The 223,048-nt window shown below is 35.3% G+C and overlaps 1 protein-coding gene, 1 non-coding gene and 1 pseudogene across 4 annotated transcripts; 1 reads left to right on the forward strand and 2 right to left on the reverse strand.

Moving 5' to 3' along the window:
• Positions 1–8,764: 8,764 nt before the first annotated feature.
• Positions 8,765–8,850, reverse strand: LOC124099770 (U2 spliceosomal RNA; annotated as a pseudogene).
• A 42,984-nt stretch (positions 8,851–51,834) lies between these two features.
• Positions 51,835–218,709, forward strand: Uggt2 (UDP-glucose glycoprotein glucosyltransferase 2). Of its 3 annotated transcripts, XM_046454787.2 has the most exons (39): positions 51,836–52,064; positions 55,393–55,475; positions 60,768–60,898; positions 61,619–61,731; positions 68,431–68,605; positions 73,948–74,044; positions 74,486–74,555; positions 78,796–78,896; positions 88,395–88,494; positions 91,094–91,154; positions 103,375–103,466; positions 109,308–109,458; positions 117,294–117,413; positions 118,221–118,306; positions 118,843–118,978; positions 121,811–121,942; positions 125,996–126,160; positions 126,476–126,599; positions 126,690–126,788; positions 128,756–128,850; positions 141,485–141,691; positions 145,108–145,239; positions 151,765–151,889; positions 152,278–152,373; positions 157,166–157,268; positions 159,899–159,978; positions 163,012–163,198; positions 167,813–167,971; positions 176,946–177,031; positions 180,513–180,597; positions 184,127–184,209; positions 186,581–186,676; positions 188,418–188,502; positions 192,742–192,924; positions 194,251–194,411; positions 195,036–195,150; positions 203,330–203,446; positions 207,117–207,243; positions 218,240–218,709. In XM_046454787.2, exons 1-39 carry the CDS (start codon positions 51,907–51,909, stop codon positions 218,260–218,262), a joined length of 4,539 nt encoding a protein of 1,512 aa, XP_046310743.1. In that variant the 5' UTR covers positions 51,836–51,906; the 3' UTR covers positions 218,263–218,709. The 3 variants fall into 3 exon arrangements, with proteins under 3 accessions (XP_058438764.1, XP_046310743.1, XP_046310744.1); XM_046454788.2 differs by lacking the exon at positions 151,765–151,889 and having other exon boundaries at positions 152,333–152,373; XM_058582781.1 differs by lacking the exons at positions 188,418–188,502; positions 194,251–194,411; positions 195,036–195,150; ... (1 more) ...; positions 207,117–207,243; positions 218,240–218,709 and having other exon boundaries at positions 51,835–52,064; positions 192,742–192,880.
• LOC124099771 (small nucleolar RNA SNORA38) lies at positions 105,461–105,551 on the reverse strand. The gene has a single exon (XR_006854091.1). It is a non-coding gene; the product is annotated as a small nucleolar RNA SNORA38 (small nucleolar RNA).
• Positions 218,710–223,048: the final 4,339 nt, after the last annotated feature.

Below are 223,048 nucleotides of genomic sequence, written 5' to 3' on the forward strand. Positions count from 1 at the left end.
TGAACTCCTAGGAATTCCCCTTACTGAAAAGGAGAAATAAGAGAAAGACAAATTGAGAGGTCTTGGAGATGATGTGGTGTGGGCAGAGAGGGTAAGTCTGAGTTCTGCTTTGGATTTGTTGGATTTAAAGTACTAATGAGATAGCCAAATGGAGATATCAAACAAATAGCTGGCAATAGGACCAGGAGAGCAGTTATGAGTTCTGGACAGGAGATTAAAAATATGGTTTTTACAACAGAGATAACACATAGCAGTGAGTGCTCTATAAATATTTGTTGACAGAATCTGTGAAACACTAAGTAAGCAGTTGCTATGGTCCAAGAGAGAAACAAGATTTCAAACAAAAGAAATAGTAGCAATAGAGCCAAAGAATAGAAATTTGAGAAATATCCCAGAGGTAGGACCAATAGGATTTAGTGACTCATTATGAAGGAGTAAGAGAGGAGGAGACTAAGGATATCGCTCCTAGCTTGGAATGCCTCACATATAATAATGTCATTAATATGGGCAGCAAAAGACACAGGATTAGGTGCAAAAACCAATGTAGACAATTATTAGTTCTTTTAGAAAATTAAAATGTTTGCATTTTTCAAATGGATTTGAGCTTCAAAACATTTACATTTCATTTTAGGAAAACAAGCTTAAAAATACACTTTAATTTTTCTGCAGCAAGACAGATAACCTTGGTTTAATTATTAGCTCTGGAGAGAAGAGTCTAGGTAGAAGTACATTTTATAAAGACTATTTTCTCTTTCCTAACATTTCATATGATAAATCAGGATAGAATGCTCCTTGTTTCTATATTGGCAATGAATTTCACTTATTCTCTTTCCTTCCCTTTCTCTCTCCCTCACCCTCCTTCTCTTCATATATGCAGACATACATTTTTAATCATAAGAAGTCAGATATCTACAGCAGACTCTAAGAGGTGTTTTAGGCGAGTGTTCTTTGCTGTATTAGGATGACATTTTTCCATAGCACCAAAAGACAGTCTGAAACCTTCCGAAGGGTAGACTTTAAGTAGGACTCTTATTTTGTCAAAGCACTTAGCACACAGTTCCCTGTACTTGGTAGGTATTCTGGCTTGGATCTAGAATGTCCCCCCAAAAGCTTATGTGTTGAAAGCATGGTTCCCAAGGCAGCAAGGTTCAGAGATAGGGCTTTTAGGCAATGATTGGATCATGAGGGCTATGACCTCATCAGTGGAATGAGACATTTAATGGATTAATCTATTGATAATTAAATGGACTACTGGGAGGTTGGGCCTAGTTGGAGGAAGTAGGCCACTGAGGGCATGCCCTGGAACAATTTATCTTTTCCCTAACCCCATTCTCTCTGCTCCCCAACTACTGGGAGCTGAAAAGTTTTCTTCTGCCATGTACTTCCACCATGATGTTTCTGTAATGGAGTAGGCTGACCATGGACTGAGTCCTCTGACACTGAGCCAAAATAAATCTTTCTTTCTCTAAGTTGTTCCTTTCAGATGTTTCAGTCATAGCAACAAAAAGCTGACTAACACAGTAGGCATCTGAATAAATGTTCCTCTGAATATATTAAGAAATAAATATGCTCTTCTTTTAAATTGCCAAATGATTTTCCACAGATTCCCTTCCTAATGGGTGCCTAGCTTCAAAACTCTGACAGTTCTCGCTTACGTTTTATCTAAGGTGAAGTGAGCTCAACTTCCTTGGCAAATCATTCAGTGTGTTCCTACTGCTGATAACAGCCTTTTTAGTGTGACCTTTTGCTACCATTTAATCCGATGTTCCTAGCGAAATGTCTGATGAATTATACCACACAAAAGCAAAATTCTATTACATATATATGAATATCTGTATTCATTTATCAAAAAGACGGGTCACCTTGTCATAGAAGCATATTAGCTATCTGACAAAATTATTCTTTGCTACCTTATAATGGTTATTATACAGAATATTCTTATTTTTAAAACTTTTATAATTATTTCTCTTTTTCCCCCTAAGGAATCGGGTAGTAAAAACTTATTTTACCCAGAGCCTTCCTAATGCCTTGAGATCTGCTCACTATTTTTCTAGCAGTCTATTTTATTTAAAATATATATTCTAAATGTAAAAAAAAATCAGTAGTTTAACGTAGCATAAACCTACCCATCCAAACCCAAATCAATGTCCTACATATAAGTTCTGCAAGCATAACCATTGTTATTCAATTAATTAAGGTAACTGTTTTTTAAGTCATGCTGTGAGGCTCATGGTTTTTTTATCCAATTAATTCTTAATTATACTCCAGACACCCAAATTCAATATGCTTTTTTTCACAAAAAAAGGCATTTCAAAACAGTTGCTCTTTCATTTTTCCTCTATCTATGTGTGTAGATGCCTATAGATCATTCTTTCCTGTGAATTGCTTTTAAGCATTTAATGTTAGTTCTTACCAACTATTGTTAGTTAAATGTTATTCTTGTGATTTTATAAGGCAATGGTATATCATTTAAGTGTCTCACTCTAAGGTGCTATCCTGATGTAGCAAATGCAAAAGCATCTCATTCTTCTGAAAAAAGGAAATTGAAACATCTGTCTTTGTGGGTTTTTGTTGTGAAAGGTTCTATTTGCTACAAGCACAAAACAGCAGAGCCAGATGAGATGATCACATACTTCAGGAGATGGTTACTTATCCAAATCAAGTAAACCACCTACTGAGGAGTATTTGCTTGTGAAGAGAAAAAACACTATCACTTGTTCTATTGCTCTTCCTTCCTTTGGTCTGTTTTACCAGCTCCTGTTCCATCACTTATTTCTGTATGTTACCTTACTAAACAGCATCAGCTCCATCTTCTCACTCTACTGCACTTTTATGTCAAAGAGCCTTCTTCCACCATACGTGCACGTGCATGCACACACACACACACGCACACACTCACACACACACACACACACACATTCTATGCTGGCAGGCTTTCATCATAAAAGAGTTCTTCTCCGTATTCTCCACCTGATGACTCAAAGTGCCCTTCCACACTCCACTAAAATATTTCCTCTTCTAATAAAGAGTTTTGGACACTCATCATCCCTCTATTCCACTCCAGTAAAGTTCATTATTCCCTCCACTGTTGCATCTTACTACAATTATGTAGCTCTATTGCCATACTACATGCTAAATTATTTCTGTAAACTGACTCCTTCAAGAGATTGTGAGCTCTCTCTGTGGGGAGGCACTCCTGATTATTGGTATCTCTATTGATTCAGCCGAGATAGGCATAATTCCAAGATAACTCCCCTAAAACCTTACCCTTGTATAATTTCATCCCATGGAGTGCAGGCAGAAGTTCTGACAATGGTATGGCATAGTATGGTATGGTATGGTGCGGCAGGGCATGGTATGGTATAAGTCAAAGGAAAATTATCCTGGTTAGACATGACTTAAATCAGATGAGTCCCTTAAAAGTAGAAAGGTTTCTCCAGCTGATTTCAGAAGAATAAATTTGAAAGACATACTCCTGCTGTCCTGGAAGGGGAACTGCCTATAGGGGCCATCTAACAAGCAAATGCAGGCAGGTTCCAGGACCTGAGAGAAGTCCCTGACATCCAGCAAGAAGTCCCTGACATCCAGCAATTAAACTGGGACCTCAACCTCACTGCTTCAAGGAACTAAATTCTGCCTGCCCCTGAATAAGCTTGGAAGTAGATTCTTTCTTAACAGCTTCACACAGGAAATCAGTTCAGCTAATTCCTTGATTTTTCCATTGTGAGACTCTGAGTAGAGCCCAGTCCTGGCATGCCCAGAATTATGCCCTACAGAACTGTGAACTAATAAACAATTGTCATTTTAAACCATTGTTTCTGGTAATTTGTTATGTTACAGTGGAAAACTATATACTAGCCTAGTGCCTGGCACATAACAAAATATTGGCTGGTTAGTTGAGGGTTGGTTTGAATTAATAAATAGAAGGAGGGAAGGAGAACGAAAGAAAAGAAGGTGAAAGAAATATACTATTTAGAAAAACGGTTTATATCGTGACCCATTCGAGTACAAATGAATCTTCGGAGAACGAGCAGATGCCTTCTTGGAATGATTGATGGGCCTTTCTGTGTTGAAGAAGTGTGGCAGACATATTATGCCTGCTTAAATTAGTTTTTTTCTCTTCATGTTTCCTAACTTCCATCCCATCCCTCATCCCTAATCTTTCCTTGACCCTTTTGTCATCTCCACCCTTACTCCAACTTGTCTGATGAAAAAGAAAAACACAGCTCTGACAACTGGTAGCTGGACTAGTTGCAGCCAGCTAGGCCATAGTGTTTTCCTGTTGAATATAAACAACCTCACATTATTTCAACATCAGGTGAGCACTGGCCACGATTATGAATAAGATAAAAACAAGGCCACTCCATAAATATGTCTGTACAGAGATCAAAACAAAGACACTGTACCACCACAAAATGACCAAATATCTCCTCCAAAAAAAAATAGGAATGACAACCACTTTTTTCCAATAACATCTCTAGTTTTGCTTCATTCCTCCTGTTTCCTAAATAAAAAGCATTAAGATATTCTTCACCTAATTGTTCTGCATACTCTTATCCCTGCTTCTCTAAATTCTCCCCCAAATCTTTTAATACAAGCTCTTAAAATAAGCTACTTCCTCTTTTCAAGGCAATCCATAGCTCCCCATGGTGGGAGGTCTCCTTAATAGCAGCAAGAAATAAACTCATCTTTATCTTATTACAGGTGTGTTCCTGTAGTCTCTGGCTTGATCCTTTACAAGAGTGAGAATGTTTCTTAGATACAATGCTGTAAATATTTAATTATTCATTGTTGGGGCATATCAAAGTCAAAATAGTTGAATCTAAAAGTTTGCATCAATTAATCAAATACCCTCTTCTCCAAAACTGAAAGCATTAGAAAATTATCTTGAGATACAAGCTTTCAGGATCTGGTTTCCCCTACCCAATCACAGAGATGACTCAGGATCAAGTCAAGTCTGCTATTAATCAGATCATGAGTCACTACCCAAATTCTGATTCCCTTCCCCATTTCTAAGCCCCCCCAAACTCTCTGCCCCCAAAAGTTTTATAACATAAACCTTGCTTCGGCTCTGCTCAGCTCCCTATACCTATGTGGTAAGAGAGACAGAAATTCCTTGAGTAAACTACAGAGTTCATAAAGTATATAGGTTTGGTTCTAGGCCAACGGCAGGAATGTAATTGCTGTTATTTTTATTTAAAATGAAACATTGTAATTATAGGCTTTACTAAAAATTAAAATTTATGATAGAATCAGACAAACAAAATATGATAAATAAGATAAAGTAAGGGAGTCAAGCTCAGATTTGATTGGAAATCAAAGATATGTTCCAGGTAAATACACAGCGAAAACACTGGTAGGAATAAGTAAGGGTGAGTCCTGGGTGTTGATTGCTCTAGACCAGAGGTTCTCACTCTTGGATGAACAATAGTGCAACTTGGGAAGTCTAAAAAGAAATTCTAATATCCAGACAGCATTCCTGACCAATTAAATCAGAAACTGAGGTCCAGGCACTATAATATTTTTTAACTCTTCCTATAATTTCAATATTAAGCCAAAGTTGAAGGCCATTGCTCTAAACAAAAGACAGTAATGTTTTCTCCATTTGGACTTGTACCTGGATGGTTCTTTCTGCACTAAAAGGCCCAATCTTCTCCATATAGAGAGCCATAGGATGGCCTTGTTCAAAATGGATAGCAGCACTCTGTTTGGGGAATCTAAGGATCAATTAGGAAGGAGTGGTTGTCTGAGTGTGGGAAATGGATTTCTCCATGGCCCCCCATTTTTTTTTATCAAATCGAAGAGCTACAGCCTGAAATCTTGATACACCCATTGGATTGTGAGCTACTCATTGGCAGGGTCTATACTGTCCTCTTCTTTGGATGGGTATTAGTGTCGGGTTTCATGACTGACTCAGTAGGGGTTATTTTACATATATAATTGAAGGAATGAATGGTTTCTGCTGAATATTTCTCATTTTCCTATGCCCCACTCTTCACTAGGACTAGAAAGCTAGGTTACATGTACAATTGCCATAGGTGACTTGAGCTCTATGACCAGTCCCTTTCATTGATTTGAGTTCCCAAATGCTCAGTCCTAGGCACTCCTCTCTTTTTACTCTAAGCCTCCTCTACCCAAAGTCTCACCTATGCCTCAGCACTAGTTAATCTACCACTTATATACAGCAATTCCCAGATCTCCCTGTCCCTAGTCACACTTATCCCCTCAACTACACCTGCAGGTAACCTACCCCTTTCTCATCTCTATTTGGTTGTTTTATTAATCTGTCCAACCCCAAAAGTCCATTACCAAATGTGTGATCTTCCCCTGATTTGCACTCCAAGTTAATGGCAATAACTTCTTTAGCCAGAAACCTGCAAGTCATTTCTGACCATTCTTCCTCTTCACTCCTCATTTATAATCCATTTACAAGTCCTATAGATTTCACTTTCTAAATACTTCTCAGAACTTAGCATGATAAACTGAGGTACCATTACCTACTGCTTTGGCTCACAATTCACCTACCAGGTCCCTCTGCCTCTGCATCTTTCAGTCTATTCTACACGTTGAAATCATAGTATCCTTTGTGTGTAGCTTATCATGCCAGTCCCCTGTTTACAATGCTTTAGTACTTTCTCATTGCTTTTAAGACAATAACCTAAGTCCTCAATATGGCTTTCAAGGCCCTTTCTCATGCCAACCTTGCCTCCCTCATTCTCGGCACTATATTCACACTAGTTCTGTCTTATTTTCTAAAATGGAAAATGCATATTCAATTCTGTCTGTGGACATTGACCTTCAGACCCTCACTTTCTCTCCTGAAACACAACTATCACCTTCTTCAACAAATAATTTGTCCCCATTCTAGAAGTTTTGTCTCAAATGTCGCTTGTTCAGAGAAGTTTTCCTTAATAAATTCTATTGTTAAGTCAAATCCCTTCTCTTATATAGCACCTTCTCTTAGTACCATGAACCATAGCATTTTAGTTATCTTCAGTTATACACCCCTTTGTATGTTACTTGATTAATATGCATCTTCTTTACTAGACATGTGTTCCAAAGGGTGGTGACAATGCTTTTACTTATCACCATAACCCCAGGCTAATTTGGTACCTGGCTTATAGTGGGCACTCAGTGAATGTTTGCTGAATGAGTGAACCTAGACTTTCTGAACATCCTTACCCTTTCATCTTGCAAGACAACTTTTACTCTGTCTTGATGTGCATGTATTACTGTCATTCCTTTTTTTGGACAAGAGACAACTTAAGTTGTGAAAAAGGAAAGTTTTAAAAGCCTTCCTGAATTTTAAAGATGCCTGTTTGTTGTACCCTAAAGTTCCCCTTTCCCTCTTCAATGGCCTCTTGTATTGGGTATATTATCTGTTCCTACAAACTCTAGAGTCCCTCACTCACTCTCAAAATGGCTTAGTATAGAATGAGAGAACATTTTATTACTGTGTTCCCAATAACCTCTAGGGGGCACCAAGAACAATAACTACTTCAGCAAAGACTCTAAAGGAATTTGCTCAAGATTTTATTAAAAAAAAAAAAAAAAAAAACCAGCCAAAAGGAAACATATTTATATGCTACCATATACTACAAGGTTATTTTTATAAATACCCCTTTGCTGTGTTCTGAGACCAAGCAGGATTTCACTCTCCACAGTAGCTCTGCCTAAACCTCTTTCCTCCACTCCTTGGAGTTTCCCAAACTCTTTCCCTGAACCACACATTACTGTAAAAGACAGTGAATGAGCACCCTCAAGTGGGGTCAAGCTTAAAATTGCTCACTGCAAATAGCAACTTTCTTGGTAAGATTTGTATTTTATCTTAAAACTTCATGTTGATCCTCTGTTTTGTTTCCGTATAATATTACAATATGCTTTAATTTTTAGATGTTTTGCTCACAATGCAGATTTAAAATGCTACCCCAGAGAGGTGTGTTTATCTTGTAACTTTGTGTTACCTTTGACCCAACTCCCTGCCACACAACTATCTAAATGACAGTTTTATACGGAGGCTGTAAAGTCACAGTACATCCTCATTGTTCAATATTAATTATATCATATATGCAAAAGTGTATATAACACATAAGTATAATGTTAAAAATCCAACACCCAGTTAAAGAAATAAAATATTATCTGTGCCTTTGGAGTTCTTTATGTACCCTCTTAGTTCCTTCTTAACTTTCCTTTCCTTCTGTCCCTTCCTTTATATCCCTAAGAGTTGCAGAGTTCACCTCTTGAACTTGGTGTTAACATTCTATTTTCTTTATAGTTTTAATACTATAACATATCTTTCACCAATGTATTGTTTTCCTTTATCTACTTTTTAACTTTACACAAGTTGAAGGCAATTTATTCTGTGTATGTTCTTCTACAACTTGCCTTTTCACTAATCCATGTGTTTTTGAGATTAATCTATGAGGGTATATGTAGCAATTGTTCATTCATTTTCGTTGAGATCTAATTATTTCTTCCAAGCAATGTCTCAAATCTAAATGTCTCTTTTTTTTTCTTTTTGCCAGAGGACACAGGGACAATATGAAAGCTGAGAGATATGTATGACCATAAATATCCATTCTCTCTGAAAAGGAGGTATGTAAACTACCTCTAATTACCACCTTGGGTTTCATTTATTTCCTACTTCTTGAATAGTTTGCACTTGACATTTTTTTTATTTAAGAAATAGATAACAGCATGGCCACCTTTTCATTCATATAAAAATCTTTAGAATATCATTTTTTTCTGTTTTTCACTCTTACACACAGCTTTATTTTATAAATACATTTCACAAATGGATGAGATCCTATTGTACTACACTTGATCTTAGCCAAAAGGCCGAGAAGCGATTGATGAGATCCTATTGTAATATAGCTATTGAACTTTAAAAAAAAAGTATTCCCAAAAAGAGTTCTGAATTACTTTCCTATCTTGGTTGTTTTAGAACTATCTTAACTGTTGAAATGTGTCATTATCAAGTTTACCCTTCAAGATTGTACTATGGGAAGAAAATTTTACCTACAAAGGAGCTTTAAAATAAAACCACACATGAATTAGAAGATGCACGTAAAAAACTACCTTTGATTTTGCATAGATATTTACTGACCATCTGCTATGTGTGAGGCACTGATCAGCATCTGAGTGGGACATAGGATGAATAGAATAGGATCCCTGCCTAAGGGCTCATATACTCACTATGGAGAGAAACCACCCATGTGCCAGTAATACAAGGCAGTGGGTGAGGAGGGACTTGAAAGAGTGACAAAGTATAGGAATAGGAATTAAAAAGAAAGAAGTTTCCAACCAGGAGTCAGAGATGACCTTAAGGGAAAGGTGGTGTTTAAGCTTTGGAAGATAAATAAGATTTTGAGAGTCAGGTAGAATGGAAGTGATATAAGATGTTAAAACAGAGAGAATGCCAAGGTATAAAGTTAAGAAAGGGCAAAAAAGAAGTTCATTGTACCCTAGTGAATAATTTAGAGGGCAATAAAGAAAGTGATATCATTTTTAAATATTTTTTTTCCAATCTGTCTCTCTCCTTTGGTTGTCTCTAGATCAGCTCGGCCTTTAAATAATGGCCAACCACATGTGCTTGGGCATTATTTAAAAGCAGACACAAACAGAAACAATCTGTGTTATTCAATAGTTTGATTGAAATTATAGATAATAAAATAGAGGATAATGAAGGCATCGATAAATTCCTTAAGGCCTATGAGCTACCCAGATTGAGTCAGGATGATATAAACAACCTACACAGACCAATATCAAGTGAGGAAATAGAAGAAGCCATCAAAAGATTACCAACCAAGAAAAGCCCAGGACCGGACAGATATACAGCAGAGTTTTATAAGAACTTTAAAGAAGAACTAATACCAATTCTCTACAATCTATTTCAGGAGATAGAAAAAGAGGGAGTACTTCCAAATTCATTCTATGAGGCCAACATCACTCTGATTCCTAAACCAGATAAAGACACTTCAAAGAAAGAAAACTTTAGACCAATATCCCTAATGAATTTAAATGCAAAAATCCTCAATAAAATTCTGGCAAATCGGATACAAAAACATAACAAAAAGATCGTGCACAATGACCAAGTGGGATTCATCCCTGGGATGCAAGGCTGGTTCAATATAAGGAAATCAATAAATGTAATTCACCACATCAATAGACTTAAAGATAAGAACCATATGATCATCTCGATAGATGCTGAAAAAGCATTCGAAAAATACAACATCCCTTTATGTTCAAAACTCTAGAAAAATTAGGGATAACAGGAAATTACCTCAAAATGGTAAAAGCTATATACGCTAAGCCTCAGGCAAGCATCATTCTAAATGGAGAAAAATTGAAGGCATTCCCCTTAAAATCTGGAACAAGACAGGGATGCCCTCTCTCACCACTTCTATTCAACATAGTTCTTGAAACACTAGCCAGAGCAATTAGACAGACGAAAGAAATTAAAGGCATAAATATAGGAAAAGAAGAACTTAAATTAGCACTATTTGCTGATGACATGATCCTATACCTAGCAGACCCAAAAAATTCAACCAAGAAACTTCTAGAACTAGAAAATGAATTCAGCAAAGTGGCAGGATATAAAATTAATACTAATAAATCAAAGGCATTCCTGTATATCAGTAACAAATTCTCTGAAATGGAAATGAGGACAACTACTCCATTCACAATATCCTCAAAAAAAAAAAAAAAAACCTGAGAATCAACTTAACAAAAGAGGTAAAAGAGCTATACAATGAAAACTACAGAACCCTGAAGAAAGAAATAGAAGAAGACCTTAGAAGATGGAAGGATTTACCTTGCTCATGGATTGGTAGAATTAATATTATTAAGATGGCCATATTACCAAAAGCACTTTACAGATTCAATGCAATTCCCATCAAAATCCCAATGACATTCCTTGCAGAAATAGAAAAAGCAATCATGAAATTCATCTGGAAAAACAAGAGACCCAGAATAGCTAAAGTAATTCTAAGCAGGAAGAGTGAAATTGATGGTATCGCGATACCAGATTTTAAACAATACTATAGAGCAATAGTAACAAAACCAGCATGGTACTGGCACCAAAACAGGCTGGTAGACCAATGGTACAGAATAGAGGACACAGAGACAAATCCACAAAATTACAACTACCCACAAAGGTGCTAAAACCATGTAATGGAGAAAGGATACCATCTTCAACAAATGGTGCTGGGAGAACTGGAAATCCATATGCAACAAAATGAAATTGAATCCCTTTCTCTCACCATGCACAAAACTCAACTCAAAATGGATCAAGGAGCTAGGAATCAGATCAGAGACTCTGCATCTAATAGAAGATAAAGTTGGCCCTAATCTTCATCACGTGGGGGCAGGCCCCAAATTTCTTAATAAGACACCTATAGCACAAGAGTTAAAACCAAGAATCAACAAATGGGATGAATTCAAACTAAAAAGTTTTTTCTCAGCAAGAGAAATAATATGTGAGGTGAATAGGGAGCCTACATCCTGGGAACAAATTTTTACCACTCAAACATCAGATAGAGCTCTAATCTCTAGAGTATGCAAAGAACTCAAAAAGTTAAACAACAAAAAAGTAAATAACCCAATCAACAAATGGGCCAAGGACTTGAATAGAAACTTCTCAGAAAAGGATATACAATCAATCAACAAATACATGAAAAAATGCTCACCATCTCTAGCAGTCAGAGAAATGCAAATTAAAACCACTCTAAGATACCATCTCACTCCAATAAGAATGGCAGCCATAATGAAGTCAAACAACAATAAGTGCTGGCGAGGATGGGGGGGGAAGGTACACTCATACATTGCTGGTGGGACTGCAAATTGGTGCAGCCAATTTGGAAAGCAGTATGGAGATTTCTTGGAAAACTGGGAATGGAACCACCATTTGACCTAGCTATTCCCCTTCTCGGACCCAAAAGACCTAAAAAGAGCATACTACAGGGACACAGCCACATCAATGTTTATAGCAGCACAATTCACAATAGCTAGAATATGGAACGATGCCCTTCAATAGATGAATGGATTAAAAATGTGGCATTTATACACAATGTAATATTACTCAGCACTAAAAAATAACAAGATCATGGCATTTGCAGGCAAATGGATGGCATTAGAGCAGATTATGCTAAGTGAAGTTGGCCAATCCCTAAAAAACAAATGCCGAATGTCTTCTCTGATATAAGGGGGGTGACTCAAAATGGGATAGGGAGGAAGAGCATGAGAAGAAGACTACCACTAAATAGGGAAGAGAGGTGGGAGGGAATGGGAGGGAGAAGGGGAGTTGCACGGAAGATGGAAGGAGAACCTCATTGTTATACAGAATACTTATATGATGTTGTAATGAGGAAAAGAAAAAAAAAGTCTGTCACATTAAATTGGATAGAGAGAAAGGATGGGAGAGGAGGGGAGGAGTAGGGGGGATAGGAAGGGCAGCAGAATAGAATAGACAATATGATTGATGTATGTACATTCCATGTATGTATTATATGTCAAAATACATTCTGCTGTCATGTATGACTAAAAAAAATAAAAATTAAAAATCCGATTTTGGAAAGATAAAAAAAAAAAGCAGACACAAACAGAAACAATCTGTGTTATAGTTTGATTGAAATTATAGATAAGGGATTGACATCATGCATCTCTTTTATAGTTTGAATTTAGAATGTCCCCGCAAAGAGCTCATGTGTTGAAGGCTTGGTCCCCAGTGCAACAATGTTCAGAAGGGTGGCTTTTGGGAAGTGATTGGATCGTGAGGACTCTGACCTTATCAATGGATTAATCCATTGATAGCTCAATAGACTTCTGGAAGGTGGTAGAAACTGTAGGCAGGTGGGGCATGGTTGGAGGAAGTCAATCACTGGAAGCATGCCATTGGAGACAATATCTTGTCCCTGGAACTCTCTCTCCCTCCTTCCCAGCTGCCATGACCTGAGCAGCTTGTTCCACCATGTCCTTCCACCATGGTGTTCTGCCTCAGCTCAGATCTGAAGCAATGGAAGTAGCTGACTATGGACTGAAACTATGAGCCAAAATAAATCTTCCCTCTTCCAAGTCATCTGTGTCAGGTATTTTGCTGATGGCAATGAAAAGCTGAGTAACACAATCTCACACAACATTTCCTCAAAATCCTTACACATCTCTTTTCTTCCAGAAGTCCTAAGTACCATTTCTCTCCATTGCTTTGCAGAACCTCCCCACAACCTGAACTTACCATTCACTTCCCTGACCCATCCCCTACTGGTACTGCCTCTCTAACCACCTAACTCTCTACCAACCTTTTCCTTCTGAATTTCTCCTTCCTTTTTCTACCATGAAGAACCAGCTGGCTTTCAGTTTCTTTACTTTTCTCCCCCAAAGCCCTAGTAGCTTCAGGAAAAGAGAAGGAAGATAAGGAGGAAGTGGAGAAGGAAAAGAAAAGAAAGGAAAGGGGAGGGGAAAAGGAAACTCCTTCCCTAGAAACATTCTAGAGGAAAGATACAAAAATATATACTTTCATTTTTCTCTGAACCAGTCACAAAACTTACTTTAACCTCGGCCACACCAGCTAGCACATCGAGACAATATAGGGGAATTAGAGGTCATTAGGATCCTGAAAGTATCAAACCACATTCATTTATATCCTGACTTCAACACTTGTATCAGGTCTTTACTTTTTAAAATCCTCCACTAATTATCTCTACCATCATTTTGTGTTTTTTATCGCTGTATCGCTACCACTCCATTTCCAATAGCCTTTGCTCTCCATTACTTTCTACCATCGCTTCTTGTTGATTTTTCCCATGGGCAGCATAGTGAGGCAGACTATGTTTTGAATATTCATGACTCAACCTGTGCAGTGAAAACATAGAACAAGTAAAACAGCTGTCAACAACTCTACAAAATTCTGTTTCTTGGATTAAGACCATAGGATGCACCTGCAGATAAATGTTATTACATCTTTTTTTCCTTTGCACACACCTATTAAGCAAAGAGATATTGTAGTCATTGATTCCTACAAACTCTGTTAATAACCAAGAGCATCAGGTGCATGCAAGTAGAAGGTAGTTAAGCACAACCTGCTACTGCCAAGAACAGTCCCAGGAGCCTCTCCTACTTAATCGTTTACTTTTACAAATACGCAAGAAAGAAAGTCAGTGCAGAACTAATGTAAAACCCAGGGGGCTGAAAGTAATAGGAAACTCAACTACTTAAGCTGCCTGGATCTCTGGAGAAAATCACTTCTAAACAATTACAGTACATTTTGTTAGCATCATCTCCTCCAAGCCAAGAAACATAATAGCTTTTGATTAATAAGCAAAAGAGAAATGAGAAATAGTAAAATTAAAATAGCAAAGTTTGCATTATATAGTGGTCTATTCCTTTTTTCCTAAGATCAGCTTTCTAAAGAATCTTCACTTTCATTTGGAAATGTGGATTTTCCAAATTCAAAGAAAGTGCTTTACATCACATCAAATTATGGACAGCTTCAATGGAAACCTTATCATTATTGGTTATCAGCATTGCTTAAAAATATTCCTCATCCTATTGCTGTTTCTGAAAAAAAAAGGCATTCATTGGCAGAAGCTCACTTATTAAGAATATCAAATGTACCTAGGAAACCTGGGAATCACCAATTAGCAGACTGCTATCACTTTTATGATTCATATGGAGAAAAGAGTTCTTAGTGTTGCAAGATCTGAAGACAACAGGATCTTTATGGAAATCGTTGGGCAAAAAAATCACTTATCCTATGAATAAATGTTCTTTTAGAGTGAAATACTGGATCATGTACTAGAAAAAGCACCTTGTTTCGAATTAGAAACAGTCCCTAGGCTGGGCACAATGATGCTCACCTGCAATCCAGTAACTCAGGAGGCTGAAGCAGTAGGATTGCAACTTTGTGACCAGCCTCAGCAAATTGGTGAGGCCTAATCAACTTATCTATGGAGATCCTATCTCAAAACAAAAAGGCTTAGAGTTGTGGCTTAGTATTTAACCCCCCCTGGGTTCAATCTTCAGTACCTAAAAACAAACAAGCAAACAAAGAACCAGTTCCTGCCACTAGCAGAGTGAATAAACATTTTTTGCTCCTTTAGAATGGATAGTCTCCTCCCTATGTAACAGTGAGGTTGAAAGGAATAAAACTGACCTATGAAAAATATGCCCACTCTTCCCCTGTCTTATATATCCTTGGTCAGTGAACATGTTCCAAATATTTGCATTTTCTTGGTACAGAGTGAAAAACATGGGATTAATCTCTATAGAATGTGGGATGATGGTCAAAGAAACAGGAGATTTTTATGTGTTTGCTTTTGCTTACTTATTCGTTTGTTTGGTGTGGGGGCAAAAGAGGGTATTACTTTTACTCTGCCAAAAGAAAGCTAGAAGACCCTTCATCTTCCCATTTCCTCATTCAACAACAAACTTAGTTCAAATATTCAATTGTACTTAATCATTCAGTGAAAAGGGCAAAGAATGTGACAATACTGGAGGTTTCTTTTGTACTGAGTCCTCCATCAAAAGAATAGGACTGGAGCGAAGAATACAGAGGCTAGAAAAGTTAGATTTTGCTAGAGCTTGACCCCATATTTGACATAAATACTGTAGAGTTGAATTCTGTGCATTCTTTTGGGCAAAGTTGTGAAAAGCCAAAAAGTACTGATCATTTTCCTCTTACATCTTTTATGATTTAATTTCCCTCATTGATATCATGCATATTTCCAAAGTATTGGATTCAGTAAGACATGACTCTGTATTTGAGCCATTCTATAAGGATCATAAAGATTAGATTATCCTAAATTTTTGTCCCATTCCCTAGTGGACCATTTCAGCAAAACATTCATATTGAAATAAGAAAACCTCTGTAGGGACAAGTTCTTCACTGGTCCAACATATTATGTCCCGTGTAAAATACGAGGCCTTTAGCAGAGATCTTTTTTTCAGATTCAACCTTAAATACTCACACATAAATCCCATGATATAACCTTTTGTATTTCAAATAATTAACTTTTTTGCCAACTCATAATAAGCTGAGTGTTTTTATTAATTTTTAATTATTTTTAATTTTGGCAAAATGTACATAATATAAAATTGGTGTGACCTTTTCTACTTCTAAGATCTCGTTATTAAAATTCCAAACTCTGATGAGTACACCCTAAATTTTTACATAGAGATAAGGGCTAATCAGGAATTCAGCTGATTCTTCACTTCTATAGGCCATATAGAACTAGTCTTTAGAGTTACAAAAATCCTCAGACTCGCTTTAGGTGGACATACTAAGTCTGTAGAGACAACAGGCTGCGGCTTAGTTAATTTTCCCATCACTACAAAATGCAGGCTATCAGCATTTCTCCCAGATATGGAGGGAACTCCCATGCCTCTTCCACCACCTCTTCACTGTGACCAGTTCCCCATGTCCTTCATTTTCTGTGAGATTCTTGTTTGTACAGCCCTACTCTGGCTTCCAACTTATACTAATATTTGGGTTGCAGGGAACATAGAGTTAGTTCATTCCATGTTACCCGGAAATAAGGAGAATTTGAAGGCCAGCCATGTGGGAATCCAGGAAAAATCAGACAACCAATCCTCACAAGAGAATACTGGGGCAGAGCTGACTCACAGAAATGCTATTTGTTTCTGAGTGTACTTAACTAAGTAGCACAAACTGTTTTTTTAAAATGATTGAAATTTGTCTCATGGTTCTGAAGGCAGGACATCAGAAATCAAGATGTCAACAGAGCCATGCTCCCTCCTGAAACCTGTAAAGAATAACTCTGCCTCATCCTTATAACTGGCCATTTGCTGGAAATTTTTAGTGTTCCTCAGCTTGCAGCTAGGGCATTACCATCTCTGTCTCCAGCACCATATGTTTTTCTCTGGTGGGTCTGTGTCTTCCCCCTTCATTTAAAGATACTAATCTTGTTAGATAAAGGCCTATCCTAATGATGTCACTTTAATTTGATAACTTCTGCAAAGACCTTATTTCCAAATAAGGTCACCATCATAGGTACCACAGGTTAAGGTTTCAATTCATCTTTGGGGGGAATATAAGTTCACCCATAACAGGGACTGACCAAAACAGTGTTTGACACCAGCCCTGGTAACTTGTTTTCCTAGCTACTACCTCAGAAAACAAGATTTTTATGGATCCCTCTTGCAATGACCCCCTATTAACATGCTGCAGCATCTTTATTTTCATCTTTTAAAAAATTCTGTTCCATGTACCAAATTCTCAGCTTTCTCTGAATCTCACATTCATAATCCCTGCATATGATTATTTTGAGTTACCAAGTCTTCCCTTGTACAAAGCTCTCAACGCTAATCACCATATAGGCCCTTGACAAATCTGTACACTGGGGAAATTTGGGCAGGGTGCCCACCTACCCCTTATCTTGCTATGACCAAGAAAAGAATATCATGAGATACTGTAGCCACTTACACTCATGCAATCATTTAGGACTACTTTGCTTATATGGGGACCCTATGCAGGGAAAGATCAGCCTGCCCACTATACAAAGTCCTTGAATACAGAATAAAATTATTAAACATATAAATCTATGCCTAATAACTAAGAATATATGTTGTGAAATTTGAACAATTCAGACACATACCATAAGTTCATGTTGCCAGAGATATATTGTAATGTAAATTTAACATATAACGCAGTGATTCATAATTGTGTATTAATGTTGCTTAGGGAATCATAACTTTAATTGCCTGAATTTTACACATTTAAATCTGCATATATATTATTCCATTAGTTCAGCTTTAAAAACTATATATGTAATATATATATATGAAATGTGATAATATGTATGTGTGTAATTATAATTGAACTCAAGGGATCCCCATAATGATTTAATAAAAGGAAGGAAAAAAATCAAAGCCAAAAGTAATGAATCTATTTTAATTATGTGAGATAGTTTGTGGCTGCATTTTTTCATACATACCCATTCATGTGTGCCTTTTATGTTTTACATTGATTTTAAAGCTGTTTCTTCAATGTTTTATAATTATGACCCCACCTAAGCTGAAAATGTTATATATTCCGATTATTGGAAAAGATATGATGTTCATTTGCATTACTGAAAAGTAATTTTCACCAGTTATGCTAAATATAAGTGATTACATGGGCTCAATGAGTAAATGCCTATGTATTAAATGCTCTGTTTAAAGTCATGAAAATAATATGCTGTCATACAGACTCAAGGTTTTTAAGAAGAAAGTATTTAGTTTATAATATTCTTTAGTTTACCAGTTTGAAAGCAATAATCAGAGTGTGATTTATTGTATTTCTCAAAGCATATTTGATTTCCCAATCAAATATTTTGATTGTCTGATAATGTTTGATTTTTAATGTATTAGTGAGTTTGGGGGTTTTATGTTACTGCATTTGAAATACATGAGGATTTAATTTTAATAGGGGTAGGAGCCTCAATCCTAATTTGGTTAAATCTGAATATAATACTAAAACTTAGGCAATGTGTCTTCCCTAGACTCTGGAAATTCTGCTTCCAGAAATTGCAGTGGTGCATTAAGCAGCAGCAAACAGAGTGATGTTACCATTGTTTTTGCTTGAGTCTCGTGTAAGCTCCATTTATACACGGCATGAGAGAGCCATCTACAGAAAGTTAAGAAAAGAACTGTCTCCTACAATAAGGACAGAAAGTCTGAGAGCGTCTGTTAAGAGAGATGGTGATAGGTTAAACATTCTACAGTAGCACATTGGACACAGGTTTGAGTCCAAACAATATAAGGCAACTCTTGGTGGGTCTTAAGACCACCTCGTCATAGTAATATACACCAACATTGGCCCAGGTCTAGGGATCCAGAAAGATCTGATGTCAGGGTCAGCAAGCAGGCATCAAGAGTATGTATTCATAATCAGGAAGCAAGCCTCAGTTGGACACAGGAAGCCCTGGGGCAGCATGGGAAGAAGGGCTGTTTAAGACTAGAGGCAGTGCCTTCCAAAATCACTGTGAAGGTTAACTAACTTTATATGTCAGCTTGACTGAGTGAAAGAATGCCCAAATAGCTAGTTAAACATTTCTAGATGTTCCTATGAGTGTGTTTCTGGAAGAAAATGGCATCTGAATCAGCAGATTGAGCATATAAGATCTACCTTCACCCGTGGGTAAATATCATCCAGTCTATTGAGGGCCTACCTGGCTAGAACAAAAAGGCAGAGGAAGGCTAAAAATTTGATCTCTTCTTGAGCTGGTATATCCACCTTCTTCTGCCCTTGACCATTGGAGTTCCTCTGCTACTTGGCCATTTGGAAAGACTTGCACCAGCGGACAGTTAGGTTCTCAAGCCTTTGGCTTTGCTTCAAGGCATACCCCCAGCTTTCTTGTCTCTCTAGCTAGCACATGTGCAGATCACAGGACTTCTCGTCCTTGATAACTATGTGAGTCTGTGAGTCAATTCCTATATAATAATTCTCTTCTTTTTTATGTGTATAAATCCTACCGGTTCTATTTCTCTGTAAAGCCCTTACTAAGACAATCACAAAGCCCAGGGTTTGAAAAAGGTGCTTCTTGTTTTACTGGACATGTGAATGCATGTCCTCGACAATCTGGTAGCTTCCCTCTAGGCCTGCATCAGCAGTTCTCTTGGCTTCCTAACATTTGTTAGGAGGGTCCTTGCACAGTGGCTCTGCAAGCACATTTGTATCATCAGTTATGTGACTTTCTTTCTTTCTTTCTTTCTTTTTTTTTTTTTGGTACAGGGAATTGAACTCAAGGGCACTCAACTCAACCACTGAGCCACATCCCCAGCCCTATTCTGTATTTTATTTAGAGACAGGGTCTTAATGAGTTGCTAAGCATGTCACCATTGCTGAGACTGGCTTTGAAATCATGATCCTCCTGCTTCAGCCTCCCAAATCACTGGGATTACAGGCATGTGCCACCGTGCTCGGCTCAGTTACATACTTTCATCATGGCTTTTATCTTTCACTCCAACTGGTCTGTGCCCCTTCAAGTTGGGGATTTTTGCTTTTGTTATTTATTTGGTTTGGGTAGGTTGGTTGCTTGGTTGATTTATCATTGAATCCCAAGGAGCTTGCTTAGGACTTGCAGCAGGAGTTCAGTAAGTGTTACGTGAGTTAAGTCCTTGCAGCACATAGTGGAGGTGACTCCCTATTATTTCTTAATCTAGAGTAATCCATAACGTGGAAAATTTGACAGGGTAGTATGATAGCATTGCTAAATATTGTCCAACTAATAGCTAAATACAAACAGCACCTACTATGTACACGCATCATCAGTTTCCTAGTTCTTCTTCCAACCAGATCATTATCCCTCTGTGCATCCTATATAGAAAGTTTAGAGCCACCATTGGGGCAGAAAAAATGAGAATGATGCTATTTAACATAAATGATGTGAGATTTGCAGAGGGCTATGTGCTTGAGGTAAGGGCTATTATTTTTCCTATTCAACAGACTCATTCAAACCAAAGAATATTATTTGCACACTCTCTATGGACAAGGTGGTGTTCTAGGCTCCATGGATGCAGTAGTGAACAGAACAAAGTTCCTGCTTATAGAATTTAAAAACTAAGACAAGAGAACTTACTCTAAAACCCTCATATTCAGTCATTATGTTATGGTGTGCTTATAATATATAAAGAAAATTAAGTATGCCTAAGCAGGAAAATTACATTGTGCAAGTATAATTTTGCTATGGTAGGAGTTTTGTTTCCTTTGTAAACATTATGAGACAGAAGTGGTACCAAAATGCTTTTTAAGATTAAATACAATTTTAAGCTCTCTTCTAGCTTTTTAACATTTTATTTTGAAAATTTTCTGTTATTTAAAAACCCTTGGAAGAATAATACAATAAATTCCCTTAAAATATCCACTTAATTCCAGCAACTTAAACATTTCCAAATTATATACATTTTGTATAACATTTTTGTTGAGTCATTTGAAAGTGTATCATAGACTGTTTGGAACTTCATATATCTTCTAAACATAGTGTCTTCTACATAACCATAGTACTCTTTGTTACAGCAAAATAAATGAATAATTCTACAACTAAATATCTAGTTTATATTCAAATTTCCTCCAAAATGTCCTTACTAGGTATTTTGTTTTTCAAATAAAGATTCTCAAAGTTCACATATTGCATTTTGTGATTATATCTCTCAAATCTCTTTTAACCTAGAACAGCCCTACCATTATTTCCCCCTAAGCCATTAATCTACAGAAGGTCAAGGCTATTTTATTGTAGAATGCACCCCATAATCTACAATAAAAATTAAAAATTGTGTTTGAATGGTTTTCATGTTATATAACTTCTTCCTCTCTTCCCTATATTTCCTTAAACTGGAAGTCGAATTTTCAGTTTTGAAGAGATTCAGGTTTAACATTCTGGCCAAAAATACTTCATAAGCAATGTGTGTACATCTGATTATGTTTCGTCAGAAGGCACATGACAGCATCACATTGCCTCACTTTGTGTGGTGCTAAATTTGATCACTTAGACAAGGGAATGTCTACCAGATCACTCTACTGTAAAAACACAATTATCAGGGCTGGGATTGCGGCTCAGTGGTAGAGCGCTCGCCTAGCATGGGTTCGATCCTCAGCACCACATAAAAATAAAGGCATTGTGTTGTGTTCATCTACACCCAAAAAAACAAATATTAAAAAATAAAATATAAAATAAAAACACAATTATCCTTTTATAATTAAGAAGCCTATGGGGTGATCCTTTGGTACTGTTCAAATATCACATTCCTCCAAAAACATTTTATCTAATGGATTTAGCATCTATTCATGACTGAATCAAGTATTACCATCAGGGTTTCGAACTAAGATTCTGGTATCATTTCCCCCACATCTATTATCTTTCCTTCTCTTACCACCCCCACTTCCATTCTTTCCTGCCTGATAATTTACAACTTATCCTTCAATTCTTCGTTATAAGGACTCTGAAATAAGATATATATGTATCCTTGGTATCCCAATACCCAGCACAATTCCTGGTGAATATGTATTCTGACTGGTTGATTGAATCAGTGATCTCTCTTGTCCAGTTTATCATTTGTCTTCAAGTTTGTTTCCCTTCCCTCCTACCTTGCCCTGAATTCCATACCTCAATACCTACCAATTACTTATCAAACTAAAAGTGCTTTTTTGTACCATGATTGATAGTAACCAATTTTAAAGAATAAATTAACATTCCTTTCTTACAGAAATGAATTGCCTCACAGTTAAAACTTAGGTGACTAATTTCTGATGAATACGGGCTAAAACGATTCCTGAGACTGGCATGCTGCCATTGTCATCAGCGACAAAATGCTGATGTCTTCTTTTACCTCCACAAAACCACAAATGCTGTTTCTCTTCCAGCAATTAATCACGGACTCATTGGATATCACTATCACGGCCTTTTTAAACTGTGCCAACAAAAAGAATAGCTGATAATCTGTGGAACACTTTATACATTTCCAAGTGCTTTTAAATATCTTATTTTATCCTCTCAACAAAATACATGTTTTGATCTCAGACTCATCTATCTAGCTATCCATAATCTTCTCTATGTGGATTCTTCACAAGTGCCTCAAACTCAGTATATCCAAAATTCATCAGTTTCCTTAGCTCAGTGAATGGCTACAATAGTCACCAACGTTCCCAAGCCAGAGTCCTGAGGACCTTCACTCATACCTTTATTCCCCTCCCCCAGCTAGACAGTCAACAAAGATTTTGTACTCTGACTTCCTAATATCTCGCATTTTACCCTTCTCCTTGCCACGTTGCATCTTAAAGTGAATGTATCCAACACTGAACTCATCTCTTTCCCCCTAAAATATGTGCTATCCACTTGATGATGAAAACATATCCATCCAGTTGGCAAAATAAGAGATCTGTAAGGCAATCCAAGTCCCTCATCCTCCACACAAACAAGTTTGTTCCCTCTTTCCCAGACCTACTGCCACTCTCTCTCACCTACACTATTTTTATCATCTCTTACCTGTTCATTGGGTATCAAGTTTGTTCTTTGTATTGCTGCATAATGATCTTCCTTATCACATGTGTATGGTAATACATTCCTACTTTCAGCCATTCTCAAAAATAGCACAGAATTATGGCTTAAAAAAAAAATAAAGAAGAGCTGGAGTTGTAGTTTAGTGGCAGAGTGCTTGCCTAGCATGTGTGAGGCACTGGGTTTGATCCTTAGCACCACATAAAAATAAACAGATGAAATAAAGGCATTCTGAACATCTACAACTACAAATTTTTTAAAAAATTAAATTTTAAAAAAGATAAAGTTAATTTATTTGGTAAGAACTCAGTTAGTGGTTAGCTTTGCCAAGAGAGGTATGGTAATGACTGTTAGTAGGCAAAAGAGGTTCTGCCAATATGCACTATTTGTTGATCTGTGTAGAGGCTACATGCATGAAAGTTGTGAAAAATTTATTGCTCTGTACAAATACAATGTGGGCACTTTTCTGTATATGTTTTTTATTGAACTAAAAGTTAATTAAATTTTAAAAATTGATTAGCCAGTTATTCTTCATATGAGGATTGAGCAGCAAATTTTTCTAAGCATCTTCATCATGGTGAGTTTTGTTTTTAATTATGTTTAGAACCAAAACCTGTTCTGTTCTCAACAGTTAATCATCAACCAGCAGCAGAAAGTCACATACTCATTCTTATTTATTATTGATAGTTGGGGTCTATTGACTTGTTTCATGTCACTGTGATAATACACAAACTCACTGTGAAACATTTTTCTCTTCCAGTGGGCAACTGTTCATCCACTCTGGGCTGATTACTGTCAGCTCTCTTTTGTCACTATACTTGTTTAATGCCTATGTGAGGCAGTTTAGTAAGACAGGGAAACATTTTGGTGTCACTAACATCAATATGCTGATGCAGGAACATCAGTATGCTGATACAGATTCAACTCTATGCCAGCTGGTATTACTATTCAACTCTACCAGCCTGGCTGAATTAGAGATAAAAATGAAAGCCAAATACTTAAATATAAATCCAGACAAAACAGCAGAGAAAGTGGTAGGCAAAGAGATACCTTCTGAATCAACAGCAGAAGTTATTCTGACATTTTGAATTATAGGAATTTAGAACATAAATTTTAGGTGAAGAAATGACTTATCATTCTCAGCAGGATTTAATACAAAATCCACACCAGTGTTCCCATCAGTTTGGGAAATTTATGAACAGAGAACTCTGCTACATGGACATTAAAGATCTAATAATATGAAACAAAGATAATCTTATGAATCTCCTATTAATTAATTAACTTATAAAAACATCGATTATTAGTAGTTGTCATAAAAATAGAAATTATGATGTCATATGATAGATACAGAATGTGATAATATAGTAAATTATATATTTGCAATTTTTAGTGCCTACATGCACTAGGCATGCATAAAGCATTTTATAAAATTAATTTGTTTAATGCAATTTTGTCTCTACTACTTGTGATACATTACAGTAAACTTAAAAATGAAATTCATCTAAATTGGTATGATTGTTCTAGGAATTTATTTTCTCTGGTTTTGTTTTAGTTCTCTAATTAATTCTTATGTATCCATGAAGTACCTGCATTGACCATTTTAATTTCATTACAGTCATATATGTTAAAATGTTAAAGTAATGCACTAAAATAGTCCTGAATCCAGTCCCCCAGTAGCCAACTCTCAGGACATTTTGTTCTCTGTTTAGTCAAAATGCAGACTCTGATTCCTCTTTGCCCACTGCCTCTCCACCTCTGGGATATTGTGAGAAGACATCTTCCCTTAGAAGTCTCAGATGTTATGGATGCCAAGTGATTCAAAATGAAAAGTTTCTGGGGGATGAGACAAAAAGGCAAGTTTAGAGGGTGATGGGGGCTTGGAGGAAGAAGCAGGACAGCTGAGCTAAAGGTGCTGATATGTGCAGAGAAGCCTGACTGGCAGGGATCAGAGTATCGAAGACAAGCATGTATAAAACAGAATTGTGTTGTGTCTGTTGAGAGGCAGAATAACCTGTGCTCTCTTAGGTCATGCTCCAGGACCACTTTTCTCCAGGTGTAGCTGCAATGTGGAGGAAAAGTGATCTTTGAATAGATAACACAACTCTTCCAAATAGCACTCTAGTTTCTGAAATGCATTCACACTATATCAAAATTGGATGATATCAGAATAACAGCAGAAGATGAAATGAGGAGAGAGAACAAAGATATATATCCCCAAAGGAGGATGGAAACAAAAATGAAAAGATTTACCAAGTCTGCTAACATTATAAAACCTCTCACCTCTTCTCCATTTCTTTGCCCCACCCAATACACACAATATACAAAAAATTCCTCATTTGAAGTAGTACTTAAACTACCTCTCAGCTTCTTTATTTTCCAGAATCCCATCCTACTCTCTTTATTCTATTTATTTACTCAGCAGCACATGAGAAGGCAAATGGGAAGAATGAATATCTTTCGTCTTTCTTTAGCTAGCCAAGAATAATCAAACTTTGGCCTTTGAAGTGAAAAAATTGTTATTTGATTATATTAAGATCAGTTGATAGGTGAGGAGAATTTTTGAATCGAAATTACATGACTGACATACATTTTCTTGGCTCATGATACTTGATACAACTAATTTTCAACAAAGTGATTTTTTAACACTTCCATCTGCAAATATAAAAATTCAAGATAACAATTTAACAATAATTTTTGACATTTTATTGCTTTTTAATTACAGCATTATTTTTTAAAAAGGCACTATTTAATTCACTGCAATTTGATTTTAAAGTGATTAGCATTTACTTTCTTCAACCAATTAAACCCACATTATGGTACTTATTTTAGAATAGAAGATATTTATTTATGGCCGACAATTCTTTCTTGATGCTGTCCTACAAATAGTCCTCTGGCTTCTGGAATCTTACCCCATCTTCACTTTCCAAGCCACCTCATTACCTCAAAATGAGACACTTCAGAATGGAAAGAATACATAGGTTTAGCCAACACAGTCATGGATACTACTGTACATTTAACTCCCTGATTCCTTAGTAACAGAATCCCAATTTTGTTGGAGGACACTAGCTCTTAAATTATACTTCCCAACCTCTCATGCAAGGAGTAGTCACAGGGTAGAGAATGGTTTATAAAAAGTCATTTGATGGTACTTCAGGGGAAGTTTATTAAATGTAGCTAACTCTGTTGGCAGCCAGGTTTTGTCTTTTGTCCTTGTTCTTTCCTCCTCCTGTTGCCAGGAATATATTAATATATTAATGATGCCTGGAGACCAAGAGTCATCTGTGATAATGCATTTCAGACAAAAAGACACGAAAGATTGAGCACTTGTAAGCTGCCACAGCAACCCTAGATTGCTTATTTTCAGCTCAAAGGTTTTTTTTAAATCATCTTTTAATAGTTTAAGCTACTCTTTAGAAGGTGTCAATACTGTCTACTCAAGTCAACTTTTTACATGAGATAGTTAAACTGAGTGAAGAGGGACAAAGGAGGTTGTCTTCTTCCTATATAGTTATGGAATTATTGTCTTGAGTAGCTAATAAATTAGCTCTAAAAATAGTTCTAAAACCTATATTTCAAAACTACTTTGACCAATTAGGGAGATGCAAGTCAAAACCACAGTGTGGTATGATTTCACTCCCATTAGGATGGTTACTATTAAAAATAAATAAAAAGTAAGTATTGATGAGTGTTGTGATTCAAATCTGAAATGTCCCCAAAATGCTCAAGCATTGAAGGCTTGGTCCCTGATGCAGCAATGGGGTTCAGAAGTGGGGTTTTTCATGTACCAACAAATCTCACCATTATGTATAACTATAATGTGTCAATAAAAATATGGGGAATAAAAGAAATGAGACGCTTCAGAAGTGATTGGATCACAAGGACTCTGACTTCACCATAGGATTAGTTCCTTGATGGATTTGTAGCTGATGGCATTATTAGGAGGTGATGGAAATGGTAGGAGGTGGGACTTAGTTGAATGGAGTGGGTCTTTGGAGCATGCTATTAGGGACAATCTCTTGTACTATCCCTTTTCTTTCCCTCCCTACTCCCCCGCTTCACCTTGCCCCTTTCCTGGCTGTCACAAGGTAAGCATCTTTCCTTCACCATGACCTTCCACTATGATATTTCTGCTTCAACACAGGCCTGACAGCAATAGCTGGTCATGGTCTGAGATCTCTTACACCATGAGCCAAAATAAATCTTTACTTCTTTAAATTGATTTTATCAGGCATTTTGTCACAGCCATAGAAAGCTAACTAACACAGTGAAGATATGGAGAAATTCAAACCCTCGTGTACTCATTATTGGTATAAATGTAAAATGGTGGAGCTACTATGGAAAACAGTATGGAAGTTCCTCAAAAAACTAAAAACAGAATTACCATATGATCCAGAAATTACACTGAGGGAAGATACCCCAAAGAGTAGCTCTTGTTCACTTGTGCTTATAGCAATGTTACTCATAATGGCTATAATGTGGAAGAAATTTAAATGTCCATGGACAGAAGAATAAACAAAATGTGGTATATACATATAATAGAATATTATTCAGCCTTTAAAAGGAAAGCAATTCTGACATATGCTACAACATGGATGAACCTTTAGAACATTACACTAAAATGAAACAGTCACAAAAAAGACAAATACGGTATGATTCTATTTGTAGGAGTACCCAGATTAGTTGAATTCACAGAAACAGAAAGTAGAATGAGGGGCTGTGCAGAGGAGAGGATAACGGGCATCATTTAATGTGTAAAGAGTTTCAGATTTGCAAGATGAAAAGTTCTAGAGATTGAAAAACAATGTGAGTGTACTTAACATTTTAAAATGAACTATACATTTAAAAATAGTTAAAATGGTAAGTTTTATGTTATTTGTATTCTACTATCATTAAAAAATACTTTCACCATATAACCATGCATGTAAATATAGAAAACAGTTGCTAGGGGCTGGGGTTGTGGCTTAGCGTAGAGTGTTTCCCTAGCACATGTGAGGTGCTGGGTTCAATCCTCAGCATAACATAAAAATAAATAAGTAAATTAATAAAATAAAGGTATTGTGTCCAACTACAACTAAAAAATATTTAGAAAAAAACAGTTGCTAAATAATTTCACATTCTTATATTGTCCAAAATGTTTAGTTTAAAAATTATTATATATGTCACATCCTTCATTTGATATTTAAATTCACTATGTTACAATGCACTACAAAATCTTTGAAGTTAGGCATTTGTTAGGAATTTGTAAACTATTTAAAATATGAGAATTTATAAAAATCAAACTTGCTAACCCTTAAATTTAAAAAAAAATTAATGATTTGATTATGATTTCATATAATCTTGCCTAGCAAGCAGAAGTTTAACAAACTACCTAAGTTTACAAATTTGTGGAATGAAGAATAGGACATTGTTGTATATTTAATATCTTCAAATAAAAAATGAAAACTGGATTTTTTTCCTTCCAAGGATTGAGCCTGGGGTAGAAAATTTTGCAGGGTCTCGCTAGGTTGCTTACAGCCTAAGTTGCTGAGGCTGGCTTCGAAACTGCAATCCTCCTGTCTAAGCGTCCCAAGCCTCTGGAATTATAGGCATGGGCCACCATGCCCTGAGAGTTATTCTTGGTTTGTTTCTTTCCCTTTTTAATTGTTTTAGTTATACATGATAGTAGAATCCATTTTGACATAATTATAAAAACATGAAAAATATCTTGTACTAATTCAGTCCCTACTACCTCTCCTTCCCCTCCTTTCCCCCTGCTCCTGATTCCATCCCTCTACTCTACTGATCTTTTTGCCATTTATCCTCTGGTTTTTAAAATTAATTTCTTATGTATGCCATGATGGTAAGATTCATTGCATATTCATATATGTACATAGGAAAGTTAAAGTCAGATTCGTTCCACTGCCTTTGCTTTTCCTATTCCCCTTCTTTCATTTCATTCCCTTTTGTCTACTCCACTGAACTTCTATTCTTTTTTATCCCCTCCGTTGTGTATTATGTGTTAGCTTCCACATATCAAACGTTCAACCTTCAACCTTTGGTTTTTCGGGATTTGCTTATTTAATGTAGCATGATAATCTCCAGATCGATCCATTTACAAGCAAATGAAATAAAGTCGTTGTTCTTTACACCTCAGTAATACCCCATTGTGTGTACATATACCACATTTTCTTTATCCATTCATCTGTTGAAAGGCACCTAGTTTGGCTCCATAGCTTCGCTATATGAATGGTGCTGCTATAAACATTGATGTGGCTCTGTCACTGTAATATGATGATTTTAAATCCTTTGGATATATATCAAGAAGTGAAATAGTTGGGTCATATGGTAGTTCCATTCCTAGTTTTTTAAAGAATATCCATACTACTTTCCAGAGTGTTTGCAATAATTTTCAGTGCTACCAACAATGTATGAGTATACCCTTTTCCCTGCCTGCTCACCAGCATATACTGTCATTTGTATTCTTTTTTAAAAAATTTATTCTAATTTGTTATATAAGTCAGCAGAATACATTTCAATTCATATTACACATATCCAGCACAATTTTTCATATCTCTGGTTGTATGCAACAGAGTCACACCATTCGTGTCTTCATATATGTACTTAATAATAATTTTGCACTGAAAATTATTGCAAACACTCTGGAAAGTAGTATGGATATTCTTTTAAAAACTAGGAATGGAACTACCATATGACCAACTATTTCACTTCTTGATATATATCCAAAGGATTTAAAATCATCATATTACAGTGACAGAGCCACATCAATGTTTATAGCATCTTTCTTACCCCCATGCCCCCTCCCTTACCCTCCCTTACCTTTGCCCTATCTAGAGTTCATCTATCCCTCCCAATTCCCCCCAGATCCCCATTATGAACCAGCATCCTTACATCCTTACAGAGAAAACATTTGGCATTTGGTTTTTTGGGACTGGCTTACTTAGCACTATATTCTCCAACTCCATCCATTTACCTGTAAATGCCATGGTTTTATTCTCTATTAATGCTGACTAATATTCAATTCGTATTTATACCACATTTTCTTTATTCATTCATCTACTGAAGGGCATCTATATTGGTTCCACAGTTTAGCTATTGTGAATTGCTCTGTTATAAACATTTGATGTAGCTGTGTCCCTGTAGTATGCTGATTTTTAAGTCCTTTAGGTATAAACTGAGGAGTGGGATAGCTGGGACAAATGGTGGTTTCATTCCTAGTTTTCCAAGGAATCTCCACACTGCTTGCCATATTGGTTGTACCAATTTCAGTCCCACCAGCAATGTTATGAGTTTGCTCTTTTCCCCACATCCTATTGAGATGATCATATAATTCTTATCTTTAAGTATCATTCATATTCTGAATAATTGCCATTCTAACTAGAGTGATATGAAATCTCAGTGTAGTTTTAATTTGCATTTCTCTAATTTCTAGAGATGCTGAACTTTTTTTTATAGATTTGTTGTCCATTCACATTTTTTCTTTTGAGAAGTGTCTGTTTAGTTCCTTTGTCAATTAATTGGGTTATTTTTGAATTCTTTGTATAAATTGGATATTAATGCCCTATTTGAGGAGAAGGTGGAAAAAAATTTCTCCCATTCTTTTGTTTTTTTCTCTTCAGGCTTTTATTTATTTCTTTTGCAGTAAAGAAGCTTTTTAATTTGATGCCATTCCATTTATTGATTTTTTATTATATTTCTTGCACTTTAGGAGTCATGTTAAAAGAGTCAGTTCCTGGGGATGGGGTGGTGGCTCAGTGGTAGAGAGCTTGCCTAGCAAGTGTGAAGCACTGGGCTCAGTTATCAGCACCACATATAAACAAATAAATAAATAAAGGTCAATCAATAACTAATAAAAACTTTTTAAAAAGAGAGAGTCAGTTCCTGAGCCAATATGCTGGATTGTTGAGTCTACATTTTCTTTTAGCAGGTGCAATGTCTCTGGTCCAGTCCCTAGGTCTTTGATCCACTTTGAGTTTTGTGCAAGGTGAGAGATCAAGGATAGATTTCATTCTACTACATACGGATTTCAAGTTTTCCCAGTACCATTTGTCTCCAATGTATGCTTTTGGCACCTTTGTCAAGTGTGATAAAACTATATTTTTGTGGGTTTGCTTCTTTGTCTTCTATTCTATTTCATTAGTCTTCAGGCCTACTTTAGTGCCAGTACCATGTTGTTTTTGTTATAGCTGTGTAGTATAATTTAATGTCTGGAATTATAATACCTCCTGTTTTACTTTTCTCACTAAGGGTTTCTTTGGCTATCCTAGGTCACTTATTTTTCCAAATAACTTTTATAACTGCTTTTTCCATTTCTATTAAGAACATCATTGGAATTTTGATGGGAATTACATTGAATCTGTATAGCACTTTTGGAAGTATGACCATTTTGACAATATTAACTTTGCCTATCTAAAAACATGGAGGCCTTTCCATCTTCTAAGGTCTTTCTTATTCAAAAATTTAACTCTTTAGTGTTCTGTAGTTTTCATTGCAGAGGTTCTTTACCACTTTTGTTAGATTGATTCCCATGGTTTTTTGTTTTATTTTGTTTTTGAGGCTATTGTGAATGGGATAGTTTTCCTAATTTCTTTTTCAGCAGATTCATCATTGGAGTTTAGGAACATAATGGATTTATGAGTATAGATCTTGTATCCTGCTACTTTGCTCAATTCATTTATAAGCTCTTCAAGTCTTCTGGTGGAGTCTTTGGGGTCTTCTAAATATAGGATCATGTTGCTGGCAAACATAATTTGAGCTGTTATTTTCCTATTTGTATCCACTTAATTCCTGTCTCTGGCATAACTGCTATGGTTAGAATTTCAAGGAGTATGTTGAATAGGAGTGGTGAAAATAGGTATCCTTGTTTTGTTCTTTTGCTTTTGGTTTTTCTACATTCAGAATAATGTTGGCTTAGGTTTATCATCTATAGCCTTTAAAATGTTGAGGTATGTTCCTTTTATTCCTTATTTTTCTAGTGTTTTAAACATGAATGGATGCTATAGTTGGTCAAATGCTTTTTTTGCATCTATTGAAATAATTGGGTGGTTCTTGTCTTTAAGTCTATTTATGTGGTGAATTACATTATTGATTTCTGTATGGTGAATCATCCTTGCATCCCTCAGATGATACCCACTTGATCATGGTGCACTATCTTTCCAATGTGTTTTGGATTTTACTAGAGTTTTTGTATGTGTGTTCCTCAAGAATATCGGTCTAAAATTTTCTTTCCTTGATATGTCTTTGAATGGCTTTGGCATCAGAGTAATACTGGCTTCATAGGGGTTTGGCAGTGTTCCCTGCTTTTCTATCCCATGGATAATTTGAGGAGGATTGGTATTAGTTTTCCTTAAAGGACTGGTATAACTTGGGTAAGAACCCATCCAGTCCTGGGATTTTCTTTCTTGATAGGTTTTTGATGGCTGCTTCGATTTCATTACTTGAAACTGAGCTGTTTAAGTTTTCTACATCCTCCTCATTTAATTTGGGTAGGTCATATATCTCTAGAAATTTGTTGATATCTTCAAGATCGTCTAGCTTCTTGGAGTATAAATTTTCAAAATATTGTTTATAATCCTATAGGTATCATTAGTGTCTATGTTGATATTTGCTTTTTCATCTTATATTTAAATAACTTGAATTTTTCCTCTTTCTTTGGGTGAATCTGGCTAAGAGTTTATCAATTTTGTTTATTCTTTGGAAAAAAAAACTTTTTGCTTCATTGATCCTTTTATTTTTTTACCTCAATTTCATTGATTTTTGGCTCTGCTTTTAATAATTTCCTGTTATCTATTGATTTTGGTGTTGTTTGCTCTTCTTTCTCTAGGGTCTTCAGATGTAATGTTAGATTATTTGGTATCTTTCTATTCTTTTAATGTATGAATTCAATGCTATGAACTTTCCTCTTACAACTGCCTTTACAGTGTCCTAGAGATTTTGATATGTTGTATCACTATTCTTACTTACTTCTAAATTTTTTTTATTTCTCTCATGATTTCTTCTAGTATCCATTCATCATTCAAAAGTGTATTATTTAATATCTAGGTGTTAGAATAGTTTCTGTTTTTATCTTATTGTGGATTTCTAATTTCATTCCATTATGATCTGATAGAATGCAATATTATCTCTCTCTTTCTCTCTCTCTCTCTTTTTTTTTTTTTGTATTTTGTAAGAGTTGCTTTCGTGGCCTAAAACATTGTCTGTTTTAGAAAATGTTCTACTTGTTGCTCTGAAGAAAATTAATTCAGTCATTGATGGATGAAATATTCCATAGATGTTTGATAAGTTCAAATTATGAATTGTATTTTTTTAGTTCTGTAGTATCTTTATTTAGTTTTTGTTTGGATGATTTATCCAGCGAGAGAGGCATGTTTGTCACCCAGTATCATTGTGGTGTTGTCCAATTCTTAACATTGAGAAGGGTTTGTCGGATGAATGTAGATGTTCCGTAATGTTTGGGGCATAATATTTACGATCATTATTGTTGTTGTAAGATTCCCTTAAGAAGTATGAAATGTGCTTCATTATCTCTTCTGATTAATTTGGCTTGAAGTCCACTTTATGTGATAAGAGAACAGGAACCCCTGCTTGTATACAAGACATATGTGAATGGTATGTGTTTTCCTATACTTCTACTTTGAGCCTGTGTATGTCTTTGCCCATGAGGTGAGTCTCTTTCCTCATATTGTTGGGTGTTGGGTATAGTTTTTTAATCCAGTCTCCCCAACTGTCCTTTGATTGGTTTAGACCATTTATGTTCAATATTATTGAGTGATAATTTTTAATTCCTGACATCTTATTTCCAGTGTTAAATTGAATTAAATCCTTCTTTGTCTATTCTTCTAGTGTAATTCCTCTTCTGTTGATTTTCATTTTTACATCTCATTTCTTCTTTATGAAATATTTTATTAAGTATGTTTTTTAGTGCAGGCTTTATAGTTATGAATTCCTTTATATTTTGTTTATGATGGAAGATTTTTATTTCATCTTCAATTGTGAGGCTTAATTTTGCTGGGTATAATATTCTTGATTGGCATTCATTTTCTTTCAGTGCTTCGTATATATTATTCCAAGATCTCCTAGTTTTTAGGGTCTAGGTTGAGGAAACAGTTAAAATCTGGATTGTTTTACCTCTTAATGTAACCAGTCATTTTTCTCTTGCAGCTTTTAAAATTCTATCCTTATTCTGTATGTTAGGCATTTTCATACTGTATCTTAAAATGTATCTGTTGTTATTTCCTATATTTGGAGTCCTATATGCTGTCTGTATTTGAATTTCCACTTCATTCTAATGAAATATTATTCCACTGAAAATACTGTGCATTCCTTTACTTTGTATTTCAGAGCCTTCGTTTATCCCAATGAAACTTAAATTGGTCTTTTAATGTTATCCCAGATTTCGTGAATATTCTGTTCTTGTCTCTTAACATCTTTTCTTTTTTTCAATATTTATTTTTTAGTTGTAGTTGAATACAATACTTTTATGTAACTTATTTGTATGTGGTGCTGAGACTTGAACCCAGGGCCTCACATGTGCCAGGCAAGCACTCTACCGCTGAGCCACAACCCAAGCTCTCTTAACATCTTTTCTTTATGGTTGCCTTTATTTGCAAGATTAAATACTTTGTCATTGAGGCCTGAAAATCTGTCTTCGAAGTGTTCTAGTCTATTGGTGATGCTTTCCATTGAACTTTCATTTGGTTTATTGATTCCTTCATTTTGAGAATTTCTTTTTTTTATTTTTTTTTATTATTAGTTGTTCAAAACATTACAAAGCTCTTGACATATCATATTTCATACATTTGATTCAAGCGGATTATGAACTCCCATTTTTACCCCGTATACATATTGCAGATTCACATCGGTTACACATCCACTTTTTTACATACTGCCATATTAGTGTATGTTGTATTCTGCTGCCTTTCCTATCCTCTACTATCCCCCCTCCCCTCCCCTTCCCTCCTCTCCCATCTTCTCTCTCTACCCTATCTACTGTAATTCATTTCTCTCTTGTTTTTTCCCCTTTCCCCTTACTTCCTCTTATATGTAATTTTGTATAACAATGAGGGTCTCCTTCCTTTACCATGCAATTTCCCTTCTCTCTCCTTTTCCCTCCCTGCTCTCGTCCCTGTTTAATGGTGATCTTCTTCTCATGCTCTTCCTCCCTGCTCTGTTCTTAGTTGCTCTCCTTATATCAAAGATGACATTTGGCATTTGTTTTTTAGGGATTGGCTAGCTTCACTTAACATAATCTGCTCTAGTGCCATCCATTTCCCTGCAAATGCCATGATTTTGTCATTTTTTAGTGCTGAGTAGTACTCGATTGTGTATAAATGCCATATTTTTTTCATCCATTCATCTATTGAAGGGCATCTAAGTTAGTTCCACAGTCTAGCTATTGTGAATTGTGCTGCTATGAACATCGTTGTAGCAGTATCCCTATGGTACGCTCTTTTAAGGTCTTTAGGGAATAGTCCAAGAAGGGAAATAGCTGGGTCAAATGGTGGTTCCATTCCCAGCTTTCCAAGAAATCTCCATACTGCTTTCCAAATTGGCCGCAACTGAAACCATTGTTGCTGGGGTTTTTGTTTGTTTGTTTGTTTGTTTTTTAGTTTTTTACTATTCCCTCTCCGCAAAGAGGGGAGAAGAAAGAGAAAAAAAAAAAAAAGGAACAGAAAAAGGGATCACTTGAATTGAATTCCATGAAAATGAAGGACCTTTTCCTGTGAAGACGAAAAGTTTTACGCGTAACTTCCTGCTCAGAAATGTACGCAAATCAGAAGCTCAGAGCCCAGCACACAAGATAGAAACTGTTTTTATGACTCTACCTCAGTAATATCATAGCATCACTTCTCCAAAGAGCTATACTGAAGAAACAAGGGAAACAAGACTTAAAGATACCACAAAGTTACTTTTAAGATGATGTAGGATTGCTTCAAAGGCAAAGATAATAGAAGAAGAGAGATAGTTCTCAATCACTTCAAAATCAGCTTAGTGGGGAGACGAAGATGGCGGCGAGGGGAGTGCATTGCCCCCGTGTGCTGCTTCACTGTGTGGGAGTATGACAAGTCAGGACGGCTAAAGGATATCTTGTTAGGAATTTCCAGCAATAGTGGGGTGCTCCGGAACCTGGAGGAAGGATTTCCATCGCACCAGGATCGGCTACGGGGACTCAAACGCGAGAGGTTTGTCGCACGGAGGGTAACACTGCTTATTCAGCAAATCGCCCCGCGGCTAGAGTCTGCAGCGCGCGCTGGGATAGAGACGCAGGGTTACAGCGCTGCAGTTTCTGCCAGCCGCGCAAGCACGGTACTCAGGGCTGAATTCTGGGTTCGAGACAGGGGAAGGAAGCGGTCCATCTCGGTTCTCCACACCGGTCAGACCACAGAGGAGGCCAGCAGCCACCATGTTGGTAAACTGACGTCACCTTCCCTGTTTTCGACTAACCGCAGCTCATTCAGCCATAGAACAGGTAATTTCAGGCTGCAATTCGCCTGCGGCTTGCAGACAGATTGCTAGGGTTCAGCGCCTGGGTGCTTCTTAGAATCTGATCTTATCGGAGCGAACACCGAGCGCGGGGCGGCCGAGTTCCGGCTCCCGGAACCGTCCCGGAACCGCCCTGGCCCAGGGCTGCGGAGCCTGCGGAGGCTGCTTCTTGGACCCTGCTACTATCAGAGCATACACCAAGCACTAAGCAGCCGAATTCCGGCTCCCGGAACTGAGCCCGCGGGGACTGCTTCTTGGAGCTTACACTTATAGGAGCTTACACCGAGCACGGAGCGGCCGAGTTCCGGCTCCCGGAACTTCCCTGGACCGGGGCTAGGAGCCCGCAGAAACTGCGTCGCGGTCCCAGTCCTGTTGAGGGCCGGTCAGGACTCACCCGTTGTTTTGGTTGCCCGGCAAGGGGAACGAAATGCTGCCATTCGCATAGGATACCAACATGGCAGAGATCTGATGTCAGCAGAAAGCGGCGGAGGAGAGAACTTCATCAATACCAGCGGTGACATAAGCAGTTGGTCTCCTGGTAGGGGGGGTGAGGCACAGTCACCCGAATCTCCTCAATTTGTCCTCGAGCCAGAGGGGAGGAGCCGGGCCACCGCCAGCGCCCGGAGCAGGCCCAGCGGCTCGCCAGTGTGGTGACCGCGTGACCCCAATTGGAGAGGGGGCGGAGCGGAGCCGCCACCCACACCCGCAAGGTGGGCAGACCCGTGACCCAGTGGTACATGGGCGTGGTAGGAGGGGCAGGGCAGAGCCGCCCTTCGCGCTTGCAAGGTAAACAGACCTGTGACAGCCTGGCGGGTCAGGCCCAGTGGCCTGCCAGTGTGGTACACACGTCACCCCAACTGGAGTAGGGGCAGAGCAAATCCTTCTCCCACGCCCGGATCAGGCCCTGCAGGTGTGGTGGTCACGTGACCCCAATTGGAGTGGGGGCGGAGCGGAACCGCCACCCGTGCCCGCAGGGTGAGCAGACCAGTGATCAACCTGCAGATCAGGCCCAGGGGTCCGCAGGCGTGGTAGGACGGGCAGGGCAGATCCGCCGCCCGCGCCTTCAAGGTAGGCAGACCTACAACAGACCGGCGGATCAGGCCCAGGAGCCTGCCGGTGTGGTACAAACACCACCCTAATTGGAGTAGTGACAGAGCAGAGTCGCCGCCCGTGCCAGGAACAGGCCCAGCATCCTGCAGGCGGGGTAGTCACGACACCCCAATTGGAGTAGGGGCAGAGCAGAGCCTCCACCCGTGCCCGAAAGGTGGGCAGATCTGTGACCGACCAGCGGGACAGGCCCAGTGGCCTGCTGGTACGACAGACACGTCACCCCATTTGGAGTAGGGGCAGAGTAGAGCCGCCGCCCACGCCTGCAGGGTAGGCAAACCTGCAACCGACCGGCGGATCAGGCCCGGTGGCCTGCCGGCGTGGTAGCCACGACACCCCAATTGGAATAAGGAGAGAGCAGAGCCGCCGCCCGCACCTGCAGGAAAGATACGCAAGCAGTATGAAAAGACAAGGAAAGAAAGGACCACAAGCAATGCAGGTCAACGCAACTTTAGAAGAGGTAACAGCTGCAGCAGATGGAATGTCAGATAAAGAATTCAGGATATACATGCTTCAGATGATCTGGAGTATCAAGGAAGACATTAAACAGCAAAATCAGACAATGAAAGATCACTTCGACAACGAATTACGCAAACAAATCCAGGAAGCAAAGGATCAACTATACAGGGAGATAGAGGTTATAAAAAACAAGCAATCAGAAATCCTAGAAATGCAGGAAGCAATAAACCAACTTAAAAACTCAATGGAGAATACTACCAGCAGAGTAGAACACTTAGAAGATAGAACATCAGACAACGAAGACAAAGTATTTCAACTGGAAAAGAACATAGACAGCTCAGCAAGACTGTTAAGAAACCATGAGCAGAACATCCAAGAAATATGGGATAACATTAAGAGACCAAACTTAAGAGTCATTGGAATACAGGAAGGTACAGAGCTCCAAACCAAAGGAATGAGCAGTCTATTCAATGAAATAATACAAGAAAACTTCCCAGACTTGAAGAATGAGACAGAATCCCAAATCCTAGAAGCCTACAGGACGCCGAATGTGCAAAATCATAAGAGATCCACACCTAGACACATTATAATGAAGATGCCCAACATACAGAATAAGGAGAGAATTTTAAAAGCTACAAGAGAAAGGAAGCAGATTACATTTAGGGGTAAGCCAATCAGGATAACAGCTGATCTTTCAACACAGACTCTGAAAGCTAGAAGATCCTGGAATAACATATTTCAAACACTGAAAGAAAATGGGTTCCAACCAAGAATTGTGTATCCAGCGAAATTAAGCTTCAGGATGGAGGATGAAATTAAAACCTTCCACGATAAACAAAAGTTTAAAGAATTCGCAGCTAGAAAACCATCTCTTCAAAACATCCTCGCCAAAGCATTACAGGAAGAGGAAATGGAAAATAACAATGAAAACCAACAGTGGGAGGTAGGACAGTAAAGGGGGGGGAAATAATCAAAGAGGAAAACAAACCATGTTTAGTAACAGAAATAGACAAATATGGCTGGAAGAACAACCCATATCTCAATAATAACCCTAAATGTTAATGGCTTAAACTCACCAATTAAGAGACACAGGCTAGTAGAATGGATCACAAAACAAGACCCAACAATATGCTGCCTACAGGAGACGCATTTGATAGGAAAAGACATACATAGGCTGAAGGTGAAAGGTTGGGAAAAATCATATCACTCATATGGACTTCGGAAACAAGCAGGCGTGTCCATACTCATATCAAATAAAATAGATTTCAAGCCAAAGTTAATCAAAAGAGATAAAGAGGGACACTACATACTGCTTAAGGGAACCATACACCAACAAGACATAACAATCATAAATATTTATGCCCCAAACAATGGTGCAGCTATGTTCGTCAAACAAACTCTTCTCAAGTTCAAGAGTCTAATAGACCACCACACCATAATCATGGGAGACTTCAACACACCTCTCTCGCCACTGGACAGATCTTCCAAACAAAAGTTGAATAAGGAAACTATAGAACTCAATAACACTATTAATAACCTAGACATAATTGACATATATAGAGTATACCACCCAACATCAAGCAGTTACACTTTTTTCTCAGCAGCACATGGATCCTTCTCAAAAATAGATCATATATTATGTCACAGGGCAACTCTTAGACAATATAAAGGAGTAGAGATAATACCATGCATCTTATCTGATCATAATGGAATGAAACTGAAAATCAACTATAAAACAAGGAAGGAAAAAGCATACATCACTTGGAGAATGAACAATAGGTTACTGAATGATCAATGGGTTATAGAAGACATCAAGAAGGAAATTAAAAAATTCTTAGAGATAAATGAAAACACAGACACAACATATCGGAATCTATGGGACACATTGAAAGCAGTTCTAAGAGGAAAATTCATTGCTTGGAGTTCATTCCTTAAAAAAAGAAAAAACCAACAAATAAATGATCTCATACTTCATCTCAAAATCCTTGAAAAAGAAGAGCAAAACAACAGCAAAAGAAGTAGAAGGCAAGAAATAATTAAAATCAGAGCTGAAATTAATGAAATCGAAACAAAAGAAACAATTGAAAAAATTGACAAAACTAAAAGTTGGTTCTTTGAAAAAATAAACAAAATCGACAGACCCTTAGCGATGCTAGCGAAGAGAAGAAGAGAGAGAACTCAAATTACTAGCATACGGGATGAAAAAGGCAATATCACAACAGACACTTCAGAAATACAGAAGATAATCAAAAACTATTTTGAATCCTTATACTCCAATAAATTAGAAGATAGTGAAGGCATAGATAAATTTCTTAAGTCATATGATCTGCCCAGATTGAGTCAGGAGGATATAGAAAACCTAAACAGACCAATATCAATTGAGGAAATAGAAGAAACCATCAAAAGACTACCAACTAAGAAAAGCCCAGGACCGGATGGGTATACAGCAGAATTTTACAAAACCTTTAAAGAAGAACTAATACCAATACTTTTCAAGCTACTTCAGGAAATAGAAAAGGAGGGAGAACTTCCAAATTCATTCTATGAGGCCAACATCACCCTGATACCTAAACCAGACAAAGACACTTCAAAGAAAGAAAACTACAGACCAATATCTCTAATGAACCTAGATGCAAAAATCCTCAATAAAATTCTGGCGAATCGGATACAAAAACATATCAAAAAAATTGTACACCATGATCAAGTAGGATTCATCCCTGGGATGCAAGGCTGGTTCAATATACAGAAATCAATAAATGTTATTCACCACATCAATAGACTTAAAAATAAGAACCATATGATCATCTCGATAGATGCGGAAAAAGCATTCGACAAAGCACAGCATCCCTTTATGTTCAAAACTCTAGAAAAACTAGGGATAACAGGAACATACCTCAATATTGTAAAAGCAATCTATGCTAAGCCTCAGGCTAGCATCATTCTGAATGGAGAAAAACTGAAGGCATTCCCTCTAAAATCTGGAACAAGACAGGGATGCCCTCTTTCTCCACTTCTGTTCAACATAGTTCTCGAAACACTGGCCAGAGCAATTAGACAGACGAAAGAAAGGGGATTCAGTTTCATTTTGTTGCATATGGATTTCCAGTTTTCCCAGCACCATTTGTTGAAGATGCTATCCTTCCTCCATTGCATGCTTTTAGCCCCTTTATCAAATATAAGATAGTTGTAACTTTGTGGATTAGTCTCTGTGTCCTCTATTCTGTACCATTGGTCCACCTGCCTGTTTTGGTACCAGTACCATGCTGTTTTTGTTACTATTGCTCTGTAGTATAGTTTGAAATCTGGTATCGCTATACCGCCTGATTCACACTTCCTGCTTACAGTTGCTTTTGCTATTCTGGGTCTTTTATTTTTCCATATAAATTTCATGATTGCTTTCTCTATTTCTACAAGAAATGCCGTTGGGATTTTGATTGGCATTGCATTAAACCTATAGAGAACTTTTGGTAATATCGCCATTTTGATGATGTTAGTTCTGCCTATCCATGAACAGGGTATATTTTTCCATCTTCTAAGATCTTCTTCTATTTCTCTCTTTAGGGTTGTGTAGTTTTCATTGTATAAATCTTTCACCTCTTTTGTTAGGCTGCTTCCCAAGTATTTTATTTTTTTTTTTTTTGAGGATATTGTGAATGGTGTGTTTTTCCTCATTTCCATTTCAGAAGATTTGTAGCTGATATACAGGAATGCCTTTGATTTATGCGTGTTGATTTTATATCGTGCCACATTGCTGAATTCATTTATTAGCTCTAGTAGTTTCTTTGTAGACCCTTTTGGGTCTTCTAGGTATAGGATCATGTCAACTGCAAATAGTGATAATTTAAGTTCTTCTTTTCCTATTTTTATGCCTTTAATTTCTTTCAACTGTCTAATGCTCTGGCCAGTATTTCGAGAACTATATTGAATAGAAGTGGTGATAGAGGGCATCCCTGTCTTGTTCCAGATTTTAGAGGGAATGCCTTCAATTTTTCTCCAATCAGAATGATGCTAGCCTGAGGCTTATCATAGATAGCTTTTACAATGTTGACGTAAGTTCCTGTTATCCCTGGTTTTTCTAGTGTTTTGAACATAAAGGGATGCTGTACTTTGTCAAATGCTTTTTCTGCATCTATCGAGATGATCATATGGTTCTTAATCTTTAAGTCTATTGATGTGGTGAATAACATTTATTGATTTCCATATGTTGAACCATCCTTGCATCCCAGGGATGAATCCTACTTGATCATGGTGCACAATTTTTTTGATGTGTTTTTGTATCCGATTCGCCAGAATTTTATTGAGGATTTTTGCATCTAGGTTCATTAGAGATATTGGTCTGTAGTTTTCTTTCTTTGAGGTGTCTTTGTCTGGTTTCAGAATCAGGGTGCTGTTGGCCTCATAGAATGAATTTGGAAGAGCTCCCTCTTTTTCTATTTCCTGAAATAACTTGTAAAATATTGGTATTAATTCTTATTTAAAGGTTTTGTAAAACTCCGCTGTATACCCATCTCGTCCTGGGCTTTTCTTGGTTGGTAGTCTTTTGATGGCTTCTTCTAATTCATCCATTGATATTAGTCTGTTCAAATTGTGTGTATCCTCCTGACTCAGTCTGGGCAAATCATATGACTTAAGAAATTTATTGATGTCTTCACTATCTTCTATTCTATTGTAATATAGGGTTTCAAAATAATTTATAATTGTCTTCTATATTTCTGTAGCATCTGTTGTGATATTGCCTTTTTCATCCCGTATGTTAGTAATTTGAGTTCTCTCTCTTCTTCTTTTCATTAGCATGGCTAAGGGTCTGTCGATCTTATTTATTTTTTCGAAGAACCAACTTTTAGTTTTGTCAATTTTTTCAATAATTTCTTTTGTTTCAATTTCATTGATTTCCACTCTGATTTTAATTATTTCTTGCCTTCTGCTACATTTGCTGTTGTTTTGCTCTTCCTTTTCTAGGGTTTTGAGATGAAGTGTGAGCTCATTTATTTGTTGGTTTTTTCTTTTTTTGAGGAATGACCTCCAGGCAATGAATTTCCCTCTTAAAACTGCTTTCATTGTGTCCCATAGATTCCGCTATGTTGTGTCTGTATTTTCATTTATCTCTAAGAATTTTTTGATTTCCTCTTTTATGTCTTCTGTAACCCATTGATCATTCAGTAACATTGTTCATTTTCCATGTGATGTGGGATTTTTCCTTCCTCCTTTTATCATTGATTTACAGTTTCATTCCATTATGATCAGATAAAATGCATGGTATTATTCCACCCCTTTATATTTACTGAGGGTTGCCCTATGGCATAATATATAGTCTATTTTTGAGAAAGATCCATGTGCTACTGAGAAAAAAGTATATCCACTTGATGATGGTTGTTATATTCTATATATGTCAGTTAAGTCTAGGTTATTGATTGTGATATTGAGTTCTAGTTTCTTTATTCAACTTTTGTTTGGAGGATTTGTCCAATAGTGAGAGAGGTGTGTTGAAGTCACCCATAATTATTGTGTTGTGGTCTATTTGATTCTTGAACTTGAGGAGAGTTTTTTTAATGAACGTCGCAGCACCATTATTTGGTGGATAAATATTGATAATTGTTATGTCTTGTTGGTGCATGGTTCCTTTTAACAGTATATAATGTCCTTCCTTATCCCTTTTGATTAACTTAGTCTTGAAGTCTATTTTATTCGATATGAGGATGGCCACCCTGCTTGCTTACAAGGACCGTGTGCGTGGTATGTTTTTTCCCAACCTTTCACCTTCAGCCTGTGTATGTCTTTTCCAATCAGATGTGTCTCCTGGAGGCAGCAAGTTGTTGGATTTGGTTTTTTAATCCATGTTACCAGCCTATGTCGCTTTATTGGAGAGTTTAAGCCATTAACGTTTAGAGTTATTATTGATATATGGTTTGTACTTCAAGCCATGTTTGATTATTTATCTTTTTTTTTTAATTTGGTTTGTTTCTCCATGATTAGCTTTCCCCCCGCCCTCTCGCTTTACTGAGATACTTCCCACTGTTGGTTTTGGTTATTCTTTTTCATTTCTTCCTCGTGTAGTGTTTTGCTCAAGATGCTTTTCAATGCTGGTTTTCTGGCTGCAAATTCTTTTAACTTTTTTTATCATGAAAGATTTTTATTTCGTTGTCGTACCTGAAGCTTAATTTTGCTGGATACAAAATTCTTGGTTGTCATCCATTGTTTTTCAGTGTTTGAAATACGTTGTTCAAGGATCTTCTCGCTTTCGGCGTCTGTGATGAAAAATCCGTTGTTAACCTTATTGGTTTACCCCTGAATGTAATCTGCCTCCTTTCTCTTGTAGCTTTTAATATTTTCTCTTTGTTCTGTATATTGGATATCTTCATAACAATGTGTCTTGGGGTGGGCCTACTGTGATTTTGTATGCTCGGTGTCCTGTATGCATCTACAATTCCTTTTTTTATATCTGGAAAATTTTCTATAATTGTTTCATTCAACAGATTGCTCATTCCCTTGGTTTGAACCTCTATACCTTCCTCTATCCCAATGACTCTTAAATTTGGTTTTTTTTATGTTATCCCATATCTCTTGGATGTTTTTCTCGTGATTTTTTACCAGCCTTTCTGAGTTAGCTAGACTCTTTTCAAGATGATACATTTTGTCTTCATTATCTGACGTTCTGGCTTCTACTTGCTCCACTCTGTTAGTGATACTCTCATTTGAGTTTTTAATTTGGTTTATAGTTTCCTTCATTTCTAGAATTATTGTTTGATTTCTTTTATAATCTCTATCTCCTGATAAAGATGCTTAACTTCTTCTTTTATCTGTTTATGTAATTCATTTTCAATGTGTTCTTTCATTGTTTGAATTTGCTGTCTCATGTCCTCTTTAAGATTCCATTCCATCTGTCTAAGGTATTCCTTGAGTTCTTAATTTGACCATTTTTCTGATGCCTCTAGGTCCTCCTGTATATTTAGGCTGTCCTGCATTGTTTGTACTCATTTTCTTCCTTGCTTTTTCATGCTGCTCATGTTACTTCTTGTTCTGTTTGACTGCTGAGTTACTGTTTACTCCTATAAATTTTTTTGGTTTTGTGTGTCTCTGGGGTCTCTCTTTTGTGATGGGAGACTATGACCAGAGATGATGAGTTTTGTTGCACTTTAATGCAGATTCATTCATTTCCTAAACTGTGTATGGATTCTGATGGCATATAGCGGTCTGCGGTTTGGTCTTGGGATTTATATTTAGGTTGAATGATGTGATGGTATTGAGGTTGGTATCTCTTGGCAACCTTAGAAGGTTGCTCTACTGATGAGGGATATTAACAGGAGAATGGTCTGGAGTATTTGGGGGTAGCTAGGGACTTGGTAGCACTATATAACGCCTTGGAACATTTACCTATACATATTTAGTAAATTACACATAAACAGCGTCGTGATGCTTGGGAGGAAAGGTATTAGAAGGGGAAGGAAGAAGTCACTAAAGAGAATGAGAGTAAACAGGTAGATTCAAGGAAAGGGGAATAAGGAAATTGAAAAGAAATGAAAAGACATAAGAAAAAAATAGAAAATAAAAAAAAATTTAAAAAATAATTTTAAAAAATAAAATAAAATAAAAATAAACAAATAATAATAATAAAAATTTAAAAAATGCAGTCTTAGAGTTCGATTAACTTCTCTTCCAGTAGGTGGAGCTGTGCCCACTGGGCCAAGCTTCTCCTCTCAATACGTGGGAACCAATCACTGTGAAGCAGCTCCTCCTCCCCGACTGGGCGGGTCTCCAATCCTGAGTGCCTAGGGCCTTTTCTTATGTCTAGTCACTTCCCCACTTTTCCTCCAGCCAGGCCCCGCTCACCGGTGACGCTCACCACAATACTGGCTACACGCCAGGTCTGTTGCTCCCGGGAGCCCTGTTTTCTTGAACGACTGGGCACACTCTCCCTTCTTGCCATTCCCTCAGACCCTAAGGTTGTGGAGCGTGGGGCTGAGAACCTCCGGTAGCCATGCCCCCGGGAGCTGGTGCAAGAGACCTCAGTTGTCAGCGCTGATGGGCATGGTAGCCGGGGTCCTGCACCGCTCCTGATTCCCTGGGTCTGACTATCGCGCTCACGGGAGAGCTGGGAGGGGCCCTTGAGGTTTCCTCGCTGTGTGGAGAGGAAGGGCTAGGGGGTTACACACCTGCCGCCACCGGTTTCAATGAAGTTATCTCCTCCGCCACATTCTGGTAAGTCAGTTCTCTGCCATGGTGATATCCCATGCGAATGGTGACAGTTTGTTCCCTTTGCCCGGTGTCTGATGCAACGGGTGGGTTCTGACCGGCTCTCCAAGCCCCGTCTCAATCCTGTGGCCACTGCCTATGAAGGCTCGGTTGGTATTAACCTCTGCAGATTCTGGAGTAACCGACAAGTTGATTCAGCGTTTAGCGTTGAGTCACAGCAGTTTGTCTGGGAGACACAAGTGATCGGCCATTTTGAGAATTTCTGATTGGTGCTTTTCAGAGCCTCTATCTTCTTATTAAAGTGATTTTGCACTTCTTGTATTTTCTCTATGATTTCATCCTTACATCTTCTTTTAGTTCATAGAACACTTCAACTATGAACTTTCTAAAATCCTTCTCTGACATTTTATCCATTCTAATTTCAGTGAAGTCTGTTTTTGAGGCATTTGAGGTTGTCTGAATGGTTTGTTCCCTTTTTAAAAATACAGTTTCTATGTCTACCCATCAATCAGTACAGTTCTGACTTCTTTTAAGTGAAGGACTACTTTGTGAGCTGCTTTTTTATTAAGAGCTATGTGTTGGGTGAATGTCCAGATAATGATATTTTAATTAACTGTGTGATCTCTGCTGATCCCAATATCAGCTGCATTTTAAGGGATGCCACTGAGACCTATTTACTATAGTCACTTCAGAGCCAGGTCTTGTTCTAGTCAATCTTATAAGAACAAAAATTTGTTGCAGTTGATATCTGCCATTCTTCAAATTCAGTTATATACCTATAATGAAGTTTTGAAACAGGTAAGAAAAATAGTAGTTAAATTTAGTAAATTTACTAGGCCCTTAAGTGAGGATATAAAGGTGGAAGGAATAAGATTGGGCAAATAGGAGAGGCAGAGAGAAAGAAAGAAAGAGAGGGAAGAAGGGAGAGAGGGAGGGACGGAGAGAGAGAAAGAGAGAGGAAGAAGCTATAAAAGGGTAATTTATATCAAGGTAGAAAAGAGACAGAGATGAATAGGTGGTATTTAAGGTTGTAGCAGATGGTGCCAGGCCATAAGCAGGAGATAAGAGAAGTAGGTATAAACTAGAGGTGGGAAAGAAAAGATAGGAAGACTGATTCCAATTAAACTGTAAACCATTAAATACATTAGATGTATTAGATGAAATACATTCAAATGAGTTAAAATACAAAGTTGCTAAAGTGGGTTAACAATTATCATTCAAATTAAGGAGTTATTTATATGATCAAAGTTGATGTTAGAATTGTTTATAGTATACCATGTCCAGGTTAAAAAAAAGTCTTGTTGAATCTTGATTTGTATTACATTGGGGTTTGGACATTTAGCAGATGTCCATCAGTTTTAGGCCATGGGTCTCTCCTGAGTTCCTGGTGGATAGGGGCCAATATCCTAGTTGCTAGGATTGCCCTACCAGCAACTTATTTATCAGCTCAAGGGCCTGTAGCTGACTACTTTGTTGGTGCAGTGTTTCTATTGTGTCTAGTAGTTCAGGATGTAAGCTCTGGAGTATTCTTATGATAGCCATGTTACTGTGTATTTGATCCCTGCTATTGGTTCTTTCTTGCAGTAGTAAAGGTCCTGGTGGCTGGCTGTGGGCACAGGAACTCTAGTGATATGTGGTGCAGAAATATTCCCCTGGCCAACACAGTTCTGAGGTACAGGTAGTAAAGGGACTGTAGTGGTTCATCTGGATTCTACTTTCCATTGTCCCAGGTTGTGAATGGCATGCATTGATTCCTGATATAAGGACCACACAAATATCCCAAACAATGCCCTGTCAAATGTCAGTTATGATGTGCTGGTATCAGTCGTATCTTCTGCTTAGCCTCAGGCAATTTCTCACTGGGTCTCCATGCCTCTGGATATTCAAGGCAACTTCCCTCAGGTAGGCTTTGTGATCCCAGCCCTGCAATCTGGATCCTGGGAGTATGTCCCTAGTTTTCCTGCAGTGATCCCCAGAGTAAGTAGTTAGGGGCCTCATGAAACTGCCTTCATTTGTTCAGTGCCAAAGCTGCTGCTTTGTTACCTCTGTCTGAGTAAGTAAGAGGACTCTGCACCGAGCTTTCACCCCTGCCTGGGTCACAGATGCTGAGCAGGGCTTGCTACACTTCCCTAGCACCAGTCCCCTCCAGCCTGCTCTGTTCCGCTGGTTCACTGTGAATGGGGAGGGTGAGGGTAGTTTCAGCAATTTAGAGCTAGTAGTAGTCCTTCTTTCTGGCCAGATTTTTAAGAGTCCCACTGTAGGGGACATCCCCTCTGCTTAGTTTGCAGCTATCTGGGTGTAGAAAACATGGTGCTGATTTAGGAAGGTGACTGGTCAGCTGATGGCTGTGGACCCCCCTGCTCAGCTTTTCTTTCACAATTTTGTTTTGTTTGTACTATTTTAAGGGGCTTTCTATTAGTGTTGCTCTCATGAATAGTGCTATTAATAATTACTCAGAGGCGGATTGTCTTTAATGCAAGCATATATTTGATCACACCAATCATCAAATATAAACAATTAATGCAAAAAGTGTTGGATGTGCTGGAGCACCCCAACTAGCACTCAGTGCACATTAATTAAACACTATAAGCAAATCACACAATCCTCGGGCAACCATAGGCCCAAAATACCTCCTATCCCACGAGACTTCCCTTGGTCAAAAAGCAGACATTGTCTTTAGTGGTTCTCTCCAGCCAATGGGAAGAGTAAGTCAGTCCAGGGACAGACAGCAAGGCGGCTAGTCTCACTGATGTCAATGTGCCAAGACAGGCAACTTAAATACAACTCCAATTTGGTGGTGTATGTTAGTGATTGGTTACACCCAGTGAAATTCAATGCCCATTGGCTTTGTTCCGTGAGATGATGTAATTGCAACTAGGCATGTTCTTTGCCCATGTCCATGGAGCTGTACTCCCTATCAATTGAAACCAGTCATAGTTAAGCATTGCTACGCTAGTGCCTCTTACAACTCCTTATCAACTGCAAGCAGACACCACTAAGCAGTTCAATGGTTGCTGTTCCTTATGGCCAACAATTTAGTGAGTCCCAGCATGTCCCAGCACGTCTATGGCAGATGCTCCTACAGTTATGCTTTAAGTTTTATCTGCCTTTCCAACCATTTTTAAGTGGGTAGATTGAGAGAATTTCAGCTTCCCCTCTCCCTGATATCCCTTCCCCTTCATTCACCACTTTTTGAGTTGAAGGTAGGGCACCTTGCATTCGTTTTCTACTCTGGTACTCTATCCTCCAGTCTCTCCAGGTCTCAGACTATGTAATGTGGAGTCTTAGTGCATTTATTTCATCACCTATCTGTTACTTTTTCATTTCTTTTGCTGTCCTCCTTTCTGGGTTGTGAGGAGATCTGGTGTTGCTACCTAGTTCGCTTCCACTATCTTCCTGAGAATCAGTTCTTACTTATAATAAAGGAAGTCAGAATAATATTTTTAAAAGTCATTTCAATGATGGGACTTTAGGGTCAGAAAATTAAGATTTTATTATTTAACAAGATATTTTTGCAGTAACTTTAGCCACACAGTCAACCATTATATCTTTAAGTCATGTAGCCACATAAAAAATACTATTAAACATATGTCCCTTGTTGCACCTTAAAAGAATTTCAAGATTATTATTATAAAGCACTCAGCAATCACTTTGCCACACACAACAAAAAATGCTATCATCATTGTTTTCATTCATATTGACCTGAAGTGAATAACTTTGAATTGTATTTTGCAAAAAATTATTAAACTACAATTATATCTCCAAAGTACATACAGTTCATGGCCAATAAGTTTGTGGCCAATGGATTATTGATAATAGATTTCAGAATACACCTCTGCTCCAATGACTTGAGTGGCCTTTGCTGAGTTATTTTTTTTCTACCTACACAAATGAATTATATATAGAAGGAAGTGTAAACATCATCTGGTCTTATCATTTTGCTCTGCAGGTAAGGAAGCAAGCCTGGAGATGAGCAGTGTGAGAAATGTTTCAAGCTAACTTAAATTTCTATGAAACTATTATATAAGATAAAAATGTATGACAATTATGTAAATGAATGGCTTGTTAATTACATTCTTTTAAAAAGAGAAATGTATAAGTCTCACTCTCCTAAACTCCAACATACTGGACTGAATATTATTTTATTAGTGTTCTTTAATAGTATATTTACATGGCTTATATATGACAAAGTCATTTCTTAAGAATTTGCAACCCCTGAGATATGGTGACATTGAAGACATTCTCTGTCAATATTTTATTTCCTCTAGCCCACAGTTTCAATAAAAATTCAGCCCAAGAGTAAGTGGAAATGAAGAATTAATTAGAATAAATACTTGAAAAGATTCATGGTATATTCTATCAGGACCTTAGATAGAAATGAGGCTTATTTGCCTTAGCTTTCTGCCTACCTATCTATAAAAAGACTCTTCAATATTTACTGATTCTCCAATAACATAAAAGGATGCCAAAATTGAATAAGGCATAAGTCCTCGGGGAACATACCATATCTAGTAGGATAAATACCTACTTCATTCAAATTTTAAAATGAGAATGTAAGTGCTACATGACAATTAAAGAGCTTATGGAAATTTAAAGGAGGGATAGATTTTACTGAGTAGGAGAAATCAAGAAGTCTAAATTTTGGAAGTGAAACATGCAGGAGCAGAATTTCCAGAGTAGGGTCTTCTAAGGAAGGGTATAGACTAAATAAAGGAGGGGAAAATAAAAATAAGGGACGACCGTTTTTTGACAACTTTAAAAGAACCAGTTTCTCTGTAAGGCAAAGGAGTAAGGGTAATCAATGGATTAGTGCATCCACTAAACTATTTTTCCTGTTTCTTTTTTACCACGTATTTTACCCTGGCAAAACACCTACCACTTACATGCACTTTTCTATGACTTTCACTTGTAACCCTCTCAAACTTTCATGGTCATAGAAATCACGTGAGGTTCCCGCTAAACTAGAGATTCTGATTGAGTAGTTTTGTGTGCACCAGAGAAGCCGCATCTCTGGAGCTCCTAAGGCGATGCCTACGCTGGACCACATTTTAGCATCCAGACAGCTGTGTAAGCATCCCTTGGGAACTTGAAATGAGAATTCTCGGGGCCACTGCATCAGAAACACTGGAGCGAGGCAGGGCACTCAGCTACAGCTGGCCAGCGAACAGCTCAAGATGGAGATCCTCTGCTAAATCACGGGTTTCCCACCGTGACCGCACACGAGTCACCTGCGGTTCTTAAAACACCAATAAGGCCGAATCTCGCTCCCCCACCCCCCACCCAGATCACGTGGAGTGGGCTGGGCAGTGACCTTTAAAAGCTGTCCCAGCAGCTTCTCATCCGCAGTAAGACTGAGATCTTCGTGAGGTAAGTGCTTCGATCCCACGGGCCTCGCTTTCCTACCATATAAAAGGTGGCCACGTCCGGGCGGCCCCCGGGGCGGCCCCCGACTTCGCTTCCGCCGGCGGCCTAGCCCGGTCTGGGGAGCGTCCCAGAGCGTCCGGCGGCGAGGGCTTGCGGGGGCTCCCTGACGGCGCCCCCAGGCACGCATGCGCGGGACCCGCCGACTAACCGATTCGCACTCCTCCCGCCGGAAGTAGGCGGGCACGCGCCGGGAGGAGCCGGCTGTGGCGTGGCTGCTGTGGGCGCGGGTCCGAGGGGTTCGGGCTTGCCTCTGCGCGCCATGACGCTGGCGAAGACTGCGACCGCGGTGCGGCTGCTCCTGGGCTCCTGGGTGCTGTGGCTCTGGCTGCTGGGCGCGGGCACGGCCTCTGCGTCCAAGGCGGTGACGGCTCACTTGGCGGCCAAGTGGCCCGAGACGCCGCTGCTGCTCGAGGCGAGGTGGGTGCGGGCTGGGGGGCCTCGGCCGAGCCCTGAGCGGGGGCGGGCGGGGGGCGCGCCGGGGCGTCACGGCCCCGCTGACCTGGCGCCTTGGAGCAGGCGGCCGCGTTTCCCCCTCTGCGCCTCTCTTCCCCCGGCGCCCTGATGCCTGGCGTCCGGAGCATCCCCGCCTCTCCCGGGCCACCTCAGTACTCTCCTGCAACTCCTTTCTCGCTCGGGGCGTAGTCAATTTGTAGTTCTTAAAAATTTGGTTTAATTCATATGGCTTTTATTAGCATCTACGAAAGAGGAAAAGATGGAGCGGTGGAATGTGGCATTTACTGCAGCACTTGGACAGAGGCGACAGTTATGTTTAGATCCTACTGAAAAGCACCTAGTTCATAATTGATCCTTTTGTCCGCTCCTAGCTCCTAGGTTCGCTGTTGGGAAGACAACGGCTACAGAGTTTTCCCATCTCTCCCACTGGAATCAGTTCGTAGTTATCAGTTGCTGTGCAAGAACAAAACGACTGAATTTTTGTCCCTTAATACTCCAGTAAAACTCTTTTCCTTTTGTCTGTTCACCAAAGCAGCAGTGTGTGGCCCCCAAAGAGACTTCGTCATCCCAGATTACGTTGCACTTAGACTCATTTACCCAATAAATGAGTCTATCTTAAAATATGCCCCTTCTCTCCTTTCCCCAGTTTCTCCCAGAACTTGGGCCTGGATTTGATCCCGCACTTGGTTACAAATCATTCTGACTTCTTCCAACCGTAGATTGCTAATTGCAATGCCTACTTGTCTCAAGAGTCTGATTTGGAATTCCTGTAGCCTATAGGATATCCTGAACATCCTTTACTATCTAGATCTAGTCAGATTTACTACCCTCTTTGCTTGTAGTGGGTTGAAGGATGGTTCTCAAAAAGGATATGTTAATGTCCTCACAAATGCGAGTCACCTGGTTTGGATAAGAGGTTTTTGCAGTTGTAATTAGGGGTCAGAATGGGTTATCTGATGGGCCTCAAATCCAACGTCATTATAAACAGATGAATTTGGGGAAAGGCCATGTGAAGATGGAGTCAGATTGGAGTTCTGTACCCTCAAGCCACAGAGCACCTGAAACCACTAACCTTGAAGCAAGGAAAGTATCTCCCCTAGAGTCTTCAGAGGGAATGAAGCCCTGCCAACACCTTGATTTTGGACATCTGATCCCCTGAATCTTGAGAATACATTGTTTTAGGCAACTGAGTTTTTGGTAACTTGTTACAGCAGCTCAAAGAAACTAATATAGATTTTGGTACCCAAAAGTGGGTTGTTGCTGTAACAAATTACCTAAAAAATGTAGAAGGAATTGGGCAGTGGACATATTACACATACATGGAGTGTAACTTCCCATTCTTGTGGTTGTACATCATGTGGAGTTATACTGTGTATCCATATATGAACACAAAAATTATGAAAGATTGTTTTAATAAACATGATATGAAAGTAATTATCTATTTTATTTAAATACTTATTTACATGGATTTTTTAAAAAAGGAAACCTGGTATATTGCACTAGGTCTTTAGCCTTAAAGCCCAAACATGATTCACTTTTTATGGAGTATAAGAAATTTTGAGCAACATGCTAGACAAGTTTAAACAGCCTGTTTGCCAAAATATGAACAGTAAGGGTGATTCTGGTGAAATCTTAGAAAATGAGTAAGGAGCATGGTAAGGAGCATGGTAGAACTAAGTGCTCTCATCTCAGTCTATGATCTGAACAGGAGGTTAGTAGAAATATGAACATTGAAGGCAGTCCTGGCAAGGGCTCAGAAGAGGTGGTACATGTTAAAACTAGAATAAAGGAGAGAGGTGACACTTGTTACATAGTGACAGTACTGGCTAACTTAAGTTCTGTAGTTTGCAGGATAACAGCGTGAAAGCAATGAACTTGATTATGATGATTTTCAAGCAGGGTGTTGAAGGTGCAACATGGTTTCTGTCTTGCTGCTGTGAAAGATATGAGATTATAAGAAAAAAAATAAGGCAAAAGGAGCCAACACTTGATCTGGAAGTTTCTCAGCCCTTTCATATTGTAAAGGATGTTCAAATTAGAAAATTCAGTGTGTTCTGGAGAGGCCAAGAGCATGACTTGACAACCTTGTGCTGTGATCACTCAACCATTTCAGCTTAAACCTGGCATAGAGAAAGAAATTCCAGAAGTGCTTAAGAGTGGTGGTTTGTTGAGAGAACAAGTATGAGTACTTAAGTGAACACTTTGAATAATCATACTTTTATCTGTTGTTGAACAGTACAAGTCGAGTATCCCAAATCTGAAATCCAAGGTGCCTAACAATCCAGAAGTTTTTGAATGCTGACATGACTTCACAAGTGGAAAGTTAACATATCTGACCTAGGGACAGGTTGCAATAAAAATACAGGTGGACTAAAAAGGATGTAAAATTGCCCTCAGGTTATGTGTATATAAAATGTGTGCTTAGTCTTGGGTCCCATCCACAAGATATAATATTCTGTATATGCAAATATTCCAAAATCTGGAAAAATTCAAAATACTTATGGTCCCAGCATTTCACATAAAGGATAAACAACCTATATATGAGTATATTTAAGGTGTTTGATCAAGTCAGTTGAATATTAAGTGTTGCTCCCTATTTAAGATTTTGTGCCTTTTCAGGTCTGGTCTTAGTGTTTTTCTTCTTTTGGGTTTTTTTTTTAAGCCATTGAATTGAACATCATTAATAGCAATAATGGTTTTGCAGTTCCTTATTACTTTAAATTGCTGTCCTTGTCATATTTATGTTGATAAATTATTAGGTCTTTGTCACCTCCTTTTCCCATTCCTTACTCACAAGAAAGTCTTGGATGTCCTCAGTATCCCCCACAAGAATGGGAAGTTACACTCCATATATGTATAATATGTCTAAATACATTCTACTATCATGTGTAACTAAAAAGAAAAAAAAGCACTCCAAAAAAAATTGTTGATGAAAAACTGGTGATCTCTGTGTGTATGTATTAGTATTTTCCTTTATATAATTCTCTCTTCATTGCCATTGTTAGTGGTATTTCTTATGGAATGATAAATTATCCATATTTTTAGTTGCCTACTAAGGAAAAGCCAAAAGTAATCTTTTATACTATCATTTTCTCCTATGATTTTATGTGTCTAATTGAGGATGATTCCTCAGGTAAGAATCATCAGTTCATTTTGTTACAATAAATGGAAATTAGTAATTTGACATTAGTTTTTAGAGAATTGTCATAGAATGATTTTGTTCTAAAGTGTAGTTTATAGTTTCTAAATCATTTTTCTTTTTCACTTATTAACTGATTACTTTTTTTAATAGTGAATTTATGGCAGAAGAAAGTAATGAAAAATTTTGGCAGTTTTTGGAAACTGTACAAGAATTAGCAATTTATAAGAAAACAGGTAGGTGATGTGCAAATATTGCCTTAACGAAATTTGTGTTTATGTGCCCACATTGGATGTTTTTATTTAGTGGTAACAATTAAGTGTGAGTGCCTAATTGGGCTAGTAAATCTGAACATTAAATTTGGGTAGGAGTTTTAATGGAACTATTCCTATTGTTCATTTCTAAAAATATAAAGCTTATTACTTTTTATAAGAAAACAGTAAAATTTGGATATTGCATTATATTCAAGAAGAAATCAGAATTGAGTTATGCTTTTATCTACTTTCTTTGAAATACTGTTAATTTTGCATCTACTAATATTTTTTGATACCTTATTTTTTTAGACAGTTTTAAGTTCCTGGCAAAAGTGAGCACAAAGTAGATTTCCTGTATGCTTCCAACCCTCACACATGTATAGTCAGCATCCCCCACCAGTGTACATCAAGATAGAATTCATGAACCTATTAAAGCACATGATTATTATCCAGAGTCCATAATTTACATTAAGCTCCACTGTTGATGGTGTACATTGTATGAATTTGGACAAATCTATACTGAACTGTAATACTGCATTTTTATTTCTGGAGTATTTTTGCCTTAAACACTTAAAGAGATTTTTTTAATTCTTGCTCTCAAAAAATCAGGGAATCAGTATTTTCATTATAAAATAGTAGTTTTTACATATATCGGAGTACATCTGCAAACTTGTCTTTCTCAGAATTAAGAAGTGTTTATTGTGCTTCTTAGGGAAGGTCAAAAGATTAAAGATACTGAATTTGGGTTTTAGCAGCAGAAGCTAAAGGTTCATTATTCAAAAGAAAAATTATTCTCAGATGGCATGAATGTGGAATCCCTTGAAAGTAAAATGTTTAGCCAATATGTCAGAAGACATTTTGTGACTAAAAAGTTTATGAATTTTATTCCTGAATATATATATATAAAAGATAGTTTCAAATGTTTTAAATGTTCATTTGCTGAAGCCTGTTTTGCTCAAGCAGACTTGAAGCTTAACAATTTTATGGTTTAATAATATCTTTAAAATAGATCAAACATGCCTTTAATGATATTTTAAACTGAAATATTTTAAAAACAAGTAATTTTCCCTTTCAAAATGTTTTCCTGAAAAACTTCATTATTTAATCCTTATTTTAGTCATAAAAGATGCCAGACAGTGTCAGATATACAGAGATGAGTAAATATGGTCTTGTTCTTCAGACAACAAAAATGTGAAGTGTACTCTTAGGTGATAAGAGCTTTAATAGGGGTATGCATAAAATGAGAGCACATTTTAAAAAACGCACTTGCTGATATTTCTGAGAAAGCAGGACATTTCTAGTGGTGAATGCTGGAGTTGAGTTGAATGATTTAGTCAGCTTTCTCACTGCTGTGACTAGAAGATCTGACCAGAACAATTTTAAAGGAAGAAAAGTTTACTTGGGGATCATGGTTTCAAAAGTCTCAGCTCATAGTCGCTCCATTCCTTAGGGCTCAAGGTGAGGCTGAACATAATGGCGGAAGAGTGTGGAGGAGGGAAAATGCTCACATGATCAGGAAGCAGAAAGAAGAGACTCCCACTCATCACATAGAAAATACGTACTTGGAAGCTGCTCCCAAGTGACCCACCACTTCCAGCCACACCCAACCTGCAGTTACCACTCATTTCCATCAGGAGCTTAATTTACTGATTGGGTTAAGACTGTCATAACCCAATCATTTCTCCTCTAAACCTTCTTGCATTGTCTCGCATGAGACATCCAAACTATAACTGATAAGTAGAGTTAGCCAGGTGGTAGGGATCGTAAGAGTACTAGAAATGAAATAGAATGTGTGTGTGTGTGGGGGGGGGGAGATATTGACTACTTGGTAATCTTTCAGATCATGTGGAAAATTTTTGGTTTTGCATTTGTTGTAGTAAATTTATTTGTAATCAGGTAAAAATAGACTAGATTTATGTGCCAGGTTTTCACAATAGTTTTTAAAAAATCTAATTAAATTTTCTCTGGCCTAAAATCCTCAGTATATGTATATCCTAGATCTGTTCTCAATACGTGCTTTGACTTTATCCAGTGCTATTTTTTAATTGGAGAACCAATCTTAAAAATTTTTTGAGCTCTTAAATTGCTTAGCTATGTCAGCATATTTTATACCTAAACAAAGAGAAACACTTGACAGTTTGATGGCAGATCATTAAGATAAATGGGAACCTGAATTCTTATTTCAAACATATATGCAAGTGTTGATGCCTTAAGATTCAAGAGGCAAGATACTAGATAACCTTTATAGTTTTGTGTGGTGAGTTAGAAATGTCAACCAAGATTTATCTGACTTCAGAGGCCCTGTTTATTTATACTTCTCTATGCTCAGTATTTAAGAGTACAGTTGTCAAAGTCCTTGAAGATTTTAATGGTTTCTATTCAAGTAAAGTGATCATATATTTGGGGGAGAGGGTTCAGAAAATGTTACAACTTCTTCAGTTACTTGTGCACAAAAACCAGGTTTGGGATAGGAAGATGACTGCAGTTTGGATGTGTCCTATTTTAATTACTTTTGGAATGTTCAGGGGAGATATTCATTAAGCTTTCCTATGAGACAGAATTAGGTAAAAAAGAACCTAAGATAAAATTTGTGAGTTGTCATTGTAAAGAGGTAATTGAAGTTATAGGTAGGAGGCATAAAATGAGAATAAAATGGGAACCGGAAGCAGGATCCTGAAGAGCACCAATGCTGATGGGATGGTGAGGAAGAACATATTTGAGACTAAAGGATAGTACCTGTGGAGGTAGGTAGATACTTAAATGTGATGCCATGAAAGTCAGGAGAATATTAAATGGACAGTGATCAATTATCAAATTTAATTAGCAGATAAAATATATGAATATTAAGTACTTCCAGCTTTTAACAAATTATTAATGACTTTGAGAACCATTTCACTGGTATGGTAATCGAGATTACAATAGGATAAGGTGTGAGTTGAAATTGAGAAAGTAGAGGTAACTTTTGAGTCCTTCAAGATACTTTACCGAAAGGAATAAGATGAGTTAGGAGTTAACTGTGTAGGCTGCTGCTTTTTTTTTTTCTTTTTTTTTTTAAGTATGAGCGTGATTTTTGTGTACTAGGTGCCAGTAGACAGCAATCAAGTAAAAGGTGAGGTTGAAGAGAAAGGAAAATAATATTGAAAAGGCAAAATAATTATCAGCAGGTTAGTTGGTGAACATGAATTTATTTAAAAACTCCCCTAAAATAGCCTAAGGCATTTGTTTCATTAGAGATGATTTTACTATTTAAAGTACAGAATTGCACTTTCTAAAACTGTTAGATTCTATAACCATCACTATTTGACAACCTTGACAAATTTAATGTCTGCGGTCAGTCACTACGTTTGTTTCTGTTGACTCTTGACTGTGTCCAAGCCTTTTTGACTGATATAGCCACACTTTAGTTACATTATTTTTTGTCCTCCTAGCTATTATCTTTTAAGATCATTTTAAAATAACATTTCTGATCTGTTATGTGTTGCTTTTACTAGAAGGTGAATCTATCTTGCATTTTTTCCAGATTCTAAAGGGGAAAACTTACTACAACTCCTTAGTTCTCAGAATTCACCTATAATTTGCTAAAGAAGTAGGAGAGAAAGAGTACACCTATTTTCATGTGTCAACTATTTAAAATTACTGGACTAGGAAAATATTGTCTATGATGAAGAAACCCTATTCACTTATTAAATATAAAAGAAATTTATTAAATACATATTTTGTGTGTCACGAGTGGAAATGGAGTTGAAAGGCTACAGAAGATCCCTGCTTTCAGTTGATAGCATAAATTGTTTACAGAATTAAACACCTGTGTAAAATTTTATAGTTTTGAGTAGTGATCTAAAGATGGTATAAAGTTCTGTCAGAGTGTATAACATGAGTTACATGTGGGAGATTAGTGGAAAATCTTTCCAAACAATTGATATTTAGGCAAAAACTTGATGAGCAGGGTTTGACCAAATATGTATCTCCCCTTCCCTCCTGCATTTTATACCAAAGGAATGATATTGTGTAGACCTGAGCCCTTGCTGCCTCTTTAATTTGTTGGTCCCCTACTGTAAGCAGTAATTAAATGACTAATGACCCTTTATTCCCTTTGTCATTATGTGATTTGGTTCACAATATCTTCTGTCTTTGTTATTCTTAAGTATATGTATGTGTCTACTACTTTGTTGACTTCAGTGATAGTCTTTTTCTCTGCTAATTATGAGGAATCACTGAGTTTATTTTAATTTCCTCTTTATTGCATTTTTGCTACTGGTATTTTTCTGCATAATGAGAACATACATTTACAGTTAGTCTTCTGTCATCATTAACCTCTTAACTGCAGAAATAAAAGACTAGATTAAGTATATTTAAAATTCACCCTTAGACTTTATGGTACAGTTTCTTTATTCCTTATGTATATAAAGTTTACTCTTAGTCTCATGATAATGGCCCTTGAGTTCTTCACATACATACATAACTGCTCACGAATGAATAATACACTTTTATGTATACATCATAGGATTTTAAACTTCAGAGTCCCACAGTTTTATTAGGGAATGTTGCAATGCTGACATTCCATGTGATTTTGTGTGTGTGTGTGTGTGTGTGCGCGCGCTCTTTCGTAGATATATATAGATTCATTCTGTTTAATTTGGGAGACTGCTTGTATTATATATATTTTTAATTCCTTCTGTTTTATTCTCTTTATTTTTTGCTTTAGGGACTACAAGTACACATAATGTAGATCTCCTTTGCTTAACTACTGTGTCTATCAGTCCACAATATTTTTCCCTTCTCCTTTTGTTTCATTATTCTTACTTTTCCCTTGTGTGTTGCTCTATTTTTCCTGCAGTTTTTATTGGTATTTACTCTTATGCTTAACATATAATTCAGTTTAGCATATTTTTTCTATTCCATAATTGCTTTCCTATCCCCTTTTTTTGTCTCATTGTTGAGAAAGATATTATCTGGTGTTATAATCTGGTTTTAGCCACCCCCATTTGTGATCTTTCTTTGTTCCAGGGAACCATGATCCATAGGAACTTCTGTGAACTGCCTTAGAATCTTCTTATTTAATAAAGCAGAGCTATCAGTTGGTAACTAGGCTGGATGAGACTGAAATGGATGGCATCTCTCAAATAGATTTTAATGGAAAAATTTACAGCCTGGTCTTATATTGATTCATCCAAACTTAAAATGTGACTGACGTTGATTAAGTTAACTATACAATGAGGAATGTGCAATGCATTGGGTTGGATATAAAAATATTAACTTTTTTTCTTTTTGTAGAATCAGATTTTTCTTATTACAACTTAATTCTGAAGAAAGCTGGACAGTTTTTAGACAATTTACACATCAATCTCTTAAAGTTTGCTTTCTCTATAAGGGCATACTCTCCAACTATTCAGATGTTTCAACAGGTATGTAAAAATACCCAGACTATGTTTAACAAAGAGGCATGTTACCAGTGTACATAAAGCTATATAATGTAAACATATTTGGTATGAAATTATCTAAAATTTAAAATACTTGGTTCAGTAATCTATCATTGATTATATTAATGTTGATTATAATTGATATATGTATAATTTTATGGTTTTGGAATAAGGAAATTATAAAGACACATTACAAATGAAGTTTTCTTTTTAGCAGATGGATGCAATACCTTAATTATTTTTATGTGGTACTGAGGATCAAACACAGTGCCTCAAATGTGCTAGGCTCTACCACTGAGCTATAACTCCAGCCCTCTAATAAAATCTTTTTTTTTTTTTTTTGAGAGGGGTAATTTTAATATTTATTTTTTAGTTTTCGGCGGACACAACATCTTTCTTTGTGGTCCTGAGTATCGAACCTGGGCCGCACGCATGCCAGGCGAGCGTGCTTCTGCTTGAGCCACATCCCCAGCCCCTAAAATCTTAAAAATGTTTCAAAGTTATTAAAAAGATTATATTATTTCCTGCAGCAAAATTGATTTTTATTAAAATATTTTAGAGTCTACTTATGTATGGCTGTTTTTTACTTTAATTAGACCAATAATTTAATAGTAGTTGATGGGTTATTTTAATCAAAGTAATGTGAGTTTTTTAAATCATATTGTAATTAACTACTGAAGCTAAATATCATCTTTGAAATCTTAGATTGCTGCTGATGAGTCACCACCAGATGGTTGTAATGCATTTGTGGTTATCCATGAGAAGCACACCTGTAAAGTTAATGAGATTAAAAAACTGCTGAAGAAGGTTACTTCAAGGTAAAATAATAGCCAAAAGTGAAAGAAGTAGTTTATAAAGTAGCGAGTTGAAATAGCAGAAATTTTAATATTATAAGATATTGTGATATACTTAAGAATGTGATATATGTTGAGAAATGAGATAATTTTGTCTGGATTACCTTTTATTTTGGAATACAGATTATACCAAAATATCATAACATATACAATGTGTGTTTTATATGAACATTTTTTTTGAAGTAAATGTGAAACAATTTATTTGGAATATCTCTTTGTATATAAACTGAAGGCTTGGAAATAAAAAAAACATTTTAAAAAATAATATAAATGAGATTGCTTTTGTAATGCATTATTCAAGACTTTTTACTTTTTGTATTTAATTAAAAGTGATAAATTAGAAGGAAATTACTAATTTATTAGTTTTTTAAACAAAGTAACACCTAGCAGTATGTGTTGTTTTTTAAGAATTTCTTTTGAAATAGCTTCTCATAGTCATATTTAGTAACTCATGTTAATACCTATTTGTTACAAACCTTTTCTTATATTTTCCTATAATTCATATTGATTTTAATATACAGAAAGCCTTTATTAAATAGCCAAATTTTCCTGTGTATGAATTTTACATTGTTTTTATATTTAGTAAATTCTCTGAATTGGTTTTGTGAAAAACTAATATTTTCCAGTGGTTTTCTTTTTCCTGTTTTTTTAAAATTTTAATTCATCTAATTTATTTTCACCAAAAGATAAAGATCCAATAAATTTTTTTCCCTAAGATAATAGTCAATTATTATTTATTACATTCATTATATTATTTATTTCTTAGCTATTTGTTCTTTCCATTTATTCGTTTATTCCCCTGAGAATTAAATCCAGGGCTTTGCACATGCTAAGCATGTGTTCTATCACTATATCTCCAGCTCCACTTCCCCCAATTTTGAGACAGATGTCACTAAATTGCCCCCAGTATACTCAAACTTGGAATCCTTCTCCCTCAGCCTCCTGGGCAGCTGGCATTACAGGTATGCACCACCATGCTCAGCTCCAATTTTGTATTTCTTTTATTGTTGTTGTTAATTGTTTTTTTAATTTGTAGATGGACACAATGCCTTCATTTTTTTATATGGTGCTGAGGATTGAACCCAGTCCCTCACATATGCTAGGCAGGTACTCTACCACTGAGCTACAACCCTAGCTCCCAATTATGTTTCTTATAGCAATGCCATACTTGTTTAGTATTTATTGCTTTATAATAAAGTATCTGATAGAGCAATTTGTTTCATTTCTGCTGTCTTTTGTTTTTCCAAAACTTTCTTAGTACTTTGCATATGTTGATGTTTTTGAATTAACATTCAAATTCTTCCCTGTATCTCCCCCGCAGAATCCTAGCAGGGTTTAATTTGAATTATGTGAAATCTATTGGCTAAATTTGTATTATCTCTTTCATCAGATAACATGGTATGTCTCTAATCATACCATCTTTTAAAATTTCTAAATAATCACTTTTTCAGTATTTTCATCTATTAAGATGAATATAAAGTTTTTCCTCACTGGACATATTGATGTATTAGGTTATATTTTAAATGTTATACTTTGCATTTCTAAGAAAATTGCTCATTAATGTGTGGTATTTTAAATTCTTTTCTAATTAGGATTGCTTTGTTCTCGTGCGTCTGTTTTACTGAATGAGATTAGCCATACATTTACTTAAATTATGACATTTAATTTTTTATTAGATTCATTCTAGCTTTATATAGAGAATTAGGTAACCACATTATTCTTATTCTGGTCCAGTTGATTGATATAGGAGTTATATATTCTTTTGTAGTATTAATAGATACTATAAAATTGTTAGTATTAGTGCATTTTTTCTTGAATTTTTTTAAAGGAAATGTTAATAATGTATAAAGTTTATTGTCATTGATTTCTGGTTTTATATTTTTCTGTCATATTTTAGTTTTTTGTGGTGCTGGGGATCAAACCAGGGCCTGGCACATGCAAGGCAAGCACTCTACTAACTGAGCTATATCCCCACCCCAGATTTTAGTTTTTTGATAGAAACTAATATATCCTGTCAATTAAAAAAAAAAAAAAATCAAGCTGTTAGGAGAGGCCATCTGCCATTGGCCTTCTGAATCCTTGCATGTTCTTTCTTGACCTGACCAACAAAACATGCAAGGTCCTTTACGGGTCATTTCTCAGAATTGTCCTTGTAGCAAGCAGCTTTGAAGAATGAGATATTTCTGTTTTAGGAATGGGGAAGCAGTTTTACTGCTTACTATAAAACAGTGGTTCCCCAAGTTCAGTGTTCCTCAGGTGACGCATTCACCCACTGTTTGTGTTGTGTAATAGCCAACTAGGTCCATATTTTGTCACTCTCTGGATCTTGGGAGGCAGACATGCTCATACTGCTTTCTGTGTCCTGAGTAATGAAGTCTTTTGTCTTTGACACAAGTCTTATCATGTCTTCTGCCCAAATCCCATGAATGCTACAAGGCTAACTTAAGTTTGCAGGTTGAGTAAAATCAATCCTTAGACTCGTAGAGCTCTTTTCAGTTTTGGAAAGCAGGATGGGATGTCAGTAGACACATAGCTTTCTAGGAGAGAAAAGATAAGGGACCCAGGGGCTGAAGAGAAGAATGGTCTATACTTTCATCACCACTGCCCACCACTCTCCCTCTGCTCTGATAACTGATAGGAGTCTTTAGATTACTGTCATAACTCCTGACCCACATTTTGTGACACATATGCATGTTCCTATTGGAAAAGGTGCCCAAACTTACTCAATGTACATTGTTTTAGCTCCCACATTTTAATATGTATTTGGTATTTTAATTTTAGGTGCTTATTTGTGAGTGATCATGAAGGTTAGAGGGAGACTCTCAGGGACTAGCACATGGAGTATTCCTGGTAGTTCAGAAATAACAAAGAATCTCAAGAGGAGCATGGATAATCACAACTTTAGTTATATGCTTAATAACTGCTGGACTATCAGGATGTTTCCAAGTACAATGTCACCACCTGCCTGAATCTGCCACCAAACACACCCTTTTTTAAAAAAAAAAAGCTTTTAACTTCCTCTAAGCTCTTAAGGAAACTGAACACCTGACCTCTGGTAGCCTCATGATTCTGTTATCTGACTTTTAAATTTGGGTATAGGTCAACTAGAATTTAATGACAAGGGACACTAAAAGAATCTCCTTTGTCAAATGTGTATTTAAGAGCACAGTTGCTTGGCTCTAACATGGTCTCAGGTGTAAGTGAAAGTGTAGCAACTCCTTTGGAGCAAACCAAATGCCCCATTCCACTACTTGAAGTAAAGTGGCTCATTCAGAGGGACCCTCAATTTACAGTATTTTTCCCGCAAATACCTGAGATACGCTGCTGATATATTCAGCTAAGTTAAAGGCTGGTGATGTCTTTGGACTGCTGCAGCTGTCTTTCAGCCAAGCATCAGCTATGTAAAACCAAATGTTTATGTGGCCACTCCACTGGTCAAAATTCAAGCCAGTCTTCTTCCTGACCCCTTAATGAAGCTTCTTGTATTTATACTGACTCTTGGGCTGTTGTTGCCTACCTTGTCTAGTCTGCCACTTGGAAGACAATTAAAGGCATCACTCTTTAGGGTTATACACCATAAAAATAAATTGCAATTGCCATTCTAGCAGTGTGGTTTACTCCTGTAGAGGCACACATGTGGGCCAATTTCTAATAAATCTGAATAGAGGCAAGCTATCTAGCAAGATGGCAACATTCAGACTAGTGCTCTTGCTTCCTTAATCTACTGTTAGCAGCACAGCAGAGGACCATGTGTTTGTGAAAGCTATCACAGTATACCGTACCTGTGACTTCTGTTTAGAGATGATTGATTTGTCCTATGGTAAAGGAAACCATATTGTATGGGGCCCCTCCCGCTCATAGCAAACTATGTCAGACCTTTGAACTTGATTTGGTGCTACCATTGGTACCACAGCACTGTTGATGCTTTTTCAGGTTATACTTTTACCGCCTAAATCTAGACTGCTAATTCTGGCCACATACTGTGGCCCTTGAAACTGAACTGACATTTGTGGTTTTCCAGATCATCTACAAGCTGATAATCATGTACCTGAAATCACTGAGACCACCAACATTGGGTCAATAATTAAGTGTTTGAATATTCCATGTTGTCCGTGATTCAGAAGTCTGAATTTTATGACACTGGAATGTCTTCCTTGGATATAAATGAAAGATTTGGCTCTACCTTGCTCACCTCTTTCTGCTCTATATATTTTAGTAGAGCAGTTTGATATCTGAATTGATCACCCTCAGTTTTTATCTCTTGTCTGCCTCCTATGAAATGATCAGGATGAATGAAGTGGGAAGTTACATAGTATAGTCCTAGTTTGAAAATTCAAGTTGCCACCCTGACCATTGCTGGGCATAATGCATCTTTCCTTCCCCCAATAGCAACCTCAGTTTGGCCTGGTTGGTATATTGGTATAGCACTCATGTGGATGCCCACCCAAAAGAGCTTAATTAAGGAATCCAAACTTTTGTTGTAGTCTACCCCTAAATTGTTTTGTTGGAAAAACATAGTTCTAGATCATGTACATAGCCACTTGGTTGAGATTACTTGCCAAATCCACCTATAGTGGTTCACACAGGCCAAGATAGGGAACATAATGGATCTTTGTAAGTTTTTGTTTTAATGCCCTTGTCCCACTTGAATCTAATTCTTCCCAGAAAGTATGTGTGCAAGTAGAGACTGGTTAGAAAATAGGTAAAATTACGTTGGTGTTAGGATGAGAGAGACATTGATTTCATGGCTGTTGAAGATGACCTCAACCCTAGTACCTGGTGAGGGAATAGCTTAGACTCTGGAGGTACAGGAGGGATCTGTAGCCCCAGATCCAGCACAGCAGCCTCTCAAAACCATCATGTGGTCTTTCCAAATCGGCTAGTAACTGCGACTGAAGATCTCACCTGTTGCTGGTTTGTCCTCATCTCTGATATGTGAACATGGCTGGTTCTGATCCATTATTTGTGCCTGACTCCTGTCATTGACAGCTCCTGAACCCATATTCCCTCTCCACTGAACCCATGTGTATACATGGCCTAGCACAAATTTGTTTAATCTTACCAGTACAAATTAATGTTTCTTCTGCTTTTTGAGCAACCTTGGGTTATGCCATAATGGTGGTTGAGGCTACAATTACCTAGATGATTCAAATCTAGTTTAATAGCAGTTTTCCTACTGAAGTGATGTGTACCACCTTGGGGTTAAATGTTTGTGTTTGGGCAAAGTGGGCCAAGAATGTTTCTACTAAGGATGAAGATTGCTTTGGGGCCCATCTGTTGGTCTTGGTAAATATTTTCAGTAACAGTGAAGTTTGGCAGGTTGGTTTAAACTTTTATGCAGGTTATAATGGATACTCTACTGGCCTTACACTATATCCTCTCTGTCAGAAATAGGATGTACCGACTTACTCATAGCTAGCTGTTTCTGGGACCCTAGGAGTGTGGTCAGGTCAGCATTGCAGATTGACTACCTCCTGCAGCCTGGATTCCTGATGGTAGTAGTCATAATTAAATGCTAACAAATTCAATAGATTTATCCCCAGCAAATAAGATGTCAAATGGCCCTTATGATAAGGGTTATAAACATAGATCATAGGACTCCTGTTTCTTAGATTTTCTTAAGGATTTTATTACTAGTTGTTTATACTTAGTACTGTTAATCTTTGTAGAAATAGTGCCTTTGTATTTTTTAACAAATATTTGGAAACTTTTGTTGGGAAATGTGAGCTATAATGAAAAGTTATTCTAGTTAAATTTAATTTCATTGAAAATTGTGTTGTCATTGTGTTGTTATTTAAAGATGACCTTATTGAGTACTCTCATACATTGTTGGTGGGACTGTGAATTGGTGCAACCACTATGGAAAGCAGTATGGAGATTCTTAGAGAACTTGGAATGGAACCACTGTTTGACCCATTTATCCCACTCATCAGTCTATTCCCAAAGGACTTAAAAACAGCATACTACAGTGATGCAGCCACATGCATATTTATAGCAGCTCAACTTACAATAGCCAAGTTATGGAAACAACCTAGGTGTCCTTCAGTGGATGAATGGATAAATAAAATGTGGCATATGTGCACAATGGAATATTACTTGGCCATAAAGGAGAATTTGCCAGTAAATGGGTGGGACTGGAGAATATCATGCTAGGAGAATATCATGCTAAGTGAAATAAGCCAATCCCAAAAAACCAAAGGCTGAATGTTCTCTCTGATTTGTGGATGTTATTCCAAAACAAGGGAGGTTGAAGAGGGGAATAATAGAAATAGATCAGACTAGACAAAGGGAAGGGGAGGGGAATAGGAAAGATAGTAGAATAAATTGATTTTAACTTTCCTAGCCTTGTATTTGTATACACAACCAGGGTAACTCCCCATCATGTATGACCACAAGAGTGGGAAACTAATAGAATAAGTTATACTTTATGTATATATATTCTGCCAAATACATTCTACTGTCATATATAACTAAATATAAAAAAACTAAAGGTAACCTTATTGAGAAAGTATTTTTAGTCTTTAGTAGTGGTCACAGGAAATTTGTTTTCCTGTGATCATGTATATTATGAATCATTTGATAAGCAGAAGTTATAGTTATAATTCTATGTGTCTGATATGCTATTGACTTTCTTTTAAAAATTTGTGTTTGTTTTCATTTTAGGCCCAGACCTTATCTATTTAAAGGAGATCATAAATTTCCTACCAACAATGAGAACTTACCAGTGATTATTCTCTATGCAGAAATAGGTACCAAAGCGTTTGTTGAATTTCACAAAGTATTGACTCAAAAAGCTCAAAATGGTAAAATTCTATATGTTCTTCGCCATTATATTCAGGTACATGCTTGTTTTTAGAATACTATTTTTGCTAAGAAAGCAGTTTTATTGATAATTTTCTTACTGGAATTTTCTCCAGAATAGCTGTTTTAGATTTTAAAGTATAATACAAATAGATATCCTTTGATTTCTTTTCAGTATTTTTTTTTTCCAATCTGTATATTTGGTTTTGTCCTAATTGGGACTTTCGGCTCAATGTTGAGTAGGAGTGATGAGAAAATAGCCTTGCTTTTATCATGATCTTTGGGGAAAGTGTGTGATTTTTTTACTCTTACATGTTAGATGTAGGGGTTTTTTTCTTATGACATTTATTAAGTTTAGGGAATTTCCTTCTATTCTTAATTTGCTGAGTTTTAAAATTAGTAATGTATGTTAATTAATAATGTATGTCAAATGTTATCGAATGTTTTTCCTGCATTCACTGGTAATCATATAATTTTACTTGTTCACTGTTTACATGGTAAGTTACTTTGAATCATTCAAATGTTCTAACAGCCTGATGTTCTTTGGATGAATCTCATTTAGTTGTGATATAATATGCTTTTTTATGTATTGCTGGGTTAATTTGCTTGTACTTTGCTCAGGGATTTTATATGTGTTTCTAAAGGGTATTGATTTCTAGTTTTATTTTCTCATAATGTGCTTTTTAAAATATTGGTATTAGGTTATTGCAGGCCTTGTAGAATGATTTGGGAAGCATTACCTCTTCTGTTCTCAGGAAGAAATTGTGCAAACTTTGTATTACTTGTTCTTTAAGTGTCAGGTAGAAGTAAAACCATCTAGATCTGAAGTTGAGTTTACTTTTTAAAAAATATTTTTAACTAAAATTTATTTAATAAATACCAATTGTTGAGGCTGTTTCTTTGGTAGTTTGACTTCCGTGGATTTTCTCCATTACACTTAGATTGTCAGATTTATGGATAGAAAATTAGTATATTTTTATTTAATGTCTCATGGATCAGTACCATTTTCTTTTTTTTTTTTTCTGATTTTAGTAATTTATTCACCTCTCTCCTCCCCCACCCCAAATTTTAGTAATCTGTGTCTTCTCTTTTCTTACTCTGGCTAGAGGTTAATTGATTTTTACTGATCTTGTACAAGAAACAGCTTTAGTTTCATTGTTTTCATTTTCACATCACACATTTCTTTTCTTTTTTTTTTTTTTTTTCCTTGTGGTGCTAGGGATTAGAACCAGGGCCTTATGCATGCAAGGCAAGTGCTCTACCAACTGATATCCCCAGCCCCATCATTACGTATTTCTATTCCAATATTTCTTGTTGGCTTAGGATTTAATTTCCTCATGTATATTTAGTTTCTTCAAGTGGAACTAGATTACTGTTTAGATCTTTTTTCTAGTCTTAGTATTTATTGTTTTATATTTCCCTGTAAGAACTATTTTAGTTGCATCCTATTTTAATATATTTTACGTATTTTAGTGTTAATGTGAATAATTTAAGTTTCTCTTGAAACTTTCTAACTCATGGGTTATTTAGAAGTGTTAAATATCAAATATTTGGTAAATCTTCCAGATTTTGTTAATGATGTAGTTTAATTTTATTATGATCTAATATCATGGTTTGTATTATGTTTGACAGAAGTTTGGCTCAGAATATGATTTTGTTTTGTGATATGTTCCATGTGCACATGAGAAGAATGAATATTTTTGTTTGGATTTTTTGTAAATATTAGGTCATGTTGACTCATACATCATCTACTTCCTTAGAGATTTTCTATTTTGTCAATTACTGAGATAAGAGTGTTGAAATCTCTAACTATAATATATATTTGTCTGTTTTTCCTTTCATACCTGTCAGTTTGTCTTATTTCAAAGTTCTTTTTTAATGCTTACATATTTACATTGTACATCCAGATATAGAATAGAGCCCTTCATCACTATTTACTTCTTTGTTCCTGATATTCTGTTAGAAAATCTGTTTTATCTGAAATTAATATCTATTCCTACTTTCTTTCTTTCAGTTAGTGTTTTTATGGAATATATTTTTTATCCTTTACTTTGACCAAGTTTAAGGGTTAAAAAATATAAATTACCAGTATTTATGAGAAAACATCAATAGTCTTTGAATTAGAAATTTGTGAAGAATAAGTCATCTCTTCTTCCTTCACTCTTTACACATTTATCAGAAATGTGTTTCTGAATTGCTGTTTTTTGTTTTTTTTTTTTAACAAAAAAACTTCTCCAAACTTGTGGCTAAGGCAGTAATTACTTCTGTGATTAACAGGCTAGGCATTTTTTTCTGTAAGTATCACTCGCAGAGTGGTAGTCATTCAACACTGGATTAGGGTTTGAGGTTCAAGGTTCAGGTTATCCTCATCCACCTGTCTGGCTTAAGACTGGAGTTTCTTGGTTCTCTTCCATATAGCATCTTACCTTCTAATAGATTTGACTGCCATTCTTCACATCGTGGTGGTTTAGGATCCCCAAAGAGTATAAGTTGCAATGCTCACAAGTGCTAGCCCAAGAACTCAGACACTTCTGCCACGTTATTTTTGTCAAGGCAAGTCACAAGGCCAGCTAGATTCAAAGATTGGAGAAACGCTTGATTTATTGGTGGAAAGTGGCAAGGCACATTACAAGAAGTTGTGACATGGGAAAGGGTTGTTCATTGGGGCGATATGCCACAAACAAGTTGGGTACTATGTTCAATACTAGTAATGGAACACGACTAGCTCATTTCAGTGTCTTAATTTTGTTTTCTATATTTTGATAATTTGTGAAGCAGGCTTATTGTGCACTATAACCAATCCCAGGGGAGGACTATAAACACCTTGTCAATACTATGCACCAGCGTCAGTTTCCTTGTATGAGTCTAATGAGGCAGAAATTCACATAGGTTAAGTGAAATAACTTTATTATTCACACATTTATGAGCAGAAAAGAACAATAGATGTTTAGGATTCATGGCTAGCCATTCCCCTCAGGATCAGAAAAGCTGCCCAGGATGGATGGAGTCTGTTGTACATGTGTTCCATGTCATACTGCAGCTGACGGACTATGAAAGGGAACTTTGCTCTGGGTTTTATACTTGGGGGTGGGGGCACTGGACAAACTGGGCTAAGTAATTGCAGGACATGCTGTTCTAGGGGAGTTGAACAGAACCTGGGCTGTCCCAGGCTTACATCTGTGGCAGATATAAGTATATGTTTATCTTTTTTAAATGTCCCATCCTCCTTACCTCAAGATGTTGTGCTTCTGAGAACTACAAGTGAGAAAGGAGAAAGAACTGAGTCACCAAGGCCATGTGGAGACTTGTCCTGCAATAATATCATATAAAATAGTAGTGATTTGGGGTATTCAGCAGTAGTGGGAAAATCTTAGTAAATATTCTTGAGTGTGTTGGAAAAGTAGAATATAGGTATTTGCACAATCTACATAATGATTATAAAGTAAATAGAGAATGTGTAGGTGTTATATATTTGTATGGTTTGTAAATATTTACATATCTAAGTCATTAGTTTCATAAATATTTGAATACCTTTGTGCCAGACACTGTTCACATAACAGTGAATAAGAGAAACATTCTTTGTTCTCAGAGAACTTCAATTTTAGTAACAAGAGGTGTAAAACAAATAGATTTGTGGTAGATGATAAAGTGTTACAAGAAAAAAAATGAATCTGAAGAAAATAAGGGGATCAAGATTGATGGGGCTAAAGTATGCAATAAAACATTTTACATATTTTAAATCAATAATTCTTCATCTTTTTCTGAGTTTGCTAGTATAGTATGCCACTGATGGGAGTTTATCTAAAGCTGTGATTCTCTACTGGGCAGGGCACAGCAGAGAGGCAAATTAGAAAAGGAATAGGAGTGGCAGGTATAAGTATATGTTCATTTTTTTTAAACATCCCCAAGTGTTGTAATGTGCCCCATAGAGGATATGCCTATCTTTTGAGAATCCGTCTCAAGTTGTTGTTTTGGAGAATGTGACTGTATACTGTGAAATCATATTAACCAACTGTTAGGGTATTTTGTTGCATCAAATTATAGCCTTCTGTTTTGTGAAATCATGTTCACAGTTGCTATAATGTAAATTTAGTCAACATAAAATTCTAATAAAAATACTTTATCCTACCTTTGAAACAGATACTTTTTTGTGGAGGAAATAATACATAGGAAAAGGGATATTTTTTTCTTAGCAGTCAATTTGGCCTATGAGCATTTTAGTTTGCAAATCCAAGCTTATTAAACTACAATTCAAATTTTATAATTATACACTTTGAATGAAAAAAGTAAATATGAACTTAATAAACACTTTTCTTTTTATTATTGAGGCACAAATAACTTTCTAGAACTAATGATAGAAATTGGTTATGTGGAATTACATTTCTTTTATGAACTGTGACAAGATTTGTGGCCTTACAGCTTCAATTTACTAAGCTACCAGTTGATTGTCAGATTCTGAGTGGATATTCAAAATGAGTCTTTAAATTGAGCTGTGTGAAATTGAAAATTCTTTTAAAGGTTTTCAGTTTTGTCAGATTAGTTTAATTATAAATAACCCAGTTTCCACATGCTGTCTGTCTTTACAGTTTGGCCTGAGACAAATGAAATTTTAACGTGGGTGGCAATGTTAAATAATTTGTATACCTGGAACTAATTCTTAACATACTCTTGTTTGGAAATAGAAGAAGCCAAGGAGAATAGTCACTGTGGTCATATATTTATTTGAGTCTTAGAGAAAGTTCAGAGAGGAAAGAGAATAAAAAGACTACACGATTAGAGTTTTCATTCCCTCCACTCTTTACCCCTACAGCCTCTGTCATGTTTAGGATTGCAGAACTGCTCCATGCCAACCTGAATTAAGCAAAGACACAGTATCTTCTGAGAGTTTGCTAAGGAGTGGTTTAAGTGGTTTCCTAACTTCTCACATAATTTGTCAAAGATACTGGTTACAGCACAACTGATAAGAATTCAGTCTGGGGCTGGGGATGTGGCTCAAGCGGTAGTGCTCTCGCCTAGCATGTGTGAGGCACTGGGTTCGATTATCAGCGCCACATAAAAATAAAATAAAGACATTGTGTCCACCTCTTAAAAAAAAAATTAAAAAAAAAAAAATTTCAGTCTGGAAGCTGGAAAGAACCTTAGAAATCTTTTAAAATATTGTGTATTTATCCTGATTGCTTCCTTTTGAACAAAATTATTTTTCTTGCTTGATGGAGTAATCTCTAGACGTACGTTTTATATTTGTCAATTATAGACAGAGGAAAACTTTGGTACCAAAATTCTGATCATAAGTACTTAAGACAACTCACTTTCAGTCAATTATAGCCCCTCATTTAAAAAACAAATATTAATTTAGTTTTATAAAATGTGTTTAAACAGAAACCAAGCTCACGGAAAATGTACTTATCTGGATATGGTGTGGAGCTAGCAATTAAGAGTACAGAATACAAAGCATTGGATGATACCCAAATTAAAAGTAAGGTTTTTTTCTTTGTTTCTGATTTCTGCATTTGAGTAGAATGAAAATATGGAGGCTTACATAGTTTTGTTTTTTAAAAAAATTATCCTACGTGTGTTACTTGAGGCTGGAGGTGAGATAAACGTGTTCTTCCTTAGTTTTGAATTTAATTTTAAGCTGAGAGAAAGGTATTTAATATTACTGGATACTCAAAACTTCTTTAAAAATAGTAAATTGTATATTATACCCAGTAGCTTCCCGACCATTTTTGGCACCACTTAACAAATGGTAGTATATGTAAGGTACATTGAGGCGGCTAAGATTAGGCTGCTTTATGGCTAGCGATGACTGACTGGCCCAGGAATTCTGTGAAATGGAATTTCATATTGAACTCTATTTTTTTATTACTTGTTATTTTCCCTGTCTGAAAATATTTTTGTTTTACTTTCCAAAATGCAGCCATGACTAGTACTATAGAAGATGAAACTGAAGCAAATGAAGTTCAAGGATTTCTTTTTGGGAAACTAAAGTAAGCCTGAATTGGAATGAAACTGGTATTATAACCCTTTGTTTCTAAAGGAATTAATTCCATGTACTGTGTTGGCACATGTTCTTTTTTTATATATACATTCCTTGTTACTATAAAAATAACACAGAGTTAATGTCAGAAATCTAGGGAAAGCAGAAGAGCACAAAACTAAAAAAATAATGACCCTAATTCTACAACTGAGAGGTAATTGTTATTTTCAATGTTTTAGTGTCTATCTTTGCAACCTTTCTGTGTGGGTCTTTATAGCTATAAATAAATGCATGAATAGCATATTGTTTTGCATAGTACAACAGTATCATGCAACTGCTTTTTTCACATCCTGTGGAATATTCCATCATTTGGAAAAGTCCCACAATATAGGACTTTAGATTCTTTCCCTACTACTTAATTGAATATTTTTTGTATCAATTCATGTGCGTCTCAGATTTTCTTTAGCACAAATTCTAGGGGAAAAATTGATAAATCAAGGTATGTATATTTTTTAAAGTTTTGATATGTCTAAATTTCCTTCATTGAATTGTACTAATAATACTTTTACTGTTGTATATGAATGTGTCCATTTCCCAAAACTTTACTAACCACTGATACTGTTTTAAAAATCTTGGCCAATTTAATAAGTGATATGATATTTCTCCTAAATTCTACACTTACTTCACTGGACTGAATCATTTTGCAATTTAAATTTAGAATAATCAACTATTATCAATTTATTATTTTAAGGGCTTAATTTTTTAAGAATTTAATTTTTTTATGTAAGTTTACCGGTCTTTTGAATTTCTTCTTGTATAAATTGCTTGTTTCTGACCTTTGCTTTTGTTTTTCTTGATGGGTTTACTGTTTTTGCTAATTTATAATAGATCTTTATAAACTAAAATTGTGAGTCTTTCACCAATTATTTGTTAGTTTATTTTCATATTAATCTTAAAGGTGGAAATTATTCATTAGTTAGATATAACCGTTTGAATTGAGAGTAGAGATTCTATTTCTAATACTAATATAACATCCCTGGAATAACTAGGAAAATATAAATTTAGAACTTTGGATAACCTGTGTTAAGGTCACTGTTAAATGTGAATTTCTTTCCATTTACCCAGAAAAAAAGTCCATAAACAAAGGCTTGGCATTTATAAAATTGTCTAAACCTTAAAAATATGAACCAGTGAACATAAGCCAACAAATAAATTGCTAAGAATTTATTAGCCTTGTAGCATTTTTGTATTCCTTATTTGTACCATGTGATGCCATTCCATACTTGAAAGTAGTAACTTGTTTTGCTTAATTTTATTCTAACACTGTTGCCATAATAGGCAAAAAATTAATCACATAACAAATACTTGGTTAGAAAGTTTTTAAGTTTTGAGAGAATAAAATAATGTAATTTGTTATTTGCTAATAAAAGTGGTACAGCAGTTCATGACACTTAAGATTAACTGTTAACTATAATTTTCATTTGTTTTATTCACTTTTATGAAGTTATTATTAATGTAATTCCTTTAAATAATACTAAAAAAAAAAGCCAGGAACAATGGTGCATGCCTATTCCCAGAGACTCGGGAAGCAGAGGCAGAAGGATCACAAGTTCAAGACCAGCTTCAGCAACTTAGTGAGACCTTGTCTCAAAATAAAAAAGACTAGGGATGTATCTCAGCATAAGTATAATGCCACTGTGTTTAATCCCCATTACTACTATTACTACTACTACTACTACTAATAAGAATGCCAAAAAGAGGATACTGCCTGAAATTTTCTTTTTTTTTTTTCTTCATGATGCTGGGGATGAAACCCAGGACCTTGAACATGTTAGACAAGCACTCTACCAACTGAGTCATATCCCCAGCCCCTGAATTGAATCTTTATTAAAAAAAATATATCACTGAATTTCAAAATAGTATTATTTTTACAATATTTTTAAAAATAATCTGTTTACTAAGCTGTGGAAAATGCTTTAAAGGAAGTTCTAACAGTGAAAATATCAGATAAAAAATTTTAATAACTATATAAATTTCATTTAGTGTGCTTAGAAAAACACAATTGAAAAAATAAAACTTATCTCTATCAGAAAATTTCAAAATTTATTGTATCTAAAACTTTATAGATATGCTACAAAAATCATGAAAAATAATTGGATCTTTAGCTTAAAGAGATTTATGCCCCACCAGAAAGAAATATTTCCCTTAATTTCTTTGTCACAGATGGACATTGAAAATCTTTTAACATCTGGTCTTAATTTTATATACTCATATAGTAACCTTTCAAATTAAAGTTGTGTCCTTTTTTTCTGCCATGCCGATTGAAGACAAGGAATAGGATGGTGAGTCTTCTCTGAATACTAGTGAATGGGGGTGGCTGTGATTTTATATACATTTTAACATTTTATGAGAAGGGAAATTTGGATTCCTTTACACAGGCAAAAATAAAAATGTTCATTAACTCTAGTTCTTTGTAATTTACATTTGTAATATTAACTAAGGACTCTGAGGTAGCTTTTCTTGGCAAATGCATAACTGTATATACAGCAAGAGTGACATTGTTGGGAACTATGCTTATGCAGATAAATGAATTAAAATTTTGAAGCTTATTGGCCAAGCAGTATACTAGTGGCCTTAAAAAGTTAATGCACCTTACAAATTTGTCCTAATTCAGTTGTTTCAATGTCTTGAAAAAATGTATAATTTTTTCCTATTTTTAAATACAAATTTTTGCAGGAATAAATGGCAGGTCTCCAAAAATCCCCTGGAATTCTGGGTTGTTTTTAAAAGGAATACTTAGTTCTTCCACGGTGACTCGGTGGCTTATTTAAAACAAAGATTATTTGCTTTGAGGTGTATTGTATGAATAATATACATATTGCCTGAATTATGTAAAACTCAGTAAAAAATTATGATTATGACTCAATAAAAGCATAGTATGGTAGCTCTTACATTATTCTGTAACATTAAATATTCATAGTGAACTTTAGGAAGAAGTTTTTTTTTTTTTTTTTAACCTTGAAAGCTGTTTTCATTAGTCTTGATTTATTTTCAAACCTTGGTCCCACGTAGTAGTAAAGTTAGAAAATATTGACAGTGTACTATGTATTTTTATCTTTAACTATAAAATTAATGCATTTCTATATACATCTGTACATTTTTCATTTCACTTTTTAAATCTTCAATTTACTGTTGAAAATGTGTTTAGTAAGTTTTGCTGAAAATGTCTTATAAATTGGCTGAACTTGTTTTAATTTTTACTTTGAAAAAGCATCTTTTTTGTTTTATATTTTAATGGACCTGGAGATAAAATCCAGGGCCTCATGTATACTAGGCAAACACTGTATCACTGAGTCACATACCTAGCTAAAGTTATATTATTAAAAGAATTCTATTTAATATTAAATGACACCTTTTTTTTTTTTTTTTTTTTTTTGGTACCAGGGATTAAACCCAGATGTGCTTTACCACTGAGCCACATCCCCATCCCTTTCTTATATTTTATTTAGAGACAGAGTCTCACTGAGTTGGCTAGGGCCTCAGTAAGGTACTGAGGCTGCCTTTGAACTTGGGATCCTCCTGCCTCAGTCTCCCCAGTTGCTGAGATTACAGATGTGTGCCACTGTGCCCAGCAAAATGACACCATTTTTGCTTTCATGAGTGATAGAGGAAATAAGATTATGGTTTAAATGATACATATAGTAAAATGGTATTCTGCTTAATTATTTGTCTTTCTCTTTAAAATGCCTAGATATGTTTAATGTTGGGCAGAATTTTTTATGAGAGTCAGATAGAACTTCTCAGAAATAAAACAAACTCTGATTCTTTAAGAAGAATCTTTTTAGCCTTTTGGCTGAGATCAAGTAAAGATTGTACAAAAAGCAGTTTTTACTTTCCTTAAAAAATAGTTATTATTTTAAATTATAAAAGCAATACTTGAAATTTAAAAAGTTGTTGAAACATAAAAAAATCAATAATTCTGCCCTCATTCTGCATCCCTAATAGGTAATATTAACAGTTGAGAGAGTACATCCTTCCAGATTTTGTTTTATGTAACAAAGGAGGCATATATATGTGTATACATGTGTCTATATAGCCCTCATTTTAAATTCTATAAATATAGCTGTATCAGTTTATTATCTTAATGATCAATTATTAGTTTGTGTTGAATTGTTTTGAAGACAATTTCAAAATCATACTTGTTGTATAATTTGTAGTAGATTATTAACTTTAATTACTATTTGATTCAGAGAAATATATTCAGATCTTAAAGATAATCTGACAGTATTCCAAAAATACCTGATTGAGAGCAACAAAGAAATGATGCCTTTGAAAGTCTGGGAACTACAAGGTATAGTATTTTAAGCTACCTGAACATAACACTTTGATAACCAATTACTTTTTTATTAAATAAGCTTTTATAAAATGATAAATTGTGAAAATAATTACTATTTGTGAATAATATAGATTACATTTTGTAGGAAAACATATTTGATTAAAAGATTATCATGAAAGTCATAATTTTGTTAGACTTAAAATTCTGAGGCAGTTATTTTATATTGTCTTATCATTTTCAAAGTATATAATGATTTATAGTTTCCTTTCAAGTGTTAAATCACATTTCAGAGAATCTGTTAAAATTGCTTAAAAATCTTGACTAAGAATTCAGGATAAATCAGCACTAAACCTTAGTTTTCTTCTTGATTAAATTTTTACCTTGTTAGTCCTTTGCATATTTCCTTGATAAAGTCTTAGAGAGAATACATAGTTCCAAATTTAGAGCAGCTTCTATGTAAACAACCTATAAGCGATTTTTGTGACCAAAATTTAGTTTGGATTGAACTGTAAGTCCTTTTCAATTTTCCTTATTATTTAAAATAATTTAGTAGGTCATGGGGACATATCATTTTTCTACATGATTCTTAACTTTACATCTTCATCAACCTTTTTAATAAATACATTTTATTAAGAGATAATTCACACATTATTTAGCTGTTTAAACTATAAGGTTCATTTGCTTTTAGTATATTTCCACAGTTCTGCAATTCTTACCAATTTTAGAACATTTTCATCACCCCAAAAAGCAAAACATTATTAGTAGTCATTTCCCACTTCTGCCTAGCTTCCCAGCTGTGAGCAACTACTAATCAGTTTTTAATTTTTAAAATAATAGGGTATTTATCAGTATTCTATTGCCAGAATAACTTGCATATAGTGTACAAAAATATTTTGCATTTCATCTGGATTAGCATTTACATGATCCTTTAATATAAATGATCTTATTTGACTCTCAGTGATATTCTGAAAGTGCATGCCCCCTCCCCTGTCACTTTGTAAATAAGAAGAGTGAGAGTTAGTGGTTTGGTGTGGTCATTAAAATTGTCATGATTTGGATATGAGATGCCACCAAAAGCTCCTGTTAATAATAGGAATATTCAGAGGTTAAATTATTGGATTGTGAGAGCTATAATCTAATCAGCCCACCTTAGTTTGAATGGACTGACTGGGTGACTAACAGTAGGCAGCTGTGGTGTGACCAAAGGAGGTAGGTCACTAGGGCTGTGTCCTGGATGGATATATCTTCCCTTTGGTCCCTTAGTCCCTCTTTGCTCTCTGCTTCCTGACTTCCACCATGAAGCTATGCAGCTTTCCTATGCCAGGCCCTTCCTTCATGATTTACTGCCTTAACCTGGGCCCAAAGTAATGGAGTCAGCCTCTGTGGACTGAGACATCTGAAAACGTGAGCCCCAAATAAACTTGAACTCCTCAAAGTTCTTTTCATATTTTGGTCACAGTGATAATGATGCAAGTTAATCAACACATCCACGTAGCTAATAAATGAAGGTTTTTCAGTCCAAGTTCTTTTTGTCTTTTTCATACTCATGAAAACATTTTTTATGGATCATTTATTAAAGTTGAAAAAGGGCCTTTGTCATCTTAGGTTGTTTTATGTAGTAATGGCCACTCAAGCTTTTGATCTTGTTTTGTTTTTTAAATTTAATTTGTTATCTATGAGAGCAGAATTACAATTCATATTACACATACAGAGCACAATTTTTCATATCTCTGGTTGTACACACAATAGTCACACCATTCATGTCTTCATACATGTCCTTACGGTCCAACTTCTTTATGCTCTACCATATGGTATCTTTTTTTTTTATTGGTTGTTCAAAACATTACAAAGCTCTTGACATATCATATTTCATACATTAGATTCAAGTGGGTTATGAACTCCCATTTTTACCCCAAATACAGATTGCAGAATCACATCGGTTACACATCCACTGTTTTACATAATGCCATATTAGTAACTGTTGTATTCTGCTGCCTTTCCTATCCTCTACTATCCCCCCTCCCCTCCCCTCCCCTCCCATCTTCTCTCTCTACCCCATCTACTGTAATTCATTTCTCTCCTTGTTTATTTTCCCATTCCCCTCACAACCTCTTATATGTAATTTTGTATAACAATGAGGGTCTCCTTCCATTTCCATGCAATTTCCCTTTTCTCTCCCTTTCCCTCCCACCTCATGTCTCTGTTTAATGTTAATCTTTTCCTCCTGCTCTTCCTCCCTGCTCTGTTCTTAATTGCTCTCATTATATCAAAGAAGACATTTGGCATTTGTTTTTTAGGGATTGGCTAGCTTCACTTAGCATAATCTGCTCTAGTGCCATCCATTTCCCTGCAAATTCCATGATTTTGTCATTTTTTAGTGCTGCGTAATACTCCATGGTGTATAAATGCCACATTTTTTTTTATCCATTCATCTATTGAAGGGCATCTGGGTTGGTTCCACAGTCTAGCTGTTGTGAATGGTGTTGCTATGAACATCGATGTGGCAGTATCCGTGTAGTACGCTCTTTTAAGGTCTTCAGGGAATAGTCCGAGAAGGGCAATAGCTGGGTCAAATGGTGGTTCCATTCCCAGCTTTCCCAGGAATCTCCATACTGCTTTCCACATTGGCCGCACCAATTTGCAGTCCCACCAGCAATGTACAAGAGTACCCTTTTCCCCACATCCTCGCCAGCACTTGTTGTTGTTTGACTTCATAATGGCTGCCAATCTTACTGGAGTGAAATGGTTATCTTAGGGTGGTTTTGATTTGCATTTCTCTGACTGCTAGAGATGCTGAGCATTTTTTCATGTACTTGTTGATTGATTGTATGTCCTCCTCTGAGAAGTGTCTGTTCAGGTCCTTGGCCCATTTGTTGATTGGGTTATTTGTTATCTTATTGTTTAATTTTTTGAGTTCTTTGTATACTCTGGATATTAGGGCTCTATCTGAAGTGTGAGGAGTAAAATTTGTTCCCAGGATGTAGGCTCCCTATTTACCTCTCTTATTGTTTCTCTTGCTGAGAAAAAACTTTTTAGTTTGAGTAAGTCCCATTTGTTGATTTTTGTTATTAACTCTTGTGCTATGGGTGTCCTATTAAGGAATTTGGAGCGCGACCCCACAATATGTAGATCGGAGCCAACTTTTTCTTCTATCAGATGCATAGTCTCTGATTTGATATCAAGCTCCTTGATCCATTTTGAGTTAACTTTTGTGCATGGCGAGAGAAGGGGATTCAGTTTCATTTTGTTGCATATGGATTTCCAGTTTTCCCAGCACTATTTGTTGAAGATGCTATCCTTCCTCCATTGCATGCTTTTAGCCCCTTTATCAAATATAAGATAGTTGTAACTTTGTGGATTAGTCTCTGTGTCCTCTATTCTGTACCATTGGTCCACCTGCCTGTTTTGGTACCAGTACCATGCTGTTTTTGTTACTATTGCTCTGTAGTATAGTTTGAAATCTGGTATCGCTATACTGCCTGATTCACACTTCCTGCTTACAGTTGCTTTTTCTATTCTGGGTCTTTTATTTTTCCATATGAATTTCATGATTGCTTTCTCTATTTCTACAAGAAATGCCGTTGGGATTTTGATTGGCATTGCATTAAACCTATAGAGAACTTTTGGTAATATCGCCATTTTGATGATGTTAGTTCTGCCTATCCATGAACAGGGTATATTTTTCCATCTTCTAAGATCATCTTCTATTTCTCTCTTTAGGGTTCTGTAGTTTTCATTGTATAAATCTTTCACCTCTTTTGTTAGGCTGCTTCCCAAGTATTTTATTTTTATTTTTTTTTGAGGATATTGTGAATGGGGTGTTTTTCCTCATTTCCATTTCAGAAGATTTGTAGCTGATATACAGGAATGCCTTTGATTTATGCGTGTTGATTTTATATCGTGCCACATTGCTGAATTCATTTATTAGCTCTAGTAGTTTCTTTGTAGACCCTTTTGGGTCTTCTAGGTATAGGATCATGTCAACTGCAAATAGTGATAATTTAAGTTCTTCTTTTCCTATTTTTATGCCTTTAATTTCTTTCGTCTGTCTAATTGCTCTGGCCAGTGTTTCGAGAACTATATTGAATAGAAGTGGTGATAAAGGGCATCCCTGTCTTGTTCCAGATTTTAGAGGGAATGCCTTCAATTTTTCTCCATTCAGAATGATGCTAGCCTGAGGCTTATCATAGATAGCTTTTACAATGTTGACGTAAGTTCCTGTTATCCCTAGTTTTTCTAATGTTTTGAACATAAAGGGATGCTGTACTTTGTCGAATGCTTTCTCTGCGTCTATCAAGATGATCATATGGTTCTTATCTTTGAGTCTATTGATGTGGTGAATAACATTTATTGATTTCCATATATTGAACCATCCTTGCATCCCAGGGATGAATCCTACTTGATCATGGTGCACAATTTTTTTGATGTGTTTTTGTATCCGATTCGCCAGAATTTTATTGAGGATTTTTGCATCTAGGTTCATTAGAGATATTGGTCTGTAGTTTTCTTTCTTTGAGGTGTCTTTGTCTGGTTTCAGAATCAGGGTGCTGTTGGCCTCATAGAATGAATTTGGAAGTTCTCCCTCCTTTTCTATTTCCTGAAATAACTTGAAAAGTATTGGTATTAATTCTTCTTTAAAGGTTTTGTAAAACTCCGCTGTATACCCATCCGGTCCTGGGCTTTTCTTGGTTGGTAGTCTTTTGATTGCTTCTTCTATTTCATCCATTGATATTGGTCTGTTCAAATTGTGTGTATCCTCCTGACTCAGTCTGGGCAAATCATATGACTTAAGAAATTTATCGATGTCTTCACTATCTTCTATTTTATTGGAATATAGGTTTTCAAAATAATTTCTAATTGTCTTCTGTATTTCTTAGCATCTGTTGTGATATTGCCTTTTTCATCCCGTATGTTAGTAATTTGAGTTCTCTCTCTTCTCTTCGTTAGCATGGCTAAGGGTCTGTCGATCTTATTTTTTTGAAGAACCAACTTTTAGTTTTGTCAATTTTTTCAATAGTTTCTTTCAATTTTGTTGATTTCCGCTCTGATTTTAATTATTTCTTGCCTTCTACTACATTTGCTGTTGTTTTGCACTTCCTTTTCTAGGGCGTTGAGATGAAGTGTGAGCTCATTTATTGTTTTTTTTCTTTTTTTGAGGAATGACCTCCAGGCAATGAATTTCCCTCTTAAAACTGCTTTCATTGTGTCCCATAGATTCCGATATGTTGTGTCTGTATTTTCATTTATCTCTAAGAATTTTTTGATTTCCTCCTTTATGTCTTCTGTAACCCATTGATCATTCAGTAACATATTGTTCATTTTCCATGTGATGTGGGATTTTTCCTTCCTCCTTTTATCATTGATTTCTAGTTTCATTCCATTATGATCAGATAAAATGCATGGTATTATCTTCACCCCTTTATAATTACTGAGGGTTGCCCTATGGCATAATATATGGTCTATTTGTGAGAAGGTTCCTTGTGCTGCTGAGAAAAAAGTATATCCACTTGATGATGGTTGATATATTCTATATATGTCAGTTAAGTCTATGTTATTGATTGTGATACTGAGTTCTATAGTTTCATTATTCAACTTTTGTTTGGAGGATCTGTCCAATGGTGAGAGAGGTGTGTTGAAGTCACCCATAATTGTTGTGGTCTATTTGATTCTTGAACTTGAGGAGAATTTGTTTTATGAATGTCGCAGCACCATTATTTGGTGCATAAATATTTATATTTGTTATGTCTTGTTGGTGCATGGTTCCTTTTAACAGTATATAATGTCCTTCCTTATCCCTTTTGATTAACTTAGTCTTGAAGTCTATTTTATTCGATATGAGGATGGCCACCCCTGCTTGCTTACGAGGACCGTGTGTGTGGTATATTTTTTCCCAACCTTTCACCTTCAGCCTGTGTATGTCTTTTCCAATCAGATGTGTCTCCTGGAGGCAGCAAGTTGTTGGATTTGGTTTTTTAATCCATGTTACCAGCCTATGTCGCTTTATTGGAGAGTTTAAGCCATTAACGTTTAGAGTTACTATTGATATATGGTTTGTACTTCCAGCCATGTTTGATTATTTATCTTTTTTTTTTTTTTTTCCAATTTAGTTTGTTTCTCTATGATTGGCTTTCCCCCCGCCCTTTGTCTTTACTGAGGCACTTCCCACTGATGGTTTTGGTTATTGTTTTTCATTTCTTCCTCATGTAGTGTTTTGCTCAAGATGCTTTGCAATGCTGGTTTTCTGGCTGCAAATTCTTTTAACTTTTGTTTATCATGAAAGATTTTTATTTCGTTGTCGTACCTGAAGCTTAATTTTGCTGGATACAGAATTCTTGGTTGGCATCCATTATCTTCAGTGTTTGAAATACGTTGTTCCAGGATCTTCTCGCTTTCAGCGTCTGTGATGAAAAATCCGTTGTTAACCTTATTGGTTTACCCCTGAATGTAATCTGCCTCCTTTCTCTTGTAGCTTTTAATATTTTCTCTTTGTTCTGTATATTGGATATCTTCATAACAATGTGTCTTGGCGTTGGTCTACTGTGATTTTGTATGCTCGGTGTCCTGTATGCATCTACAATTTGTATATCCGTTTCCTTTTTTATTTCTGGAAAGTTTTCTGTAATTATTTCATTCAGCAGGATACTCATTCCCTTGGTTTGAATCTCTATACCTTCGTCTATCCCGATGACTCTTAAGTTTGGTTTTTTTATGTTATCCCATATCTCTTGGATGTTTTTCTCGTGATTGTTTACCAGCCTTTCTGAGTTTGCTAGACTCTTTTCAAGATGATATATTTTGTCTTCATTATCTGACGTTCTGGCTTCTCCTTGCTCCACTTTGTTAGTGATACTCTCATTTGAGTTTTTAATTTGGTTTATAGTTTCCTTCATTTCTAGAATTATTGTTTGATTTTTTTTTTATAATCTGTATCTCCTGATAAAGATGCTTAACTTGTTCTTTTATCTGTTTATGTAATTCATTTTCAATGTGTTCTTTCACTGTTTGAATTTGCTGTCTCATATCCTCTTTAAGATTCCATTCCATCTGTCTAAAGTATTCCTTGAGTTCTTTATTTGACCATTTTTCTGATGCCTCTAGGTCCTCCTGAATATTTAGGCTGTCCTGCATTGTTTGTACTCCTTTTCTTCCTTGCTTTTTCATGCTGCTCATGTTACTTCTTGTTCTGTTTGACTGCTGAGTTACTGTTTACTCCTATAAATTTATTTGATGCTTGGGAGGAAAGGTATTAGAAGGGAAGGGAGGAAGTCACTAAAGAGAATGAGAGTAAGCAGGTTGAATTCAAGTAAGGGGTAATAAGAAAATTGAAAAGAAAAAAGAAAAAAAATAGAAAAGAAAAGAAAAAAAATTTTAAAAAGATAATAAAAAAATAAAAATTAAAATTAAAAACATAAAAAAATTTTAAAAAACAACAAAAAAATGAAAATGAAAAAACCCAAATTAAAAAAAAATTAATGAATGCAGTCTTAGAGTTTAACTTCTCTTCCAGTAGGTGGAGCTGTGCCCACCAAGCCAAGCTTCTCCTCTCAATACACGGGAACCAATCACTGTGCAGCAGCAGCAGCTCCTCCTCCCAGACTGGGCGTTTCTCCAATCCTGGGTGCCTAGGGCCTTCTGTTGTGTCTAGTCACTTCCCCACTTTTCCTCAAGCCAGGTGACGCTCACCACAATACTGGCTACACGCCAGGTCTGCTGGTCCCGGGAGCTCTGTTTTCATGAACGACTGGGCATGAAACGACTCCCTGTTTGCCATTCCCTCACACCCTAAGTTTGTAGAGCTGGAGGCTGAGAACAGTCAGCGAATTTTGCTTGCCCTCCGGTAGCCACGCCCCCGGGAGCTGGTGCGAGAGACCTCAGTTGTCTGCACTGGTGGGAGCGGTAGCCAGGATTTCCGCGCCGCGGGTCCGGCGCCACTCCTGATTCCCTCGGTGTGGCTATCGCACTCACGGGGGAGCTGGGAGGGTCCCTTAAGGTTTCCCCGCTGTGTGGAGAGGGAAGGCTAGGGGATTACACACCTGTCGCTGCTGGCTTCAGTGAAGTTATCTCCTCCGCCACATTCTGGTGACGTCAGTTCTCTGCCATGGTGGTATCCCATGCAAATGGCGACAGTTTGTTCCCTTTGCTGGGTGACCAATGCAACGGGTGGGTCCTGACTGTCTCTCCCAAGCCCCATTTCAATCCTGTGGCCACTGCCTATGAAGGCTCGGTTGGTATTAACCTCCGTAGGATCAGAAGGCCCATATGGTATCTAAGTGAACTTTATTTATACTTAACAGATCTTTGGTCGCATTTTAAAATTATAGTGCAGTGTGCATTATAACTTATGTTCTATTTTCCTATCTTACACAAATGTTCTAACAATTCAGTACTATATCATTGAATATCATATTTGATAGAATATCATTTAAAATAAAATGATGTTTAAGAACACTGTTAGGATAAATTCACTTTGAAGAATCCTCTTTGAACTGACAGAATCTATTCTCCCTGTACTATTATGCTAGTACTTCAGTACTTTTTCGTTCCAGAAGTTTTCCCTTCACAAAAGGATCCTAAGAGACTTGAAAAATACCTATTGTGTTTGGTAATTAGGATACATTAGTGAGCACTGGTAGTTTCATTGCAGTACTTAGGCTGGAAACACTTGAGTGCATTGAGGAAATCATAATTTCAGTTAATTTAGCTAGTACATGATTCAGCTGGAATTTGAACCCTAGTCTGTTAGCCTCTGCAATCCCATGGGAGGCCATCCTAAAAGCATCTTAGGCTATGCCTTCAGGCTGATTCACCACTGTGCATTGAGAACATGGAAGCAAATCTAGTAGTGTTATGTCAAATTGGTTATTTTAGTATTCCAACTCTGGTGAAATGTTAATGTGTTTTCCTGTTAAGTAATGACTAAATTTGACTTTAAAATATATACTAACTCTTGACAAAGTAGTGAGATTAATAATGCTTCTGAGATACTTGAGACTGACTATAGTTAGCCACTCACATTTTTTAATAGAATTGTAATTTCAAAAAAATACTTTTATTTCAGCATGAAGGCAAAACAATACTGGAAAAAAATGAATATTTCTTACTGAGTTAAAGATGTTGGGTTTCTTTTTAAGCTGTTTTCAGAATTAGCTTTTCAAAACTTTTTTCCGATTTTATTTTTTTCATCAAAGCTTTTTGTTACATTTCATTTAACCTAAGTATAGGGGAAAAAACTGTCATTGATTCTTTTTGTATCTCTCTTTAGGATGAAATTCCATAATTTGTAGATAACAGATAATAAATAGTAAATGATAATTACTCATTCATCAAAGTGTAAGACTACCTTATTTGAACATAAGTCAAAACTTTCCATTTAAACTTAAAATTGTTAAATATGAGTGTTGACATGTTTACATATTAATATGTGGTACAGGTTGAGAAAAATATTTAGATTTCATGGAAATATCTGAAGATCTAACATTCCAGATTCCTAAATGTTGTTTTTTTTCCTTACAGATCTTAGTTTTCAAGCAGCTTCTCAAATAATGTCCACTCCAGTATATGACACCATAAAATTAATGAAAGACATCTCACAGAACTTCCCCATAAAAGCCAGGTACTTTAAAGTGCATTGGTTTGTTTGTAACTAGAACTCTTTTCATTAAGTAAATTTTATGGGAGTAGCTGATTTCATTTAACATGAGGATGTCAATTCTAATATCTGTAGCTTTTTGAAATTGGAAATTTTAATCATTTATGGTTTTTGTTTTTTAGTAACTAAGCACATGTATTCACACTACAAAAGAAAACTATTGAATTAGAGGCTTATGGAAAGGGAAAAATTAAAGAGTTTAAATAAACATAATCTAAGAAAAAACATTTATGCAATAAATAGTAAGGGTAGTTTTCTCTTTCCTTTATGGAGGATAAGGAAAAATATTGTTCTGCATAGAAGATTTATACCCAGAGTGTTGTCAAATCATGTTCTTGCCTTTTAGATTTCACTTAATGACATCTAAAATGTATGGAGTTTTTGTATAATACTTCTTTTTTCATTTTGCCAGTAAAACATCTAATTAAATTGCTTTCAGAATATTGATGTTACAGTAAACATCTTTATTTCAATAGATAATACTTTTTTGCATATCTGAAAGTGACCAATGGGTACATTTTAGATTTTTAGGATTTACAACATAACGTAACTTGTATGCATTTATAATTTGGTTAGAAATAGCAGTATAAAATTATAAGCAACAAAATATAAACAAAGTTAGCTTGTATTGGAGAGACACCACATGTGACAAGTTAGAGGTGCATATACAACAATAGTATTTTATTTGAGGGACATTGGAGAGAAACTTAAGCTCTCAGCACATATTAAGCATCCAATGATATGTCTCTTTTTGTCAAACGCTATTTTATACATTTATCCACAGTACAAACTACAGAATTTTAAATCTAGGTATTCTTTACCTTTGAAAGATAAATACAGCAGCAGTAAGTATAAAATATCTTTTAAAGGTACCCTGAAAATAGAAGTGTTTGTAGCTTTACCTACAGAATAATGAATATGTTGATATGAATTCTTTCACCAAATTTAGTCAGGAATTAAATAGTCAAGAAAAAATACTGAGAAATCAGTATTTATATATTAAAACATGAAATATGTTTGGGTGTATTTAAATACATATATTTAGCCTCACGATTCTTATTTAACAGCTTTTGAAATTATTAGTCAAATTTAAATTAAAACAATGTTAGTTTTAATGATAGTTAATCAGTATGACTTTTTAAGAATTATACTAAATTCTGCTCTTATCTGTGGTTGATCATGAAGAAAAATTTACAGAATATGCTAGCATTGCTTAATGGCTAAATTGTAGGTTTAAACATGTCTGAAGTCAGACATTTAGTAAATGTCTGTTAAAATGAAATATTTGTTAAATTAACAGAAAATTTGCATTATTAAATTTTGTTATAATTTCTCTTAATGCTGCCAAACTTTATGAGATGATACACATTTGTGGGTTTCAAAATACATCTTTGTTCTTGAACTTTCCTTAAAGCAGAATTTTGAATTAACCATATAAATTTTTATACCATTTTTAAATGGATAGATGTTATAACTAAGCATTCTTGGGAGCTTTCAAGTTAAATATAGTCCACAGGAAATATATTTTAAAATTGTATTTATATTATAAGGGAATAGGAAAGGCAGCAGAATACAACAGACACTAGTATGGCAATATGTAAATCAATGGATGTGTAACTGATGTGATTCTGCAATCTGTATATGGGGTAAAAATGGGAGTTCATAACCCACTTGAATCAAAGTGTGAAATATGATATATCAAGAACTATGTAATGTTTTGAGCAACCAACAATAAAAATTTAAAAAAAAATATATAAGGGAATTTAAAACTCTTCAAGAGTGAATAATATAATGTCAGTACAGTTATTCCCCCTGCATCTGTATCACATTCACAAATTCAGCCAACCATAGATGGAAAATATTCAGAAAAGAATTGTCTGTACCAAACATATACAAACATTTTTGTCATTATTCTTTAAACAATATGGTATAATTTCCATAGCATTATGTATATTAGGTATCCAAAGTAATCTAGAGATGTATTCAGGAGGATGCATGTAGATTATATGCAAATATTGTACCCTTTTATATAAGGGACTTGAACATCCAGGGATTTTGTTATCTGGGGTTGAGGGGATCCTGGAACCAATGCTGTACGTACTGAAGGAATACTATATCATCTATTTTAGAATGTATGTGCTGTAATAAGATCCCAGGTTAACAAATTCTTTATGTATAGCTAATTCTACAAGTTGCCTGTTTGCATTTACACATATGATACTGGTAATTTCATACAAAATATCTGTATGAAAGATATCTGTGTATGGGCAAACCAATACAAAATAGCCTTTTTCAGCCTAATATATTTGAAAACAGAATTATTCAATAATCTGTGACTTTATGCAGTTAAGACATTAGAATTTTGAGTCTCTGTTCCACCTAAATCAGATACTATGTTGAGTAAAAACTATAGTATCATTGTCCAATTAGGCAATATGGAAATGTACATTCTTGAAGCATTGGGTTTTTAGTTTCTTTTCCAAAGTATTATATTAACATTGAATTAATTATTAGTCCTAAAAAATTAAGGAAGAATGAATTGCATCAGTATTGATTTTCCCAGATCTCTGACGAGAATTGCTGTAAATCAACGAATGAAGGAAGAGATACAGGAAAATCAAAAGGTTTGTTGGAATTCCTTTCTTGAAAATTTACCACACTAATATCACTGTTTCACACTTTGGATCATCAGTTTTCATAAAAGTTGATTTATTCTTTTCTGACTATGTAAATGAGTTAGAGTTTTATTTTTTATATTATCTACTAAATGTAGCATAAAAAATAATTCTAGCCAATTTTTCCTGAAATATTTTCTACTTATTTCACCCTGTACTCTAGATTTTATGTCTTTATAGGGTAAAGTTAATGATTTTTTTTATATCTGGTTTCTTAAATTCTTATGAGGACCCTGTTTTAGTCAGCTTTTTCACTGCTGTGACTAAAATATCTGACCAGAACAATTGTAGAGGAGGAAAAGTTTATTTGAGTGCTCACGGTTTCAGAGTTCTCAGCCCATATATAGCCAGTTCCATTCCCCAAGAGCTCTGGTGAGACTGAACATCATGGCAGAAGACTGTGACAGAAGGAAGCAGTTCACACTATGATAAGGAAGCAGAGAAAGAGCTCCATATCCAAATATATATGCCAAAGCCACACCTCTTATGTCCCACCTCCTCCAGCTGTACACCTGCTGCCTTCAGTTACCACTCAGTCCCATCAGATGATTAATTCACTGAATGGGTTAAAAGTCTCATAACCCAATCATTTCTATTCTAAGCCTTCTTACTTTGTCTCACACATGAACTTTTAGGGGATACCACATCCAAACCATAACAAATCCAATCAGCGTTAAACTGCTAAAGCATCATGAGAATCCTATGGCAAACAGGATACAATTGATCAGATGTTTGATAAAATCCTGCCAGAGGGCCTCTTAAGTTACCTTTAGAACCAAAAAGACCCTAATAGTTATAAAGTGTTCACACTGGCAATGACCTCACTGTAGTTCATAGGACTGGTTTGGCTTTAAGTAATTAAATACCAGATTCATAGGGCTCTAAACAATATGAGTTTATTTTTCTTACATAAAAAGTCTGAAAGTAAATGTCTATGGACATTATGATTCTGGTGCTCTAAAAGTTTCAGGGAGCATTCATGAAAACACCTTGGTCCGTCTTTTATGATTTCAAGTGGCAACCTTACCTACAGTCTTATTCAAAAGAGGCAGGAAGAATGGAAACAACTATATTCATTCTTATTAAAGCCTTCTTGAACCACTTTAACAGACTTTGATTTCCATCCCATGACCGAGATTGTCATGTGGCCATTCATAGCTGCAGGGTAGAGTTTGCTTTTCTAGAAATCATGGTAAGCAGAGAGCTAGACAAGGTGTAAAGCAGGGTTAGCCAGCCAACAGTATGTGTCATATTGGGACAGAGTTAGTTGTCTTATCAGCTGTTTTGATGAAGGTAACCAATTATGATTATGATGATAATGAGGCAAATGATGCACAGTTCTTTGGAACATAGGTGTTAGGAAAAAGAACACAACCTCATACCTCAGACAGTTCTTTATCCATTGACCATCTTAGAAATTTTTATTTTTCAAAACTGAGTTGTATAATTGTTCCTATGTTTTATTTTTATGATTTCTAACACCATTATTTAAGCAGAATTTTTTTTATGACAGTTCCTGCATTTGTTTTTTTACAATGCCACCTGCAATAAGAAGGAAGAGAGGGTGGGAAAGAAGAGGAAAATGAATCCGAGGGTGTCAGTGGCTTTACCCAATCAAGATTGTTTTCTCTGCTCACTTAACAGTCCAGAGTGGGTAATCTTTAGAGCTTTCCTTCATGTGGTAATTTGGGTCAAGAAGCTGAAGAATTTCATGAGGTTAAAGAGGAGATATTGGGGGAACAAAGGATAATTGGAAGGGATGAAGACTCTGAATAACTAAATGGAGTGAGTTCAGAGGAAGTATTTGAAAAACTGGGTAGTATCCCTTGGGGACAAAGTGACTGGAGATTAGAACCCCTGAACCAGTCTGGTGTTTGAAAATCAGAGAAGGACTGATTATATTAGGCGATTCAGCTTTTAAACTTTTGATCACTATAAGGAGTATTCAAGCTGAGAAACCTGGTAAGCCAATTTTGACTTTTGTACCCCAAAACAATCTAATGTCTCTCAAGAAAGTGTAACTTGTATGACTAATCAAGAAGGTAAAACTGATACCTACGTCAAAGATTTACTGTATAATAGGGAAAGCAGCAAAACCACTGGATAGGTGAGGAAACCTTATTAAGTGAAAAATTGCCATACAGAATTCAGACATGAACTTACACTTACATTATTGAAGCTAAAAAGCAACACAAATTTTGAAAGGCAATAACTCAAAGGTGGACAAACACTGTGATATCCAAACAAGAGGATATAAAACCCCAACCAGAAGAATTTTGCAAAGGTATAGAAAATAGAGATAAAACAATTCAGAAATAAAAGCTATATTACCAATAAAAGGGGAAGTGACTTTATAGAAAACATGGTAGATGACAGTGGATTAAAAATAAGTGAAACACCACCAATAGAATAGACTCCCACATTGAAGATAGATTTTTTCAGTTCTTGAAGGCAAAGTGTATAATCTTAGAAATAAAGTTGACCATAAAGAAAAGATGTTTAGAGATCAGGAACAGAATATTCAAGAAATCTGGGATAACTTACAAGGAAAAATTTTGAGATTCATTGGGATAGATAAAGCTCTGAAATTCACGCTAGAGAACTGCACAATATTGTCAATGAAATGACATCCCCAGATATTTTCAAGACTTTTAGAATGATGTGGTAATTCCAACACAGGTGACATATAGGACTATAGATATACAAAAATCACAGTAGATATAATCTAAAACATATTGTTATGAAAGTCCCTAACATACAGAATAAGTATAGTATTTTAGAAAAGAAGGAAAAACTGGTCACATTTTGAGATAAAACAATCTGTATTTCAACTGATTTCTCAACCTAAAACCTAAAAGCCAGGAGGATTTGGAATAATATATATCAAGCTCTGAAAGAAAATGGATGCCAGCCACAAATACTATGTCCAGTAAAACTGAGATTTAAAATTGAAGATGAAACAAAAACTTATCAAAAAATGTTAAAAGAATTTATAATTGGAAATCTATACTATAAAACATAATATTTCAAAAAAGAATGAAAATAAAAGTGAAAACCAGCATAGAGAGGAATTACACTAGAAGAATAGTCAACTGAAGGAGAATCAAGTCCAATTTAAGCATTTGAAATATATCAGAATGGCAGGAAATAAAAATCATTTCTTATTACTATTGAATGTAAATGGTGTAATCTCTTCAGTTAAGACAGGTTGGCAGATTGGATCTTTCATTCTTCAAATGAATTTTAGGACTGTTTTTTCTAGTTATGTCCAGAAGCTCATTGGTATTTTGATGGGGATTGTATTAAACCTGTCTGTTGCTTTTGGTATAGCTATTTTGACAATTTTGTCTATCCATGAACATGGGATCTCTTTACATCTTCTAAAGTCTTTTTCAGTCTCTTCAGTATGCTATAATTTTTATTATAGAGATCTTTTACCTCCTTGATTAGATTAATTCCCAAGGTGGTGTTTTTGTTCAGAGGTTATTGTGAATGGAGTGGTTTTCTTGATTTCTTAACTGAATTAGTGTTGGAGTATAGGAAAGCTGTTGACTTTATGGGAGTTGTACTTGTATTCTGCTACTTGACTGAACTCATTTGTAAGCTCTACAAGTAGTCTGGTGGAAATTTCTGGGACTTCTAGATGTGAAATCTTTTCATGGGTCAACATGTTCCTTTTCTTTCTTTTTTTTTTTTAAGAGAATTTTTAGTATTTTTTTTTTAGTTTTTGACGGACACAACATCTTTGTATGTGGTGCTGAGGATTGAACCCGGGCCGCACGCATGCCAGGCGAGCGCGCTACCGCTTGAGCCACATCCCCAGCCCCAGCATATTCCTTTTCTTGCCTGTTGTCTTTTATACAGAGGACAGCCCTGTCTTGTTCCTGATTTTAGAGCAAATGCTTTTGGGTTTTCCCCAATACATTCCACGTTGTGTGGAATTATTTGCAAAATATGTGGCAAAGGATTAATGTCCACAATGTATAAGAGTTCTGCAAATCAATAAGAAAAATTAGTGATCCATTTAAAAAAGAAGCAAAGGACATGAACAAACAATTACCAATGAAGAAATAGAAAAGGATTATATTAGTCCACTCATGTTACCATAACAAAATAGAGTAGACTGGATAGCTTAAATAACAGAAATGTGTTTTCTCACAATTCTGATGTATGATGTTGACTTTGGGATTCTCATAGCCTTTAAAATATTGACGTAAGTTCCTTCCATCCTCAGCTTCTCCTACATTTTTAACATGAATGGGTGCTGGATTTTATCAAAAGCCTTTTCATATCTATTGAGATGATTCTTGTCCTTAATTCTATTTAAGTGGTGAATCAAGTTTATTGATTTGCATATGTTGAACCAACTTTGCATCCTTGGAGTGAAACCTACCTGATCATGGTATATTATCTTTTTTTTAAATTTATTTTTTAGTTGTACACAATACCTTTGTTTTGTTTGTTTTTATGTGGTGCTGAGGATTGAACCCAGGGCCTCACACGTGTCAGGTAAGCACTCTACCGCTGAGCCACAACCCCAGCCCTATCTTTTTGATGTGTTTTTGAATGCAGCTTATTAATATTAAGGATTTTTGTTTCTTTTCCTCAGGAAATTGGTCTGTAGTTTTCTTTCCTTGATGCATCTTTGTTAATGGTTTTTGGTGTCAGGTTATACTGGCTTCATATAATGTATTTGGGAGTGTTTCTTCCCTTTCAATTTCATGGAATAATTTGAGAGGAACTAGTGTTTTTCTATAAAGGTCTGGTAGAACTTTGCTAAAAATCCATCTGGTCCTGGGCTTTGGGGTTTTTTGGAAGATTTTGAGTGAACTTTCAATTTTATTACTTGATATTGGTGTGTTTAGGTTTTCTATATTTTCTGATTCACTTTGAGCAGTTCATGTGGCCAGAAGTTTTTTCAGTGTCTTCTAGATATTCCAGTTTATTGGAGTATAAATTTTCAAAATAGGTTTTCATAATCTTCTGAGTTTCAGAAGAGTCTATGGTGATCTTTTTTCATCTATAATTTTATTGATTTGGGTCTTTTATTCTTTTGGTTAGTTTTGCTAAGGAATTATATATAGAAAATTTTAAAGAAGCAATTTTGTTGCATTGATCCTGTGTAATTTTTTTTTATCCTCAATTACATTGATTTTGGCTCTCATCTTAATTATTTTCCTATCTTATTTTGGAATTCTTTTTCTAAGGCGTTGATGTAGAGCATGTTTATTTGGGATTTTTTTTTTTTTTTTAATGTTGGCACTCAGTACTATAGATTTTCCTCCTAAAACTACATGCTGTTCCAGAGAATTTGATATATTGTATCTCTTTTCTCTTTATATTAATTTCTTGATTTCTTCTTTGATCCATTCTTCATTTTAAGAGTATTGTTAGAAGCCACATAAACACATGGAGATTTATTTTTCTTGCAGTTGATTTCCAGTTTCATTCCATTATAATCTGACAGAATGCATTTTTTTGCTAAGATTTGTTTTGTGACCAGAATATGGTCTATTTTCAAAAAAGTTCCATTGCTGAGAAGTAAATTCAGCTGTTTTGGGATGAAATATTCTGTAGATACTTGTTAGGTTCGTTTGATTTATAGTATTATTTAGGTTGGCAGTATCTATAGGTTTTACGTTTTAATGACCTGTCTGTTGGGGATAAGGGTATGTTGCAGTAACTTACTATTATAGTGTTGGAGTCTGTCTGGGATTTAATGTCAGTATTTTTTTTTCCTTTGTAATTTGGTGCATTGACATTTGGAGCATAAATGTTTTTTATCGTTATATCATCTTGTTCTCTTTACCAGGATGTGGTAGCCTTCTTTGTTCTGATTAATTTTTGCTTGAAATCTGCCCTGTCAAATATGAGAATAGCTGTGCTTGCTTGTTTTCAGGGATCATATGCCTGGAATATTTTTTTGTCATCCTTTTACCTTCAGCCTTTGAGTGACTTTGCCTATGAGATGAGTCTTGTAAACAACATAGTTGGATTTTGTTTTTTGATTCATTCTGCTTATTATGTTTTTTAATTGGAGAGTTAAGACCATTAATATTCAGTTTTAGTATGGAATGTGTTTGTGGTTTCCTGCCATATTGATTTTTTTGTTAGATTTAATACCGTTTTGATTCTCATTCATGGATTACTTGTCTTTTGATCTTTCTATACTTGAGAGCTTTGGGATTTGTTTTTAGTTCCTCTATTATGGTTTAGCTATTAGATATCCCCAAAACCTTATGTGAGAGTCAATGCAAGAGGGTTTAGAGGTGAGATGACTGGGTTATGACAGCCTTAACACAACTGGTGAATAAACCCCCTGATAGGAATTAACTGAGTGGTAGCTGTAGGCTGGTAAGGTGTGGCTGAGGAGGTGGTGACTGGAGACAAGTTTTTGGGTATGTGTTAAGCTGAGCTTCATCTGTCTGCATCCTAGTCATGTCCTGTGCCGCTCTCCTCCACCACATTCTTCCATCATGATATTCTTCCCTACCTCAAGCCCTTGAGGAATGGAGCCTGCTGTCTATGGACTGATACCTCTGAAACAAAAAGCCCCAAATAAACTTTTCCTCCTCTAAAATTATTTATCAGGTCTTTTAGTCACAGCAGCAAAAAAGCTGACTAAATCATTCTGTGTGCAGTTTATCTTTGAGATTCTTGTAGTGCTGGCTTGGTGATCATGAATTCTTTGTTCCTTCTTGGGAAAGATTTCTATTTACCCCTCAAATTTGAAATAGCTTTGCTGAGTATAGTAATCTTGCCTGACAGTTTTGTTTTTTTTTTTTTTTAAAGTGCTTGAAATACCTCAATCTAGGCCCTCCTTGATTTTAGGGTCTGAATTGAGAAATCAGAAGTGAGCTTCTAAATTGCTTCTAAATGTGACCTGATGTTTCTCTCTTGTAGCTTTTAACATTTTTCTTATGTTCTATGTTAAGAATTTTTGGTTATGATATGTCTTAGCTTCTCATTAGAGTAGGTCTATTTGGGGTTCCATAAGCCTCCTGTATGTGAATGTCTCTCATTTCTGATGGGAAAAGTTTCTGCTCTTTATGCCTTTATCTTGTATCTCCATGTTCTCTTCTATCTCACTGATTCTCAGATTTGATCTTTTGAAGTTGTCCAAGATTTCTTGTATATTCTAATCATGTACTATTATTTTTTTTTTCACTTTATTGCATTTGGTGTACTGAAGATCATGTGCACTGTCTTCAAGACCCAAAGTCTTGTCCTCAAGGGCTGAGGTTCTATTTTTTATGCAATCTAATCTGTGGTACATTCAAGGAAAGTTTTAATTTGATTGCCTTTCATTTCTAGGAATTCTGATTGGTTTCTTTTCACTGTTTCTATTTCTTGAAGTAGTCTTTCATCTGCTGTATTTGCTTTTTTAATCTATTCCTTAGATTTTGTTTTAGTTAATCAGTTTTTTATAATCTTTCTCTGGGATTTTGTCCACATAAATCGGGGTCCTTTATTGGGGGATCATGAATTTTTAGAGGAGAGTTTGCTGGTTTCCTCACGTTTTAGGTCTTGGACTTGGTCATCAATTGAAATGGTTCCTCTTGTTCTTTTTTATGTGTGTCCTTTTTTTGTGTGTGATTATTTTATTTGTTCTGAGACTTCTGTTTTTGATGAGTAGATGTGAAGGGGTAGGAACCATGGTCCCTCTCTGGTGGTTCTTCTTGGATCCTTGTTGTTGGTTTGGAGTTTTTGCCTCCTTAATTCTTCAAGTTGGAGTAATGTTAGGGCTCAGAAGGGATTCGATTGTGAGTAGGATGAAATTCACTGTTGATTGAGAGGTGATTGTTTTCTCAGCTGCAGAATCTCTATTCTGTGATCCAAAAAATCCCAGTCTCTTTCCAGCACCTCTTAGGAAGGAGTGGGGAGCCAGGAATGGCACTAATGTCAGCAACATATGTACAGTTTTAATATAAATATCTGGTGTCTACTTTTCTATAACCCTAATTGTTGCCTATGTAAGAATGGTGGGGTCAGCATTTAATGATAGTGCCAACAATAACACATTATGAACTAGGTATCGACTGTGTTGTCCTCTATATTAATAATCACAACAACTTGAGTGGGGTAGTAATTTCGTAGTCTTTATAGGTTCTATTTAGTGGGATACCATTTGTTAAGAAAAAATAGGGGGAAAGACAAGAGAAAGTTTGAAATGATCAAGAAAGTGATCAAAGGAGAGGCATAAGATAGGGAGCAGGTGTCAGCTATAAAGATAGAGAAATAATAAAGTAACTGAACATAATAGAAAAGGAAGGAATAGGAGATTCTGGCTATTACTGGGGAAAAAGTAAGGGAGGGGAGATGGGAGGGGTTAGAATCTAGATATAAAATAACCAACAAATGTAAGATCAAAACAACTTGAACCCTTGTATAATTGTTCCTCACCTAAGTCTAATCTAGGCTATAATGAACACATGCAGGAGAGAGCTATTAATGTGTAGGGAAAGTTATGAGTCTATATATTCAAACCTATCCATACATCGAGAGCACACAAAATCATGCATAATTTTAAGAAGTAAATAATAATAGAGTATAATAAAATGGTTGGGAAAAAGAGTTTGAAAAGTAAAAAATGGGAATATGGAGAAAAAAGAAATAGGAAAAGAAAAAGGAAAATGAAAAATATATAGAGGATAAAAGAAATAGGAATAGAAAAATGAAAATGAAAAAAAAAATCTTAATGAGAGATAAAGTTCTTGTTTCTGCTGTGGTGGTCAAATCTTCTAGCAGGAATAGATTTTCAGTCTTTGTTTTAGTTCTGTATTTCTGTTCACTGTCCTTGTGTTCCTTGCTTAGCTGCCAGCTAGGCTTAGTAGCTTTTAGATTCTAGTCTCCCAGGGTTGGGTGGGATAGACTGAGGAGTGCTGATGAATTGTGGAACTGGGTATCCACCAGGGAGTGTAGATGGCTTGCCTGGCAGTGAGCATCTCCATAATAGCTCCTATGGGGTGCCAGCCACCATAAATCTTTATCCCTTAGAATCCAGATGCTAAATGGTCCAGGCAAAATATTCCTTGTGCCTGTTTCAGTTTCTCCACTGTAGGCACCCTCTTGGGGGGGGGGGGGGTTGGTAACCTATTGGTAACTTTCTCCACAAGTTTTCATTTCCCCCATCTGCAGTTACATGAGCTGTGTGGGGACAGCTTTCAGCTCTTAGGCTGACAGATGAGGAAAATATTCCTATTTCACATTTGGGGAGGGCTACCTTGCAGGTGGAGTCTTTCCACACCATCCTCTGGGAGTGCTTGCTGTCCCTAATGCACACTTTCACCTGAGCGGACCACATTGGATTTGTTTTCACTGAGGGGCTTGCTGTATCAGCTCTGTGTGCATTAAAATCAGCCCTCCTCTATAAACCCCAGGCTTCCCTAGGTTGATTTCTCTTTATTTTTTAATTTCTTTACCTGCCAGCCACATGTTTCTTTCTCCATGGTCCCTGCTCTGCTATGATGGCAGCCAGAGCTAGTGTGTCTCTAAGGTACTTCTTATGCTCAAGTTACCCACTTTTCTGTAGCTCTATGAATTTTTTTTTAATTACAGTTTAATGTTGTGTTTCAGTGAGGTTCCTTTGCCACTTACCTCGTTGAGAAGAAGCCTTCCTGTTTTATAAGTGGGGTACTGCTGAGCCAAGCTTCCTTTCTCTGCTCCACTATCTTCCCTCCCTCCGGATCCCTCCCTCATCCTCAACCAGTCTTTTGATATTCACTCAGTTGGAATTTTCTTAGCTTCAAGTGATATAGTTCAGTTTTATGATTGTTGAAACATATTGGACTAAGCAATTACCTATTTTTTAAAAATAAGTTTATATTTCTCCATGGGGATTTGGATTTATTTCCACTTAACTAACACTCAAGAATGCTACCAGTTTAATTTCATTTTAAATAAGAAGTCTGAGTTTATATATTTTTTTGGATCATAAACTGTGAAATCAAAACCCAAACCCAGTGAAGCTAAGCCTGTGGGCATGAATTTGTTTGGAAGACTACTTCTTCCACCAGCAAGCAAGGTTGAGAGATAAGTTTCTGTGCTGTTTCTGCAGGACATTAGGTTCACCTTTTCCTTGTGAGTATAGCACTTCTTTATATGGGCATGAAGAGATCTCTGATCCTACTCCCCATCCTTTGCAGCTCCAAGGCTTTGTTCATCCTTCTTCAAAACCCAAGCCTTGGGCTATATAGGAAATTGTGGATTTCCTCAGAACAGGGCCTTCACTGTTGGTTTACATCTTTGAATTCATATTTTTCCTTTTTCTCTGCTCTCAGATGAATTCTTTAATTTCTTGAAAACAAAACCAAGGTTGGAAGACATTTTTAATATTTCATCTAGGTGTATTTTTGTGCTTTCTTTTAATAAGAGAATTGTAGGATCTTTCGTTTGTCACATTACTAAAACTTGAATTCTTACCCCTTATTTAAGAAAGGCCACTTAAAGTGTTAGACTAATTTGTCAGGATTTAAGGCTAGCCTTGTGGGGCAGAGGGGAATATAGCAGGCAATATGAATTTACTGGCATTTGTAGATTTTGAGGTTGGAATATAGATTCTTAAATTAATTTTTTGATAGGACCAGAAGTAACTAAAGACAAATCAAGTTCCCCTTTGAACCTGTATTAGGGTTTACTTTCTTTCCAGTATTCTGTGTGAAACAGTGTAAATATTTTGTTTACAAGTTTTATTCTTTCTCTCCCTTCTCTGTATGTAGCTTACCTGTCATGTTGACCAGTAATCATATAAAATATTCAACTTTGTCAATCTTTCCCTGAATTTTTTCAAATCAGTTACTTCATTTGCCTTTTGAGAATATTTTTACACATTGCTATTATGTCACTTACAATATTGAAATGAAATGTTTAAAATTGATTTTCCTCCTAAACTGGTTAACCTATTGCAATAATAGTAAGTAAAAGCTTTCATGGTACATGCGAAAAGGCACATATATATCGGTATCCATATATAATATAGTTAACCTGTGAGATACATAGAATCATTCCCATATTATAAATGAGGAAATTGAGGATTATAAAAGCTAATTGGATTTGTCCAGATTTTATAATAAGGAGCAAGACCAGGATTTAAACCAGGTGTGATTACTCTAGGAATTGGCCTGTGCTTGGAAGAACGTTACCTTTCCTTTCTTTTGTTATTAATGTAGTGCCAAGAGTTGTTTCTTTTTTTTTTTTAATTATTAAAGTGTTTGTTTATTGTTTTATAAATCACTTTGACTAAATTCTTTTTTTTCCAGTTGTATACAAAGTATATTCACACCAATTCGTATCTTCATACATGTACTTTGGATAATAATGTCCACCCATTCCACCATCATTTATAACCCATGCCCCCTCCCTTCCCCTCCCACCCTTCTGCCCTATCTAGAGTTTGTCTATTCCTCCCATGCTCCCTCTCCCTATCCCACTATGAATCAGCCTCTTTATGTCAGAGAAAATATTCGGCCTTTGGTTATTTGGGATTGGCTAACTTCGCTTAGCATTATCTTCTCTAACTGCATCCATTTTCCTGCAAATGCCATGATTTTATTCTTTTATTGCTGAGTAATATTTCATTGTGTATATATGCCACGTTTTTTATCCATTTGTCTATTGAAGGGCATCTAGGTTGGTTCCTAGTACATGGTACACAGGAAATGCTTACTGAATGAAAGGCATGAAAATTCGAACATTTCTTTAGTAGAAACTTCATGAATTTAAAATGAGATTCAAATATTTACAAATATACATCAAAGTTTTACTTGGGATATCATTGTATCAAGGAACAGGAATGTGCCACCTATTAAGTTGTGTGTGTGAACATACACTCACTATGTAAAACATATAAGAACTTTAATGTCATCCGTTGCAAAATCAAAATGTTCTGGTATTGAATTCTAACCTATCAAAAAATTTCATCACTTAGATCAGGAGAGGCTAAATCTAACCTGCCAACTGTTTATTATAAATGGGTTTTATCATAGCATAATCATGACCATTTGTTTACGTATTGTCTAAGGCTGCTTTTGTGCTACAAAGGCAAAGTTAAGTAGTCACAGAGACTGTATATCTTGCAATGCATGAAGTATTTACTAGAAATAGTTTGGTGACCCCTGACATAGATGACTCGTCTTGTAGCATTTGTTTAACTGTTTTGCTCTATTTCAAGGATCTCCAAGATAGATTTGAAATTCAGCCAGGTGATGCTCGTCTATTTATAAATGGCCTTCATGTTGATATGGATGTTTATGATCCTTTTAGGTAAGTATTAATATTATTAATACAAACTATGGTTTATGTAAAGGTAAAAATTGTCCTGAATTTAGTATGTCAAAATGCCAAGAATGGCTTTAAATATAAGTGCATTTTAAAAATTTTTGCTGGCGAGGATGTGGGGAAAAGGGTACACTTGTACATTGCTGGTGGGACTGCAAATTGGTGCAGCCAATCTGGAAAGCAGTATGGAGATTTCTTGGAAAGCTGGGAATGGAGCCACCATTTGACCCAGCTATTCCCCTTCTTGGTCTATTCCCTAAAGACCTAAAAGGAGCATGCTACAGGGACACTGCTACATCGATGTTCATAGCGGCTCAAATCACAATAGCAAGACTGTGGAACCAACCCAGATGCCCTTCAATAGACGAATGGATTAAAAAAATGTGGCATTTATACACAATGGAGTATTACTCTGCATTAAAAAATGACAAAATCATAGAATTTGCAGGGAAATGGATGGCACTAGAGCAGATTATGCTAAGTGAAGCTAGCCAATCCCTAAAAAACAAATGCCAAATGTCTTCTTTGATATAAGGAGAGTAACTAAGAACAGAGTAGGGACGAAGAGCATGAGAAGAAGATTAACATTAAACAGAGATGAGAGGTGGGAGGGAAAGGGAGAGAAAAGGGAAATTGCATGGAAATGGAAGGAGACCCTCAGGGTTATACAAAAGAACATACAAGAGGAAATGAGGGGAAAGGGAAAAATAATACAAGGGGGAGAAATGAAGGTCAGTAGAGGGGGTAGAGAGAGAAGAGGGGAGGGGGGATAGTAGAGGATAGGAAAGGTAGCAGAACACGACAGTCACTAGTATGGCAATATGTAAATCAATGGATGTGTAATTGATGTGATTCTGCAATCTGTATATGGGCTAAAAATGGGAGTTCATAACCCACTTGAAGCAAAGTGTGAAAGATGATATATCAAGAACTATGTAATGTTTTGAACAACCAACAATAAAAAAAAATAATTGTACATATTTATGGAATACAAAATACAGTATTTTGATATGTATGTACAATGTGTAATAATAAAATGAGGATAGTTATCATTTCCATGACGTCATACATTTATCATTTCATTGTATTGGGAACATTCAAAATCATCTCTTCTAGCTATTTTGAAATACACAGCAAGTTATTCTCAGCTGTCATCATTCAACTGTACTATAGAACAGTAGCACTTATTCCTTCTATCTGCTTTACTCATATCCTTCCTTTTTTCTTCCTCTCCATCAAATGCGTGTTTTTGATTGTGTAACACAACTCTATTATTTTGGTAGAATATTTTACCAAAATATACAAGCCCAAAGCTGTGAATAGTTGTGAGAAACCTTGGAGATAATTGTTCCAGTGAATACTAGACCTGTACTCAACCCACTATTCTAAACTGTCTTTCAATGAAAAGTAGGTTGTTAACTTAGCAGTTCTTGGGGACTAGACTGAGCAGCCAGGGACATATACCCTCCAGAAAGAAACTGAAAGCAACACAAGGTGTTTTCCCAGAAGAGAGAAATTAACAAGGATAATTTAAAGTGCTATGTCTGTCAGGAAATTTGAAATTATGGAATTTTGAAATTTGAAATTATGAAATTACATGCCTAGTGCATGGCACACACTCAGGAAATGCTTACTGAATGAAAGGTATGAAAATTCGAACATTTCTTTAGTAGAAACTTCATGAATTTTAAAATGAGATTCAAATATTTACAAATATACATCAAAGTTTTACTTGGGATATCTTTGTATCAATGTGCTATCTTGTGCCTTAGGTCAAAAATTCTTCACAAGTGCTCTAAGGCAGAAAGAATTAGGAATTCTTTTGTTAATCAATGGCCCCTCACCCATAAATCTAAACTTACAAGTCAAAAAGAAGAGAAAAAATGGAATTTGGTTTACTCTTGTAGAGAAGTTTAAAACTGATTTAAAAGTTAATGTTTGCACCATAAAATAAGTTCAGTTAATTGTTTGTTTTGCTTCTCTATGGGATGATTGATCCTGAGCCCACCAGCAGCAAGCTGGCCCCGGATTTCTCCAAATCCACATTTCTTTTTCCTTTCATTCAAGGAAAGATCCATTTTCTTACCAGTTTGGATGTGTAGAAAAATGCAAGAGAGACATAGAAATAGGATAGTTCATTTGGAATTTTTGCCATTTTATAATTTTTATCTCAAGCTGGCTTTTCTCTATATTTAATTGAATCCTTGGACCTGACAACCCGAGATACATAGCATAAACATTATCGATAGAAAGAATAGCGGCATGTGTACTGTAGTTCTGTTCCCTAGTGATGTGATGGCTACCGTGATTCCGTTAAAAGAGAAATAGCAAATATATAAGGATAATTGTATTTTCTGATATTTTTCAGGTAACATAATCAAAGAGATTTTCTGAAAAAGATAACAGGATATAGAATAAAATCAATGAAAAACAGGTGAATGAAAGAAAATTATATGGAAAAATAGAGAAATGAAAATGTTCTATTACAGAGATATTGCATAGGGAGAGTTTGTTTTTGCTACTAGTACTCAGAATTGTCCATTTGAGGAAGAAAGGAAATGAATTATTTTTTTTTTTCCCATCCTCTGTCAATAATTGCATTTCTGGATTGTGGAGAATCAATATCATATCTCAGATATGGCCCCATCGTTCTTCCAAGTCATAGAAGGAGCTTAAAGTCTCAGGTTCAGGGTCAGGACAGTGTAGGTCTCATTCCCAGAGAGGCTGAGACAGTAAGAACCATGAGACTGTGGCTGGGGGAAAGGCATCCAAGACATAAATGAGGCTTTGTTTCTCTACCTTAGAATATACTATCCTAGTCCATCAGGGAGGCATTATTGCATGTCTGCCTCAGCCACAGACTTGCCCAGTGAGAAATTGACTCTAATACAGATTAGGTATCACATTTTGATAGACAGTTACTTGAGCAGTGTCACTACCACCAGAAAGATGTGACAAAGTGGTCTTGATATCATCACTTCTATAGTTTTTCTGTATTTTCATAAAATTATCTGCTTAGAATTCTTTTGAGTTCTTGCAAAATAATTATTTTAATGCATGAAGTATTGAAATCCAATATTATAAAATCAATTTAATATTAAAATGCAATTCACGTATCTGAATCCTGCTATGTTGTTGGAACTGCTGCATGTTGGGGATATAGTGGTAAACGAGACAAAATAGGTCTTGCCTAAGTGATGTTTTCAGTCTAGATGGGAATACATCAAGTAAATAAGAACAGTGTGATAAGGCTTGTAAAAGGTTAGATACAGTGTGTGGGATTTGTAACCCCAGAAATTTGTATTTTTTGATGGAACTTTGGGACTTCAAAGAAGTGTTTTATTTAAGCTAGGCTTTAAAGGATGAATTGGACAAAGGGGAAATGGAGGTTGTGACAACATGAAGGCATGTTTTGAGAACTGTAGAGAATGAGGAGGAGCTAGAATTAGTCAAGATCACATAGATAGGCAAAGATCAGATTGTAAAAGCAAGTTACAGATTTGGCCTTTTGTCTCTAAGGCAGGAGAAGCCATCAAACAAGTCCAAAGATAGTTTCTGATGCTTCCCTTTTAAATACTATTTGTAAACCCCAAGATACAGGAAGTTTCCTGATAGATAAATCAAGTGTACTTAGTTTTTATTTATCATCCAAAATTCAAGATTTAGGAAAATCAAGGAACAAACTAGTGCTTATTGAAGATAACTGTGTGCCTGATCATCAGTTCATTCAGCCTTAATTCTCTGGAAAGGGATTATTGGTTTTTCTTTTTTAAGTAGATGTGGAAACTGAGACTTAGATTTTATACAAAACTAAAGACATAAATAGTAAATAATGGTAGTTTCAAAATCCCACACCCTTTCCAATGTACTGTGCTGTGGGTCTGATTTTCCTTGAAAACAAGTTTGAGAAGAAATAGCTATGAGAAATATTGAAATTCTACCATACCAAAAAAATGGGTCTGATCAGTGAGCATCACCAAATTTTTGGAATGGAAAATATATTTACAGGGTACTCTGAAATTCTTATTTTACAAATTAGGGAACTTAGACTAAAAAGTTGAAATACTTTAGGAAGCCACACATGTATTTTTTGCATGTCTGAGTATATTTTTATTACATATATTAATAGAATTATAAATAAGCACATTTTTTGATTCTCAGGAGCGGAACCCGATCTAAACATGAAAGTCATTTATGTTCATGTATACCTTATATATTTATATATACTATACATGAATTATATTTTAAAATTTATTTTACATTTTAACATGCCTGCCCTATTTTGAGCATAATCTGAGCTTCTGTATTTTTAACATGCCTGAGTTTTTACTACAACCCATCCCATAATGTCAGGTGTGAAATTTTCCATTTGTCCTGTCATGTCAAACTACATCTTATTTTTAAATTGGTGATTTGGGATATTCAAGCTAGTATTATTTATAGTGCCTATCTTCTCGTAGATTTTTGTTTTCCTGGTAATAAAGCTTTCTTTTTGTGTTTAAATCTGTCTAGGATATAGACATGAAAAGCCAAAGTCATACATACAGATCAGCTTGAAATTATGTAACAGCTTTACTGAGAGTTTTGGTATTAGATCTCCCCGCTGTGGATCTCAGTAGTTTCCCTGAGAACTGTATACTAAAATCCATACTTTGCTTTTCTCTTACTCAGTTTACTTGTTGAAAGAGAAAATGATTTCTGTGACTGAATTTTTTGAATGAAGCCCTTAGGTTAAATATAATAAATATCAATTTTAGCAGTTCCTTTAAACAGTAAAAGTTCCTTCTTGCCTAGTAAACTTATCGTTTTTAAAAAACAAGTACTCTAAAGTCTTGACATTACAGACAAGGTGAGACAAGCAGAAACAGGGAAGCACTGCCTTCCTCTAGCATTTCTGGGTCAGCTCTGAGCTCCACTAGCTGAGCAGCCATGGGCAGGACACATTGCCTGTGAGCCTCAGTTGTATCATCTGAAACTTCCTATGGTGGTGGTTTTGAGGCTCTGAGGAGCTCTTTTCAGAAAGTACTTGGCACTTTTCTGGCATACACAGCTTGACAAAGTGTAGTTTAAAGATTCAGGTTACCCAAACTTTTTGTGAATAGGGTTACTTACTATTAATATTGTATGAATAGTAATACTCTCATATTTTGAGAATTTTTGAATTTATTTATATTGATTTCCTCTTCTCCAGAATGCTTGGGACTAAAAGTGTCAGATTTCAGATTTTTTTTTAATGCTTACATGCACAAAATGAAATCTCAGGAACGGAACCCAGTGTAAACATGAAAGTCATTTATGTTCATGTATACCTTTCACATATAGCCTATAGAGTTGTGAATTTGGAGCATTTTGGATTTTCGTATTAGAACTGTTCAACCTACATATACAATAAGACATTTTAATTTGTATTCTAAACAGATATGAACTTTCACACACTTTAATGGGGTTTTCTATATACTAAAATTTTATTTTTATGTCTGTCTGATCTTTTATAGTATGTTTTTCAAGAGTAACCTAATGATTTATTTTCCTTATTTGTTTTATACGGCTAATCTGATCTGCACTACTTTGGTAAAGAGTACAATATTGTTGCTATCTTTTAAATGATAGGATTGTTATCACCCCACCCCACCCCTGACAAAAGTATATATCCTGGATAACTAATTAGAACTGTTTGTTTATGAATAATATATTTTTCCACTATAAATAAAAGTATGAATGGAACTTATATTTTTAATGTTTTGAGAAATCTATAACACTTTAAAAGATTCTTAAAATTTTGGCAAAACAAAATAAAACATTTTTTTTTTTTTTTTAAATATCAAGTATTTTGGATATGCTGAAATTAGAAGGAAAAGTGATGAATGGCCTTCAAAATCTTGGGATCAATGGGGAAAATTTGAGCAAATTTTTAAAACTAAATTCACATGTCTGGGAATCTGCCTACATACTAGATATTCGGCATTCTTCTATAGTGGTAAGTGCATATTATTTATTGTTGTAAAACTTTAATATATTTAAGGCTTAACATAAAACCAAATACTGGCAGACTTTAGAAAAAAATTTAAGCATTTTGGAAGAGGATTCAGTGGAAAAAAAAGACATTAGACTTACCTTCTCCCATCTGATAGCTTCTTATAATACCCACTTACCCAGTATCCTTTTAGCTTCAAAGATAAAATAGTAAAAACAGAATAATCACATGACAAATAGCAGAAATAAAACACTAAACAGTTGAGAGCTGAGGAATTAAGAATACTGTCTTAACATAATGAAAATCTTGCCTAGACAACTTACAATGAACTCCTAACATTCTGGTGTGTGTGGGGGAGGGGCGGGGAGCAGCCTAGGTGAGTTTTTTCAGAAATCTGATCACATCTCCCTCCTTTGCTTAAGCACAAAAGTGATTGTTAGTATGATTTGTAGGCTGCAAACAGCCTGTTCTCTTCCCACCTCCTTTCTCCCCTTTCTGTTCTTTAACTGAGGTATTCTTCTTATCACACTACTTGTCTCATCTTGGAAATTTCTTTTGTCTGTCCACTTACCTCCTATTTTTGCTTTCAGAGTTCAGTTCAAACAGTCCTTACTGAGAGAAACTTTCCTTAATAATCCATATTATCATATTTTTGTAAACCATGCTCATGTTCAGTGATTTTTCCAGCAGGACTCAGGAGGCCCAGAAGTTGTTACAGTCATGGTTATGGATTTTTAGAACAAAAGAATACAAAACAGAAGCATCAGGGATGAAATTCAGGTGAAACCAGCTGCAGGTTTTCAAGAGTTCTCTTCTGGTATATTCTGCAGAATGTGGTTAATTTGGTATATGGCAATATGTGCAAGGTGCTTCCAACTAAGGAAGCTCAAGTGCACCTAGGAGTTCAGGGTTGTGAAGGGGGATCCATCACATGGGCATACAATATTCTGTACCTGCCCTCAGTTTCTGAAGTCCCAGACTCTCAGGAAAAGCAGAAGTTCGTTATAAATTCCATTGTTTGTATAAATTCTCTAGACAAAACTGTTGGAACTGCATAGCTCAAGGCCCTAAGCATGTGAAACAGCATTCCAAGAGCTCAGTTCCCAGAAGAGACAGAAAAAGACACCCTTCTTGAGAATGTGTAAGGTGTGAGCACTCAGAACTGTTGAGTTAACCTCTTCATATACACACTTGTGTTTTGTATGTTCTTTATAAGCACACATGTATATGTACATATATGGATATATTATGTCAGAACTGTCCCTTGTCAGTTATAATTTTACAGTTATCTTGCGATTTTAGTTTAGTTTAAAAAATTTTGATTGACAGTTATACTTCTTTATTGACAGGGGTACAATGTGATGATTCAATACATGTGTATAATATATGACAGTGAAATCAGCATATTTAGCATTTTACTCTTTAAACATTTGTTGTTGGGAATTTTTAACTCATATCTTCTAGCCCTTTATAAACCATATAATTTTTGTAAACTCTACTTAACCTATTATGCTGTGGAACTAGAACTTATTCCTCCTAACTGTATTTTGTTAGCTGTTATCCAGCGTCTCTCCCTCATCTCTACCCTGCACCTTTTCTGGACTTTAGCAACAACTATTCTACTGTATACTTCAGTTAAATCAATTTTTTAGTTTCCACATGAGTGAATACATGGTGTTTATCTTTTTCTGTGTCTGGCACATTTTACTTTGTCTTCAGTTCTAGTCATGTGGGTATAAATTAGGGTTTTACTCTTTTCGTGGCTAAATAGTATCTTTAGCAATTCATCTGTTAGACACTTTGATTCCATATCTTGGCTATTGTGAATAGTGCTGCAGTGATCATGGGAGTGCAGGTATCTTCATTTCCTTTGAGTACATGCCCAGTAGTGGGGTAGCTGGAACACACAGATTAGTGTGAGAAAATTCCATATCGTTTGCCGTAATGACTATACTAATTTATCCTCTCGTGAGTTGCATATAATAATTCCCCTTTCTCTGAATTCTTGCCAGCATTTACTTTTTTGTCTTCTTTATTATAGCTATTCTAGCTGGAATGTGATGATATCTCTTGGTGGATTTGATTTCCCTGGTGATCAAAAACATGTCATATCTGTTACTAGAATATAAAAACTTCTTGCTGGTGCATAAAAATATTACTGAATGTTTGTTAGTCCCAGTGGGTTTTTTGAGCATTATTTAGAGTTTTCTATGTGTAAGATTGTCATCTGTAAATAAAGATAATTTTCTTTCTTTCTAGTCTTACTGTTTATTTCACACTTGTGGAAACGTTCCACCTAGAATTTCCTTACAGTGTTGAATAGAGTAGCAAGAACAGACATCCTTACCTTGTTTTCATTCTTTAGTCAAAGCTTTTAATCTTAACAAAGTATGATGTTATCAATTGTAAGATTAAGGCATTCTGTTCTTAGTGAGTTTTTTTTTTTTTTTGGGGGGGGGGGTGGCATGGGTAAAGGGGATTGAACCCAGGCATGCTCTACCACTGAGCTATATCCTAAGCCCTTTTTATTTTGAGACAGGGTCTCACTAGGTTGGTTGCTGAGACTGGCCTCAAACTTGGCAATCTCCTTTACTTGGCTTCCTGAGATTACAGGTGTGCACCGCTGTACCTATATTGGGTACTTTTATCATGGAATGGAATTAGACTTTTATTGAAAGCATTTTTTTTGCATCTGTTGAAAATAGGATTTCTTAAAAAATTCTTCTTATAAGGTGTATTTTATTGGTTGCTTTCCCCTTTTTTTTATTTTTCAACTGACCTTGAATTTCTGGGATAAATTCTACTTGGTCATGAATTATTGTTTTATGTGTGCTGAATTCAATTTATTTTTGCATGTATTTTTGTCTGTATTTTTAATGGATATTGGTCTACATTTTTCTCATATCTGTCTGGCTTTGCTATCAGTTAATGATGATCTCTGAGTTAGTATTCTCTATTTTTTTGGTACAGTTTGAGGATGGGTGTTACTTCTTCAAATATTTGGTAGAATTAATCAGTGAAACCATCTGTTCCTGGACTTTCTTTCTTGGGAGGCATTTAACTATGGTTCAACATCTATTCAGATGTCCTATTCTTTTAAAATATTTTTAGTTGCAGATGGACACAATACCTTTATTCATTTTTATGTGGTGCAGAGGATCAAACCCAGCGCCTTGTATGTGCTAGGCGAGCACTCTACCGCGGAGCCACAACCCCACCCCCAGATGTCCCATTTTTTAGTCAGTTTTGGGAATTTGTTAAATGATCCAATTTGTTAGCATATAGTTGTTCATAATATAAGGTTGGTACAAGTGATAATAATTATGGATTTTAGTTATTTGAGTCTTTTCTTTCTCTGTTTTGGTCTAGCTAAACTTTTGCAGTTTTATTATTGAACAACTCTTTGCTTCGTTTGCATTTCTCTTTCATTTGTCTTTAACCCACATTATTTCTTCTTTTTTGCATTTAGGTTTACTCTTCAAGTTACTTCAGGTATAAAGTTGTTATTTTGAGACCTTTTTCTTGTAAGATATTTTTTTAAGGGGGAGGTTCCTTAAGTTTTGATGTTTTTTTTTTAATTTCAGTGTTTGTTTTTTTTCCCTGATTATTTTTTTTTACCCATTGCTTACTTAAGATTACATTGTCTAGTTTCCACATATTTTTAAGTTCTCTAAATTTCTTTTTCTGATTTTAAATTTATTTCATTGCAGTCAGAGAGCTACTCTGTACAGTTTCAATCTTTTGCATTTGTTAAGACTGTGTGTGCTAGCATATCATCTATCCCAGAAAATGTTCCATGAGCACTGGAGAAGAATATGTATTCTGGTGTTGGTTAAAATATTCTTTTACTGCCTATCAGTTATAGTGTTATTCAAATCTTGTTTCCTTGCTGGTGTTCTCTAGTTCTTTCCATTATTAAAGTGAAATATTGAAGTCACTGCTTATCTGTTATATATTAACTTAGTGGTCTGCTAACAATTGGACAGAGATTAATTTAAATTCCTGGAACTAGGAAACCTCCAGTCTCTGCAGAGGGGCTTCCTGTAGCATGTGGGAGGAAGGGGGAGAGTAGCTCATAAACATTCAGCCAGGAGTTTACATATTTGCTTTAGCTCCCACTTCTTGCCTGAACAGAGTGTCAAGGTCAGCCAGGTAAGAGGGCTTTCTCAGGTTGTTCCCAAATATGTACAAATTCCAGGACATGCATGTAGCCTTCAAGATTTCAAGGAATTGTCAGAATTTTTCAAAGTCCTATTTCCTAAAGCAGTCCCCAGTGTTTCCTTACTAGCTTTTTGGTTTGTCTCTTACTTGTCCCAACTGTTTTCTACTTCCTCAGGCAGTAGTGACTAAAACATTTGCCTGTAAATGTTTTCCACAAATTGGGGTAGCAACTTTTCCAAGACTAGAAAAGTCATGAGTTAGGCAAGGTATAGATAGGCCTTTTAAGCAGATTCTCCAGGCAGTCATTGGACAGTTCAAAAAAGGTAATTACAGTTCTTTCAGAATGTAGTTCATTTTACTCCCTCCAGTTTCAATATTGGAAATGCAAGCTCTTATTTTCAAGGTTATTAGTGAACTTGGGAGCAGGAGATGGAGATAAAGTAAATTATATAACAACATATCTCACTCTTGCCAAAATTCAGCTGTTTTTCATAAATAAGCATCCTTGAGTTTCCCGCAAGCTTCTGTTTAATTTTCACATTTTTGAAAGAAGTTAATCCTACATATTTGCCAATTTTTTATTGCTAAATTTTAGAGGATGAAGATTTGGAGTTTCTTAGCCATCTTACCTGATTTCACTCTCTAAAGAAAATCTAGAAAACATGATATTTTAAGTTCTTTGCTTCTCCCAAAAAGAGTCATGCATTAACACCATGACCAATTTTGTGTTAATTTATTTTTGTCCTTGAACATTGAGGAGATAATCTAATACCTTCTAATTTATAAGCAATACTTTCTTTTACTCAATGTGTTGGGAACTCAATGGCTATGATAGCCAGGGTTATGACCAACAGAACTAATGGAATCCCATGCCAGTTCTTCATGCAACTTTTGTGAAGCTGATTTTCCTTGGTGTTGCTCCTTCTGTGTATTTACCTGAGACCAAAGAAGTGGTCCAGTTGGTATAAATTGACTCCATTTGGTACTGAAAGTCTGTAAGATGCCTATTCCAAGTGGTTTTCAGTGTTCTCAGGAAATTTCCAAAATGAATTAGACTATCACCTGTGATTACTCATACTTGGTTTTATATATTATTTCTTTTTCTGTGTTCTTTAGTTGGTATAGATGCTATTGACTTGTTATCTAGTTTACTAGATATTTTTTTCTCCTATGTCCAGTCTGCAATTAATCTCTCCTAATAAAGTCCTACAATTCATAATTTTAAAAATTGTGTGTTTTTTTTTGTTGTTGTTTGTTTTGTTTTTGGTACTAGTGATTGAACCCAGAGGTGTTTAACTACTAAGCTACATCTCCAGCCCTTTAAAGATGGTCTCACTGAGTTGCTTAGGGCCTTACTAAGTTGCTTAGGCTGGCTTTGAACTCATGATTCTCCTGCCTCAGCCTCCCCAGCCACTGGGATTACTTGCATGCGCTACTGCACCCGACTACATTTGTTTTTGATGCTGAGAATTGAACCTAGATCCTTGTGCCTGAAAAGCATACAGTTTACCATTGTGCTCCACCCCCAGCCTACACATTTTTAAATTCTCAATTATCCCTTTGATTCTTCTTTAATAGATTTTAGTTTTATTAAACTTTCCATCTTTCTACCTATTTCTGTTATTTTTAAAAAATATGTTAATCAAACTGGGCATAGTGATGTTTGCCTGTAGTCCCAGATATTTGGGAGGCAGAGGTAGGAAGATCACTTGACCCCAGGACTTCAAAGTTAGACCAGGCAACACAGGGATACTTCATCTCAAAAAAATTTTGAAAAATGTGTGTGTGTGTGTGTGTGTGGATATATACATATATAAAAATCAGTTATTTGACCACTTTTGGTAAGAGCAAGAAATTGGCAAAAAGCTATAGAAGCAAAAAGTATTTAGGTTTTCTCTGGAAACCCAAGTATCAGATGCTCGCTTACTTCTGGTGAGGTTTGTTTTTAGACTTTGCAAGTTCTCTTCTGTTCTATCTTTTTTTTTAAACAAGTATTTCAATTTTTTTAAATTAGGAAGAATTTATTTAAATGTTATATTTATTTAAAATAGGTGTGGAAGAACTTACAAGCTTTGTCAAAGTTTTGTTAATAAGTACATTTACCAGAGAGACATTAGGGCCTATGTTAGCAAGACTTCTTCAAGAATCAGGGTAATGCTTTTTTTTTTTTCTCTTATTTTTATTTTTTGCATTACAATTCTTAATACACCTTTATACCACAATTTATCATATCTCTGATTGTATTATGTTGACACCAAATTCACATCTTCATACATGTATTTTGTATAATGATGAGGGTCTCTTTCCACCATCCATGCTATTCCCCTTCTCCCTCCCTCTCCCTCCCACCCCTATTACCTATCTAGAGGTAATCTTCCTTCCTTGCTCTCCCTCCCAACCCTTCAGTGGATGAATGTATAAAAAAAAATGTGGCATTTATACACAATGGAATATTATTCAGCAATAAAAAAGAATAAGATCATAGCATTTGCAGGGAAATGGATGGCATTAGAGAAGATTATGCTAAGTGAAGTTGGCCAATCCCAAAAAAAACAAATGCCAAATGTCTTCTTGTCTTCTTGTTTTATCTTTCTTCTATCATCTGGTCCTTACCCAATCTCAAATGAAAATCTGTAGTGTTTAGCACATGAACTCTAGTTTGAATCTGGCCTCTGTTTTTTCAGTACCATAATCCTCTGGCTTCAACCTCTTGGTTTCCCTGTTCTCCTGGCTTTTTGGAGGGTGTTGTCAGTGCAGATTACAAGTCAGCAAATGACTTCAGAAGATTTTGTGTGGAGATGTTTTTAGACTTCTCACTTAGATTTCTGCTTTCTTGCTTTAGATCCCAACCGTTTGACAGCCTTAACTTTAACTTCTGCTTTCCAGTCCAGTGCGACTGTCCTTTGTATATGAACTCTGTGCTTCTAAGCTGCAATTTTAAGAGTGCATCCCAGGACAAAACCGAGGTGAAAGCAGAACTTGCCTCTTATGACTCCTGCTTTTGGAATGTTGCTTGATGCCCCAACCACATGTCCCTAAACAATGGCCAATATGTTTTCTTCAGCTTTTATAGTTCTTCAGGCAGGATAGCTAGTTTAACACAGGCTCTCCACTGTCTTCAGTAATAATAATGATTGTCCACAGTTTCCTAAATTTTTGTGGTAGTTTGTCCTTTTTACTGTTTTCTAAGTTTCTAGTGCTCCCTCCCCCACATTTGCAATAGCTTTTTCATTTATATCAAATTTGCTTTGGGATTCTCTTCCATGGTAAAAATGAAGTCCATCTTGATTGGAATTAGAAGTCTAAGGTGTTGATTATAACTTAACTTCTATAAGCCATTTTCTTTTCCTTATGCCCAACCCTTTAAGAAAATTACTGCTGATAATTAAGATTGAATATTCATCTCACTTAATAATTTATGGGGTCATTTTTGTAGTTTTATGAGATGAAAATGTGAAAGGAATCAATTTTTAGGAGAAAGTTTAATGTAAAAAAATATAGAAATATTATTTATATATAATGTGATCCTTAATTTAGGAAATATTGAACTGGAGTTTTATATTTAATCAGAAATATAGGAAATCTGTGTTTTTACTTGTCATTTGATATGGTAAAACTGACTTTGAAATGATTTAAGTGTTAATATAGCTTTTATAGACTTCTGGATTCTTTTCTAGTGGATTAATGATTTAGAAAATGATGGCTTATATGTTACATGGCCTACAAGTTGCCAGGAGCTTCTGAAGCCAGTATTCCCTGGAACTATACCTTCTATAAGGCGTAATTTTCACAATTTGGTGAGTTTAACATTTTGATAGTTATATACAGCTTATAAAACATTCTTTTTGAATTACCCTTCTGTTGGTATATAGGCATCTCAGTTGTGGAAGTATTGACCTGATGCAACCAGCTTCAGGTGCCATTGCTGACTTGGTATCCAAAGCTAGTAATGTCACATAATCTGCCTCTTGTTGAGTCCTCATGGAATTTTACGGTACAAAAATTGTTACATTTGCTCAAAGGGATTTATAATAGAATTTTTCTTCTATATTATGAAGAACTAATGATTAAAGGTTAGTGTATTTCAGAGAAAAATGCATAAATACTATGTCTTCATCTGTGTATATAGGTTCATCCTTATTGGAACTTTTGAAAGGTGGGGAAAAAAAACACCCAAGGCTCTACCCTTTGTTTTTCACATCGGAAGTGATTATCTTATTTCCTGTAAGAATCTTGAGCAAGAAGATATGTTAATGCTATTTTTTGTAGAACTTTAATATCTAATTCTTTAAAAAAAATAATTTCTCAGAAAATCTGTGAATGTTGGCAATAAGGTATCTCACTTCATATAAAAACTATATGTTGTGCTTCCAAAAAAGTTGAGTAATCTCATATTGAATTCCATTCATAATCATATTTGGAAGCTTTAAAAATCTTTTATAAATGGTGAAATTCTTATATATTCCTCAAAATTCTTTAGAATTGCTAGGAATTTCTTTAACAACTATAATTTTATACTGTAAGCTGCAAAAATTAGACTTAATTTGAAATTTGTGGAAATTCAAAAGTGTTAAAATGGTGATTATGTAATTTCTTCCTTATAGGTTCTGTTTATTGATCCGGCTCAAGAATATACCTCGGATTTTATAAAAGTTGCTGAACTTTTCTATTATAATAAAATTCCTCTTCGGTAATTGTAAATTTATGTTATTAGACTGTCAGCTGAAGGATATCCAGTGATGTTTTCAATATGTTACACAGAATATTAATGTGGAATTCAGAACATCAGGTAGCTCCCATGCCTGGCACAGCATGGCTTTGTTGTGAAGTGTGATATACCTTTACAATAGACTCTTGTAATCAAAGCTGCCTAATAATCTCGTATACCTTGTTACCTTCCCAAGAAAATAATCTGGTCATTCTGGAAATTTATAGAAGGGCCCAGCTCTATGCAATTGTATTGAATTCATTTACCTTTTTTTTTTTTTGCCAGAAAAAAATGTCATTTGATGTCACCATCAGAGAGTATCTAACATTTTGCAGGAATTCAGTAGCTGTGGGAATTTTGGTGGTAGACATGACAATCAGACCTTCAAATAATATTCCTTTTTCCCTTATCTCTAATGGATTTCCTCCATTTAGAGGTTGTAGCCCAGTACTTTTAAATAGTAGTTTATTTTAGTTCAAAGGTAGTTGTGATATTGCTTATTCATCTTCTTTTCCCAGAATTGGCTTTGTGTTCGTTCTTAACACAGATGATAAAGTTGACGGAACAAATGATGCTGGAGTTGCTCTTTGGAGAGCTTTCAACTATATTGCAGGAGAAAGAGGTTTATCAGAAGCATTTGCTTCCATAGTACATGTGAGTTTATGCACTAGATAAAAATTCTTCAGAATGTATAATTTTCTTATAATAATTTCTTATAATAATTTTCTAATAGAACACTTCAAATTCGTGAAAACTGAAAATACAATGATAAATTTAATTCCTGCAACTCCCTATTAAGTACATAATATTGTCCCAACTTCATGAATTAGGTAACTGAGGCTCTGCCAAAATATATTAATTTTTTTAAGCTTACCTAGCCATTAAAAGTTGTATGTAGCCAGGCATGGTGAGGCACACCTGTAATCCCAGCAGCTCAGGAGGCTGACACAGGAGGATCATGAGTTCAAAGCCACCCTCAGCAGTGGTGAGGCCTTAAGCAACTCGGTGAGACCCTGTCTCTAAATAAAATACAAAATAGGGCTGGGAATATGGCTCAGTGGTCGAGTGCCGCTGAGTTCAATCCCTGATACCCCCCCCCCCCAAAAAAAATAAAAGTTGCGTATATGCTTAGAGGAAAACATAATAAAAATGATTATTTGGGGAATTATTGAACTAGTTTCTGAATAAAATCATTAATATAAAGATTATTGCAATGATAAATATTCCATATGATAAAGTATATTGATAGTTTGAGAATTTCTAAGGCGGAAGAAATCACTTAGTGACAGCAAATTGTGTGAAAAAGGGAAGATTGATACTGTGTCTGCCAGAGAGATTGTATAAGGAAAGTCACAAATTGGTAAGAGCCTCATCAGGAGAGAATAGCATAATAGAAGATTGTTTCATCATTGAAGTCTTGAAACTATTGCGGCTCATCATGGAAAAGTAAATGTATCGAAGAGCAGTGTTATTAAGAACAGTCAAATTATAGCTTAAAAATAGCTTGTATTAACTTTTATATTCATTGGGCATTAGCTTATCAACCAGTATTATAATAGGTGATGGCTCATCTTCAAATAGAAATTTTCAAAGTGTATACATTTCCTACTCCACTTCTGCAGCTCCCAGAGAAATCACTAAATACCTCATTACTTTGCCATCCTAGGCATAGAAACGATATACATGTCAATTATTTTGTAGTACAGTTCATAAGATGCTGCCATGATGTGTGTGTCAGTTTTATCTTTATTAGTTTTATTAACTTATGGACTAAGAGTTTGTAAGCAACTTAGTTGAATTGACTTAGATCTTTTATTAAGATCCAACTATTTTATTATAAAAGGATCCCTATGATATTCAAAATTGAGGATCCTGAAGACATGTATAGATTATACTTACCTATGTAATCTTAATTACCAGGATTAAATATCTATTCTGTAAGCTTTTTGTATTGGACATTAATTTGCAGGTGATGGTATATTTGCCTATCTCTTGCCTTTTAAATCGTCTACTATCATGTTAAGCAAAATATTATAATCCTTTGGAAAACCAAATTACACTTGAAACTATAGGTTTAATATAGCTGCCTAAGAGAGCATGATTAAATGGGTGGTACAACCTATATGTTATATTTAAGTAGGAGGAGGAAGAGAGAAATAAATGAGGAAGGAATATATACAGGCTAAACTGACAGGTGAGAATCTTTTTCTCTGTTATTGACTGGGGCCATGGCTCAGTGGTAGAGTTCTTGCCTCACATGTGTGAGGCACTGGGTTCGATCCTCAGCACCACATAAAAAAAAAATAAAGGTATTGTGTTCATCTATTATAAAAAAATATTTAAATAAATAAATAACGGTCCGATGACAACTAAAACAAATATACTAAAAAATTTTTTTCTATGTTTGTGACATCAGAATTTTGGTTTCTCAATATTCCGTAGAGAAATCATGTTGAGCCAATCTTCTGAGAATATGTACTTAAGATGATTTAACTTCTCTAATTTAGAATAATTTTAATAGAATGCAACTTTTAAGAAAATACATGAGGGGTGGGGTTATAGCTCAGTGGTAGAGTCTTGCCTAGTGAGGCCCTGGGTCCAATCCTCAGCATCACAAAAATAAAATTAAATAAAAAATAAAAGTATTGTGTCCATCTATAACTAAGAATATTTTTTAGGAAAGAAAATACATAAATTATAATATCTCATAAAAATCTTGAGCAAATTGCTTTTAGTATCAAGAGTGAGGAAAACTATTAAGACTAAAATTAAAAAAAGAAAAAAAATACTAAAATTATAATAGAAATGTATGGTAATTACCAAAATGTGATACAGAATTATGGTAAATATAATATGCAGTGATTTGGATCTGGGATGTCCCCTAAAGTCCATGTGTATCGAGGTTTTGTCCCCAGAATGTGGGCCTAAAAGTCTGGGTATAGAGAGAGGTTTTAGGTCATTGCAGGTATACCTTTGAAGGGAATATTGGAAATCCAGCCCCTTCCAATATTTCTTCACTTCCTGGCTGCTGTGAGGTGATTTTCTTAGCCATATGCTCCTGCCATGATATACTGCCTCACCACAGGCTCAAAGCAATGGGACCAACCACCCTTAATGAGCTCAGAGTTCATATTTACATTTCAGGCTTAATTATCCACTTAGATTTGTCTTCTCTCCTGGAGAAAGTTGGTCCTCTTTCTTCATGTCTAGAAGAGCACCTGAGTCATAGTAAAGGATCTATAACTACTTATTAAAGAGAGAAATGAGAAAAAAAATAGAAGTACCATCATGCATTCTGCATATGTGTTTAGAACGTTTGAGACTGGGAGAAGAGTGTAGGTACAAAGAAAATTTAGTCAAGATATTTGCTGAAGAGCAATCAGGAATGTAAATAAACCATTTCTAAAGTAAGTCATTTAAAAGTATTTTATACATCTTTTTAAAGAAAACCAATTACTATAAAAAGAAAAATTATTTTTTCCACAGATGTACCAGAAAGCAAAGGATCAAAATATACTCACTGTGGATAATGTGAAGAGCATTCTACAAAATGAATTTCCTCAGGCTAATATTTGGGATATTTTGGGAATTCATTCCATATATGATAATGAAAGAAAGGTAAGTTAGGACATTATGTTAAATAAAATTAACCAGGCACAGAAAGACAAATATCCCATGATCTTATACATGCAATCTGAAACAGTGGAACTCGCAGGAACAGAGTAAAACGGTGGGTTACAGAGGCTAGAGGGTGGAAGGACTGGTCAAAGGAAATTAAATTTCAGTTAGACCAGAGGAATAAGTGTAAGAAATTTGTTATACATTATGCCGGAAATGGTGGTGCATGCCTGTAATCTCAGCCGCTTGGAAGGCTGAGGCAGGAGGATAGTGAGTTCAAAGCTTAAAAAAAAAAAAAAAAAAAAAAAAATCTGTTATACATTATGTAACTATAATGGATATCAATAATGTGTACTTGAAAAATCAAAAAAAAATTTAAGTCCCTCTCACCACCAAAACAAATGATAATTATTCAAGAGATGCATATATTAATTGGCTATTACACAACATATACATATATCAAAACATTGTATACCATAAACTTACAATTCTTGTCAATTTAAATAAAAGGTAAATAATGGAGACTGAGCCAAAAGATTCTGAAAAAGCAAAGGCAGCAACATAAATTCACAAAAATAAAGAAAAATAGCATAAAGAATTCTTAAAATTGATGGACGTGATTTCATTGGTAGAGCCCTACCAAATGTGCAATACGTTGGATGAAAGAAACACTCTAAGAGCTAAGGATAAGGAATACTCTTTTGAATAAGTGACATTTAAGCCGAGTCCTTGAGCAAGAGAAAAAGTTGGACAAAAGAGTACAAGTAACTGATTTTCATTCCAGTCAGAAATGATAGGAGGTCCTGAATTGTGAGGGAACTAAGAGAAGCTGTTGTTGCTACGTATATAGATTGCAGACATGTGTTGCATTTGTGTTTGGGGGAAGCTCAGAAGATGAGGCTTGAGAAAGTAGACAAGGAGCATGATTGCATATGTCTTATAAACAATATAGTCGGCCCTTGGTATCCATGGGGAATTGGTTTCCAAATCTCACATGGATACCAAAATGCATGGACATCCAACTCACATAAAATGGAATACTAGTTTCATATGCCCTGCAACTAATCCTTCATATACTTTAAATGATCTCTACATTATTTATAATACCTAAAGTAATGTAAACTATATGTGAATAGTTGTTCAGTATTTAGAAGAAAATGAATAAAAATCTGTACATTTTCAGTATAGGCACAATGTTTTGTAATCTGCATTTGGTTGAATCCTGAGATGTGAGACCTGTGAATAGAGGGACTCAACTGTGTTTAATGTACATGCAAAATGATTGAAGACTTTGGCAACAGTGAAAAACATGAAAGCTATCAGTCAGAGGTGTCATAGTGAGGTGACCGTGGCACGCATTTTTTTGTAAAGAACTTTCTCCATTGTTGAAAATGGATTGTTTAAGGGTAGGAGTGCACATGATGATACAGATGAAGAAACACAGAGGAGAGACGAAAGATGGGATAGTAGTAGGCCTTGCAAGAAGTAGAGGCAGAAGAAAGTGGACATATTCAAGTTATTTAGCAAGTACAAGTACAGGCCTGCTGCTGGATTGGGTATGTTAGAAGTTGAAAAATTGTCAAGAATGGTTAGCAAGGTTCAATTGAATAGCTGACTAGAAGAGATGTGATACTGTTGCCACAATGGAAAGGAGTGGAGGAGGAGAAACAGATTTGTGTAGATACTTGAGGTCTCTGTCTTCCAGAGGAGATGTGAAATAAGAAATTGGATATGTGTGTTTATAGGTCAGAAGTGAGGTATGGAGTGAAAGTATAAAATTCGTTACTGGCTTATTTGTGGTAATTAAAGCTTTTGAATGGATAGATTGCCTAGTTGGAAGTCATAGAGTAGCATCTAAAATCAAACATCTAAAACCAAAAGATCTAAAACAAAGCCCATCATCTTCCTTATTACCTCAAACTTATGTTCCTTCTTTAAGCCTTACCACAGAGGATAGATTTCATCACTGTTCACCTAGACTACTTATGCTAGAAGCCTGCTGCTAGTCATTCTAAACTACATGTTTTCCCTCTTATTCTCCAAAAATATATATACATAGATCATTAAGTTGGGTCATTCCACCTATTAAATATTTCATACATTACATCATTATCTCCTTAACTATTTATTGCCATAAATTTTTGTTCTGGCTCTTGCTTTTTTCTTTCCCATACTACTGCAGTAGCTTCCAATCCAGTCTCTAGTATATGATCCTCTTGTACATTTTTTTTTTTTTTAAGAGACACGCTCTCACTGAGTTGCTTAGGGCCTCACCATTGCTGAGGCTGGCTTTGACTTGTAATCCTCCTGCCTCAGCCTCCCAAGCCCCACTGGGATTACAGGCATGCGCCACCGCACCTGGCACTATTGTGTTCTTAAAATAAATCTAAACATATTTTTTCACAAACTATTCCTTGATAGCATTTACAAAATAACCCCTATGGTACTCTAGATACTATATTCACACTTGTTTTTAGTGTATCCATCTTTTCCTCTATTAAACTATAAGTATTTTAGGATAGAGTTTATATGCCTTTTATATAAATTCATAAGCCTAATATATAGCAGGTGCTCAACAAATGCAAAAGGGGACTGTAGTGCTGTGGTTAATAGTTCAGAATATTGGTTAGACAGACATGGGTACAAATTCTGGTTCTAAAATATAGTAGCTTTTTCACATGGAAGTGATTTAATCTCTCTGTTTCATCATATTATAGTACTTTGAGTTGAGCATCTCTAATCTGATCTCTGAAGTACTCCAAGATCTGAAACTTTTTCAAACATTTTCTGATATTTGTGAATTTCTGTAAGTTCAGGTTTTTGGATTAAGGATGCTCAATTGGTAAAGTCTTTAAAGATATTCCAAAATCAAAATACTTCTGTTTCCCATTTCAAATAAGCTGTATTCAACTTGTACTTACTTTTTAGACTACTCTTGAGAATGTTGACAATAATAATCATAATACTTAATATTAAATATAAATGAATGAATTGTTGAATGACATATCATTTGTAAATTAAATCCAACTATTGAGGACCTTCATTATATGCTCTCTGACTTCATTATCCAACAGCTCTCCCCTTCATATCACACCCATATTCACTTGTCATTGCCTAAATATACCATATTCTCACTTCCTTCTAGTCCTTGCTGTGCTGTCTTTACTTGGAATATCTTTCTCCATTTAGTCTTCCAAACTTATTCACCCCTTAAAGCTTTCAGTGTCTCCAACAGAAGACTTTTATGATAGTTTCCCCTCGATATTCAAGGTTGGTTAGATGCTTTTCTGGACCTTCTTGGAACCTTGATATAACTGTTTTGCTTTCAGTATCAAAACCCATAAGGGAAGACTTTGAGCTCTGTATTCACTGGATCCATCCAAATTGCCAGTGGCATGATTCAATATTTCTGAATAAATGAATGTAAGAATAAATTAAGTCTAATGCACTTAAGTATTGTCTATATTGAGTTCAGCAAGCCTCACTGCTTGTTTTTGTGAAGTATTTTGAGGGCACTGCCTTGCTCATTTGTTCATGTGTTGCTTGTGACTGCTTATACACTGTAATATCAAAGGTGAGTTATTGTGACAGACCAGATGGCTTACAAAGACTAAACTATTAACAGTCTGACCTTTTGCAGAAAGTTTCCTGACTCCTCCTCTGTGCAGATAAATGACTTTCCTTTACATATTATTTGAAAAGGACAGAGAAGATTAGTGAAACTGACATTTTTTTAATAAAAATATTTCTTTTTTTTTTCTTTTTTTTATTGGTTGTTCAAAACATTACAAAGCTCTTGACATATCATATTTCATACATTTGATTCAAGTGGGTTATGAACTCCCATTTTTACGCCATATACAGAGGATAGGAAAGATAGCAGAATACAACAGTCACTAGCATGGCAATATGTAAAAACGTGGATGTGTAACCGATGTGATTCTGCAATCTGTATACGGTGTAATAAAAATATTTCTATAAAAATGTGCCAGTGTCCCTTTTTCTTTCTGTTTCAAACAGCCATATTTTTTTACGCTGATGTTTAATTAATAGGCAGGAGCAAGCTTTTATAAAATGACTGGCCTGGGTCCTTTACCTCAAGCTCTTTATAATGGTGAATCCTTTAACCATGAAGAGATGAATATTGAAGAACTAGAAATGGCTGTTCTTCACAGAATGATGGATGCATCTGAATATTTACAAAGAGATGTTTTTATGGTAAGTAAACATGTAAGAGGAACTACATAAATGATATCTATAAAAGATATTTTCTTATTAAAATTTTTAATGGTCAAGCTAATTGTGTAAAAATTTTCATTTTGATAATTTAAGTGATTTAAAAATTAATTTCTTATACATAATTACATCTTAAATTTGATTCACAAGTCTAGTTTTTACAAGAAAGTTCATTACCAGTAATCCTAAGTTATATGCTATTTATTGATTTATTTTAGACTAATATTCAAATTATCTGTATAATTTTAAATATTCATATATATGCTTATTTTTTAAATAATATTTTTGTTATCATAGGGCACATTGAATGATCAAATGAATGCAGTGGATTTTCTAATGGATAAGAATAATGTTGTACCCCGTATAAATTCTTTGATTTTGCACACTAATCCTCAGTATCTTAATTTAATATCTTCATCAGGTAAAATAACCCTTCACATACTATTCTAAAAATGCTTACTATGAATATTTCATTAATTCATTATTGAACCTTTAATGTGGAATTTTTCAGTAACTACTGCCATTGAAGATTTCTCTACTTACTTTTTCTTGGATTCACAAGATAAAAGTGCTGTGATTGCAGAGAACATGCATTATTTAACTCAAGAAGGTAATGTTTATTTTATGAAATTTATTCCTAAACAGCATTTTAGTTACTTACATTATGTTGATATTTTTGACTGGAAAACATGATTTAGTTTGGTAGTTTATAATTTATTACAACTTAGGGATTGTGCTGGGAAAATTGTGCCTCTTATCCTAACTAAGCATATATGCAACAGATATTCATCTTGGCTTTTTGCCTTATTTTAAAGTAAACTATTCCATTTTCACCTTTTTAAGAAAGCAATAAACTGATAAAATGCATGAATAAAAGTGCAGCTCCCAGATAGAGGAGAAAATAGTTTTATGCGCTGTGGTTAAACAAAATCTGGATGTTTGGCTTAGGTTAGGATCACAACCAGATGAGAGACCAGTGCAGTAACATTTGTGGAAATAAGGATTTAGCTTAAAGAAGTCTTCACTGAGACCACAGATTTGTTATTGTGCAATTAAATATTCATATAGATGGAGATAATTAGTACAGGTTTTTTGTTGTTGGTTTTGGAGGGCTTATTTTATTTTTCTGTCTGCTTTGTTTGGAAATAAAAATGGGAGCTAATAAGTTAAAGAAAGGCTGGTTTGTATTTCAATATGTAAGAAGTAACTTTGTAACAATAGGAGTGACCTAAAGATAGAGAACTGTTGCAAGGGAGAGAACTTACATATGAAAGATTTAAATCAAAAGTCTACACAATTAGTTTTTAAGAATGCCATAGACTGAGGGGCTGGGGTTATTATGGCTCTTGGTAGAGCGCTCACCTTGCTCACCTGGCTTGAACATGCAATGCCCTGGGTTAGATCCTCATCACCACATAAAAAGAATGCCATAGACTGAGTCCAAATTGGCACCTGGATTACTTTCAGATTTCATGTTCAGAAAGTTATATGTCTATAAGAAATCCAACAAATAAAATACATTTCCATATTATGGCATGCTGTGCCCTTGAATATATCAAGTAAAGGAGGAAGGAGTCAAAGATCAGATTCTGGGTTGTATTTCAAAAATGCCTCTGGGCATCTGACTAAGCCTATTGGAATGCCTTTTGGTTAAATCTCTTGCAAATTAAAGGAATAATAACTTAGACTCTAATCTTTTTATTTGTGTTTATGTAAATGTGTGAAGAAATAATGCAATTTGGTTAAGGTAGTGAAAGGCTCATATTAAGGCAATATTGGAATTCTTTGAAAAGAATGTGTTAGTGCCCTACTCTTATTTCTAAAGATAGCAAGTGGAATGAGCTGTCCTTTGTGTATTTCCTTATTAACAAGGTCAGTTTTTGTAGATTTAGATAGCACTGACTATGGTAATTACTGTAATTTTGAATCTATTCAGGAGTAAGTTTTAGGAACAGCAAATTTTTATTTTAATTGGTGAACTGATCTAAAAGATTATTTTTTCTATAGTTTTAGTTATGGCATTTAAAATAAAAATTTGCTGTTCCTAAAACTTACTTAAAAATGGATTCTTCCTATAGACTTAAAATTTTGAAATTCTTCTGAAAAGAGAATTACATCAACATAGGAAAAAAAAATACAAATTAGACCTAGCAAATGAGAACCAGAAATCAATGAGATATTTTCTATATCTATTAGATAAACTTGACTGTCTTGTTTTTACAGATACGTGGGGTGTAAATACCAATTTTTTAAAATAAATATAGCTAGAAGACAATTTTACTTGCCAACACTGGGATCATGAAAGCTATAAAACAATTTCTCTATTGGTAAAAGAATTGTTCGCATCTGTTCCTTAGGGACTACACTCTTTTTAAAAAATTTTTTTGTATCTGTATTTATATAAAGGATTACAATAAACTACTCTTCTAGCACTTTTATACTAGCACTTCTGTATGTACATTACATATTTCCACATACACACATTTTTCAGAAATAAGATATTTTGTGTTAATTGAAAACTTTTCTTAGTTTTATTTTAGAAAGAATTAATTTTACTTGACTATTTGAAACTTTCAGATGATGATGTAATTTCTGCAGTCACTCTGTGGATTATTGCTGATTTTGATACACCATCTGGGAGAAAACTGCTTTTTAATGCATTAAAGCACATGGTGAGTTAGCTATTCTTCCTATAAAAATTGTAGTTTCAAGAAAGCAATATGAAGAGCATGCATTAAATTTTTATTTCTCTTTGCGTACATTTTAACTTGATTAAAACACAGCACTAAAGAAATTAAAGAATTCAATCTCGATGTAAAACAGGTAACCTTACCCAGAAAAAGATAACCCATATATCTTCCATGACTCATGGTCTATATATTCTCTGTTAGCCTTATGATCCAATGTATACATGCCTAATAGTGGTTATAAATAGATTATTAAAACAAAATATTCTAGAGCCTACTACTAACTCAGTAACCACAGTACTGCTTTTTATCAGTAGTAGCTAGTAATAGCAATTTTTTTGTTACGTAATGACATAGCACTTTCTCCCTGATTATTAAAGAAAAACTGAGTAAACTTGTTTTACCCAAAATATTTTAAGCTTTAACTTAATCTCGTTTTTTATTATTAGATAATTGTAAACCAATATGCTTGGATTCATTTTTATGTTTGTTTAAAAGTACTCTTTAATGACTACCTGTATTTCTAAGGGAACATATTCCTGTCTTTATAAGAAATACGAACCAAAATATTTTGTGAAATTATTGCTAAGCATAAATTTAACAATGAACATTTATGTTCTCACCTGTTTCTGAGGTTCAGGAAATCGGGAGCAACTTGGCTAATTGTCTCTGCCCTCACTCATCTCATGAGGATGCAGTCAAAATATGGCTTCGGTTGCCGTCATCTGAAGGCCAAGTTTCTAAGATGGCTCACTTACCTGCCTGTTGGCAGGATTTTTTGTTTGGCTGTTAGCAGAGCACTTTATTCCATTGCCACATAGACCTCTTTTTGGTGTTGCTTAAAATCTTCACAGCACAGTAGCTTTCTCCAGAATGAGCGATAGAGACAAAGACAGCCACAATGTAATTTATGAAGTACTCTTAAAAGCCACAAACTGTTTGTTACACAGTGCACTTCTATTCGGTTTGAGAAGGTGCTACATGAGGCCATGAATACCTGGAGATGGAGATCATTGGGGCCATCTTGGAGGCTGGCTATCACATTAGGCATAAGTAATATATCTTAAGTAAAACGTAACATTTATAGAAGGATTTTTCACATCATATTAGACAATATCAGAATGTATGCGGGCTTTTCTCAGTGACCAGCAGACCAGCAAATTTCAAAAAAAAGGTGGTTTGTAATCTTTAGGGAGAAGTTAACTTCTGCTTGCTATTCTCAAGAAATTCTGAGAGCATGTTCTCTGAGGAGCTTACAAACTGCCTTTCTTTAGTAGTTATATTATATATCACAAATAACTTTGATTTGACTTGGTTGCTTCTTCTGTAACTTTGAGAAGTGCTATCTTTATAATTTCTTCTTAAAGGATAGAGGTTTATTTTCATTATATGGAAGCTTTTCAAAAATAAATGTATCTTTACAACAATAAATTTAAAATATTATAACATGAAGTACATTAATCTTGAAAAGTAGGGGTAATTTTTTAAATTTTTTAATCCTAATCAGTTATACATGACAGCAGAATGATAATTTTGAATCTCAAATGCTATCTGTTAGAAATAGAAAAATTGAAGAAATAACTTTTGTATAATAAAAACCATCATTTCACTGTAGTTTTTCTGATTTTCACTCAGATATTTTAAGTTTTTTTCCCCTTGAATTTGAGAATATTACACATTTCTTACAGAAAATTGAAAGTGTAGAACAGCAAAGATGAACAAGGAAGAAAAGTATTTAGGTCATAGAACCCATTACTTAGAGTCAGTCTGTTAATGTTTAGGTGTATTTCTTGCCTATATATGTGTGTGTGTGTGTGTGTGTTCATTTTTACATGGCTGAAATTATCACTTAGATTTTTATCCAAATTTTTTTCCAATAATAAAAATTTCATGTTGACAAGAATTTGAATGAATGCATAATTATCCATGTGGAATTATATAATAACAGTGAAAATTCAGGTGGTTTAAGTTTTTTGCTACTATAGATAATCTGTCATAAATAACTTTGAATATATTACTTTCCTGTATTTTTATTAGTTCTTAGAATAGGGTACTAAAAATCAGTGTCCTAAAAAGATGTTGCCCCCATTCAACATCCTGAATCTAAGGGTAGTTAACATTTTTAGATATTCAGTAATTCTTAACAAATGTCCTTTTAAAGTGGCTAATTTCCAGTTTTAGAGCAGCTATGACATCACAGTGTTAAGTCTTTATTTTTGTTATCTAATTTTTTCTACCAATTTAAAACATTGATAGCTTCTATTTTTTTTTTTTTTTTTCGTTATAGATGGACACGATACCTTTATTTTTGTGTGGTGCTGAGGATCAAACCCAGTGCCTCACATATGCTAGGCGAGCACTCTACCACACAGTTATAACCCCAGCCCCTAGATAGCTTCTTTTTTTTTTTTTTAAAGAGAGGAGAGAGAACTTTAATATTTATTTATTTATTTATTTTTAGTTATTGGTGGACACAACATCTTTGTATGTGGTACTGAGGATCGAACCCGGGCCGCACGCATGCCAGGCGAGCACGCTACCGCTTGAGGCACATCCCCAGCCCCCTAGATAGCTTCTTAATTGTGTTTACTTTATAACTAGTGGCACAGAGCATTTCATTGATTGGCCAATTATATTTCCTCTCTTCTGAATACATTGTTTGCATCTGAACAAGTGTCTTTAGCATATGTGGTACTAAATTTAATAGCACATTCATTTATCTAGTAAATATTCAACTTAGTTACTGGGGATATAATTAGTATACAAAACTAAGACTGTGTCCGTGTGCAGCTTAAATTCTAACAGAGGTGGGGTGGGTAATCAAGCAGATACTCTCTAATAGATATAATAAGCTGAGTTAGATGTTAGAAGCTGGGAAGTACTATGGAAAGGAGAAAATCAGTCCAGAACCAGGTTGCAGACTAATGACAATTTTACATAAAATTGGCAGAATAGGCCTCAGTGAGATGGCGATATTTAAGCAATGACTTAAAGGAATTGAAAGAATTAACTATTTAAATTCCAAGGAGAAGTATATTCTCGGTAGAGAGCCTTGTCTTTGCAAGGGTCCTAATGCAAGAACATAAGTGTAGGAAGATGGTAAAGCATGCAGCTAGAACACAGTAAGGAGGGATGACAAGAAATAAGGTAACAAAATTGAGGTGCCAAATCATATCAGGCTTATAGGTGTCAAGGTTTTATCATCAAATCATAGGAGCACTTGGTAGATTAATATTCTTGTATCTCAGCTTGTATTGTTTGCAACATCTTATCAGTGAAATCACCATGAGATTTTTACAGTTAAAAATACTTCTGTATTTGGGCTGGGATTGTGGCTCAGTGGTAGAGCGCTCACCTAGCATGGGCGGGACCCAGGTTCGATCCTCAGCACCACATAAAAATAAAGGCATTGTGTTGTGTCCATCTACACCTAAAAAGTAAATATTTTTTAAAAAAATACTTATCTATATTAGAACTATCAGACTTATAAAATTCCTTTTGTCATTTTTAAAGTTTTAATTCTGTTTATTTTGTAAGTGTGTGTGTGTGTGTGTGTGTATACACACATATAATTATATATAATTTGTGATACTTTTCACAGGTTGTGCTTAAGTCCCCACACCTAGTTACTATAACCCTTTACCATTGAGTGTGTATGTGACTTGAAGACTTGTTTCAGTTCAAGGATTTTGTGATTGCTTTTGATCTTTGTTTACCCTTGGAATAGTATCTTAGAATTTACCTTTCTAATCACTCCTAGGAAGCTTCGGCCTTTGGCATGAACACAGGCTTCCAGACTTCACATAATAAGTTTAGTGGTATTTTTAAGCCTGATTATCTAGGAGTTACCCAGAGTCAGAGTAGCTTTTTGTTCAGTAGTGTTTATTCAGAGGTTTTGCTTAAGTCCCTTAAACCAGTAATGGCTTCTGCTCTTTTCATATTTTTTTGTGATTTAGGGAATGCTTTCAAATCTGCCTCATTCCCTGTTCTGATTTCTCTTGAGTGGAGACAATATAGAATATATTGCAGTCTTCTATACCTTCAGGAATGAGTGATACCAGAACAGTTTTTTACTATTTCTTTCTGTAATTCTCTACTAAAATCTGATTACTCTGCCATTTTACTTGCTACTAGTATCATGTACCTTCTAGCATCTTCTTAATTGCTTTCCACTAAGATCTCAATTATTTTTGACAGTGCCCCTTAGGTATAAACTGCTTTACACTATAATCAAAATAGCTATTGTCAGAGCTATAGAACTCTGTCCTTGGGTCCTTCTCTTTCCTCAGATAGAACATCTGTACCATTGCAATGAGACTGAGTCAGGAATGGCAGCCTTTTTCTTCCATAATGCCCTTGATCTATGAGTGGACATTAGTAAGGGAATTGTAATAGCTAGTTAACTTTGTTTGTCCCTCTTTGCGTGGGGACCTCTACCCTATGAGTGAGCTGGTGCTGAGGCAATTGAAATCCTATTGTATTCAGTGGGCTATGCTTGGTACAGAGGTTCTGCCCAGCAAGAGGGAGCAAGTAGGGGGAAGGGAGCTCTAGCACTCTTAACCTGGACTGCCTCAAGTAAAGAGTTTATGCAACATAGACCTGTCCTATCCTTTGGGATGGAGCATAAGTCTAAACTGGGAGTTGAAAACAAAGGGAGCCCCTACACTTGAAGCTGAACTCTGTAACTTGGAACTCAGAGGTGGAAAGGATGGAAGCCAGTTGTGGCTCAAAGGCCACAGATTCTTATGTTGTTTGTGAGATTTAGTGTGTTTTCCTGAAAACATTTTTCTTTATAAGCTTTATGCCATTGAGAACAACTTCCAGAGATTTTAATGATTGTTTTCTTAACATTTTTTACCAATTATAAGATTGTTCTACTAGAGAGAATGTCCACCAGACTTCCCCCAATAGCCTTTATAAGAAACTACAAATTTAACTGTTTTTTACTAATTTTTTTGTTCATACCTTGTAATACTACAACTTTATTTTTATGAAAGTAAATTTTTTGTTGGAGCCATCGGTTATGTTTTTTGAAATAATTTATTGAGTGTGCATATTTTCTGGCCTTTTAAGTGTGAATATGTTCATTGTTGCTTTCTAGTTATTGATCAGAATTTTTTTCCTCAAAACCAAGTAGAAATTGCTTTATTGATCTTTTCTAGTTTTTTAAATATTTTTTTAGTTATAGGTGGACACAATATTTTTATGTGGTGCTAAGAATCTAACCCAGTGCCTCAGGCATGCTATGGGAGCGATCTACTTCTGAGCCACAACCTCAGCCCTGATCTTTTCTATTTTTATTATAGAGAAATCTGAATACTTTTATGTAGGTTTTTTTTCCCCTTTCAAATTAAAGGAAATAGTATTTCTAAGTATTGATAGTTTTTGTTTTTTTCAAAAAATACACAGCCTTTCTCATTTGCAGCAGCAAACAAGTTTTCCCCTAACTTTACTTTTATAATTATTTTTTCAATTTTATTTTTAAATAAAATTGAAAAATATTTCGTATGCTTTTCATCTTGTCATTTCTTCTGCACTCTGAAATAAAGATTCTTACTTGTCATCCAGATTAGAGGTCAACAAACTCTTGTCAAAGGCCAGGTTATAAAGGTTTTCAGTTTTGCATGCTATATGTAGCCTTCATCACATACTACTCTCTACTTTTAACAACCCTTTAAATTATAACATGTTGACTAGAGGACCACTTAAAACAGGCTCCAAGCCAGGTGAAGTGGCACACATCTATAATCCCAGCAACTCAGGAGGCTGAGGCAGGAGGATTGCAAGTTTGAAAACAGCCTCAGCAACCTGGCAAGACCCTAAGCAACCTAGTGAGATCCTGTCTCAAAAAGGTGGGGAGGGTGCTAGGAATATGGCTCAATGGTTAAGTGCCCCTGGTTTCAATCCCCAGTACCAAAAAAATAAACAGGCTGCAAGCAAGATTTGATCTATGGATTATAGTTGCAGGCTACCGCTCATGCACTAGTTTATTAACTGACTTATTTGGGGTATAGGTCTTATTTTTACTCTTTCTAGTGCTATTTTTGACTTTCATTTTTATTTCAAACAACTTATTTTTAATTTATGCTTTTCTCATTTGAGACTCTTCTTTTGATATCTTGGGTGCAGTTTATAGAGGCCATGTTTTCTTTCACTAGTATACAAAATTTAAAAAACTAATATAACGGACACTGATATACCTAACACCTAGACTTAAGAATTAATATCTTGCCTTATTTGTTTAATCTATCTGGAGAGATGGGGGAGGTGATAGTCTAGACCATTTTTAATTTATAGAAATTAGCATATATCATCTCTTAGTACTTCATGCATTTTCTAAAGAATAAGCATATTCCTCTATATAACCCCAATACCACTATAATATTGTTAGTACTAAATCTTCAGTAAATTTACTCTTGGAAGTAGACAAAAAGAAGAAATTTAAAACAATTTCCCCTGGTTAAGAATTTTTTTTCCCTTTTAAGCCAGGATCCAGTTTTCTAACAGTGCATTTCATTAGTACATTTCATTTGATTTTTATTGCAGAACAATCTTACCACTTTTTCCACTGATTAAAGGGGAAAAAAGACCAAAGTCATTGTAGAAAAATCTCACATTCTCATTTTTCTGATTATTTCCTTATATTATTTCAAGTAGTTCTAATAAACCTACATTTCCTCTATACTGGAAATTATTTTTTGTTAGCACAGATTCAGCCTCAACATTTTTGGCAAGAAGACATGAGTGATGCTGTGTTCTTCATGCAGCATCACATTAAGAAACCATGTGGGCTGGGGTTGTGGCTCAGTGGTAAAGTGCTTGCCTCACATGTGTGAAGCACTGGGTTCAATTCTCTGCACTACATATAAATAAATGAATAAAGGTCCATCAACAACTGAAAAAAAAAATATATATTTTTTTAAAAGTCATGTTATAAGTGGTACATTTAAAGTGCAAAGTGGATATAGCATGTCCCTACCATGTAAATGTGTTTTTTCCTTCTTCACATAAGAATTAATCTACCAAGTACTATTTTTATACCAAGTGAATAACATCTTGCCCACAAACTTTTAAGGCTTTTGGGATGTATTGACAGAACATTCCTGAATGTATTATTTTCTTTTTATTACTAAAGAAATAGTATTCTACTTTTATTAGCTGGTATTCTGAAATTATTTTTCTTTCCTTCATCAACCAAAAATGATGAAATTCTTCCTGAGAACTCGGGAAATTCTTTATATTGAGTAACCAGTTTTCAGAGAAAGAGTGGTGTAGTTATTTCTTGTATTGATGAGAAATATTTTTTTTTAATTTTCAAGTATCATTTGGTTCATGGAATTTTTTTTCAATGTACTTCAGTCATTCACTTACATTGTTCTTTTTGATAACTACAGAGCCTACTTTGACTAGCAAGACCCTTTAAGCTGATTCCTATGTCCTTTTAACACCAACTCCCCAAAATAATCTCTGGACACTTTTCTTGCTTTCTAAAAAGTTTTCCCTTTCTTACCTTGTGGTACTCCTTGCCATGATCTACAATTATCCCCTTTCCAGAATTGACTCCTTTTAGTGGAAATGGTAGTTAGAAAACCAGATCTAGGCACTAATAGTACTTGTTATTAATAGGGTCTTATTGAATCAAAGTCATTTCAGTGGCTGGAATGTAATGTGTATTTTCTGCATAATTTTTTTCCTATAAAAAAGCATTTTCAGCGAAATAATTTACATCTTAACCTAGGCTCAAAGAATATAAAGTAAAACTTGACCAAATCTCATTGAGAATCGGACAAACCCATGAGTCATGAATTTTTTTTTTTAAAAGAGAGAGAATTTTTTAATATTTATTTTTCAGTTTTCAGTGGACACAACATCTTTATGTGGTTCTGAGGATCGAACCCAGCGCCCCGTGCATGCTAGGCGAGCGTGTTACCACTTGAGCCAGATCCCCAGCCTAAGTCATGAAATTTTATTATACCTCTTTAGGTAACAAGTTGAACAAGTATACAGAATCAATAGGGCATGTAGAAGAATGACAGAATTGTCAAAGTTGACATAATGGATAGTGATAATGTAAGAAATGCAGTCTATATTCTTATAAAGCAAAAATGTAACATTTAAAAAACATTTGTAGACCCTGGGCTATAAAGCAAATCTTAATTTTAAAGGATTGAAATTATAGTAAGTATATTCTCAGTATAATCGGAGATCAGTAGCCAAAAAAATTGGAATATATCTGTTTTTAGAAATTAAATATTTCTAAACTACCTGTGCATAAAAAATGCACATTTAAAAATATTTTGAAATCAGTGATACTTTAAATGACATTAAACCTGGGTGAATATATAAATCTGTTGTCTGCATTTGAAAAAGAGGATGAAACAAATTAAGCACTGATCTTAAATTTTTTAAAATGCAACAGCAACTTAAACTTCTGTAAAATAAAAAGATGGTGGAATGTGATAGACATCATTATCCAAAGTACATCTATGAAAACACGAATTGGGTGTCAACATACTTTATATACAAACAGAGATACGAAAAATTGTGGTATATATGTGTAATAAGAATTGTAATGCATTCCACTGTCATTATTCTAAATAAATAAGTATAGATAAATAGATAAAAGTCAAGAAAAGTAAGACAACCATGGAGCAGTTAAAATTCACCAAGGCAAAATTTTCTCCTTTACAAGACTATAGTAGTTAATAAGACACCTGATTAAACTAATCAAAAGATACATTATCAAAAAAATGTAATCTGTAATTTAAGTGTTCCAAAGCAGAAAACTCCCATATGATAATAGTAGTGAATTGTACCAAACATCAATCTAACACACATACTTCTACTAGCTAGCACTGCTTCAAACAAAATGCCTAAAAGGATAATAAAGAATGGAAGGTTAAAGCACTTCTTTTCATGACCATAGATTAAAAAAATCTGTAAGTAATAAACAGTATGAAAATCCTAAGAAAGTTCATTTTTTGTAAATTTTTACACAGAAAATGCATATACTTTTGTAAAAAGTATTAGAATTTTTCAATTTAACTTAGTAGTGCTGTACCAGCTCAGTATACAAGAATTAGTGATGGACATTATTATCTAAAGTACATGTAAGAAGACATGAATTGGTGTGAATATAATGTGTATACAATCAGAGATATGAAAAATTGTGCTCTAGGTGTGTAATAAGAATTGTAACGCATTCTTCTGTCATATGTAAGTAAAAAATTAAAAAATAAAATAAGTAAATATGCATTAAAAAATTCTGAATGGCAACAAACAAGTACAAGTTAAATAAAGATACTATTTACAGTGGTATAAAATATCAAATATTAGGAATAAATGGTTTTATTGAAGTATGTTAAAACCTTTTGAAAGAAAAAAATGAATTTCTACATTAATGGGTGATTTGCCATAATCTTTCATTGAAAGTCTCAATATTGTAAAGATGCCACTTTTCCTATAATTGATATATGGCTTTATAGCTATGCCAGTAGGAATCTCTGCAGTATGGAAATTGTCAAGCTGATTTGCAAACTTGTAGAGATTCAGAGGACCTATGTTAGCTAAAATACTCCTTTAGCAAAAGGAGGGATAATTACTTCACAAGACCTATGGAACTATATAGTTGAATACAGTTTGCTCTTGTGGACAGAAAAATAGAGCGATAGTAAAAAACAGAGCCATGCATATATATTCACATTTAGTTTATGATGATGTTAGCCTTTTAGAACACTAAAGGTGGTCTTTGAAACCCACCTTTGAAATCTACACAAAAAACGATTCCAAATGGAATCTATAAGATCTAAATGTAAAATGCAAAACAATAAATTATTTTGAAGATAATGTGTATTTATGACTTAATAGTAGGGAAATAGTTCTTAAACAGGACACACAACCCAGTAGCTATCAGTTTAAATATCAGTAAATTGAACTAGTATACACTAAGGCACTATTTTTTGTCAAAATACACCACCCATGGAGTACAAAATAACCCACAGAATGGAAGAAGATATCTGTGATCAAAAACACTGAATATTTAAAAGTCAAACTCCTGCATGTTAGGGAGAAAAAATCCAATAAAAACTGGCAGAATATTGACCAAATCAGAAAAGAACCAATAAACATATTAAAGGATGTTTGATATTATTAGTGATGAGGGAAAAACAAGTTAAAGCACTGATGAGATATCTTTACCTAAGCATCAAAATAATTGAAATTAGAAACTTTGGCAATACAAATGAGTCTGTGAGGCATTGGAACACTTACATGTTACTAGTGAGAGTGGAAACTACAACTGTTTTGAAAACTTCGCTTCTAAAATTAAGGCTATCCATATTCTATTTGTAGTGCTCTAAATTGGAAGATGCTCAAATGTCCAGCAACAGTAAAGACTATATTTATACCATGGAATTCTGCAAATACCAAAAATAAGTACAGAAGCAGAAAACAATATTGATGACTCGCATATATTGAGCAGGAAGAGAACAAAATATTACATACTTTATAAATTCTATTTAGATGAGTTTCAAAATTGATTACATGTTTATGATGCAAACTTGGGGAATAAATTATGAAGAATAGCAAGAATGTTAGCATATATGACAGGATAGTGGTTGTCTTCAGAAAAGAGAAATGGTGTAATGATGGAATCTAAGGCGTGTCTTAGAAGTTTTGACAATGCTTTATTCATTAGGTGGTAGTTTTATGATGGTGTAATTCAAGTTCTATTTTTTGCATATTTTATGTGTATTGTTTCACCACCCAAAAAGTTTAAATGTTGTATTGACCACAAGTCTTCACTTTGAAAAAAGTCAAAACTACCAACCGACCTCACTCTTTTACTCCACAAAAGAATCTAGGCTGTTGGCCAAACATCATATTCTAATAAATTTGTGCTTTCAAGGTAGCTGTAGAAAAGAGTTGGGAGTTTACATGAGTAGTTACACTCACAAACTTCAGCCTGCCAAAAGTGTCTTAATTTCATAGCATATCTTAACTTTTGAATTCTGGATAGAACTGGAAAGGCCAGAGACACACCATCAGGTCATCACACAGTCTATTATCCTTAGAAAATGGCTGGAAGAAGAGCTAGAGGAAGATTTAAAACTTGAAAAAAGAGACTAAGCAAACAACTATATCTGTGATAAGGGCAGCATCCCCAGCATTCTTTTTCTCAGACAGTAGTCTCTGAGACACAATGAAGAAAAGATTTAAGGGGAATATGAGTGTAGTTCCTTGATTATTCAAGTCTGATTATTAAAAAGAGCTGTGGTAGATATAAAATGCGAGTATTTCACATTTTTTTAATATTTATTTTTTAGTTGTAGTTGGATACAATACCTTTATTATTTATTTATTTATACGTGGTGCTGAGGATTGAACCCAGGGCCTTGCACGTGGTAGACAGGCACTCTACCGCTGAGCCACAACCACAGCCCCAGTATTTCACATTTTTAAAAAAGTAGTATAGTGTTTTTTAGTTTTAGGTTTACAGAAAAATTGATCAGAAAGTACAAAGTGTTTCCACAGGCCTGATCCCCTTGCTACAGCTTCCTGTCTTGGGTACATCTTGTATTAGTATAATCCATTTGTTAAAATTGATTAATGAATATTGATACTTTATTATTTTGATCCATTTGGAAAAACTGATTAATGAAGATTGATACTTTATTACTTAGATTAAGATTTTCTTTTTGTGTTATTCTGTGGGTATTGAATATAACATACATATATATACATATATATACGTATATATATACGTGTATACGTATATTTACACGTATATATATACGTGTATACGTATATTTACACGTATATATACGTGTATACGTATATTTACACGTATATATATACGTGTATACGTATATTTACACGTATATATACGTGTATACGTATAGATACACGTATATATACGTGTATACGTATAGATACACGTATATATACGTGTATACGTATAGATACACGTATATATACGTGTATGTGTGTATGTATGTATTTATATATCACTATGTATCATACAGAAGAGATTCACTGTCCTAAAAATCTCCTATGCTCCATCTGCTCTTTCCTTCCTAGCTTATCACCCTTACCTTGCCCTCCTGGCAAATACAGATATTTTTAACTGACTTCATAAATTTTCCCTTTTTGGACTGTCATGTATTTGAAATCATACAGCACATAGCCTTTCCAGGTTAGCATTTTTCACTTAGCAATATCCTTTTAAGGTTGTTCCATATCTGTTTGTGGCTTGATAGATCATTTCTTGTTTCATTGAATAGTCTTCCATTGTATGAATGTATCAGTTTCTTTATCCATTCACCCATTGAAAGACATCTTGTTGCTTTGTTATGAATAAAGCTGCTATAAGTGTGAAAAAAAATAAATCCTATTGTATCTCAAGAAAAAAAAAGTTCTTATGCAAAGTTGTGAAATAAGTAGAGTTAATAAAATGATTGTTTTTCAAGCTGTTTTAGTGATTTATCACATTCAGTACAGTCATCATAGGAAGACTGATAGTCAAAGGTAGTGAACAGACTACAGATGAGAAAATATATGTTGAACTATAAAAGGATACATGAAGATACTGGTCTTCCTAACCTATAAATGTGATTTGCAGAAAACAAGTGTTCATAGTCGGCTTGGGGTTATTTATAATCCTACCTCAAAAATAAATGAAGAGAACACAGTGATTTCTAGAGGAATTTTGGTAGCTTTCCTTACACTGCAAAACAGCTTTTTGAGGAGCATTCTCAAGAAACTGGCAAAGGAAGAAACTGCTACAGCTCTTTACTCTGGAATTAAAATTAAAACATTCCTTACTGAGGTGAGTAACTATTTGAAATAATAAGTGTGTTGGATGATTCAAAACTGTGTACTTGTAGATGTGTTAATGGAAAAATATGAAGAAAAATTGGGAATAATAAACATTACTTGTGTAAAGGGAAAAGATAAATGATAATACTACATGGAGAGACGTAACAAATCAAATTTCATATATTTCACTATTTCATGATCCTTAAAATCGATGATATTCTTACAATATGTACTCAAGTGAAGAGTTCGGGGCTAAAGAATTATGTAAATAATCAAGTATGTCACTGAAAGGGTACAGTATGGGGAAATTCTAAAGCTAAAAATGATCTATTTGAAGAAAGATTTATCCTTTCAAAAAATATTTTGTCATCTACTGGAAAATGGTGATATCCTTGCTGAAAGACATAATCTCTGTTGTGGCTCTTACATATAGGTGAGAAAGATGGACAAAATAAGTGATACTAGATATGTGTTTGGAGAATGCTATTTTAGTTGGAGTGGTCAGGGAATTCGTCTCTAAAAAGCTTTAATTTGAGCAGTTTTGCAAGAAATGAGATCAATCATGTCAAAGTCTGTGAGAGAAGTGTGTACCAGGCTCAAGAACATCTGAGGACCTGACAGAAGCAATCATGCCAGGTCTGAGGTAGGCAGAAGATGGTTTTGACCAGAATAGAGGAATGGTCATGTGGAAAATATTAAGACATGAGGTCAAAGAGCCCCAGATATTTTAAGTACCTGTGGGCTATGATAAGGAATTAACATTTTTTTGAGTTTATTGAAAAGCTACTGGAAAATCTTAAAGAGGTGAGGAATCTGAAAAGATAACTCTGGATGCCAGTGAAGATTTGATTGTAGGTAGACAAGAATAGAAACAGGATGAACAATTACAATACTCTTGCAGAAATCTGTGCATAATAATGGTGTTAGAATAGATGATAGTGGTAGTGGTGATGAGATAATTGATACATAATATTTCTTGCCCTTTTCTTGCCCTGTGATCAACAGAATTAGTTGACCAACCATATATGACATGTGAAGGTAATCTAGATTTGGGGCTTGAGCAACTGGAATTAATAATGGTGTCTTTTTTGAGATGAGGAAGTCTAGATGAGAACATTTGGACACAGGATCAAAAGTTAAATTATGTACATGTTAAGCTGGAGATGCCTCTTGGACATTCAAGTGGAGATTTTTTGACAGTTGAATAAATGAGTATTGAACTCAATGGAGGGCTTTAATGTCATTTTTTAAAACAGTTATCAATATTGTATCATATTTAAAGCTAAGTGATAAGATTACCTAGGAAGTGAGTGCGAGTGTCCCAAGTGTTCTTAAATGGAGGCCCCATATTGTCACCATTATATTTGATCAGGTGGTCATGGGTGACTGATTAGAACAGTTTCAGTGGAGTTATATAAGTTTATAACTGAATTAGATTTAAGAGAGGATTAGAAGGCAGGAAATAAAGGCAGCATATGTAGCTTTCTTTCTTTGATTCTTTTTAGTTATATGTAACATTAGGATTATTTTTTAGCATATCATTTATTCAAAGAATATTTACTATTATGGTTTATCATAAAGATTTTTTTCTTTTGGCATGAGTATATTTCAAATATTAATTTTTGACTCTACAAAGTTTCTCATTGTAATTTTTAAGACAGGTTTGAAAGCATGTATTATTTTCCACTGTGTGATTCCCCCACCCCCCCTTTAGTTTCTAATGTTTGGTTGCTGCATTTTGACATAATTGTAATAGCATAGAATATAATTTGCCCTAATTTATTCTCTAGTACTTCCCTTTTCCTCTCCTCCTCCTTCCCATTCTTCCCTTCTCATGGATAGCTCTTTTTAAGGTATTTTCCTACATAGGGGAACAGAAATAGGACTGTATTCAAATGAAACTTGAAATGAAGGAAGGATTTCTAAATTTGGGAAATGTCACACTTTTGTGTGCTAATGGGAGGAGTCTATCCAAAAAATGACCAAGTGTGTCGTTCCAAAGAGCAGAAGTCATCCATTTTAAGCAGAAGAAAGGTAGGATATGTGCTTAACAGATATAGTTTAGATTTATTGAGTGACAAAATGAAGTATTTCTCTTCTGGTTGCTTTCATTTTTAAGTCCTGTCATTAGCTGAGTATTAGGGTAATAGTAGGTGTTAGAGGTTTTATGGGGAGAGGAAAAAATTATGAATTCTCTTTTCTGAAACTGAGAAAGTGAAATAAGCACATTATTGTAAGAAAATTTCTGGTCACTGCTGAAAGTTCACTTGAGATTGATGACTATAAACAGATAAGCATTTGCTGCGTGTTTTTCCTCCAGTTGTGTTCCACTGTTTGCATCCAGTTGTAGAGTAAGCAGAGTTGTATTTAACCAGATTTGAGGCTTTGCCAGGTAAATATGACTGAGAGAAACCATTAAACGGAGATAAGCATGGACAATTTTTGTTATAGTAACTGACTCTGGGATATACTTGGAAAATTATACTATGGTAGGCTTGATGAACCCTAAGGTGGTAGGGTTTGTGGACTGAAAAGTTGAGTAATGATTGGTCTGGTGATGGGACATGTCTGGAGGTTGTGGACAAAGAGAAGATGATTAAAATAGGGATTTTGGAGATGAGAGTTTCTACAATTGCACTATCCAATGCTGTAGCTACTAATTGGCTGTTTTATACTGAAATTAAATTTAAATTTAGTTCCTCAGTCATGACACATTTCAAGGGCTAAATCAGTGACGGTGTCTGTGGCTTCAGCTACCATATTCCATATTGGACAATGCAATGGAACATTTCTATCATTACAGGATCACCCAGGAACTTACTAAAAAATCAAAGTTTAAGGCTCCATCATGGTCTATTGAAATAGAATCTACATCTTAATATGAGGTATACAGGTGATTTGTATAGACATATTAAAGTTTGATAGAAGTGTGCCACATGTAAAGGTGTAAGGACATTGTTTATGGCTGATTTTATGTGACTATTCATATTATTTTTTGACTCTGACCAAGGATTACTTTCAGTATTTCAGTATTTACATACACTGTTACTAAATTGGTCTTTTGGGATTGGTACAATGGACTAAGATAAGGTATCCCTATTTAAGACATTTTTTTTTTTAGAACAAAATGAGGGGTACTAAATTCAGAACTTAACAGCTACTTCATTTATTTAATGTTAAGTTATTTAAATTGATGTCATTAGCATTTTATTTTAGTATTTCCCCTCTTAAAAAAAAAAAAAAACCCAAAATTTAAACATACTACGATTGACTTGGCAAAGGGAATTCATTTTGAAATGTTGTATCAGAAGAAAATAATTTTAAAATGATAATTTAGTATCAAATGTATACTAATATTAATAAAAGTGGGTTTGTTAAAATTAATATGTTTACTGTCCTATTACTTTTATCATTTTTAACTTGTAGGGGATAGATAAGAATGCTTTTGAGAAAAAATACAACACCATTGGAGTGAATATTTTCCGAACTCATCAGTTGTTCTGTCAGGATGTGCTAAAATTGCATCCTGGGGAAATAAGTATTGTCAGCAATGGGAAAGTAAGTAGAACAATCAATTGCTCACATTTTTCATTGACACTAAGGTCTTGGATCTGAGATGTTTTTATGTCACAATACACCTGAAGTAACACAGAAAATGCCATTCATGATGAACACATCAGTCAGGGGTTAGTATAAATTAAATGGGTGCATGACCCTTGCCTATTCCTTGCTCTCTCCTTCCATGCATGATAACACTCCCCCATTTATGAATATAGATACAGGTAAGGAACTGTTCTTTATGCATCTAGCTCCTACTTTGTTCTAGTATATTAGAAAAACAATATATATTACAACATTGAGAAATCTGTGTTACAGTAGATATAGTAAGTATATTGTTACATCTTTTCCCTACAGTTGTTTTTCAGTTGACAAATACTTTTGAAGTATAAATAAATTGCTATATAGTCTTTATTAACCTAATCTTTTTTAAAAAACTACAGAAAAAAATCACTCCCACCATCGTAATAAAACTATTATGAGCTTGTTTTACATTCCAGTGCTTTTTCTACCATAGACATTTGGTTCTTTTAAATACATTATTATAGTCCTAATATCTATATATAATTTTACACCATTTTTCTCTTACTATATCACAAGCATTTTTTCTGTGAAAGTTCATAGTTAAATTGTTCTATGAGCTAAAAGAAGACATACAGATTGAAATCAGAGATAAAATACAAGATTCCTTTAATTAGCAGATAGAGTCTGAAAAAGAAACAATCAGAAATCCTCAACAAAGAAATCAATATAACAAATGAAAGTTCAATGGAAAGCATCACCATAGATGCTTTGAAGATAGAAGCCTCAGAGACAAATTATATAATCCTGAAAATAAAGTTGACCATAAGAAAAATGTTGAGAGACCATGAGTGGAATATTCAATAAATCTGGAATAACATTAAAAGGACAATTTTAAGGTTCAATGTAATCAATAAAGGCTCTAAAATACTAAAGGATTGCACAATCTTTTCAATGAAATATTAGAAAAATTTCCAAACCTTTAGAATGAAGCAGAGAGTCAAATACAGGCATATATAGAACTCTGAAGTATTAAAAAAAAAAATCACAACAGATCCATTCTAAGACGATTATTATGAAAATGCTCAACATACAGAATAAGTATAGAAATTTAAAAACTGCAAGAGAAAAATGGTCACAATATGGATTTCAACTGATTTCTTAACCTAAACCCTAAAAATTAGGAGGTCCTAGAATAATATTATTCTGAATAATGGATGTCAACTAAAAATACTATACCCAGCAAAATTAAGCCTCAGAACTGAAGATGAAGTAAAAATCCTTCATGATAAACAAAAACTAAAAGAATTCTTAACTAGAAAGCCTGTACTTCAAAATATAATAAAATATTTCATATAGAAGAAATGCAATATACAAATGAAAATCAGCAGAGAGGAACTACACCAGAAAAATAGTCAAAGAAGAATTAAATTCAATTGAACACTACAAGTAAATCAAAATGACAGGAAATAAAAATAACCTTTCAGTAATAACACTGAATGTAAGTGGTCTAACCTCTTCAATTGAAATACATAGATTGGTAGGTTGGATTTAAAAAACAAAACAAAACAAAAAAAAAAAAACCAATACCCAAAAAATATGCTGAAAGAGACTCGCCTCATAGGCAAAGACATCCACAGACTGAAGGTGAAAGGATGGGAAAACATACCATTCACATGGATCTTGTAAACAAGCAATGGTTGCTATCCTCATATCAGATAAAGTAGACTTCAAGCCAAAGTTAATTAGAAGAGACAAAGACATTTCATGCTGCTGAAGGGAATACAACAAGAAATAGCAATCAAAAATATTCATGCCCCAGACAATGGTGCATCTACGTACATCAAACAAACCCTTCTCAAAATTAAGAATCAAATAGACCACAACACAATAGTACTGAGTGACTTTAATATGCCTCTTACCACTGGGTAGATCATCCAAACAAAAACTAAAGATTCTGTAGAACTAAAAAATATAATTAACAAGACACCTATAGAACAGACACCTATAGAACTTTTCATTCATCAGACTGAATTTGCCTTCTTAGCAGCACATGGAACATTTTCTAACAGACCATATTATATGTCACAGAACAAATCTTATCAAATACAAAAGAACAGAGAATACCTTGCATTCTATCAGATCATAATGAAATAAAATTAGAAATCAACCATAAGGTAAAAAACTTCTAGAAACCACTAACTCCTGGATATTAAATAATACACTTTTTAATGATGATAGTAGAAGAAATTGAAATAAAGAAAAATTCTTCAAAGTAAAGAGAATAGGAATGCAAAATATCAAAATCTTTGGAACACTATGAAAGTGATTCTCAGAAGAAAGTTTATATATATCATTGAGCTCATACATTAAAAGAATAGATACAAAATAATCTAACATTATACCTCTTGGGCACAGAAAGAGAACAAACCAACACCAAAATCAGTGGAAGACAAGAAATAATTATAATTGTAGGCAAAGTCAATAAAATTGAGATTGTTTCATTGATCTTGTGATTTTTTTTTTTTTTTACAAAAAGTTGTTTTTTTGAGAGGATAAACTAAATTGATAAGCCCATAGTCAAACTAGCCAAAAGAAAGAGGAAAAAACCTCAAATTATCAAAATCCAAGATGAAGAAGCAAAGATCACCACAGACACTACTGAAATTCAGAGGATCATCAAACTGTTTTGCAAATTTATACTCTAATAAGCTAGAAAATCTTGAAGATACAAATTCCTAGAGATATACAACCTACCCAGATTGATGTAGGAGGATATAGAAAAACAGTTCAGTTTCAAGTAATGAAACTGAAGCAGCCATCAAAAGCCTTCCAAAGAAAAGCCCAAGACTAGATGGGTTCTCAGCCAAATTCTACCAGACTTTTAAAGAAGAACCAATATTATTCACAAATTCTGTAAGAGGAAAGGAGGGCTGAGGTTGTGGCTCAGTGGTAGAGTGCTTGCCTAGCATGTGTGAAGCACTGGTTTGATCCTCAGCACCACATAAAAATAAATAAAGGCACTGTGTCCATCTACAACTGAAAATATTTTTAAAAGGATGGGAGGGAAGAAACAGTGCCAAACTCGTTCTGTGAAGCCAGTAACACCCTGATAGCTAAACCAGACAAAGATACAACATGGAAAGAAAACTTCAGACAAGTATCCTCGATGAACATAGATGCAAAAATTCTTAATAAATTATTGGCCAATTTCATATAAAAACACATGAAAATGATAGCATAATATAACCAAGGAGGGATGCAAGGGTGGTTCAACATACAGAAATCAATGTAATTAAATAAATAAACTTAGACAAGAATTACATGGTTATCTCAGTAGATGCAGAAAGAGCGTTCAACAAAGTGCAGCACTTATTCATGTTTAAAACATAAGAAAAAAATAGGGATAAAAGAGCTTAACATTGTAAATCCTATATGACAGACCCAAAACCAATATTATTCTGTATGCAGAAAAACTGAAAACATTTTCTCTAAAAAAGGAACAAGACAAAGAGGCCCACTTTTACCACTCATATTCATCATACTCCTCCAAACTCTAGCCATAGCAATGAAGCAAGAGGAGGGAATTAAATGTATACAAATAGGAAAAGAACAATTCAAATTATCTGTTTGCCAGCAACATGATCCTATATTTAGAAGACCCCCCCAAAACTCCAAAAAGACTTGGAGATCTTATAAATGAATTCAGCAAAGTAGCAGGTTACAAGGTCAACACCCATAAATCAACTGTGTTCCTATTCTCCAATGGCAAATCTGATGAAAAAGAATATAGGAAAACTATCCCATTCACAATGACCTCAAAACAAAACAAAAACTTGGGAATCAATCTGACAAAGAGGTGAAGGACCTCTACAGTGAAAACTATAGACCGTTAAAGAACGAAATTTTTGAAGAAGATATAAGGAGATTTTGGCTTCCCATGTTCTTGCATACGCAGAATATTAATATTGTGAATATGGCTGCAGTACCAAAAGCAGTGTACAGATTCAATGCTATTCTCATCAAAATTCTAATGACATTCTTCACAAAACTAGAAAAAGCATTCATGAAATTCTTTTGGAAAAATAAGAGACCTAGAATAGCCAAAGCAATCCTTGGTGAAAAAAGCGAAGTAGGGTGCATCACAATACCTCAAATAGTACAGAGCTATAATGACAAAAGCAGTATGGTACTGGCACCAAAGCAGGCATGAAGACCAGTGGAATAGAAGACATGGAAAGAAAACTTCAGACAAGTATCTTTGATGAACATAGATGCAAAAATTCTTAATAAATTATTGGCCAATTTCATATAAAAACACATGAAAATGATAGCATAATATGATCAAGGAGGGATGCAAGGGTGGTTCAACATACAGAAATCAATAATGTAACCCACATAAATATAGTTATCTCATATTTGACAAGGATGCCAAAGAGAAAGCATAGCCTCTTAAACAACTAGTGCTGGGAAAACTTGAAATCTATATGTAGTAGAGTGAAACTGAACCCGTGTGTCTCACCCTGCACAAAACTCAAGGTGGACTAAAGACCTAAGAATTAGACCAGAGCCCTGTACCTTCTAGAAGAAAATGTAGGCCCAACACTGACTTCCTTACAAAGACTCCTAAAGATCAAAATTTAATAAATAGAATGGCATGAAATTAAAAGCTTCCTCACAACAAAGAGAAACATACAGGGAAAAAAAACATACAAAATTGGAGAAAGTCTTTACAACCTGCACCTTAGAGCATTAATCTCCAGGATACCAAAAAAACTCAAAATTTTAACACCAAAAAAACCTGATCATTAAATGAGCGAAGGAACTGAATAGGCACTTCACAGAAGAGGAAATACTAGTGGCCAACAAATACATGAAAAATGTTAACATCTCTAGCAATTAGAGAAATGCAAATTAAAACTACACTGAGATTTCATCTCACTCTAGTCAGAATGGCAATTATCAAGAATACAAGTAACAATGTTGGTGAGATGTGGGGGAAAGGATATACTCCTACATGATAGCATAATATCAAGGAGGGATGCAAGGGTGGTTCAACATACAGAAATCAATAATGTAATTAACTAAATAAATAAACTTAGACAAGAATTACATGGTTTTTGGTCATCAACAGTTGGTGAAGATGCAAATTGGTTCAACCACTATGGAAAGCATTATGGAGATTCCTCAAAAAATTAGGCCTGAGATCACCATATGACCCAGGTATCCCACTTCTTGGTATATATCCAAAGGATTTTAAATCAGCATGTTAGAGCAATGCAGCCATATTAGTGTTTATAGCAGCACAGCTCATACTGGCCAAACTATGGAGCCAACCTAGGTGCCCTTCAACAGATGGATGAAGAAAATGTGCTATATATACACAATGGAGTTTTACTCAACTATAAAGAAGAATGACTTTATGACATTTGCCAGTAAATGAATGAAATTGGAGACTATTATACCAAATGAAATAGGACAGTCCCAAAGAGTCAAAGGTAGAATGTGTTCTCTGATATGCAGAAGCTAATCTAAATAAGGCATAAAATAATAAGAATAGTATTACTGAGTAGACAAAGGGTAATGAAGGGAAGTTAAGAGGAATGGGATAGGGAAAGACAATGAATCTGACTTCACTTTCTATGTACATATGTGAATATACCACAGTGATGGTGAATCTCACCCTCATGAATATCTCCAAAGATGTTAATTACAAAAAAGAATAGCTGAAAATCAGTAGAGGTGAGGAAATGGGGAGGGAGAAGAGGAAGGGGAAGTATTGGGGACTGAATTAGAAAAAATTATATTCCATGATTTTATAAATATGTCAGAATGTATCCTTTTTCCCTATATGACTAAAAAGAACCAATTTAAAAGTAATTTTGCTATGCTGTAAATAATTTTGTATAGCTCTCCGTTGAAGATGGATTGGTGTTATAACCATGTGATTTGTCTCTTTGGGCTATTTTATTTCTTACATATGAATTCATATGTACATAATAGACTTCAATTTATAGATAAACATAAAAGAAAATTGAAATTTAAAAATTTATAAAATACTGATGATTGCTTTTCTAATTTATAATGAAAAAAACTAAATATCTGGAAGCATTATGATTTCAAAGTAAAACTTTCTAAAGGAAATAATTTGGTACTTTTTAGGGTTAGGGATATAGCTCAGTTGGTAGAGTGCTTGCCTTGCATGCACAAGGCCCAGGGTTCAATCTCCAGTACCACACACAAAATAATAATAATAATTGGGTACTTTTTAAATATGATTTTGGTGTTTATGCAAGTGTTACTTATAAAATTCAGAGTGAAAAAATATTTTTGTCTCCTTTATTTCCTAATGGATTTAGTAAATGATGGAAATAATTGGTATCATCTGTTCAATCACTAATCAATTTTTGCTTAACAAAGAAATATCTATTTGAGGAGAAAATAGTTTTCCTAAACTGTAACCTTCTAGGAAATTTACAGTAATTTAGCTGCTTTCATTTTAAGTTCTTAGGACCTTTAAATGAAGATTTCTATGTAGAAGACTTTTACTTGTTGGAGAGGATAACATTTAGTAATTTTGTAGAGAAAATTACAGAGTTTGTTGAAAATATGGAAATCGGCTCCAAAAAGTAAGTGTTTGAAATCAAAAGAGTAGTCATTTGGGGTTTGGCATTTTTCATTTGATATTTTTTAAGATTAGGAAACATTTCAGATATGTAGATAAAAGATACATAAAAATATAGCAAATATAAAGAAATAATAAAACATTCATTATTCATCACCACCAATTGTAGATATTATTTTATTTGCCTAAGATCTTGTTCTTTTTTTTTTTTTTACCTGCATATCCCTCCCTTCCCAGAAGTTAACCATTTTCTGAAAGGTTACATAGCCTATTTCCATAGAAGCTGTAACCATGTACCAATAGAGAGTCTTTCTTGGGGTGTTTTTATAATATGAAATATGAAACTTTCACTTCCTTAAAATTTCATACATTGTTTTGTCTTGTTTGTCTAGCATGAGTGACCTTATTATGAAAGCTGATGCCCTTGTTTCCTCTTTGCCTAAGCAGGCATCTAGGTATGATGTCACATTTCTTAGAGAGAATCACAGGTAAGAATGTAATATCATCTGTTTTTTTTTTTTTCTGTCATGCTACTTTCAGTTATTATTTCCATTTGTTTCCATAACACAGTAAAATATAAAGTAGAATTTAAAATTCTTTGTTGGAAGATAAATATATTTGACAATGTCTGGAAAAGAAATTCAGGTCTGGGGTTGTATCTCAGCAGTAGATCACCATTACCTCACATGTGCAAGGCACAGAAAAGAAAAAGAAAAAACTAAATTTCAGTTAGTTGTGTGTTTTACCTGACAAAGTATGAGAAATACAGGATATGAAGTTTTAAGAAAGACATACCTAACATATTGTCTTTTTTCATGCTTAAGATCATTTTTAGGGGCTGGGGCTCAATGGTAGAACACTTACCTAGCACGTGCAAGGCCCTGGGTTTGATCCTCAGCCCACATAAGAATAAATAAATAAAATAGAGGTATTGTATTCAACTACAACTAAAAAAAATATTTAAAAAAAGATTATTTGCAATTTTTATAATGTCTTGAAATAATCATACATAATCTTTATACTTTCAGTGTATAAAAAACTTAGTTACTAAAGAGTTCTAGTTAATCAAATGTAGAAGCACCTTGCACAAAGATACCACATATAATCTTATGAAATACTAAATAAAGTATTTTATAACAGCATGCCCCAGAGTGTGATCTACAGAACACTGCTCTGCGATATTGACACATATTCTGAGGGGACAACTCTTCTCTGGTTAAGTGGGTTTAAGGGTCACTGCCTTAAAACAGTTTTGTTCTTTTCTGTGTGTTTACATGTGCATGATGTATTCATCTAGATTGGCTTAGATCATGTGATATAACATGAGCTTTTATGTCATTAAAAGGAAAACATTTGAGTAGCAGTCTACTACTTAACTAGCCATAATCTCTTAATCTTAATTTATAATCCATAAAGTGTACCCTTCAAGGATTTTGTGAAATGCAGGCCTACTGCCTTATATATAATAGATATTTAATGACTTATAGGCGTTATTTGTATTTTTTATAGAATTAAGTATTGGAAATTTTAAAAAGAATACAATTGAACTTGAAAGTTAAACCATAAAATAATCACAGATAGATCATGGAAGAAATATAAGCATCTACCTGAAATGGGGAACTCAGGTCTGCAAGACATAACGATATCATGATCTAAAGCACAGTTGCTCATACCCCTTTTTCACTGCTTCACTTTCCATGGTTCCAGTTACCCAAGGTCAAATGTGGCCCTAAAATTGATGAGTGTAGTACAGTTACCACAAAATAAGCTATTTTTGAGAAAAAGACCACATTCCCATAAATTTTATTATAGTATGTTATAATTGTTACAGCTTGTTATTGCTTATTATTAGTCTCTGTGCCTAATTTACAAATTAAATTTTATCATAGATATGCATATCTAGGAAAAACCACTAGCTTTTGGGCATCCACTAAGGTTCTTAGAAAAATCCCCAACAAATAAGGAAGGACTCCTGTATTAATCTGTTGAAGAAACAAAAACTTTGTTGGATTTTTCGTGTTGGAATTCTAGGAGAAGTAGAGTCATTTGCAATGCTGGATTATAGAATTAGGTTTCATTCACAGCCGTAGAAACACTGTGGACATAGATGGGTGTATGTATCTGTGTGAATATGATAATTCATAATCACACGAGTTTAGGAAGTATTTGTAGGACTTGATCTTTTTTTTTCTTTTTTCTTTTTTTTTTTTTAAGGACTTACACAAATGTGGGACCTGGTTAAATAGTCTCTTCAAGACTACTGATTTCTGATACTAGAACTTGAAATTCATAGAGCAGGCAGATAGGAAGTTGGTTCTAAAGCGGGGGAATCCAGAGCAAGTTGAAACTCCAAAGCATAGATGGAAACCTGTGTCAGCCCTTGTTGCCTCTGACTTTGGTATATAATGGGCATCCTACCAAAGATGGGAACCCTATTTCACAAAGCTAAGTCCACAGGCCTGACCAGGAATCAGAGGAATGGAGGGAGAGGACAGGAAAAGTTGAACAAGTTGTACACCCAGCTGCTGCCTCATGTCAACGGGGTGAATCAGCAGATCAGAAACGAACATGTGTGATGCAGAGTGGCTGCTACTGCCTCTTGGCCCTCTAAATCTGCTTGCATCTCTCTTATGGCTCATTCAAACCAGAAACATTCTGGGAAATGAAGTTTAGCCTGGTTAGCTGAGTCAAGTTGTCACATGAGAAAACTCCTGAGTGGATGAAGGGTCCAAAGATTTGCTTTGCTAGATTCCAATGGTGAGATGTAATAAAACAGTTTAACCATTATCACATTTGATTCCTTAGTCATTTTTAAGCTCATTTTCTATAAGAGTGCCTGGTTAATTATAAAAGTAACTACATAGCCTTCTTTATACTATTAAAGGTTACCTCAACTCAACCCAACTATATTGAAATTATCACATTTAGTTATTTTCTCTAGATATACCATTTTTTACAATGAACATGCTTTTTTTCTATCAAGGAAAATTATAACTCTTAAGATCAATTCTGTGTTATAAATTTTCTGCATAGAGCCACACATGGTTAATTTTAGAAAATATCAGTGAATCTTTGGAAATTGATATTAGGATAATATACTCCAGAGGTGAACAAGTACTTCAAGTCACTTTTCATTTGAATATGCATTATCAGTATGATTTCTGTAGTAATGTGTGAACGTTTTAGTCAGCCTCTTCATTGCTGTGGCCAAAAGACCTGACAAGAACATTTAGACTAAGAGTTTATTTGGGGACTCCAGTTTCAGAGGACTTAGTCCATAGATGGCCAATTCTATTCTTTAAGGCCCAAAGTAAGACAGAACATCGCGATGGTAGAGTGAGGTGGCAGAAACTGGCTCAAGAAGCGGAGATTGAGAGAGAGAGCGCTCTCCTCACCATGACAAAATATATACCCCCCAAAGGCAAAATATATACCCCAATGACCCACTTCCTCCAGCCACACCCTACCAGCTTGTTACCATCCAGTTAATTTCTATCAGGGGATTAATGCACTCATTAGGTTAAGGTTTTTAAAACCCAACATTTCACCTCTAAACTTTCTTTCATTGTCTCACACAGATGTTTTTGAGCAACTCCTGATGTCTAAATCTTAATATTTTTCATGAGCATATGTATCTACTTCTGTAATCACATGAAATACACTCACAGCTTTTTAGGCAGTTCACACATTTTTTTAAACACAGCATTGTATCTTTGCCACTGTGTTTCTATGTTTGTAAGGAGTCATTTTATAATACTAAAAAATGTTAAAACGGGTATTATAAATTTATTTGTGTGTTAACATGTTTGATTATTATATTCATTCTAAAAATTTTAATATAAATATTTAAATTTGACAAGGTAACTTAAATTAGAAGGTTTGCAAATGTAAAAAGAAGAGAGTATTGAGGCCGGGGCTGTAGCTTAGTGGCAGAGTGCTTGCCTAGCATTGTGTGAGGCACTGGGTTCAATCCTTAGCACCACATAAAAATAAATAAAAGCATGCTGTCCATCTACAACTTAAAAAAAATTAAAAAGAAAAGGGTGTAGGTAAATTGAAATCACAAAGTGAAAAAGTTTTGAAAAGTACAATGATATTTTCTTTTTTATGAAGGATCTTGTTGAATCTCTTTATTACCCTATTTCCTTCCCTCCTGACATGGATTTTATTGTCTTCTAACATCTTGATCAAAAACAATAATAGCAACCCTAACCTGTCACTCCATCATGCCAGGAGTTTGCAATAACAAACAGTTGTACAGGAGTATACAACATGAAACCTCTTAGAACTTAGTTCTGAGCTTGCCAGTTTACACGGTTTCCAAAGTTCATGAGATGAAAATAAACTCATTGTTCAGGTAGAATGTGACTATTAGAAGATGGACAAAGAAATTTCTCCCAGGAGTCTTCATGACAAGGATACTGTATAATGAACAGTGTTTTCAACAACATTCTTAAACTAGACTTTACCTGTTTTATAAATAGATTGATAGCATCATAACAAATGCAATTATCTAAAAGAGCTGATGAATTCCACATATCTTAAACAGATTTTCATTGTTATTTGTATGCCCCCCACCCACTCTAAACTTTAATAATTATTGCCACCAATAAACTTGACAGACATTTTTCTCCTGGCTAGTGGCATGAAGTTTATCAGTAGTGTCTTAGAGATCCATGATCTTAAATATGTGGTAGAGGTGGCATTAGCATCTTGTTAATGTTCTTTGGAAAAAAAGACACTCTACTTCCATTCTTGGGTCAGTATCAATATCCACTATTAGGCTTAGGATTCTGCTCATAAATTTGTTTTAAATCCTAGATTCAAGACTCACATAATTTTAGATGATGAAGACTAAGGAATTCTGACTTATAACCTAACAGAATTAGCAGTCTTCTAGGGGGGAAACTTAAAGCAACAGTAAACAGATGCATACTTAAAATATAATAAATCATCTCAAATTTTTTGAGGGCTGCTACAGGTATAACAGTAATTTGACAGTTTTTCACAAGATAAGTAAGCAACGTGTTAGAGAGTCATATTAATATTAGGATGTCTGATTTATAACCCTAATTTCTAGCAGTAATTATCCAGCAAGAGTTTTTGTCTGACTCTGACACTCTCATTTTAATATAATTAAAATAAGCTATTTTTCATCAATTTCATAAAATTGATGAAAAATTGCTTATGAAAAAGCAATTCATAAAACTGCACATAGCCAAGATCATGATTAACAAAGTGTTTGTATAAGTCTTTTATCTTGTTTTTTCATTTTTCTAGCATTATAAAGATAAATCCTCAAGAGAATGATATGGTCTTTGATGTCATTGCTATTGTTGATCCCCTGACAAGAGAAGCACAGAAGATGGCACAGTTATTGACTGTAAGAAAATATAGACTAAATATTTTTATTTGAAATTTATCTTTTCAAGTCTATAAGTATAATCAAATATTTGTGCTCTCAATTTTTTATATTATCCACCTTTTTAATAGATTGTCATATTTTAGCATAGAAAATAAAATGATAGAGGCATGCACAGGGTTTTAGAGTAGAATGGAGAGTAAATGTTGCTCTAGATTGACTTGTTTTTTCAGTCAAATTCATATTTCAATATATGAAATTTATTTCAATTTCAAGCCCTATTCTCTAGTGTGACTATATGTGTAGATACAAGTTTTAAGAAATGAAGTTAAACAAGATCATTATAATGGGACACTACCCTGTCACATTGGTGGCCTTAAGAGGAAGAAAGATCTTTCTTCTGCCTCCTTGAGCACACAGCATAGTGACATGATAGCCACATCAAAACCAAGAAGAGACCTCTTACCAGAAACCAAATCAGTCAGAACTTTAACCTGAACTTCCCAGCCTCCAGAACTGTGAGAAAAATAAATTTCTGTTGTTTAAACCACTTAGTCTGTGGTATTTCATTAAGGCAGCTTTAGCAAGCTAACACAGTTGTTATCCCCATGTTGTGCAGGATGCATTTGGGAGAAGCTGATTTTTAAGCTTAACTTTTTGAAGTTTAAAGTGTTATAGTAAGTAATGTTATCCAGTCAGCTCCCGATGAGTGAAGGAGGAACATACAGATCATATTCAGTAGGTTTGGCTTCTGTAACAAGGGCCAAAATGACAGTACTTTCAACAAGATGAAGTTTTCTCTCATTTAACAGTCCGCATGAAGGTATTCGGGACTGCTAAAGGCAGTTCCACAATCACTGTCTAGGTGTTCAGCCATTATCATGAAGCATCTTCTATCTCAGTGGTCTAAGTCACTTCAGGCTCCTAAGAATCTCTCTATATGTTGCCAACGTGAAGGGGAAATCAAGGCCCAACCACAAAGACATATTCTGTCCTATCTTTTCTCAGTGACAAAAATGTAGCTAGTCATCTGACTGCATTTAATGACAGGGTGGGCTGAAAGTATGGCCACAAACTGTGCATAAAGCTGAGGATTCTTTTACTAAGAAAGTAGGGGAAATGAATGTTAGGAGCTATTGATCTCCAAAAGGGCATGATATAGCTCAGCATTGCACTGAGAATTTCAAAGATTCAGATTATGATGCAGTCTTCAGTAGCTGGATTTGAATAAGCTAGTTAGATTTTAAAACTATTTTTCTAGTGATATTCAAAAATTTGGCTGGCTTCTATTTGAAATCACCCAATACCTTTTTTAAAAAAAAATTTTAGTGTTGATGGACCTTTATTTTATTCATTTATTTATATGTGGTGCTGAGAATTGAACCCGGTGCCTCACACACGTGAGGCAAGCACTCTACCACTGAGCCCCCACAACCCCAGTCCCTCAATACCTTTTTTAAAGACACCTTTTTAAAGTCTACTTTGGGAAATAGTTGACTTTGCTTTTGGGAACAGTCAAAAGTAATTAGATATTAAATAATACTCGATGAATAATACCTAATGAATACTGTATACTATCAAAATTTCAAATTGTAGACAATTTTGGAAAGACTGTTCAGTATATGAATAGAGCAAACTTAATCCCTGATTTCCCTGTTGTTTTAGCATTTGTATACCTGCAAATTTTTACTCTTGAGATATACTATAAAGATGATTATTAAGAAAGCAGCCATCAGTAGTCATCTGTAAGGATGGGAGCCAGTAGAATGCTTTTTAGTGTACAGATTCCACGTTCTTGTGGAATATGGGTCATTTTTTCAGAAACAAAGATTATTTACATTTGAAATGTTTTATGTGAAGGTAGAATTTAGGAATAAGAAATATAGAATTATACAGATATAAAATGTGAAATGACACTCCAGTTTACATTGTTGGTGATAATAGCATATTTAATCTAGGAACAAAAGAATGGGAATTAATTCAAATTAAGCTCTTAAATCCTTTAATCCATAGATCTAGTTTAGTATCGAACCTGTATCCTTTCTGTTATATACATCTGGTTATTGGTGTGTATTTTTTTTTTTTTTTTGCTTCTTCACTTATCCTTCATTGTCTAAGAGCTTTCAAGTCTTCAGTGCTTTTATTTCTTCATGTAGAAATGGGATTTTTAAAATAATTTTTATCTTCTTATTTCAGGGAAATAAAATAGAGTATTTTGTGTGCATAGAACTTCCTACATCTTTTAAAATGTAGAGTGAAATTCCAAAAGGATCAGGGTACCCTGGCCACTGTTTTGAAGTTACTAATTGGTGTTTGCATGTCAAAGTTATAGTAATTATTTTACTTATTCTTCAATACTAAGAAAATTTAGATACTGTGAAAGAAAATTACTTGAGACAAATGGCAAGTGGCTTAAACCTGGGGTAAAGAAATCAGTTGAGTTCAAATCTTACCTCTGCCATTACTTACTCTCATCTTCAACAAAGTATTTAGTTTCTCTCTTCCTCAAATGTAAGTGTTAAATGTACAGGTGTTATGAGGATAACATGAGATAAATAGAGTGTTAATACAGTGCCTGGTACATAGTACATACTCATTGAATGTTAGCTATTAATATTATTTAAAATAAAATATGGGAATTTTTTAAATAGGTACTTGGCAAGATTATAAACATGAAGATAAAGCTGTTGATGAACTGCAGGGATAAGCTTTCAGAAGCCCCTATACAGAGGTGAGTCAGAATGAACATAATTTTATTTTGAAAGATTTGCAAATACTAAAAAGAGAAAAGCAGGCTAATGTTTACTGGACCTGTTTTGTTTTTTCTTCCTTCGATGCTTCACTGATATGAATTAGAAAGTCAGACAATTTATTCCCCTTAATTGAAATAAAACTTATATAAAAGTAAAGTAACATAACTCAATAAATATATTCTATCTTATTGCAGAATTTATATGGATTTATATTTATCCATAGGTATTTTTAGAAATCTGATCTAGGAATACCCATTTAGAAATATTTCTGTGGGGCGCTGAGGTTGTAGCTCAGTGGTTGAGTGCTTGCCTAGCAAGTGTGAGTTACTGGGTTTGATCCTCAGCACTGCATATAAATAAATAAATTAAATGGTTAAAAAAATTTCAGTGGGAAGTAAGGTGAATTCATTCATTTTTGATTTATTTATTCAGATTCAATTTCAAAATGATCTCTTAGGTCATTACATTTACTATTTGGGGGTTAAGATGAAAGTAGTTTAGAATAATCTTATGGTGCAGGAAATGTTTTTCATTATACACAAATATTCTTTATACTTTTGTGTTGAAATAATCTCTCAAGAAGGGACAAAAATATATCCTTCATTTTTCTGAATCAGAATTACTATCATTATAAGCCACTTACTAGTAGGAATATTTAGTATCCTTCAAATGTCATTGAGCAGAAAAAAAGATAAGCACTATTCAACTAGCTTTGAAAAGCTTGCTAATGTACTTTTCCCTTCATTTAATTATATAACTCTAAGCAAAAAAATGCATACACAGGATTGAGTTATTCCCTTGTTTACCTGTCAAATTGTATTTGTTATAGTACATATAATTGTATTTGTTATAACACATTATTGAGTAGACATTTTGATCATGGTATGTTGTATGGGTTTGTTTTTCTTTGGTTTTGTTTTTACTTTGAAAGCAATAAAATAGAAGATGAGGAAAATGGAAGTTTTTTATTCACTGATTTCCACCCCCCCACACAACCATTTGACTTTATAGCTCATTCTGTTCTCATTTATCTTTTGTGTTTCTGAATAAAAGCTGTAAATTTTTTAGCCTCTAATTGATAGGTCTGTTAATTCCATGAGTATAGCATTTTTATTCACAGGAATGAGGATCCTCTTCAAAGTATCACTATAAAGCTTTGGACATATAATAAAGAATGGAATGTTGGCTTTATAAACAAACATTCTGTTGAGGGGAAAAGAAAGACCTTGACCTCTGTAAGTGAAGTAACACCTAAAGTACTAGGTAGAGAGCATACAGTTAAGGTATCATTTTTAAACTACAAGTTCAACAGACTTTTACTTAGGATTATGTGTCAAGCAAACTGGCTTACATGTATATTCCCAGTCCTTTCCTTTGAGTAAATGCCATCTCATTCTTCTCAGAGGTGAGAGCGCTAATGAGCTGGAATCCCCTCAGCTTGCCTACTGTACCTCCTGTGCCTCCGCAGCCTTCCTGGGTTGCAGGGGAGGAGTGCTATATCTGTCCTCTTCATTAAGGTGAATATTCACTCCCTGTTTTTATTCCACGGTTCCCTGTTTGCTTTTTTTTTTTTTTTTTTTTTTTTAAAGAGAGGAAGAGGGGGGGGAGAAAGAGATATTTTTTAATATTTATTTTTCAGTTTTCGGTGGACACAACATCTTTATTTTTTGTGGTGCTGAGGATCGAACCCAGCGCCCCGCGCATGCCAGGCGAGTGCGTTACCACTTAAGCCACATCTCCAGCCCCCCTGTTTGCTCTTGATCCTTGTTGTATCACATACTCACTCTGTTCTGTATCTTTAACCTATTAACCTTTTACTTTAGTCCTTAAAATTATTCAATTTTATAAAATTTGCTCCCTTAATTTCTTCACCTATACAGATCAGCTTTTCTATCTCCCCTCCATTCCCCCCCCCTTTCTTCCTCTTTCTCATCTAAGCCTCTTCAAAGAATAGTTATATTCTCTGTTCTTCTGTCATTAACATACTTCCACTGCAGTTCGGCTTTGAACTACTTCTTTGCCATTGCAATTGTTTTTACTGAATCATGCACACAAAAAAATAATGTTTGCAGCATGCATGGGATACTTCTTCCTTGGCATTTCTGCTGTATTTGACAGTACTGAGTACTTGTTTTGTATCATTTATTTCACAACTGTACTCTTTCCTGTGTCTCCACTTAATCTCTCTCTTTGTTTTAAATATGGGCCTACTTCTATGACATGGCTTCCAATGATCACCATCACCTGGATTCACACTGTATTGATTCTTCTGGAGTGAGGGCTAGACTGATTCTTCTGAACAAAATATAGCAAAAATGATAGCATGTTTCTTATGTACTTTGTAAGACTGACTTGTGTCTCGCTAGTGCGCGCATGGTGTGTGTGTGTGTCTCTGTCTCTCTTCTTTTCTTTCTCTCTCTCTCTCTCTCTCTCTCTCTCTCTGGCGCTCTCTCTCTCTCTGGCTCTTCTTGCGTGTTTCTCTGTGAGGCATTGTGAAGATGTCCTTGTAATAAGAACCTGTGAGCAGTCTCCAGCCAACCACAAGCAAGAAATGCAACCCTCCTCCCTGCAGCACAACAGGGACAAAGCCTAGTAGTAGTACATCCTCGCTCCAACAGCATAGCTGACACTCTTGATTGCATTCTTAATAGTACGTGATAATGATGCTAAAATACAATGAAACTGCAGGTATGTCTAAAAGCTGTACTAAACAGCTGCATTTAACTCAGTCCTGTTTGTTTTTAATTCAACTTTTAAATTGGTACCAAAACTACTTCTTGAATTTTACTTGTTTCCTGGGTATCGTTTCTCTTCATATTATTAGGAGTGCTAAGAATTAGTAGCCAAAAAAATAGACCATGGTCAAATGTGAAGAAGGACCAGTGAGTCAATTAGATTATAAATTGCATTAGTCAATATATCTTAAAGAGACTCCAATCATGTTTAATTTTAAAATATTTTAGAATAATAATTTCAATTTTGGTCACAGTAATTTTGTGTTTTATTAATAGCTTTTACCGTTTTGTCCTGGAACCAGAACTGATGTCAGGTGCTAATGGTAGCCCTCTTGGACCAGTGGCAAAATTCCTGGACATCCCTGAATCACCTCTTCTGACCCTCAACGTGATTACTCCAGAAAGCTGGTTGGTTGAAACAGTACATAGCAACTGTGACCTTGACAATATTCACCTTAAAGATGTAAGTTATTAATGCAAAGTCATCTAAAGAGAGAGGAATAGAATGAGTTCTTAGTAGTATTACAGTTGTGGCAAGTGAAGTATTATACTACACAGATGCTCACCAGCATGTTCTTTGTGATTCTAGCTCTTATTCTTTAACGTCTCTTAACTTCCAAATTCAGCCTCTCTCATTTTCCAGGTTCCTAGGTGCCTTCACCTTTTTAATTGTCTCATATACCACTAGCACACAGACTATGCTAAGATGAACGCACAGCAACTTAAGAGGACACTGTGAATTACCTATTTTTGTCTTCAAGTCTAGTTTTTAACTTCAAGAAGGATTCTCATTCAAAACTTTTTGTTACGCATGGTTCACAGCCACAGAAAACAGTCCTTTCTAGATTAGGGTAAAAAGCAGGAAACAAAATTTATTGCAGGCTGGCTACACCTGTTTCCCATCTGTGTTGCTGTGACCAAAAGACCTGACAGGAAGGAAGATGAAAAGTTAATTTGGGGCTCACAGTCTCAGAGGTTTCAGTTCATGCATGGCTGACTTTATTCCTGTGGACCCAAGGTGAGATGGAGCATTATGGCAAAAGGGTGTGGCAGAGGAAAGCAGCTGGGGACATAGCAACCAAAAAAGCAGAGAGAGCTCCATTCTCCAAGGACAAAATATATACCCTGAAGGCACAGCCCCAAAGACCTACCTCCTCCAACAACACCCTGTCTGCCTACAGTTATCATCCAGTTAATCCCTATCAGGGGATTAATGCTGTGACTAGGTTAAGGCTCTCATAACCCAATCATTTCACTCTGAACTTCCTGCATTGTCTCACACATGAGCTTTTTGGGGACACCTTGATTCCAAACCATAAGGTCACCTCCAACGTGACCTTAGTTTAATAAATATTGAAACTTCTCTTCCTCATCTATTGTCACTCATATATAACATAAAAAGAATATTTTAAAATACACCAAATCATTCAAAACATTGAATACAGAATGAGGGGATTCCAAAACCACAGAAAAATTTTTAGGACAGTTTAACTAATGTTGATACTCAGAAACTGAGGAGAAATGCTTCCTTCTCATTGTCTTCCCTCAGACCTGTTTCCAGGTGCTGTGATGATTTAATTAAGATTGCTCATAATATTTATTATGCTTCTCAGTTGTTACTTTGTGCCTTAAGCAAATTTCTTTTGATTTTTTCATGAGTAGATTCTGTGGGATTCTAATGATTATCCTGTAACATTCTCTCTAATACCCCCACTCTGATCCACTCAAAAAATAACCTAAAACTGAGTCATAGCCACCATCTGAAATCAGTCCTTCAAATCTAGAAAGATTAGAAAAGATTAGGAAAAATAATAAAATCTATGAGGAAAAGATCAGAAATGAACTTTGCAAGGAAAAAAAAAGACAAAAAATATCTGTTTTTCTCCATGATCAGTCAGGTCTCTTTTATTTTTTAGTATTTATTTTTTAGTTGTAGTATTTATTTTATTTATTTATTTTTATGTGGTGCTGAGGATCAAATCCCAGGCCTTGCACATACTAGGCAAGTGTTCTACCACTGAGCCGCAACCCCAGCCTGATCAGTCAGATCTCCTAACAGTCAGTTGGAATCTTTGTGAAGAGAGTGCAACAATATGTATTGGTAAAATAACTTCAGATGCTAACCAAATGTTAGGGAGAAGTTTGAAGTTTGTGGCAGAGAAATAGTAAAGTTAGAAAAGAAAGTGGAGCTTACTGGTGAGTCTCAGCAGCTGTGGAATAACAGAAGTTAGCTAAACACTTGTAGTGGCAAATCCCATGCTGTCATTTTAGAAGCTGTTCAATGAGTAGTGTCTTTAAAGTTAGAAGAGTGAAATAAACAAAAATTCCCTGTATCTTCATAGTTTAGGTTAATATAAAGAAGGGAATTAGAAATTCTAGCATCCATAAAGGTTTACTGCCTCTTCAAGCTCTTCTTTTCTATACTTACATTTTTCTAGAATAACTGCAGATATTATTGTAATCAAGTACATTCTGGCAAGAATGAGAATAACATGAGATTTGTCTTATGCACTAGCTTACACAAATATTCCATACAACATCCAGTTTCCAAATATTGCATAAGTGCCTGGAAAATAAATTGATCCAGAAAAATTCTCTTAGTAGGACTTCATTCATGTGATTGTAACTACAAAGACTTTATTGCACAACCAGTATTAATACCATAATTAAAGGAGAAGGAAGTGGTTACAGGAAAGCTAAAAGTGAACAGTCACACTTACTCACTTGAAAGACCTCTTTTAAGAAGGAATTGGTGACTAGAAAGCAATATGGAGATTCCTCAAAAAACTAGAAATGGAACCACTATTTGAACCAGTTATTCCACTCCTTGGCAAATATCCAAAGAATTTAAAATTGGCGTACTACAATGACATAGCCACATCAATGTCTACAGCAGCACAATTCACAATAGCTAGCTATAAAGGGCAACTTATATCCCATCTCAAAAAGAGAAATAACGTATTTCTTATGGGGATATAACGTGGCCCATCAACAGAGGAATGGATAAAGAAATTGTGTTACATATACACAATGGAATATTACTCAACCACAAAGAAGAATGACTTTGACGTTCATCAGTAAATGGATGGATCTGGAGACTATGCTATGTTAAATAAGCCAATCCAAAAAAAACAAAGGTTGAATGTTTTCACTGATATGTGGAAGCTAAAGCACAATAAAGAAGGGGAGGGGAAGAAGAGAAGTTCAATAATTAGACAAAAGAATAGGAAAGACAGTAGAATAAACCTAACATACTTTTCCTATGTATACATATGAAAATGAAGCCCACCATCATGCCCACCCACAAGAATAGAGTCCTAATTAGAATTATACAAGCATGGCATATATCTATCAAAATGGATTCTACTGTCATGTATAACTAAAAAGAACTAATAAAATAATTACTATAATAGTCACTCTTGCTTAAATAAACATCGTAAGACCAAAAAAAAAAAAAAAAAAAGGAATTGGTTATTTTGGTATTATAGTTTGAATAAGTTAACAGAATTAAGTCTTATGTAAACCTGTAGGAATGAGAAATTTTCATATTAATATAAATTGAAAAAGAATTAGTCAAACTGGTTAACTGATTCCTTATCTATAATGAGAGAGTTGAACTAGATTATCTCTACAATCTCTTTCTTAAATAACATTTTCTTATGCTAAGTCTTTCCCATGGAAATATTTCCATTCAAGCAAATTGCCATAAGGATTCTGGATACAGTTTAAGTATATGAAGTTTGTCAATAGAATAGTAATAATTAAAAACTTTTAAAATCTAAAGTTTTGAAACAAATATTGTTTTCAAAGAAGTTATTAAATCAGTAAAATTATGACAGGCTTAAATGTGATGCATAAATACTCTATTGCGGGAGATAATTCAAGGAAAAACATCTATACAACATAGAGTATTTCTAAATATTCCATCCTAAATAGACTAAAAATAATGCAAAAACCTCATGTTAAAATAAAATCACACTAATAATATCATTTATTATTGTAACAATTCCCAAAATGTCAAAATTACCATTGATTTATTTTCATATTTGGTTATGTTTATATGAACTAGAGAAAAACTTTATCCCTGAACCATTATAATATTTGTAATACAAAAAAAAAAATCTGGAAACAGTTGGAATGTACAGCCATATAAAAAGATGTTTGTGAAGGCTGAGCATGGTAGGTCACACCTGTAGTCTCAGGTCCTTGGGAGGTGGAGGCAAGAAAACTGCGTTCATGGCTATCCTGAGCAATATAGTAAGATCCTGTCTCAAAAATAAGATTTTTATGGAGGACAGGGACACATTCTGAGAAACCCATGTTTAATGAAAATGCAAGTGGCACTTTCTTGGGAAATAAATTATGGAAAAAAGAAAAATCAATGTGTTTATGCGTACACAAATATTTAGTCTGTAGGTACTTTCTATTTTGCCACTGTTTTACTTTCAAAATTGGAAGAGTAATCTTAACTTTTTTTTCATTAAAACTGCCAGGTGTGTTAATATACACCTATCATTCCAGCTACCTGGGAGAGTGAGGCAGAAGAATGGCAAATTCAAGGCCAGCGTGGGCATCTTATATCCCATGTCAAAAAGAGAAATAACGTGTTTCTTATGGGGATTTAACTTGGGTCAGACACCCTGGGTTCAGTCGCCAGTACTGAGGGAAAAAATTATAAGAAACCCAAGAGATGTTATATTGGCTTTTTGCCCAATTTGAAATGAGTGCCCCAGAGCAACAGCAAAGTGAATATTTTTCTTTAAAAACTATCCCATCTAAATCTAATTTTAAAAGATCCTTTGACTACAAGTTATAGATGCCCAGCATCTCTTCTACTTGGTGATATTGCTGCATATGTCATTAGATTGAGGAAATCCAATATACTAGAAAAAAGTATTCACCATGAGTTTTTGTCTTGAAGAAATTGATTTAGCTAAGCAGTTTACTCATGTAGAAAATGCAAACTTAATTGACCTACTGAAATACATTGGCTAATATTAAAACAAACACATTATTAAATTATTAAATTTGTATTAGGATTGCTAATACCAAAAACAATGATATGCTCCCTTCACAGATTGAGGGAGCTGTTACAGCAGAATATGAACTGGAATATCTACTACTTGAAGGACATTGTTTTGATGCAACAACCGAACAACCTCCTCGGGGTCTGCAGTTTACACTGGGCACAAAAAATAAACCTGTTGTGGTTGATACAATAGTGATGGCCAATCTTGTAAGTATCCTAAATAGCTAAATTGATGATATTTAACTGAATGTTTTGGTGAAATTCTCCCAAGTATTCCTACTAGCAAGGTGAAACTAGGAGACTAAACCCAGGGCCTCACACGTGCTAGGTGAGCTTGAATAAGATAATTAACTAAAAAGGAAAAAAATCATACTTTTAGAATAGGCTTCTTTTTTTTGTTCTTTTTAGATATACATGACAGTAGACTGTATTTTGAAATACACGTGGAGTATAACTTATTAGGATTCCATTTTTGTGGTTGTATGTGATGTAAAGTTGCACTGATTGTGTATTTATATATGTACATTGGAAAGTTATGTCTGATTCATTGTACTATTTTTCCTATTCCCGAAATCTCTCCTCCCTTCCCTTCATTTCCCTTTGTTTGATCCAGTGAACTTCTATTCTTATCTCCTCCCCGCATACTGTGTCAGCATCCACGTATCAAAACATTTGGCCTTTGTTTTTTTGGATTGACTTCATTTAGCATGATAATATCTGGTTCCATCAATTCACCAGCCAATGCCGTAATTTCCGTTCTTCAAGGATGAGTAATATTCCATTGTATATACATACTGTATTTTCTTAATCCATTCATCTGTAGAAGAGCACCTTGATTGGTTCCATTGATTCTATTATGAATTGAGCTACTGTAAACATTGATGTGGCTGTGTCACTGTAGTATGTCGATGTTAAATCCTTTGGGAATATACCGAGGAGTGGGATAACTGGGTCAAATGGTGGTTCTATCCAAGTTTTCTGAGGAATCTCCATGCTCCTTTCCATAGTGGTTCAACAAGTTTGCATTCCCAATAGTAACATATGAGTGAACCTTTTTCCTTACATCCTTGCCAACATTTATTGTTACCTGAATTCTTAATAATTGCCATTCTAATTGGAGTGAGATGAAATCTCACTATAGTTTTAATTTGCATTTCTCTAATTGCTAGAGATGTTGAGTATTTTTTCATATATTTGTTGGCCATTCTTATTTCTTCTGTGAAGTGCCTGTTCAGTTCCTTTACCCATTTATCGTTGGGTTATTTTTTTGTGTGTGAAGTATCTTAAGTTCTTTGTGTCCTGGAGATTAGTGATCTGAGGGACAAGTGGAAAAGGTTTTCTTTTCATGTTCTTCATTGTTTTGTTTGCTGTGAAGAAGCTTTTTATTTTGATACTATTCCATCTATTGATTCTTGAATTTCCTTCTTGCACTTTAGTCATCTTGTTGAAGAAGTTGGTTCCTAAGCTGACAGGATAGAGATTTGGGCCTACAATTTCTTCTAGTAGGCTCAGGGTTTCTGTTCTAATGCGTAGGTCCTTTATCCACTTGGAGTTGATTTTTGTGCAGAGTGAGAGGGGTTCAATTTCATTCTACTACATATGGATTTCTAGTTTTCCCAGCACAATTTGTTGAAGAGGCTCTCTTCTCCAATGTATATTTATGATGCCTTTGTCTAGTGTGAGATAACTATATGTATGTGGGTTCACCTGTCTTCTGTTTGGTTGCATTGGTCTTCATACCTGTTTCTGTGCCAAAACCATGCTGGTTTTGTTACTGTAGTCCTGTAGTATAATTTAATATCTGGAATAATGATGCCTCCTGTTTCACTTTTATTCCTAAGGATTGCTTTGGCTCTTCTGGGCCTCTTATTTCTCCAAATGAAATTCATGAGTGCTTTTTCTATTCCTATGAAGAAAATCTTGGCATTTTAATAGGATTGCATTAAATTTGTATAGCACTTTTGGTAGTATGGCCATTTCACAATATTATTTCTATATCCAAGAACATGGGAGAACTTTTCATCTTTTGAGGTCTTCTTCAATTTCTTTCTTTAGTGTTCTGTAGTTTTCACTGTAGAGGTCTTTCACCTCTTTTGTTAGATTGATTCCCAAGTTTTTCTTTTGTCTTGTTGAGGCTATTGTAAATGGGATAGTTTTCCTAATTTCTCTTTCAGCTGATTCATCATTGGTGTACAAGAATGCAATTGTGTTAATTTTATATCCTGGTACACTGCTGAATTTGTTGATGAGTTCTAGAAGCTTCTGGTGGAGTTTTTTGGGTCTTCTAAATATAGAATCGTGCCATTGGCAAATATGGATACTTTGAGCCGTTCTTTTCCTATTCTCATCCCTTTAATTTCTGTCTTTTGCCTAATTGCTCTGGCTAGTGTTTCAAGGACTATGTTGAATCAAAGTGGTGAAAAAGGGTATCACTGTCTTGTTTGATTTTTCTCCATTTACAATTATTTTGGCCCTAGGTTTAGCATATGTATATAACTTTCACAATGTTAAGGTATGTTCCTACTATTCCTAGTTTTTCTAGTGTTTTGAACATGAAGGAGTGCTGTATCTTTGTCAAATAGCTTTTTCTGCATCTGTTGAAATAATTATGATTCTTGTCTTTAACTCTGTTGATGTGTTGAATGTTTATTGATATCTGTATGTCAAGCCAAGTTTGCATCCCTGGGATGAACCCCACTAGATCACGGTGCACTATCTTTTTAATATGTTTTTGTAATGTGATTTGCCAGTATTAAGAATTTTTACATCTGTTTTCATCACGGATATTGGTCTGAAATTTCTTCCTTAATGTGTCTTTGATTTTGGCATCAAGGTGACACTAGCTTCATAGAATGAGTTTGAAAGGGTTCTCTCCTTTTTCATGGAAAATTTTGAGGAGTATTGGTGTAAGTTCTTCTTTGAAGGTCTCATAGAACTTGGCTGAGAATCTGTCTGGTCCTGAGCTTTTCTTTCTTGGTAGGCTTTTCATGGTAAGTTCAACTTCATTGCTTGAAATTAATCTGTCTAAATTTTCTATGTCCTCCTGATTCAATTTGGATAGATTGTACGTCTCTAGAATTTGTTGATGTCTTCATTATTTTCTGTTTTGTTGGGGTATAGATTTTCAGTGGCATCCATCATGATTTTTTTCCATTGTGAATTTTAGTAATTTTGTATTTTTTTCTTTTTCTTTTTGTAAGTGTGGTTTGTTGATTTTATTTTTTCAAAGAACCAAAGTTTTTCATTAATTTTTTGTTTCAATTTCTTTGATTTCAGCTCTGATTTTAATTATTTCCTGTCATATACTGCTTTTGTTGTTGATTTGGTCTTCTTTTCTAAGGCTTTGAGATGTAATGTTAAGTTATTATTTGATTACTTTCTATTTTTTTTAATGAATGAGCTCAATGCAATAAACTTTCCTCTTAGAACCACCTGCATAGTGTCTCAGAGATTTTGATATGTTGTATTGCTATTCTCATTTACCTCTCAGTGCTTTTTTTTATTTCATCCCTGATTTCTTAAGCTAACCATTGGTCATTCAATAGCATATTATTTAGTCTCTAGGTGTCAGAGTAGCTTGTAGTTTTTTATTTTATCATTGATTTCTAATTTCATTCCATTATGATCTGATAAAATATAAGGTATTACCTTTTTTTTTTTGTATTTGCCAAGAGTTGCTTTATGGCCTAAAATATGATATATTTTAGAGAAGAATCCATGTGCTTCTGAGAAGAAAGTGTATTTGGTCATTGGATGAAATAGTCTATATAGGTCTATTAAATTTAAATTATTATGTGTTTTTTAGTTTATTTAGTTCTATAGCTTTTTTTATTTAGTTTTTGTTTGGAGGATCTTTCCAGTGATGAGAGAGGCATGGTAAAGTCACGCAGAATTATTTTGTTGCAGTCTAGTTGATTCTTGAAATTGAGAAGGGTTTGTTTGTATGTAGATGCTCCATTGTTTGGGACATAAATATTTATTATTACTATGTCTTTTTGATGTATAATTGCCTTAAGCAGTATGAAATGCCTTTTGTCAATTTAATAAACTTTGGCTTGAAGTCCACCTTATCTGATATGAGGATAGAAACCCCTCTTTGTGTACACACTCCATATGAAGGATATGTTTCTTTCAACCTTTTACCTTCAGTGTGTGGATGTCTTTTTCTATGAGTTAGCTTCTTGAAGATAGCATATTGTTGGTTCTTGTTTTTTAATCTAGTCTGCCAGTCTCTGTCTTTTGGTGAATAAGTTTAGGCTCTTTCTTTCAGTGGTATTATTGAGAGATAAATTTTTATTGTCTGTCTGCTTGAGTTATTTTTTATTTTTAATTTGAATTAATTTCTCCTTTGATTGACCATTCTTCCAGTTTAGTTTCTCCCTTTCTTGTTTTCACTTTTATTTTTCATTTCTTCTTCATGAAATATTTTATTGAGTATGTTTTATGTTACAGGCGTTGTAGTTGTAAATTCTTTTAACTTTCATTTATCGCGAAAAGTTTTTTTTCATCATCAATTCTGAAGCTTAATTTTGCTGGGTATAGTATTCTTGTTTGGGATCCATTTTTTTTTTTTTTTTCAGTGCTGGGTATATATTCCAAGACCTCCTATCTTTCAGGGTCTGAGAAATCAGCTCAGATCCAGATTTGTTTTCCTTTAAATGCAACCTGTCGTTTTTCTGAGGCAAACTTTAAAATTCTAGCTGTATGGTTAGACATTTTCATAATAATGTGCCTTGGTGTGGTTCTGTTGTATTTTGTATATTTGGGGTCCCGTATGCCTCTTGTATTTAATTTTCCATTTAATTCTTAAGGTTTGGGAAATTTTCAGATGTAATTTCATTGAAAATATTTTGTATTCCTTTGGTTTGTATCTCTGAAATTTCATCTTTCCTGATAAATCTTAAGTGTGGTATTTTCATGTCATATCATATTTCTTGGAATTTCTATTCTTGGTCTCTTAACATCTTTTCTCTGTGATCAGCTTCATTTTCAAGATTATTTTTATCTTCATTGCCTGAAACTCTGTCTTTTAGGTGGTCTAATTTGTTGGTGATAACTTTCCGATGAATTTTTAAATTAGTTAATTGATTCTTTTATTTTAAAGATTTCCAACCTATTCTTCAGGATTCCTATCTTCTTATTTTTTTATATATATATTTTTAGTTGTAGTTGGACACAATACTTTTATTTGTTTTTATTTTTATGTGGTGCTGAGATCAAACCCAGCACCTTGCACGTGCTAGGCAAGCACTGTACCTCTGAGCCACAACTTCAATCCCCTATCTTCTTACTGAAGCAATCTTTCACTTCTTGAATTTACTCAAAAATTTCATTTCTTACGTTATCTTTTATCTCATCAATCAGTTTAACTGTGAACTTTCTGAATACTATCTCTCACATTTCCTCTGCTGTGATGTCTTTGGAATCTGTTGTTGAGGTATTCTGTGTTGTTTGGGACAGTTTGTTCCCTTGCTTTTTCTGTTTGTCTACCCATCTATCTAGATGGATCTAAAGCTGTAGAGTTTCTACCTTATGAGTTTTATAGTGTTTATGTTACTAGTACCTCACAAATTTGGGAAGAGCCCAGTGATAGCAACAATCTATGCAAACAATATATAGCAGTAGACCAGGTACTTAGTTCCTATTTTGATATCTACAGTGTTAATTGATACAATACGTATAAATAGTAGGATCAGCAATCCATCAATAAAAACAGTAAATAATCATGAATTAGATGTGGCATAAGATCAAACAATAGGTGTTATCTATGACTTCTACTGTATTAGTTATTGTGTGCCTTTGGTGGCAGGGGCAGACATTGTATACATCAATTAATATTAAGAGATGTTGAGTATGAGGAAAGAAGAGAGGGTGGTAGAAAAGTGTTTGCACTTTCAAAGGGTGAATAGGGCAGATGCAGCAGTAACTTAGGATTTGTTATTAAACAGGAAGGGAAATAAAAAGTAGAAGTAAGCAAAGTGGATCAAAGCCCTAGGAATTACACCATGCGTCTAATAGAAGAAAAAGGCCCAAATCTCCTCGTGTCGGATTAGGCTCCAACTTCCTATTGGAGTCTTATTAGACTCCTATAGCACAAGAATTAAAACCAAGAATCAATAAATGGGATGGATTCAAACTAAAAAGCTTCTTCTCAGCAAAAGAAACAATCAGTGAGGTGAACAGAGAGCCTACAGAATGGGAGCAAATCTTTACCACAAGAACATCAGATAGAGCACTATTCTTTAGGTTATATAAAGTACTCAAAAACCTTAACACCAAAAAAAACAAAATAACCCAGTCAATAAATGGGCCAAGGAACTGAATGGACACTTCTAAGAAGAAGATATGTAATCAGTCAACAAACATATGAAAAAATGTTCAACATCTCTAGCAATTAGAGAAATGCAAATCAAAACTACTCTTAAGATTTCATCTCAAGTCAGAATGGCAGCTATCAAGAAGACAACAATAAATGTTGGCAAGGATGAGGGGGAAAGGCACACTCATACATTGCTGATGGGACTGCAAATTGGTGCAGCCAGTATGGAGATTCCTTGGAAAACTTGGAATGGAACCACCATTTGACCCAGCTATCCCACTCCTCAGTTTATACCCAAAGGACTTAAAAACAACATACTATAGGGACACAGCCACATCAATGTTTATAGCAGCACAATTCATAGTAGCTAAATTGTGGAACCAATCTAGATGCCCTCTAGTAGATGAATGGATAGGGAAACTTTGGTGTGTGTGTATACACACACACACACACACACAATGGAACATTACTCAGCATTAAGAGAGAATAAAATCATAACATTTGTAGATAAATAGATGGCGTTGGAGAATATAATGCTAGATAAATAAAGTAAGCCAATCCCAAAAAACCAAGTGCCAAATATTTTTTTTAATGAGGATGCTGACTCATAATGGCAATGGGAATGGGGGAGCATGGGAGGAATGGAGGAACTTTACATAGGGCAAAGGGGGGAGGGGGCAAAGGGGTAGAAATGATGGTAGAATGAGTTAGACATCATTATCCTAAGTACATGTACGAAAACACGAATGGTGTGAAAATACTTTGTGTACAATCAGAGACTTGAAAAATTGTGCTCTATATGTGTAATATGATACGAATTGCATTCTACCATCTTGTATAACAAATTAGAATAAATAATTTTTCTAAAAAGTAGAAGTAAGAATATAGAGGAGGAAAGAATGGAATTTGGCTATCAGCAATAGAAAAAAGTGAGGGAGACAAGAGAGAGTAGTGGCAAAGACTTTACAAAACCAAAATATACTAATCAAAAACCCTGACCCTCAAAAAACAGAGCATGGGAAAATAACACCTTCAAAAAAAAAGGCTAGAAAAGAAATATGTATAGATGTTCTTGAATCAATCAGTACACAAATAAAACAAAAACCAAATATAGAAATACAAATACAGAAAACCAAAAACAAAAAGCAAACCAATAATAAAAAAAAAGTTAAAAATCTTGGTGAAAAGTTAAGAAATTAAGGAATTGTTTCTACTATGAAGGATAAAATAGTCAGAATATGTGTTGACTGTATGTACCCATATTTTTTTTTTCAGTCTTAATGTGTGAACTGAGCAAGGGAGAATGGACTGTGGGCTGCAAATCCTGTGTATTGTGTTGCTCACTGAACTGAAGGTTCAGGTTTAAGTCTTCCCAACTTCCCTTCTTGGAAGATTGCTGTGGGTTGGCTGGGCTGCACACCAGGTGGCAGAGCCACTGGCTGGGGCAGGTGGGCCTGGCAGTGAAGTGGCCTGTTGGGCAAGCTGGGCTAAGGCCTGGTGGAAAAGCAGTGGCTAGGCCAGGCAGTGTAGTGGTTTGCCAGGTGCCCAGATTGGCAGGCTGGGTGGTGAAGTGGGTGGCTGGGTCAGGTGGGTCTGGTTGCAAAGTGATTGGCCAGCCAGGCTGGGCTGCCCCTGAATGGTGAACAAAGCTTCTGGTTATGTCTGGCTGGCCTAGCTGGCCTGGGCCAGGAGGATTAGGGCTGGGCCATGGGTTCTGTGGGCCAGTGGCGAATCTATGGGCTGGGCCAGGTAGGCCTGGTGGTAAAATGGGCCAGTGGCAAAGCTGTGGGCTCAATGGGCAGAGTAGGAGACCAGGGGGAGCTGGGGAAGCCCCCATGTGTGCCAGACTGTTGCCAGACTTGGAGGGCACCCAGGACCCAGGGACCCAGTGGATGCTGGACTGGGTGTGATCTGGGGAAGGGCAAGTGCTAAGGACCAAGTGGGGTGCCACACTGGGTGGGTGCTGGCTGAGTTCTGGACCTGACAGGTGCTGGATTGGGGAGTGCCCCAAGGACTAGGCTGGTTAGTGCCAGAACCCAGTGGGTGCTGGGCTAGGGAGGGTGCTGGGGGGTAGGCTGAATCTGGGACCCAGCAGGTGCCAGCCTGGGTGGGTCCTGGGTATTGGTAGGTGCTAGGACTGTCAGCCAGGCAAATTGAGAGCCAGGTGCCCTCACACCCAGCTTTCCAACTTCTGATCCTCTGTAGCCTTGTTAGCCCCTCTGAGCCGCAGGACTCTCAGAGTCAGGGGAGGGCCAGGTTCTCTCTAACCTCTCCAACTTGTGTTTCCCAAGTGAAATACTCTGTTTCTGATTTTCCACACGTTTGTTAGGTTCAGTTATATTTTGCTAGGCTCAGATAGATTTATGTGGATCTAGCCGTGAACTCATGGATCCGGGTTTCCAGTTTCCGTTGGACTGTGGTGCTGTAGTCCCAGCAGTGCTGTCATCCCAAAATGGCTCCTGGATCTGCTCTCTGTGGACGATTACTAAACTCAGGGCACTTTTTTTTTTAAAGATCCATGTAATCAGTTGAACAGTCTGGTTTGGCTAGGGCAAACTGCCCCTCCAGTCTCAAGATTTTTCGCTCTAAGCGTCAGGAAGAAGCAGTATTCCTGCTGCTTGAGTTCTGGGTAGCTAAGTTAGGAGAAAGGCTACCTCACTTTAATCTGCTGTCTTGCTCCCTCCCCAGAACATGCTTTTAAAGGTTATTGTAAAATCTCCTTTCTTAGTATTTATTTGTAGAATTTTTTTCCACATTTAATAAATACATTCTTGAATAATTTATTTATAGCCCTTTTGGATAATTGGATGTGGGATGTGCTTAATTATGTAAGACAGTGATTTTTTTTTCTCATCTTAAAAGGGCTATTTTCAATTAAAAGCAAACCCAGGTGCTTGGATGCTGAAATTACGCCAAGGAAAATCAGAAGATATTTATCAAATAGTTGGGTGAGTTATGTGACCCTCTTTAAATTATCTTGTATGTCAATAATTATTTAGTGCAACATAACCAGTATCACCAAAACAGCGATTAACATGTTAATACTGGCCTAAGTCCAAATATCAGCAAGGTGACAGAATACGATTTTTCAGGACTTGTCTATCCCGTAAGAATTTGAACAACTATCCACATACAAAAAATCCCTTCATAATAATTAAAGAAATCGAGTAAGATATACAACACCTGTTTGTAGCACAGAAATAAGGAAACATGTATTGAATAGGATAGGAAGACCAGTATTGTCTATCTTTAGCATCTTCCCACAACTCCTGCGAACCCAGCCCAGAGAGAAGAAAGTGAACACTGAAATTTGTCCTGGATCCAAAACCCTGGCCCACTCTAGTAACACCCAGCACTAGTCAGGCCTCAAAGCCATTATAGTCCTAGACTCCAGCCAGTACCCACAAGCTGATCCTCCAGGACCTGGTTTCAAGCAAGATTCTGTAACTCCAGGTTTTAGACCTGCCTGGTATATTAAGTTTCCAGGTCTACTCCACTATTAAGCCTACCCCAGCACACTAGGCCAGCTCCCAGAGTGTTCAGGTCAATCTTAGGGCCAGACTAGCCCCTAGAGTTCAGAGCTCCAACTACACCCAGCCCTCGGATACTCCCAGGTCCTAGCACAAGTCCAGCCCAGTCTCTGCTGTCCCAGCTCCAGGTTCTAGATGAACCCAGAGTCTGGGCAGCTCCCATAGCTCCTTATGCTCCTCATGGTTCCAGGCTTTACACCTGTTCCGACATCTGGCTGGACCCCATGACCTAGGCTCTAGTGAACCTAGGATCTAGCCCTGCCCCACTAAACCCCAGTGTGTGGCTGGCTCCCACCAACTATTGACCCCTGTGGACTCAAGTTTCTAAGCAGCCCATGTGGACTCAAACTTTAAGGATCATCCCATATACTGTGGCTCTAAGACCATCCTAGTGGACTCAGGTGCCAGGCCTGTCCTGTAGACCCACTTACTAGCCCTAACCAGCACCATGTCACCTCTTGTGAACCAAGGCATTTAAGGCCATTTCCTGAAGATTCAGGTTCCATGTTCTCCCTACAGTAGACCGTACTACTCGGGCTACACACAATCTCTGCATAGGCTGACTAGCAAAGGACTCTCTCAGACAAAGCCAGTTTGCGAAGATTGAAATAAGTCCTTACTTCCTCAAATGCACAGACACCAACCTAGAGCCACAAGGATCATCAACAGCCAGGGAATTATAACACCACTAAAGGAACAAAACCTTGCAAATTCTGCCATTTTGGGCATTATGGATGAACTTGGAGGAAATTGTTAAGTGAAATAAACCATACACAGAAAGCCATATACTGCATGATCTCACTTTATATGTGGCCCTAAAAAGGTTAAAATTAGGACTGTGGCTGTAACTCAGTGGTAAAGCACTTGCCTAACATGGGTGAGGTACTGGGTTCAAGCCTCAGCATCACATAAAAATAAATGTCCATCTACAACTAAAAAACATTTTTTAAAAAGGGTTAAAATTATAGAAGCCAAATGTAGAGTGACTGTGACCAACAGGGATGAGGATGGAGTTGGGAAGGTATTGGTTTATCTGATCATTTAGGAAAAGTAAACAAGAGCTCTATTGTACATCATGATGGCTGTAGTTAATAACAACATATTATATTCTTGAAAATCTTAGAGTAGATTTTAAGAATAGGTCTTGGTTTCTTTCTTTTTTTAATATTTTTTTAGTTGCATATAACATTAGGATAGTTTTTGACATAATAACAAAAACATGGAATATAATTTGCTCTAAGGGTCTTATTCTTTAATAATCTGTTACAATGGCAATTAAGTTTGAACATGAGTTGTAGAGGGGCAAGCATTCAAACCATAACAGATGGCCTACTTCATATATTATCAAAGAATTTAGCAAAAGGAACTGGTTGCTTTTACATTGTGTTAGGAAAAATTGAAAAGGAGTAAGATCCAGGAGGGATGGCTCCCAGGAGCCTTCGATAGTACAGAACTGAGGAAGTGACCAAGGAGGGAGAGCTGTACCTCTCTTAAGATTCTAAAAGTGAAAAAGCAAAAAACTGCTCTTAGCTGTCTGTCCATGACCAGAAAGCTATGCACTTGATTCTAGAATACTGATGTAGAAAACCTCATGTATCCTGACTGTACTTGCCAAAAGAAACTAGCCAAGAATTAGCATATAGCCCCACTCACTTCTATGGTCCAGATGCTATCTGTTAGCAGAATCTAATTATCAACCAGAACCATAGTACAAAAGAGTCTATAAACAACCACCAAAAAAGTGTTCAACTTTCTGACTCCTGCAGTATAAGGAAGTTTCCTGCCTTATTTAATAGACACAACATTTCCACAAATAAATTCTTTCCAGAAACATTTGTGGTGTCACTGATCATCACTACTAAGTCTGCCACCTGGTAGAGTGGGAAAATGTAATCAAATCATAAATAGTTTCTACAATAGAATGTTTCAGTACATAGTAAAAATACCAAAAGTAATTAAGCACAACTTCATACTCAGTTGTTAAGCAAGTTTGAAAATTAAAAGAATGATCTGTATTATATGTAATATAAAAACAATAAGGTAATATAAATGGACATCTGTTTTGTGAACCTTTGCATCACTGACCAAATACCTGACAAGAACTGCTTAGAGGAGAAAATGTTTATTTGGGGATCAAGGCTTCAGAGGTCTCAGTCCATAGATGGGTGACCTCATTCTTCTGGGCCCGAGATGAGGCAGCACATCATGAGGGAAAGACCCAGCCTAGGAAAACTGTTCAACTCATGGGGAAGGAGCCTCAGCAAAAAGCAGTCCTTCTAGCTACAACCCACCTGCCTTCAGTTACCTAGTCAGCTCACTCAAACCAGGGTGGACTCATTAGATTATAGCTCTCATAATCTATTTTGCCTCTGAATATTCCTGCATTAACAGGAGTTTTGGGGGGACACCTCATATCAAAACCATAAAATTAGATACATTTTCAGTCTTGTGTGTTTTACAATACCCTTCAATTTTGTTATTTGAAAATGTTTATTGGATATTTAAAAAGTGACAATGGAGAATTTATTTAATATATAAGAAAACTTTTAAGTCTAGAAAATGTTTCACATTTTAATTATCATTGTGACATATCAGATTTGAAAGATTTTAATATTGTCATATCCTTGATATACACCAGCAAGGAAAGCAGTAGTTTAAACTTTCCAAGTGATACTCAGTATTGCATTTAATCAGCTATTTTTGTGTAATTTAAATTTATATTAAACATTACTGGATGATTTCTTAAATATAATGTATATCTTAACTGAATATAGAAACAAAAAATGATAGTTACACAAGTAATACCACACACATTTATAGCGAAATGAATTGTTATTTGTGTCATCATAATTGTATGTGTACTCTTGAATTACAAACATCTGTGTTTTTCTGATTTTAGGCATAGAGGAACTGACTCTCAGCCAGACATTGGAGATGTCATTGTTGTATTAAATAGTTTCAAGAGCAAGATACTGGAAGTACAGGTGTGTGAGGCTGAAGCTTTTTATAGGCTTTTTTCTTTTTTCTTTAGGATTTATTTTTAATATTAACAGGAATCTATTTTTCCTTCATTTTTAGTCTATAAAGAATTTTATAATACTGCCTCAAATGTTGTATTGAAACTCTTAAAGTAAAAGGAAGGTTAATGTCATAAAGGGAAAACAGAGCTTATAGAAAGAAGGAAAAACTTTCTCTTGTTTTTTTTTGTTTGTTTTTGTTTTTGTTCTTTAGTCTTGCTATATTATTGTATTTGCCTTATTTGTAGCCAGACAATGTTACAGATTATATTATAAAGATTAGCTCAAGAACACAGGTTGAAAAATTAGTACTAAAATGAAAAAGTGATGTTTCTTTCCTTAAAGAGAAAAAGAATTTTTTCTTTACTTTTTAAAAAATGTTTATTTTTGTCTTTTCATTTATTGTCTACTATTACAAGGGGAGTTTTCAATATTGGCTGGTATAGTTCTTTTAAACAAACCAAACTTTCTACTTAAGGCTACTAAAAATATTGGATAAATGTTTAAATCTTAAAAGCACTTCAGGATCTGACAATAATGAAATAATAAGGATAGTAAGGAAATAAAATTAAAGGGAAATTGAAAAACCTAGAAAATTAAGCAAGCACCGAAGCTTCTCTTGGCCCAAGAAAGCTGCTGTTCCCTGGGAACATTTGTTTTGTCACATTTGAATTGTTGTTTTGATTTGCTAGGTTACAGGAACAGAAATTAAAACCTGGGACCCAGATAAAGCAGGTGATTTTTTTAGAAGACCTCCTGCTATGATCATCTGGTCCTATCTTCAGGGTAATGACAAAATATAGTAAATTATCCCATGTAATCTTTTAGTCCAAGTTTGTATCAACAAAATAATCCTGGGAATTCTTAACTTGAATTGGTACTAAAATAGTTCCAGATTGATAGCATGTACAGACACCTGGCAGAAACATCCATAAGTCTCTGCAGTAAGATTAAAATAGCCTAAACTGCAATCAAATTTTTCAAGTGCAGAGGCCAGCACATGGCCAAAGATAAGCAAATACACAAAACCAGGACAAACAACAGAAAACAGACATGAAGATTCCAAACTTTTTGTTGACAGACTCTGAAACAACTGTGCTTATTTTATTAATTTATTTTAAAGACATTAAAACCATGTTTGAAAATAACTCCAGGAAATAGCAAATATAATAAGTACATATCATTTTTTTTTTTTTAGTAGAAACCAACAATGCAGCACCAAAATTAAGCATTCAATGGCTGGCCTTCACATGCCTGGAGTGAGAATTAGCAAGTTCAAGGGTAGATAGCAAGTATCCCAAATGCATTAGGAACAGGAACAAAGGAAAATACAGCAGAAAGCACAAAAGGTGTAATGAATGCAGTGAGAAGCTTCAAGGTGGCAGGAGTGGATATAATACTGGCTGTTTGACTCAGTAGCTGTCTGATCTTGGAGAGATCACTTAAACTGTTCTGTCTCATTTTCCCCATTTACAAAATGGGTTTTTACAACACAACTTACCTTATTAGAACTGTTAGGATAAGACAGTTTAGCTTTGTAAAATGCTTCATGAGTATTTATTGAATGAATCAAATCAGTTTAAATGGAATTCCAGGAGATAGTGAAAAGAATAAATATTATTGCATTTGAAGCAATAAATGGCTAAAAATATTTGGGAGTTGTTAACAAATACCAGTTAAAAATAGTCTACAACTACAGGGCTTGGGCTGTAGCTCAGAGGTGAGTGCTTGCTTCAAAAGTGTGAGGCACTGGGTTCAATCCTCAGCACCACATAAAAGTAAAGATATGTGGTGCCGAGGATTGAACTCAGTGCCTGAGCACTCTACCACTTGAGCCACAACCCCAGCTGCCTCAGCACCACATAAAAATAAGATACTGTATCCATCTACAACTAAAAAAATTATTTAAAAGAAAGTCTATAGCTTAACTATACCTATGTCCTTGAGTTGTTTTCTAGTAACAGTTTGATCTCCTAACCCTCTGACAGAATTACAATAAAAAGACAGAAAAGGGAGCAGAAAAAAAGCAACTTAAAGGATCAGTCCTAAACACCAGTAGCCCACTAAGAGGAATTCCAGAAAGAACAGATAAAATGGAGGGGAGAGAGTATCCTATAGATAAAGAGAGAAAATAAATGTTCATGTCAAAAGAGACCACAAATTACCAAGTAGGAAAAGTGGAAATGGCTCACAAAAATCCTAAGAGCTACTAAGGAGAAAAGGCAGGCCGCTATGATAAATACACAGTGTTAGACATAGAATTTGCAAAATTAGTGATAAAATACAACAATACAAAGCCTTCAATGTTTTGAGAATTATTATTTTGAATCTAGGATAATGCATCTAGCCAATTTCTTAATCAAATATGAAACAAAGTTATTTTCTGAAGTGAAAGATTTAGAAAAACTATTCCTCACATCCCTTCTTGAAGATGTTCATAATGAAGATGAAGACTAAGAAAGAGGACAGGTAGTTCAGGAAATGGTGAAACTTAACCTGTAAACAACAAAAAAAAATACCATCTAGTAAGAAAAAGTTAATTGTAAGCCCCAAGAAAAATTTCCTGAAAAATTCCAGAGAGCAAGAGTAATAAACTGTGGAGTATTAAAGGTATGGGAAGGAGACATGTATGTAACTCTCTCCACAAGAAAAAATAAAATGCCAAGGGGAAAAAATGCTCTCCTTTGGTAGAATATAAGAAAGAAGAATTCATTTGAAACAGCAAGTCTCCTATGAGTGGCACAGTTGTGGTCTCATTGTAACTATACAAAGGAAATAGAATTTTAGTAGCTTTCAGACTATTCAGTGAGTAGAATTTACTTTGTCAAAATCAGCACCAAGTACTGTTTACTGACTTGCAAGTCTCAGAGTCACCATAACAAAATACAAAGAATACAGTTATGTTTGCCAAACAAATGTGTTAACTATATTTGCAAATTCTGAAGTAAAGGTTTTAACTAATGTAAGTTGGAGATGAAGACAAAGGGTAGAAATATTAGTATCCTTATAAATAGGATGCAAGAGAAACTGTTTAAGTTGCTGGAAAGAATGAATAAATAAATATTGTTTAAAGTTACAAAAATGCTCATTAGAAGAACTGAATAAAGATATAACTACCAAAACTTCTAGATGAAGAAGGGAAGGAAGACTAAGTGAGTTGCTAATCCATCAGCACAGTAAATGATGACTCAATTTTTGTGCACAGAAATATCTAGCAGATAATATCTACAGTTGGTAATTGAGCAAACCCAGGTATAAACACAGTATTTAATGTCATAGAAGTAACCAACAACAACAACAAAAAAAGAAGTGAATTGATAGTTGAAGACCAGACTTAATTTATAAACTTTTGCTTAGATATCTCCTGGATTCTGGCTCTGTTTACAGCAACTATTCTTAGATTTCCACTTTGCCTAATATAATTCACTTTCTAACTAAGCATTATAACCTTTAAGGCTGACAAAGTCTAAATTTTTTTCTTTACAATGTTATCTAGGTACAAAAGAAACCGGACAAAATAAAGGAAGATATCCTTATTGATAACCATGAGAAAAAAGGAATGTGGGACTCCATTAAAAGGTATTTACTATGAATAGTCTAATATAACTAGATTGGTAGAGTCTACCAAATGGAAATCCTGCATATGGTAAAAATGTAAGTACACAGATACTCCTCTCAAGGAGAAACTGGGGACAGTTGAACATATGTGTTGTACAAACCAAAGGAGAAAAAGGATATATCCAATTAGAAGGAACCTCAGGAAAGACTTCTTGTAATAGTGTATGGCTAAGATCTGTTCTAAAGGAAAAATAGGATTTAAAAGTTGGAGATAGTGTGAAGGTACCCAATTGCATGAAGGCAAGAAAACTGGGTATGTTCCTCAAATAACAGAAAGTAGCCCAGCTTAGCTACAACACTGAGTATAATGTGGAATATATAAGTTTCAGTGTTTATTTAAAGAAGAAAGCATTGGCTCATGTAGAATCCAGGAGTAGACCTGGCTTTAGTCATTCTGGTAATGTGGTCTGAAAAGTTTCTCCATCTTAGTTTTACTATTTCTTAGCCTCTTTCCAAATAATACCAGCAAAAGTTCCAAGGATGACTTATTAGTCCAAAACTGAAATAAGCACAATAACTTTAACTGAGCACACCTGGGGCACATACCTATCTCTATAGCCTGTGGTAAGCCTGTCCCACCTAAACATCTTAGAATTGGAGGATAAGTTGTTCGCCCCAAATCATTGTACTACAAGAAGAATGGATGTTAGGCTGGTAAAAAAAAAAAATCAAAAGTTGTCTGCTATAGAGAACTTTGAAAATATGTTTTAGAGATTTGAACTTAATTTGAATTGTGATGATAAAACATTTATCAAAGTTAAGAAATACAAACTTCAGGCCAAGTAGATTGGGCAACCTAAATAGATTTTGTTATACCAGTCAAAAACATCCTCATGGGGCTGGTGTTGTGGCTCAGTGGTACAGCACTTGCCTAGCATGGGTGAGGCCCTGAGTTTAATCCTCAGTACCACATAAAAATAAATAAATAAAATAAAGGTTAAATTCATTAAAAAAAAAAAAAAAGCATCCTCATCATTTTGAACTTTGTCCAGTTTAGCTCTCTTTTCCTTTAAGTGATTTGTTTGGTAAGAAAAACCATGTTATTTTCCCATAAATCAACTATTTTCTTACTTGGAGGATTATAATAAAAGATTTGAGGGCAGGGGCTCTAGCTCAGTGGTAGAGTGCTTACCTAGCATGTGTGGGGCCCTGGGTTCTATCCCTAGTAACCAAAAACAAAAAAAAGATTTGAAAAATACTTTTGATATAACAATTTGTACTTGAAAAACTGTCTACCAGGATGATTATAAGTTGAGTTTTCCAAATTTTAATTATTCTAAACGTGCTTATGTAAAAATGATATTTTAAATAAGAAAAAGAAAAATTATATACAATATGAATACCCCTGAGTAAGAGTCTATCATTTTTGTAGATGCAAAAATGAGATATGGCTTGTCTGGGTCCAAAAAGTAGTAGAAATGACAGCTGGCCCTGATTAAGCTCTGGGATGTATACCGTTGAGTGGACACAGCTCCCTAGCCTCTCCGTTTTTTATGGAGGGCACTCAGGATACGTAGATCTTTGTAGCTTGTGTGGTCTGAAAAACATACCTCATCAGAGGAGCTCCAAATTATAGGAAAATTTTAAATAATATTTTAGTGTGAGGAAGGCTTGTTAGCAGCGCTCATAGACTTACTCTATTACCACATAAATCCTTGATGTACCATAGTTACACTTATGTGTTTTATTCATTCCCTCATTATTAGCCTGCACTTAAAGTTTCAAAAGACTAGATATGGGGCTGGGGCTGTAGCTCAGTGGCAGAGCACTTGCCTAGCATGTGTAGGCACAGAGTTCCATCCTTAATACCACAATAAAAATAAAATAAAGGCATGCTATATATCTACACTAAAAAAAAAAAAAAAAAGACTGAATATGGCTGTGGCAGAGTTGGTTTTAAGACAACTTCTGAAACTCAAAATGATTCAAAGATACTACCTTATTAACATGGAAACAGTATAATGCATTCCATTTATTTATAAAAATAAAAGCTTTCTGGGATTGTAGCTCAGTGGTAGAGCACTTGCCTAGCATGTGTGAGGCCCTGGGTTCAATTCCCAGCACCACATAAAACTAAATAAACAAAATAAAGTTCCATCTATAACCAGAAACATTAAAACAGATAAATAAATAAAAATAAAAGCTTATAAAACTTAAAGTGATATTTTCCCATGTTTATACAAAGAACTCATAATTGTCCTGATAAGTGTTTGCTTTAAGATAATAACTATTTTGAAAAGCCTTCATATATTTATTTTTACCAAATGTAGTATTTAGTTATGTAAAATTTGCAAATATATATTAAACTTAATTATACTATTTTTATTTCAAGTTTCACAAGAAGATTGCATAAAGATAACAAAAAGGAAAAAGACGTTCTAAACATTTTTTCAGTTGCTTCTGGCCATTTGTATGAACGCTTTCTAAGGTAGGTACAATTTTTATCTAATGTTTTAAAGAAGTAATTCATGGCTCAGTTCCATTAGGAATAAAGGAATGGGGCAGGGGTTGTGGCTCAGTGGTAGAGTGCTTGCCTCACACATTGAGGCACTAAGTTCCATCCTGAGCACCACATAAAAATAAAAGTATTATGTCCATCTACAACTAAAAAATATATATTTAAAAAAGAATAAAGGAATGTATAGGTAGGGGAAAAATTTTCTACCTCTTGTTTCCTTGATATTTAGTTTTATTTTGTACAGAAAACTAATAGTATTTTTTATATCCTGCCAGATATATACTATAGACAAGCATTTTTTTCTTTTTTTTTTTATTTTTTACCCAAATAGTAATAAATTGTATATTGCTCTGCACCTTGCTTTATTTTAAGTTGACAGTTATGAGGTAAGTATATTATTAAAATGCAGTAAAACTTCATGAGTTTGATTTGATTTGGAATAATCACTTTAAGGCTAGAAAATATGTAATTTGTAACAAGTGATAGGGAAGAAAAAATATGTACAGTGAATTTTCCTGTTTTAAAAACAGGAGGGAGATGGGAGAAGAGGATACATTTACAAAGTACAAGCGGATATTTTTTAACTGTATATGTAGAGGGGTCCCAATACCTCAAAAAAGTTTGAATTGTAGTGTTGATATTTTAACATGGATCTTTAAAAGTACTTTTGTACCTCTTCCATTAAAAGGTCTAGAATAGAAGCAAGAGGATCAGGCCTAGTCACAGATTCCTAGGTACTCTACTTGCAGGGAGGAGCAGATGAAACCCTGAGGCTCCAAGGAGGCTGCAGGCTTATGAGGGCTGAGGTCTCCTCCGCTCTCCTCCCTGTTGTTTCCTGCCTTTATTTTCCCTGGGCATCCCTGAAGATTCCCCTTTGGGGGATGTTGGGCATAGATAAAAAGGGAGGGAAGAAACTGGGCACAAGAAAGTAGGGAACCACTTTAATCATAGGACCAGAGGGAAAGAAGCAGGTAGAAAAGCCAGTCAGAATCACTGTGAACTTCTTACTCTCACAGACTTGGATGAATCTTCATGATAAGCCACAGAGACAGTACTGCAGTGAGACATAGTGGCAGTACACCTGTAGTCCTACTAACTGAAGAGACTGAGGCAGAAGTTCAAAGCCAGCCTGGGCAACTTAGTGAGATTCTGTCTCAATAAAATATCCGAAGGTCTGAGGATGTAACTCAGCAGTAGAGTACCCTTGGGTTCAATCCCCAGCGGGATGGTGGGGTAGGGAGATGGTTTCCAGCTGCTATAGGAGGGTACATGGTAGGTGGGGCAATAAAAGGATGGGAGGGGATTAGACAGGAAGGGAGAGGGAGAAAAAAAGATCTAGGATAGCAAGAGGGTGGCCTGTGCAGTGAATTTACCAGTGTAGACAGGCATGTCATTCCAGGTTTGCAGACCTGATTCTAATCACAGCAGCGGAGCCATGGTTAGGTTGTGGCTCGGCTAGATACCACCATTTCAGACTGGCTTATTTGTCAGAAGAAACTAAAGCAGATTTGTCTCTGCCAAACATAGATTTCCACCCTTACACAGCACATATCTGATCGGGCATAATATTTGGAAATATTTCAGTTCGATTCTCCACAATTCATAATAGAAAACTACAGATTCATGCCTTTAAATATTGAAGAGCTTTCTTAAAAGTAAGAGGGACTCCTATTAAAGTTAACTTATATTGAGTTTAATTTTTTTTATACAGAATTATGATGCTTTCTGTTTTACGTAACACCAAAACACCAGTGAAATTCTGGTTCCTAAAAAATTATCTCTCACCAACATTTAAAGTAAGTACATTACTCTTTTTCTAGAATAGCTAAAATTAAATTCATATAACATTTTCTTTTTTTAGAATGGGCCTTTTGAAATGTATATTTACTCAGATAACTATTTTAAAATATATTTTTATCTAGCTGAAGAAAAATTTTATGCAATTCTTATATTAAAGCCATGTTGAAACAAAAATGACAGCAGGAAAGTCTGTTTAAGCAAGTCAAGATCAAATGATTAGTTGGTTTTCATGACAATGAATATATAAATAAAATGTGAAATAGGAAATATATAAATATTTTCAATTAAGAAAGTTGGATTTTGTCATATTTTTATAAAGATAGACAGGAACATTCATAGTACCAATGGGGGAAAAAAAAGAAAATTGTATTCTAGAAAATAGTTTTATAGTACTGAGAACTATCTTTATCAGAGTTGATTGATTGCTGAGATAGTGTGGACACTCTAGGCTCAGGCCATCAACATCTGTTACTCTTTACTGTGCCCCACACTGTGCTGCAGAGTGCACTGTTTCTCCATATTCACAGGTTTCTGGGTACTCTATGTATTATTCAGTTGTTCTTCATAATAATCTCATGTGGTAAGAAAATCAAGACTGGCCTAGTCTAAGACTACCCCTTACCTTCCATAATTCCCTAGGACTCTTACAACTCAGAAAAGCAGTTATACCCAGTTTATTACCCCAAAAATGTACCCATAAAATCAGTAAAGGAAAAGGTACAGAAGGTAGAATCCATAATCTCCCTGCTGTCCTCTCCCAGTGCAGTTGCACATATAGCATTTACTTCTCCTAGCAATAGTGTGGCAGTGCTCATGGAATATTGCCAAGCAGGGATCCTCACTTAGACTCTATTCTGACATTTTTTTAATTGGGGGTCAGCCATGTAGACCCAGCCTGCCTAACTGACCTCAGCTCTAGGCCCTGCAGAGGATATGTGATGTCTTGTGACCCAAGGTCTTTGGTAGCATAGACTATCTGGTGTGGCCTAAGGTCCCCAGAGAAAGACATTCTTATGAGGCAGTCATTCCATAGGTGGGGTTATCTTCTAGGAGTCAGAGTAAAGGGCCATGCCTGTGTGTGTGTGTGTGTGTGTGTCTCCCCTTGATAGCACAGGCCTGAAATAACTTCCTAGGAACATAGTTAAGATTTGAATCCAAGCATTGTGACCTCAAAGGCCAGGTGCTTAACCACATAAAACAGCCTTTCTGTCTCCCACCACCAACAGGGCATCCTATGCTTATCTAGTAATAGAAAAGTGGGGGGAAAAAAACTGAAAAATATAGACAAAAAGTTATAGTTTTGTTATTCTATTTAAAGTATTATTCTACTAACCAAATACTGCATGGGTGCTGGGTAACTACATAAACTGAGATAATCTAAACATTGTCTTAGCAGAAAATTATATTACTCATTAAAAAATAGTGCTAATTGTGAATTTAAAAACTTATGTCACTTCATGGCCAAAAGTAGTATCCTGTTTGAAATAAGTATTTTTTTCTACTGTAATTTGTTTCTTTCTGTTGAAATTTGTCTTTTGAAACTTCTTAGTGAAATATAACATGTACATAGAAAGGTGCAGAAACCACAGGTGTGCAGCTTTCCTGAATTCTGAGTTGAAACACCTGTGTCACCAGCAGCCAGATGCAGAAGTTGCCAGCACTCTAGATCCATGCCCTCCATTATGGAAAGCCACCCCTTCTCTTCTTTCACACCTTTGCTGAAATTACACTTCCTTTGCTATAATCCTTTCTTGATTGCACTATGTGAACTCTAATTCCTTCTTACCTAATCACTTTATTTTCCTACCCCACCCTTTTTTTCTCCATAGCATTATCTTCTGTAGATAACAAATAATTTCATTTATTTTTTACCTGCTACTTCTTGAATGTAAGCTTCTCAAGGGCCATCATTTGTGTGTGTGTGTGTGTGTGTGTGTGTGTTTTAACTACTATATCCTTAGGGATTTCTACAGTGCCTGGCACATAGTTTGTGTTCAATGTTTGTGCATAGTTGCTGAAAAAAGTTTTTCTGATTTCTCCTCATGTTTTATTTTGAAACCAAATCAATGACTTTCAGCAGATATTCTAGCCAAAATTTTTAACATTTCAGTTCACAGATAAAATCAGTCTTTACAAAGTAAAAAAAACTTAATTGAACATTATATTATTTTAAATCTACATTGTTCTTGCAAAAACAGATTGAAAAAATACAGTCATATAACCAGCAGCTCATTATGGATAAAAATTAAAGGAGAAAAAGCAAATTTTATATTTCCTAGCCCACCTTTTACTACAGCTTTGCCATCTTCCGTGTTTTTGTCCTCTTGAATTAAACTGAACCAATAATGTATTTCATTAGCTACTTCTGGGCTAAACAGGGAATAAGATGCACTTATACGCCTCATAATGTTTCCATTAGACAACAGAACATACACATGACGGTGGTCCCATAAAATTATAATAGGAACAGAAAAATTCCAATAGCCTAGTAATGTCAAAGCCTGTTAATATCATGGCACAACATATCACTCACATGTTTGTGGTGATGCTGATGTTAACCAACTGTGTCGTATAAAATATAGCACATACAGTTATGCTCAGTACATATTGCTGCATAATGATAACTACATTACTAGAGTATGTATTTACATTTTTTCATTGTTTTAAAGTGTATTCCTGCTTATTTAAAAAAAAAAAAAAAGTTAACTGTAAAACAGCCTCAGGCAGATCTTTTAGGAAGGTATCCAGAAAAAGGCATTGTTCTCACAGGAGATGACAGCTCCTTTTTAGGTTACTGCCCCAGAAGACCTTCATGTGAGATCAGACGAGTGTTATTGATGATTGTGACCCTGTGTAGGCATCCTAATATTATGTTTTTGTCTTAGTTTTTAACAAGGCAGTTTAAAAAATTGAAAAAGTTTTTATAAAAAAAATAGAAAAAGACTTTAAAAGTTTTTGAAGCAAAAATGTTTCAGTAAGGTAAGGCTAATTTATATTGAAGAAAGCATAAAATTTTATAAATTTCATAAAGCCTAAGTGTAGTGCTTATAAAGTCTGTAGTTGTGTTCTAGGCCTTCACATTCCCTTATCACCCATCTACTCAGCCAGAGCAGCTTCCAGTACTGCAAGCCCCATTCATGGTAGTTGCCCTATAGAGGATGTCAGTTTTTATCCTTTATGCTATATTTTACTTACCTTTTCTATTTAGATACAAAAATGTATATTATTTTATTTTAGTTGCCTCTAGTACAGCAGCAGACTGTACAGGTTTGAAGGCTAGAAACAACAGACAATACCATCTAGTTTTATATAAGCAACCCTGTGACATTTGCCATGACATAGTCACCAATGACACATTTCTCAAAACATATCCTTATTGTTGACACAGAACTGTGCTGCTAATATGTGCAAAGACATTGAATCAGGTGTCAGATATTCTGACTGGGGTAACCACCTTTTATGTGTAATTCCTGAATTAGTCATAAATCTCAAACATGGAACTTCTGTAGAGGATCTGATTTATCGATTTATAAATAATTTTGTACTTTTTTTGCATTTCTCTGATCAACCAATGGGTTAGCTTAATTATAAACTGTGTGATACAAGAGTATTCACAGGGTTTTCTTTCTGAAGTCAGGTTATCTCCAGTCAGACATGAGTAGTAAAATTATAAAAAACATTTATCTTAACATTAATAAACTTGCTCGTTAACATAGTCCCTTGCTTAATGACAGTATATAGTTTTATGTATTTGTCACCATTTTCATATTTGTCATTAATAGATGGTGTTGCTCTGCTTCCTGCTAAACTATAACAAACACTTAGGATAACCAACTTGGAAGAGAGGTTTATTTTGGCTCACAGTTCTGGAGGTTTCAGTCCATGGTTATTTGGCCCTGTTGCTTTGGGCCTGTGGTAGCACTGTATGTCATAGCAGGAGCACGTGGTTGACGAGGCCTTTTCATGTTATGTTATGGGAAACAAAAAGGAGTCCCTTCAAGAGCACACCCCAATGACCTAACTTCCTAGGCCCTACCTCCTGATGGTCCCACTACTTCTGAATAGTGCCATAGACTAGCAACCAGGACTTCCACTCATGGACCTTTGGGAGACACTTCCCAAAGAATTATGACTTTAGCATAGAATAATTTATAGAAGTAATATTTAGAAGTTTGTATAAAACTAAGCTTCTTTCTCTTCCTCAAGTGTATATGATTTTGTGTGTATGTTTTTAGGAGATAATTCCTCATATGGCTATGGAGTATGGATTCCAATATGAACTGGTCCAATATAAGTGGCCCCACTGGCTTCATCAGCAGACTGAAAAACAACGAATTATTTGGGGTTACAAAATTCTTTTCCTTGATGTCCTTTTTCCACTAGCAGTAGATAAAATTATTTTTGTTGATGCTGACCAGGTAATAAGATTATTTATTGTTTTTTAGTAGTGAACAAATTTCTTTTACACTTCTGTGTGAATATAAGGGGTTAATTTATGTTGCTCACGTTATTGTATTTGTTGCCATGCTACATAAACATGTAAGTCATGATTGTAGTGCATTAGCAAAGTGCCTATAATTGAAAAATAAGTGGTCAGTATTCCAGGTGAAAATTGAAGGAATTGCAAGAAGTACCATTTATTATTTAGGACATAACAGTTTTCTATCTGTAATAGTTTAAGTCTGGGAATAAAAATAAATATATTAATCATAAGACTAGTTAAATGAATTCCTACAAATATAAGCTGAATTTTTTAAATTAACTATTTTTTCTTCCTGGAAAAGTTAACAGCAATGACAACCATCCTGTCATTTTTACATCTACAGTAGCATTCTTTGACATTAAACTAGTAACCAAATCCTCATCACTCTACTACTTAATGAAAATAATGCCTTGAATTTGCTCTCCCCATTAATGTTCTAAGCTTTCAAATTTATATCCAAAAATAATGACTTTCCCCTTTACTCTTTTCACTGCCTTTGTAATCATTAATTTGAAAAAAATTGGAAAACATACAATTTCTAATAACAGTAATATATACATGTAAATGTAACATAAATGTTATATGTATATTAATTCAAATTCATATCCTCTATTAGAACAAAAGGAATATTTTAAAGTTCTATATTAGAATTTACTTATACTGTACTTTTATTATACTAGTTTCCAAGTTGATAAATATGAACCATTGTAATTAAAACAAAAAACAGGCAAATGTAGATGAAGAAGTAAGCATTTCTAAACATTAGCTGATACAATTCTTTCTCCAATCTTCCCCTAACATAAAGTAAAATAAAACAAAATCCAACATTTTCCTTAAAGCTATTTAAAATAATCAAATTTTTCTTTGATTCAAATTTATGATTTTTAACATAATGATATTTATTATAAAATTATTTTCAAATATTACTCCACACATTGAGAAACTGAGGCCTGTGTACTTAGGTAATATTTAAACCCTTCCCAAAATGTATTTTATGTTTAAAAAAAAAAAAAAACTTTCTTACAAATGATGTAACATAGTATTCTTACTGGTAAGACTACTGTTTTATAGACTGAGAACATAAATTTCATGTTTCTTTTAATATGTAAGGACAAGAGGAATAAAACATTCAATGAATTCACAGCAAGTGAAAGCAACTTGAGGAAAATGTATCGTGCTCTGTAGCTATAGTAGGGTGATAATGATTGACAAACCCATAAAAAGGAAATATGTTATTTTACATTCTATTTTAATTACTTAGATAGTGAGACATGACCTAAAAGAACTCCGAGATTTTGATCTGGGTGGAGCTCCTTATGGGTACACTCCATTCTGTGATAGCCGCACTGACATGGATGGATATCGATTCTGGAAAACAGGATACTGGGCATCACATCTTATGAGAAGGAAATACCATATCAGGTGAGAAAATTTAAATAAATGAGATATTGAATTATAGCATTCACTTTTCTTAGAAATTATGATAATGATAACCAGTTACATAGTGCTTATTACATGCCAGGTAAAAAATAAGTGTCTTTACATATATTAACTCATAAAATCTGTGTATCAGGTTTTGTAACACTATTATTATCTCCATTTTATAGATTTGGAAACTAAAGCATTCAGCAGTTATGTAACTTGCCAGGCTACCCTTGCTAGTACATAGTTTAGCCAGTTAAACCCAAGTGATAGGGCTCAAGTATAATGCTCCTAACCACTGTAGGAGCATTATTTAAGCTTGGTTTGCCAAATATTTAAATGACTGTACTATCTTCATAGCTGTTACTCTTTTGTAGGGCCATGAATTTCATGACAACTTGAAAATAACTTGTAGTAACTCTAGAACATAGGTCCTACCAGAACTATAACACCTTTCATACTCCATGGAAATAGTATTAGATATTGGGAGCAATTTTATGAAAGGACTTATTATTAGATCATACGATGTTTGTAGTTAAATGAATAGCATTATTGTAGACATTCACTGGGGAAAGTGCAATTACATAAGCAACATAGACTATCAAGAAATATTCACTTTTGCAGTGCCTTATACGTAGTGGATCTCAAGAAGTTCAGGAGAATTGCAGCAGGTGACAGGCTCAGGGGCCAGTACCAAGCTCTCAGCCAAGATCCGAACAGTCTTTCAAATCTAGATCAGGTAAGTAAAATGTTAACAAAAATGTTTTAGTACATACATACACAGCTTAACATAACCATCATCATCTCAATGGCTTGCTGGCGTCACCTCTCAACCACTCTGTTCTGGCAAAAATGCCATGCGTCATTCCAACTCGGCTATGGCTCTCAGCAATCATCATTAAACTTACTCAGAGCTGGTGGTATAGCTAGGTGGTAGAGCAATTGCCTAGCATACATAAGACCCTGGCCCCAGCACCACAAAAAAAAAAATACATATATCATACTTGGTTCCTCCCTGTGTGTATATGACAGGGCAGCAGGGAGTGAACAAGACTTGAAGCCAGGGATGCTTAACCACTGAACCACATCCCCAGCCTGTTTTTTTTTTTTTTTTTTTTGAGACGGTCTCACTGAAAGCCTTGTGAAGTTGCTGAGGCTAGCTGTGAACTTGGCAATCCTCCTGATTCAGCCTCCAGAGCTGCTGGAATTATAAGCATGGGCCACCAGACCTTGTTTATACTCAATTCTTTCTTGTTCCCCTCCCATCCCCCATCTCAAAGACAAACTTGCTTCATGCAGTGTCCCTAGAAACACTTTTTATCCTTCCTCATAAACACCTTTTCCTCTTATCCCATGAACTTCTTCATTATTGCATCTGTTGCATACCTGGTAAGCGCAAGACACGCTACTAAGACCTGAGATAACAGAAAACAAAAGGATTCTTAAGTACATGATGCTTTCATTTTAATTGTAAGATAAATTTTTTTAAAATATAATTAAAGGTAATCAGTATCCCAGAGGAAAAAATTAAAATAGGAAATGATGATAGTTCAGAATGGTGAAGGAGTTGGGGTTTGTAATTGTAAATTGGGCACCCATATATCCCTACAAAGGTGACATTTGAGTGGATTTAAGATGGAGATGTAAAACTGACCATACAGATGATGTGACGATTCTACACGGAGGGAATACCTAATGCAAAATTTCTAAGATGGGAATAGGTCTTTACATGTTTGAGAAATAGCAAGGAAGGCTATTTAGCTATCCCTAAATGCCAAACCTGAAATAAAATTAGGGTGGAGAGGAGTACACCATGAGGGAAAAGGGTCCAGATTATGTATAAAGCTTAGGCATATTCTTTAAAAATCTAGTAAATGAAAAACTTAGATCAAAATATTAATGACTAGACCACACTGGTAAGGGACTTAATTAAAATTATTCTTGAAAATTAGGAGAACTCCAAATACTTACATATTCACATACAAAATAGGATCTTTTCAGTACTGCCAGTTAGTAGAAAACTGATTTAGGGTCCTTGGTAAACACCTATAACGTGCCAAATTTAGATTAAGATTACCACAATTTTTGTAATTTTTAGTTATTTTACCAGTAGATTATTTATTTATAAGTAATGTTTAGTCTTAACATATAATTAAAAGCTTGTGAATTTGACTATCATCTGCCTGTACTAAAGAAAGGACTCATTTTTTAAGCTTTCCAAGAACTCTGTGTTCTCCTAATATTGCATCAGCATATTTGGGGGATCACTGCCCTTATTCTGATGCAGTTTCACTTTCATTCCCACCAGTCCACTAAACACTTCTCACTAAAGTCTATTATCTTTTTACTAGGTAAAAGTATATAGTGAGCTCTTCTTTATTCTCATGTGCTTTCTTTACAACATAAATTTGTTGGCTGCCATAATACATTCCAAAATTTCAAGGTTCTTCCCTGATATCTGTTCGTTTCCTATAGTAGTTGTTTTGATGAACCACTACTTTTTCTGTGCTTTCCAGATAAATGTTGCTATGCTTTGAGTCTCAGCTTGGCCCATTTCTCATTCTGTACCAACTCTATTAACAATCTTACCTTCATTCATCCTTTCAGTTTCCATCTTTCTACGAATAATTCCCAAATTTTATCTGTATCTTAGCTATCCCTAAATGCCAAACTCATATTTAAATCTACCAGGATCACCCATTAGTGCCCCAAACTATCTCAAAGTTAATAACTCAAGTTCTTTCCTCTTCCATTACCTGCATCAGCAAATACCACTTAGCTGCCTATCACAGGTTGTATTTCTCAGGAAACAAACTGACTAAAATGGAAATTAGTTTACAAAAGATTTACTAGGAAGTGCTCTCAGGACCAGCAAGTTCAGGGCAAGGAGTGAAATAGAATTGGTAAGATTCTCCAAATTCAAGAAGGTCTTAGATGAATGATCCCTAGGGAGCTCTGAAGCTGTGATGGTCTTTCTAAGGTGGCAATGCACAAAGGTGGGCAAGGAACCCTGGTATTTATTTCTTCACATCAACAAATCATTGTATATAGGCTTTCCCAGGAAAAGGTTTGACCTTGGTGAGACAACTCTTCCCCCAGTGGTAGTTCTTAATGATAACTGACAGTTGAAAGTTGTCGGCCAGCAGCACTTGTCAGCAGCTAGTAGAAGTTTTCAGACTTGAATGGAGATATGGGTGCTACATCATAGCATCTGTTATAGTGCACACTGTTCTATGTGAATCTACCTCTTTGAATAAATTCAACAGAAAACTTAAGAATGAAGTTAGTGGGACAACTTCAACTTGTATATCTGGAGCTGATTTGTAGCCCATACTTAGACCCATTGTCTCTGCTCTCCATTCTGGATTCCCTTAACATAATGAATCACAAAGTGGTTCTGGATTACTTGGTTGTGGAGGTTGTGGGGATAATAAGCACAACCTCCTTAAAAGAATCCGTGGGGATGATAAGAAGGGTCTTATCACCTTACTTTGTTCCTTGAACCTGCGTAATTCTTATGAATGGTAACAACACTATATGATGGTTGTTGATTTAGAATATAATGCTGCATATGCAGAATGGCACCTTACCCTTGCAAAGTACTAACGTCAAGATAGCACCTCTGGTGTCTTCAATAGACTGTTGAATTGCTCTTTCAGGCCAGCATCTTCTGTGTGGTATCATAGTGTGATAGGATTGTGAAATCTCATGGTCATATGCCCTCTGCCATGATATCTTTGTGCTGAGAGCCATAGCCAAGTAGGAATGGCATTTTTGGTTGAAAGGTGACCCTGCTCAGGGATTAGGGTGGCTCCAGGTTTAGGGTGGATCCTGCTGGATTAGGGTGGCTCCAGGTTTAGGGTGGATCCTGCTGGGAATAGTGGGTATCCTGCTGCCTCAGGCGCCCGCTCCTTGAGTTCCTGTTGAGTTCTCGCGGGGTTCTGAGAGAATTGGTACGCAGAGCCCGGTGAAGGGAGTGTATTTTCCCAGAACATGTGTGTAGAGTGCCGGTGAGAGTTCAGGAATAAAGAGTTGCTGTTTGAATCTACAAATTTTTGTGGTGGCTCGGTTATTTTGTGCCCAGACTGCAGCATCTTTGCTGTGTATTTGGTCTCTTAATCTAATACAGTATTATATCGAACCCTGTGTCACTGGATAACTCCTTAAGCTCTTGGATAATGAAAGCACAGAAAGCAAACCCATACACAAAATATGTATATAGTTCAGTTCAGAAGAATTATGCTCTTTCAGGGCTGAAGGGGTCCATTGTAGTTAATTTGCCACCAAACTGCTGATTAATCTTTAAACTGCTGATTGATCTTTTCAAAGTATACGTTTAGCATTAGACCAGTATTGTTCTGTTCTCTTGGCAGCTGTAAGAGTTAGATCAGACTTGGGCCCATGCTGTTGGGCCCATGCACGGTCTCCATCTCTGCTGTCATTCTACTCCACGCATGTGCCTATTGTGCCATTGGAGTAGCCAGGGACCAAGTCTAGCAGACATCAGCAGACTATCGTTTTGTCTGGTTTGTCATTTAGTGCAGCATCTCTATTAAGTGCTTTCTGGTAATGTTTAAGGTTCAGTACCCAAAGATTCATCCATAAACCTCCACTCCAGAATTCCTTTTCCTTAATCTTTCATTATTTGTCTTTCTGAGCCTCTTTACCATGACATTGGTAAATGTTATATCATTTACCATTTCAAGTGAATTCTGATTACATTCCAACTGTAGGCTACTTTTCTTTCTGTGCAAATCAAATGATGAAGAGTGTCATGTGAAGCAGTTAAAATAGTGCTTAAATATAAACTCATATTACTAAGTACCTCGTTTTTAAAAAAGAAAAAATGTCTGAAATAAATAACCTCAGCTTCCACTTAGAAAGTTAAGAGGAAAAGAAAAATTAAAACCAAAGTAAGGTCTCTGCTAATGGAGTAAGATGAGAAAAGCAAATATGGACTAGAAAGAAAGAAATGATCATGACTAGTAAGTGACATTACCTTCTATGTGGAAAACCCAAAAGAACCATCAACAAAAACCTTGGAGTGATAAGGAATGATAACTCAGAAACAAGATAGTAAGTTAATATACCAAGGTGAAATCACTTTCCCATATGTCATCAATAAACAAGTGGATTTGAAATTTAAAACAATAGCATTCATAATAGCATTTAAAAAGTGAAATACTTTCTCTGCATCTATTGAGATGATCATATTTTTTTGCATGTATTGAAAATCATTCGACAAAATACAGCACTCCTTCATGTTCAAAACACTAGAAAAACAAGGGATAATAGGAACATATCTCAGCATTGTAAAAGCTATCTATGCTAAGCCCCAGGCCAACATCATTCTAAATGGAGAAAAATTGAAAGCATTTCCTCTAAAAACTGGAACAAGACAGGTATGCCCTCTTTCCCCACTTCTGTTTAACATAGTTCTTGAAACACTAGCCAGAACAGTTAGATGGAAAAAATTAAAGGGATATAGATAGGAAAAGAACTCAAACTATCACTATCTGCCAATAACATGATTCTATACTTGGAGGATTCAAAAAATTCCACCAGAAAACTTCTAGAACTTGTAAATAAATTCAACAAAGTAGTAGGATATAAAATCAGCACCCATAAATCAAATGCATTTCTGTATATCACTGATGAATCATCTGAAAGAGAAATTAGGAAAACTACCCCATTAACATTAGCCTCAAAAAATAAAATACTTGGGCTGGGATGTGGCTCAAGTGGTAGCGCGCTCGCCTGTCATGCGTGCGGCCCGGGTTCGATCCTCAGCACCACATACAAACAAAGATGTTGTGTCTGCCAATAACTAACTAAATAAATAAATATTTAAAAAAAAATACTTGGGAATCAACAAAAGAGGTGAAAGTTCTCTACAATGAAAACTACAGTACACTAAGAAAAGAAATTAAAGAAGATTTTAGAAGATGGAAAAGATCTCCCTTGTTCTTGGATAGGCAGAATTAATATTGTCAAAATGACCATACTACAAAAAGTACTATAGAGATTTGATGCAATTCCAGTCAAAATCACAATGACATTCCTCATAGAAATAGAAAAAGCAGTCATGAAATTCATCTGGAAAAATAAGAGACCTAGAATAGCTAAAGCAATCCTCAGCAAGAAGAATGAAGCAGGTGGCATGACTATACCAGACCTTAAACAATACTACAAAACAACAGTAACAAAAACAGCATGGTATTGGCACCACAACAGACTGGTAGACCAGTGGTACAGAATAGAGGACACAGCCCTCATAATTACAGTTATCTTATATTAGAGACATCAAAAACATACATTGGAGAAAAGATAGCCTCTTCAACAAAAGGTGCCGGGAAAACTGGAAATCAGTATGCAACAAAATGAAATTAAACCCCTATCTCTCACCATGCACAAAACTCAAAGTGGATCAAGGACCTAGGAATTAAATCAGAGAACCTGTGTCTAATAGAATAAAAAGTAGGCCCAAATCTCCATCATGTCAAATTAGATCCCTTACTTCCTTAACAAGACTCCTATAACACAAGAATTAAAGTCAATAATTAATAAATATGATGGATTCAAACTAAAAAGCTTCTTAGAAAAAGAAATAATCAGTGAGGTAAATAGAGAGCCTATAGCTTGGGAGCACATTTTTACCACTTGCACATCAGATGGAACACGAATCTCTAGGGTATATAAAGAACTCGAAAGGCTAAACTCCAAAAAAACAACCCAATCAATAAATGGGCCAAGGACCTGAACAGACACTTCTCAGAAGATATACAATCAATTAACAAATACATGAAAAAGCGTACAGCATCTCTAGCAATTAGAGAAATGCAAATCAAAACTACTGTAAGATTTCATCTCACTCCAGTCAGAATGGCACTTATTAAGAATACAAACAACCATAAGTGTTGGCAAGGATGTGGGGGAAAAGGCACATTCTTATATTGCTGGTGGGACTACAAATTGGTACAACCAATCTGGAAAGTGGTATGGAGATTCCTTAGAAAACTTGTAATGGAACCACCATTTGACCCAGCTATCCCACTCCTTGATCTATACCCACAGGACTTAAAAACGGCATACTACAGGGACACAGCCATATCAATGTTTATAGCAGCACAATTCACAGTAGCTAAATTGTGGAACCAATTTAGATGCCCTTTAGTAGATGAATGGATAAAGAAACTGATATATATATATACACAATGGAATATTACTCAGCATTAAAAGAGAATAAAATCATGGCATTTGCAGGTGAATGGATGGAGTTGGAGAATACAATGCTAAGTGAAGTTAGCCAATCCCCAAAAACTAAAGGCCAAATGTTTTTTATCTGATATGTGGATGCTAATCTGTAATGGGGATGGGGGTGGAAAATGAAAGGAATGGAGGAACTTTAGATAGGGCAAAGGGGATGGAAGGGAAGTGGAGGGATGGGGATAAAAAAGACAGTGGAATGAGATGGACATCACTGCATGTATGAAGACACAAATGGTGTGACTCAACTTTGTGTACAACTGGAGACATGAAAAATTGTGCTCTGTGTGTGTAGTGTTAATTGAAATGCCTTCTGTCATGTATAATTAATTAGAATAAATAAGACAAAAAATTAAGCTTTTTAAAGACTTTATTTTTTTAGAGCTGTTAGGTTTACATAAAAATTATACAGAAGTTAGAGAATTCCCATATTTCTGGACTCTATTGTCTATTTTTCTATTTCAAATAATATCACACTGTCTGGATTACTGTAGCTTTTTGAAAAAATTATTTTTATTCTAAAATACATGATAGCAGAATGTATTTTGGTTCATTTTACACAAATGGAGCACAGCTTTTCATTTCTCTGGTAATATACAATGTAGAGTTGCACTGTATGTGGTAGTCATACGTGTGTAGGGTAATGATGTCCATCTCATGTAGCTTTTATAGTAAGCCTTCAAAAGCAGTAATGAATAAATTTCTCATGCTAATGTAAATGGCATAGTGGGTTTTTCTTATTTCAAATTCCAGTTATTCATTTCTGATGTATATAAGAGTAGTTGACTTTTATGTATTAACTTTGTGTCTTATAACCATGCTATAATTGCTTATTAGTTTCAGGAGACTTTTTTTCACTGATGCTTGAGATTTTCTACATAAACAGTACTGTTAGTTGCAAATAACAGCACTTTTTTTTCTTCTTTTTAATCTGTATATCTTTTATTTTATTTTCTTACTGTATTTGCTAGGACTATATCATGTTTAATCAGAGTGTTGAAAGAGGAACCCTAAAATTGTAAATCCTAATTAGAGCTTATAAAAGACAGCTAATGCAGGTACCTGCATGCCATTGGCTATGGAATGTGAACATCTGAGGATAGAAACAACTGTCTCTACTGAAGTGTCCCTTAGTCTCTCCAGAGTTCTCTAACTTACTAGTCTCATTTGTCGAACATCCTTGAACCCATGTGCCAGCAGTCTTTCTAAAAAAAAATCCTGAGCCATGCAGAAAGGAATATATTCATGGGCATTGTTTCCAATAGGGAGATGAAAGGTCACCTCAGAATCAGGAGAATGTGGTAGTGACCAACATAAATACCAATAGCAGGCACATGTGAATAGTTAACTTTTGACATTCCAAAGCAGATCAAGATACTGAGGCTGTCCACTGGGGGAATATGAAGTGGTGGATTTCAGGGCCTCCTTTCTGGGATGAAGCCTTAAGGGGTTGTGGATATAGTTCCAGTGCATATGTTCATTCATAGGACACAAGAATATTGGATCAAATTAGGCATTTAGGGCTTAAAAATATGGAGATACCTCAAATTGACATGTTTTTATGATCTGTTTGTAGTCTAAATGATATCTTCAGCTTCTTTCCTTTGGACTCTAATTTCTATACCTCTGCTTAAATCATTTTTTTTCTATAGGATCTTCCTAACAATATGATTTACCAAGTTGCCATCAAGTCTCTTCCTCAAGATTGGCTATGGTGTGAAACCTGGTGTGATGATGAATCCAAACAAAGAGCCAAAACTATAGATCTGGTGAGTGTCTGTTTACATTTATAAATAAGTAGATGGGGAAGTGTTCAAAAGAGAAATATTTTGTTTTACAAATGGATGGCACATATATTACCTCTTTTTCTGCTGCTCAGTTTGCTTTGCATTTTTCTTAGGTTAGCAAGTAGAGAGCTGTGTTGGGGGAACCCCCAAGACCACCCTCAGGTTTGCTAATTCAGAAGGAAGAACTCAGAGGATGCAAAATATACTGTACTCATTGGCTATAGGTCATTGCACCGAAAAGATAGAAAGCACAGTCAGCAAAGGGAAAAGGCATGTGGGGTGAAGACAAAGTCAGATGCAGATCCCCCCTCTCTCTCTCTCTCTCTCTCTCTCTCTCTCTCTCTCTCTCTGTCTCTAAAGTCACACAAGACAAGTTAATAACTCAAAGTCTTAAATTCTGCAGCATATATGGAGTGTTGCCTCCAAAAGATGCTTATTAGAAACACAATTCCCATGGCTTTTCTGGGGAACTTGTCACCATGCAGTCACCCTCTGCCTGGCACATGCCAAAATTATCAACTCCCAGAAGAAAAGCAAGTGTTTGGCATAAACCACATTTGCACAGTTTAGGCACAGTGAGCCACTCTTATTAGGGAATGTGAGACCTGTCTGAAACCTGAGTTCTTAGATGCCAGTCAAGGGACAACTTCACAAGCAGGCCTATCTTAAGAATAGTGGTAACAGTTTTGCTGTGGAACATCTTTTCTACTTAGGATCTTTTGAAAGGAGGATCATGAGCTAACTGCTGAAGATGTTTATAAATCGGCTATATCATCTTAACAAGCCTCACATCAGTTCTCTCATTGGTATTCTCCCCAAAGGAGATTACCAAGATAATTTTGTCTATTGAAATTATCTTACACTTGTCTTTTTTTATAGTCCTTCCTTGCTTATTTTTCAGAGATTATTTCTCTTAGATTTTCTTTTTTTTTATTTTTTTAGATTTTCATTTTAAGCTACACAGCATAGTTATGCTTTCCTAAGCACAAAATATTTGAAGCCAATTTGTTTTTCCAACTGTCTAGAACATACATTCCAGTACTGTAAAATAATACAATTATTTCTCTGACCATAATATTGTTAATGAAAGTGTTTGAGTATAAAATATTTACAAGGTCTTCCTTGAAGAATGAACTACAAAAACATAGCATTTTTACTATTTTGAACAAAATAAGGGAGGACCATAAGGTCCTGGGACATTTACCCAGATATATGTAGATCCATAGATTATTTTTAAAAAGTAGCAAACCACCATGGTCTAATGCAGTCAGAGGTGGTAGAATGTGATAGAAACAAATAAAATGGCCTTGTTAAGAGGGAAGCAAGAGAATTTTATGAAGCAGAGTCAAGAACATTACTGAGTATAACTATTAAGATGTTAAGGTTGTATTGTGAAGATAAGGTTGTATCTGATGTGTTAGTGCCACAGGTCTCCCTGAGATCTTCAGTACTTGGTTTAACATGAGCTACTATAGCAAACCCCAAAACTTCTGTGGGGTCACACTCATGTAGCCAATCTAAGTAAGCATCCCCGTCAGCAAGTAGCTTCCCTGTGCTCTGGCCATGACTCAGGGACCACTCCCCATCAACCTGTGCCTTTTTCATTTTCTCAGCTCTTGTCACCATCTCTGTTCCTCTGAGGCCACTCCTTCTAATACAACAGCCAGTTGCACTTATGGCTTTGGAGCACTTAAAATTGTTGCTAGTCTGAATTGAGGTGTGCTATAAAGTTGTAAATAATACACATCAGAGTTTAAAGACTCAGTGTAATAAAAAGAATACTAAAATATGTCATCACTATTTTTATATTGATTACATGTCGACTAATTGCATTTTGGGTATATTAAGTTAAAGTATACTATCAAATTTTATTTTACCTATTCATTTTATATTTTATAAATGGCTATTAGGAAATATTCAGTGGCTAACCTGGTTTCCATCATACCTCTATTGGATAGTGCTGATCTGGAGAAAAGTAAATAGGAGTGTGGAAAACATGTCCTGAATCTTAAAGTCCTGGATTCTTAATAGGTGTTGGTCACACTTCCAAATTTTAATGTAAACGAGCTGAAAAAGTTTCATTCTTGAATGGATATCTACCTCCTATCAATAGTGCTGCACAGAAAAAGAAGGGTGTCATACATTTTGATGTTCAGAAAACCACCTCTCAAACACTTAAAATGGAAGAGTGAGCTATTCTTGGGGAAAAAAAGTTAAGGGAATGCAGAAAAATCTTAAGGAAATGGCCTGAAAGTGAGTAAAAGAGCATGATTAATGGTATTGAAGGTGGAAAGGAATGTTGCGCTGCTGTCTCATTTTTTAATCCAGGTTTCTTAAGCTTAGCGTTTGGGGATAGATAATGCTTGCCTGTTCTATCCGTTGTGTAATATTCAGCAGCATCCCCTGACCATTACCCACTAGATGGCAATAGTACCCCACTTCCCCTCAGTAATGACAACTAAAATTCCCAGACCTTGCCAAAGTTTCCTCCAGAAGGATATGATTCCCTACTTAGAACCACTGATAAAGAGGATAGAAAACACAAATGCCTACCCACACACATATTGTAGTGCGCAACACACACAACCTAAAGAAAACAGTGTTTTTATTTTAGTAGTTGCTTTCAATTAAAAAGAAAGTAGTCCCATAACTTTTACTTTATAAAAAATATTGCCTGTGAAGTTATCTTCTGTGAAAAAGATCCCATTTTCCATTTGCTTTTGAAATATATCACTCTAAGGAAAATTAAAAAAAAAAAAAAACCACAGTGTAATTAACTGAATATATTTGACAGCAAGCTTGTGGCTGATGACTAATAGCTTTCCCCATGGCAGTAAGAGAAAAGCCAATTGAGAAAGTGTCACATAGAAGCTAGCTTCAAGACACTTTCTGTATTAATGAGTTGTACATAGCAGATGGGCTGCCTTTGTAACTTGATGAAGTTGATATTCCTCCTGTTGTCTTTTCTCTCTCAGTAAGCAGTAACTACATTCTTCACATTGCTCAAGCCAAAGGTACTGGGGTCATAAGTTTGATGCCTCTCTTTTCTCACTGCTTATGTTCAGCACATGAGGACATCCTTCAGCTGTGCCTTCAGAAGTAACCAACATCAGATCCTTATCAACCTCATCCCATAACTTTTTCCTTTTAACCTTTTTTTAATTAAAAAAAAAAACACTTGATAGTGGGACCAAGTAGGTTAAGTTGATGGTATATCAGCAAACACTGGGGATTGTTATTTTAGTTTCTTTTGGGGGTGAAGAAATGAAGACTGACCCCTGCCACATTCCTTTGCAGTATGATATGCAATTTAGATCTTTCATTAAAGCATTATAAAGAATTGTTTGACACTCTTCTTATGAACCAACAAATTGTCTTTCAATTTTTTTTAAGTTTCTGATTGAGTACTTGTATTAAGCAGTTATTACTGATATAGGTGTGTGTGTGTGTGTGTGTGTGTGTGTATATTTGTCATTTCATTTGATCCTACCTGTATTAAATTTCCAGTATTCAAGTTCTGAGTAGGGCTCTGCTTTTTGTAAGATATATTTTGTTTGCCCTAGTAAAACAGAAGTGTCGCCAAGTATTTCCCTTACGTTTATTTACTAAAAAGCATGGTTCTTCACTAACAAAATTTTATTTAAACTTTTAGTGCAATAATCCCAAAACAAAAGAACCAAAACTAAAAGCTGCTGCCAGGATTGTCCCAGAATGGATAGAATATGATACAGAGATACGACAATTACTAGATAATCTTGAAAATAAGAAGAAAAGTGCAAGTAAGTCATCACCTTGCAATGATATCTGAACCATATTACACTGACAAGATGAGAATATTGAAGATTACAGACAGTATTGAGATTGTTCTTAATTACATTCTCAAGTGATTGTCAGTTTTTATTTAAAAATGTCTGCACAAAATGGACCAGGATTGTGGCTCAGTAGTAGAGCACTTGCCTAGCATGCGTGAGGCACTGGGTTCAATCCCTGGCACCACAAGCAAATAAATAAAATAAAGGTATGTGTTCATTAAAAAAAAAAAAAGTCTGCATAATGACTAAGAATTTCATTTTTATTTAAAAATGGATGTTATCCCCCAAGGATCTTCAATTTATACCTCTATATAGCTAAGTAGTATATTAGTCTTCTGATACAGAGGTGAAAAATAAATGTTGTCTTTAAGATTACGCTGAATTTACCAGGCATGGTGGCACACACCTGTAATCTTAGCACCTTAGGAGGCTGAAGCAGGAGGATCACGAGTTCAAAGCCAGCCCTAGCAAAAGTAAGATACTAGGCAATTCAATAAGACCCTGTCTCTATAAGTAAAATACAAAATAGGGCAGCGGATGTGGCTCAGTGGTCAAGTACCAACTCAGGTTCAATCACTGGTACCCAAAAGAGGAAAAAAAATTACACTGAATTTCCCAAATGTGAAAATCCAAAGTAGTAAGAGCTTTAGGTAGCTCACTAAAAACATTACCTCATGTCTTCTAATTAATCTTTATTATTTTTCTGGTTTTAGTAATCTTAGTTGTGGTTTGAAGAGTGACCTGGTTTGGGTTAGATTTGCTTACATTTCTTAGTATTTGAAAAGTTGCTTTTGCCTAGGCATTTTATCACCTTATAAAAGCTTCAACAAATACATGTGCACTTCTAAGTATATGTTCATTTCACCTTAAGTTATATAAATTGTTGTCATATAATTGTTCATAATACTCTTAGAATTCTTTTTTTTTCTGTAAAATATGTAGTAATGTCCCCATTTTTGTTTCTGACTTTTGGTAATGTCTTTTTTTTTTTTTTTTTCCATAATGAGTGTAGCTACAGGTTTGTCAATTTTGTTAATCTTTTCCAAGAACCAACATTTAGTTTTGTTGGTTTTCTCTAGTATTTCTAGAGAAATACTTCTTTATTAAGTTTATTTATTTTATGGTACTGGTGATTAAATCCAGGGTCTGGTGGTGCTAGGCAAGCTCTCTAGTACTGAGCTATTGCTCCATCCCTGTTATTTATCTTGATGTCATTGTTTGTAACAATCTCTATCACTACTCTCTTTGCATCCCATCAGCTTTGTTTCCTAAAGACTCATCTCTCTCTGGCCTTTGACTTTTTTTTTTCATTGTACTTTTGGAGTTTTGAAAAATAATCATTCCATTTTTTCTGTTCTCTTTCCAGAATTCTAATTAATTGAATTTTTTTAACCTCTTGAATTAATCCTCTACATTATTGATTCACTTTTTATTGTGGTAGAAAAATACAGAATATGAAATTTACCATCTTAACCATTTAAAAAGCATACAATTCACTAATGCTAAATATGTTCACATTATATTGAGACATATCTCCGTGATATTTTTCAGTTTATTAATCTAAAACTATATCTGTTAAAAAACATTTTCCCTTTTCCTCCTATCCCCAGCCTCTGATAACCACCACTCTACTTTGTCTCTATGCATTTGACTACTCTAGAAACCTCATATTAGGTGGAATCACACAGTATTTGTTTTATTGTTGCTGACATTTCATTTAGCACAATGTCCTCAGGCCCTTTCTGATTATAGTAAAAGTATTTTCTTTCCTTCTAATCATCTTTTTTCCCCCCTTGTAGTTCTGGGGATCAAACCCAGGGCATCATACATGCAAGGCATGCTCTTTCCCACTGAGCTGCACCTCCAGCCCTCCTTCCATTTAAAGGCTTAGTAGTATTCCATTTTATGTGTATGCCTTATTTTGTTTATCCACTCAGCCATCAGTAGGTGTTTGGTCTACTGTTAACTGCAGTGAATATGAATGTGCAAATATCTTTTGGAGACCCTGCTTTCAGTTCTTTTACATACCTACCCAGAAATGGTACTGCTAAGCGCATGATAGTTCTACTTTTAAATTTGATGAGTCCCCAATAGCGTTTTCCATAGTGGTTTGCAACATTTATGATCCTACCAACAGTGCATAAGAGTTCCAATTTCTCTACATTCTCACAGTAATTGTACTATTTTTTTTTTAATGGTTGCCTTCCTAATGAGTCTGAGATGAAAGTCTCATTGAGTTTTTGATACCATTTTTTCTGATAATCAGTGGTGTTGAACATCTTTTCATATACTTGTTGATCATTTGTATATCATCTTTAAATGTCTGAAAATCCTTGCCCATTTTTTAATCAGGTGTTTTAATTTTTTGTTGTTGAGTTGTATGAGTTTTTAGATATATATATATATATATATATATTCATTCTAGATATTAACCCCTTATCAGACATTTGACTTGTAGGTATTTTTCTCCTTTGGTAGGTAGCCTTTTTGCATTCTGTTGATTGTGCCCTCTGATGTAGTCTCACCTATTTTTCCTTTGTTTGCTTGCACTTTTGGTTTCGTATGTAAGAAGTCATTAACACATCTAATCTCATAAATCTTTTCCCTATGTTTTATTCCCAGGAGTTTTATAGTTTCAGGTCTTACACTTTAAATGAATCAGTTTTAATTTTTTTGTATATGGAGTAGGTTAAGAGCCAAACTTCATTCTTTTTTTTTTTTTGTGGACATTTATTTTTATGTGGATATTTATTTTTCCTACCTGCTGTAGAGACTTATCAAATTTTCTCTTTGAGTGACCTTGGTATTTTTTTGAAGACAAGTCAATCATACATGCCGGGTTTTTTATTCCTGGGTGCTCTATCTCATTGGTCTACATATCTTTGTCTTTTTGCCAGTACCACATTGGGTTTTTCCCATATTTTTATTTAGCATATTACAACACAGGGATTTGTTGTTACATATTTGTACATTCACATAATATGACAATATAACTTGGCCAATATTATTTCCCAGTATTTTTTTCCTCCCCTGCTTCCTATCCCCTGAGTCCATTTTCTCTAACTCTAGTGATCTCCCTTCAATTTTCAAGAGATTCTTCCCCATATGCCTTTTTTTTTCTTCTATAGCTTCCATATAGGTAAGAAAACATACAACCCTGACCTTCTGAGCTTGATTTTTTTTTTTCATTTAACATAATGTTCTCAAGTTGCATCCATTTGCCTACAAATGACAGTGTCATTCTTTATAACTGAATTAAACTTTTTAATTTATTTTTCTTTATTCATTCATCCATTGACAGACACCTGATTTCATAGTTTGACTATTATGAATTGTGCTGTTATAAACTTGGGTTTGCATGTATCACTATAGTATGCTGACTTTAAAGTCTGGGTCATACAGTAGTTCCATTTCTACTTTTTTGAGGAACTTCCATACTGATTTCCATTGTACTAATTTATAATCTCACAAACAGTAGAAATCCATTTCTTCACATCGTCTCCAGTATTTTTTATTATTTATATTCTTGGTGGCTGCCTTTCTGACTGGAGTAAAACTAAGTTTTTTAATAACTAGTTTTTATTTGTATTTACCTAGGTGCTAAAGATGTTGAATACTTTTTAATAAATTTGTTAGACATTTGTATTTCTTTAGAGAAGTACCTGTTTAATTAATTTGCCTTATTAATTGGATTTTTTTTTTTTTGGTGTTTTGAGTTCTTTATTCTGGATATTAATCCTCTTTTAGAATAAAAGCTAGAAAAGATTTTTCTCTCATTCTGTAGGCTCTCTCCCCACATTCTTGTTTCTTTTGCCATGCAGAAGCTTTTTAATTTGATGTCATCCCATTTATTAATTCTTGGTATTATTTCCTGAGCTTTAGGACATATTCTTATTGAGAAAGTCATTGCCTGTGTCCATATGTTGGAGTTACTTTTCTTTTAGGAGTTACATAGTTTCTGGTATATTTCATAGGTCTTGATGCATTTTGAGTTGACTTTTGTGCAAGGTGAGAGAAAAGGATATAGTCTCATTCATCTACATATGGTTAATCAATTTTCCCAGCACCATTTGTTTTAAAGGATGTAATTTCTCCAGTGTATCTTTTTGGGACTTTTGTCAAGGATCAGATGACTACAGATGGGCAGATTTGTCTCTTTGTCTTCTTCTTTGTCTCTTTGTTTTTCAGGATTGGCTTATTTCACTTAGCATGATGTTCTCCAACTCCATTCATTTACTGGCAAATGCCATAATTTCATTCTTCTTTAAAGCTGAGTAATATTCCATTGAATATACTTTTGGTCTTCGAGTCTGTTTTTATGCCAGTTTCATGTAGTTTTTGTTACTGTAGCTCTGCATTATAATTTGAAGTCTACTTTGGAGAAGGCTGCATGAAGAGCTGTGAAAGTGAATTAAGCTGTTGTTGGATGAAATAGTCTAAAGATTTAAGTCTATATATTTCAGATCTGAAGAGTCTTTGCTGACTTTATTTCTAGATGACCTACCTATTGGTGAGAGACTTATATTGAAATCACCCAGTATTATTGTACTGGATAAGTCAAGTAGTTTCTGTTTTTATGTAATTAGGTATGTGAATATTCTGGGCATAAATAATTTACTCTCATTATATCTTCTTGAGTTGTTTCCTTTATCACTTGAATTGACCTTGTCACTAATTAATTTTGGCTTGAATTCTGACTTTTCAGATATGAGAGCAGCTACTCCTCATTTTTTGATCCATTTGCATAGTATATCAATTGTTATTTTTTTCACTTTCAGTCTGTGGCTGTCTGCCTGTAAGGTGAGTCTCTTGAAAACAACATATAGTTAGGTTTTGTATTTTTAATCCATTCTGCAAGCCTATGTCTTTTAGTTGGAAAGTTGACACTGTGTGCATTCAAGTGTTTTTATGGAGAGATGTTATTAATTTCTGCTATTTCAATTTATCCCTAATGTTTACTTTGGTCCTGTTTTTCATTTGCTTATTTGAAAACTATAGGGCGTGTTTTTTATTTCTTCTGTGTGTAGTATTTCTTTAACTTTTTTCTGTAGTGCCAGCTTTGTATTCATGAATTCTTTGATTCTGAAGGATCGCTCCTCTGGATATAGCAATCTTGGTTGACAGTTATTTTTTTTAAGTGCTTGGATCACATCATTCTAAGCCCTCCAGCATATTAGAGTTTTTGCTGAGAAATTGGAAGTAATTCTTATTGTCTACCTCTAAATGTGACCTGACTTTTTAAAATTTTTAGTTGTTTTAATTAGTTATACATGACAGTAGAATGCATTTATGCATTTTGATACATCATACATAGATAGATATAATTTCTCATTTTTCTGAGTGTACATGTTATAGAATCATATTGGTCATGCAGTCACATATATACATAAAGTAATAATGTCTCTTTCATTCTACTCTTTCCTATCCTCATATCCCCTCAACTCCTCCCCTTCACTTACCTCTACCTAATCTAAGGTAATGCTATTCATCTTCTGTTGAGATGGGTTTCTCTTCTACTTTTATTAGTGGGCCTTTTTAGGGCATAGCCTTCTCTTGCCAGTGTCTTGTGAGATATCAGGTTCTTGTGAATTTTTCACTGTATTTGCAAATGGGTTTTATGTTATAGTTTTGCTTTTCATTCTTTGATGACGATCAGTGTATTTTGATAGTGTATATTGTGTCAGAACTTGAGGATTCCACTTTCCCTGCAGATGGGTTGTTCTAAGAATGGTGTTCTAAACATCAGGGTATGGGGTACACCCTCTGTGATTGCTCTTAACTGTTCTGTCTATTCAAAGGATATGGGAATGATCTAGATTGAGACCCTCAAATGTGTTGATTCACAGCCTTTGTGTTTATTCTCTGGTTTTGCTATAGGAGTGGATCTCCACCAGTAGGAACTGAGAGTGCCCTGGACTGTCCTACTTTGTATCTGGTTGTTAATTTGGAGGTTTTGTCTCTTCTCTTCTTTGTATTAAAGTATTATTGAAATTTGACATAGTTGATTTGTGTGTGGATCAAGTATACTTTCTTGGCTGGGTTTAGCTCAACACCTGAGTATCTACTTTGTGAACTTGTAATGTCCCAGTAGAAAAGGGGGGAAAGAAACAATAGCAACAACCAAAGCATACAATATAGATAACATTAAAATAAATGATTGCTGCCTACTATGACATCTACAACACTAATTACCACAAAAACAGGAATGGTGGAGTTAGCAGTTGCCAACAGCAAAAACAATAAATAGCTGTGAACTAGATCTGGCATTAAAGTAAGCATCTGTCAACAATACCATCTATAGTAATAACTGCAACAACATAAATGGTGGGGTCAGGAATTGTATAAACAAATAGTTCTAGAAGATAGTAAAAATATAGTTCATTAAGAGAAAAGAAAGTATGAAAGGGCAGGTAAAGAAAGTTTAGAATGTTCAAAATATGAATTGAGAAAGAAGAAAAGATGTAGCAAGTAATGGCTATAAAGAAGGAGAGAAAAAATAAGAGAAAAAAGAATAAGAAACTTTGGCAATTGCAGAGTAAGAAGAAAAAGAAGCAAGAGAAACATTCAAAAACAAAATCAAAATAAGCAATCCAAAACATAATCCACAAAAGACAAGACAGAAAAGTAATTTCTTTTTTAATTGTTTAAAAAATGCTAAATAGGAGAAAAAAAGATATATATATAATATATAATATATATTATTATATATATAATATATAATATATATTATTATATATATAATATATAATATATATTATTATATATATAATATATATTATTATATATATAATATATAATATATATTATTATATATATAATATATATTATTATATATATTATATATAATATATATTATTATATATATAATATATATTATTATATATATTATATATTATATATTATATATATATTTCTTTTTTTTTTTTTCATAAACCAGTCAGCACATTAAGAACAAAAATGGGCTGGGGTTGTGGCTCAGTGGTAGAGCACTTGCCTAGCACATGCGAGGCCCTGGGTTTGATCAGCACCACATAAAAATAAATAAAATAAAGGTATTGTGTCCAACTACAGCTAAAAAATAAATATTAAAAATAATAATAGTAAAAAAGATTCTCATTTAAAAATGAAGGAATTGTTTCCACTGAGGTGGTCAAAACTGTCAACAAGGATGGCTGATCACTTTCTGTCCCCGACTGTCCTATTTGTTTCTTCCTGGGCTGTGTACCCCTTTGGGCAAGAGATAGGGGTTATTAAAGCCTTCCTCTTTTTGTGGTGGTCACCAGCTGGAGTGTCCTAAAAAACTAGTTGAAATAGCTCTCAACTTTCCTTCTCACCAGTATAAGGTAGGATGGAATGTGAAGTACTGTTGATTGGAGTTTTGTCTACACAGACCAGATCCATGCACTTCCACAGTGCAACTGCTACAGAGTTCTAAGTGGGCACTTCTAGTGCTGGGGCTTAGCTCTGATCAGGCCTTTGAGACTTTGCTGGGTGGGTGTATCTGTTCTGGAAAGATCAGATCAACACATCCCTACTGCTGGGCAGCTGTCAACTGCTGATCTCAGGAGCCTCCTGAAATTTCTGCTTGTAGGGCCGGGGAGCCTACGTAGGCTTGGTGTATTCACACCTGCATGTTCAGTGTCCTGATCTGCTTCAGCTGGTTACCTGAACCACCAGACTCAAAGAGAAAGCAGATTGCATTTCTCTTTGTATATCTGACTTGCTTCTCCCTGAGTACAGTTTTTTTCTCTGTGCGTGTTCACGTCACATTCCACTATACTTGCATGATAGGCCATCTACCATGGCTGCTTTCTGGGACAGTATGGCATTGTTTGCCATGATCTTCCACACTCCCACAGCAGTAAGCTGCAGCATGGCCCCCTCATGACTGCCCCCCATCTCAGCTGTCCATTTGGCAATTAAGAAACACAGAGCACATTTCAAACACCAGTTCTCTGTGCAAGCTCTGGATCAGCCAAGTTCATGCTGCTTTTCTGTTCTACAGGTTTTTCCTTGCCAAATTTGTACATTGTGTTTCTGTCTGTTGTACCAGTTGCAACTGCCACACCTGGCTTGGCTCCAATGTACTCCTTCTTGTTCCTTATTCAATGAACCCATTTTCTGAGTCTCGAAGAGACTCTGATTGTCCAATGCTAAATTTCAGTGAAATACCCTCTTTCACCCACCTCACTGAGAAGCAGGACTCCTGCTTGAATCCCAGGCCATGGAACAGTAAGGAATACAGCCTTCCTGTAATCCACCATCTTAAATTACATCACACTGTTTTGATTATTTTAACTTTGCAATGTGGAAATTGGGAAGTATGAGTGCGCCAACTGCGTTTGTCTTTTTCACAATTGTTTTCAGTGTCCCCGGGACTTCATATGAATTTTAAGATGAGTTATTTTCTATTTCTACAGAAAAATGTCATTGGGATTTTGATAGGCATTGCATTGAATCTGTAGATTGCCCTGGGTAGTACAAACGTTATAACAATAGTCTCAATCTGTGAGCATAGATGTCTTTCCATTTATTGCATCTTTCATTTCTTTTGGAAATTTGTAGTTTTTGGTGTGCAGATGTTTTACCTCCTTGGTTATATTTAACTTTGATCTTTTTGGTGCTGCTGTAAATAGAATTATTTTCTTAAATATTTTTTTAGTTGTCAATGGACCATTATTTATTATTATATGTGATGCCAAGAATCAAACCCAGTACCTCATGCATGCTAGGCAAGTGCTACACCAGTAAGCCACAACCCCAGCCAGAATTATTTTCTTTATCCTTTACATTATAAAGTATATATCTCTAGTATATTCTTTCTGTCTCTCTGTTTTTGGTAAATTATTTCACTTTATCTTCAACTTTTTAAAAAAGTTGGGTAAATATTTCTTAATTCTCAACAGATCTTTTCCCTGCTTGCTTCCTTTTAATTTCAGTTTTGTTCTGTTTTTATTGCTTCATTGGCTTATCTCTTGAAAATACTAACTAGCATTATTTTAGGTGTTGCTGTAGACCTCTAGGTTACTATGTTTCTTCAGGGTGAGCTTTTTGGTGAGTGAATCTTGGTCTTTTCTCCTTGTGTCATTTGTCTTCCTCAAATACCTGGAGATTCTTGGCTGCTTGTTTATGTTTAAGAATGAAAGATTAGATTGATCAAAATATATAGCTACCTGTGGGAGTTCTGTGTTTGGGATTGGGGGTCTACAAACTTCGTGATTGTGACATGCTTGGTGACTAGGAAGTTTCTGTGCAAAGACATAGAATGCCCGACTGCTAGGATATACCTGGCTACTGGGAAACTCCTGTGCAAAAGCACAGGATGCAAGGCTGCCATACAATGTCCTTCACGAGTTTACCCTGCTTCCAGGCCTAGGATGCCCAGCCTCACCCTCTTGAGGTAATAACTATGCAGGCACTATCTGGTCTCCATGGTAATGCCCCTGGAGGATAGGGACCCCATGTTTATTCTAACCTGGACCTTATCTCAGTTAGCTAACACTCAGGGTTAAAGAAATACTAATTAGAATGTAGTCATGGTAATGGTGGTATGTAACTTTTTTGAGTTAATAAACTCAGCAGGAGGGAGGAGCAAACACTTCACTTCTGCACTGCTTCACTTCATTCTCTCTGCTCCATCCTGTCTGCCTGCTTGTGCTTTTAGTATCTGTGCTTTGTGCGCCTCCTCACAGGTCTCCCCGTGCAGGTATTTCTCCACAGGTATTCATTACAGCTAGCATGGTTTCCTCTGTCATGGTATAAATGTGTCTTTCTCCAGTATGCTTCTTCCCTGAACTGGAGTGATAGCTATAGGTGCGTCTAATAGGCTTCCCTCTAGGAGTGTGGACAAGGAACATACCAAAGCCCATCCCACACAACCACTCCAAGAACCCAGGTGAAGAACTCTAGGGCATCCACACCCACCCAGAAATACTTCTCCCTGTCTTCCTCTTCACCATCATCTTTCAAGAAAAAGTCTTCCACTTTTTAATCTTGGACTAAATAGCGACTCTGTTTCTCCCTGCAGTGTGGGGGCTTGATGGGCACAGATTTCCCACATAGTCCTTCAGTCCTTGGCTTTACCTACCTAACTTCTGACCCCCTAGTATGCTCTGCTAGGAGGGCCTCCCAGGAAATCAGCTCATCATCTCAGCTCTTATATATCAGCATGCTTCTTTATTCCGTTTCTAGAAATTCATTGATAACTCTGGCACTTACCTCATTATTGTCATCCCCTTTTATACTTATTATCTTTCCAATTGAATTTAATGGAGAGAGAAATGTAGTCTGACACCTTGGAGAACAAAATGTGTTTAAATAATATTTTAATCAATTCCTGCCAGAAAATACCAATATGTACCTGTTGTGCAAGTTGAATAATCTGTTAGATTTTTTTTTTTTCTTTGTACCAGGGATTGAACTCGGGGGCACTCAACCACTGTTTAGAGACAAGGTCTCAGTTACTTAGCACCTCACTATCACTGAGGCTGGCTTTGAACTCGTGATCCTCCTGCCTCAGGGATTACAGATGTGCTCCACCATGCCCAGCAGGCAAGATCTATTTATCTTAAACTGGGGTTTTAATCCTATGCTGTGTTTTATGTTATGGATTTTTTAAGTGTTTCTGATTTTATTTCATAAAATAATGTTTGTGAACATATCTGGGTCTTAGAGATAACAAAGGTAAATAAGGCATGCTCCTTGTCTCATAGACTCATAGGAGCTCATCTTCTAGGTGGTTAAAAAGACAAATAGTTATGATATAGTATAATGGGTACCAAGATGTACAAAGAGCTACTCTCATGTCAATGTAATGAATATATAGAAAAACTAAGACTAAGATTTTCAGTTAACACCAGTGCTAAGTTATATACACACACATCCCCATCCCATTCCTTGATGAAATTTAAGCTAATTTAATATTTAAGGTTTCAAGAACTAAATAAACTTTCCTTCCCCACAGTATTGGCACACGATGAGCTCTAGCACTGCAACAGGAAGAGAAAAGTACCAACTGAAATCTGCCACCTGCTGGGAAGTGTGGAACTACTGCTAAGACTATCAGGAAGTTTCGTTAATAAGTTACATTCTTCAGTTTTAAAAACTTTAATTATTTAAAATACTTAATGTATGGAATAAGTCTAAGTTATATATAAATGACCATTTATATATTTAAAACTGGATCGTTCCTTTTTCCTGATGGCCGAAACATTGGATTTCTGTCTGTTAAGTTTGGTGTTTTGCCAACTAACCTGGTAGAAGACATCTGACCAGCTGGTCTTTGTGGGTGTTTGTCAAACCATCAAGATCCTTTTGTATTCCAGCTTTATGTGCATCCCTATTCCTATTCACAAAACTGAAAATCAGAAAAATTATTTTTTCTAAGAAAAAGGACTCATGGTAATCTCTGAATAATAAAAGCAATTAAACCCATTTATATCTACTATTTTTTAAAATGGAATTTAATGTTACAGTATAATCATTTATTTTTCTTAAGCACTATAAGGTTTTTATCCTAGACTTATTTATGTTTCTTTCTAATGCTTATAGTTTTATTTCATAAAATTACACTCATGGGCATATGTGTATGTATTCTTTTTTAAAAAGGACTGGATACTTCTATAAAAACTATGTTACGGATATAAACAGTTTGTTTTCCTGTTTTAATAATAGGAAATGGGTAAATAAGAATAGTAAATATTAAACTACCCAAATATTCTAGAATCATTGGATCTTTGGACTAGAAGATAGATATTTCAGATCATTTGAATCTCATTTCCTAATGTCTGATTCAGTAGGTCTGAAATGAATATAGGAAATCACAATTGTTTAAAAGGCTCTCCAAATGATTTGGTTGGTGAGTAAAGTTTAAGAAACATTTAATAGAGTTTAGTGGTTGCCCAAATGTGCCAGCCACCATTTCCAGAGCTCTGTCACATAAAACCTCAGATCATCTTGGAAACCTCCAGGACAGAGGAAAACTCTTCCTCTAGTCACAGGCCATTCCATCTTTGGATAGCTCTATACAGAGTTCCACAGTGAGCCCAGAAGCTCTCTGCTTACTCTTTTGAGCTCTTACGAACTGGACTAACCATTGAATATTTGAGCACAGCCCCTAGAGTATTTGAAAAATTCCTGTTAGCTTTCTGTCACTGTGATGCCTGAGATAAACAACTTCAAGAAAGAAAGATTATTCGGTTCATGGTTTCAGAGGTTTCAGTCCATGGTTGCTGACCATGTTGCTTTGGGCCTGTGGCAGCATAGTATATCACAATAGAACTGTATGATAAAGGAGGCCTGTTCACCTAATGGCTGCTAGAGAGCGAAGAGGAAGGAGCTGCACCCTACATCACCTTCAAGGGCAGGCCCCAGCTGACCTAACTCCCTTCACTGGGCTTGAACTCCTAAAGGTTCCACCACCTCCCAGGAGTGTCACAGGCTGGTTACCAAGCCTCTTAGCATATGGGCTTTTGGGGGACATTTAAGATCCAAACCAAGATAGTACCTTCCCCTAGCAGCTCTACTCATTCCTAATAAGAGAACACTTCCCTGCCCCTCTCCCCTTGTCACTTATTGTGTGCTTATGATAAAACAGTGCTCTAAGGGTGGCCAACTCTGGTAGAACTGTATTTTTCCTGTGGGTTTACAGGATCCTAGGGGGAGTTCAGAGGCTTGAGGGGATATAGGTTGGCCTACAGTGGCTAAAACCATGTAGCTCTTCAGCTCATTTTTCTTTGGAGTTGGGTACAATGCTGGGGCTTCAGGGAGAGGCAAGAGACTGTAAGGTCCCAGCCCAGGCCAGATGCACCATCTAGCTTCCCAGGAATCTGCCATGGTGCCTGGGACAGAAGACTAGTTGACTGTCAGGTGGTACTTTGCCTGCCTTCATCATCAGCCTTTGTTTTCATGTCTGTTAAGATTCTTACAGAAAGAAGGATCAGCTGGGTAGACATCTGAGTCTGTCCTCAATCCCCATTACTAACAACCAGTCTGAAATTCTAGAATGTTTCAGAAATAAGCCCAAATTACAGAATAATGAAGTCTTGGTACCTCCTGATTGTTATCTTGTGATTTGAATAATCAAATTTACTTATTTCCAGATCATTGATACCTTTTATTTGAAAATCTGGGTTTGTAAGTAAGGTATTTCTTTATAGGGACATTCTTTGATAAAATGACACATTTTGAAATCCAGTTATTTTGAGCTTTCATGCCTACAGACTGCCACACAAAAACCTACCCGCTTCAGGGACACTTTACATAACTGTAGGTCTAACCTGAATACGAGGGTGAGAAAGCCAAAATATAGCCCTTTGGGGATGCTGAACAAATGTGGCCCAAGGGCTACATTCAGGACCCTAGGTTTTGGTTTTCGGGGATAGGCCTTACATCAAATGTTAGCAAAAATGGAATCTTGGGGAGGTGGGCAATCCTGTAACTTTGAGAAATTGTTATCTTTCTTTCTCAGAACTTTCTCAGAAAAGTGTGAGCCTATCTATAGAGTTTAAACTTGAACTGTGGTAACCTGTGAGGTTTAGGTTGGCAGTAGACTCAGAACATGAGCTGAAGACAGCCAAGTCTTCATAGAACTTGATGCTTGGGGTATGAAAAGTTTTATTGGGAAAGTGCTCATTGTCTGGTTCCACTTAAGTTCCTAGAGGGAATAGAATCAAATGCTTCCAAAAGGCACCACAGGCCACATATCAGCCAGAACTAGGTAAAATCTGACCTCATTAATCTTAAAAATGTACCTTGACCACATGAGTGGGAGCCTGCACAAGAAAGGATGCTCCTCTGTGGCAGGCCCTGAACCCAGCATCTGAGGTAGAACCAGACAGGAAGTGGCCACCACTCAGAAGAGGTTTCAGGGACCCAGGCAGAAGAGCTCCAGAGGTAGTAAGTATGTAGCGAGTCAGAACATCCTTCTGTAATTAAAAGTATGGCTAAGAGAATTTTCTTTTCTGAAATGTAGAAGCAAAGAAGTTCATGGAATGTAACTGCTCACAAGTAAGACTGTGCCTCAAAGGACTGATGGATCTCAGATCTGTGGGTCCAGAGATCAAATGAAAGATGCTGAGGGAACCATGCTCAGTAGTGGAAAAGTGTAAGTAATACCCCTATACCATCCTGCCCAATTCTTTTACTCCATAGAACCTAAGGAGTGCACAAATTTCCAAAGAACCAGGTGGTTGGATAAAATCTCAGTTTTGGTGGCAAAGTGAAGACTTTGAAGGCCATAGTTGGAACTGCAGGCAACTATGATTTAGAGGTGCTTGGTCACATGTGCAGGTCTATACCACAACCATATTTTTCTAAGCCTTGAAATGTTGTGATAATGGGACAACTGGCCCCATTTTGCACTTTTATTAACCCAGTTTATCAAATATAAAACTATTTTCTTAGAAATTCCTGACTTACAACTTACTATTAACAACCTTGTAAAAAATTCAAATTTGCCAATCTTACTCTCTATAGTTCTTACTTGAATTTGTTTATTTCGATCGTATAGATCTGATGTGTCTAATAGTACAGAGTTGGTATGCTTCCTGACATCTTCTACTTTAGAAGTTAGAGGGTTTTATTAGAATTGAGAGAAAATTACTCATATTTTAAAAGAATGGCTCAAAACCAAAATGTTCTTTGAATGATAAAGGGTCCAAATCAACCTTGTTTAATTTAAAATTTGGGAGAGCTGGGAGCTGTACAGCTGGAGAATGCAGTCTTTCTGCTTCTGTGAGGCTTTGATAACTTGGTTACAAAGACACTCAAGTTGCAGGGAATTAAACATTGCAACAGGTGGTGTATGTGAAGAGGGGTACTCATAAAATCCTAAGACAACTACACCCTTCACTTGGGAGACAAAAATAACATCTTTTTAGAGAAACTAGTGTAAGGGAGGAAAAATCTTTTTAACTGTAAATGGTATACTGTGCTCAAGGAAATATCCAAATACCAAAATATGGTTGAAGTCTCTCGTGCTTTGTAAAAATGATTTTTATTTTCTCAGAAATACCTGGGGCACTAACATTGCTGGTGGCCTTTCCAAGACAGGACTGCTCATTCCCTGGGAGTGTCTTATCCCAGGAGACTGACCCTGGTCAAAAAACAGACCTGAGAGAAGGGTACAAGTGTGCTGAGAACAGATGCTGCAACTTGAGCACTCACTAGAAAGTGTGCTGGTCATAGAATCCACACACGTTTATGGCTCTATCATCTGTTACACCCCCATTCCCGAGGGAGGATTTGCTAGGCGAAAAAAGGTTAAGGGCCTCCTGGGTGTGAAATGTGTGCCTTAAGACTAGAGTAATTGGGTTTCTTTTTTAATGTTCATGAAGCCTGACCCAGGCCAAGAAAGGGAGGGAATGGAGCCAGAAGCTCTGGAAAGAGAATCTGTTCCTCCCCAGTCTGATTTTAGGCAGGCCGCATGCCTGCTGCTCTCATTTACCTCATCCTTACACAAGGCTGACTGCTCATATGTTGACAGGATGCCATGAGGATTATTAAGTAAGGAAACTGAGCTTCTCAAGAATTTCTATACAAATTTAAGTGTTCTAGTTCTCCCTTACATCTTAGGATATGCAGAATATATAACCAAGAAGAAAAGCTACCTTTGTTGGTAGAAATTTGAGATAGGCTGAGGCATCTCTCTCAGGACAACACAAGGAAATGGAGTAAAAGGGAAGGTCTTCAAAGCTATTTGAGTGTTAGTTTTAATATGAAAATGGAAGAATTTTCTTTTTTCTGCTGTCTATAGGTTTCTCTATAGGTTATC

The sequence above is a fragment of the Marmota monax genome, unplaced genomic scaffold, assembly GCF_021218885.2.
Source record: "Marmota monax isolate L192 unplaced genomic scaffold, Marmota_monax_Labrador192_F-V1.1 WCK01_AAM20220418_F8-fsc00026, whole genome shotgun sequence".
In the NCBI taxonomy this organism is placed as follows: domain Eukaryota; kingdom Metazoa; phylum Chordata; class Mammalia; order Rodentia; family Sciuridae; genus Marmota; species Marmota monax.

What these genes read in the sequence shown, in the direction of transcription:
- Uggt2 (XM_046454787.2), top strand. Translation starts at nt 51,907, where the DNA reads ATGACGCTGGCGAAGACTGCGACCGCGGTGCGGCTGCTCCTGGGCTCC. An exon ending in CTGAAGAAGGTTACTTCAAG is followed by an intron (nt 61,732 to 68,430) that starts GTAAAATAATAG and finishes TTTTCATTTTAG; the next exon opens with GCCCAGACCTTATCTATTTA. An exon ending in ATGGAAATCGGCTCCAAAAA is followed by an intron (nt 151,890 to 152,277) that starts GTAAGTGTTTGA and finishes TTGTTTGTCTAG; the next exon opens with CATGAGTGACCTTATTATGA.